The sequence below is a fragment of the Hemicordylus capensis genome, chromosome 2 (genome assembly GCF_027244095.1).
Source record: "Hemicordylus capensis ecotype Gifberg chromosome 2, rHemCap1.1.pri, whole genome shotgun sequence".
NCBI classification, from domain to species: Eukaryota; Metazoa; Chordata; class Lepidosauria; order Squamata; family Cordylidae; genus Hemicordylus; species Hemicordylus capensis.
The window spans coordinates 45,387,791-45,631,583 of NC_069658.1; the positions used below are offsets into that span (position 1 = coordinate 45,387,791).

The 243,793-nt window shown below is 43.6% G+C and overlaps 3 protein-coding genes across 7 annotated transcripts; 1 reads left to right on the top strand and 2 right to left on the bottom strand.

Moving 5' to 3' along the window:
* Positions 1-11,675: 11,675 nt before the first annotated feature.
* Positions 11,676-35,985, top strand: MTX3 (metaxin 3). The gene is made up of 9 exons (XM_053299868.1): positions 11,676-11,812; positions 13,726-13,795; positions 15,960-16,036; positions 20,135-20,227; positions 21,679-21,861; positions 22,779-22,855; positions 26,013-26,170; positions 26,460-26,548; positions 31,875-35,985. The coding sequence occupies exons 1-9, from the start codon at positions 11,732-11,734 to the stop codon at positions 31,983-31,985; spliced, it is 939 nt and encodes a 312-aa protein (XP_053155843.1). The 5' UTR covers positions 11,676-11,731; the 3' UTR covers positions 31,986-35,985.
* Positions 35,986-79,816: 43,831 nt separating this feature from the next.
* On the bottom strand, positions 79,817-189,066 carry CMYA5 (cardiomyopathy associated 5). Its single transcript, XM_053299617.1, has 13 exons — positions 188,885-189,066; positions 164,900-172,451; positions 151,198-151,293; positions 148,590-148,823; positions 147,758-147,780; positions 141,978-142,096; positions 124,542-124,691; positions 120,559-120,705; positions 114,600-114,747; positions 97,202-97,335; positions 94,918-95,017; positions 93,851-94,024; positions 79,817-83,543 (listed from the first exon to the last, which is right to left on the bottom strand). Exons 1-13 carry the CDS (start codon positions 188,974-188,976, stop codon positions 83,291-83,293), a joined length of 9,222 nt encoding a protein of 3,073 aa, XP_053155592.1. The 5' UTR covers positions 188,977-189,066; the 3' UTR covers positions 79,817-83,290.
* A 4,561-nt stretch (positions 189,067-193,627) lies between these two features.
* TENT2 (terminal nucleotidyltransferase 2) lies at positions 193,628-236,432 on the bottom strand. 5 transcript variants are annotated; one of them, XM_053300667.1, is made up of 16 exons: positions 236,271-236,432; positions 229,872-230,061; positions 228,319-228,504; positions 227,805-227,921; positions 224,829-225,078; positions 223,227-223,341; positions 223,031-223,122; positions 220,967-221,033; positions 219,725-219,794; positions 216,638-216,714; positions 214,817-214,945; positions 212,295-212,338; positions 204,605-204,741; positions 198,919-199,010; positions 196,725-196,804; positions 193,628-195,446 (listed from the first exon to the last, which is right to left on the bottom strand). In XM_053300667.1, exons 3-16 carry the CDS (start codon positions 228,465-228,467, stop codon positions 195,372-195,374), a joined length of 1,494 nt encoding a protein of 497 aa, XP_053156642.1. In that variant the 5' UTR covers positions 228,468-228,504; positions 229,872-230,061; positions 236,271-236,432; the 3' UTR covers positions 193,628-195,371. The 5 variants fall into 5 exon arrangements, with proteins under 5 accessions (XP_053156642.1, XP_053156643.1, XP_053156641.1 ...); XM_053300668.1 differs by lacking the exon at positions 229,872-230,061 and adding an exon at positions 230,119-230,225; XM_053300666.1 differs by having other exon boundaries at positions 229,892-230,061; positions 236,271-236,431.
* Between the last annotated feature and the right edge of the window lie 7,361 nt (positions 236,433-243,793).

The window sequence follows — 243,793 nt, forward strand, 5'->3', positions numbered from 1 at the left end:
AATGTTTGAAGCACGTGGGCTAACCTGTGAACTGTCTAACGAAATTTAGTCCAGTTGTAGGGATAGTGAAAGGAAAGTAGGCAGATTAAGCCAGAGGCGTATCTAGGGAAAATAGCGCCTAGGGCAAGCACTGAAATTGCACCCCCCTGTCCAAGCATCTGACACCCATCTTTCAGATAACTTTACCATAATATCAGCTGAAAAATACAAGTCACGCTCCTTAATCTTTTAATATTTCAAAAAATATTTAGCAGTGGACTTAGCCAGACCAAAAAATGCTGGAAAACTACAAATTTCAGTATGCTGGGGCTCATGAAATACCCAAATACTATGTGGAGGTGTACTTGGAAAACTAAACAGAAGTGCCTGTCTAATTCTCTGCTATGCATTGTAGCATCACTATTACATAAGTTTTAAAAATCAATGGAGAATTTGACTTTTCCCAGATACTCTGAAAATAATTAAAGGATATGCAGAGTAAACTGTGTCACTGCTTGGAATATATTATAGTATTTCAAAAAGACAGTTAAAATGAGAGAAAGAGAGCAAGAAACTCCCAGTGGGCCTTAATATTAAGGATTTCACACTGATTCAAAGACAAACTCACTATTAATAGCCATATTAGCAAGACATCACATTTAACTCACTTATCACAAGAAGCAAAATAAGAGCAAATGAATACAATCCTAGGTCATAAGCGTCAGCTCAGTATTCACAAGCCCTGATTCTCTGTACATAGTGCCAATCTGAATATGTGTACAGTGTCTTGTCTTAATTTTTTTTACCTGTAGCCCCTTTGGGGGGCTTCCTAAAGGCTGTGGGGGCAGTTGCAAAGGTTCCCCCTCCCCTCGCTGGCCTCTAGGGCTTTGCAGGTACCATTTGAGCATGTGCGGTGGCCATTTTTTAAAATAATCTTTTTTTAAAAAAAAATGACCACTGAAAACAAAATGGCCACCGTGCATGCTCAAATGGCCTCTGCAATGCCTGGCATGACCTAGGTCCTCACAGAGGCCATTTGAGCATGCACGGTGGCCATTTTGTTTTTGGCAGCCATTTTTTAATTTTTTTTAAATTTTACAAAATGTCTCCCCCTTCATGTGGCGCCCGGGGCACATGCCCTGCCTGCCCTACCCTAGATACGCCCATGGATTAAGCTTTTAACAGAATTTTCTGTTTTACAATGTTTCCCCCCCACTTTTTGCACCAAAGTGCAAGTGCACTAATTGAAAAGGAAGTAGAAAATGACAAGCAAATGACCACTTGGGCAGGACTTCAGATTGATTTGGGTGGTGCAGTAATGTACCATCCACTTTTGCCTTTGAGATGAGCTTCGTAAGATGGTGGTGATGTAACACTATAAGAGCCACGTGGAACCATAGTGATAGCTCCCCTTCTAGCTAATTTTGGAAGAGCAATTTCTCAGCAGCACTTAAGGGGCTGGATAATTTTTAAAACTTTAGTAATTCACTTATGTAAAGATATTTTCAGCCACTTTTGACCTTAATACAGTGCCTGTATGAGTTTCAACTCAACTGTTAAAATATTTGCCTTTCCTCATTTTTATGTAATCAAGAGAATACGGCATGTATGGCATATAAAAGTTGTCAAATACTGTTGGTTTTACTTAAGAAAATGTCAGTATCTTGTTCACATTCCAAGCCATGCAAAATGACTCATTGATTAAGACAGGTTTTGCAGTTTCTTCATAATGTAGCACAAAAGACCTACAGTCTTTCAAAAAAGGTCCTGAGTCAGTGTTTTTAGGGAGGGAAATAAAGCTTCAGTTGTCAACGATGATAATGTGGATTATATCCAGGAGTTCAGTATGACCTCCAGGAATTATGGGAGTTGAAGATCACAGCCCTGCAGGAGCCTGTAGGAACTATCACTAAACATTTACACTAATGTAGTCCTATTAAGACACATAAAGCTGACTTCTACTTTCCAGACCATTCATTCATCTAGCTCACTACTGTCTACTCTGACTAGTTTTTGCCCGCCATGCTACCTGAGATCCTTTCAGTTCGAAATGCTTTGCCAGGAACCAACTCTGGGACCTTCTGCACCCCTTAAAATGTTCAGTAGTAACTCATAAAGTGTGCCATCAAGTAGATTTTGACTCCTGGTGCCTACAGAGCCCTGTGATTTTCTTTTAGTAGAATACAGGAGGGGTTTACCATTGCCTCTTCCCACGTAGTATGAGAAGATGCCTTTCAGCATCTTCCTATATCACTGTTGCCCGATATAGTACCATACGATATAGTATAGTAGGGGATTTGAGCCAGCAACCTTCTGCTTGTTAGTCAAGCATTTCCCCGCTGTGCCACTTAAGGTGGTAGTAACTCATAGTCAAGTCATTTTACTCTCTAGGCATGTGGTAACTATATCAGAAAGCCTGCAAATGTCTTCCAGCCTTAGGTGAGCTAGTTCTGTGACTCCACCATGCAGAGGATTCAGTTTTTAGCACAACATAATAAATATTGCCATTTCGAGGTATTTGCAGTAGTGCGCCAAAAGCCATAGCTCACTTGAGCCATCATGCACAACCTTCACCAGTGCTTCAGTGGCAGAGGCGTATCTAGGGAAAATAGCGCCTAGGGCAAACACTGAAATTGTGCCCCCTGTCCAAGCATCTGACACCCATCTTTCAGATAACTTTACCATAATATCAGCTGAAAAATACAAGTCAGGCTCCTTAATCTTTTAATATTTCAAAAACTATTTTAGCAGTGGACTTAGCCAGATCAAAAAATGCTGGAAAACTACAAATTTCAGTATGCTGGGGCTCATGAAATACCCAAATACTATGTGGAGGTGTACTTGGAAAACTAAATAGAAGTGCCTGTCTAATTCTCTACTATGTATTGTAGCATCACCATTACATAAGTTTTAAAAATAAATGGAGAATTTGACTTTTCCCAGATACTCTGAAAATAATTAAAGGATATGCAGAGTAAACTGTGTCACTGCTTCGAATATATTCTAGTATTTCAGAAAGACAGTTAAAATGAGAGAAAGAGAGCAAGAAACTCCCAATGGGCCTTAATATTAAGGATTTCACACTGATTCAAAGACAAATTCACCATTAATAGCCATATTAGCAAGACATCACATTTAACTCACTTATCACAAGAAGCAAAGTAAGAGCAAATGAATACAATCCTAGCTCATAAGCATCAGCTCAGTATTCACAAGCCCTGATTCTCTGTACATAGTGCCAATCTGAATATGTGTACAGTGACTTATATTATATATTATTATTTTTTTACCTGTAGCCCCTTTGGGGGGCTTCCTAAAGGCTGGGGGGGTTGCAAAGGTTCCTCCTCCCCCCACTGGCCTCTAGGGCCTCGCAGGGACCATTTGAGCATGTGCAGTGGCCATTTTAAAAAATATTTTTAAAAATGGTCACTGAAAACAAAATGGCCACCGCGCATGCTCAAATGGCCTCTGCAAGGCCTGGCATGACCTAGGGCCTCACAGAGGCCATTTGAGCATGCACGATGGCCATTTTGTTTTGGGCAGCCATTTTTTTTTAAAAAAATTAATTTTACAAAATGGCGCCTCCTTCAAGTGGCACCCAGGGCACGTGCCCTGCCTGCCCTACCCCTAGATATGCCCCTGTTCAGTGGTGAATATATTCTGAATGGCCATATGAAGAGGTCCCCACATCTTGGTTCTGTAAGGGTAGTATTGTTGCTACTACTGCTATCCTGCTCTTCCTGTCACATAATGCTTATTTCAGGCCAATAAGGTGTTGTACTGGATCCAGAAGTAACACAATTCCACCCCAGATGGGCTCACCATCTATAGGCCTGCCTCACACACTCTAATATTTCTGATGCAAGAATTTATACTGCCAGAATAAGCTTGCTCGTATGTTTCACTCACAGACTGGGAAAACACCAATACTTGTGTTTTTTAAAAAAGCATAGAGTGAAGCAGCCATTTAAAAAGTCAAACAGAGGCTTTCTGGAAAATAGATATTTGCGGGAGAGGACAGGGGTTTGATGGCTACCAAAGGGTGGCAATTATGCCAGGCAATTATTTTTGCATATAAATGGGTACAGGCAGGATTGAGAGAAGGGCAGAAGATGAGGCTTAAAGGAGGGGTGGCATGTGAAGGACAAGGGGGTGGAAGGGGTGTAGATAGATGTGAAGATGGGAAGTCCTTAGATGTACAGATCAGGAGCTTAATTATGAAGTACCAAGAAGCCAGTACAGAGAGGAGTGACACAGAAGAGGAAGATGATTATAGCAGAAGCATTCTTCTGCTTGGCTAAGGTTGCAACTCCCAAATCACTGATTGGGGACCTTCTACATCACTTTTTCCAATACTGCAAAGACATATTTGAGAAGAAAACCTCCTTGAATTAGTAATATTTTATTTTCAAAAGATATACTGAAAGAGCATGTACTTTTGTCACTGGTAAGGAAGTATTTATGCTTGCATGCATTTATATTCCACTCTTCCTCCAAGGAGACCAGAGAAGTGTACATAGTTATGTTTGTCCTCACAACAACCCTGTGAGGGAGGTTAGGCTGAAAGAGAAGTAACAGGCCCAGAGTCATGCAGCAAGTATCACAGCAGAATGGGGATTTGAACTTGGGTCTCCTCGGAAGTCCAGCACTCTAATCACTACACCATGCTGGCTCTGTGTGTGTATATGTGTTTTTATTAGTAAAGGATACATCTTTCTTCTAGAAACTCCACGAAGTTCCCTGACACATTGTTCTTCTCAGATATGTATGTATGGAGGATTACAAATACATTAAGGTTTGTTTGTTTGTTTTTATCATACTGCATGATCAGAAAACCAGGTTTGTAAACTTTAGGGCTGTGAAGCTAGAATTAATAGTATTTGGTCAATGTCTGGAAAAATCTCAGAAGCCAGGGGAAGTAGGGTTTCAATGCCGCTCTTTCTCCCAGTTCTCAGCAAAACCTGAATAAATAATACAAATAATCAAAACTATGCAAATTAGTGAAATGTTTTGGTTTTTTAAAATGATATTTACAGCCATCTTTTGTGTCATCTCATTGCTGGTCTACGACCGAAATAAAGTTTTACTTACTTATGTCATCTTTAAACACAGGGGGAAGCCTCTATCTCTACAATCTTCCCTTTCTGTTGTGGTACCCTTCAAGGACAAAATAGAACATTTGCCAGAAGGATGTCTTCTCCCTTATGAGAAGACCCTGCTCTGGTACTCCAGCTTTGAATGGTCAGGCAGGAAGTTACCAGGAAAATGGCCTTCCCAGTGGTGACATCCAGGCCAGCTTTCTCCGGAGACATTTGCTTAGCTCCTACTATTATTTATTTATTTATTTATTAAAATTTTATACTGCCCCATCCAAAAGCTCTGGGCAGTGCACAACAAAACAATCATTAAAACAATCCGCTTAAAACATTAAAAACAATTTTTAAAACAGTTTAATACCGTTAATAACAGAAACATTTAAAAGCAATTTAAAGATCCTGGAAGGCCAGACCAAACAAATCAATTTTAAGGGCTCTCTTGAAGGGCAACAATGACCCCAAACTCTGAATTTCTGCCGGGAGTGCATTACACAGCCCAGGAGCACAGGGGCGTAACGAGGCTGGAGTGGGCCCAGAGACAAAATTTTAAAATGGGCCCCTCGCTGATACACACACACTCACTTCACATTTGACTTGCCTTTGGGGGCCCCCTCGAGGTGTGGGGGCCCCCAGGCAGCCGCCTCCCCTTGCCTAATGGTAGTTACGCCCCTGCAGGAGCAGCTACAGAGAAGGCCCAATTCTGAGTTGCCACCAGACGTACCGGTGGCAGCTGGAGATGGAGCTTTCCAAATGACCTTAACATGTGATGGGGATCATGCAGAAGAAGTCGCTCTCTAAAATAACCTAAAGCTGTTCAGGGTTTTAAGCTGTTCTGCTGACTTAAGCTGTTCAGGGCTTTAAAGGTAATAACCAACAATGTATTTTGCCCAGAAATATATGAGCAGCCAGTGCAACTGTTTCAGTACAGGCATAATATGGTCTCTCCAGGTTACCCCAGAGATCAATCTGGCTACTGCATTTTGGACTAACTGAAGTTTCCGAATGACGTACAAAGGCAGCCCCATGTAGAGCACATTGCAATAGTCAAACCTGGAAGTTACCAGCTGATGCACCACTGTTTTGAGATCGTTGTCTTCAAGCCAGCGTGGTGGTGTGGTTAGAGTGCAGGACTAGGACCGGGGAGACCCAAGTTCAAATCCCCATTCAGCCATGATACTTGCTGGGTGACTCTGGGCCAGTCACTTCCCTCTCAGCCTAACCTACTTCACAGGGTTGTTGTGACGAGAAACTTAAGTATGTAGTACACCGCTCTGGGCTCTTTGGAGGAAGAGCGGGATATAAAATGTAAAAAAAAAAAGGAAGGAAGGAAGGGACACAGCTGTCAAATCAGCTGAAGCTGATGGAAGGCGCTCCTAGTCATAGCCTGTACCTGAGATATCAGGGTGAGGCCTGGATCCAAGAGCATTCCCAACCTGTGTACCTGTTCCTTCTGGGGAGAATAACCCTTTCCAGCGCAGGAAGATCTAACTCATCCCTCAAATTCCGATCTCCTACAATGAGCACCTCCGTCTTGCTTGGATTCAGCTTCAATTTGTTATCGCTTATCCAGCCCATTACTGCCTGTAGGCAGGCATTTAGGGAATGAATGCCATTTCCCTGATGATGTTGATGATAATGACAATAACAACGATGTTGATAAGGAGACATAGATTTGGGTGTCAGCATACTGATAACACCCTGCACCAAATCCCTTGATGACCTCACCCAGCAATTTCATGTAGATACTGTATTAAAAAGCATTGGTGACAGAATGGAGCCCTGAGCGACTCTATATAATAGCTCCTGTTTTGAAGAGCAACCATCACTAAGCTCCACCATCTGGAATCTACCCAAGAGATAGGAGTGGAAACACCTCATTGCAGTGCCTCCTATCGCCAACTCCCCCAAGCAATCCAGAAGGATACCATGGTCGATGGTATCTAACACTGCCAGGAGATCCAAAAGAACCAACAGAACCACACTCCCTCTGTCAATTCCCTGGTAAAGGTCATCCATCAGGCCGACCCTGGCTGTCTCCACCTCATAGCCTGCTCTAAAACCAGTTTGAAATGGCTCTAGATAACCAGTTTCCCCCCAAACCGCCTGGAGCTGGTTAGCCACCATTCTCTCAATCACTTTGTCCAACTGTGGGAGATTGGAGACTGGCCTATAACTATCTGTCGCTGAGGGATCTAGGGAAGGCTTCTTAAGAAGTGGTCTAACCATTGCCGCCTCCAAACAAGGAAGCATCCTACCCTCCCCCAGAGATGTGTTAATGATATTTAGATAGTACACCAACAGATGGCGGGTTAGATGGTACACCAACAGAATCCCTAATCTATCCCTAGTTTCCAGCCTCAGAAATACACACTCAATATAAGTCAACTGTCTCACAGGGGCCCTGGTTAGGGAGATGGTATTCTTATGGACCACAGCCACTCCACCCCACCACTTCCCCTAACCTGCTCTACAACAGATTAACCTGGGAGTTCTCCACACAGCCGGCTTTACTATGGGCTTTCTGGGAGGCTTTACTGCAAACTCAAAGTTATCCCAAAAACTTGATGCAAAAGGTGGATTTTTTTACCCCAGATATAAATTGGGCTGCACTCTAAAGCGTAGTGAAAAACCTGAATTATGTGTGAAGTGCTCCTCAATAGCTTGCAGGAACTTCAGCAGAAATCTGCTCGATATGTGAATGCACATCCTCCATTCCAGAAGAGATGCGAGCAAAAGGGCTTTAAAAGCCCCGTGTGAAAAACTTCCTGGTGGGAGAAGCTGGGCCCAGACTGAGTCACTTGCCTCCCCCATCCAGGTCTCAGTTAGATATGCAAGGTTAGCTCCCTCATCCATGATCAAGTCATGGCTGATTTGGGTCTTATTCTGAACTGACCTGGCATTACTGAGAGCATGCCTAGGCTCTGTGGGTAGTTGGAACTGCTTTCCGAGGCCCAAGAGCTGACAGGGCAGCCAGAAGTGGAAATCGTTACTAAATTACTAGTTTTCTTTCCTATGTGTTGATTCTGGTGCCATGTTTTATTTATAAAGATTGTTTTATTTGAACAAGCTTTGAACTTCTGGTAGTGTTAGGGTTTGTACTCTGTGGAAGATGAGTTATGATTATTGTAAATAAATAAGTAAACTGCTCTTGTCAATATTGTTTTCACTCAACTATCTTCTGACCTTTTCCTTGCACCCTTTCTTCATGTATGTCTTCATCTGCCCCTTGTCTGATCCTCTTTTACCCCTATGCCACTTACTGAGGTTGATAGCATCTAACCATTCTATTATATCTCATTATCAATAAAATAGTGTATCAAACATAGGTTAGTGCACTACCCTGTTGCTTTAAAACATGCCAGCCCAGCAAAACTTCCATTTTTAACCCCGTTGCTTGTCAAGTTACTCTTAAGATGTGTGCATGAAAATGATCCACAAAGGTACACACAAAGGTTAATGTGTATCGGATCAGACATATGTTTATTTAGTTCATCATAAATGTGAAAAACAGCTGGATATTTTTGGGTGTTCTGTAGTTGCCTCACTTCTGAAGCTGTAAAATTTCTATATCCATGGTGGGCAGAACTTAGGTGAAAAATAAATCTTACTAAATCTCTGACTCCAGGAAAATAGGTTTTACTGAAACCACAAAATATTTCAAGTCCCGCTATAAAGTCTATAAACTCTCCATAAAATCCTTACTGTTGGTAACACTGACTCAGTACAACAGGGTACAAGGAATATTGCCTCTGAAATATTTTTCCTTCTGCTGCCATATGCAGTAAAACATTAATTTGTCAAAATGCTCTTTCTTAAAACTGCAGATTGCATAGTTTTACTTCTGAGTGTACTACTATTGTTAAAACAAAGGCAACCTGAAAATCAATACAATAGCAATAAACTTTGCATCTGCTTATAACACATGCCTCATCAGAGGTACTCAACTCTGACATCTTTGAATTAGATAAAGGTAAAATGTGCTGTTGGTTTGGTGTCAACTCCTGGTGTCCCCAGAGCCCTGTGGTTTTCTTTTGGTAGAATACAGGAGGGGTTTACCATTGCCTCCTCCCGTGCAGTATGAGATGATGCCTTTCAGCATCTTCCTATATAGCTGCTGCCCGATATAGTTACCCATAGTCTGGGAAACAAACCAGTGTGGATTCAAACCAGCAACCTCATGCTTGCTAGGCAAGTCATTTCCCCATTGCGCCATTAGGTGGCTTTTGAATTAGATATCTAAGTCCAAATCAATGAGACTTGCAACAAAACCACAAGTCTTGGCTTTAACAAAATGTAAATAAAGTCATAATAGGATTTGTTTACAGTGCACCTATCAGGGATAGATTTTCTTGCTGTCATTGTAACTGCTGTGTTATTTCTTTTGAGGGAGACTATGGTATTCCCATATTCCCAGACTATGGGAAACCCCAATATCAGGCAGTAGTGATATAGGAAGATGCTGAAAGGCATCATTTCATACTGCGTGGGAGGAGGCAATGGTAAACCCCTTCTGTATTCTATGAAAGAAAACCACAGGGCTCTGTGGTCGCCAGGAGTCGACACTGACTTGATGGCACAACTTTACTTTACTATGGTAGCCCCTAAGCTAACTCTGTGATGTGTGAAAGTATCTCCAGTTAAGGCCACTTTTCAGCTGCAGGTATAAATATCAGCATGCAAAATACACACACCTTACTGCAGTTGTGGATGGTGCATGCACTTTTAAATGCTACTTTTCTTAAACATAAAATGAAAACATCAATTGGGAAAAAGAAGCCTGCTGGATGTATTTTACCATCAAGAGCAGTAATTTATATTCACATGACTTACATAGACTCTTTTCTTGCTTCAGCATATATCACAAAAATACAGTTACACCCTAGCCTGAACCTAAACATATAGCTTAATACATGATTATTCAGAGTATCCACTGATTCTAGTGGTCCTACTTGCTTGTAAATGTACATAGAGGAATATAAAGTGTATATTGCAGTTTATATACATAGTGGGTAAGTGCACAACATGGTATTTAATATAGTGGTATATAAATATTCACAACTATGATGATAATAGGGCTGCAGCCTTAGTTGTAGTTGGGGTGACCATCCTCTGCAAGTTACTTTGGGAGCATGCCTCATTGAACTTAGAGGGGCTTATTAAGTAAACTTGCATAGCATCAGGTGGACTGCAATCCTGATACTTAATGAGCATAAGTCCAATTAACTAACATAAGAAAAGCCCTGCTGGATCAGGCCCAAGGCCCATCTAGTTTAGCATCCTGTTTCACACAGTGGCCCATCAGTTGCCGCTGGAAGCCTACAGGCAGGAGTTGAGGGCATGCCCTCTCTCCTGCTATGACTCCCCTACAACTGGTACTCAGAGGCTTTTGCCTCTGAGGCTGGAAGTGGCCTATAGCCCTTAGACTAGTAGCCGTTGATAGACCTCTCCTCCATGAAATTATCCAAACCCTTCTTAAAGTCATCCAGGTTGTTGGCTGTCACCACATCTTGTGGCAGAGAATTCCACAAGTTGATTATGCATTGTGTGAAAAAGTACTTCCATTTGTTGGTCCTAGGCTTCCTGAAAAGCTTCACAGGATGACCCCTGGTTCTAGTGTTATGTGAGAGGGAGAGAAATTTCTTTCTATCCACTTTCCCCACTCATAGTTGGAACTTATTTCGGAGCGTACATGCTTAGGATTGTGCTTTATATTTGTTGCACCTGTGCCTAACAAATAAGGCAAATGAATATGTTTCATTAAGAGCTCATAGGAACATAGGAAGCTGCCATATGGAGTCAGACCATAGGTCCATTTAGCTCAGTATTGTCTACACCAGGGATTCTCAAACTTGGGGCCTCAGGTATTATTGGACTTCAACTCCCATAATCCCCAGCCTCAGTGGCCTTTGGTTGGGGATTATGGAAGTTGAAGTCCAATAACACCTGAGGACCCAAGTTTGAGAATCACTGGTCTACACAGACTGGCAGTGGCTTCTCCAAGGTAGCAGGCAGGAATCTCTCTCGGCTGTATCTTGGAGATGCCAGGGAGGGAACTTGGAACCTTCTACTCTTCCCAGAGTGGCTCCATCCCCTAAGGGGAATATCTTACAGCGCTCCTACTTCTAGTCTCTCATTCATATGCAACCAGGGCAGATCCTGCTTAGCTAAGGGGACAAGTCATGCTTGCTACCACAAGACCAGCTCTCCTCTCCAAAGGCTCTTCTTGCCTATTTTTATCTGCACTATTAGTTTGTCAAACAAAAGCTTGACAGCGCAAGGAATTAAATGGGAGCGTTTGCACAGTGTAGCTCTGTGGTTAGTAGACTTTTATCTTCAGAGCTTGGTCTTGAGAGGTCGTAATAAAAATCAATAGGTCTGGTCTGAGCAACTACAGAGTGTCTTTTCCCTATAACCACCCCAAGGCACGGGAGGGAGGAGGGGACACAGAGGACACAGTCCCATTCTCCCCGCCCGCTTGTCAGCAACATGAAATCAAGCGAGCCCGCGCCTTGCTACTAGCTCCTAGACCGCGCCGGGAGCAACGTCCCTCTCGGTCTTCTTTGCCCAGCCTACGGGGAGGCGAGGGCAACCTGCGAGGAGAGGAAAGGCGGGGCCAAGGGCGTGGCTTCTCGAGGGCAAAGGTTTGAAGCATCAACATGGCGGCTCCCATGCAGCTGAGCTGCTGGGGTGCCGATTGGGGGTTGCCGTCCGTGCACGCGGAGTGCCTCGTTGTCATGGTAACGGCCTGGGCGGCTTGAGCGGGCGAGAGGCTCGGAGGCGGAGGAGTCCGCGGGCTGGGAAGAGCGACGCTGAGGGCCAGCGCTCCCTCTCGGGATGGAGATGGGGCTAAAGAGCCGGTGGGGTGGGAAGGGAGAGTCCTAGTAGCCCCCACCCTCCTTTAAAATAGAAAGCGTTGTTTTGAAATGTTTTGAGTCTTTCGCAGCGTCTCCGCTCCGCTGTTTTCTCGACCTCCCGGGAAAGCTTCAGCATATGGAGCGGCATCCTCCTTGCACCCCCTTGGGCATCCCCAGTTCACAAGCGGTGTATAAATTCTGTACTTGCGTTTCATGAAGTTCGTGGCCTAGAGCCCCTCTTCATCAGATGCATCTTTTGAAGTGAGCTCTAATCCAGGAGCATTTATATTAGTTTATATTATATTAGAATCTATTAGTCATTAAGGTGCTACAAGAATGATTTGTGTGTGTCGGCTGTTAAAGATTGTGGCTACAATGAATGTGCACATTTACCTAGGAGTGAGCCTCAGGGAAATTGAACTTTTGTACACAGGGGGGGTGCCTACTTTTGTATAAGTATGTGTATGGTTGTGCTATAAGACTCGTATGGCACTCCACCACAGCTTCTCTGTGCCAGGTTCAGCTAGTTATTGACTAAAAAGCTAGTTGTAATTGGATGCATTCAGCTAATTCTATCATAGTGTTTAGCACATGGGTTTCGAGCATCCTGCAGGGAAAGCCTATATGTGTTTTATATGTAGATTGTCTCCTTTCGATGTGGATTCTCACGTTGAGGATTCAAGACATTGAAATGATTACATATTTAAAAACAAATGAACATTTATTTAACTTTTGTCACTGTTGCATGTTGTCATGGATGTGTGACTGTTTTAAGGAACAAGCATGCTAACACACATTTATTGATTTAATAAATTTGTATACCACCCACTACTGTCTCTAGGCAGTTTACATTGCAATGGTAATGTGAGAAATGGCCCTTGGGTAATGCCCATTGCTTTCAGGTTGTGTGTATGTATTTTTAAAAGTCTCGTGCAGTATGTTGCTTGAATGGAGGAAACTCCTAAGAGCAAGCTTAATGAGTATGTATTCAAGCTGCAGTCAAATGAAGTAAAACCTCTTATAGCATTTCAGAGTCACACAGGTTACATAAATACAAGAGAGCCAGAACAGTGTAGGGATTAAAATGTGGGACTTGGGTCAGAGAGAGACCCAGATTCAAGGCCCCACTCAGCCAAGAAGCTCGCTGGGTGATTCTGATCTAACTGCTGTTTATCAGCCTGAACTACTTCGCATGGTGGTTGTGAGGGTAAAATGGTGGTGGAAATAACCATGAATTTCTTGGAGAATAGTGGAATATAACTGCAATAAGTAATGAAATATGAATATGGATGGTGGTGATAAGATGGATGCTAGGAAAATAGTCTCTTTCCTAGACAGTACTGTCTGAGGTTACTCATGGGCCCTCTGTGCACAATGATGAACAGTTCCAGATGAAGGTGTCTATTCCCCTTTACATAAAAAGTTGTATCCAGCTGGTTCAAAGAGACTGTTGCAGATACACAGTTGCATTCACTGTTCAAATCACCAGCTACATACACAGCTGGATCTTCCATAATGGATCAGGGTAAATGAGGGATCAGGTCTTACTCCTAGTTCCTTTTGGTTATTTGCTCAGCTGAAATCCCACTGAAATCCATTAATTTTAATAGTTGAGTATTGCACCCATGGCCATGATGCTTATTGTGGAAGCAGCTTACTGTGATTATGCAACCCAAGCCTTTGGGAAGCAGCAAGTTATAAATCAGTAAGCCTTGTTACCCAAGGTTATTAATTTTCACATATGTCTCGATTCTGAAGTGTAAATGATTGAGTTTATTTTGTAACCTTTTTTGCAGGCTTATGCCAGGTTTTCCAGTGCACCACTGAAAGTGAATGTTATTGATAATTTATGGGGAGCTCCGAGAGGTATTTCTTTACCATTTTATATTTTTACGTTAGCATTTTAGGCTACATTTTAAGAAACAGTTTAAAGTCTGCATACATAAGTAGACTATGTTAGACTTAATTTATGGCCCAGTCTTATAATCTGTGAACAGCAAAATGTGGGCAGGATGAGACAGAAGTCAATTTGTAGATATAGCAGGTCCCTACATTAGCAGTTTTTAAATTACCTAAAAACTGTTTATTTTGCTTAACTTTTAACTGACTGATAGGCAATGCATGGCTCTCCAGATGTTGTTGAACTACAACCCCCATCATCTCCAGCTGTAATAAATTGTGGCAAGAGGTGATGGAAGCTGCAGTTCAGCAACATTGGAGAACCACATGTTGCCTACCCCACTGAGCAACTCTGGCTGTCCTGCAGATTTTGGACTACAACTCCTATAGTCCTTGACTATAGCTGGGGGTGGTGGGAGTTTACATAAGAACAGCCCTGCTGGATCAGGCCCAAGGCCTATCTAGTCCAGCCTCCGGTCTCACACAGTGACCCACCAGATGCTGCTGGAAGCCTACAGGCAGGAGTTGAGGGCATGCCCTCTCTCCTGCTGTTACTACCCTGCAACTGGTATTCAGAGGCATCCTGCCCTTGAGGGTGTAGGTGGCCCACAGCCCTCTGACTAGTAGCTGTTGATAGACCTCTCCTCCATGAAGTTATCCAAATCCCCTCTTAAAGCCATCCAGGTTGTTGGCTGTCACCACATCACGTGGCAGAGAATTCCACAAGTTGATTATGCGTTGTGTGAAAAAGTACCTCCGTTTGTTGGTCCTAAATTTCCTGGCAATCAATTTCATGGGATGACCCCTGGTTCTAGTGTTATGTGAGAGGGAGAAGAATTTCTCTCTATCCACTTTCTCCACACCATGCATGATTTTATAGACCTCTATCATGTTTCCCCACAGTCATCTTTTTTCTAAACTAAAAATTTAGCCCCAATTGTTGTAGCCTTGCCTTATAAGAAAGGTGCTCTAGGCCCCTGATCATCTTGGTTGCCCCCTTCTGCACCTTTTCCAGTTCTACAATGTCCTTTTTTAGATGTGGTGACCAGAATTGTATGCAGTACTCCAGGTGTGGCCGCACCATAGTTTTGTATAAGGGCATTATAATATTAGCCATTTTATTTTCAATCCCCTTCCTAATGATCCCTAGCATGGAATTCGCCTTTTTCGCAGCTGCCACACATTGAGTCGACACTTTCAACAAACTCCACCACAACCCCAAGATCCCTTTCCTGGTCAGTCACTGACAGCTCAGATCCCATCAACATATACTTGAAGTTGGGTTTTTTTGTCTCAATGTGCATCATTTTACACCTGCCAACTTTGAACTGAATTTGCCATTTTGTTGGCCGCTCACCCAGTTTGGAGAGATCCTTTTGGAGCTCTCCAAACTATCAGTTTTAGATTTCACTACCCAAAAGAGTTTGGTATCATCTGCAAATTTGGCCACCTCTCTGCTTACCCCTAGAGTTGTAGTCCAGCATCAGCTGGAGGGCTGAGTTATGCAGCCTTGGTGTAATGGTTTTAGTGTTTTTTTGTTTCCTCCTTTTATATTTTGTAATTCTTGTTTTTATTTTCATTTTTTTATTTTGTGTACACTGAAAATGGGTAAAGATTTAATCTTGAAAGGCAGTATATAAATATTTTGACTAAGATACATTTTTATGTCAATCCCGTACTGGAAGCCACTAGTTGCACTGGTGCAGCAGCAGCAGCATCTAGAGTGCAGCTGGACCAGTGCAATTGCAATATGCAAGCTGCTGTAAAGATCACATATGGATGCATTTGTACGAATCACATGTGAGATACTGATCATGGCAGGATGGTGGAGTGGCAACATTTAGTACAATCTTTCCATGTCAATAGAACCCACAATACCCACCCCCCTTCCGTTGCATGGTTGCAACTACAAAATAAGAGTATCAATTTTAAAAAAAAGACAAATGTAAAAGATTTAAAAGCCAGATATCATGATACTGAATTGTACAGGCAAAAGTCAGGCGAAGAATCAACCTGTGGTAGTGAGCTGAGCAAGTTTCTCAAATATGCAAATTTAAGCATTGGTTAATAGCATTATTAGGATTTTTGTGATTGGATTTTCTTAACTGAGGGATTTTTATTTTATTTTTAGGGAATGTACCAGTATTGATATCAGGTGACAGTGTTATTTCTCAACCAGCAAATATACTAAACTTCTTAAGAAAACAGGTGGGTTTCCATATTTTGTATGTCATGTTTTGATCAATTTCCGTTCCCTTGTTTGTTTTTATTTGTGCCTTGGTGTTGCCACAAGTTACTGGATGTGCCAGTATCAACTCATCTGGGTCTCGAGAAGAGGTGGATGGTAGCAGCTTCATTTTTGGTATCTCTGATACAGAATTTTAGAATTATAAGTTCTAAAGGGGACCTTCTAGGCCATTTTCCAATCTATCAAGCTCGCTTTTGATTTTATTACTGTCTTATGAGGTATTATATACCTTCCAGTTTTGTGTTGTTTAACACATTTGATGAAGATTCCCTTCATCTGTCATTGACAAAAATGTGGAAGAGTAGCATGCCCATGACAGAGCTCTGCGGCACTCCACTCCAAACTTCCCTCCAGCTTGATTAAGAGCCATTGATGAACATTTCCTGAATACAACTACTTGTCTGTATTTGTCCTTGCTGATCGCTTCTTCCTTCAGTTTCTTATAGGTGTTCTTTTTCAGATGTCTCCCATTTTTCTTTCTCATTGGAATTGTTTGTGACTGCATCTTTACTAACTACTTCTTCAAGAAACTCTCCCCCATCTTGGGTTCCTTCCCCTATTAGTTTATCTACCCATGGAATCCTACCTCATATTTCTCTGAGCATATTAAAATCCACTTTCTTTCAAATCCAAAGTACATGTTTTCACTATGCTCACTGTTAGCTTTCCATAAGATTAAGAACTTCAGCATTCTCTGGTCACTTTCCCTCAAAGTTCCCGCTACTTCAGCTAGATCTTCCTATTGGTTAGGACCAAGTCAAGGATAGCCAATACCCTTGTTCCTACTTCCATGTTCTGCAAGAGGAAGTTGTCAGCAAGACATATCAGGAATTCATTGGATATTTGATGCTTAGAAGAACTTATTTCCAAACTGATATCAAGATACTTTAAGTTCCCAATTACTACTCATTCTTGTTTGCTTGAAACCTTTGTAATTTGCCTGAGGAAGCATCATTCACATCCTCTTCTTTAACTGCAGCTCCCCATGCCATGTGACAGACTACTTTTAAAACTGAGAGGTTTCACTAAAGCGGTTTGTGATATTACATAGTGGTTTACTGTTCAAAGGGGAAAAATAAAAAACATCCCACTGGCTATGTCCAGGCTGCTTAGGTATGTCTTTGGATCCTAGCCCATGGATGTTTTCTTCAGATGCAGAATTCAGAATTTTTCATTATAATTTATTTGAGATTTTCTAGACAATCAAAGAGGCTTTCAGTAAGGATTCAGAGAATTTTAGTAAACTGACTATAAAATATGGACTATGCTGTAAATACTATCGTATTTACCGTATCATAGCCAATTATTTAACTAAGATGAATATTTGGGTGATATGTTTGACTTTACTTTTAGAAAGCTTCCAGCCTTAACTTCAAAAGTAATTTTACCATGTTAAGGGTAAATGTACTTGTGCTATTGATTTGCTTCTTTGTGTATAGAGAGGGACTGAAAGATGTCTTTTGCCTTATTTTATTTTTAAAGGATTTCCCCCCTACTTGGTTTTAATATTAGAAATTCAGTTGCTGGATAGTCTGGATGTTTCACTGAAGACTGGAAAATAACTAAATGTATTAACACCAGAAGAATCAAGGAAGTGAAAGTTGAAAAATCAGAATATGGAAGGATATTGAGGGAGACCACTTTAAAACTGTTTTCAATGACTAAGGAACGTGCTGGAGAAAGGACGTCTTTACTAGGGTTTGACTGTCACCTCTCCCTCTTCTATTAAGGTATGAGAGCAAACAAAGCCTGTCCCCTGAGAAATCAGACATTACCACCAAAATAATTTTTAAAACCCTAGACTGAGTACTACTTACTCTAAGGGTGGCTTCATGAAATGATGGCAAGTAAGTAGGAGAAAACCACCTGTTCTTGATGAACATGTGCTCCTGGTACTATTGCCTCTTCCATGTCATTCAAACTCATCAATGTCTGGTGGAGAAGGTCAGATCCCCTCCTCTGCTCAACATTTGTAATTTATATTTGATGTGGGGTGGAGAATGTGAAGTGGCAGAGGGGATCCAACATTGTCCACCAGACATTGATGAGTTCAAATGACATGGAAGGGGCAGCAGAACCAAGAGAGCATGCTTGCTGGGAACTGGTGATTTTCTCTTACTTGCTTGCCATAATTATGTGTAAAGCCACTCTTGGAATGTAGTCCTTCTCTCCTAGCATATGTGAATGTCCAGAGATCAAGTTGCAGATCAGTGTTCCCTCTAACAGGGATTCCCAGATGTTATTGACTACAACTCCTAGAATCCCCAGCTAAAGGCTGCTGCAGCTGGGAATGCTGGGAGTTGTAGTCAACATCATCTGGGAATCCCTGCTAGAGCAGGGATTCTCAGCGTTGGGTCCCCAGATGTTATTGGACTTCAACTCCCATAATCCCCAACCAAAGGCCACTGGAGCTGGGGATTATGGGAGTTGAAGTCCAGAAACATCTGGGGACCCAATGTTGAGAATCCCTGTGTTAGAGGGAACAGTGTTGCAGAGTGGCTTCCTTCAGCCAATAAGAGGTTCCAACCCGTCCCCTTGACATCACTGTTCTGGGTGATCACAGTCTGCTTGTGTATTCTGCCACAGCCTGGCACTTTGCCTGAAACAGGAGCCAACTCCTTTGTACTGTATAGAACAGTCTAGTACAGGAGAACCTCATTACTCACGGAGGTTCTACCTCTTGCCTACTACTGTGAGTAATGGAACCATGAGTAACAAGATATTAGGGCTATGGGGAAAGGGGATTAGGTTTCAGGGTAAAGGAAAAAATAAGAAAAAGCCCCCAAATGGCCCAGAATTTACTGTGGTGTGCTCCATGGGTCCCCCATGTTCCAAGGAATGCCCCACAAAGGACAAAATGGCCCCCCAAACAATGAAAAAAATGCTGGGGAAAGTCCATTTTCTCAAGCAATGAGCCACAAAATGGCTCCTCCTGGCCTCCTTGAGACAAAATGGTGGCCTGAAGTGACCTCCACAGTCACTTCCTGCCCTCTAGCAACCACTGATGTTTTAACCCATTAGTATCTGTGGGTACTGGAAACGGGTGTCTTATTAGACACCTGCGGGTACATGGAACTGCGAATGGTGTTTCCACAAATAACAAGGTTTTCCTGTAGTTTGCTTGTCCTCTGCCCTCACTAAAATGCAGTTTCTGCTGACAACAGTCTGCAGAAAATGGACTGATAAGACTGTCCTACGCACAACACAGACTCCTGCTAGAGATAAAGTGCCTGGCTGATATAGCATGCAGGCATGGCTGTGGTTTGATTGGCACAGCAACAGGGGCGTAGCTATAATTGAGCAAAAGGGTTCAAAGAACACGGGTCTCCAGCTCCATCCCTTCTTGTTTTCTTCATTATCTCCCTCCCTCTCTCTGGGGGGCAGCCAGAGAGAGGGATGAACACGGGCGCCCTCTCCCCTACCTACGCCCCTGCACAGCATCATGAGGAAAAGAAGGGAGGATTCTGCTTGGCTACTATGAGAAACCACTCCACAACCTGGTCTCCCTGCACCATAGATGCTAAGAGAGCAGTATTTCATCCCATACACCTCAAACTCTTTCAGATTATCTATACAGTAAGCAAGCCAAACAGGAGCACAAGTATATTTCGAATGAATCTTTTGCTGGTTACCTTTTAGAGGAATGAAGGTAGCTTTTTATAAAGCTGTCCATCTTTCTCAGACTTTGCCATCATTAAAGCTTTTCGTATTTCTGAATACCAGGGACAGGTACACCTTACACAAATATGAATACTTTATTTTGGTGGGTTTTCCCCCAGTTAATGTGAATTTTATGAAGATATGATTGAGCTTAGATATCTATATGATTTCAACAGCCATGCTACCATTCTATTTTGATATAATTAACATGGGAGAAAAAGTTATTTTGATTTCTTATCTGCTGTCGTATGCATGTTTGGAACAGGAAATGTATACCTGTTGAACTTCACAGGAATCTTCCATCATCATCATCATCATCATCATCATTATTATTATTATTATTTTGTTTGAAGTTTCATATCAATGTGCTGCATATTTGTGCTGCTTTTTCCTATCAGGAATATAACGCTGATTATGAACTGTCAGCAAAAGAAGGAGCTGACACACTGGCATACATTGCACTACTTGAAGAAAAACTACATCCTGCTCTGGTAAGATACATAGATATTGCTTGTGAGCAAGGTTAATATTTTGGTGTGACAATTTTCCAGAGTCCGCTCACGATGATCTTTCTCACAGAAATTAATAGGACTTAAATTTGGATTCTATTTTTTGTGTGTTCACTAAGAGGTGTGTTGAGAACTGACTAGCTTTGGCAATTGGAATGAGGTGCCAGTGTTTACCATTAAAATCAGATATCTTTAAAATTGGCATTCAGATTGAAGACATTTGAATAGAATGTCATATGAGCCCCTGGTGGCGCAGTGGTAAAGCTGCCACCCTGTAACCAGAAGGTTACAAGTTCAATCCTGACCAGGGGCTCAAGGTTGACTCAGCCTTCCATCCTTCCGAGGTTGGTAAAATGAGTACCCAGAATGTTGGGGGCAATATGCTAAAAAAATCATTGTAAACAGCTTAGAGAGCTCCAGCTATAGAGCGGTATATAAATGTAAGTGCTATTGCTATATCATTCTTAATGAATGTCATATCATTTTTAATTGTAAACCGCCCTGAGCCATTTTGGAAGGGCAGTATACAAATCAAATCAAATCAAATCAAATCAAATAAATAAATAAATAAATAAATAAATAAAATATCAATAAACTGAAGGCAAAACTCTGGCTGTCCCATGTCACTATGGTCTGTTGTTCTTACAGATGAAACAGTAAATCTTTGGGCTATATTACTTCAGACTGCGACTGGTTCACATGACTGAATGTTCTTCAATACAAAAAATTAGGGAGTCTCTACTAAGCTAGGCACTGGAGAGAAGAGCTCTGGCCATATTTCTTTTATTTTAACATATTTACAGTAGAACCTTTATTTCATGGAACCTCTGTTGATACCCATTTTCATTATCCAGGGATACTCAAGGGTTAAAGGGTCACACCTACTAAAGCGTGTGTGAAATTTCATCATGTGACTCTCCATGTGAGTATAAAGTGATACAGCCCCAAAGCAGGTTTACTGAATCAGTGTGAAAACTTGGCCTGTGACACCACACAAGCTGAACCACTGGATAGAGAGGACTTACAACTCTGTGGTGTGTTTCAGGTTTCTGCTGCTTTTACTGTCATAAGATAGTGCTGACATGGCAGGAAGACTGTTTGTGGGAGGAATCAAAATTGGATCTTAATTGCTTCTTTAAGTATAATGAACTGAATGAAAAACTTGATTACCTTTTCTAATTATCTTTGGTCAACCAATTATCTTTGGTCAACCTATTAATCCTAAATCTGCCTATCTAGGTGTGTGTATTTATAATAATCAAATGTATTAATTAGAATTTGTGTCTGGGGATAAGAGCATGGCTTTTCAATACCGGAGCTGCCACCTCAGATTATTAAAAATCCACTATTTTTTTAAATAGTGTGGTGGGGGAGTTTGATATCCATTACTGAATTGCTGTTAACTTGTTCTGTTCTGTATCATCATTATATAGCTGCACACTTTCTGGGTTGAAGCTGATAATTACTACAATGTGACAAAACCATGGTTTGCTTCAAGGATTCCATTTCCACTGAGTTGGTACCTACCTGGAAAGATGTCCAGGGAAGCACGTAATAGGATCTTGCTGACAAAGGGGGGCCCTCCGCTCTACAGTCTCACGGAAGTTGAATCGCAGGTATATTTTGCTCCATGAGTCATTTAGAGCTAAAGTTTGCAAAAACATGTTAAAATTAAATACAAAATGTAAACATGTATAGTTTCTTACTTTGGATGGGGAGAGGAGAATGCTGAGTATGCTAAAGGCCCCACATTCAATTCTTGTCTAACTGAGTTGTGAAGGACTTCTGCCTGAACCTTTAGAGAACTGTCACCAGGCAGAGCAGGCAGTATTGGGATAGGTGGACTAATGTCACTCTGTAAAAGGCAGCTCCATATATTCACAAGAGGAACACTATGTCTGTGGCACAGAATGGGATGTTGTTTGGTATGATTTTAATTTGCATCATTTACAGTCATTTCCCCCTTACTCCTGGATCTAATGTCTACTTTTTCCTGTATCCACATCTATTGGTCTATGGCAAGCCTGCTCAATTTAGGGGCCCCAGCTGTTTTTTTGACTACAACTCCCATAATCCCCAGGCACAGTGGTAAATAGCTAAGGATTATGGGAGTTATAGGCCAACATCTGCAGGAGGGACAACGTTGAGCATCCCTGGTCTATGGGGAGGGGACATAGTTCAGTAGTTTATGGCAGGTTTGTCAAATAAAATTTAGTGTATTATTGAGCAAAATAATTTGACTCAATAACTAAAAAAATCACAATACAATATAAGACTGCCTTTATCGTGCCATGAAACAAATTTGCCAGTCCATGTACATAGCTTTAGCACTACATGTTGAAGTAGTATACTTTGGGTTGTCTTTAATCTGGGATGGATCTAAGCAGTACATCCATGTTTTGCTACATGGATTCTTGGTTGTCTGTCATGCAGCTAGTGTCAGGCCCATGCAAATTAAATTAACACTAGATTGAAATAAATACCTTGAAAAGACACCATGTGGATAAGCATAGACTTTTAAAACTATGTTTAGATCTATAGAGATGCCAAGGAGTGCCTGAATCTTCTATCAAGCAGATTGGGGACTTCTCCATTTTTCTTTGGGAATATGTGAGTACAGAATGTTCACCGTGTTATACTAGTTTGTTTATCTTATTATATTTGTACACTGCCGCAAACTCTCTGAGTGGTTTACAGAAAAATAATTAAAACAAATTAAAACATTAAAACAATGTAAAACCACAAGTCTAGTTAAAAAGTTTGGGTGAATAAATGTGTCTTTAAACATGTTTTAAAAGCTGACAGAGAGGCTCTTATTTCAACAGGGAGCGCATTCCAAAGCCTTGGGGCAGCAACAGAGAAGGCCTGTCCCTGTGTAGCCACCAGATAAGTGGTGGCAACTGCAGACAAACCTCTCTGGATGATCTCAGTGGGCGATGGGGCTCATAGTGAAGAAGACATTCTCTTAAATACGCTGGGCCTAAGCTGTTTAGGGCTTTATAGGTAACCAGAACCTTGTATTTTGCCTGGGAACTTATTGGTAGCCAGTGTAATTCTTTTAATATAGGAGTAATGTGTGCCAAATTCGGATGTACATGGAAACCAAAGGTTCCTTGGGAACCTCCTGATGTACAAATTGATGGAACTGGAGTTAAGGGTGAGAAGGGACCTGCAGTTTCCCTTCCCAAACTCCCCTCTGAACCTTCTGTCAGAGTGGAGTTTCACTTCCCTTACCTCCCAGTTCTGCAGCACCAGTGTTACATCCAAATGCTGGCACCGCAGTTTCGGCTCCAGGAAACCAGAGTTGAGGGAGGAAGCTTCTCCCTCACTCCGGTCAGACTGGCTGTGCAGACTCTCCTCCTGTCAAGAAGGAAGTCTGCACAGCCAGCTCCCCCGCCTCTCAACAGTCTCACTGACTGCAAAGAGGCAGCTCTCCCAAACATCCAAAAGTGGGTGGGAGAGCGGGGGGAGGGGCGGGCATGGAACTGCGTGTTACATCCAAAGGCAGCTGTGATCTCTTCCAGATGACCTGGAGACCAACCTGGCTGCTGCATACCAACTGCAGTTTATGGACTATGTACAAAGGCAAAGGTCTCAAAGTTAACATTGAAGTTCCCCACCACCATAAGCCTGGGAGACTCCAATGCCAAGCCTGAGTCTAAGTCAATCAGCTCAGTTAGGGGGACTGTTGGGCAGCAGGCACACCAACAAAAGTCCCAAACGTAGGTACGTACGCTCAATTTGGTCAGACATTTTGACAGATCCTGGTGAGGGAAACATTATTCAAATGGGCCACAGCCATTCTACCTCCCTGCCCTCGTCCTCTCACCTGATCCTCAACAGGTGAACCCTGGAGGGAGAAGCTGGAATGCAATGCAAACTGACCTACCAGCCTCCCTCAACCAAGTCTCTGTGATACATACCAGTTCGGCCCCTCATCCATAATCAGATCATGGATGATTTCTGATTTGTTCTGGACTGACCTGGCATTACACAGGAGCGAGGTGAAGCTCTGTGAGTGGCACTTCTCCTTGAGGTCAAAGAGCTGGTAGGACAGCTGGGAGGGGAAACAGCTATTAGATTTCTGATTTCCCTTCCCCTGTAATGGCCTGCTGACCCGCCAAAGTTACTTCTTCCATTCCCCACCAACGCCAGAATAGCTGATGTACAGTCAGTGGTCACCTCTCCTCCACCCAGTTTCCCCATCTCCAGACAAGCCTAGACACATGGTAGACTAACTTCACCCAAGATTCAACAATAGAAGTTTTCTCAACCACAGCTTCAGCTTCTTATACAACCATGAGATAATGTACTCAGTTGGTTGAATAAGAACACACACCCATATAGTATGATATGTTTAATGTCAAAATATATATTCTGTTTAACAGCATGTTTTTGTTTATCCTTGTGGATTAGCTTTACTTTTTTTAGTATGCAAACTTTGACATTGGCCACTGTTCACATTAAAGTAATCAATACAGTATTCCAGGGGTCAAGACAGGATCCTCATTTGATATCTTGGTCAGAATAAGTACAGGAGAACCTCAATATCCATGGATTTGTTATCCACGGATTCACATATCCACAGTCGGGTAAAAGATACCCGACCTCAGCATATGCAGAAAAGGGGAGGGGGAAAACATCAACCTCACATATCCGTGGGTCGGGGGTGGCCAGAAATGACCACGGAGGTAATTTCCAGCTGCCATTTTGTGTTTCAGAGCCTCAAAATATTAGTTTTTTTTAAAAAAAATAATAATAATGAAAAAGCCCAGTGGTTTTCTGCCGATTTCCGGCCAATTTGGAGGCATTCGGGGGCACAGAGGGAGAAGAAGCTATGATGGTAGGCAGATTCCCCCTGCATCCTGCCTCTGAAATACAATGTTGTTTAGACGTTTCCCCCCAACTGGCAACCTACCCCCCCCAATTCCCCATTGCCCTAATGCCTCAATATTCACGGTTTCTGTATCCGTGGTTGTACTGTGGAACAGAACCCTCGTGAATATCAAGGTCCTCTTGTACTCATTTATGACATGAATGGTGACCACTTAACTGTATCTGAATTGGTGATAGTGGCATTGGAAGAAATATGTAATTGTGTTCTGCCCATGCGTTCCTGTCTCTATGTGCTACTGGAGCATCATGTTCCAGGAGCATCATGTTCCAGTAGCATCTACAGCTATACTTGAAGCAGTTCCCATGCCACTGCAGCAACTTGTGAGCTAGATCAGAGTTTGAAGACTGAAGTGTTCGATGGCATGTGATTAAAATCTATGTTCCTGTGTCTCTTTTAGATCTATTTATTTATCAAGTCTGGATTTACTTGTGCCAACTGAGCAGCTAAAACTATGCCAGTGTTTGTTATTAATGTTCCTAAAGCAGAACACAACTGTAGCAGCTGCTTTTTAAAACCTCTGTGTGCAGCTTGCAGGCATTTGCAATTGCATCCCACTTCATGTCTCTAGAAAAAAAGGCATGCAGTTGAATAGCATAAACAACTGGATCCTTTAGCCTGTTGGTGAAGATATTTTACAATCATGATGATAACTTGCCGAACTCTCATGAAAATCGTGAACTTTGCCATCTGTTGTGGCAACCCCATGTTAGTTCTCTCAGGAGCTTTTCTATCAATGCTAGATTAGCATGGATGCTAACTTACAGCATGTGAAAATCCTTAAACATATCTACATTTTATTTTACATTTTTCTTTGTTTAGAAACTTTTTTTATGGCTTGAGGTAGTGGTATCCTGTGTTTGTTATCTCTAGGCCTACAACTCTGGATGCCTTTGTATTTGGTTTTCTTGCTCCTCTTTATAAAGTACCATTCCCCAAAGTCCAGTTACAAGATCATTTGAAGCAGCTTCCCAATTTATGTCGCTTCTGTGATGACATTCTGAGTTGTTACTTTAGACCAAACACTTCGGGTAAGTCCTATGTATTTCTTTCACTATGCGTTTTATTTTTAAAAGGATGCTGCCTGTGTTTTTACTAAATTTATTCCAGTATTAAATTTTAGGGGGCAAAAAAATTTTGGAGATTGATCATGTTTAGGATTTGGGGTTTCTTAAATGGAAATGGTAGGGGGCTTTGTATTGTGCGTGTTGGAGACAGGTATGTGAATGCATACAATTAGTTGCTCCTTTTTTCTGTAAAAACTTGAAAAGTGTTCAGGAGGATTTTCAGTTCTCTTCTTGTTATGCTTTGCCTGTTTAGGATCCACGTCAGCGCTTCAAGAGACAGTTGATGCAAATCTGCAGAAACTCACACAGCTTGTAAACAAGGAATCTAACTTAATTGAAAAGGTTTGGTGGTGTTTTTTAAAATTTCAGTCTTTCTGCATGTTTGTGATCTTTTTGTAAGTAACTAAGGGCCAAACTAGTCATAATGACAGCAGTTCTGTTTGTCTGGGGCACACCTTAATCTACTTTAATGTACTTTTTCTACTTTAATCAGATAGAAAGAGGGGCTGGGAGATTAGAAAGCCAAAGGGGCACATGAGTGAAGAGTACAGAAACGGCCCCCTGCTGTCACTGGGTTACCTCCAGGCAGCTCCTCTCTGAGTATTTTTCTCTTCAGCTGAGCATGGAGCCTCTGAACCCGAAGTGACTTGGCTGGAAAAAGACTGGCAAGATGAGGGCTGTAGACAGAGGAGTTTTGGTAAACTGCAGACAGAGGAGTTCTGCCCTCCTCACCCTTATCTCTCTCGCTCAAAAAAAATAGAACCCCATTTTCTTTCTTTCTGCATCATCAGGACAGTTCTCTGTCTGAAAATATGATATTGCCACTCTCAGTTGTTGTTCGGCCTAAAGTTAGTGGCTCACACACTATGCAATGCAATGCAATGTACACTTTGCGATGCTACATGCATGCAATTGCACAAGTACACTCCTGCACAACTGCAAAAATCTTGGCATGCTCATTTACAGAAGGATATGCACTCTGCCCAATTTTTGTGGTTGTGCAAGAGTGCAGTTTCATGCGTGCCACGTGCACATTGCATAGTCTGAGAGTCGGTGTCCTAACAACATCTTGCTAAAGTTAGTTTGATTATGCATTATGAAGTGTCAAACAGTTTTATGTTATTCAAGGTAATATTGCTTAGCTTAACTTCAACATATTCAAGGATAAAATAAACTTTCGTGCTTGAGTCACAGTGGGTCAGCCCGCCTGCAAGCATCTAATGCACTACCCACGTTATTGAGAACAGCCGTGTTCCACTACTACATAAAATTGCATTTGTGTGATACTATATCCATTGTGGCTCCTACACAGTTGGGGTACCATTTACATTATGCAGTCATGTAGGTGGAGGCTAGGTGTCTGGGTCTCTCCCATGGAATCAGAATTGTACCGGGAGGGAAGGGTTCAGTTCCATGGGAGAGACCTGCCTAATTTAAACATTACTTCAGCTGTGCAAGTACCATTCAGAAAAGCATCTTCCATGTGACTAGGCTAATGTATATGGGACCTCTGACTCTGTTCTCTGACCTATGAATGTGTATCTGATAGCTCAAATAACATCCCTATCCACCCCCAGCACAGTACTTCCAGTGACTGTTGCTGGTGTGTCTTATGTTTCTTTTTAGAATGTGAGCCCTTTGGGGACAGGGAGCCATCATATTTGTTTGTTATTTCTCTTTGTAAACCGCCCTGAGCCATTTTTGGAAGGGCGGTATAGAAATAGAATTATTATTATTTCTTGTTTACACAGTCAGACAGGTGTTATTGACTGGTTTGTTTTATCCAGACATCGAGTCCTTCCCAAGGACCTGGGATGCCAGAATTTTATTGTCAGTTGTTATAGATATCGTCGCAGAATATAGGCTGTTCCCAGTAAAGCTGCTTTTTTTAATTGGCTGATGGTGATTTCTGTGGCCCCTATGGTGTTGAGGTGCTCTTCAAGGTCTTTTGGGACTGCACCCAGGGTGCCAATTACCACTGGGAATATTTGTGTCTTTTTCTGCCACAGCCTTTCAATCTCAATTTGTAGATCTTTGTATTTGGTGATTTTTTCTGTTTCTTTTTCTTCAATTCTGCTATCCCCTGGTATTGCTATGTCGATTATTTTGACTTGTTTTTCTTTCTTCTCGACTACAGTTATATCTGGTGTATTGTGTGGCAGATGTTTGTCTGTCTGTAGTCGGAAGTCCCATAATATTTTTACATCTTCATTTTCTTCCACTTTTTCAATTTTATGGTCCCACCAATTCTTGGCTACAGGTAGCTTGTATTTTTTGCAGATGTTCCAGTGTATCATCCCTGTTACCTTGTCATGCCTTTGTTTGTAGTCAGTCTGTGCGATCTTCTTACAACAGCTGATTAGGTGGTCCACGGTTTCATTTGCTTCTTTACAAAGGCGGCACTTGCTGTTTGTGGTGGATTTTTCTACTTTGGCTCTTATTGCATTTGTTCTTAGTGCCTGTTCTTGTGCAGCCAGTATTAAACCCTTTGTTTCTTTCTTCAAGTTGCCATTCTTAAGCCATTGCCAGGTCTTGGTGATGTCTGATTTTCCACTTATATTATGCAAATATTGACCATGCAGGGGCTTATTTCTCCATTTTTCTGCTCGGTTCGTGACTTGTTCTTTCTTATAGGACTGCTTTGTTTCATTGGTGTTGAATAGTTTCTCGTTCTTGACCATTTTAAGTGCATCTTCTTCACTGTCCTTGATATATTCTTCAAGGCCTCTTTTCTCCTCCTCTACTGTTTGATGGACTAGCAGCATTCCTCTTCCTCCTGAGCTGCGAGGGAGGTATAGCCTATCAACATCACTGCGGGGGTGCAGAGCATGATTGATGGTCATGATTTTCCTGGTCTTACGATCTAGCGTCTCTAGCTCTGCCTGGGTCCAGTCTATTATTCCTGCAGTGTATCTGATAACAGGTATAGCCCAGGTGTTTATGGCTTGTATGGTGTTCCCGCCATTGAGTTTGGACTTGAGGATTTTTCTAACTCTCCTGATGTATTCACTTCCAATTTTTCTTTTAACTTCAGTGTGTGCGATGTTATCAGCCTGGAGAATGCCCAAGTATTTGTAACGTTCTTTCTCTTCCAGGTTCTTGATCTTGCTTCCATTGGGCAGTTCTATTCCTTCTGTTCTTGTTATTTTTCCTCTTTTCATTATTAATGCAGCACACTTGTCTAGTCCAAACTCCATTGCTATATCGCTACTGAATATACGGACAGTGTTTAGCAGTGATTCAATTTCTGACTGGGACTTTCCATACAACTTCAGATCGTCCATGTACAGCAGATGGTTGATTTTACTTGATGTTTTAGATGTTTGGTATCCGAGGCCTGTTTTGTTTAGAATTTGTGAAAGTGGGGTCATGGCGATTACAAACAATAGAGGGGATAGTGAGTCCCCTTGGAAAATGCCTCTTCTAATGCTAACCTGTCCAAGTGCCTCGCCATTGATTGTTAACTGTGTACTCCACATGCTCATTGCTTTTTAAAATAAATATCTGAATGTTTTTGCTGACACCAGTTGTTTCTAAACATTTTAGTATCCATGTGTGAGGCAATGAATCGAAGGCTTTCTTGTAGTCAATCCATGCAACACTTAGATTTGTTTTTCTTCTCTTGCACTTTTCTAAAATCATTTTGTCAATCAGCAGCTGGTCTTTTGTGCCTCTGGTGTTCGGGCAATTTCCTTTCTGTTCAGCTGGAAGCTGTTTGTTAGTTAATAAGTGTTGCATCACTTCATCTGCTATTATTCCAGTTAATAATTTGAACATGGTTGGCAGGCAGGTTATTGGTCTATAATTACTTGGAACTGCACCTTTTGCTGGGTCTTTCATGATGAGATGAGTTTTCCCAGTTGTTAGCCATTGTTCAATATCACCGCCTTTCATAATGTGATTGAACTGTTTTGATAGTTGTTTATGAAGGCTTGTTAGGTGTTTAAGCCAAAAGCCATGCAGTTCATTGTCGCCTGGCGCAGTCCAATTTTTAATTTTCTTTGCTCTTTCACTTATTAATTCTGGTGTTATTATTAGATCTTGCATTTGTTGGTTACATTTTTTGACCTCTTTCATCCAGCCTGCTTTTTTATTATAATCTATTGGATTGTCCCATAATTTCCGCCAGAATTCCACTGTTTCTTCTTTATTTGGTATTTCTAGGTTTCTTGCAGTTTCTCCTTCTATGCTTTGGTAGAAACGTCTCTGATTCGACTGGAATTGGAGATTCTGCCTGTGTTGTGTAATTCTGGCTTCATATCTGCTAATCTTCTTTGACACTGCTGTTATTTGCTGCTTTATTATTTCCAGGACTTCTCTAATTTTCCTTGAATCGAGGTGGTATTTTTGGATCAGATACTGTTTGGTGTTTTCATTCTTCAGCTTCTTGTCTTTCATATCTTTCAATTTACTAGCATCTGATCTAAGCCTGGAGATTTTATTTTCTAATCTAATCTTCCATTTAGGTGATGTACTGCTTTCTTTTTTGACAGGTCCACTGATCTTATATCCGAGCTCTTGTGTTGTTGTTGTTGCTGCACTGTACATTAGTTGGTTTGTTTCTTGCAAATTCTTGGTTGTTTTTTCTGCAAGTGCAGCATTGACATCTTTTAATGCCTGAGCAAGTTGTTTTTTGGCAACTGTCTTTAGAGCTGGAAGTTGAACCCTGGTGGTTGTTTGGTTCATGTGCTCAGGTATTTTTTGCTTTAGTTCTTGTTGCTTTTCTGTTAAACGGCATTTGGGTTTTTGAGGTGAAGGCAAAGGGGAGGTTGCCTGGTTTTGATTTTGAAACAGTTCAGCAACAGTGGCATCCTCTATTTCCAACACCTCCTCCACCTGCGCCTGAGCAACTTCTTCAGTTGGTGATAATTCTTCTTCCATATGTTGAGCCTGTGTTGCTCTTTGCAGGTCTTCCAGCTCAACTCCTGTGAGTACTTGATTTCTTATTATGAATCTTCTCTGGTCTGCTAGCCTTTGTTCTGTTATTTCTGTGTCTGGATGCTTCTCTTTCCAAATTTGGTACATTCTTTTTAAATAACCTCTTCTAGTTGGACTAGACTTGTAATAGCAGATCATTATTTCCTTGTTGGCATTTTTCGTATATTTTTTTTTCGGTTAAGCGACGTTTCTTCCAGTAACTTTGCTGTCTCCAGCCCTGGTTGCTCAACTGAAGGTCCTGAGTCCTGTTGCCCACTTGTCACCAGATGTCCAGGGACTATAGCATCTGGCGCGGTCCTTGTTGACCCGGGCGACGACCGATCCGGTATAGATTTATTAAAGTTACGTCTCACCATATTGTTGATGGGAGAGGCACTCTTTGTCTGGCTCCTCTGGTGAGACCTGTCCAGTATGGTTGGACCTCTGGCATAGCTCTCACCATCATCAGAGCACACAAGCCCCATCATGATTATGATTATGATTATGATTATCTACCATAAGCATAGGTTTAGGGATAAGCAAAAATTGTCTAGGGTAGTTTGATAACTGAAATATCAAGGGGCATAAAGATAAGGTGATTTGCCAAACACTCACTCTTGATTTCTGGTATGGTCTGCTTAATTGCAGTGGGATGTTTCATAAAACATGTCACTGAATACCACATTGTGGAGGTTCTCGTTTATAGATACCTTCTTCTACTATCTGAATTGGCATGTCTTCTTTCTTGTAGATGGATGATAATCTTCGTAAAAGCCCTCAGCACCCTCCACGGAAATTGACAACTCTCAAACTTTCTACAGCTGGGGAAGGAAATAGTCCACTGAATCGCTTATCGCCTTGAGAGTTTTAGTTTTTCATATTTGTGTGCTTTGATTTGATGGCAGTCTCTCATTGATCTTTACACAGATTCTGTGAACATGAAGTTAGGGAGAACGGTTAATTGACTTATAGGTGCAAGCACATTCATTTAAATAATGCACTCTGTAGTCATATAGGAAACAATGTCCAAGTTGACCACTGGCAGAATCGTTAAGCAATGTATAGTACTGTATGAAGTTGCCTTAAGTGCTGCATAATGCTTGCCCTTTAGGGTTTGTGCATTTCTTGACCAAAAGCTAAGATTCTACTTTATGTAATATGCAAATACATCACCCTCTTCTGCTGATTAAGCTTTCTATTTTGACTACAAACATGTTACAGCTCAGCTAGGTTGTTCTTATGTTGGGATAGCACTTGATCATCACTTCTAGCATTTTTATAGATTTAGCATTTTATAGTTCAGCACACTATCAACCTCCGCATGCCTGTTCTCCCCCCACCCTAAATAGAAGCCTCAAGGAAGTGAGTGATTCAGATTGGGACCACTGTTTGGGGGGAGGGAGTTTAACCCTGTACCCTTCCATGGCCCCAATTCAGATTGGGTCCCTTTACAGCAGCAATTTGCCCTGGATAACGTTGACATCAATGGCATTTTTCTCCAGGGCAAACACTAGCTGGGATGTGGTGGAACTGATTGGGATCTTGGCAGAAGCAAAGCTCAGTCAGCAAAGCTTAAATCCCACATCTTAGTCCCACTGTGTGTATCCCTCCCACATTGCAGCTGCTGTGGTGGGGGGAACAGGCATGCAAGGGCCAACAATGTGCTTAACGTAATGTGTAGTTTGGTCCTTCAATGGCACAAATACTAAGAGAAAACTAAAATGTTACTCTTGGTAGCAAGTGAGCTGAGAAGCTATGAGGTATTTGCTATTTTGTATATGTTTTTGCAAGCGATGATCATTGTAGATAGGCTATTTTTAAAATGAATTTAGATTTTAAAGTTAATTAAAAATTAATTTTATTGGCACTTCTAATATGAACCTTTATTCCGATCTAGTCACATTTAGTAATAGTACAACCTTGATTAGCCTCCTTCACAATGTACTCACCTTTAAAACTCAATGCAAAGGTTGATGGTATCAGTTAAGAGGTCAAACTAGAAAACCTGTTGCAGGCCACGATAGAATATGTATCTAATACTGGCAGCATTTTATCTGACTGTAAGGATTCATTAGTTTTTTCCTCTCATGTTTATCCAGTAACAAGATTCCAATACACACACACACACACACACACACACACACACACACACACACACCTGCCACTGGATCAGTAGTTTCTAAAATTGATCCAAGATGGGGGTGGATCGGGACCTGTCTAGCTAAAAGGCCACAGACTCTTTTTCCACCTGAATCTCCCTGGTCTGAGCTGGGAGATTTGCCAAGCCAGTGCTACCTCCTCTCTTTGGCATATAGGCTAGCAGAGAAGATTGGCTGCCAGCTGAGACACTGTCTGGTTGCCGTGATAAGCTGCAGCTCTGAGGGCCAGTTCCATCAGCCAGGCTCCAGAGTCCACATGAGAGGTGGAGTCTGGGGAGTTCGGCTTAAAAGGACTGGGGCAAGCCAGCGGTGCAGCCACCAGTAGGCGTGCTGCCTGAAGGCAGCTGCCAAAGCTGGCGGCCAAAGGTGGCCAGTTTTTGGTGCCGGGGCTTCACTGTGGGACTGAGGTCTGAGGGGAAATTATACTCAAGGTCCTCCCATTTTAGATTGACTTGTTTGTTCTTGTTCTTTATTTTAGTGGTTTGTGCCAGGCTGCTTACAGGGATGTTTCTGGGCTCTCTAGTTAAGGATGGAGCAGGGGTGGTGTTCAGTGAGATGAGGGCAGTTAGTTCAGTAGTGGTGGGGAATAGAGGATTGAGTGTTGGCAGGCCAGCATGCTGTTACAGGGGAAGGGAGTCCAGTAACTTAATGTATTCCCTTCCAGCTGCCCTCTTAGCTCTTGGGCCTTGGGGAGTAGTTCTAACTCCCCACTGAACCTAACCATGCTCCTCTGTAATGTCAGGTTGATTCAAAATAAGATCAAAATCTTCCATTTGATTGTGGATGAAGGAGCCAACCTGGCTTGGATAACTGAGACCTGGTTGGCGGATGTTAGTGGTCCTGTGTCGGCCCAAAATCTTCCCCCAGGGTACTCTGTTGCTGAGCAGGTTTGGGGAAGTGAGCAAGGGATTGGAGTGGCTGTGGTCCATAAGAATAACATCTCCCTTACCAGGATCACAGTGAGATAATTGACCTATATTGAGAGTGCGTACCTTAGGTTGTGGACTTGGGATTCTGTTGGCGTATCATACATACCACTGCCTAACAGACTCCCTGACGGAGCTAGTTGCTGAGTTGGTGTTGGAGTCGCCCAGGCTTTTGGTCCTGGGTGACTTCAATATTCACTTTGGGACTGGCGCTGCTCAGGAGTTCATAATGGCCATGACAACTATGAGCCTATCCCCATTAGTCCTTGAACCTACACATGTTGCTGGTCACATGCTGGATTTGGTCTTTTGCTCAGATCAGGGGGGTGTTCCTTGGGTGGGGTCTCCTGTAGTTTGCCTATTGTCATGTATGGACCACTTCCTGGTTTTTGTCTCACAGATACATCTAATTCCTGCAGGGGTGGCAGATCTATTAGAATGCTCTGCTCGAGAAGGCTGTTGGATCCAGTAAGATTTCAAAGGGCCTTGAAGGGTTTTGGCATTGGCTCTGCTGGTGATTCTGTCAATGCCCTGGTGGATACCTGTAATAGGGAACTTACCTGGGCAGTAGACACAATAGCTCCGAAGCGTCCTCTCTGACTTGCTTCAAAATCAGTTCCATGGTGTATGGAAGAGCTAAGGTAGCTGAATTTGATAAGACTCAGCATAGAGCCCATTAGAAGGCCTGTGCTGTGGCAATACATGTAGCAAAGAAGCAATTTTATTCTGTGTGTATTGCCTCTGCAAGTTCTCATCTGGCAGAGCTGTTCTGGATTGTTAGAGGTTTAACTCAAGCCCCTTCTGTTTCAAATCTGTTTCCGGCAATCCCAACTTCTGGTGTTGGGACAGCTATGCTAACATTGGGCATGCCATCCATGTCCAACTCACCAATATCAGCATATTCTGCCCTACTTGTGGTTCCCAGCCTAAAACCAACTTCAAATCTTGATCATGGCTCGGTTTGGAACTGCAAGTAGGCCAGAAAATGCCAATGTTGGCAGATTTGGATGACATGCCCAATGTCAGCATAACCATCCCAACACAGATGTTGGGCTCATGGCACACTCTGAACCGGTGGTTTAGCATTTTTCATGTCATGCGAACTTGCCCTAATTGAAGGATGGCCAAGTAATTGGGGTCTGGATCAGATGCTTGGGGGCTGGCCACAGGAATATGCCCACAAAGTAGGATGGCAAACAAGAACACCCATCGCTGAATCTGTGTTATCACTTCCCAGAGGTGTCTGCCACTTTGTGTGGAGGACTTTTCCAATTTCGAAAGAGTTTTGTCCACAGTTTCCAACCGGGCATGACGGAGAGGCCTCTGAGCTGTCATTCCACACAGGTGGAGTAGGTCCAGTACAAAGCTGAGAAGGGGTTCCTAGACCATCCTTGGCCCTCACTGTTTCAAAACAAGCTTTTGAATTTTCTGTATATCAGCAAATATTATTGAAAAAGCATTCGGCCAAAATGGCAGCTACTCTTAACCAAAATGATCACCTAGAGTTTGATTATAAAGAAACAGTTTTCATGGGATATAAAATGCAGCTCTTGTCTCTGCTTTTATTTTGTCAAGTCAATAAACCTGGCATTTTCCTCTAAATTATTTGCAGTGTTCTGTATATGTAGTGAAATAGTATACAAACAAACCTGTACATTGTGTATATAAGTGTACTTACAGAATATTATGTTCTAAAAAGGGAATGTAAAAACCTTTCATGTATCTTGTTATTTATAACAATTTTGGATGTCTAAAAATAAATTGCTTCTAGAATGTTTGCTTTGGTTATTTTGAAGTGTGTAGATACCACATACATAAAAGCATCCTAGGGGTATATATTAAAACAAGAACTCTTAGTGTCTAATCTTGACAAGGGACATCAAATGAGGTCATGTTACTTGGCTTCTTCAAATTTCCATAACAAACAATTCATTATGAAGAATGTTGTAATTGTTCTCATCTGTTTTGTTAGAATATGTGACTTGCTACAGAAATGTGAGTGTTCGTAAGGCTGTCATCCTGTGCACACTTGAGAGTAAGTCCTATTGAACTCAGTGATATTTACTTCCAAGTAAACATGCATGTACTACTTACCCTTTACTTTTTACTTTTAAATAGGAAAGTATATTTTACACCACCTTCTATACATAAATGAAAATGTTCTATTTCAAGCAGTACTATAGAAGCTATAGCAATACCAGCTGTATTATTGCTGGTACTGGACTGTCTTCCCAGACTATTACAATAAAATTAGAAAAACTGATTACTCCATTTTCCAAATAAGATGAACATTAGTTAATTTTAACCTTAATATGTTAATGTCACTATAGTGGTTGTGCAATCCTTAGGAGCCACAGGGACGATCTGAGCTCAGTAGAAGCAAGGACACGGTTTAAACTTGCATGGAGCCAGCACACATGCCCTGCTCTTCCATGGGTAGTGTGCCGAACTGTATGTGAGAAGGTAATAGCATTTTAATAGGTAGACAGGAAGTTCAACTACAGGAAAAGAGGCATTATAGAATACCCCATTTCTACATGTAATGGTTGGATGACAAAATCTGTGGATGACCTTGAAGAAAGAGAAGTGTAAATTTTAGCAGTTAAGTCTGATATTGCTTGGAAATTGCAAAGGACCAGTTCAGATATAGGAAACATTTAAAGCCACAGATTAGTAAAAGGAATTTCTTTATAGAGAAATTTTGTTATTTTAGAAATATAGTAAGTTGTACAATATTTTAAAAAGCCACCTAATGGTGCAGCAGGGAAATGATTTGACTAGCAAGCCAGAGGTTGCCGGTTCAAATCCCCGCTGGTATGTTCCCCAGACTATGGGAAACACCTATATTGGGCAGCAGCGATATGGGAAGATGCTGAAAGGCATCATACTGCGCGGGAGGCGGCAATGGAGGAGCCCCTGGTGGCACAGTGGTAAAACTGCCGCCCTGTAACCAGAAGGTTACAAGTTCGATCCTGACCAGGGGCTCAAGGTTGACTTAGCCTTCCATCCTTGCGAGGTCGGTAAAATGAGTACCCAGAATGTTGGGGGCAATATGCTAAAATCATTGTAAACCGCTTAGAGAGCTTCGGCTATAGAGCGGTATATAAATGTTAAGTGCTATTGCTATTGCTAATGGTAAACCCCTCCTTTATTCTACCAAAGACAACCACAGGGCTCTGTGGTCGCCAAGAGCCGACACCGACTTGATGGCACACTTTACCTTTACAATATCAAAAGAAAACTCTCACACTTTTGCATGCACAGCTTGAAATGTTCCTGCATACTTGCCTGCTTAGCAATAGCAATAGCACTTACATTTATATACCGCTTTATAGCCGGAGCTCTCTAAGCGGTTTACAATGATTTAGCATATTGCCCCCAACATTCTGGGTACTCATTTTACCGACCTCGGAAGGATGGAAGGCTGAGTCAACCTTGAGCCCCTGGTCAGGATCAAGCTTGTAACCTTCTGGTTAAAGGGCGGCAGTTTTACCACTGCACCACCAGGGGCTCTTATCCCACCAGGGGCTCTTATCTTAGACCATGATGCTCCCCTGCATGTAGCTCCAACACTGCTCTCAACAGTAAGGGCATGAAGGCTGCAATCCTATGCTTGCTTGCTTTATTCAGTGAGACTTCCAAGTAAATATGCATAGGATTGGTCTGCATGCCACCATTCCAATTTGCGCCCACCACTATTTACAACCTGCAGGCCTTCATGTGCGCAATGTAATGGAACCACCTCTTGTGTGAATTGCAACACTTTCCCCTTCACAAACTCCTGTGCACAACCAAGAATAGTTGAAGCTTCAAGGGTGATTTTAAACCATCTTCAGTCAGCTGCTCTGTTGCTACAGTTTTGTACCAAGGGGGATGGCTATAATGTAGTACAGTACAGTTCTCTATACTAAGGGGCAGAAAGTCACAATAAATGACACTGGGCAGCTTCTTGTAACTACCAGCAAATACCGAAGCCAGGGAAATGTTGATAGAAGGCTGGAAACCATGAGCATGCACTCCCAGCGGCTGTGTTGTGTGAACCCACCCAAATCCAGTTCCTGCACCATCTGCCCAATATTCCATCGACTTCTTCCATCCACTTGGAATGAAAATATGAAGTTGGTCAGAGGAAGTTGGTAGAGTCTGGTGCAGGAACCAGATTTGGGTGGATTGGCACAACATACCTGTTGGGAGCACGTGCTCATGGTTCCCAATATTTGTTTACTGACAGTTTCCTGGCTGTGGGTCTTGTCAGCGGTCATGTGAAGCTGCCCGCTGTTACTCTGACACATCTTTTGGAACTTTTATTAATTACCTCATGCATTAAGTAATATCTTTACAATGGAAGAGATCAGAAGATTGTCTCGTCCTGTATAATGTGTGCTCTTTGAGGAAAATGTGGCTTGACTGATGCATCTTGGCAATTCTGTATGTTTCTTAACTGATGCAGGATCTGGGCATGCACTTAACAAAGGCATATGAGCAAAATGCTTATCTAGAATTGGGCTGCCTGCCATCATCCCATGGGTCTTTTAAATTCAGTTTATGATAACCCATGTGACTGTGAAGCCATCATACGTTCCTATTATAGTTCATTAATATTTTGCTGTCTTGGATAGTAAAATAGCATAACTATTGAGTGATGGTTTTGAACTTATGGTGCTGTGAATGTGGCTTAGACATAGAAGAGGAAAGTACTTTTTGCTGCTGGTATATGGAAAGTGAATTCCTGAGAATCTTTCAATTTCAGACCTCCAAGGCAAACCTTAATTCTGCTTTTTTTCAAGAGAAAACGGGGGAAGTAAATGTACATTCTTATAAAGTTACAGCATACTCACTAAAATATAATTGCTTCAAAATATTATTAGAATTGCTTATGGTTAAAGTGGTTTCCCAGATATATGTATGTGCCATTAGTTACTTGACTCTTATTGCTTTGGGCACTACTACAAGAACTACTTACATGCTATTTCTCTAACCTTTTCCTGACAGCAATGGGCGTTCACAGTTATTACTTAAAACCTTTGTGTGGGGGGCGGGTCTAAAATATATGCAACATGTGGCTTTACAGGTGGCTTAGGTTAACATGCAGATTCTTGCTATCCCAGGTGTAGTCACTGTATTGTGTGATATTCAGAGAGTTACTACTATCGGTCCCAATTCAGCTGAGTAGTCCCAATGTAAGTGTGGAGCTCTGTGAATGGAACTCCCAATATCGTTTCCTTTTTCAAAAGGCAGCCATGGGGAAGGGGCTGATTTGGACTGGGGTTGCAACAGAAGGTTACCCTTTAGCCCCCAACCTCCTGAATACCAGAACACCTCTCATAAACCAGCCTTATTTCATATGATCCAAAACTTTTTTCCTTCACTTGCTGTATTGCAGTGCTTAAAGTTATTTTAATATTTCATCTACAATTACTAGATTGGAGAATTTTGGAACTGAAAAGAACCAAAGAAAAACTGAGCTCTAAAAATATCCTCTTGGGTCAGGGTGCACATTTCACAAAGTTTTGTTATGTCACTGAGATAATTTCCATACACTTCTGAACTGTAGCTGGGCTTTTGACTCTTGAGTGCTGAACACTTCTGGGGGCAAAGTGTTACTTTATGACTCCATTGCTACCAGAGTTGAGAAAAACCAGATGTGGCATCTGAAAAGGGTTTATTTTTGTAGAATGCTCAGCATTTTCTGACAAATTCACACACAAAAAGAAGTGCTCTGTTAGTATGCCCTCGGGTATCCATTTTAAAACTCGGGGCTTTTGCCAGTTTTCTAAATGACATGCTATAAGATGCCACCACCCCCCAAATATCCCCATCTACCTTTATTTTCCCCCCATACTTCCTATATGTGCATATTATTTATTTACTTACTTAAAATATTTCTATATGGCCCAAAACTTGTGGTTTACAATTAAAATAATTTAAAACCCAGTATTAAAATTATTTAAAACTATAAATCTAATTAAAGGCCTGGGTGAATAAATATGACTTCAGTGCCTTTTTGAAAGGTGCCAGAGATGGGGAGGCTCTTATTTCAACAGGGAACGCATTCCAAAGTCCAGGGGCTGCAACGGAGAAAGCCCGTTCCTGAGTAGCCGCCAGAGGTGTTGGCAGCTGCAACAACAAATATTTATATAACGCTTTTCAACAAAAGTTTCCAAAGTGGTTTACATAGAGAAATAACAAACAAACAAACAAGATGGCTCCCTGTCCCCAAAGGGCTCACAATCTAAAAAGAAACATAAGATATACACCAGCAACAGTCACTAGAAGTACTGTGCTGGAGTGGATAGGGCCAGTTATTCTCCCCCTGCTAAATAAAGAGAATCACCACTTTAAAAAAGTGCCTCTTTGCCCAGTTAGCAGGGGTAACCTCTCTAGGGATAACCTCTCTTCGCAGGCAAACCTCTCCAAATGATCTTAGCAGGCCGTGGGGCTCATGGCGAAGAAGATGTTCTCTTAAATACCCAGGGCCTAAGCTGTTTAGGGCTTTATAGGTAATGACCAGCACCTTGTATTTTGCCCCAAAACCTATCAGCAGCCAATGCAGTTTCTTCAACACAGGAGTAATATGGTCTCTCCTAGATGACCCAGAGACCAACCTGGCTGCAGCGTTCTGCGCCAACTGCAGTTTCCAGACTACGTACAAAGGCAGCCCCACATAGAGTGCATTGCAGTAATCCAGCATAGAGGTTACCTGCAGATGTACCACTGTTTTGGGGTCGTTTATCTCAAGAAACGGACGCAGCTGGCATATCAGCCGAACCTGATAAAAAGCACCTCTGGCCACCTCATCAACCTGGGACACCAGGGAGAGGTTCAGATCCAGAAGCACCCCCAGACTGCGTACCAGTTCCTTCTGGGGGAGCATGACCCCATCCAGAACCTATCAGATGGTGACTTTCATCCATCCTACTGTACCAGTGACCTATTAAGTTTATGTTCCCCTTCTTCTGCTGTTCTTTGGACTATATTTGCTATTGAGGCAAAATGTATAGTACAGTATTGTTGTTTTTATTGAAACTGGAAGTGAATTGGCAAGTTAGTCAATGAGCCCTTTCTTGTGATCAGGAGAAAAGGCTCAAAGGGATGAGGGGAGGAAGACTTGAAATGCTTACCTCCCCTGCAGACGATCTCCTTTCTCATTGCTAGGCAGCAGATTGCACACCCAGACTGCTGGCCACATTGAGGGTGGCTCATCCATCACCCTCCATGCGTGTGGAGGGTGATGCATCCTAGGCCTCAGAAGGGACACAGGGCAGGAGGCTACTTGTGTGTAGGTGCCAGCAAAGCCACACAGCATCAAAACATGATCATCTAGCCCAGGGGCTCTCAATGTTGGGTCCCCAGATGTTTTTGGACTTCAGCTCCCATAATCCCCAGCTCCAGTGGTCTTTGGTTGGGGATTATGGGAGTTGAAGTCCAATACCATCTGGGGACCCAACGTTGAGAATCCCTGATCTAGCCCAATTTCTGGCCACCCTCGCATCCAAAACCCGGGCTAAGCAGTGGGCTCCCCAATCTGGTTTGCTGCCACTGGGAGCTGCACAGGTTCCGGCGGCACACACATGCAACCAAAACCGGGCTGGGCTTCCTTAGCCTGGTTTTGGTTGTGTGTGTGAATAGCTTCAATATATGCTGAAAGGGGGATTTGTGACATGTGTACATGGCCAATTTGTCACAGGTTAAGAAGAACCCTGTTGGTTTGAACTTGGCTCACTCAAACTAGACCAGCATCCTGCTTCGCACAGTGGCTGACCATCTGTTTCCAGGAAGCCCACAATAGACATTTCCTGCTGCTGTTCATAAGCAACTGGAGGTAGAATCATTTTTGTTTTTGTGTAGAAGACTGGTGTTTTCCAGAATTGTGGATCAAATTTGTGTATTCACGTTTTTAAAGTGAGTATTTGGTTTCCAGCAACACTAGGCATATACCTGACATTCAAAGTTAATGTTTATTTCAGCTGTACAACCATATTACAAAATAACAGGGTTTATGATAGCTATGCTTCACAATAATGAAGAAAACGCATTTTCATCATGTGTGTTCTTCTGACCACTACCACAACCCACCCACTTCAATGTACTTTTTAATGGCTTGGATTCAATCCCTTTCATTGGGAAAAGGATGTTTATAAAATAATTGGGGCAGGGGGAGATCAGCAACTTCACAAGGATTGTCACTAGTACAGTTTAACTGAGGGATAAGTGAGGGCCATAAATAAACTGAGGTGGAGATCTATATATTAGACTGGAGTTAAGCCACTGAGGCCACAGCTTGAAGAAAAAAGGATGGGCCCTTCCCTACCAATGTCCCATTCCTAGCTAGTTTGATTCTATACTTATTCTTTACTATAGTATTATCTATTATATAATAAATTATTGGATGACCTCTGTAGGCCACTTTGATCAGCATTTTGGCAAAGCAGCATAATCTGCTTTCAATAATACATCTGAGGGCCAAACTGCACTTTGTATATAACATACACTTTGGCCCTGTGTCTGTATTTTCCACATTTAAAATAACAGCTGGAGGTTATGATCAAAATTAGTGCTATGGCAGGGAAGTTTTATCCCCTGCCACAATCCCAATAAGCCCACCTAGAAGAGGAGAGCTGGTCTTGTGGTAGCAAGCATGACTTGTCTCCTTAGCTAAGCAGGGTCTGCCCTGGTTGCATTAAGAATGAGAGACTACATGTGTGAGCACTGTAAGATATTGCCCTCAGGGAATGGAGCCGCTCTGGGAAGAGCAGAAGGTTCCAGGTTCCCTCCCTGGCAGCATCTCCAAGATAGGGCTGAGAGAGACTCCTGCCTGCAACCTTGGAGAAGCCGCTGCCAGTCTGGGTAGACAATACTGAGCTAGATAGACCAATAATTTGTCTCAATATATGGCAGCTTCCTATGTTCCACCTGCTGTTTGCCTCAGAAGGGGACTGCCATTAGCACCAATGGCAGATTCCTTCCTGAGGTAAATAGCAGTTGCAAGGAGTGGGGAGGGAAGATACATGAATTATGTTGTTTTGTTTTGATTAGTGCTTTCCCAGATACTTGTTTCCCCAGTTTCAGACTGGATGTCTATTATTTGATTCACTTAACAGGGAGGACACAATTGTTAGCTTTGAGCCTGTCAGATCAAACACATTGATCAAACACAGTGAAACAAGAGAGCCAGTGTGGGGTAGTGGTTAGAGTGCCGGACTAGGACCGGGGAGACCCGAGTTCAAATCCCCATTCAGCCATGAAACTAGCTGGGTGACTCTGGGCCAGTCACTTCTCTCTCAGCCTAACCTACTTCACAGGGTTGTTGTGAAAGAGAAACTCAAGTATGTAGTACACTGCTCTGGGCTCCTTAGAGGAAGAGCAGGATATAAATGTAAATAAATTAATAATAATAATAATAATAATAATAATAATAAATGAGAGCCTACCTCACCATGCTAGGAAACCTTACACAACAGACCAGTAGTGACTGTGGCGGAGCGGGGGTGAGATGTGTGTTTTCCTTAGAATTAGTACAGCTGTGAGCTAGCTTAACTGATGTGGAGGCTTCTGATCACCACCAGATGTCTGTAAAGTACCCAAATAGCAAATTCTTGCTTGTATTTCAATCTGGTTTGCATTTCTGAAAAGTAGTAACAAGAAAGAAGAAGGGGAAGGTGGGAAAATGTATGCTGCAAAAGAGATGGGTATACCCAATGTAGTGATGTGTATATGTGTTTGGGAATTTCTTGACCTTATGGACTCCATCTCTCATATCTGTAACTTTTAGAAAAAAATACAACTTAAGAAGATACACTCATTTAAACCATTATTTCTTCCTGTAAACTTGGTACAATGCAGAAAACCCATTGACACTACCTATAGCAAAACCCTAAATGACTTGGGACGCGTCTGCTTGGAGAACGACCTTCTTTCATGTGAACCTGCCCAAACTCAGTTTTCATCTGATGCTCTCTTCCAGGTCTCCCTTCCACCTGTGGTTAGGTGGGTACTAACCAAAGGGAGGGCTTTTTAGGTTATGGTGACCTATATATGGAATGCCCTCCCCAGGGAAGCTCACCCTAATACCAATTTTGTTGTCCTTTTGGTGTCAAATACCTTATTATCTGTGCAGGCATTTCAGCATATTTTGCAAATGGTTTGAGCTATATGCTGTAAATGTGCTATTTTTTATTGGTTTTATGACTGCTCTTTCCGTGCTTTTATCCTTGCTTTTATGCTATTGCCATTTTATTATTGATTGTATGCTACACTGAGAGTTTTATACTGAAGGGGGAACCAGACATTAACTCTGCATTTATTTACTTAGATAATGAATCAAGGCGTTACCATCTTTAGGGCCAGTCTACACATTACACTGCAGCAATCTGTAACAGTGGAGCAGTCTCTGTAACACAAACGGGGACTATGTTGTATTTTTAAATTTAAAAAAAACACATATATTTGTTTTAGTTGTCTTGGATGCAAAATAGTAAACAAACCAAGTAACCAAAAAACAAAAACAAAACCCACATATAGAGGCTGTTCACATGAGCATGCAAAACCAGGCTAAGGGAGCCAAGCCCTGTTTTGCATGCTAGTGTGAACCACCAGGATCTCACCTGATCCCGATGGCTACACAACGGCAAACCTGCCAAAGTAGCTACCTAGTTAAATGAGCTTAAGGGATCGAGTGCTCCCTTAACCTCATTTAATTGATCGTGTGTCAGCGGCCATGGCGGACACACTTGGGGGGGGGTGTTTCCCAATAATGCAACATGCACTTGCACAGTGCATTATTGGGGCTCTGGGGTCGGGGCACTGCATGATGGCACTTTCCTGCACCCAACCTCCAGAGCTTCCGGGTAAGCTGCAGGCGGACGGCAGGAGAACTGCCGCTTGTCTGGGCAGGTGAGCCATCATCTGCAGGGAGGGTTGGGCAAACCCGCTCTCCCCGCAGACCTCAGAGGAGCTCTTCTCACTAATCGTGAGAAGGGCTCCATATAGAATAATCTCTAGGAAAACACCTTGGTAATGAGTCAAAATTGTGTGTAACAGAATTAAATAGTAAATGAAAGGCAGATTTTTTTTCACTCCCATCTGCTATAGTTCAATCATACGTAAGAAGAACCTTGAATATGGTAGTTGACATATGGAAAGAACATAACTGCATTTCTTTAAACACACGCATGCACAGAAAACAGCCAGATGCAGGCTGCTTGTCTCTGTTGAAAACTAGTTCACTACTTGGAATCGACAGAGACTTTGTAAAAATATAGTCATCCTATAAACTTGCAATATTTTTTTTTGGAAATCTAAGTTTCCTGAGTGTTCTGTACCATCTTCAAAGCAAAACAGTAAATGCTTTCTTTTCCTCTTAAAAATCATGCTAACACAGTCAAATAACACAGAAAACAGGAAATTAAATGAATTACCCCTTGAAGCCTACAGATGATTCTCATTTTATTTTCTTACAGTTAATAAAGATAATTGCTTCATTTTCCTTAAAAAAATTAAATAATCTCATTACGGTGCCATTAAAGTGTTTTTATCTATTATTGTTTCATTTATATTTGCTGCCTTGTAAGTCTTTCCCACAAACATTACCCGAGATAAAGCAAAACAGATGCTTGCTATACCTACAACTATTAGGGATGTACAGAGCTGGTCAAGGGGGGTGTACCAGAAGAGTTCAGGCTCCTTTACAATGTTATTAAAAAATGCCAGCGTGCAACTTGAAGATCAGTAGCTATAGTTGATCCAAGACTTGTTTCCCAGCATCTCTGAACATTTTATGGAATCTTGGGATATATATTTCAGGTTGCACCCCACTACATTGGCTCCCCTAAAGAGATTGCTGGCCCCAAGTGACTTGGAAGACCTCAAAGGAGCACACTGGACAATTTAGTGGCCCAACACATTCCAAATCTGCCTACTCTTTCTCAGGGAAAACTGTAAAGGCAAGATGTGTAATCCATTAATGATTCAAATGGTGAAATGAAAGGATCATAAACATTAAATATAAAACATATTTTATAATAGGACAGGTAAAACTTAAATTTTGCAAACAACAAAGCACATTTATTTTTCTTAAAGGGCACTACATCTATAATAAAATAAAACCTATTTCAAACAACCAGCATTTGACATTCATAAAGCACACACAATATACTCACTCGCACTAAATAAAATAACTCTTATACTTATCAAATGTTACATGCAAATGACATTTGTAGAAGCTTACCCTTCCTATATGTGTTACCTTATTATTATTTTATTCATTAAGCGTTCTCTTACTCTCCTATTCTTTGCAAGGCAAAATGGTGTGTCTTTCTAATTTTCTCCTCCCTCCTTCCCTTCCCTTGTTGTCTGTTTCTTCTTTTTCTGTTCATTCTCATGTTCCCTTTCATCTTCCTTCTTTCATTTCTGTTAGAAAATTCAGGAGCAGGGGCTTCTAATGGATGAGGAATGGGCTGCACCTGCCACATGCACAGTTTCTTACCATTCAGGGGAGTAGGGAAGCTGTAACAATATCATTTCTTGCAAGAGGCATTCCAGATAGATACTGCTGCAGATGGTGAATTGTGTCAACTTATAGTCCCTCTGGTCCATACAGGACCAGCACAACATACACAATAACCACAAGGATATCTAATCCCTGTGGAACAGAAGAGCTCTCCAAAGAAAGTTGTTAAGAATGGCAGTAGACACTGATGCTACTATGGTCTTACTAGTCTTGACGCTTTCTAGTGTGCATAAAAGCAATCATCTCTTTTTCTGGGCTTTTTAGTGCCAATAATGTATATTGAGGCACTATATAAAACAACAGCAGCACTACCACACCACCACCCCTGAAATTTACTGCATAATAGCAGCTTTAGAACACATGTACTGAAGGAGTTCACTGCAATGTGGCTAAAATAACATAGATCTACAGAATGGCAGGATTTCAAAGTCATCATTTTTTAGTACATACCAAGAAAAGCAACCACAGTACCATCTTGGCTAAAACTGCAGCCTGCAACAATCCCAGAAACGGTGGCCACTCAAGCAATTTTATCTATGGTATAAAAATAGGAGCAGGTGCTTCTGGAACTGAAGCCACATTCTTCACTTGGCACCAGCAGCACTGTCCACCAAGAGAGCAAGCAAACACAAAAGTGGCAGCATCAAACAGGGGGCCCCACAGAGGACTTTGCCAAAGGTCCCCTAAAACCTGAAGCCAGCCCTATTGCTGTCGCCCCCTTGCATATACTCTTATGAGAGCCAAGTGCAGATTTGTACTGCCTTAGATCGCCCCCCCCCCCAAAGTCAGAGGTACATCTAGTGTGTGATTCTTTCGGAAACTTCGGGTTTCCGAAGAAAACAAGTGGCCCAGGTATTTTGATCCATCGGGGGGGTCATGATGCCAGATAGGGGTGTGCACAAATTGGTTCAGAGGTCCTTTTCCGGACCTCCTAACTGGTCTGGCGGTTCCAGGTTTGAGCCGGTTTGGCGGTGGGGGGGGTTACCTTTAAGGAGCAGGGGTGCTCTTACCCCCTCCCCCGCTGTGTTTCCCCCACTGGCACTGTGTCCAAAATTGCTGTGTGGGGTGGCAGCATACCCTCTTGCCGCCCCAGTCAGCGCCAGACCAGAAGTGGCTGGTGCGTATGCGCACATCACACACACATATCAGCCACATCTGGTCTGATGCTGACTGGGGTGGCAAGAGGGTACACTGCCGCTCCACACAGCAATTCTGGAAACTTCACCAGTAGGGGAAACACAGTGGGGGAGGGTGGGTTTAAGAGCCCCCTGCTCCTTAAAGGTAACCCTCCTGCTGCCGCTGAACCAGCCCTGCGCTGGTTCGTGTACATCCCTAGTGCCAGATTTAGAGCAGACACTTGGGAGAAGACAGGTGTACATTCTAAGATGTGGTAGGGAAGGTTTCAATGTGCATTTGCTGCATCCCAAGATATTCGTTTTCAAGATAGAGGATGTGTTGCAAAATCCCATTTCAAATGTCTTCCACTTTAGAAGTGGTAAGTGGGGAGGAACTGATTCCCTGAGGCCCCTGCACTGCAACCCAGATCTGATGTCAGGGCTCAGCCTCTTTGGGCAGCTGTCACTGCCCCTGCACCCACATCTTCTGCCACTGCTGCACATTATGTTTCCATGTCCATCTTCCTGACTGAACAAAATTTTCAGGTGGCTATAATAATAGTGGGATCCAAATGGCTTGTGTGTGGTTTTTGCTGACTAAGGGCTAGTTTTCACAAAATATGGGTACTGTTAGGGAAGAGGCAGGTGCCTTTAAGGAAGGTAGAAAGCAAGTTAAGGGTTGGGGGCACAAACACATGCGCACACTAGGACTCCCACCTTGTTCTCCAGCTTGTTTTTCTAGCTCTCATCTTTGAGGAACTCAGAGGCTCCAGCTGCTCAGAGGTGGCGAGTGGGGCTGGCTCCATCCAAAAGAGGGTGTGGAGCTGCGTAGAGGCACGGGAAGCCATCTCTGCACTCATGAATGCTCCCCAGAGCTGTGACTCCAGCAGCGGTGGCAGACACTCCACCACCCAGCCGGACTCAGCAGCAAGAATAGCAGGACATGCCCAGAAGAAGAGGAGCCTCTGCTGCTGTTGTTGTAACTCCTGAGTTCTGCTGCTGCCACCCGCCAGGGGTTGCACTGCTGCCACTGCAGCCACCAGGGTCTTCTTCCGCGCCACCAACCGCATGGATGGGAGTGAGCGTGTGAAGGAGAAAAGAGCAACCAGCCTGACTGGTGGAAAGAGCCTGATGAAACTGGGCGCTGTCACGTAACTTGCCTTTTGGAGTGGTGGGCCAGGAGACAACTGTCTCTTCTTGCCTAATAGTACTTACGCCCCTGAACTGGCCCTATTCAACCTCAGCATAGCATCGTTCCAGCGGCTGTTGCTGGTGTCTACCTTGTGTTTGTTTTTAGACTGTGAGCCCTTGGGGGATGGGAGAAACCATTATTTCCTATTATTCATTTCTATTGTAGAACTGCTTTGGGAACTTTTCTGTTGAAAAGTGGTATATAAATAATAGTATTAGCAATAGCAATAGTAATAGACCAAGGTTAAATAATTCATTTTAGTTTATTCACATATCAAAAATGTTGTTTTAACAGGACCTTTGTTTAATTTCAGTGTCTGAAATCCTAGGCATCCTTACTTTGACATTAATAATAATAATAATAATAATAATAATAATAATAATAATAATAATAATTCAATTTCTATACCACCCTTCCAAAAATGGCTCAGGGTGGTTTACAAAGAGTAATAACAAATAAGATGGCTCCCTGTCCCCAAAGGGCTCACATTCTAAAAAGAAACATAAGACACACACCAGCAACAGTCACTGGAAGTACTGTGCTGGGGGTGGGTAGGGCCAGTTACTCTCCCCCTGCTAAATAAAGAGATTCACCATGGTAAAAGGTGCCTCCTTGCCCAGTTAGCAAGGGCAATAAATAAATACTATTGAAATCAATGGGACTTCTGAATAAACCTGCTGTGTCCATGGTGAATTGGGTTGTGTTTGTTGATGGTGACTTTTACAGCTTCTGATATGATTATTTCCATGCCCTTCCAAGGCCAAGGGACTGTTTAATGTTGTTTGCCTGCACATTTCTCCAGGCTACTGCTCCTAATGGACCAATTCCAAGGCCCAGCTGCAGTGCTTCACTCCTCTTCCAGCTATGAACAGATTTGTTTGCCTCAGTCCCAGTCAAAGCCCTAACTGATAGTGGCACAGGTCTGCTTACCTTAAAGCTCTTAATATGTTCACATTAAACGTACTACAGTGACTTTACACTGATGTAACTTAGTGCCTAATGCATTCAGTATTGTGGGTGGCATCCCTTCTTCTTTTCTGGAGAAATTGAAACTGTGAAGGCTGCCCTATGTGTGTATACAAATAATATTTACATTGTTTATATCCTGCCCTCACTCCAAGATCTAAGGTCAGCATATGTGGTGCCATCTTCCTCCCTCAATATTAGCCTCACAACACAACCTTTTGAGATAAATTGCCCAAGATTATCCAGTAAGCATCATGGTTGAGTCTGGATCTGAACCCAGTGACACTGGTTTAAGGTTACTGTGCATACTTATCTTGGAGTAAGCCCTCCTCCAATTGCAGTTAGACATTCTTCTGAATTCACTTCTGAGAAGATCTTGTTCACTGGCTGAGCAGGAGGTTAGTTAGAGTGCTGGATGAGGACTGTGGAGACCAGAGTTAAAATCCCCATTCAGCTAAGAAACTCACTGGGTAATTCTGGGCCAATCATGTATCTCTTAGCCTAACCTACCTCACAGGGTTGTTGTGGGGATAAATGTAATCATGCACTATACCGCTTTAGGCTCCTTGGAGGAAGAGTGGAAAATAAAATAAAATAAAATAAATAAAAACAAAAACTTCTAAAACATTATGGTTCTATAAAACATGCATACGATTTGGTTGCAAGACTAAAACTTTAATCATTACATCACACTAGCTCTATATATACTAAAATGTGACAATAATGAGAAATAATGTAATATAATGGAAGTTCTGACAAGGGAACATTTTACATTTAGAGTCCTTTCTCATGACCAGTGAGAAAGGACAATAGGGTTAGCAGGGAGGAAGCCCTAAAGAGCTTGCCTCCCTGCACACGAGCAGCTTCCATTCCTTGGCAGGCGGATCACCCGCCCAGATGAGCACCGGTTGCTCCCAGCAGCTCTGAGGTTTGGGGTGCCAGGATGTGTCTCTCCACATCTCCCCAACCCCCAGAGCTCCAGTAATGCACCACAAGAGTGCGCGGAGCATTATGGGGATCCCCTCCCATCCCTGAGAGTGCTGCAGTCTGCTAGCTGTGGCTGCTTGCAAAATAATGAGGTTTGTTTGTCACTTGCAAAAAAATGAGGTTAAGGGAGCTCCCTTAACTTCATTTTAGAGGGAGGCTTCTTAAGCAGGTTTGCTGCCGTGGGGCCATCAGGGTTGGGCCCAATCCCAGTGGTACACACACACGTGCAAAACAGGGCAGGGCTTCCTTAGACCGGTTTTGCACACGTGTGTGAACAGCCATAGGAACATAGGAAACTGCCATATACTGAGTCAGACCACTGGTCTATCTAGCTCAGTATTGTCTTCACAGACTGGCAGTGGCTTCTCCAAGGTTGCAGGCAGGAATCTCTCTCAGCCCTATCTTGGAGAAGCTAGGGAGGGAACTTGAAACCTTCTGCTCTTCCCAGAGCGGCTTCATCCCCTGAGGGGAATATCTTGCAGTGCTCACACATCAAGTCTCCCATTCATATGCAACCAGGGCGGACCCTGCTTAGCTATGGGGACAAGTCATGCTTGCTACCACAAGACCAGCTCTCCTCTCCTAAACCACTTAGGATGCTCTGATTTCTATGTGATAAAATAAGAGAGACCTAGAACAATATAATGTAAACATTTCTCTCTTTTTCTGTTTGTAAATTGTTCTAGCCAGCTTGGAATATGGCACTATTCTGGTTATTATGATTTTTAAAAAGGTTTTGTAAAAAGGCTTAATTCACATCAGCAAACATTTCTTTATTTCTATATTTATAATTTAAAATAATAATAATAATAATAATAATTATTATTATTATTATTATTAATGGAACAACATTGAGGTATATTTCATTTTGGGGGAAAGGGACTAAATAGTTTCAGTGATTATTTAGAAAAGTGATTCAAATCAGGGATCACTTTGCTAAATGACCATGAAGAAAGATAATAATTTGTAAAACTCTGAACATATTCTGTGGGTTGACCAGGGCAGAATCCTTTTACAGTTGTTCTAAACTGAGCCCACAAAAAACGTGATTTATTATTAAAACAGTAGCTACTCTTGCCTTGAGGCGAGCTGTTCTAAATAACAAGCCACTATGCTTCGTAACCCAATATGTTTTTTAAAAGACGTTGGATTGGAGTCTGGGATTGGGTGGTCAATGCCATCTTTTCTGGCAGCTTTAAAAATAGCAAGTACTCTGTCATCTATATTGCAATGTTTTGTGGAGACTAGAACAAACACCACAGAGTTAACTGCAGACCTGGTTTACAATCAAAGCACATTTCAGAAATCAGACATCTGCTCTTGTTACCAAGGAATGGGATAAATTGAGGCTGAAACTCCTCATGGCACCAGACTCCGGTCTTGGTCACTTTCGAATTTTTTCCATTGAACGTTATGTCGATAAAACCAAAGGACCTGAAAGGAAATCCAGACAAAAATGCTGCTCAGAGCCTTTAAACCTGAACACACACACACACACACACACACACACACTCTCTCTCTCTTCAGAGAATCTGGAATTCTCATTGGCATGGCTTGGCCCTCTGCTTTCCTCAGGACATGCTTTATTTTCTGTCATCATGCCACTATGGAATTGGAATGAGGCAAACAATAAAATCTCACCTTTTTTCCATATATATCCATTACCAATAGGAAAGGCAGAAAAACATCAGGGAATTACAACATACTCTATACAAATTCTCCGAACCACACTGGCTCTTATTTCAATGCCTAGTAGATTATTTAAGCTGCGCTTCCTAGAACATATGAAATGCAGAAACAATTCCTCCGTGTTGGCTTTCTGCAACACCCCACATACAACAGATCTTATTAAATTCAGTTTCTTAGAATACACTTCTGTCTTCCACAGATTGTTTATCCTCTCTCTGAAAATGACAGCTGGCTCTCATCTCTTCAGTTCATGCTGCGTAGGGAAGCTGCCCTGGATATGAGGTTCAGACTTTAGGTCAATCGTTGACATGTAGCACAGTTTTACATGCCCATAATGCTGTGCTGCGGGGCTGCTGAGCCCTTTAAAGGCAGCACTGGGACTGCACTAAACAAGCAGTTGTTCCCATTGTTCCAAATGGAGAATTCGGCAGAAGTGCTGCTTGTGCATCTGCCCATTTTGTATCGGAGGCGGTGTTCCAGGGCATCGACCTTTTGCACCAATTATCCTAATGACCACTAGGGGCACTGGGAGCAGAGGTGTAGCTAGTGAGGGAGGCTCTTCTCACAATTAGTGAGAAGAGCCTAGATGGGGTTTGCGTGGAGAGCGGACTAAGCCCGCTTTCCCTGCAGATGAGCAGTCAGTCTGCTCCGGGAGGCCGAACCAGCCGCCCACACAACTGTCAGCTCCATTATGGAGCCGGCGGGGGCTGGGGGGATCGGGGGCCGTGCGCCACCCGGAAGCTCCAGCATGCCCTGCGCGAGCGCATAGGGCATGCTGGAGAGACCCCCCAAGCCGGGAGGCTGCTTTTCAGACTACTGGTTGGGGGTCTACTTGTGAGTTGCCACGGCGCAGAGCTGCGCCACGGCAACTCACGATAGGAAAGCCTGGGTTAGCGGAGCGCTCGCTCCACTAACACGGGCTTAGGGGAGGGTTGTTTACGCGGGTGACTCGCTTTCATGAGACCGGGCTCCGCTGCGAGCCTGGTGGTTTTCACGTGAATGCAAAATTGGGCTAGGCTCCCTTAGCCCGATTTTGCATGACCATGAGAATAGCCTCAGGGTCTCCTTACCTATCCATGCTTTCCTCTGCTCTATGACCCCTGCTCAGTCCTCTTCCTTTCCTCCTAGAGAGAAGATGGAAACATCTCTCTCTCTCCCTCCCTCCCTATTCATTATGTAGCTGATAGATAGGATAGGTCTTTCCTATCCCAGATGTATTTCTCTAATAAACCTATTTAATTTAGACTCTACAGTGTGTTACTTAAATAGCTGCAACAACTAAACTCTGCAGTCTGGAACTTGAGTGGTAGCTTCCTTGGTGCTTTGCTAAATAATCACTGTTTTCCTGCTCTTAATGCACATTTCCTTCCGTAATTTCACATTTCTATTTTTATAGCTTTTCTGCTTTGATATTTCCTGTGTTTGTATCTTTTCTTCCACCCCCGCTTTTCTGAATAATTCTGCTATTATTGCCTTTGCAAGATCATTATCTTCTTTGAATCCTCTCCTCTCTTGACTATGAGGCTTTCTCCTGGCCCTTGGCAGTTGACTCAGCTAGGAGGAGATGTGTAGGAGGAGATTATGAATGAATCAGCGTCACAGTGCTCATGAGAATATAATATTTCATTTTTCCCCCCTCAGGCAATGCCTAACCTACATGTTTGTCTTGCTTTCCAGAGATGGCCATGCGTCAGATGCTTCTGTGGAACCTTCTCCACAGATACACTTACTTTTTGTAAGGAAAGATGACTAAAACCACTTTGGGTCATATCCACACTACATACTTCAACCAATTTAAACCATTTGTCATCATCATTATAATCATCATCAAAAATATTTATACCCTGCCCCTCCAGAACACTACTGCTCAGGGCGGCTCACAACAATAAAATAGATACACTATACAATAAAAGCAATAAAATTTATTGCTGGCCATTGGCCACTGTGACTGGGGATTATGGGAGTTGTAGTCCAAAAATAGCTGGGTGGTCTAAGTTGAGCAGGCCTGACATAGGGCCTTAAGAGTTATTACACATAATAAACACAGTTAAAAGTCATTCTAAGTATGGAATATTGTGAGGAATATGAACTCCTAAATAGCATGAGGCAGTGTTTCTTAACACTTTCTATAAGCATATTATATAATTCAAGTTTAAAAAAAATATTTTTGTGAACCAAAATAGACAATAATCTTTCAATAGAGAGTGATGGTACATAGATATTATAGGACAAGACTCAATTTGCATATTTCATGGAACATACTGTAATACATTAGCTTCCAGGCACGTTTGCTTCCTAAAATTAGCATTAGTTAAATGTGCAGAATGTGGCCCAAACAGAAAGGGAGTTAAAAGAGAAACAGACTTTAAAAGAAAAAAGAAAAAAGAAAATACAGCTTTGATACTCTAACCTCCCCACAACCTCACAATGAAAAATACTTGTGCAATCCCTCCAAAAAAATCTTGAACTTGTTTCTGAAATAAAAATTTTGACTTCAGTGCTTTTTTTGTCTTCTTGAAAGATCTTTAAAAGAGGAACTATCATTTTCACCACAATATGGCCCAGAAACTTACATTGCATTTAAATGTAGCGTGGTTCTTAAGATTCTAAGCCCCACTGCACCGAAAGGAAAGGATATTGGAGCCACACTTGCTAACTGTACCAGTGCAGCAGGGAAGCAGCAATTTTTGACAAACTCCCCTTCCCTGGGAAGTCCTCTGCGCTACCCAAAAATATGTCCAAGTGTTGTGCATCCTCAGGGACATATCTTCAGTGGAATAGAGGGTTTCCTGGGGAAGGGTAGGGTGTCAAAAATTGCCACCTCACTGCTACACTGGTCACTAGTGGAACCAGACCATGGGCGGCCCGTGTCCTGCCATGACAGTGGCCCTGCTCACCCCGCCCCCTATGTCTGACATCAGACGTGGTGGGCGTGGTCTGGCTCCCAAACGGGGCCATGCAGCCCGACTTGGGAGTTAGATCCAGGCTAACTTGGGAGTTAGCTCCAGATTGCAGCGTGGCCTTAAAGGCAGGGAAGAGCCGCTTCTGGCTGTGCTGAGAACGCAGCTCTAGCCATCCAACTCCTGAATGGGGCTGTGCGGCCCCATTAGGGAGCTAGATTGGGGCCAGCGCTGCGTTCACAGAGTGGCCAGAAGCACGCGCTATGAATGCAGCGCCGGCCACTTAACACCCGAAGGGGGGCACTGGTGGGGGGTGCATGTGGGGGGTGTCGGGTCCATGAGGTGCAGCCCCTGAGGGGTGGCGGCCCGGGTTCTTTGAACCCAGTCCCCAATGGTGGCTACACTCCTGACACTGGTGCAGTTAGTTAGGAAGTTCTGATAGGCTTTTCTTTCACTGCTACACTATATGTCAGCCAAGGATTTGGTTAAAACATCACACTTCTGACAACAAAAGTATATGCAAATACACTCTCATGTGTTAAAAACTGGTTGCTAGCTAGATGGCTTTAACTAGTTTGACTGCCTGAGGGAGGTTTCTGGTAACATATTGGGATGATGGGATTTTAGCTCATCCTCCATTCCAGACAATTTGCAGGTATTGCTCACATATCGTGCAACAGTATGTGAACCCGGCATCATTGTGGTCATGCCACTGGTTAACTGAGCAAGTTGTGCAAACACAAAAGTCATGAAAATGCTATTACACAGGAATAAGCTCAATTGGCTTACTCTTGAGTAACAGGATTTTCGCATTTGCGCAACTTCCACAGTTGTACAACTAGCATGCCTGCAATGGCACTAGACTCACATACTGTTACTGTTACACTGTATGTGAGCCTGTATGTGCAATGGATAATTCTTCCTTGGTTTCTGTGTTGGCTGAAATCCTGACATTCTGTGTTCTGCTGGCTGACATCCAAAGTAGGACTGTGCAGATACAGCATGCTGGGTTCCAGACGACTGCTGGTTATATCGCGAGCAAAGGCAGAGGGGGCAATTTCCTTGAAGCCCATTGTATATCACAAAAACATGTCCCTGAGAGTCATGCAACAGTACAGCAGTAGTTTGGAGCTCAGCACGCGAGGGATGTGCACAAAACTGGTTTTGCTGGTTTGGTTTTGATTCCGGGACCACTGGACCAGTTCAAGCTGATTCGGAGCTTTACTGGTAAAGGGGAATCTGATGAGAATCCCCCTTTATCAGTAAAGGGGCAGGGTGGCTTCTAGTATTCTCTCTAATTTCCCCCCTCTCTGAGCGGAATAAGTTTTGTTCTGGGTGGCAGTATCAAGGCAGTGTGTGCACACATACATTCAGAATGGGGTCTTCCTGATTCAACCTGAGCAGGACCAAAAAGGAAGTGAGCGGACATCCAAAACCTTCTGAGCGTGCGCACATGTGCATGCCTTAAAGGGAACAGTGGTGGCTTCCCTAAGCCTAGAGGGTGGAGGTTTGAACTTGGACCTGCTAGGGTCGGTTTGGTTTGACCCCGAACCTCTCGAGCTGAGCCGCTTCGATGTCGATCCTGGCTCAGACTGCTGGCTCGTACACCCCTACAGCATTATGCACTGTGCAGTGCTAGTCTGGATGTCAGCTGGTATTTTCAGATATTTGATCTGATTCAGAGATGCAAGGTCATCAGGATGTGTGACCTGTCCTTGTCCCTGGTAATGCATTCAGGTAGAAAACATAATCTGTGTTCTGACCATCCACCACTACAGCCATATGGGGCAACTTTAGAACAACTAGTTTGGAGGGGTAAAGGGGTGGCAAAGAATGTTATTATGGGAGTGAGGATTTTGCTATACATTAAATACTTCTAGAGGTAAGATAATTAATGTTAGTTTATTTACCTTATTAAAATAGGTAACTTGCTTGAAATTTTCAAACACATTCAGAAAATGGGCCAGATTCCTCTTAGAAAATCCTGTCTTATTGGATTATGTCAAACTGCTTTCCAGCTGGTTTCTTCTTCCTGTCCAAGACCAAGTGGCAGGAAAATCTGGGGTAGGGAGAGTTGCAGGGTCATCTCCTGAAGCTGAAAACTGCAGGAGATGACCCTGCACCCCTCCTTCACACATGGTCTCACCCAACCAAATCCACACATGGTCTCAGCCAGGAGGGAAGCTAAGGGGTTGGCCTGGCTCCTGGGAGGCTAGAGGTGTCTCCTTCCTATCGGGCAGCACTGGCTTCTGCTGCTTGCTCTGGAGTAGAGGAATGAGCAAAGGATGCTTCTTTTAAAAAGAGAAGCCTTTAAAAATAATTAATTCAAGCTATTAGGCCATAATATACTGTGGCATTATTATCTGACACTTTGCTATAAAGTGCCAGTCTGGTGGATGGGGGAATGAAACGGGGTGTCACGCCCTCGATCTCGGACCGCGAGGAGGAAGGGGAAGCTGTCAACTTTCCAGGCGATGCAGGAGTGTCTGAGGGGCAGAGCCCGGCTGTCAGTGTTCAAGAAACAGCTGTGGTTAATGATTCAGAACAGGCACAACAACCGGAGGCAGCAGAAATTGTGAAAGACCAATCTGAAGAAGAGCTATACAACCAGCCCCCGCTGACTCCGCAACAGCAGCGTGTCACGAGACGCCGGGATCAATTGGAGACTATTAGGAGAAGCAAACGCCTCTTGCAGAGGGCTGATAAGCCTGGAATGCCTGCCAGCTGGGAGCTCTCGGCTTGCACTATAAATCACGTCACCAGTCTTCTACTCACTGCTGAAAAACAACATTCGTCAACCCTTGTGCCGACAGCGTGCAGCCAAGCCCGGTCAAGACGACCTTCCCGAGCTGCATCCAGTTTCAGCAGCTTCGCTTTGTCTCGTGATCTTCCCAGGCAGTCAGCCAGACCTTGACACGGGGAAAGGGACATATTTTGCGGGGAGTGCCTGCAGCCCCTTGGCATAACCCCTGTAGCGGCAGCTTCCTGGCAACACATTGTTCAGCATCACGTTTTGCAGCTGTCCTGTTTATAGGAATTGCTTCAGGTATTGTCCATGGGCACTTTTTATTAGGAGTATGCACGAATCATTTTTTTGCAATTTGATTCGAGAACAGCCAGCTGGATTTGTCGAGAGCAGCCAACGAATCAACTTCGAATCACCTCAAATCGATTTGAGTGATTCAACTGCCATTTCCCCAGGGAGAGCTGGTCTACCCAATTGGATCGGCAGGTAGACCAGTGCTCCGCTCCGTACTGGAGCAGAGGGCTCCCAGAGAAAACATCACATTCTCCCATCTAAAAAGTTAGAGGGCTTGGAGGGGAGATTTCTTTACCTACCCAGTTGCAGCGGAAGTACACAGATAAGAAGAGCACTGCTAATTAAGATTGTCTGGAGACATAGAGCAAAGGTTCTAAATAAAGTAGTTTATGTGTAGGAAATCCATCAGGGAGATTAGACAGATAGATAAACTTTATTACAGTCTTTGACTAGTACAGAAGCAAGAAGGCAATGGGGGCGGGGCAGCACAAAATCAGGTTCATACAATAATATAGCAAGCATAACTTTTTTAATATATAGTAGTATAGTTGATTACTCCAGTAGATTACTCATTAGAGGCAATCGTATGTTCATTGCTATTACACAAAACCTAGCCACGTTATGCAGGGAGATAGACAAAGTCTACATGTCTGGCTGCTAGCTACATACAGGAAAAGGGGAAGGGAGAAGATGGAAGTCTTTCTCTTCAGGTGAGAGAATGAAACCTGAGACTATCAGTCTAACAAAGGAGAAGTAGAGTAGAGAAAGCGTAGTCAGAGAGGGAATGTCCTTACAGGCTGCCTCTAGCCCTAGTGTCCCTAGTGGCCAATAGGGTTGTGGGTGCTAAGAGTCGATAACATCAGGAGCTGCATCTCCAACAAATAAGTGCTCTCATATGCATACTTATTGGGTGATGGTACGCTTCAGAGAAGTGACTTATTTTATGTTTCCGGAAGTAGCTCTTGGTTGCTAAGCAGGCTGCTTGGGTAACCATGTGGGCATCAGACCTGCAAAATTCCTGAGTTGGGTTTCACCTAAACATTGCAATAGGTTTATTAATATTCAGCAGCATGTTTTGTTTTTGCAGCCGTTTGCAAAAACAGATTTATAAGATTTATCTTCCTTTAGATCCTTGGAGCTGAGTGTCTGCGGACTGGACACTGTGTTTCTTATCTTGTGCTACAGCCAGAGAAAGAAGGCAATCAGTGCTGTTCTCCAAAAGCTGAGAGCTTGGGGGAACATTAGAGGCCTTCATCATCCCACTACCTTGGAGTACCTGCGACTAGATGGAGATGAGTGGGATTTTCTGTGTGACTCATAATGCGTTGTATCATTTTCTTTGACGTCCCAACCTGGAAATACCATACAGTAAGTGCTTTGTGGGTGGAAATTACCACAGCAGCCATCCTGCTTGACTGACTATGAAGCCGATGCCAAAAACAAACTGAGATATGTCAGATTAAGGCTTGAAATGGTGTTTCATACAATAAACCAAAAGAAAATGGTACCGTATTGAAACGTTCAGTCTTCTCCTCCTAAAGGCAGTAGCCCTACACTTCATTATTACATTGTATTCCACCCTTTCTCCAAGAAGCTCTGGACAGTGTCTTGCAGAAGTGAGCATGAATTGTCCCTTTTGCTAAGCAGGGTCTGCCCTGGTTTGCATTTCGATGGGTGACAACATGTGAGCACTGCCTGCTGTAAGATATGGGGCCGTGGCTCAGTGGTAGAGCATCTGCTTGCATGCAGAAAGTCCCAGGTTCCAGTCCTTGGCATCTCCAGGTAGGGCTGGGAGATACTCCTGCCTGAAACCTTCTAGAGCCACTGCCAGTCAGTGTTAAACATGCTGAGCTCAATATAACAATCTGACTTGGTATAAGGCAGCTTCCTATGCTCCTAAGGTTCTTTCCTCCCCATGTTATCCTTACAACTGTCGATTTGATTTGATTTGATTTGATTTGATTTGATTTGATTTGATTTCTATACTGCCCAAAACTTGCACCTCTGGGCAGTTTACAATTAAAGTCATTTAAAACATAAACTCAATTAACAATTAAAATCATTTAAAACATTAAAAAACATTTAAAACCCAGTATTAAAAATGTTGAAAACATAAATCTAATTAAAAGCCAGGGTGAATAAATATGTCTTCAGTGCCTTTTAAAAGTTGCCAGAGATGGGGAGGCTCTTATTTCAACAGGGAGCACACTCCAAAGTCCAGGGGCAGCAACAGAGAAGGCCCGTTCCCGACTAGCCACCAGCTGAGTAGGCGGCAACCACAGACGAATCTCTCTAGGTTCATGATTAGGCTGAGGCTGATGAGGCTGAGACAATAGTTTACATGATGAGCAGCACCTATAATGCGCTGATCCAAGAGCAGGGCACACGCTCTGGTTCCGTCCAACTCCAGACCCATCCACACTGCTAGCGGAGCCAGAGAGGCTCAGTCGCTACTAAGGATTGTGTCATTGCTGTAGTGATGATTATCTCGTTACTCCCAATGCAAGAATCGTTGCTACAGCAAGGCCCAATCCTTTGTAGTTACAGTGCCTCTCTGCCCTCACTAGCAGGATGGACAGGATTTGGATTTTCACCATGAGCACACACTGCTCTTGGATCGGCAGGGTGCTGTGCAGAATGCAAGGTCACTCAGTAGGTCTCCTGAGTGGACATCTGAATATGAGTCTCCCTGGTCCTAGGCCAGCTCTCTAACAATGACACCATAGTGGACCATGCATGCCTTCCAGGGCTGTCCTTAGGGCATAGCAAGCAGGGTGACCACCCTGGGCCCTGCTCTTTTAATCCCCATGAGAATTAACTGGGAGGGGCCCCCCACACTGGCTGATTTGCCCCAGGCCCTGCACCCCATCAGGGCTCTCTAAGGACAGCCCTGATGCCTTTATGGTACAACATGTCATGTCACAAGCTGGTGGGTCTAGTGCTTGTTCTGCTCTTGTGACCCGTTTGCCCCTCCATTGGTTCTTATTTGTTTATTTTATTGTTAAATTTTTATACTGCTTTTCATTAAAATAATCTCAAGGCAGTTCACAAAACATTTAAAACAAAATAGAAAATCATAAAAACGGCACAAAATAAGAATTAAAATCGAATATAAAAAGACAAATGTAATTAAAAGTTTTAAAAACCATGTGCAATGTAACCATAAGATACAAAGCAGCAGCAAAGAAAACACTGATTTAAAAGTCTGGGTAAAAAGCCAAGATTTTACTTGCTTTCTAAAAACTCTGATGGAGACTGGGGAGCGGAGGCCCACCAGGATAGCATCCCAAAGTCTGGGGGCAATGACCCCAAAGGCCCTGTCCCGCGAGACCTGCCTCATTGTCGGCACATGGAGCCGGGGCCCCACCTCCAATGACCTCGTCGAGCAGGAATGATCACATCCTTATACCAATGTGATCATTCCCTTGCCCACTCCCAACCAGGTGGGAGAATGGCAAAGTCCACACTGTCAGGAGCGCGAGCCCATTGTAGATCCTGAACTGAACTGATGACCTGAGGGATGTTTCAGAGGGTGGTCAGCCTGTGTGGCACTTCCAACTCTGCTCAAAGGAAGGGATTGCATGGAGACCAGTCACTCAAGGACTTGCAAACAGGAACCTTTTACTTAACCTTGGAAGGGGCCTTTGCTCAATGGGACTTACTTGTGAGTAACCACTGCAGAAAGATCTTGGCCATAGGGAAAGGCACCGATGGATAATATGGTGCCATATTAAGTGTAGTGAGGAGTCTTCCTTTTAATCAACTTCCATGTAATCGTGGAAGAGCAATACCTCAAAAGCACAAATGGGCATTCATATGGAAGCAACATCTACCTGGATATAGAGAATAAACCTATGCAAGGTTAACAATCAGGAACGAGCGGAAATAAAAAAAGTCCCCATGTATCCAGAAATATACTGCATTTTCCAAAGACCATAGGCTCTTATAAGACCTTATAGTTGCTTGGCCCCAGAGCCAGTGACTAACACAATGTGCAGCATGACTGCTCTGTAATGACGAATGGAGATGCCTACAGAAACACTGTTTCTGCAGCTGCTGAACAGCATTGCCTTAGAAACAACATTGCCTTAGAAATCTGCATCTGTCCCGGGATGCATTCTTACGGATCCGTGACACTGACATCATGTTAACTACTGTGTATGCAATTACTTGGATTTTTTCTTAGTCTGTTAATTCAAAATAAACATATCATGCGCTTAACAAATTGGATGCCTAATCCATGTGCATTCAATACTTCTACCCTCGATATATACAACAGTCCATTCCTCTGTTAGCAAGAGAAGACAAAATGGCCCTCTTTTGTTTGCTAAACCAGTAGAAGAAGGTGGCCGATATCCAGACTAGCATTGCACTTGTATAATGCTCTTGCACTAGCACAAGGATGTTGAACAATAATATGCCACAAAGCAGGGAACATTCTGGTCCATACTAGTTCTTGTGTTAATGGAAGATGTTGAGACATTGCACAAGGTATTGTGCAGTGCATTTTGTTGTGAAGTCTGTTGCACAACACATCAGAAAAACATGGTGCACAATACCTTGTGCAATGTGTTGTGCAATGCACTCTGCAATCCTGCATGTGTTTTGGAGAAGGTATACCATTAGTTCTTGTTTACACAGTCAGACAGGTGTTATTGACTGGTATGTTTTATCCAGACATTGAGTCCTTCCCAAGGACCTGGGATGGCTGAATTTTATTGTCAATGTTGTTGCTGTTGTTATAGATATCGTCGCAGAATATAGGCTGTTCCCAGTAAAGCTGCTTTTTTTAATTGGCTGATGGTGATTTCTGTGGCCCCTGTGGTGTTGAGGTGCTCTTCAAGGTCTTTTGGAACTGCACCCAGGGCGCCAATTACCACTGGGATTATTTTAGTCTTTTTCTGCCACAGCCTTTCAATTTCAATTTGTAGATCTTTGTATTTTGTGATTTTTTTCTATTTCTTTTTCTTCTATTCTGCTATCCCCTGGTATTGCTATGTCGATTATTTTGACTTGTTTTTCTTTCTTCTCGACTACAGTTTTATCTGGTGTATTGTGTGGCAGATGTTTGTCTGTTTGTAGTCGGAAGTCCCATAATATTTTTACATCTTCATTTTCTACCACTTTTTCAATTTTATGGTCCCACCAATCTTTGGCTACAGGTAGCTTGTATTTTTTGCAGATGTTCCAGTGTATCATCCCTGCTACCTTGTCATGCCTTTGTTTATAGTCAGTCTGTGCAATCTTTTTACAACAGCTGATTAGGTGGTCCACGGTTTCATCTGCTTCTTTACAAAGGCAGCACTTGCTGTTTGTGGTGTATTTTTCTACTTTGGCTCTTATTGCATTTGTTCTTAGTGCCTGTTCTTGTGCAGCCAGTATTAAACCCTTTGTTTCTTTCTTCAAGTTGCCATTCTTAAACCATTGCCAGGTCTTGGTGATGTCTGATTTTCCACTTATATTGTGCAAATATTGACCATGCAGGGGCTTATTTCTCCATTTTTCTGCTCGGTTCTTGACTTGTTCTTTCTTGTAGGCCTGCTTTGTTTCATTGGTGTTGAATAGTTTCTCGTTCTTGACCATTTGAAGTGCATCTTCTTCACTGCCCATTATATATTCTTCAAGGCCTCTTTTCTCCTCCTCTACTGTTTGATGGACTTGCAGCATTCCTCTTCCACCTGAGCTGCGAGGGAGGTATAGCCTATCTACATCACTGTGGGGGTGCAGAGCATGACTGATGGTCATGATTTTCCTGGTCTTACGATCTAGCGTCTCTAGCTCTGCCTGGGTCCAGTCTATTATTCCTGCAGTGTATCTGATAACAGGTATAGCCCAGGTGTTTATGGCTTGTATGGTGTTCCTGCCATTGAGTTTGGACTTGAGGATTTTTCTAACTCTCCTGATGTATTCACTTCCAATTTTCCTTTTAACTTCAGTGTGTGCAATGTTATCAGCCTGGAGAATGCCCAAGTATTTGTAATGTTCTTTCTCTTCCAGGTTCTTGATGTTGCTTCCATTGGGCAGTTCTATTCCTTCTGTTTTTGTTATTTTGATGATGATGATGATGATGATGATGATGATGATGATGATGATGATGATGATGTTATTTAACATATTTCGATACTGCCACAAACTTGCGTCTCTGGGCAGTTTACAATTAAAATCATTTAAACATTCCTTTAGCAGTTGCACAACAGCATGGAGCACCACTACTTTATGCAGCTCTACAAATTTCTTAAGTGCGCACGGGTTCTCTTGTTGCATTAGTACAACACTAGTCTGTATGTTAGCCAGTAATTGGAGATCTAGTGCTCAGGACTATTATCACAGATCAAAAGCTTTGCATGGCTTGCTCACTTTTAAAAATTACATTGTTGTTTCATTCTACACTCACAGTTGTGTGGAAATCAAATCAGCACTGTTCACATGCCTGGTTGTAGCCTTGGTTCCAGCTTTGCATTGATAGAATGTATGGTTATTCCAGTAATTGCCAGCAGGTGGGGCAAGTACTTTATATAGGGCTCCGTTAAGGCAGTGGGGTGTCCTAACTTCAGTTTTGCATGGTGTGTGTGTGTGTGTGTACAAGAATCCATTCTCTATCAGCATGTTTGCAATGTATAAAGCAAGAACACATAGTCAGGCTCTCTGAATAGTTAAGGCATCTGTAGTGATCCTATCCTAGGTAAGCACTCTTGCTTAAAGGCATATAGAGTGCCTTAAAGGCATATTGCTTAAAGGCATATAGAGTGCCTTGCTGGGTCAGATCAGATCCAGGGACAGAAATCCAGACTAACGCTGCCCTAGTGCAATGAACAAAGATACAAAGAACATCTGCATGGATGCAAAGATGCAAAGAACACAAACATGCAAGCAGGTCCCATTAGCTGAGCAGATGCTCGAAGTTTCATAATCTCGTTGTGGTCCGGATCCGCTTATACCGCAAGGATAGTGGACAGCTTTGCGTGATTCCCTACAACACAGATGGATTGAGGGTGAGATTTCACAGCATGGTGCTTTCCAGATTACAGGCTGTTTAGCAGTAAAATGCTGGATCATTTTGAAAACACAAATAGTTTGCACAACCCTCTTGCTGTGGGAAAATACAGCTCCACCCCCACCCCCCGCTTTTTCTTTTTTGTGATGCACATGCAACGTTGTAGGACTAAAACTGAAGGATAAAATCCAAAAGAAGGCATCAGAAGTATGGAAGCATACTCAACGGACAGTGGTGACATTGTTGTAGCATGTGATCTGGAAAGCACCCAGGAGGTGCTCACCACAGGTTGCACAAAAGCACCATTGCACCAGTGCAACACTAGCCTGGGGCACAAGTTCCCACCTTAGTGGGATCAGCTAGTGCAGGGTTCGTCTGGATGCCAGCAATGCTCTGTAAGAATCCCAGCAAGCAGTGTTCCCTCTCAGAGGGATTCCCAGATGTTGTTGACTACAACTCCCACAGTCCCCAAGTAAAAGCCATTGCAGCTGGGGATTCTGGGAGTTGTAGTCAACAACATCTGGGAATCCCTCTGAGAGGGAACACTGCCAGCAAGCCACAGATGATGCATTGTCTATTGACAAACTCCAGTCCAAGGGCAGCTGCTGTACAGTTGGGGGCAGCGGAGGACAAGCCCCCCTCCCACGTCAAGCAGTTTGCGCTCCCCACCTGCCCTCCATATTTGTTTCAGAAATCTAATATATGGGACACAGCTTGCCTCTTCATAAACGCATTTTGCACCATCTGTGCCCCCACCATTTTTTTCCGGGTGACTCCACTGCTCTGGTCTACCTTCTGTCGACTTCTGCTTTTAGGAATGTATTACATGCATATTCCACCTTGCATCCATGTCAGAACCCAAGGCAGTCACCCACCCAGGCACTGACCAGGCCTAAACCTGCTTAGCTTTAGCAAGGTACAAACCACGTACATGCCTTCAGCTCATGGCATAAAGCTGAAATGCTGGGGTTAATGAAACGCCAGTCCAAATTCTGGAGAAATTTTGGTGGATTCTCACATCTGCTTGTAGATATGTTCAACAGACCTCCTCATATCTATAAGGGTGCATTAGCACCCATTCAGATGTTCAAGACTTTATTAAGGGGTCCCCACGTGTATTTGCTTCCATTAGTCCAAGGTACATGTTCTACAATAATACGTGGAATTTGTGTAATTCTCTGCCACAGGATGTGGCAATTCCCACAACTTGTGGAATTCTCTGCCATAAGATGTGTGACAGCCAACAACCTGGATGGCTTTAAGAGCGGTTTGGATAAATTCATCGAGGAAAGGTCTATCAACGGCTTCTAGTCTGGTGGCTATAGGCCACCAGCCTCAGAGGCATGATGCTTCTCAATACCAGTTGCAGGGAAGTAACAGCAGGAGAGAGGGCATGCCCTCAGCTCTTGCCTAGAGGCTTCCCAGTGGCACCTGGTGGGCTACTGTGTGAAACAGGACACTGGACTACATGGGTCTTGGGCCTGATCCAGCAGGGCTGTTTTTATGTTCTTGTGTGTTGCCACATCCCTTCTCTGTCGGCCAGATGGGAACAATGGCTCACATGCTGCACAAAGTTCTGTGCATGTCGTAATGGAACGTGTGAGTTGCGCAACTCCATTTGTGCAATTTTTGTGTTTGTGCAAAGAGCACTCTTGTAGGCTTGTGCCCGAAACGTTTCGGGTGTAGGGGCTGTTTCGGCGTTTTGGCGCCCCTTGGGCGGCAGTGTTCCCCCCTGCCGCCCCGTTCCCCCCGTCGGCCGGAAGTGGCCGGAAGTTGCGAGTGCGCGCGCCCGTCCGCCCACTGTGCGCGTGCGTGCGCGCCACTTCCGGCCACTTCCGGCCGACGGGGGGAATGGGCCGGCAGGGAGGAACACTGCCACCCCGAGGGGCTTTAAATTTGGAGAGCGCCGGCGAGGGAAACGCGGCAGGGGGGGTGAGTACATTCTCCCCCGCCCTTAAAGCTCTACCCCCGCCGTGCTGAAGATTTTCTGTGCACATCCCAACACTCTTGTGCTTGTTGGAAGTGAAGGACTTTGAAATGCTTGCAGATCTACTCACTAGGCCACTACCAAGACCCTGCTTTGAAAAGCTGAGAGAGAAAATGAATCTTGTGAACTGAGTCACAAGACACTGAGAGGGGGTGTTGGAAGTGAAGGACTTTGCGCTGTCTCTTGTCTCAGTGACATAGGAGGTCAGACTAGTGAGTCAGAGGGCTAGAGGGTCAAGACATTGGTCATCCCTTCTCTACTGCTCTGACACTATCCCTTTGGAATGTAGATTGCTACTCTTAGGGACTAACTAACTTCCTTCCTGCTTTGCACTGCCTCTTCCCCTTCCTTCCTGCTTTGCGCTTCCTCTTCTCCTTCTCTTCCTGTTCCTTCTACCTTGCAACATGCAAGCTCTTCTCCCTGCACCATGTGTGCAGAGATGCAGAATCCATCTGCATCCAGCCAGCTAGCTAGATTAGAGATCCTAACTCCTCACTTTCCTTTCTAGAATGGAGTTCTCTAATAAATATCATTTATATTGATTTAAAACTATGAACTGGCTCCAAGTTACTTTACTCTCAGCATACATGCATGCCTAACTAAATTCCACTGTGTTGTGCCTCTGTGCACTCTGCTATAATGAAAAAGGGTGTCTCCTACCAGAGAGATTTCCCAACAAGAATACCCTTTCCAGGGTGCTCCCATGTCATTTCTGATCGCTGTTTCCTGTGTGCTCACATTCTAGGGGAGGGATTCTCAAAATGTTGAACTACAGTTCCTTTAATCTGACACCAGATACATACTGATGCAGGGGGCATGGCCAGCACCAGATGGTGGTAGGGACAGGATGCACAGACCTTCTATCGAGGATTACCTTCTAGCAAAGAGAGCTGATCTTGTGGTAGCAAGCATGGCTTGTCCCCTTAGCTAAGCAGGGTCTGCCCTGGTTGCATAAAGGTAGATTAAAAGTGTGAGCACTGTAAGATATTCCCCTCAGGGGATGGAGCCGCTCTAGGAAGAGCAGAAGGTTTCAAGTTCCCTCCCTGGTTTCTCCAAGATAGGGCTGAGAGAGATTCCTGCCTGCAACCTTGGAGCAGCCGCTGCCAGTCTGTGAAGACAATACTGAGCTAGATGGACCAATGGTCTGACTCAGTGTATGGCCGCTTCCTATATTCCCAGTTGACTGGTGTTTATTTGCTGGCTGGGTGTTCCTTCTCTACCTCTCTCCAAGCAAGGTAGAGAAAGAAAGCACCCCAGCTGGCGAACAAAGTGCTCATTGGCTGGGACTGGTGGGCCACATCCATCTCCCCCAGCTGTGAGCATTTTGCCTACTGGGTGCTTGCTTGCTTTCCCTTGAACAAAGTTCTTGCCAGCTGGAGGGTGGGTGGGCAAAGGGCAGGGGTGTAGCTATAACTGAGCAGATGGATTCAAAGAACCCGGGTCACCCAGCTCCTGAGGGCCCCCCCCCGGCTTCACCCCTCCCTATTTTCTTCATTATTTCCCTCACTTCAAGGGGCCACCAGGGAGAGAAGCGAACATGGGCCCCCCTCTCCCTTAGCTAAGCCCCTGGCAAGAGGCAAGCCGGTGAGCGCTTTGTTCATCAGCTTGGTGTGAGAAGCGGCAAGGGAGGGGCAAGGGAGAGGGGAGCTGGTCTCGTGGTAGCAAGCATGACTTGTCCCCTTAACTAAGCAGGGTCTGCCCTGGTTGCATCTGAAAAGGAGACTAGAAGTGTGAGCACTGTAAGATATTCCCCTCAGGGATGGAGCCACTCAGGGAAGAGCATCAGAAGGTTCCAAGTTCCCTCCCTGGCTTCTCCAAGGTAGGGCTCAGAGAGATTCCTGTCCGCAGCCTTGGAGAAGCCGCTGCCAGTCTGTGAAGACAATACTGAGCTAGATAGACCAATGGTCTGACTCAGTATATGGGTGGGCAAAGCTTCCTATGGCAGCTTCCTATGTTCCTATGTAAGGGAGTGCTGTGGCAGCCCCCAGGATCTTTGTCTCCCCCTTGACCAGTGGTGACTATGCCCCTGCATTACTCCTTCTTAACAGAAAAGGAAAGAAGGGGATGAGGAAAAGCAGTGCAGGGCCATTTTGCCTCCTTTCCTCACAGGCCACCCCTGAGGGATATGGCAAAGCTGTTATGCTATCCCTGTGAACTGCCCACAGTCTGCCATTGGAAAGAGTCCACTTCACTCTGCTTCATGGTAGGGCTGGCCTTGCAACCCAGTGTTAGAAGTGAGCTCACAGTCCTTGCACACCCAAAATCCACTCCTGGTTTCCCCTCCAACTTCCTTTGTTTCAGCAGCCAAATGGAAGAGGCCTTTTTGTTACTACTACTGTTAAACAACTGGGCATCAGGCACCCCTGCATCAGGCAAATCACCTAGAGATGTACCAGAAGAGATCTGCCCACCCCGATGCTGTCTAGAAAGATTTCCCAAGAGCAAGACTACATACAACCTATGGCACATTAACGTAGTAGCAAATGTAGCATTTGCTATGGGCCCTGCGTTTTCGAGGGCCCCGCAAGCCTGGTTTCCAACTGGGAATTAAAGTTAAAACTTTACCTGTTTTATCTGGTCCATGTTAGATCAAATATCCCTTTTCTGCTTAATGTGCCTTTTAAGAGAAGGCCCAGCACAGCATTTGTCCAGTTGCTGTTGCTGGTGCCTACCACATTTTTCTTTTTAGAGTGTGAGCCCTTTGGAGACAGAGAATCATCTACTCTTTATTTTTCTACGTACACCACTTTGAGAATTTTGATTGAAAAACGGTATATAAATGTTCATTGTTGTTGTAGTAAGTGTGTGTTTGTGGCTTGGTCAACCATACTCCAAAATATAGCAAATGAAAAAATGGAATTACTTTACTATGCAAGTAAATAATTCATGTTTTAATATTCATATACATTTTTGTCAATTTAGGGCCCCTTTATAACATATGCTACAGGCCCCCCACACTAGCTTAATCTGGCCCTGCATACAACTATTACCATACTCATCACATCTCAAACACATTTGTTTGTGTCTGTATTCAATGAGTCTTCATCAGTTAAGACTCATTTTAGAGGTCCTGTCTAGCTTTAATATGTAGCCATCTCCATCCTGATTAAAATTGCTTCTTGCAGGGGGTCCACTGGAGTGCACTGTGAGTTAAGTTTACCATTTTAGACCTCGGAGTGCAAATATTTCTTTTTGGTTGTTTCTTTCTTTCAACATCTTTTGGTTTGTTATATTTGTCCATTTCACTTATTGGTTAATTGGTGTTGGTATTATGTTAAGTTTTGCCTATTAATAATTATTTACTGGTGTATTAGCCCTCTATTAAACTTTATTCCTTTAACTTTATATTCTTGCATATATTTATCATTTTCTTTGAGCAATTTGTTCAGGCTATTTGTTCATGCTGTTTTTGACTTTTTGTTGTGATGTTTTTATTAATTGAGTATGATGATTCCCATGGTCAGGGGTTAGTTCAGCCTTCAAAGCTCCACCAAGTGTTGGTCAAGTTGGGGGAAATGATTATTGAGGTTGCTTTTTTACAAGAAACCTGTATTTGCCAGTTGATAAATTGCTCTTGCAAAGGGCATGGGTGGGGAATGCCTATGTTAGCAGCAATTCTAAAAAGGTGAGGGATGTGGCTATTTTAATTCACAAATCTTCTAAATTAATTGTTGAACAGGTGATAACAGATGGTGAGGGTCACTTTCTTATACTTATTGTTAGTATAGGTGGTCAATGTTTGGCATTAATGAATTTATGTGGTCCAGTCACAGATTCCCCAGAGCTAATACACAGCTGTTTTGAACATTTACACACTTTGACATTTGATCACTTGATTGTTGGAGATGATTTGAATCACACTTCTAGGTCAGCAATCTCATTTTTCATTTGAACAAAAAAATTGGAAAATTGTAAATTAACTAATTCAAAAAGCTTCCTAGAAATTACATAGGAAGCTGCCTTATACTGAGTCAGACTATTGGTCCATCTAGCTCAGTATTGTCTACACAGACTGGCAGGAGTGTTCCCTCTAACAGGGATTCCCAGGTGTTGTTAACTACAACTCCCAGAATCCCCAAGAAAAAGCCATTGCAGCTGGGGATTCTGGGAGTTGTGGTCAACAACATCTGGGAATCCCTGTTGGAGGGAACTCTGACCGGCAGTGGCTTCTCCAAGGATGCAGGCAGGAATCTCTCTCAACCCTATCTTGGAGATCTTAATTTAGTAGATATTTGGCATCTTCTTAATCCCTCCCAACAAGAATATGCTTCCCCCCACTCCTGTCTATAAAAATGTTTTAGGTTGGACTATTTTTTAATGTCTCGTTCTTTAGTATCTCAAGTTCAGGCATGCAACATTGCCACTAAAGCAATTTCAGATCACATCCCCTGTTAAGTTGGTTGTTGGTTTGGAAGTAGTTTTAGAACTTCACTTAGGTGGTATATAAATACATCCTTGCTGAATGATCTGCAGTTTACTAGACAAATGCACTTAAGGCTGTAACCTTGCTCTATCAGAAACTTAAAGAGATTGATAAGATGATTATATGAGCCCCTGGTGGTGCAGTGGTAAAACTGCCACCCTGTAACCAGAAGGTTACAAGTTCAATCCTGACCAGGGGCTCAAGGTTGACTCAGCCTTCCATCCTTCTGAGGTCGGTAAAATGAGTACCCAGAATGTTGGGGGCAATATGCTAAATCATTGTAAACTGCTTAGAGAGCTTCGGCTATAAAGCGGTATATAAATGTAAGTGCTATTGCTATTGCTATTGCTGCTATATCCAAGATTTTTGGAATAATGATCTTGAGTACCCTATTTTATTAAACCAATGGCAGGTAGTTTTGACAGCAGTGAAACATACCTCTTTCAATCTTCAAATGAGACTAATACAGCAGAAACCTTTATTCCATGTTTATTGGACATCTCAGAAAATCTTTAATAAGAGCTGGCTGGAGACTTCTCGATATTGGAGGTGTAATTTGTGTGAGAGTACACTTATGCATGTGGTCTAGTCCTGTCCGGTTATTGTGCCATTTTGGCTTGAAATCTATAAAATTGTTAACATGATTCTGCAGCAATCGTTGCCTCTCAAGGATGTTCATGTTTTGTTGGGGTACATCCCCAGCAAATGGAATCTAGCATTACCTCAAGAACTGTGGATACTTTGTGCTTGGGGGGTGGGAGTGTAGCCAAAAAGATTATAATCCAGCACTGGAAGGACAAATTCACTCCTGCATTGCAGCTCTGGATAACTGAAATGTGCTCCATGTCAGCATTTGAACTGGTCTTTTTCCAACGGAAAGGTAAAGAAGATGAATTTTCAGCAATTTGGTCAAATTTTAATGAATTGTTTCTATTTTGAGAAAAAGCAACAGAGAGAGAGAGAGAGAGATCCTAAGAAGGGTTTATCCCCCCCACCTTTTTTTTGATAGGTTGTATTTTATGTTAAGGTTATGCTTAAGGAATCCTCCCCCCACCTTTTCAGTTATACACATATATAATTGCTATCCTTGATTATGTTATATGTACTGCTGTAATCTTGTTGAAAGAAAAGGGGAAAAAGACTTCCTTAGAGCAAGGAAGGTTTTAAATATATATATTTAAATGAAATAGGAACAGTTTCATCAACTTGGGTAGAAATATATGGCATATTCAAGTATGTTGTAATTGGGAATGTGATATGTGGCCCCAACAATTGTTTTAGAAAACTAAATGTGTTTACAACAAATAGTTTTATTTCTAGAAAGACAACTTTAAATATAACATGATAAACTAAAATGTGTATTCCTTCCTTCTTAAACTAGCCCCCGCATATGATATAAAGATCGAGAGCAAAGGGCCCCTTCTGCAATTGCCCAACGCAATAACTGCCCAAAACAATTGCTTAAGGCCATATTTTCTTAGTTACAATGTTGGAGGGAAATACTGTATGGATGCAGAAATGAATTTACAATTTTACACTACATGTGTGCTGTTGTTTATTGGCACTCCCCCATTACACGCTTTCATTACAGTGATAAAGACTGCAGTAAATGTAACTGAACGCTAACGTCTCTATTTACTTTCCATGCGCATTGTAATCTGTGTTCCTTCTAAACCTCCCATTCCATAACTTCCTTGCCTGCCTCCTTATTAGCATCTCATTAAAGTGCCTCTCTGCAGTGGCTTTCCGTTAGCCTATTACACTGCAGCCATTAATCCTTTCCATTACCCCTGCACTGCAGATGAGAGACCTTTCATGAAGATTACAAAAGGCAATTTTGGCGACATACAACAGGCACCATTTTTTTTAAAAAATGTAGAGAGCCCTTTTATTTCTGCTTCACAACTACCATGGGAAATTGCTCTTCTGATGCCAGTTACCAAGCGCATAATTTTGTGTGGTATGCCACTGTCTACACCAAAGGACTATCCAGAGATATTGAGCTTTATTGTATTCTGTAGTGCAGCTAATTGAGTCACACATCACCCTGCCTTTTCTTTTTTTAGCCATCAGTTCAGTTGCTAAGAGATGGGTTTACTTCTATTTTAAACTGCAGAAGCTCATATCAACCTGCTTAACACAAAATCAATACAGTATTCATTAAAGGAGAGGTGTTTCTAATGTGGAGGACTTCCCCAATTAATTGCAGACCAACAGCTTGTTTAAAGCAACAACTGTCTGTCTGTGTGTGTTTTTTTAATTTGGTTGCTGATGATATATATAAATGCACTGCCAAGGATATTGAAGAGTAGAGTTGCTACGTTTTCTTCCCCTGACACAGAGAACAGCCTTCTGAAGGCAGATATTCAGTAGGTGCTGTTACTACTGAAAGAGAGTTGCAGTGATGGGAAAGCTGCACTGTTAAATGAGGGTAACTTAAGGAAGGTGAATGATGTAGCCAAAAGCCCAGTGCAGCTAAAGTTAGTCATTGGAACCTAGGAAGCAGCAGCCTTCAGTCAGACTATTGGGCCATCTAGATGAGTATCGTCTAGACCAGGGCTACACAACTTCAGCCCACCAGCTGTTTTGGGGCTGCAACTCCCATTATCCCCAGTTACAGTGGCTAATAGTCAGGAATTATGGGAGCTGTAGTCCAACATCTGCCAGAGGGCCAAAGCTGTGCAGTCCTGGCCTATACTGACTGGAAGCAGCTCTCCAAAATTTCATGCAGAGGTCTGTCTCAAGCCAGGGATTGAGCCTTGGACCTTTTGCAGGCAAAGCAGATGCTCTACCATTGAGCTATAGCTCCATGACCAAGTCCTCCGAAAAACAATGAAATTAAATTGGTCCACTGATTTCAAGAGGATTTATGTTCACTCCGTTTTTTCATGGAATCCACATGAAATCATGGCTAAATGACTGCATCCCAGTGCTTTCCTCCCATTTCTTTTTCAAACCTAATTTGTGCCCCCCCCCCCCCCGCTTTCTTTTGGCTATAAAATACAATTGCAGAACCAACCTGTCAAATGTGGACACACACACACAAATGTTGAGGCTTTTAAGGGCTACTGTATCTTTCTGTTTCCAGGTTCAACCCATTCTTTCTGTTTCCAGGTTCAACCCATTTTATTGCTTCCTGTTGAGCGGAGGTTGAGTATTAAGGATTGAATGCCACTTTATTGGGCAGCTTCTGTTCCCCAAGTATGCATATTTAAATTACAGGTTTCCTTTCATTATTTTTCCCTATTCTTTTATAATGAAATGGTGCTATACTGATATAAAAAAAGAGAGCGATAAATATATGGTGCAAACCCAGTAACTTAAACATAAATGTACCTCCCATGGAGAACAGAAGCTGGCTAATTAAGAAGTGACAGAACAGGATGAACATACTTTTCATTAACACTTCAGACGAACAATGGCACTTAAAATCAATCACGTCAGGGCTGTGGCTAGAATGTGCTTATCCCAATGTCACTAAAGGATATGCTAACACAATCTCAGCATGTCTTTTAATTGTATATAAGGGGTGTTCACTGGAATCATTCCTTTACACACATGAAAACCCCGTTTAAACAGGGTTTTGTAGTGCATGTAAAGGGGTGATTTGGAAAAACACCTCTCAGACACAAAGGATGTGTGAGATCGCATTGACATGTCCTTGAGTGGCATCAGGGTGGGTGAATTCTTGCTGCAGCCCCGACGTGATCACATGTAGGCACCATTGTTCATCTGAAGCTGCCCACTATTGGGGACCCTTGTGGAATGGGCCTTTCTTGTGAAGTATCTTGGCCATGGGAAAACACACTGCTGGTTAATATAGAGCTATATTTGGGACTGACTCAGCGTGAAGCAGATGACTTCAGGCAGCAGTCTGTGGGCTAGTTTTCATGGGTAGCACTGCAGTACCCACTGCCTCACCGGATGGCTCACAGAGAAAGGAAGTGAAATGGTACCAATAGAAAAGGAAGGAACAGGGAGACGTTTTAATAGAAATGTTAATAGAAAACAAGAGAAAGGGGAGGGAAAGGAGAGAGTGCCAGGAGGGAAAGGAGTGCCAGGAGGGAAAGGAGAGAGGGCCCAGAGACAAGATTTTAAAATGCCCCCCCTCACTGAAGCTCAGCTCATGAAGATATCTAATCTAATCTAATCTAATCTAATCTAATCTAATCTAATCTAATCTAATCTAATCTATCTATCTATCTATCTATCTATCTATCTATCTATCTCCCGTGTGCCACATCATCCTAAATTATTTTTTTAAAGGTTTTGTAAATTGTGTACAATGCAAGTCATTTAATGGTACTAGAGAAAGACATGCTGTTCTGGTAGCTCCAAGTCTTAACACTCACATCAATTTCGGAGGATGAATACAACTGAAGGAAGCCTGGGCGTGTGCATGGCTGAGGGAGTCAATCATGTGACTTGCCTCTGGGGGCCCCCCAAGGCAGTGGGCCCCCAGACAACTGTCTCCCCTTGCCCTATTATAGTTACGCCCCTGCCTCAGGCAGCAGAATGTCATGGTCTAGCACTGGCTATATTAAGCACTGTGAAGAATCTTTGTTTTAATTCCACTTTCAGCTAATTGTGGAATAACAATGCCTCAGCAACACTAAAGGGGCTCTACAACAAAGCATTTTAGCTGCACTGGAGCTTTTAAGGACTTTCGCTGTTAAAGAAGCTTAAGAGTCATTTGTCAATGAGAAACAAAGGTTTGTATCAAATATATAACCCAATGTAACAACAGTGGTTGAGAAGATCCATACCAGCACAAAATACTGTTTTGCTTGCCCAAACTTTTAAGCTCCCCACTTCAAGTGGCAGCCTGCCATGACCCCTGAACAGTCCCTTTCTAACGAGTGAGGTATATGAAGAGGCTTCCCATAAGATGCACAATGAGCACCGGGAGGGGAATGTTTTACATGAGCAACAGGGAAGTGAAATTTTTGCCAATCTCTCCTTTCATTCACAGCCCACTAGGCCTCCCGAAATATGTCCCTAAGGGTGGTGATACCCTCAGGGACATATTTTTGGGATGCACAGTGGGCTCTTGAGGGAAGGGGAAATTGGTGAAAATTGCCCATCCGCTGCTGTGTGCATGAAACATTTTTTGACATGCACAGCAGTCTGGATATCTGCAAATGTTGTAATTAAGGGTGGAAACCAAATGTGATGAACATGACCATAAGAAAAGCAATTCCTCACCTGGGGACAGTATGTTATACAAATAGAAAACGTTTGCTTTCTACAAGAACTGTATTACAGAAACACCCTTGTCCTGTACTCTCAACATTAAGTCATTTAAATATATGTGAATGGGTTATACTTTTGTTCGAAATGCACCATCTGACTGTCTGTAAGAGAAAATGAAAACCTTCTTGTTTATACATTTGCATATCCCATTCAGCACACCCCATACTTCACTTGAATACAGTGTGCGAAGCTGACATTGAACTAAAACATTAGGCTCTCTGCCCCCCCCACCCGCCCACCACTAGAACAGAAAGGACAAGTGTGATTTGTGGATCGATAGCATCTGTACTACTAAGATTCTGTTTCAGCACTCCCTTGACAGTGGAAACAAATACTGCTCTCTTATAGTTAGCCATATATTTTCATCTCAGGACCTAAGGATTACTGAGGCCAATCCACACCTATTGAAGTTCTGCTTTTCCACTGACTTCAATAGGCTTTCAGTCAGACCATACCAGCCTGTTCCTGCAACTAAAAGCAATTACGTATGCTAAAAAAACCTAGCACAGCACTAAAGGAAAAGTGAGCCGAGAGCTACATCCTTAAAGGGGCATTCTAGGAATCCAGACTGGCTGGAATAAGATGTTTTTGTTTTCAGGGTTAGACATTGGTTGATGGCATCTCACTGCCTGTAGTTTAAACATACATTTCTTCTGTCTTCAAGCAGGTTCTGGTTGCACTGATTCTGCAGGTTTTCATGAAATTCTTGCTGAAGTAGAGAAAATCTAGTTCATCCTTTTAAAAGGGAGATAAGATCTGATGAAAAAGACGTGTGCATCGCTGTTCTGGGTACCTATTGGTGAATGTTCATGTCATAACTGGAGTTAAATAAGACAGAGCCAAACAATTATTATGTAATTGTTATGGTTTTCTGCAGCCTTTTTCAAGTGCATCTAATCTTCAAATCAGTTACAGAACTGGAAGTGGAAGGCTTAGGTTTATCCCTTCCCATGGCTTTGGATGACCTTGTGCGTCACTATTTCATGCAACTAATATAACAAACAAATAATTGCAACTATAATATGATACTATGAGATAAAAGACTAACACATGATTTGGCCAATGGCTTATGACCCACCCACCCCTTATGTGCAGCTAAGTGGAATAAGGTGGAATATCTATACATGTGTAGATGTGTAGATATTCCACCCCCTAGGAATAAGTATCAACAAACTATAAAACCTGATCACTCCCTGTATTTGTAAAATGGAATTGCTCCCATGTCCACATCCTTTGTACCACTCCCTAGGGTTTAGGGATGTGCATGGAACCAGTTTGGCTGGTTCAGTTCTGGGTTCAGTCAAACCAGGTCCGGCTCGGTTCAACCCTCGAGCCGGGCTGAACCAGCTTGTGGACTGGCTCGGGTGTACTTGTAAAGGGGAGTCCTTGAGGATTCCCCTTTACATGTAAAGGGGGCATCCATAAACGTCCCTAAAGGCGCCCGATGTGGGGGGTAGTGAGAGAAAGTGGCCTCCATACCTTTAGTGGAGATTGCAAGATAGGTGGCAAGGGAGCGGCGGAGAAGCATCAGAAGGGAGGATGGAGGCAGCGGCTCCTCCAAGCCTCCTGCCAGCCTCCCAAATGACAGCCTGGGCTGGGATGCCCATGACTTCCACACATTTGTGACAGCCAGCCCGGGCTGTCATTTGGGAGGCTGGTGGGGGGCTTGGAGGAGCCCCTACCACTGACCCGCTCCACCTCTGAAGCTTCTCTGCCACCTCCTCGCCAATTGTGCTGCCTATCCCGTGACCTCTGCTAAAGGTACATGGATTGCTTTCTCTCACTACCAGAGCCTTTAGGGAACTTTAAGGAGGCCCCCTTTATTTGTAAAGAGGAATCATCAAGGATTCCTCTTTACAAGTATATCTGAGCCAGTCCGCGAGCCGGTTCTTTGTACCAGGGGCCAGTCTGGTTCAAACTCAGACCCGCCAAACCGGCTCGAAGTGAGCCATCTTGCACATCCCTACTGGCGATTGGGTTCCATTTTGCATCAGTGAAACTGATTGGCAGGATAATTCAGATTATATAAAGAAGTACTTCTTCCCATAGCACAAAATTAAACTCCACTGCGAGAAAATATGGTGATAATTACTAGATTACCTGGTTTGAAAAGGGGATTTTCACACACACACACACACACACACACACGAAAGGAGGATAGGATAGTGGTTGGGAACAGCAGATAGTTGTAGGCAATCACAGGATGTTGCCAGCTCTTTCATGATATACAAAGCTTTTCAGTGAGAAAATTCCAAAAAGAGGTGCTGAACAGAAATGATGGGTGACTGATCACAACAAGATCTTGTGTAGAGTACACCTTCTTCTTCTATTATTCTGGAGTAGCAGATCATGTGATACATCCCTGAGCATGAAAAGCTTCCTGAAACCCAACACATTCTCCTCCCTTTTTAGACATTAACAAAAGCACTTTTACCAAATTGTAGCACTATTAAATTACACAGTAATTGTTTGAAAAATAATTTAATTTGATTGTTGATTTAGTATGACACTGAAAAAGTAGATATGAGTAGGTTCCCCCCCCCCATCCCATGAAACACCATTAAAATAGTACTTGAAATCATGTTCATGTTCTAGGACCAGGGATACCCGAGTTCAAATCCCCATTCAGCCATGATACTTGCTGGGTGACTCTGGGCCAGTCACTTCTCTCTCAGCCTAACCTACTTCACAGGGTTGTTGTGAGGAGAAACTTAAGTATGTAGTACACCGTGCTGGGCTCCTTGGAGGAAAAGCGGGATATAAAATGAAATAATGATGATAATGTTGTTGTTGATGATGATGATGTGCATGTTGTTAACTGCCTGGAGCCATAAGGAAACAGTCTTTTGTGCACGTATCTGGGGCATTGACAGAACTGGGACTTGGGACATGTGTCCTGGATAAATTATTTAGTGCTCTGGTCCTCTACACCAGGGATCCTCAACGTTGGGCCCCCAGATGTTCGTGGACCAACTCCCATAATCCCAAGCCCCAGTGGCCCAGTGGTTGGGGATTATGGGAGTTGAAGTCCAATAACATCTGGGGGCCCAACGTTGAGGATCCCTGCTCTACACCAAGGATTCTCAACATTGGGTTCCCAGATGTTATTGGACTTTAACTCCCATAAGCCCCAACCAAAGGCAACTGGCGCTGGGGATTATGGGAGTTGAAGTCCAAGCACATCTGGGGACCCAGCGTTGAGAATCCTTGCTCTACACTGCCTAAGAAGCTGAGCATACTTTCCCTTCAAAAGCCTCAGTGCCATACAGTTACTCTTAACAGCCTCTAGCACGCACACGGCATGGCAGTTCTGCAGGCCCCTCCCACCCTGTACTGTAATGGCTGCAGGCAGCTGTCTCCTTACTGTGCAATAAATGTGCTTCTGGCTCAAATTCCTGCAGCAGCTGCATATGATGTTAAATGCAGGCAGTGTTCCCTTCTTCTTCCATCCCTTCCCACTACCACGAGGCATGTGCGATAGCTTGGAGAAAGCACGTTGAGCTTGTTGCTGCCACCACCTACAGGCGGACGGACAAGGATGAAGGAGAGCCAAGGTGACCATTTGTGGGGCTTAGATACAGTGAGGGCCTTACAAGACACTGGCTCACATACTGGGCGGCATTGCACATGTAATCTTTGTGCAGTTGTGCAAGAGCATTATTGCACAGGTGCAAAAATTGCACAGAAGTGTGCGGCCATGAAGACATTATATGAAATGACCTGACGGTTGCACAACTCAGTTTGTGCCATTTTTGTGCTTGTGCAAGAGTGCTCTTGTGTACAATTGCACAAACATTAGATTCCATCATGCGCACAATGTTGCACAGTATGTCAGCCAGTGTAAGCCTCTTCAACTTGCTCTCCCTAGAAATATTTCCTTTAGTGGTTGATTTCTTTAGCGCGCGGTGGTGTTAGCTTTCCTTTATATACCAATTAATATACATTTTAAAATACAATATCAGTGCAAGCCTAAACATGTCTTTTTTTTTCCATTCTAAATTTTTATTGATTTTTACAATAGCTTTTACATGAGCTTAAACATGTCTACTCAGAAGCAAGTGCCATTTAATTCAATGAGACTTACTTCCAGGTACGTGTATATAGGATTGTAGCCGGTAAGTATCTTCTTCTTGCTCTCCTTGGAAATATTTCCTTTAGTCAGGCGCATGACTACAATGGAGCATGGGGAGATGAGTGTCCTCAGGCCACCACCCCAAGCACTTCTGGGGGATGCCAGAGACTTGCCCCCTGGTTCCCCCACACCTCTAGGGGCCACCAGACCAGGGACATAGCAAGGTTGGAGTGGGCCCAAAGACAAGATTTTAAAATGCCCCCCATTCACTGAAGCACTCACATCAATTTTGGAGAATGAATACAACTGAAGGAAGCCCGGGCGGGTGTGCAGCTGGGGGAGTCAGTCATGTGACTTGCCTCTGGGGGCCCCCCAAGGCAGTGGGCCCCCAGACAACTGTCTCCCCTTGCCCTATTATAGTTATGCCCCTGCACCAGACCAATGCTTGCCCTCTGCTCTGACCCCCTGCTCATAGCCACTATTGGCAAGAGAGGGCATGCGTTCCCTCTGCTGCTCCCAGCTGACGCTCTGTTCAAGCTTCGGCTGGGTGCTTATTTCTCTTCCTCGCTCGAAGCAGAGAAAGAACTCACCTAAAGAAGCACTTGAGCCAAGTGCCAACTGGAAGTAGCAGAACTGAAGTATGGCCTGTCTTGCTGATAATGACACAAAAGAATACTGGCAAGCCACCGGCAAGAGTGTGTCCCAAAGACACCAGTGAGCCATTGTCTTTGGTGGCTGACCTCTTTTTTGGGGGTGTATGTGTGTTATCTTTTCTTTATATATGAATTTCCCACGTGGCCTGTATCAGGCCCTGTGGGCCCAGGCTTTGTATCTGTTGCCTAGGGCACCAGTTCTTGGGGTGCACCACTGCCGGAAGTAAGTGGTGTGTGCGACAGTTGGCTTGACGGCCATCGTCAGGCCTGGCTGGTCACAGAGGGCCGCTCCTCATAGCTGCCTCTTAGAGAGACAGAGAATTTGGTTGGCTCTGAGGTTCACAAAGGGCGTGCACTACTGAGGGGAGGGAGGCGGCCGCAATAGAGGAAGGATGAGCATTGGCCAAGCTCCAAGCTTCTCAGCTGTCCCCCCCTCCCACTGTATCCCCAAACAAGCACAGGCTAGTCATTTGCTGGTCATCCATGCTGGCTAGTCATTTGACCGGGCAAATGAACAGCCTGCATGGCTAAAGTTAAAGCTGGGACTCTGCACCTCAGCTGGGGTGGGGCGGCCAAAGTCCAACTTTGCCTAGGGTGCCGAAAACCCGAGGGCTGGCTATGAATCCTCCCATCCTTGCAAGCACCCTTAAGATGCATAGGAATTATGCAAGAATGCTCTTTTGGAAACTCCATTTGTTTTAACCTTTTGCAGGAGAAGGTCCTGATGTGTTTAATCGAGTGAAGAAAGCATGAATGTGTTATTGCTCCTTCTCATCCATAATTTTTGTTGTTGCAGAAAAATAATATATATTATATTTTATTGTATATTCACAATATAGTGTATATATACACTATGTTGTATATTCACCATACACTGCAGAGGACTAAGTGCAGAGGACTTATTTAGTACTGGTGTGTGAGCCTTATGCACATGACTCCAGTGAGCAGAAATAGCTCAGAAAAACCTTTGGCCACCCTCCAGTGAGTTCCTGGAAGCCCGTGGATGGGTGACATCTGCCCACAAGCCTTTTTTCTGTTGCTGTTCCTAAGATGAGCTTCCTTGATTTGCACTGCAAAACTGCTTCTGGAACATTCCCAAAGTATAAATAGCGCTTCATGATATTGTGCAGAGAACTTGCTGTTAAGGGGAGAAAAGGACAGCAAATGCCCTATTGGGGCCAATGAGCTTACCATGTATTACTTAGGATCATGGCCTTTATATGTATAACATACATTAAGAGGCCAAAAGAAATCACCCCAAGCCATTTTTCAAATTCGGATTATTTGTCTTGCAGGCACACTTTTAGCTATACTTCACAAACTCTGGTAATTCCATGCCTGTATGCAGGTTAAGTACTCCGGGTTGTTCCAGCACAAAGGCTGGGTGAACAGCACTGGTGAATTTCTGCCTAATGGAAAATAGCACCTGTCCTCTTTCTGCATTGAAAAACAAGAGTCTTCCAGCATCAAAGTCCAGCAGGATTCCGATCCGGACCAGCTGCTCCGTCACATTAACTTCACTCATCTCCCCATTATGGAGGGCTTTATAAACAAAGCTGCAGAGAGGGGGAAATGCAAAGTAAGCAGAAATCATTGGATTTTCTACTCTATCTTATTTGCCACTTACAAGCAGACATCTCTTATTGTTCATACACTTAAACATAGGAACATAGGAAGGAACATAGGAAGCTGTCATATACTGAGTCAGACCATAGGTCCATTCTGCTTAGTATTGTCTACACAGACTGGCAGTGGCTTCTCCAAGGTTGCAGGAAGGAATCTCTCTCAGCCCTGTCTTGGAGATGATGCCAGCAAGGGAACTTGGAATATAGACGCTCTTCCCAGAGTGGCTCCATCCCCTAAGGGGAATATCTTACAGTGCAAACACTTACAGTGCAAACACATGTATGTACCACCTGTCCTTTTCAAATTGAAACACTCGGTTTCAAACTAAAGGCAGCACTTCTATAAACTATAGAAGTTTATAAACTAAACTAAAACTATAAGCACAGTAATATTTTAAAAAGAGGGGGGAAAGTCCAGGAGCAGCAAATAAAAAAGAACAATAGCATACACAGGGAGAGAAATTCAGACACTGGTCAGGCCAAAGGCCGGCTGGCACAGAAAAATTTTCAGCTGGTGAAGAAATCTCTGAGGCACCAAATTCCATTATCTAGGCACAGCAACAAGCCCTATTCAGACTGTTGTACATGTGTTTGTGGGAATGTCTGTACCTGTGTCCTTTTAAAAATTGAACCCAAGTACTGATCCCTCAAACGCAAGGCACAGATCGGAAGGGTACTGCTGTACCTAAGTTCAACGTAACATGTGGATAACTATACCTGTCTACAGATCTGTACCTCTGTACACTGTATGCTCATTAAACAAGTGCTAAGCGTAATGTGTGAATAGGGCTATAGAGAAAGCCCTTGCATGCATTCCCAACAAGCTCACTTCAGTTTATAGTGGAACGTCCTAATGTGCCTTCCCCTCTGATCTAAGTGGACAAGGAAGCTTGTATGAGAGAAGAGTCCTTTTAAGTCAGGGGTCCAAGTTCAGAGGCATTTTTCTTCAGATAATCCGGGACTCAATTTTAATACTGAAAATTGTATCTAAACTAGAATTTAGATTCCTGAGATGGCACAAATAAGGCCCTTGGAAGGATGCCATGTTCACTTAGTCTAAGCTAAGTTTCTGTTTGTGGACTTAAATAGGCAAAGTTTAAGAAGGATGAGACGACAAGACCCCATTCACAGGACCTGCAACCAATTTCTTTTCCTACTTGTTCCACTAGATTAATAATTTTTAAACTGTGGTCCAGGGACCACCAGAGATCTGTGGTGCACTGCAGTTGGTCCATGAAACCACAAAGAAAATAATAACAGAAAATGCTGAGCAAGCAGAGGCTTCTTAACCCACTTTTCAGTTTGGACTATAAATTCTAAACTGAAAAGCAACTTGCCTCTTTATGCAAGTGGCTAGAGTGGAAACTTCAAAGAAACCTCCTGCTGTGCAGTTCACCTCTATGCAGGCATACAGCTTTAGTGGATTAGGCCACACACACTCAAATGCAGCATTTGCTTTTTAATTTGGAAGCTTTTCAGCTACCTCCCACATGGGAGTTGTAAGCTCAGAAAATGTGGTGGACTGCCAAAAAAAAAAAAAAAAAGCAAAGCAAACCAGAATAGTGATTCGCACAGAGTTTAAGAGTCACAGGTAGAGATCTTCACAACACAGGATCCCATGTACAGGTCGAGACATTGATTTTAGAGTCTTCATTTTAAAATAAAATATTGACCTAAAAGCAAACAATTAGCTTTCAAAGTAGCCCAAATGAACACTGAGCAAGCTCTATCCTTACTTCTCTCTGTCCATATGCGTACTATAGGAAATCAAAGTCAGACCATTGGTCCATCTAGCTTGGGGGTATCAAACTGCGACCTTCCAGCTGTTGTTGGCCTACATCACTCCCAGTCACAGTGGTCAGTAGCCAGAAGCCAGGGATGATGGGAGTAGGCCAATATCTGCAGGACGGCCACAGTTTGACACCTCTGAGCTAGCTTAATATTGTCTACACTGACTGGCACTGGCTCTCTACGGTTTCAGGCAGGAGTTTTTCCCAGCTCTGCCTGTTGATGCCAGGGTTTGAACCTTCTGCATGCCCTGAGCCATTCTGGAAGGGCGGTATAGAAATCAAATGAATGAATGAATGAATAAGACATTTCAGTTGACTTTATGACTCTATGCAAACATTTTTCCTATCTTACAGCCTCAGAAGCATATTCAGACACAATAATGCATTGGCATAGGTTGGATCCTGTGAATTACAGGTATTTTCATGTTAATTAACTGAGTTTGAGAATGACCAAATGAATATTTTAATATCATTTGCAGAAAACGGCAATTCTCTTTAGGAGGAGCTTGTAGCAAGTGATGATTCTGTAGAGCAGCAGTTCCCAACCCGTGGTACTCCAGATGTTGCTGAACTACAACTCCTATCATCCCCAGCTACAATTTATTATGGCCGGGGATGATGGGAGTTGTAGTTCAGCAACATCTGGAGTACCATAGGTTGGGAACTGCTGCTGTAGAGGAGTATGTAGCAATTGGTGCCAATTCTAGGATCGACACTTCAGATGAGGAGGAGTCTGGAGCCACCAGGAGCAGTTCTAGGATCAGCAACTTGGTAAGCAGCACATTGTAGCAAGTGGCAGGAGTTCTAGCATCAGCAATTTTGATGAGGAAGAACTAGTATCAAGCAGCAATTCTAGGATCACCAACTTGATTAGCTGCAGATTGTAGCAGGCAAGTGCTAGGATCAGCTTGATAAACAGTAGATCTTAGTTTGTGGCTGCAGTCCTAGGATTAGCAATTTTTATTAGGACAGAGGAATGTATAACAAGCAGCAGCAGTTTAATAATCAGCAAAGACCATACTGTTATAAAATTTGAAAGTATGGAAGACAGAAGCCCTGTTCCCATGTTATGTTCAACACATGTACAAATCTGTGTACAGCGTACATATGTACGGTTCTGCAATCATGTACAGTTATTCACACAGTATTTTCAATATAGTATACTTCCTATCTGCACTTGCATTTGAAGGACTTGTACCAGATTCACTTTTAAAATGAACACATGTACAGTCATTCACATGAACACAAGTGCATATGTATAGTACAACTGCTACGAGGTCTGTGTCAGCTACCAGCCTCCATGACTATGTTTTGGCTCAAGTGGGGGGAATTAGCATCAAATCGGTGCAGACCTATGAACAGCAATAAAAATACTTTAAGAGCTGTTTGGGAGGTGGCCATGATGTGGTCGCACTGGAAAGGGAAAGAAAGAGGATGGAAATGTAACTTGGAAACAAAGAGTTGCTTTATTGAGAGGGGTTCAGGAAATGAAAATGAGGTTGGTTAGGCATATTACCAAGTTGCTATACAAAGAAAGGGGATAGAGGTTTGGGGGTGAAAGAAGGAGAGAAAGAGGAAAGCCATTTGTCATATCTACTTAGATCTCGCTGTGCGGATTCTTCTCTCCAAGGAGCTCAAGCACAGAGTGAGCTCATTGGCACACCTGGGCAGCATGAGGGTACAGGGTCCAATGGCAAGATGTACACAGGTGCATGGACAGCAAGTGTGGCAGATGCAATGGCAACAGCAAGGTGTGATTCCAAAAACAAAATCACAATTCCATGTCTCAAGGGGGTTCCTATAGGCAAAAATGTCTCCTAAGGCTAGGGGGAGTCCAGCAGATGGTCCCTCCCAGATTTTCCTGATGACTTCAGGAGTTACTGCTCCTGATAAGGTGAGAAAACAGGCGGACGTCCCTATCCGCGGATCCAGCATCTGCGGTTTTGTGTAATTGACACCCAACCTCGGTATACACAGGGTAGGGGGACAGCCGGAAAGGGGTAAATTCCATGTATCTGCAGGTCGGGGGTGGCCGGAAATTACCTTGGAGGTCATTTCCAGTCACCATTTTGTGAAGAAGAGCCGTTTTGTGGCTCTTTTGTTAATTTTCTTTTACCCGCCATAATTTTTTGTGGAATTTCAGGGACTTTGGGACCGGGGGCAGGGGTATCCTTGGAGTCCTGAAGGCCCACATAGCATGGCAGGGCACTTTATTTGGCCCATTTTTGCTTTGGGGGGGGCATTTTGGGATGCTTTTTTAAAAGTCTAGGAACCTAACCCCCACGATCGCATAGACTCAATGACACATTATACCCCTGCTGATAATGAGGTCCACCTGTATTAGTTATGATTAGGTTATGTCTGGGTGGCATTTTCCTGCATGATCCATGACAAAGGATATTCAAAGAGGGAGATCTCTAGAACAATTATCTGGACAAAGGGGAGAGAGGAGGGAACACCACACCCTCTGGCACAGACTTGCTCTATTCTGATAATGATAGGGAGGAAAAGTTAGATAAAGCTTGATTCAACCTTGGGAGTTTCTTATCAAACTAGGAGGGAAGACAGCTCACATTCCTTTCTCTTTTGTTCCTTTTTGCAGCATTCAGGTGGGTCTGTTCTGTATTTCACCTGTTTATGTCATAATGCAATCAGTGAGTGTATTTCGTTGGGTCTGTGGCAGGTCTTTTGCAAATGGACCTGAGTATTGCCTTTTTAGGAAAACCCCTTTTCAGAATGACTGTTTACCTGGAAGGCATTCAGCATTTCTCTTCCAAGTAATCATAGAAAATGTCTGAGGCTTGAGTTTAGGAGATACACTGAAGTGCCCCAAAATGGCAAAGTGAGCAGGTGTGGTAACACAACATCATGTCTGAATAGGGCTAGAGTCTGGAGCTGAGTTAATGGTGCTGTCAGATCCCCAAGCCCCAGTTTCTTCCTTCTGTATTTCTGTGATCTTCGGTGTTTTCTTTTGAGTAGTACAGATAATGAGTAAGATTGTATATTAACAACCGCTGGGTATCTAACCGCCATTTAAAGGTAAAGTTGTGCTATCAAGTTGGTGTCGACTCCCGGTGCCCACAGAGCCCTGTGGTTGTCTTTGATAAAATACAGGAGGGGTTTACCATTGCCGTCTCCCGCACAGTATGGGATTATGCCTTTCAGCATCTTCCTATATCATGGCTGCCCAATATAGGTGTTTCCCATAGTCATACCAGTGGGGATTCAAAACAGCAACCTTTTGCTCCCTAGGCAAGTTACTTCCCCGCTGCGCCATTAGGTGGGTAACTGCCATTTAGGCAACTATAATATCACAGCAAAATCATTCACTTAGCAGTAGCAGACAAGCTTAGGAACAGGTTTGACTGCATGCACAGTGGGACCATGAGAATCTCACAACATGGAAGCTGAAGACTGGGTACTTCAAAGAGCAGCCAGCACCAGAATCCACAACAAATATTGCTAGAGCCTTCTCTTTCAGTCAACATGTGTTGGTGCTTCTGCATACATTTTACTGCAGCTAGAACACCATGGCCCACTTTCTCTGCAGTATTATAAGCACTTGCTTCACCCTTTCAAGAAGAACATAGGAACATAAGAACAGTCCTGTTGTATCAGGCCCAAGACCCATCTAGTCCAGCATCCTGTTACACACAATGGCCCACCAGATGCCTCTGGGGAGCTCACAGGCAAGAGGTATGTGCCTGCCCTCTCTCCTGCTGTTGCTCCCCTGCAACTGGTATTGAGAGGCATTGTGCCTCTGAGGCTGGAGATGGCCCACAGCCATCAGACTATTAGCCATTGATAGGCCTGTCCTCCATGAATCTGTCTAAACCCCTTTTAAAGCCATCCAAGCTGGTGGCCAAAACCACATCCCATGGCAAGGATTTCCATAGATTAATTATGCACGGTGTGAAAAAGTACTTCCTCTTGCCGGTCCTAAATTCCCCACCCTTCAGTTTCATGGGGTGACCCCTGCTTCTAGTGTTGTGAAAGAGGGAAAGCAGGATGCTAGCTGCACTGAAGGCTTGTTCTGAAGCCCAGAGGGCAAGGAGGCGGATCAGGAAATTTTGTTTGTGCCTTCTCTGAGAGAGCCCTGTTTGCTGCCAGAAATATATCCTTGAAGGTCACACTCAGGGATGCGTGGCTTTTGGAGGGAGGGGAGAGAAGCAAAAATTGCTCCCAGACCCCACTCCCTGCACACTGGGCTGCACCACACGCTTTCAGTGCAGCTAGTGTCCTGGTTCCATGTGAAGAGAATGTGTAATTTTATGTGTTCACTTATTTTAGCTGAGGAAACTTTGGGAGTTGTGCTTCTGATGTACACATTTTAAGTGATGAAAATTCCACTTCCAACTTCTATTTTCCCAAGCCACAATATGCTCACTCAGATTATAGATTTCACATGGTCCATTGCAAGCATCATGGCATCTACTGAAAGACCCTTCTAGCATAGTAGACAATAACTTCTTGTGGTCTTTCATGAACTTTCTAGACTGCAGCAGAAAACTTGCAGGGAATGGGTTATCCTTCAGAGTAACATTCCTAGTCACTGCAAGTGACAAATAGAAGCCACCAAGGCTAAATGCAGTATCATATGAAACCAACTGCGGTAATGAATTATCTTGATTTGACAAACAGATGAGCTTTTGGCCTTCTTCTATCATACCTGGATGTCCAAAGGAAACTGTAATGTCTGGAAGAATTTGTAGTCTTGCTATATATGGGTGAAGCTTGGTGGGCAGTTCAACAAGGGCAAAAAATTTATCATTGTAGATTTGTTTCTTCTTGTGCACTTTTGGACTATTCTGAACCTGCTCCAAATGCCTCAGATAATCTGCAGCAATATGTTAACCAGAACCAGGCACACTCTCTGCAACCAGTAGACAATTCTAGCTTATCAGTATTTTCAGAGACCATACAGCAACTTTAGATCTTTCAGAGACAGTACAGCATCTTCGGTTTTTGTCACTGGGTCAGTTGGGACAATACTGTCCTTGCCTAGGTGATTAGGATACACTGGGAGCATGGACATCCCAACTTCACCCTCCCAGCACATCCCATTGCCTCATGGGGGGCAGTGTATGCTCAATTTTTTTTTACATCTGTGTGCGGAATGAATTTTGTTCTGGAAGGCAATATCAAGGCAGTGTGTGCACACATGCATTCAGAGTGGGGGCTTACTGATTCAACCTGAACGGGATCTAAAATTAACTGAGTGGACATAAAAAAAATGTGTGAGCATGTGCACATGTTGAGATGTCCACAGAGGATGTCACGATGGGCATGCGCTCAGCACATTCCCTTCTCTACTTTGAGAACTTCTGCTGAAAGCAGTATATAAATGTTTGTAATAGTAGTAGCAGCAGTAGCAGCATCAGCAGAAAGCAATATGCATTTACCTGAATGCATGTGGCCTTCCTACACATGATCTGTAGCCTTTGTATTTCAGCATTTGGAATGTGCAGAGAGCCCATTTTCATTCAAGTCTATGAATTCCTGTGCAGTGGGACTCTGAACATATAAAGGCTGTGGTGAGTTTATAGGGCAGCCCTCTCCTGGTCTCTCAGAGGGGCCCATGATGTAAAGCAAAGCAAGGCATGGCTTATTTGTAGGAGCTCTCTGAGGTCTGTGGCAGAATGTGGACCCTCTGACTCCCACCCCCATCTCTAATCCTGGTTTGTTCCCTCATTCCTTGGGTTTTTGCCTGGCTCCTCCCAGTCTCAACTTCAGACTCTAAACTATCCTGCAATAAGGTGTCTCACTGTGGCCCAGCTCTGACAAAGAGGCAGCGAGGAAGTGGGTGTGGCGGTGCCTGGCGTGTGCATCACCACCAGATATGGTCAGTGGGAGCCCATGGGCCAGTGGAGAATCTGTTGCCTCCACCAATCCACTGCAACCAAGATGATCAGGGGCCTGGAGCACCTATCTTATGAGGCAAGGCTACAACACCTGGGGCTATTTAGTTTAGAGAAAAGACGACTGCAGGGAGACATGATAGAGGTCTATAAAACCATGCATGGTGTGAAGAAAGTGGATAGAGAGAAATCCTTCTCCCTCTCTCATAACACTAGAACCAGGGATCATCCCATGAAATTGATTGCCAGGAAATCTAGGACCAGCCAATGGAGGTACTTTTTCACACAACGCATAATCAGCTTGTGGAATTCGTTGCCACAAGATGTGGTGGCAGCCAACAACCTGGATGGCTTTAAGAGGGGGAGAGATCTATCAATGGCTACTAGTCGGAGGGCTGTGGGCCACCTCCAGCCTCAAGGGCAGGATGCCTCTGAATACCAGTTACAGCGGAGTAACAGCAGGTGAGAGGGCATGTTCTCAACTCCTGCTGTAGGCTTCCAGTGGCATCTGGTGGGCCAGTGTGTGAAACAGGATGCTGGACTAGATGGGCCTTGGGCCTGATCCAGCAGGGCTGTTCTTTTGTTCTTATGTTCATGTGCCTTATCCAACCTCATTGGTGGGCCAGCCCTGTGGGCACAGGACTACTCAAGGTGGCCTGTCTTAAGAGCTGCTCTAAGGATTACTGAGCTCATGTACAGTATGTGGTGCACTTTGAAATATGCTCCGTAAAGATTACTGTATTTCTTGAAGCAGGCCCTTTGAAGTGCCACGTTACAAGCATTCACCAATCCTTGCCACTGATGATTATTACTGTTCTGCTAAAACTCCTGATCAGATTATGGAAAGTGGAAAGCCTAGAAGCAGTGTAACCTTATCTGCCAGCATAAAGGACAGAGAGTATATCATCAGAGCACTATTCCCAGCCACCAATCACCCAGAGTTGCAGCGTTCTGGGTGCACTTCAAAACGACATGCCTCTCCTTCGCCTTGTCACCAGCTAAATCATCAGGATGACCTCGGATGAAGCAGCTATGGTAGAAATGTATCATATATACACTAAACGCAGCCCAAGGAAAGGACAGGTGGGTCTTGTATTAATTACTGCAACAACATCCAGAGACACAAATGGCTGCCCCTTTTTCAGATAATGGAAGAAAAGCAGAAACAGAGCCCTGATTCAGGGTCTCTTTTGAGCCACAGTGGTCCATGGCGGGACCCATGGCTTGTGTTCACATCCCACCTTTATCATTGTGGACCCTCAAGCAAGCCTCTGGCTCTTAGCCTCCGTACTCTAACTATTAATAGTCTACCTCACAGGGATGCTGCAGAGGCAGCCTCATTAAATACAGTAAACCACGCTGCATATCAGAACAAATAGGTCGATAAATAGATAACATACAGTGAAACTTTTCGCATGCACACTGAAAACCAGGCTAAGGGAGCTCAGCCTGGTTTTCAGTGTGCGTGTGTGCTGCCAGGAGCCAGGAGGTTCCCAGCAGCAGCACGGCTGTAAGCCCTCTTAGGGAGCCCACCACTTAGCCTGGGTTTGGGGCGCGAGAGTGCTCCAAAAGCGGGCTAAACGCTCGTGTGTCAGTGCTGCATGGTGCCATGTGGCATAGACACAAAAGCATCAGGAGGCTCCCCAAGTGGCATCGGGAGACTTCCCATAATGCACCAGGCACTCACGTGTTGCATTAAGGAAGCTCCCGTGGCCTCCCAGCCCCGAAATCTCTCTGCTCCCTCTCTGCTACTAGCAAAAGCCGGCAATTGTCTGGGCAGCCGATCTGGCCGTCCAGCAACATGGATGGGCTAGTCTGTGGGGGAGGTAATCTTTCCGTTGCTGCCTTCCCTCGCCCCCGTCCGAGTTCATTCTCCAATCATGAGAATGAGTTCAATAAGTAGTAATAGTAAGAGGGCAATAACAAAATCCACTGTCCATAACATGCAACTGACCAGTGGCATAGCAAGGCTGGAGTGGGCCTAGGGACAAAAAAGGAAGATGGGCCCCCTTGCTCCCCATCTTCTTTGTTTCCCCCCGCCTCCATATTTTTTTTTGGCAGAAAAACTGTAAGGATATGATGAAAACAAGATTCTTAGTGGGCCCTTTCTTTCCCTTCCCTTCTGTGCATATATTACAGCCTCTTCATATATGCAGACACTTTCACACATATACTTGTGCACGCATATTCCCTTAGCTCAGAAACATTTTTAACAAATATGCCTACTACTGTGACCTGATATATGCATAAATACAACCCTAGCAATGTTCCTATCCCTATTTGCCCATTTGTGCTCTCTCTCTCTCTCTCTCTCATATCAAAGCTGCTCCAAGGACTCTGGATACAACATGAGGTGAAGTAAGAAAGGACTTGACTTTTGAGGGCTGAATGCAGAAGGCCCCAGGTTCATTCCCCCGCATCTCCTTGCAGGGTGGGGAGAAACCCCTGTCTGAAACCTTGGAGAGCTGCTGCCAGTCAGTGCAGACAATCCTGAGCTAGATGGACCAATGGTCTGACTCAGTACGTGGCAGCTTCCTATGTTCCTCAGTCATTTCACATTCATCTTTCTAGAATGAATTGTGTTTATTACCTTGCTGTACTGCAACAGTGCAAGCACCAGGAAGTCTTGTTCTGCCCAAGGGCGCTGTCTTGTGGCTGAGCGGGGTAGCAGATCCCAACCCTGTAAGCCTTGCAGCCAGTCACAGTGGTTTCCCAGTAGTGCCATCCTCGAGCAGCCAAGAGCTCTCCCAGGACTGGTGAGATTCTGTGCACAAGAGATGACAGAAGCAAAATGTAGCACTTTGGTCTATTGGCTAAAGTTCAAAGATCAGTACTCACCTGCATATTTGGGTGCATTTAAATACCTGCAAATTAAAGTCCCGTCATTCCCAGTATTCAGAAAGGTGGTTCCCACGAGCAGTCTAACCCAGGCTAAGGCTATCCAGCCTGGGGCACCAGGAACTGAACAAATCCCAACACTGCCCACCTGCATAACCTCACTTTTAAGCCTGGTCTTTAGCCAAAATCAAGGGCACAAGCATGCCCTTAAACCCAGTGCCGGGATCCTTTCATGGCACGTGGAACAGGGGTATCCCCGAATGTACTATGCTCATTATGTGGTGCATTGTGGGATATGTGGAGGCCAGGACACATCGTCCTGGCCTCCAGAGATCTGCGCTGCATTTAGCAGCGTGGATCGTGTGGGAGTGTGGTTTGTGATTCCCACCAATGTTGGGGACTCATCTGGGGGGAAGGCAAGTTTAGTGCAGCCTTCCCCCCACCCACCCACCCTCCCCACCTTCCAGTCATGTGAATACCCTTAAAGTGAAGTATTTTTAACCTAGCCAGTTTAACAACAAAAGAGATACCCCCCTCGCCCCATCCCACTCTGTTGTAAATAAGTAAGCTTTTTTGAAACTGGCAATCTATTGACCTCATTTTGATAATCTTACAGTAAGAACAGAAGACGAAAAATCTCAGAAAGGAACAGGAGGAATAAACCCAGTGAATTCAAACTGCAAAGGAATCTACAACACAACACATTCCCCCCATCTCTGCTTTTTCTGTTTCAGATCCCTTTTATGTCTAATCTGTATGGCTCCTCACATCCTGTGTACAATAATGCTAAATAGCAAGGAGTAAATACAAGCTACTTACCCAGTGACTTTGGTTTCCTCAGGAAGGCATATCATGGTTCCATTTGGAGACACTTGCAATGCAAGGTGAGCTGTTTCCTTCATTATGTGAAATCGAGTTCCTGTTGTGATTCACAGAGGAGAAACAAACACCACCTCAGGGATGACAGTAATGTTCGTAGTGAATCATAACCTTATGAAAACTACAGCAATCACTGTCATTGTGGCACAAGGCATGACAGACTGTACTAGAAGGCATTCATAGTTCTTGCTGAGCTGAGGCCAGACATTTATGTTTACGTTTGGTGGTATGGCACGGAAGGCTATTCGCCTCTAATCTGCATGCAGGGCTTGCTCCTGTCTTCCTAAATAGCAAGGGAGGAGTTAGGATTGGGGCTTAAGCTACTATAGCCCTAATGAAACTCCATCAGTGATGTCATATATTAAATTTTAACTTTCCCTAGAGTGAGGTCCAATTTGAACTTGGGTCTATTCTATTTTCCATACCAGGGGAGGAGCCTGGGGCAGATGGGTTCAAAGAACCTGTCATGTGCTACATCCGGGAGCCACCAAGTGTCCAGGAGGAGCCGCCGAGCTCCACCCTCCCCCTGGCTGCGGCTCCTGCCATTGCCACCACCGGCCGCCTGCTGCCACTGCCGCCTGCCACCTTCTTCGGCTGCTCATCCAGCTCCCAGGCACATCCACCTTCCATCAGTTGGCTTCTTCCATCCTGACTGATGGAAGGAAGGTGTGCATGCATTCCTGGTGGGCTGATGGAAAGAGAACGGGCCTGGAGCTAGGCAGCAGGAGGTGGAGGCAGTGGTGGGCAGTGGTGGGGTGGCAGTGGCAGTGGCAGTGGCAGGAGTGCCAGCTAGGCAGCCAACCAGCCAGCTGGATGAGGGAGGTGGAGTGAGGGAGTGAGTGAGTGAGGGGTGCATGTGAGCTTGTGCACTACCATGGGGGGCACTGCTTTGAGTGGGGAGGCCTCCCGTGTTCACTATGCGAATACCGGCCCACCACTCTCCCCTCGCTACACCCTTTTCATATGGCCGAGTTTCCCAACCCTGGGTTCCCAGAGGTTGCTTGACTACAACTCCCATATTCCCCAGCCACAATGGCTGAAGACTGGAGAAGATGGGAATTGCAGTCCAACAACATCTGAGAACCCAAGGCTGGGAAACCCTTCCATAACGAAGTCACTTACACCTAGGGCTAAATCTCGCACTTGCACTTAGAAATACTGGCTGACACCCAGACTAGGGCTGCAGCAGTGCAACAAACAATGATGCACCCATGCAAGAAGGCCCCGTAGCTGAGTGGATGCTCAAAGCTGCTCAGTCTCTTGCACTCTCGGCACACTTGTGTAACTACTGCACATGCGCCACAAGGATAGCAGATACCTTTGCATCATTCCTGGCTGTATTTATGGACTGAAGAAGGCATTTCACAGCAAGATGTGTGCCCCAGGTTGCACCAGAACACCCTGCTGCACCAGCACAACACTGCTCTGGAATGCAAGGTCTCAACTTCGTAAAAGTAGCTAGCACAACATCCTTGCACTAGCGTGACATTTTTGCAGCAGTACTCTGGATGTTAGCAACTGAGCCAATAGTATTTTGCCTATTTCTCCCTATGCCATATCAGCTGCTCCTGCATCTCTAGACCCACAAAGAACTGCCTGCTAACATCTGTCCCATTTTCAACTTCCACTGACAAACATTGCTTGCATTTCAACAGTAGATATGAAACCCACTCAAAATAGTCAACCACACTTTACAAACAACATTAAATACAGGATAGACCAGCTCCAAACCTTTAGATTTACACATATCTCATGAAGAGATAAACAAACTGAAGGCCTCATTAGCAATAGCAATAGCACTTACATTTATATACCGCTCTATAGCTGGAAGCTCTCTAAGCGGTTTACAATGATTTAGCATATTGCCCCCCAACATTCTGGGTACTCATTTTACCGACCTCGGAAGGATGGAAGGCTGAGTCAACCTTGAGCCCCTGGTCAGGATCGAACTTGCAACCTTCTGGTTACAGGGCGGCAGTTTTACCACTGCGCCACCACTCATTGAGCCTGATCCTCTAATATCAGTTTCCAACTGGTAGCTTTGCAGCTTATAATTGGTGAACTACATCTGACTTTGGCCAATGTCAATCACACCATGATTGGGCCAATATACTGACCATTACAAAATAAAGGATCAGATAATATATCATGTGGAAGTCCGACAATATTTGTGTGCATTATCTTCCATCCCCAACTTCCCCACTGTTCAGAAAAATGTATCTACCTTTGGTTGAGATGAGAGCAGCTTCACTCTGTTCGCTGGTTCCAAAGAGGTTAACAGCTCTCACATAGAAGAAATAATTTATGTTTGGTGCAAGGTTAACTTTCAGTTCAGGCCTTTTAATTCCAGCTAGAGATCTGAAAAAGCAATAATGGAAAATGTATGCTGAAATTTGCATAGGGCTATCTTCATTTGTTCACAGGGTGTCTCCGGGGCAGCAACAATGAAATACAGAAGATAACAGAAAAAGTCTTGTGCACACAGGTACCCAGGATCCAAAGTTCTATGGACAAGTTCCAATGAGGAACTTAACTGAGGGCTAAACTACACACTACATACAGACAAGAGACTAGCCCTTATGTGCTTGCTTTCCCCCTCTGAATAGGGAGAAAATCCAGACTGAGACTGTGGCGGTGGTGGCAGTGAGGTAACCCTTTGCTCCCACCATGGTCCTGATCTAGATCTGCCTCCCTACTACGATTTGCTCAGGATAGATACTCCCATTGGTACCAATGTGAATTTTCTTCCCAGAGCAAATAGCAGCTGCATCCTCCCAGTCTGGATTAGGAGCATGGTAGGGCAAATGGCAAAAGCCCCTTCTCCTTTGCCATGGTCTTGATTGTAGATCAGCCCTTCCTGATGCTGCCATTTTTTTGAGGGGGTGGGGAACAAATATACAAGGGCCTTACTCAAGATCTTGAGTGTACCTGAAGCAGTTCTCCGAACTGCAGTGTTCACAATTTTTCTCTTCAGCCTTTATGGCTGCACAGTGTGTAAGAAAGGTTTCCACCATTTTCATGAAAGAAATTTGTGTGTACACGAATGGATAGCAGTGCCTTGATACAGCAAGCCGCTTTCGGTGCTCTTATCCAATACCAGCCTCAGAAGCTGTTTTTTCATCAGTGTTCCACCAGAGAGCACTAGAAACTGAACAATGAGGAGCACTTATCTGCTAGTTGCTGGTTTCCTTCTTTAAGCATATGCCTTATTCTTAAGTATGGTAAATTCCTCTTATTTCTTATATAGTCTTTATGCTGAACAAACACCAGTTAATGTCAACACAGTTCTGCATTAGAGAGCTTTGAAGGATTGGTCCCTACATGAATAGATACCTCATTTACTCATAATATTTCTTCTATGATGTCCTCTCACCATTAAAAAAAGAAGCTAAAATATATTCTAACTTCAGAGTGAACTGTTTTTAGCCAAAATGGGTTTCAAAGGCTTTCAGATGCTTTTAAAATCCAAATTGAGCCAAAACTCTTTTTAGATTTGATCACGTGTACTTTAGAATCAATACAATAAATACATAATCAGATATAACTCAGTGTAATGAAGGCTACACTTGCATGTTAACCCCTGCTAACTTGGCAAAGAGGCACCTTTTAACGTGGTGATTCTCTTTATTTAGCAGGGGGAGAGTAACTGGCCCTGTCCACCCCCAGCACAGGACCTCCAATGACTGTTGCTGGTATTTATCTTATGTCTCTTTTTAGATTGTGAGCCCTTGGGGGACAGGGATCCATCTTATTTATATATTTATTTCTCTGTGTAAACCTCCCTGAGTCATTTTTGGAAGGGTGGTATAGATTTTTAAATATATATATATAATAATTGTTTAAAAAAATGTCAGTATGAAATGTGACTAGGGTTTCCACATTAGTCTGAGAGTATCCCTGTACACAAGCATCAAGTGGGTGTGATGCAAATGTTAAAACTCTACTTTTTTGATGGGGATTGGAAAGTACAGTGGTCCCTCGACTTACGTAAATAATCCATTCCGAACGCACGTTCGGAGGTCGAAATTTTCGTAAGTCGAGGAGCACACCACGGAAGTCTGAAAACATTCGTAATTCGAGGAAGCCGCATCTAAAAATTCGTAGGTCGAGTAAGCTGAATCTAAACCGGCAACTACTTCCGGTCTTTTTTGTCGCTCGTAACTCGAAAACAACGTAAGTCGAGTAGTTCGTAGGTCGAGGGATTACTGTATGCTTGACAGCAGAGCTTGGCAGCTGTTTTGTACAGTTCCCCTTATAGAGTTCTTTGCACAGAAGAGGGTTAGGAACGTTTCATGTCAATAAACAATCAAATATGTGAAATATAATGACAGTAACATAATGCAGGCGAGAACAAAACCTGTATTAGGTTTTTACTTTGTATAATAGCAGTTTATAAATGGTTATAAAGCAACGAGTGTTCTAGAGAGGACCTCTGACAATGCTAACTAGAGAAAGGAGGGCTCTGTCTGTCTATATACTTCACAGCTCAACCCAGAGGTTTACTACCACCCTCGCGAACTAGAGATGATCCAAAAAGGTGGGGAGAGCGTTTACTGAGACATATAGAGAAAGCTGGCCTATCAAGGCAGTAGCACTGCTGTGGGAGAAAGGGTAAGAATATGGGGCTTTTAAACAATGATACCATGTAGCTACAATGCCTGGAGAGAAGCACCAGAAAATTTGTTAATGGGCAAAATTTGTTAATGGAGTTTTCCTGCTCAAATTCCTGGACATTCCATATCCAGGGTGACGCTTTTCCTACTTCCTGGTAGGGATGTGCATAAAACCGGTTCTCCCGGTTCGGTTCGGATCCGAACCGGGTCCGAACCGGACCAGGGTGGTTCGGTTTTGGTTTTGCCGAACCACCCCCCCGGTTCGGTTCGGATCCGAACCGGTTCGGATCCGAACCGAACCGGTTCGGATCTCAAAAAATAGCTGGTTTGAAAGGGGACCTTGTGTTCTACCTGCCACCCAAATTTCAAGTCGATTGGACCTTCCTCTGATTTTTGGCGATTTTTTAAAGTTTTAGTGACTTTGGGGCAGTTCGGGGGCATAGCATGGGATCTGGGCAAAAGGAGTGGGGTGGGGTGGTAGTGCCTAATGGGTGCAGGCTACCACCCCAATTTCAGGGGGATTGGGCAAAGGGCTGATTTTTGGTAAATTTCTGAAAATTTCATGTCTTTGGGGCAGATTGGGGCATATTGGGGCAGAAAGTGGGGGCTGGGGCAGAATAGTGGGGTGTGGTGGTAGTGCCTAATGGGTGGAGGCTACCACCCCAATTTCAGGGGGTTTGGACAAAGGGGTGATTTTTTGAGAATTTTTGAAGTTTTAGTGACTTTGGGGCAGTTTGGGGGCAGAAAGTGGATCTGCCCCAAAATAGTGGGGTGGGGTGGTAGTGCCTAATGGGTGGAGGCTACCACCCCAATTTCAGGGGGATTGGGCAGAGGGCTGATTTTTTGAGAATTTTTGAAGTTTGGGTGTCTTTGGGACAGATTGGGGGCAGAAAGTGGATCTGCCCCAAAGGAGTGGGGTGGGCTGGTAGATAGTGCCTAATGGGTGGAGGCTACCACCCATCCCCAATTTAAGAGTGATTGGGCAGAGGGGTGAATTATGGTGAATAGAAAAGGTGTGAATTCTCATTCTATCATAGCAAATGAGATATTTTTCAATTAAACAACTCTCATGACCCCACTTTCACTTTTTCACACTTTCCTTTACTATGAATAATATGAGGAAGTAATCAATTTAGCACACTTCACCTTATGAAGACAAACCTCATACAAATAAATTCACCATAATTCACCCCTCTGCCCAATCACTCTTAAATTGGGGATGGGTGGTAGCCTCCACCCATTAGGCGCTATCTACCAGCCCACCCCACTCCTTTGGGGCAGATCCACTTTCTGCCCCCAATCTGCCCCAAAGACACCCAAACTTCAAAAATTCTCAAAAAATCAGCCCTCTGCCCAATCCCCCTGAAATTGGGGTGGTAGCCTCCACCCATTAGGCACTACCACCCCACCCCACTATTTTGGGGCAGATCCACTTTCTGCCCCCAAACTGCCCCAAAGTCACTAAAACTTCAAAAATTCTCAAAAAATCACCCCTTTTTCCAAACCCCCTGAAATTGGGGTGGTAGCCTCCACCCATTAGGCACTACCATCACACCCCACTATTCTGCCCCAGGCCCCACTTTCTGCCCCAATATGCCCCAATATGCCCCAAAGATATGAAATTTTCAGAAATTTACCAAAAATCAGCCCTTTGCCCAATCCCCCTGAAATTGGGGTGGTAGCCTGCACCCATTAGGCACTACCACCCCACCCCACTCCTTTTGCCCAGATCCCATGCTATGCCCCCGAACTGCCCCAAAGTCACTAAAACTTTAAAAATTCACCAAAAATCAGCCCTTTGCCCAATCCCCCTGAAATTGGGGTGGTAGACTCTACCCATTGGACACTACCACCCCACCCCAAAATTTTGCCCCTGGGCCCCTTTTTACCCCCCGAATCGATTCGGATTCGGATTCGGATTAAATCCAAATCCGAACCAAATCAAGGGTGATTCGGGTGACCCAGATTCGGGCACAAAACAGAACAGGGGTGATTCGGTTCGGGTCCGAGCCAAATCACCCGAAATCCCAAATTGCACACCCCTACTAAGCACACACACAGAGAAGAAGCAGGAGGCGGAGTGTGGATTCTATGATAGCATATTAGAGTGGATTGATGGTGTCTCATTGAAAATCTCATTTGCTATCATAGAATCCACACTCAATACCTCAGAAACAAGAGAACCCTGTACCCATGGGGGTGCCCCTACCAGAGATCCCTGTACCCCATGGGTTAGAAACCCATGGGGGTGGTTGGCACCCTATGTGCACTACACCACCACTTGCTCTGGGCCACCCCAGCACCCCCATGTGCACTTATAGGGCTGCTGAAAGCTCCATTATAACTTATTATGAGGAAAAACCTTAAAGACGCGTAAACTTCAAAAATCACTTAAAAATCACCTCTTTGCCCAATTCCTTTCAAATAATTCTGATAGCTTCCTTGCCCACCCTAGAAACTACCACCCACCACACTGCACTCTACGACACCCCTTTCCCCCCGACATGAAGCTATACATTTGCTGCAATCCTAATTATTCTCTATGAGGAATTCAAAAACACTTAACAATTCACCAATAATCAGAGGAGTGTCCAATTGCCTTGAGATTTTTTGGGTGGTAGGCACCCATGCCTGTCTACCACCCACCCTGCTTTTGTGCTCCTAGGTCCTCCACAACAGGGGATATGGACTGGTTCGGGTCCCATTATACACAATGAGAAAAATAATTAAAAATATTTCAAATATTCATAAAAAATCATAGGGGTGTCTGATTGCTTCAGGGTTTGCATGGTTGTTGGCACCCATGAGTGCTCCACAATAAGAAATAATGGCCTGGTTCGGGTCCCATTATATCCTATGAGAGAAAAATAAAAATATTTTTCAAAAATTCATAAAAAATCGTACGAGTGTCCGATTGCTTTGGGGTTTGGGTGACAGGTACCCCTGGGTGCCAGCTACCATCTGACCAATTTTCAGCTTTCCAAACCGATCCGAACCGGTCCGAACCGGTTCGAAACGAACCACCCCCAGTTCGGTTCGGATTCGAACCGAACCAGGGGTGGTTCGGTTCGATCCGAACCTCCGAACCGGTTCGGATCTGAACCGGTTCGCACATCCCTACTTCCTGGACAGGATGCTCGATTCCTGCATGGTGTAGGCCAATCCTGGACCTGTGGCAACTCTAAATGTGACTCCAGCCCCAAGTCAACAAGGCACATCTCTAAGAAGTGAACATTTCCACTCCTGCTTGGAATCTGATGGGAGATCACCTGGCGTTGGCAGGTCTGCTCTGCTCCTGACCTCCATGTGTTCAGCAGAAGGTCTGAAGATGGTCTGCACACGTGCCTTCTACTACTGCTTTTGGGGAGGGCAGGAGCAGGGGCCTGCAGCCACATTGATCCCCCGCTCCACATGTTCAGCATGTGCTGTCTGCTATCTGAACAGGGTTCAAGAGCTTCATGGAAGAAAGGGTGGAATACAAATTTTGCACGTGTGCTAAATACAAGAAAATCTGTGTTAAACCTGCCCCAAAAATAAGCTAATTACAGTTTAGGAAATAAGATTTTTGAAATCCAGGATTCTCAAATTTGGGTCCCCATATGTTGTTGGGCTAATAATTCCCTTCATCCTCAGTCACAATAGCCTCTAGGCCAGTTCAGATGAACACTTACCCTATTCATGGTAAAGTTTGGGCTGTGCTGAGAACACTTCCGGCCTGACATCAATGGGTGACATGCTGACACATTATCCGCATGTCCTTTAATTGTGAGGAGTGTTCATCAGAATCACCCCTACACATGCTACAAAACCTTGTTGAAAGTGTTCATTTGAACCAGCCCTCTGTGATAAGATATTAGAGATATGATCCAGTACTAGTAAAAGCAGGGGTTCTCAAATGGGTCCCCATATGTTGTTTAACTGCAACTCCCTTCATCTCATATGATGGGCATTGCAGTCCAACAAGGCATAGAGACCCAAGTCTGAGAACCTCCACGTTAAATAGTATTTACAAGATGCTCTGTGAAGATAAAAGTATTAAGTGATCTTTGGAGACCAAACATCTGAGATGTAATGCTAGAATACCAAATTGATGACCAATTCCTTCAGTGGATACTGAATTTTTCTACATTTTATTGGCGTGTTTATTTTGTTGGTGTGTTTAATTAATTAAGTATTGTTTGCTGCTGTTGTCTTTGTTTCTGTTATGTATATTTGCACTTTAATGAAAATATGAGTACAGAAATTGCCTCTGTCAGCCATCCATCCAGACACCCACACAGTACTGTCACAGGAAGCAAAACTTGAATTCACAACTTCATGTTCCAGCCTTCTATGAAACTAGGGAAACATTAATTAAGGCTAGGACTGAACCAAAACTATTTACTAGTTTCACATTCATTTTTCTGTGTTGAAAGGCACCTCCTAGTTTGGGCCATTTTTGACACAAAATGTTTGCTTTGTTTCAGTACTGTTCTTTGCACCTTATTTTACTTGGATAATTCATTCCCCACCCCTCAGCCAAAAAGGCATTCTGAGTGGCTTACATAAGATTATAATACAGTAGTACACCATATACACATAATTTAATATGACTGGCTGTGATAAACCATGCAAATTTGTTGATGATGTCTTCACACTCTGAGGTGATGACATTATAAAAGCCCATAAACAAAAGAGCCACAATCAATGAGAGTAAACAGTGCAAGCTGAGGCCAGTGAGGGCGAGGCCAGTGAGGGCACAGTGAGGGCAGCACCCAACGGAATAAAGGAGTAACAATGAAACAACACAAGTATTTGGTGAGGGGTTTCCCCTCCTCTGGGTTTGGCTGTGTCAAATAATTTTGAGCAAATATCAGAACTAGAGAATGTTCAATGCAAACCAAATTAAGACTAGAACAGTATTCGCGTAGGACCTGGCACTGTGACATCAGTGGCCTCCTACACACCTTCCACACATCCACAATGTTTTCACATAACAAATGCTGGCAATTGCTGGCTGCTCCATATCTTCAAGGAAGTGCTAGCATATGCAGTGTGCACAGGAAAACATTCTCTGTGAACAGAGACAAGCAGATTTATGCAGCCTGCCCTCCTACGGGGGTGTCACTTGTGATGTATGCGCCCGGTGCTACATGGCAAACCATTTTTATGGAGTATTAGCCATCTCGGATGCCTTAAAAAAAAAAAAAACAGATGGAAGGGTGAAATATAAATGTTTAAAATAAATAACTGAAAAATAAATAATGTAAATATATCACTGAAAAATAAAGAGTGGAGTGGTTCCCACACAATAGTGGCAATTCATTCAGTGTCATTGCAAGCTGTCTTTTTCAGAATGCAACTGTTGTCTTTTTCAGAATACCTCTGAATATGGAGGTCTAGCCTATAGTCATTAGGATTAGTAATCATGGAGGATGTCTAACAGTGACTACTAATCCCAATGGCTAGAGGCTACCTCCATGTTCAGAGGCAAGATGCCTCTGAATACTTGCAGAGGAGCAGTGGCATGAGAGGGGACATGCCTTCATTTCCTGGTTGTGTGCTTTCCTAAAGCATCTGGTTGGCTCCTGTGAAACAGGTTGTAGGACTAGATAAGCCTTGGGCCTGATCCAGCAGGACTGTACTTATGAATATAAAAATCTAGACTCGTCATTTGACACTTGATGTCAGAAACGAGAGCTGCCAGAACAGATGTGCCTGGAATTCTCACACTTTTGGGAAGCTCATCTCCTTAATTCCAGTTGTGTGCTGGCTGGTAGTTATTTCTCAATGGTGAGGGAAAGGAACTGTCCCTGCGTTCCAGTGGGGAGTTCTAGCACTGAAGACACATTCCAGAGTTGAGGTCTGCAAGCTCCAACACTATCTGGTATATATGACATCTAACATATCTATAATACGTAGATGATATAGGTAATATAGATCTCTATATGCTCAGATCAAAAGCCCTCCTGTTTAAGGCAAGAATTAAGATGTTTTAAAATTCATTTATGCACCAAAAAGACATGGAAATTAATTAAGGCGTACACCTTAACTTCCATGTCGCCTAAGCAGTAAACATTGTTCTACAGTCATATGTTCTGCTCGCCGCTTAGCCTCCAGGCACCCATACTTTCCCCTTCATCTTTCAGCCCCACTGCTCTTTCTCTGCAGGTTGGGGGAAGCTATGGTGACTGTTATTCCAAATATATAAGATATGTTTGTCTTATATGATATATAGGAATAAGATATTCTTTTAAACATGTTAGATTCTGTGCCAAATTTCCTACAACCAGGACAAATTGTCTTGATTTTATTATCAATGGGTAGCATCCAGATGAAGAGTTCTACCAGCAGAACTCCTGCTCAAATAAGGGAGGAGGGGCAATATTAATTAATCCAACCTTCTCTTTGTTGCCCCTTATGCCCCTACACCTGTACTACCGAGGATTCCCCAATCCTCGGGGACATATTTTCAGGGGGCACAGGGGCTATATAGGGAAGGAAGATTAGCTAAAATCACTCCTCCCCCACTTGCTCAAGTGGGAGAGTTCCATTGGCAAAACTCTCCCTCTACCAAATAAAATCTTCAGGCTTTATAATGATAGAATGCTGAAAGAGCAGCATTCCGCTTAAGTATAAAGCCACTCCCACTCTTGACTTTAATACCCCAAAGCCAAGTTCCTATCATTCCATCCAGTTCTCCCAACATTCCATTTCACTCTCTAGCATTCCATCCTGCATGGCTGCGACCAAGAATTAGAACCCAGCAGACTTGATTTGTTAAGACTGGACTAACCAGGAACAGGGAGCAGGTTTAGGCCCCAACCTTAGTAAAGCCTTTTATTTTCTCCCATAATAAGGAAATGACTGCCATTTATTCCCAAGGGGGAAAGTCATATGCTGTACTTTGGGACAACACTGAGGTGGTGGCAAAAGATGCTCATCGTCCTTGTTAGGAAGTGGCCCAGCTACCACTGATAGTGGTACCCTGAGAAGTGCAGAGGATGCTGTCCCTCCTTTCTGTTTGGAAGGCATTAGTGGGAAAGGGGCAATACGCTGCTGATGCCAACTTCCTTCCAAGAAAAAATAGGAGCTGGAACTAAAAGGGCCGGGGGGAGGCATCTTTTCTACTCTTCCCATTGTAAGCACAGCTTCTGACTTGGGAGGAGGAACAAATATTTCTTGTCTTATTCTTGGGCCATAATTGATTTGGGGAAACAGGGTTGAGCAGGGTATTACTGCACCTAAGGTGAGGTACAAAACACTGCTTTGCCCCTGGTGGAGGGCCAAGCCCTTTTCAAAATCAACTCTTGCAAGCTTTGAAAATGCATGGGGAGTGGGGAGCAGGGTGGAGGGAAGGTTGCTAGCAGCCTCCTTTTCTGCAAGGAAAGATGCTCCTTGCAAAGTTTGCAAGGGTCAGATCAATCTCAAACAGCTGCTCCAAGGACAACAGCCAGAATCATCTTGCTGCCCTGTTGGCACCCCAAGAATCTGCCACCTGAGGCAACTGCCTCCTGAAACGGCCATCCCGTGGGGCAGAGTCTGGTCTGGAAAAGCAAGCCTGGTTCATCCCCCACTCCACCCAAAGATATACTTCAGTACAGGAGTGGGCAATGGGGTTCAGGGTAGTAAATGCAGGTGTGAGTAGCAAATGGGATGGAGGAACAACTAGAACTCTCCATTCCTACCCATTCTCCTTCTCATAAGGCTAGTCAGGCCTTTAAGTTAGTGCAGCTGTAATGACAATATGGGAAGTGATAGAGTAACGGTAAGATATTGATCAGGACAAAGAGAAAGAGGTTGAGGCATTCTTCAGTTCCCATGATCAACATGGGTGTTCCATAGATCTTTAAATGATCATGAACTGTTGAACCATATAATTCCTATAATGGAAGAAAGGGAGAAAATAAATCTTTAAAAATATGCTGAGTGTTATGGATTCTATAAAATACAGCTACAACCTTTGCAAAGTGCTAGAAATACAATAGCTCTATTGTACTAGCAACGCATGACAGATTCTGGCAATTTTTAAAGCTGTTTCCTTTAGGCTTCATGCTGTTGCTACAAGATATTTGACACAAGATATTTGACAGAGAGTGTAAGAATGAAAGGGGCAAAAGACATTTTATTCCCCCCCCACAATTTCCTCCCATTCTTCCTGCCTCTCCTCCTCCTCCACCTCCAAAACAAGAATCTCCCAAGAACATTCTACCAACGCATGGCTTTAAAAAAAATCTATGGGATTTAATTGAATGTCTTTTGGCCCTGACCTACCAATAACAGGGTTAACTCACCTCCTCCTCTCCAGCCTATAATTTTATCCTTTAGTACATCATAAGCAACCATGAACTGGTAAGCACTTTCCCGAAGGATGGTTTTTACGATTTGCAATGTGACTACCTGAATTATCTAAGAATAGATGGGAAGGGGAATCAGTTACAGCTTCTTCTATGAGTAGGGAGGATGAAAATGGATTCCACATTTAAGAATGACTGTTTTCTCATCAGGGGCATAGCTAGGGGAGGGGGGGCCGTGTTCATCCCTTTCTCTGGCGGCCCCCCAGAGAGAGGGAGATAATGAAGAAAATAGGGAGGGAGGGAGCTGGAGGGCCCTCAGGAGCTGGGGGCCCGTGTTCTTTGAACCCTTTCGCTCAATTATAGCCACGCCCCTGTTTCTCATGCTAGGGGAAAATGACTAGTCAACACTGGCTTCCCTGCCTGAGTCTGACTCGGCTCAGACTGACTTAGTTCAACGGTTCCAAATTGTTGCTAAGATGTGGATGGAGAAAAATATGGCATGTTTACTTTGAAGTTAAGTTCCATTGAACTCAATGGGACTTACTCTCAGCTAAGTCTGAATAGGACTGCAGCCTTGGTTAATAGAACCTGTAGTTTTCTTGTTTTGGTAAAATGTCCAGTCATATCTCTGTTGCTTTTTGGCTGCATGTCTACATTATTCTTCGTCTTACAGCTAACAGGTAAACCACTCCTATTTACTTAACAAACAAACAAACAGACTGTTTCAGATAAGGCAAGGCAAACATACATACATACGCATATCTCAACATTTCAGAACACCCTACCTCTGTAGAGATAGCCATTTCCCTTCTAGTGCACCGACTAAGAACAATCTAAAGAAACTGATGAAAGGGCTAATCTTTGTTTTTGAAAGCTAAAAGCACCTGCTATTTCTCAAAACTGTCTATCATCCCAATAAATCTAGGCTACTGAAAGAGTTCAGCGCCACCTAATGGCACAGCGGGGAAATGACTTGACTAGCAAGCCAGAGGTTGCCAGTAAAAATCCCTGCTGGTATGTTTCCCAGACTATGGGAAATACCTATATTTCGCAGCCACGATATAGGGAGATGCTGAAAAGCACCATCTCATACTGCATGGGAGATGGCAATGGTAAACCCCTTCTGTATTCTACCAAAAACAACCACAGGGCTCTGTGGTTGCCAGGAGTCGTCACCGACTTGACGGCACACTTCACTTTACTGTATTGAAAGAGTTCACATTAATAGGAATGCTTACCATACAGAGCCATCAGCCAAAATGATCAGGGCCATCCGTTTCCGATTCTTAATCTGGTAGGCATGTTATGGAATACTCTGCACGGTCCCCCTGGCACGGTACAAAGGTGACTCTTCCCACCACAGTTTGCACTTTGCCAAGTGCTGGTGGGGCTCCTTTAAGTGAAACAGCCTTCCTGAGCCTTATTACCATCTTGGAAGGCATGCTGGAAAGTGTTGTCCTTCCCAGTGCTTTCCCTAGAGAGCTCTGCGAGAAAAGCACTTCCAGTGCTTTCAAGTTAAACAAAGGATGGCATTCTGTGCAGCCTCCTGCAGGCATTATTAGCACCATGGGAGAGCTGCTGTGCCCTCATTTTTTAAAAAAAGCATGCACACAGTTGTGCATGAGCTTTCTTGTGCAAGCTCTAGAATGGCACAGACACAGTTGCACAATGTGGGCCATTATTTCCAGTGGCCATTATTTGAAAACCACTGCACTGGACACCATGCAACTGGGTTTGCATAATTTCAACATTTTTTGTGAATGGCAGCTTCTGCAATGTTAACCATGTCGTGGGATGCTATGCAAAATGTCAGTCAGAGTCCTTGATCCAGATAATAGATTTTTTTTCAAACATATACAGTGCAAGACTGACTGGCAATAATATGCCATTAATGAAAAGCAACATTGCACTAATATATCCACTTAAGTGCTATAATCTTCATTTTATAGAGACATTTGTACTTCTATTTCCCCCTCTTCCTAAACATGCCTTATAGAACGGATGATGAATACACCTCTTTTCTTTTAGCTGATTGCTGTGTACTCATAACACTGTGTTTGGCCAAATTCTGTGCAGCTGCATGTAAGGTTAGGTCTGAGCTGGTTTGAGTTATACTTAGTAGTAGTAATATGGAGTCTCCGGTTTTATGCATTTGTACTGTCTGTACAAACACATAATATATTATATTCTGCACTGTTTTTGTGTTTTGGGGTCAAAAGACCATAATAAAGTATTCATCCATTCATTCAATCATTCATTCAATTAAGTGCAAGTTCCATTTTATATTTGATCACAGACCAAAGTGAATCTTTGGCAACCATTTTCCATTTTAAGTTTTTGTTGTAAGCAGTTTTGAGCAGGCAGATCTTAGTTGTTACTCAAAGCCATGATAAAAATAAACCCAGCAGATGTGGCAAGGGCCAAGAAGAGTGAGCTGATCTTGAATATCAAGTGAAAAACTTCACTAACCCTTTCATTCAATCAATCAATATCGCTGGAGGAATACTAAGAAAGTCAACCGAGCACGTTTGCTTGCCATGTTCGGGAATTTAGAGGGGTGATAAGGGCGGCAAAATCTTCTCATTTCTCTGCACTTTTTGCATCTGCTGCTAACTTGGCAAAGAGGCACCTTTTAACATGATAATTCTCTTTATTGAGCAGGGGGAGAGTAACTGGCCCTCTCCACCCCCAGCACAGTACCTCCAGGGACTGTTGCTGGGGTCTAATCTTATATTTCTTTTTAGATTGTGAGCCCTTTGGGGACAGGGATCCATTTTATTTATTTATTTATTTATTTATTTGATTTATATACCGCCCTTCCAAAATGGCTCAGGGCAGTTCAGAGCATGATAAAAACAATTTAAACAAATTAACAATTAAAATAAAACTATCAAAACACAATAAAACCAATAAAACATCTAAAAGCCCTGAAAATCAGGGCAACAATTTAAAACAGTTAATCATTTAAAACCCTGGAAGGCCAGGCCAAATAGGTAGGTTTTAAGGGCTCTCCTGAAGGACAGCAATGATCTCAAATCACGAATTTTGGGAGTGCATTCCACAGTCCAGGAGCAGCTACAGAGAAGACCTGCCTCTGTGTCACCAGCGGACGAACCGGTGGCAACTGGAGACGGACCTCCTCAGATGATCTTAACGTGCGGTGGGGATCATGTAAAAGAAGGCGCTCTCTTAGATAACTTGGACCTAAGCCGTGCAGGGCTTTAAAGGTAATAACCAGCACCTTGTATTTTGCCCGGAAACATATCGGCAGCCCATGTATCTGTTTCAAAACAGGCATAATATGGTCTCTCCGGGTTGCCCCAGAGACCAACCAAGTTTCTGGACTACATACAAAGGCAGCTCCACGTAGAGTCCATTGCAGTAGTCAAGCCGGGAGGTTACCAGCTGATGCACCACTGTTTTGAGGTCATCCTCTCAGAGGAATGGACGCAGCTGTCGAATCAGCCAAAGCTGATAGAAAGCACTCCTGGCCATGGCCTCCACCTGAGATACCAGGGTGAGGCCTGGGTCCAGGAATACTCCCAAGCTGCGCACCTGCTCCTTTTGGGAGTGTAACCCCATCCAGCACAGGGAGATCTAACTCATCCCTCAGATTCTGAGCCCCCACAATGAGTACCTCCATCTTGCTTGGATTCAGCTTCAATTTGTTCTCCCTCATCCAGCCCATTACTGCCTGTATTTATCTTATTTATTTGTTGTTTTTCTGTGTAAACCGCCCTGAGCCATTTTTGGAAGGGCGGTATAGAAATTGAATACATAAATAAAATAAATAAATCATCCATTCTTTGCTGGGAAGGGCTGATTCAGGTTACCTTCCATCTGGCCGCTGTGACATGTTCGCTAGGTTTTTCACTGATAAAGTTGCTCGCCTTCAGTCTGAGTTGGATTCCAATTGCTCAGTATCCGTTGAAGTAATAGATGCTGGGTTTTGTGTTACTATTTGGGATACCTTTGAGCTTGTTGAGGCTAATGATGTGGACAGGATTTTCACCAACGTGGGCACAGCGACCTCTAGCCTAGACCCTTGTCCCTCCTGGCTTTTTAGGGCTGTAAGGGGGAATGTTCTCTCCTGGCTTTGAGAGACAGTTAATTCTGCTCTTCGGAGGGGGTTGCTCCCTTAAAGTTTTGTTTGTTTCCCTTAAAGGGTTTGTTCCATCAGCCCTTAAAGAGATGGTGGTCTATCCACTTCTGAAGAAGCCTTCTCTCTACTCTGATAATCTAGATATTTATCATCCAGTCTCCAATCTTCCTTTTCTTGGTAAGATTTTGGAGAAGGTGTTGTGTGGTCAGTTGATAAGAGTCCTGGAAAAAACTGATTTCCTGGATCCTTGCCAGTCAGATTTTAGGCCACAGCACAGCACTGAAATGGCATTGATTGTCCAGTTGAATGACCTGTATCGTAACCTTGATGTGGGAAGTGCACCTCTCTTGGTTCTCCTTGATCTCTCAGTGGCCTTTGATACCATCGACCATGCTATCCTTCTGGAGTGCTTAAGTGGGATGGGCCTTGAGGGCACTGTTCTTCAGTGGTTCCAGTCCTCTCTCACTGGGTAATTCCAGTTAGTGTTGATTGGGGGTGAGTGTTCTGTGCCTTGGACCCTTTCTTGTGGGGTTTCACAGGGCTCGGCCCTTGCTCCTATTCTTTTTAATATCTACATGAAGCCGCTGGGCCTGGTCATCCGTTGGTCATAAATATGCTGATTATACTCAGCTTTATATCTCTACCCCTGGCCAAACAGGTGATGCTATCCATGTACTGGCTCAGTGCCTAGAAGCTGTCAGGACCTGGATGGGCCAAAACAAGCTCAGGCTCAATCCCTCCAAGACCAAGTTGCTCTTGTCCAGTTGGTGATCTGGCCAATTGCTGTGTGTGAGTTTATCTCTTGACGGGGTTGCACGTCCCTTGACAGAGACAGTTCATGATCTGGGGGTCCTTCTGGGCTCATGGCTCCTGTTTGAACAGCAGGTGGAGGCCATGGCTAAGGGTGCCTTTGCCCAGCTTTGGCTGGTTCGCCTGTTACGGCCTTTCCTCAACCGACAGGCCCTGGCAACAGTAACTCATGCCTTTGTTACCTCTCATTTTGATTACTGTAATGCGCTCTACCTAGGGTTGCCTTTAAAAATTATTTGGAAGCCTCAACTAGTCCAGAATGCAGCGGCCCGCCTCCTCATGGGTGGCTGTAGATTTGATAGTGTCACACCTCTTTTATGGTTGCTGCACTGGTTGCCTGTTCACTTCTGGGTCCAATTCAAAGTGCTAGTTCTCACCTACACAAAACCCTTATGGGCTCAGCACCTGTATATCTCCAGGATCACCTCTCTCGGCCGGTTGTATCCTGTCCTGTGAAGCCTTCTCAGCTGGCCCTCCTTACAATCCTAGGCCCTGGTATAGTGCGTGGTGCCTGGGCCCAAAGGAGGGCCTTCTCTGTGGCTGCCCCTCTTCTTTGGAACACTCTTCCACCCCATATTTGTTCAGCCCCCTCCCTAGCTGCTTTTAAGGCTTTTCTTAAGACCTAACTGTTTCTCCAGGCGTTTGCCCTTGAATTTATTTCATTTCATTTATTTTATTTTTTTAATTGTTATTGGTATTGTTGTCCACCACCTAGAGTCTTTGGAGGAGGTGGTATATAAGAAAATTTTAATTAATAAATAATCTTTATTACAATCACTGACCAGTACACCCCTTCTTCATAAATTAAAGGTACAAGCCCAGTCTTTCATCATTTTCCTCTCTAATATGCCAAAGATTATTTGAATAAAATAGATGGTGATAAAACAAGAACAATATAGTTGACAAAGTATTTGGTCAGATATACCTGACAAAAGCTAATATTTTGTTCTTTTTTGCTATGGCGTCATCATAATCAGAGAGCTGCTGACTACTAGGAAGAGCACTGTTTGATCCTCAACACAATTCTATGAGGTCCATCAAACCAACGTTTTTCACTTCTTTTCTTCCAACCCAGCTGAAAGCAAACATTTATTCCCACCACCCCAAAGGATAATTTATTTTCATGAGAGTGTTCGTAGGGCAATGCAGGCCATATAAATGACTTAAATTTAGCAGTTTTACCAGAAACAAACCATACATCCTTTATCTGAATGACCATAATCCAAAATGTTGTGAATGATAGTTTAGGAGACCCAGTGCCTAATATCTCATATCCCAGTACTGATTCGTGATTAATTGAAAAGCACTGCATTGAACTGAAAATTAATGACTCCTGTGAGCTTCATGACTGAGTTGGGAGCTGAACCTACAGGTGTTTCTAATCCAGGTTGATCCACTTCCGCTAAATCTGAGAGTGAATAAGAATGAGACGACTCTGTTTATGCTTACATTGTACTCGTCTCTGTGTATGAATGCAGGTTGGAAAGAAAGCACAGTTAGAGGATGCTGATGTGATGGATCAGGCGTTGTCTTTAATCTAGCTCCGGATGGATTGGACAGGACCCAAGTAAAGCTTGGGGATTTAGTCTAAACAAGTTTTGTCCTTACGAGAACAAGTTAAAGGTATTTTTGATTTTCTGAGTATAATCTCTGAGATTAGCATCTGGCACAAATGTTAATCACTATGCCAAAAGCTGATTTCATCCTTAGGAAGATCAAGGCAAACAGAATAATCTTTCCTCTACACAATCCCAATGCAGGAAAACTCCCTTTAGCTTCATTTCCAGCTTATTTTGCATTTCAAACCACAGGGGGACTGACCTGAGGCCTTCTCCTTCAGGAGAATATTGTCTGCAGTACTCAAGTGTGAATGAGTCTGTCGCTTCTGGGTTGCCAGTGCTCCATCGAATGGTGGCAGTATTCCAACACACAGAGCAATCTGCTGCCTGTATTACAGGGGTTGGGGGAGCTGTGGAATACAGCATCAGGTTAGCTGTGCTACAAAGAATGCTATAAGGGTGACAGTGGGCACCCGCTAGAATGTTTTAAAACATCCTTGCTGCTAATATCACAACAACTAAGAAATAGCTAGGCTATTCATATTTATTATTTATAATAAAACCTTAAATACATATTTAATTCATTTGTTTTCCTTTCTCAAGGGGTAACAATGCAAACAACTATATTTTCTCCCTTTTTAAACCTTACTTTATTTCTCTTTACCTTATTTTCCTGAGCAGGGGTGTGTGTGTGTGTGTGTGTGTGTGTGTGTGTGTGTGTGTGTGATGGGGATTGCTAGCCATTAAAACAAATGAAAACCACAATAGCACCAGTAGTGGTCCAAGAGTGCCTGAGATAAAGCTTCAAAAACCACCTCTCCCCCCACCCATCATGTGCCTCTTTTTTTCATTTGTGGAGGTGGCAATAGCTGCCACTGCTTCACTGAGCACATGCATAACCACCCTCCTGCCTCCCTAGAGTGCCCCAACTGGGCCAGAAATGAAAAGGGGGAGGAAGCAGAAGAGAAAATGATGAAAGGGCATTAGCGTACAGGACCGTACACTACTGCCCTTTCTATAGATGACTGCAGATGCTCTATAGAGCATTTCCTGTACTCCTCTGCCCTGTCATCACCTCCTCTTCCACTTCCTTCCCTTTTTCATGAATAGTCCAGTAGTGGCGTGTAAGGAAAGTAAGAAAGTGAGTGCCGGGCCAGAAGGAAGACGCAGTGGTAGCTAAGGGGGATGATTTTGGCAGAGGGGTCTCTTTGGCTGGTGCCCCCAAAATCTGCCACTGGAGGTGACTGCCTTACCTTGTCCCATGAAAAGATCACCCTGAATATCATTTATTTAATCCAGAGCCCCAAGCAGGGGTGGGGGGGGGGGAGGCAGTGAGATGGTTTTATATCAAATTAGGCCAGACTTAATTATGTCCATTGAAATGGAATGGGGAGGTTTTAGTTCCACTTGAAAACTAGTGGGGTGGCATTTCATCCCACTCTAAGCAATGAATTAGCCTAAATTCATTATTTCTTGGAGGTAGCACTTGCATATGCTACCTGTGTTCAGAGTGTTCAAAGTGCTTCATATATATCATCTTATTGCAATCTTTACAACTACCCTGTAGGCTGGGTAAGTAATTATCATTCCCATATTGCAGGCCAGGAAGCTGAGGCTGAGAGGGAGTGACTTGCCCAAAGCCATCTAGTGAGTTCATGGCAAAGGCAATATCCCAACCAAGGACTGCTTCCTTCATAGCTCAGCCCCTTAGCTGCTATGCTGAACCAGCTCTCAAAATCCTTCACCAGTTACAGTAAACCGCCAACCTTCCAACAAGTGGAAGATAAAAGAAGTCGGTCTTATCTACTTTTCTGAACAAATATGATATAGTGGGGCTTGTTCTCTTTTTGGCAGGATTGGAAATTCCATTAAAAGAACACACCCCAACTTCTTACTGAAAAGGGGGACACTGGGAAGGGAGGGTCACATTAGCCAATATCAATGGGTAGGTGGAGATCACGAGGAAGAAGGCATTCTTTTAAGTCAGGGCTGCACAACTTTGACCATCCTGCTGATATTGGACTATAACTCCCATCATACCTGTATTGGCCACTGTGGCTGGGGATGATGGGAACTGTAGTCCAAAAACAGCTGGAGCGTCAAAGTTGTTCAGCCCTGTTTGAAGTTGATGAATTTAAGAATGCATATCTGCTCTTCACATTTTGTGTGCTCACTACAGGAACCCATGTAACCCAAGTATTGCCACAGCAAACATGTTTGCAGTATATAAAGTATATAAAGTATAATGCTTGCAGCAGAGGTTTTGCCTCTTCACATCTTCTCTGATACTCCTTTAGAGTTCTTCAGTTTAGCATTCTTTGGCAGAAGTAAAAGACAACTGCTCTTTGATCCAGCAGTTCAAATGAGAAGTGCTTTTGTTTCATAATAGATGGTGGCACCAAAGCCTCACTTCGACAAGAGAACAATATAATATAAATCTATTTTATTACATCTAGAATTACTTAGCAATCTAAATTTGATTATTTGTTTTATCTTCTTTCCATGCCTTACTCTTCTCCTCACCAAGGTTGTGTTAATTTCTGTTCTGCTTTGAGGAACAGAGTGATGGAATGGCACTGGGATATATTATGCCAAATATATCTGATTTCTATCCTCTGCAGCCTGAGCCTCTGAATGAACAGAAAAAAGCACATCTCAAACACTAGGTAAGGCTTTCTCCTTAACTGTTCTCACCATAGCCTTGCAATAGTGCCTGCTTAAAATTGGATTCTGAATATTTTTTGCTTATGACATTTTCTGAATAGCCCATTTCCTAGGCTGAAGGTAATTTTATTTTCTTACTCTGCTTCTTTCTATGACCTTTTCCATCCCATGATAAAATAATGGCAACCTGAGCTAAAATCTATTTGCCATTTCCAAGATGGCTGCAATATCAGCCCATAATATCAGTATCAGTGTAGTAACGTATAGTGGCGGACATCCTAACGAAGCACTGGTGCAATGGGAGAAGCACCAGTGCTTCTGAAAAGTTCAACTAACTCAGCTCCATTGCTGGCTCAGCAGTGAGCAGGGCCATCCTTAGGATGGGGCGACTGGGGCAATTGCCCCGAGCCCCGTGCTGGCACAGGCCCCGCTCTTGGCACACTGCAGTGCAGCCTGCCCTCCTCTCTCCCCCAGTCTTAGCCACTTATCTTTCCCTGCAGCCCATCTTTTGTGTTCGTGTGCAGCTTGACAGCCTCCCAAGAAATCTGCTAGAATTCCCACTCTCCCCACCTCTCGGCTGTTTGGCTTCCAGAGGAAGCCTCCATGCAGGCCTCCTTGAAGCCTGAAGCTCGAAAGAAGTAAGCAAGGGCAGGGTGAGAGGAATATGTATCCTTAAATTGAAGTGGATTTGACAAATTGTTGTTTTTTAAAAAAAATTAATTTAAAAAATCCCATCCAAAAATTCCTATGTGGCTTGTTTCATGGCAGGAAGAGAAAAATACAAAAATGTCTGGAACTGGAGCACCCCCCCCCCCGAAGGCCATCATTCCACCCCCATATGGAAAAATCTGCCCTTTGCCTTCATAAAAAAAGGGTAAAACACCCCCCTTTCTGCCCCAGCCTTTAGATCACCTCTCCTGGAATGACTTGGCATAGGGCTTTGGTACTGAGTAGAGATGCAGGGCAGGGTGGGAGGAATGTGTATCTTTAAATTGAAGTGGATTGGACAAATTGTTGGGTTTTTGGTTTGGTTTGGTTTGGTTTGGTTTGGTTTGGTTTGGTTTGAAAAACCCATCCAAATAGTCCTATAAGTGGTTTGTTTCATGGCAGAAAATTACAGGAACTTCTGGAACAAACAATATATAATATTTATTTATTTATGAATGCACTATGCTCAAGTTGATTTGCAGCCCAGAAGGTCTGAGAACTGTGAAGCATGTGTTGTGTTTTTTATTTTTATTTCTTTAGAAATGCATTATATGTCCAAGCTGGTTGGACATGTCCAAAAACCTCACTCACACTATTTACACTGTATGTCATCAATCAGTATGATTCTGTAATGATATTAAATGTTAAGGAGGCCCCACACATGCTGATTTGCCCACAGCCCCGCACTCCACTAGGGAAGGTGGTGCCCTGGCGGTGGGGACAAATTTCAGTGACTTCCCCTTCCCTAGGAAGTGCTCTATGCTGCCTGAAAATATGTCCCTGAGGGTCATGCAGGCCTCAGGGGCATATATTCAGGTATGGCATAGAGTGCTTCTGAGGGAAGGAGAGGTTGCCTACACACACACAAGCACACACCATCACCGGTACAGCATTAATCTGGAACTTTTTAGAAGCACTGGTGCTATATTAGTCAGGATGTCAGCCACGGTTAAAATAATAAAGTAATATAAAAGTATTTAGCCATGATTCAACCAAAATTAAGTCTCTGGGCTGGTTTGCACAAGTGATCTCATGTTAGTTTGATGAGAATCTGAGATTCTCGAGAAGTGTGTTGTATGAACTATGAATCTCAGACTGGCACTGCACCAAACCACCATAAACGTGAGATTTTCAAGCTAACTTCAGATCTAAGATTACCAGTCTCAGCTTCATGGTGCCAATCTGAGTGTTATGGTAATGGCTGTGTTCATAGAACACACTCCAGTCCACAGGAGTACATGCGTCTCTGGAATTCCCATCAAACTAACATGAGATTGATTATATGAACCTGCCCATAGATTTCAATGAAAGCACATGGAACTTAAAAGTACATAGCGTTGACTGGATTGCAGCTACCACAACCACAAGCTTTAGGAGCAGGTTCTGGTGAGGAGCAACCCCAGAGTTTCTGTTTCTTCTTCATTTTGTCACCTGCACAGCTTTATTTAATCCTATCCCATAACGAGAGCACCCGTCCATGTTATCTTTTCTTTGATCCCCTCTGACAGCCAATTTATACAGCTGAAATTTGACCATGACTGAAAGTGAGTTCAATGTACATTACAGCTGGCTAGTGACTGAAGCAGTCATTGGTTTCTGCCACTGAAAAGCCAGATAGATTTCAGCGTACAATGGAACTGGGCAAGTTTCCCCCTCATGCCTAACATGGTTGGCATAGGAAAGTGAAACCCAGTCCAACTGTGCTATGAACCAACCTACTGACAGCTTCACCATGTGGGCAGTTGCAATGTGCATTGCAAAGAAGTCACAAAGAAGTCACTGGTTCATACATGCATGTTCATCACTTGGAGCTTCTCCAGACAATGACTTTACTTTGGGAGGGTGGGTGCACGTTCACATATTGGCCACATTTACCCTGAAGTCCATATGATATATCAGAGAGCACTCTATACATGATTCAGGGTTTTCCCTGCACATTGGAGCTTAGCTTGGGGTTAAAAAAAATCCACTTTTTGTGTCATGTTTTTTGTGCAAATTCAAACTCACAGTAAAGCCTCACAGTGAATCCATGGTGAATCCTGCTGTCTGGGAAAGCTCCTAGTTACTGAAAATGATGAGTTGCATGTGTGACTGCATCATCACAAATCTGATACCACTGACAGAACTTTCAAAGCAGCTAATGGGGCAGTGGGGAAGCAACCTTCCTAGAGAGCAGGAGGCTGGTGGTTCGAATCGCCGCTGGTGTGTTTCCCAGAAAATGGGAAACTCCTATAGCAGGCAGCAATGATATAGGAAGGTGCTGAAAGGCATCATCCCATACTGAATGTGAGTAAGGGTAAACCCCTCCTGTATTCTACCAAGAAAACCACATGGCTCTGTGGTCACTAGGAGTCGACACCGACTCATGGCACAACCATTCCTTTCCTAAAAGCAAAACCAGTCAATGGAGTCAGTTCACAGATTTTGTTGCCAGTTGTCAAGTGACAAGAAATTAAGCAATGCCTATGCGTGTGTGAACCATCCCACTGTGTGTCCCACACACATTTTAATCCCTAAGTACATATGCATATCAGGGAGAGCTTGAGGAGGAACTCCTCACTTAACAGGGAGGGTGAGGAGGAGAGACACTTTTCAGACGAAGAAAAATGGAAGATTTGAGTTATTAGATTTGGAAAGGGGAATTCAGTAAAATGCGGGGAGGACTCTTCAACTGCTTGGTGGCGGTGTGAGCGGGTGGGGGGGGGAGATCTGCACTTCTGTGTATCTGCACATTGTATGCAAATGCAAAGCAATTCCCAGCTGCCCCTTCCATTATATCTCCTCTGTACTACACACAGGAAAATTGCCAAGACTGAGAAAAAATGGTTTTCTAAGTCCCTGCCACTTACCAGTTCTAAATGTAGATTTGTTACTAGGAAAGCTACATCCTGTGTAGTTCACAGCCATAACCCACACACTGTAACAGTGCCCAGGTTCCAAGTCTTCTAAAACGCAGTTGCTCTCCTTCACAGTAACACGATATTCTTCCACCAAGCCTGAAACCAGGGAAGAAAGACACACACATGTGCAGAAATTAAGGATGAGAAATGTGCTTCTCAAAAGGAAACCATAGATTTCATGGCTTGCATATGAGCGATGTATACCAATACGTGACTAGCAGTTACCCATAAAGCATTAGAGACATAACAATAATTGTTTTCCAAAAGTCATAAATCATGGCTGTGAATATCTAGCTGAAATAGTACAGTATTCATTTAAAAAACAAGGAATTATTTGGGGGTTCAGTGAATGGGAGAACATTTTATTGTCAATATTCTTTGTGTTATACGGGTAATTTTTCTTCTAATATATTACTCCAGATTCCAGTATACAAAAGGAAGCTGGCACCTTGAGAATAGAAATGTGACATCAACAATGTGACTAAACTATGCAACTAGCTGCCACCGGATATGGTGATGGCCAGCAATCTAGCTGGTTTTAAAAGGGGATTTGACAAATTCATGGAGGATAGGGCTGTCAGCAGCTACTAGCCTTGGTAGCTGTATATTTCCATCAGGATCAAAGGTGGCATGCCCCTGAACAGCAGGTCCTAGGGGACACCAAGAGGAGGCGGCAATTTTCCTCTTTAACCCACTTGTGGGCTTCCCTGATACAACTGGTTGGATACTTCATGAGGCAGGATGTTGGACTGGATGGGCCTTGGCCTGATCCAGCAGGGCTTTTCTTATGTGTTTATGATTATCCCGAACAGCCAAATAAATGCTTGATTACTTCCATATTTGGCTAGTGGCTCTTCTTTCTCATGTCTGAAACGATTCTTAGTTAAGCACACCTGCACAGGATTCAAAACAAAACAAAGAAGTCATGTGGTTGCTTTGCAATGTGCCCAAATCACAACGCAACCCACATTTCCTCATCCTACACTAATGCCAATTTGCCTGAAGTAAGCTGAGTGATGGCACGATTAAAAAACAACAACAACACTCAGTTGAGTTAAAGCACATAGTGTGCATAGTGGTACATCTGGCACAAAGTAAAGCTATGAGGAGAACTTTCCAACATGCTAAACTGCATGGATTTTGGCTAAGTCTATATTTGCAACAGAATGAGGTGTAGTAATAATCAGGCTTGAGGGAGGACACAGACTCAATTAAAGTAACTTCTTGGAGGGTGGGCTTCTCCAAATAAGGAATAAAGCCCAAGAGAATCAAATCTCTGTGACCCAATCCAGAGTGAAGGCCAAGGCTTATTGGGAAACAGCCTATAGCGAAGTAGGGGAGGGGTGTGTTAGAGTTCAGTTCTCCTCTAGAGGCCTTGGAGTGAGGTCTGATCAGTGAGGTCTGATCAGTACTGTAGGGAAAAGGGAGACTAACAGCCTTGGGCTGGGAATCAACTAGAAAATCTTTACCTGAAGTAAGAAGGATAGGGACCAGTTTAGCTAGACACATCAGGAAATTTATCTTTGTTTAAGTGCTTGGATCTGACTGCATTGTTTTGTAGTTCCTGGGGAAGGGCTTACTTGAATGGAAGCAGTGATTGTTGATGCCTCAACTATAGTTTAATTTATCATCAAATGATTAATACATCCTTGTTATAGAGTGACACTCCTTATTGGGTCCTGCCCTAGTTACAGCTCTTAAAGACCTAAGACTGCTCAAGCCTTAATGTAGGAGGGGTTTTCCACTTTACTCTCCCAGAATATTCCCTTGGAAGGGTGAATCTGCTCATATAAAAAGTGAATGGTGGCATCCTACCCAGGACTCCTCACAGCTAGAGAAGGGATTTTGTATTCTGCTACCCCTTTTGAATATTACATGCAACATGAGGTGTTAGAAGAATCTGTACCATTCCATACCACAGATGGGAGATACTATTTCTAAATACTTCCCTTATGATTAAATAAAAAACAAAAAAACCTCCTTGCAACAGAAAACTAGCATATCAGGGTGACAGTGACCTGGTTTACACAATTGTTTGAATCTAGGTTTAATGTAAATTAATGGCATTAGCGTGATTGTGTGAAGGCAGGGGTTTGTGTGAGCCAAGACAGGAATCTCAGATTAATCTCAGGTCATAAATAACGGTGTGGGTTCACACAATCATGGCAATGTCGGTAACCCACACCAAACCTACATTTGAATGATTGTGCAAACAGGCCTAGTATCTAGCCCAGTCCTTGTGTGTTATTTATTTGTTTATTACATTTTTATACCGCCCCATCCAAAGGCTGTTTTTCTATTTGCAGGGAGTTTTTAATGTTCAGGAATATCCAAAAATGTAAGCCCCCACCTGCAGTCTGAAGTGGTTCTTCCTCCTCAGCACTTTACCATCTAGTTTTGTTGCATATTTAGACTGAGCCTCTGACAAACCCACATTCTCTGTCCACAAATTAGACAGGATGAATTGGGTCTAAAATTGTCAGGAAGCTGGAAGAAAATCTTAAATATGCCTCTGGATCTATTTTTATGGGCACATACAATAGCTACAAATTTCAAATGATGTACTGAGATTTCACAGATACGCATCTGTTGGGACTGTCAAAGCATATCCATTCTGGAAGCAATGCCAATGTGTTGGGTTTTTTTTTACAGATATAGCATGTTTAGGAAGCCAACTCTGTAATTTATATTGAAATGCTTAGCTGCTATTATATCATTATTATATTTCTCTACGAATGCATCCAGACCAGCACTTTTGTCACATTTCATTAACTTCATTTTTGTCACTCATTATCCTAGTAATAATATTGGACCATTTCCTGTAAATATGTTCTCCCTCCTCCTTGAAACTTCATGCTTGGTCCCCTCTGCTCCCTCCTGCATCTTCACAAATACTGAAATCTCTACAACTGCACCCTTCTCATACCCATTCATCCTAATAAATTGATGCTGGTTGCCAAAATGATATGGTGGGGGAAAGGATGCCTTGAAAATGGACTGTCAGATCTCATTCACTCATATGAACCTGCTAGGGCCCTCCATTCTACAACTTGGGCCCTGTTTGCAGCTCCTGAGATCCAGTTGGTGGAGACCAAGGACAGGGCCATTTTGGTTGTGGTCCCTCAGCTTTGGAATGCCCTCCCAGCAGAGCTTCACTATTCTCCCTCCCTTAGGGTGTTTAAGAAACAATGACCCATCATTTCAGAGAGGCTTTTTAGTTTTTATTCTCTGTCCCCAGTGGATATTTATGTCATGTTTTCATGTCAGTCATATTCATGACTAAGTCTAGTTTTAAACTGAATTGTATTAATTAATTTTATTATATTGCTTTATCTGTATTGCTTTTGCAAGCTGCCCCAAGCAGTATTTATCCCACTAGATGGGTGGGATGAAAATATTTTAAATAAATAAGTCGTGAAGGAGGTAGGTTTAGCTTCTAAAAGAAAAGAAAGATCTCCTGAAACTAAAAGGCTGTCTGTGGTGAATGTGTGCATGGACAGATGGCACCAATGTACCATTTTAAAATAGAAAGCGGGGCTCCAATCATGGAGGAGAAATGGGACAATGGGCAGGAACTGCTGGTGTGAGAATTCTGTCCAAAACACCTGCAGGTTCAATATACTCTACAATTTGTGCAAAACATTCCAGAGAGCAAAGTGCAAACATTGATAGATTACGGTACAGATTTTCTATCACAGATTACATGAAAAACTGCTAGTCCTAACCATCCTTAGATATGATCATGTTTATCATATTCACACTTCCTAATCATAAAGCAGTTATCTCTTATTTCATACATTTCTGACTTTATTATTAGAACCCTTCACTCTTCATCTGTGTTTGTGTGTGTGTGTGTGTGTACGCACACACATACACAGATCCGCCACCACCACCATCACCCCACCGCCTGAGAGTCTGAATCACTCACACACCACTTTGTTCTTTGCTTTCTGGGTGTTCCTCCACACAATAGACCTGGAAGAAATCAATGACATCATCTTCATTCACAGTCCAGTACACTGCAATCGATGTGCCTGTTGCTGAGTTTGGATCCTGAGGCTGTAATTTTGGAGTGTTTGGAACTGGAAGGAAAGACACCATTAGTTACTCACACGCCTCACTGTTGGGCATAGCATGCAGCAGCAGCAGCTTTCCTGAACAAAAGTGGAAGTGGGTTAGCCTGTAGGGAGAAGTGCCATCTATCATGACAGCTCAGTATTAAAGTAACTAATTGGGACTGTGTTGATCCTGCTAAACCTCTTTGGACTGGCACTGACAAGCACACTGACAGCTATACTCCTTATGGGCTTACAAAACCCTTCCTCTGAACTGCTTTAGGAGTCAAACAGCCTATCCTAAACATGCTTATTCAAAGCATACTTTATAGTGCTCCAGTTACAGGGGGAGCAGAGAAAAGTTGGCCTTTTCCCACTTTTTGAGGTGGCCAGCACCATTGTTCCTCCTTTTAGAGGACATGATTTGCCTAAATTTGGGGGGAATCATGGTGGGGCCTGAGGATTTCATTAAAAGCCCTGTTATCTTCCCACCCCTCAAAATCCAAGCACTGTATACTGTACCATGCCAAGTTGGGGTGTCCACCAAGACAGGGAGGGACACAGAACTTGGCAGTGGTGGATTAACAGAGAGGCAGAGTAGGCATTCGCCTGTGGTGGCAAAATTTGAGAAGCAGCAAATTTTGCTACCCCTCTCTGTGGGCAGTGGCTGCTGCAGCAATGGTGGAGTGGGCGAGGAGAAAGTTCCCCCTTTTAACTTAAAAAAAGGTAAACCTTTTTTGTTTAAGGTAAAAGGGCAGCAAAAGCCTTTTTGCCTATGGGCAGCAAAAAGCTTAATCTGCTCCTGGACCTTGGACAGTTCCAGGGGGAAAGAGTTCAGGACCTCTGATAGCTCCAAGCAAAACTATGAGGGAGTGGTGTATAGCAGTGTAAGAAGGATGTTGCTCCAGCAGCTGTTTGGAGCAAGCTGCTGGTTTTTGTGGCTGCTGTCCTGGTAGGGTGGATTGGCTGTGCCCCTTCCCTGGTGAAACCTCTGTTGTTTAAAGGGGCCTTGCCTGACTTTTTAAAGCACTAGCTCCAGCTAGGGGTTCTCTAATTGGGCTGGCAGTTCCTTGAGGGACTCCTCCACATTAGATGACCATACCATGTATTTTGGTTGTGGTGGAGATATTGCCTCTGGTGCTTCTGCTTCTCCTGATGTTTGGAAGTGGGGGGAGGGGGGTGTTCCAGTGACATGGGGTCACCTCAGGATCTCAATCATAGGTTCTTCTCACCCTGTCTCATGGCCTGAACTATCTACGTTATCCCCCAGTTGAGGGGGGGCAGATCCAGGAACATGACACACGGAGGTCATTGGGCTTTTCTCATGACCCTAAACGGGCTTGGAGGAGCACCCCACCAAGATAGGAGAGCCATGCACACTCTCAATCAGTGGTTATATGTTTCCAAAGATCAAGGCAAGGGGAGAAGTAAGTGATCGTGTGAGAACTGGGAGCTGGGAAGGACAGCTTTTTGTCCACCCTTGATAAAATGCTGGGGACAGAATGTGAGCTGGCCACGCCCATCCTATCCAGCTCCCAGCTACTACACAATCACTCTCCCCTCCTTCTGCCTTGATTTTTGCAAACACACAACCATTGACCAAGGGCACAAATGGCTCTCCTCCCCTGAATGGGCACTCTTTTGAGCCTGTTTAGGGTTGTGAGAACAGCCCTCTTATCTACACTAGAAATGGTTGGTAATCAGCTTAACTGTCATTGCTTTCCCACATAGAATTCTGTGAATTGTTGTTTGATGAGAGTATTGAGAATTGTCTTGTAGAGAGATGGTATAAAATCAAAATCGTCTGGTGGCTCCTCCGGAATGGGCCTTCTCCATTGCTGCCCCCGGATTTTGGAATGCATTCCCTGTTGAAATCAGAGCCTCCCCATCTCTGGAAACTTTTAAAAAGGCACTGAAGACACATTTATTCACCCAGGCTTTTGATTAGATTTATAGTTTTAATATTTTTAATGTTAGGTTTTAAATGATTTTAGATATTTTAATGTTTAAATGATTTTGTTTAATTGATTTAATATTTAAATGATTTTAATTGTAAACCGCCCAGAGACACAGGTTTGGGGTGGTATAGAAATGTGTTTAATCAATCAATCAATCAATCGCAGCGTCCATGCAGTGTATCTCTCCAAAGCTAGAAGGAAAGAGTCACCTCCTCTTTCGTCCTACAGATGACCATATTATCCCTAAAGCCCCCTTCTTCTCCACTGCTGCTTAGTCCTTGAGAGACCCAACCCTCACTCACATAGCTGACCCTTGTGACAGCTGTGACAGAGTTATTAAGATGTGTATATGTTCCAACTGAGTAATGCACACACTGGGGCTATTGATCCAAACTAAACTAACCAAAAGCAGGATATCTTCAAAGGACAGATTAAACTCCAAATATCTCCAAGTTAAATCATTTGGTGGAACAACAGGAAAAAAAAATAATCCTCCTTCCTTTCCCCTGGGCTTTTCCTGGCAGATTTCCACATTATGTATGAAGATCCACACAGAAAGATGTTTTGCTGCTTTCCAGTTATTTTCAGATGCTATCACAAAATCCTGTGGCTCAAACAAAGCAAATGCTGAAGCTAGCAGATTTTCATGTGATTAAGAAAAAAGAGCTGGCTGCCATTCAAAACATCCATCCTTCCCATCACTGAATAGGAACAGAAACTAAATTATTTCTATAGTTACTGGCTGGAAGCAGACCATAATTATTTCAGAAAGGTGAAGGGAATGGGGAAATGGCACAGGGGAAAGGATTAGCCTCCTCTTCCCACAGCACTGCAATCCCAGTCAGATTTGGGCGGGGAAAGGACGGGGGATAAGGGGCACAGCAGCAATTAAAGTTTTTAAGAAGTGGCATATCTCATCACAGATCTTCCAATATCATGTTTAATGGTGTTCTCCTTTCACTCTTATTTCAAAACCCAGTGTGTTGCAATGGTTAGAGCGTTAGACTAAGACCGGGGGAAACCTGAGTTCAAATCCCATTCAGCCATGGAATTCACTGGGCGACTCTGGGACAGTCACTTATCTCTCAGCCTAACCCACCTTACAGGGTTATTGTGAGGATAAACATAATCATGTATTCTACTCTGGGAGCCTTGGAAAAAGAGCAGGACATAAATGTAACATATAAAATAAACAGTAAATAAAATCCTGCGACATGTGGAATGATCAGAGACGAGTAAGGAGCAAAAGAAATGAATGCATATATCATGGTTAACAGGGCTGGCATTAGCAGAAAACACCATTGGGCAGCTGCTAATAGCCCAGCACCTCAGGGATTTCCAGTTATTTTCAGATCCTGTTGCCCACCATGTTTTCCCCCCACAGTGCCTGTGATACAGGGAAACATGGGGCATTGTGGAGGGGAGGGGAAAATATGGTAGGCAGCTGCTACTCCTACAATGCAGCCACAACTACAATGCAGTTGTGGCTGCTGTCAGCTCATTGAGGATGATAGGAGGAGCTCATATCTGCTGCCACAATAAGGGAAGGAGGGCCCATCCACCCAGTGAGGAGGGAACCCACCAGAGGTCACCTTCTGGGAGGGCCTCAAACCTTGCCAGGGTCACCTTTCCAATGGTCCCCTCAAACCCTGATGGACAATTGTGCCACTGTCACATCAGTGTCACCTTGCTTAAGAACTATCATCTGCCTCCAGCCCCATTTTTTATTTATTTAGACAATTGTATCTAATACCTGATAAATGAGATAAGTACAGGCTTTTAAAAACAATCTTCACAAGGAGTGAACTCTTGGTTTCTCACTGGCCAAATCTGAACGTAACATGAAACCGGAATTAAATGGGGCAGAGGTTGGAACTCCATTATGTCCGAATTTGTGCAACTGCAGTTTTGAGCCAAAAGTGACCCGTAGTTTGCCTCACCAAGCTCCAATCTGAACCTTTGGCTTGCAATAAGGTTCACTGCCGAGACCTGAGATTTGGCCGCCGAAGCATTATGTAAGAATGTGGACAGTGCCATAATTGCAGTTCCATGAGGTTTTTGAAACCACAATCATAAAGGTGGCACTGAAGACCTGCCTGGGATCATGGCCACTCCATGCCTGTGGTGGAACTTACTGGTCACCTCTCCAAGCACCAGCCCCACCCCTCCTGTTTCTGATGCAGCAGTGCAGTTGCCTGGCAGCAATGCACTATGCTGGCCCAAACCCATGAATTTTGAATGGGAATAAAGATCTGTCCACACACCCAATGTTCCCCCTGTCTACACATGTAGCTAAGCTCTGACGCTTGTGGAGTGTCAGAGTCTCCTTTGGGTCCATGCAAGGCTTCTCAGAGCCTGCGGGAGAGAGGAAGAAGAGGATACCATCTCCCCCAGGGTGTGAGACTGGAGTGCCTGCCTGGCTACCTCTTCTCTTCTGCCCTCCCTGGTTGCCACCTCCCTCCCCCCAGGACTGCTTGCAGAGAGGCTTTGCAGGACTGGGGCTGTAAGGGTGACTGGGCAGTTTTTCCTGGTTCCACCTACTGAGCTTGCTGCTCAGCCTATATAGGAAGACTGCCAGTGGCCACAGCACTCAGAAGCCTGCTGGAGAGAGGAAGAAGAGGATACCATCTCCCCCAGGGTGTGAGACTGGAGTGCCTGTCTGGCTACCTCTTCTCTTCTGCCCTCCCTGGTTGCCATCTGCCTCCCCCCAGGACTGCTTGCAGAGAGGCTTTGCAGGACTGGGGCTGTAAGGGTGACTGGGCAGTTTTTCCTGGTTCCACCTGCTGGGCTTGCTGCTCAGCCTATATAGGAAGACTGCTGGTGGCGGAGGGCCCGCCACTGAAGGGGTGACACCAAAGGGGGTTGCCCTTTGGGGGAGAAATGAGGGCAAGGGCTGAACACTTTGTCCAACCATTTGTATAGAGGGAGGCATTCAATAGTGGGGCTTCTATTTAATCAATTTTAAGTTGTGCTGAGGTTGGGTTGAAGTTGCAATGTGTGTGGGTTTGTCTGGAGATGGGGAGGCAGGGAGTGCCTTCGTTGAATGTGGGCAGCTATTCCGGTGGTGGTGGGGAATAGAAGAAGAAACGTTAGCAGGTCAGCAGGCTGTTCTAGAGGAAGGGTGGTCAGAAATCTAATAGCTGTCCCCCTTTCTGGCTGTCCTGCCAGCTCTTTGACCTCGGGGAGCACTGCCAACATCCCACATAACCTTACCTTGCTCCTCTGCAATGCCAGGTCGGTCCAAAATAAATCAGAACTCATCCATGATTTGATCATGGATGAAGGGGCCAACCTGATGTGTATTACTGAGACTTGATTGTGGGAGGCTAGTGGCCCAGTTTGGTCCCAGCTTCTCCCTCCAGGATTTTCTGTAGAGGAGCAGGTGAGGGGACGTGGGCGGGGAGGTGGGGTGGCCGTGGTCTATAAGGATAACATCTCCCTTACTAGGGTCCCTGTCAGGTTATCGGACCATATTGAATGTGTGTACTTGAGTTTGGGGACCAGGGATAGATTGGGACTTCTGTTGGTGTACCGATCGCCCCGCTGAATCCCTTACTGAGCTCACGGACTTGGTCGCGAAACTTGCATTGGAGTCTCCCAGACTTTTGGTGCTGGGGGACTTCAATGTTCATTTTGGGACCAATTTGTCCGGGGCAGCTCAGGAGTTCATAGCTTGACACCGCCCCTTAAGGATTGTGGCCAATTGCAGCTGTTCTAGTGATGTGCTGACCCTTTGCCCACAGTCCGGTGACACAAGTGCTACGGAGGCTACTGGGATGGGCCTTGGAGGACCAGGAAGAGGGAGGGGCTCCCCTCTCCTGAAACGAGAGACTGCAAGACCGCAGTTGGATAAACGTCCGCGATGCAATTTACAGTTTGAAACTGAAACTGGGTTCGTCAACCTCCAGTTTCACGTTATGTGAAAATTCAGCCTCTGGGGTAGAGACAAAGAAGACAGAACTGGTTTGCAATATTCATCTAAGGCTGATAGAGCCAAAACTATGATTTTTAATATGCAAAACATGATTCCATTGAAACGTTTATTTTACTGTAGTAACTGGGCATCAGTTCAGCTGAACTGGTATTTTTCACTTAGCTATGCAAGACCATTACAATCAGTGGGGAAATATTAATTAAAAATGGAGAGATTTTCCAATACTTTATGTGCCTAGCCAATGAAACACCTGTCAAATGACAGCTTTCCACATTGCCGGTTGTTCCAGTCAATGGCCAGTCTGGTAGTACAAACGTACCACTGCCACAAAGAGAGATGTGCAGTTGTGTAGGGCTTTGTGCACGAATCCCTCATTTGGACTGAGTCACCAGTGCTGATCCCGCTAAATTCCCCAGTCTACCATTTGTGTTAGTAAGGATCAGCTCAATCCCCATGTTGCTTGCTGCTCTCATACGTACTCAGCCTGCACACTTGACACGCTCTCCAGAAAAATCCTCTATGTGCACTGCCTAAGGAAGCAACATTTGAAAACAAAAACAGAAAGCACTTGACTGTTCTGAAGGAAGGTACGGACTGAATGTAACAGTTGGCTCCAGATACCGTGGCATATTATAAGTTATATACCATCTGCTAGACCTGACTGAATCACAGATGACCAGTTTTTAAAACGGTCATTTGGAACACAGATCTTGTTGCCATCACAAATACAATTTGAATGGCAACACTGCAAAAGGCTACTCAGACAATTTTTAAAAACCAACTAGCACAGAGCATTTGTGCACTAGTACTTGATTGCTTCCCTCACCCCCTATCACAGCCCCCCTCATCACAGAGATCTCTCCATCCTCCCCTGAGCCACGCTCCTCCTCCTCTTCCATCCCATTGCTTCCACCCCCCTCACCTCTCTTGGTCACTCCTCCATCCCTTTACTCCATCTCCCTCACCCCCTCAGTCGCGGCTGCAGCGTTGCTGGTGCCTATTGGCGAAGCTACAGCCCCCTATCCCCAGAGACCTCCCCACCCTCACACGAGCCCCACTCCTGCTCCTCCCTACAGGAGCAGCGGCGGCTGACCGGGCCTTTCATTGCTGCCGCCACCAACATGGTCGCTCATTCCCCTCAGGTTGCTGACAGGCTCAGGCCTGTTCCTCAGAGAGGCATTGATGTAAAATCATTAGCATGATAATAGGGATACTCTCTTTACAAATGCAGATAGATGTAGCTCTTTAGTAATCTCTCCCCACCCCACCCCCTGCATTGGCTAGAAGGAAAACACTATGTGAACTTGCATCAAAACAAAACCCGAGAGCAGAGGGGAGGGGCTGCTTCTATCAATGCCGCGGGTGTGATTCGAAGTGGCTCCACTCAACATTTACCCTGCAGCCTGAAGCCATGTGCAAATAACTCCCAGGTAGAACTGGGAAAGACTCTTGCCTGACACCCTAGAGAGCCACTGCATTCAGCGTAAACAATACTGTGCTAGATGGGCCAATGATCTGGCAGCTTCCTATGCGCCCATGTTCCTAACTGTTGAGACAAGGACCACCTTTAGCTCTTTAGATTTATTGTGAATGTTCTGTCTTTCCCCCAGTGAAGAGAGTTAGCTCAAAACGCATTGGGATGCTTGCATAAATATTTTTCTGCCATAGTAAGTTTTTCATTTTCATACATTCTTTGCACCAATTGATTTTCTTGCTCTCTCTTTTTTGTTTTTACCGTTGGTGCTGCCCTCTGTTTTTCTTGTGCTGGTTCTGCAACAGCATCAGCAGGGTTTACATACATGCAGCAGCTTGGGGTGAATGTGCTCAACTACCCATGTTTTGCTGCACAGCATGTGGGCCAGTGGCTGCAAATAAGCAGCTAGTTCTCAGGACCGATCTTTCTTCTTAAAATGCTTTAAATAAAACAAATGATTTGATGCAAATCAATGGGGGGGGGGTTTCAGCTGCATTGCATTGTCACCAAAGGGGACCAAAGAGGTATATGATGCAAAATAGCAGCCTTGAAAAGGAACACATTACCAGGGGGCTTTACAGACAGGGTTGTTACCCTGAATCTCCTTCGGGAGAGAGAGTGTGTACGTTCACACACCAGCCAAACTTACCCCCAAGTCCCTTCAAGATCCTTGGACCCAGTCCACACACAAATCAGGGTTTGTCTTGCGAATTCTAGCTTATCTCGGTGTATTTCCGGGTTTTTAAAATGCTGGTTTTAAGCTACTTTTTCTGAAAACGGCAGAACAACTAAGGAGAGGCACTGACATAGAATCATTAGCATGATAAGAGGGATACTCTCTTAAGAAATGCAGATGCAGCTCTTTAGAAAGCTCTTTCTCCCCCACCCTCAGTTGGCTAGAAGGAAAACACAGAGGCATGCCATGTGAACTTGCCTCAAAACAAAACCCGAGAGCAGAAGGGAGGAGCTGCTTCCCTCAATGCCTCGAGTATGATTCGAAGTGGCTTTGCTCAACATTTACCCTGCAGCATGAAGCCATGCACAAATAACCCAGGGGGGTTAGAGATGCTTCATAAACACACAGCTTGAAACTCACACCCCTGAATTGAATACTGCATATTTTTCCAGACTTGTTTCTGTACACAGGTCACTGTTAGGGGTGGGTGAAACAGGGGTAGCCCAGGGCACCTTCCTGAAAGGGGGACTAAGCTGAGTTTGATGGTAGTGGTGTGCACGGAACCACAGAGCTGTGGTTTGACATTGGGTGTGTGTGTGTGTGACTCTTTAAGAGCGGGGGAGGGTGCACTTACCTCCCCACCACCACTCTTCCTCCACTGGCACTCCGTTTTTTGGAAGGTATATCGGGCAGCAGCGTACCTCCCTGCCACCCCTTCTCCCGTTCTCGGCTGGAAGTAAGGTCTGCATGTGTGCCTGGCCTGCACGTGCATGTGCACATCGCACCCAACGCATGCACGTCATGCATGTTGCATGTGCACTGTGCGCATACCGGGCGTGACATGCACATGCACACACAGGCTGGGCACATGCGCAGACATTACTTCCGGCCAAGAACGGGAAAGGGAGCAGCAGGGAGATATGCTGCCGCCCCATATACTTTCCAAAAAACAGAGCACCGGTGGGGGGAAAGTGGTGGTGGTGGGTGTAAGTGCACAACCCCCCGGCATCAAACCTTTGAACAGTGCCACATTCAAACCAGTTCGGAGGCCTCTACAATGGCCTCCGGACGAGTTCGTGCAAATCCCTATTTGATGGTTGTTTGTCAAGAGTACTGTTTGCACTGAGCTAGGTAGAAAAGAAGTGGCAACACTGATTAACTAATGGAGGTGGGGAAGGTGGGACCTGTTGGAAGTGAAGGACTTTGGGCTGTCTCTTGTCTCAAAGACAGTGGAGGACAGACTAGTGAGTCAGAGGGCTAGAGGGTCAAGACATTGGTCATCCCTTCTCTACTGCTCTGACACTATCCCTTTGGAATGTAGATTGCTACTCTTAGGGACTAACTTCCTTCCTTCCTGCTTTGCACTTCCTCTTCCCCCTTCTCTTCCTGTTCCTTCTAGCTTGCAACATACAAGCTCCTCTCCCCTGCACCATGTGTGCAGAGATGCAGAATCTATCTGCATCCAGCTAGCTAAATAGATTAGAGATCCTATCTCCTCACTTTCCTATCTAGAATGGAGTTATCTAATAAATGCCATATATATTGATTTGAAACTAGGAACTGGCTCCAAGTTACTTTACTCTCAGCATACACGCATGCCTAACCAAATTCCGCTGTGTTGTGCCTCTGTGCACTCTGCTATAATGAAAAAAGGGATTCTGTTACCAGAGAGAATTCCTAACAGGTTATGGGAGCCCAGTATTTAGAGCCCAGTATTTAGAACTGCAACTAAAGAGTTAGGTTTGTTCCAGGAGATCCAGTGAGATCTAGCCATGGATACTTTGAATTGTTAATCTACAGCAGCTGCCCTTTCTTGGAGCTCAGTGAGGATGGCTACTTATCTAGAGGGAAAGCTCAGGCTGACTATCCTGAACCCAGACAATTACTTGGAATGGAAAACCCGACTGAGGCTTGCATTGCGTGCCGAAGGACTACAGAAAGTCACTGAAGAGGAACCCTCCCGCAGATGGAACTACAGCTGCTGAGAAAACTGCTAAAGAGATGTGGCTACGCAAAGATGCAAAAACTCAAGCTTTAATAGCTGCTTCTGTGAGTAAAAATTATCTTTCTACTATATGTGATCTTGAGACCTCAAAGGAAATGCTAAGCAAACTAGATTCCTTGCATATGAAAAAGGGGTGGGCATACACCTTTAACTTGAGAAAGAAAATGCAGAATCTCCAGTATAAAGACAGGGATTGTTTTGCCATGCATGTAGCATTGCTGAAAGATTTTTTCTTTGAATTTAAAGCTGCAAGGGAGGAATTTACAGAGAATCAGAAGCTGGAAGCTCTGTTCCTAAGCATGCCGCCTAGCTATAGCAATATAATTGGCCAATTGGAAGTACACACCACTCTAACATTTGAGAGAGCTGTGGAAACTATCTCTTCTGAGGCAAGCAGAAGAAAAGTTTTGAATTCTCGATATGAAGGTGAATTGGCAAATAATGTTGCTCTTAAGGCAACAATTGGGCATTCCAGAGGAAACCCAAGGTGGGGAGGGAATGCTGCAAGAGGAAACTGCATGGGCCCCTCACATTTGCATACAAAGAGGTCTGGCTCCATTGCCAAGGGGACTCAATACAGAGAGAGAGGTCACATGACCGCCAGCAGGTAGGGGTGTGCACGGAACCGCGGAGCTGCGGTCTGGCACTGGGGTGGGGGCTTCCAAAAGAATACGTGGGGGGGGGGCTTTACTTACCCCCTCAAGAATTTTTTCGTATTTATTTGAGTAAGCGGGCGGCATACCTCCCTGCCGCCCGCTTCATTCCCCCTCCTTTTGGCGGCGCGCGGCTTGGCTTAAACTTCCTCCTCCTTTGATGTGGAATCAATGAATGCTCAATCGGGTGGCAGGGTAGCTCCCAGTCCCTGCTGCCCGGCTCTTCAATCCCCCCGTCTCGGCTGGCGGCCGCCCCCTGAGCAGCCCCAAGACCCCTGCCGCCCCTTCCCTTCCATACTATAATGTTAATAAAGTTAACTTCAGAGAGCGGGCGGCGGGAGAACTCCCTGCCATCCGCTCGCTTCCCCAGCTCAGCTGCAAATGGCTTCTAGGAAGCCTTTTGCACAGGCGCGCAAAAGGCTTCCTAGAAGCCATTTGCAGCCAAGCCGGGGAAGGGGACGGGGTCGGCAGGGGAGCTCTCCTGCCGACCCCTTGAGTATGGAAGGGAAGGGGCGGCAGGGGTCTTGGGGCTGCTCAGGGGGCGGCTGCCAGCCGAGACGGGGGGATTGAAGAGCCGGGCGGCAGGGACTGGGAGCTACCCTGCCACCCGATTGAGCATTCATTGATTCCACATCAAAGGAGGAGGAAGTTTAAGCCAAGCCGCACGCCACTGAAAGGAGAGGGAATGAAGTGGGCGGCAGGGAGGTATGCCGCCCGCTTACTCAAATAAATACGACAAAATTCTTAAGGGGGTAAGTAAAGCCCCCCCCCCGTACTCTTTTAGAACCCCCCACCCGAACCAAAACCACCCCGTGTCCGGACCAGTCTGGAGGCCTTTTGAATGGCCTCTGAACTGATCCATGCACATGACTACCAGCAGGGAGACTGCTCCTGGAATGAGGCCAACTGGGACTAATGCCTTTAGATGTTTTCTGTGTAACCAATTTGGCCACAAGGTGGCGAACTGTCCCAAGAATCAGACAAAGAAAGCTGACTTTACAGAAAGAGATTTAAAGGACTTTAAGATTGCTGATTCAAATAAGAATTTCAGTGTTTCCCTGTTTCAAGGAGATGGAAAATTCATATTAGACAGTGGTTCCACAATTCATATCTCAAATTGTTTGGATTTCTATACTGAACTGTTTGATATTCCTGAAGAGATTGTTCATTTGGGAAATAATACTACAATTAAAGCAAAGAAGAAAGGTGAAGGAATTTTGTATTGCAAGTTATTGGATGGGTCAATTAATGATTTTTTGTGTGAGAGATGTTTTATATATCCCTGACTTCTCAAGCTCCTTGATTTCAATATCCAAGCTAGAGAAACAAGGCTGTGAACTGTATATTAGAAATGGACAATGTGTTGTTACCCAGAATGGAGAAGTTGCCTTGTAGGCTCTGAATACAAAGGCCTGTACAGCGTGCAGGAGCAACCTGTATCAAAGACAGACAGAGAAAGACCAGCTTGGTCCAAACCTGAAGCATACCAGTCCAATGAAGTGAACCTTGCTCAGTCATGCCTGCATGAAAACTGCTTGCAACTGTGGCATAGACACCTGGTACACAGGAACTATGAGTCAATCCAGAACATGAAGGAAATGCCAAAGCTAATGGCATTGATTTTTTATCATGTGACATTGTGACTAACTGTGTTTGTTGTCTTGAGTCCAAAGCAGTTAACAAGCCATTTCCTAAGCAGAGTGAAAGGAAGACCAGAACACCCCTGGAGCTGATCCACAGCGATATATCTGGACCACTACCAGCAACCATAGGTAATTTCAAATATTTTCTCACATACATCAATGATTTATCATGATACACACTTGTATTTCTACTAAAGGAGAAATCACAGATGCTCGAGAAACTCCAGGACTATGTGGCCATGGCAAGCAACAAATTTGAGTGGAAGCCAAAGATCCTGTGTACAGACAATGGAGGAGAGTATATGTCCAGCGCCACACAGCAGTTCCTGAGAGAACATGGAATCATGCATCAAACCATGGTAACTTACAAAAGGAATCTCAGAAAGAAAAAATAGAAGTCTCCTGGATATGTAAGATGCATGCTTGCTGACACATACCTCCCACAGAAACTCTGGGGAGAAGGCATAATGACTGCTACATACATACAAAACAGAATGCACACAAAGCCTGTATGAACAACACCATATGAACTTTGGCATGGTCACAAGCTGTCCATGACACATTTGCATGTCTTTGGAAGCATGGCTTACTCATACATCCCAAAGGAAAAAAGGACTAAGTTAGGGGCTAGGGCCACAAAAGGGATTTTTGTAGGCTACTCAGCACAATCCAAAGGCTACAGAATTCTGGATCCTGACACCAACAAGATAACCATAAGCAGAGCAGTGTATTTTGATGAGAATGAAAGAGCTACATCTTCAGAGGGGGCCTACACCGAAGCAAGCAACCAGACTAAACACCCTGACGACTGGATTATGCTTCCTGATCTCAGAGGAATTGAGGAGGAGGAGACAGCTGATCCAAATCCAACCATGCTCGACACAGAGACCCCCAGCGATCCACCAGATACACCTGAGATAACGGGAGAGACCTCAGAGGGTGAGGTGAGGCTATCAACACACTCAAACAGAGGTGTTCCAGCTCCGAGACTGTCCTACCTCACAAGAACGGCAGAACAATCAGAACCTTCATCATGGGAGGAAATATCCCAGCTACCACAACCAGAAGCCCAGAAGTGGAAACAAGCTGCAATTGAAGAGCTTAAGGCTCTACAGAAAAACAAAACCTCGACTCTTACTAAGTTACCTCAAGGAAGGAAAGTTATAGGCTGCAAATGGGTTTTCAAATTCAAAAATGATGCTGAAGATGCGATTCAGCGCTACAAAGCCAGATTAGTAGCGAAAGGATATTCACAGAAATATGGAGAAGACTTTGATGAAACTTTTGCACCAGTGGTTAAACATATCACAGTAAGGACTCTGTTAAGTATTGCTGCTAGCAAAGGAATGCATGTTGAACACCTAGACGTGAAAACTGCATTCTTGCATGGCAAACTAGAAGAGAACACTTACATGCAACAACCACCAGGTTTCTTAGAGAAAGGCAAAGAGGACTATGTATGCAAACTGCAAAAGAGCATTTATGGTTTAAAACAGGCTGCCAGAGCATGGAACACAAAACTGAATGGTATGCTGCTTCAAGCAAACTTCAAAAGAAGTGAAGCTGATTCCTGCCTGTACACGAAATTCAGAGATGGCAAATGGACTTACATTTTGGCGTATGTTGATGATTTGATTCTTGCCTATAAGAATCCAGTTGTCAGCAAGGAAATAATGCATCATATGAACAGAGATGTGGAAGTCAAGCAACTTGGCAACATTGCACACTACTTGGGCATTCAAGTACAAAGAGAGAAAGATGGAAGTTTCCTCATCAACCAAGACCAGAAAATTAAAGACCTGATAAACCTGCTCAGACTGGAAGATGCAAATCCTACACCAACTCCAATGGAAGTGAACTACATAAAGCAAGAAGATCATACTGAGCCACTATCTGACAACCATAGATATCGTGAAGCATTGGGTAAGCTTCTATACATTAGTACTAGGCCAGATATTAGTACAGCAGTTGGCTTACTTTGCAGAAAGACTGCATCACCAACAGTCAAGGACTGGAATGCAATTAACAGACTTGTTAAGTATCTAAAGGGTATAGCACACTTTAAGCTCAAGCTGCCAGCTAACAGTGAACCAAAACTAGAAGCATACGTAGATGCAGACTGGGGTGGAGACCTAACAGAAAGGAAATCCACCAGCAGTCCCATAATTTTCTATGGAGATGGAGCCATAAGCTGGTCAAGCACCAAGCAAGACATGACAGCATCATCAACCACTGAAGCAGAATATGTATCAGCTGCACAGGGCTGTCACAAGATACAATGGCTGTGTCATCTACTGAAAGATCTAGGTACAGATGTACCACAGCTTGTACCAGTGTATTAAGATAACCAAAGCTGCATTCAACTCTCCAAACAAGAAGATGTAAAGAGGCATACGAAACATATTGATGTGAAGTATCATGTAGTGAGAAATCTGCAAAAGGATGGACTAATCAAGCTGATCTACTGCCCAACAAATGAAATGCTTGCAGATCTACTCACTAAGCCACTACCAAGACCCTGCTTTGAAAAGCTGAGAGAGAAAATGAATCTTGTGAACTGAGTCACGAGACATCGAGAGGGGGTATTGGAAGTGAAGGACTTTGCACTGTCTCTTGTCTCAAAGACAGTGGAGGACAGACTAGTGAGTCAGAGGGCTAGAGGGTCAAGACATTGGTCATCCCTTCTCTACTGCTCTGACATTATCCCTTTGGAATGTAGATTGCTACTCTTAGGGACTAACTTCCTTCCTTCCTGCTTTGCACTTCCTCTTCCCCCTTCTCTTCCTGTTCCTTCTAGCTTGCAACATGCAAGCTCCTCTCCCCTGCACCATGTGTGCAGAGATGCAGAATCCATCTGCAACCAGCTAGCTAGCTAGATTAGAGATCCTAACTCCTCACTTTCCTATCTAGAATGGAGTTATCTAATAAATGCCATATATATTGATTTAAAACTAGGAACTGGCTCCAAGTTACTTTACTCTCAGCATACACGCATGCCTAACCAAATTCCGCTGTGTTGTGCCTCTGTGCACTCTGCTATAATGAAAAAGGGATTCTCTTACCAGAGAGAATTCCCAACAGGACCAAAGGCTGTCCTCACTTAGGGTACAATTTGTCTCAGGGCCCTGTCTATCTACTGTGTTCCCACTCTTGGCAGGGTGGGGGGGGTTGCTCCAAAGTGAAAATAGCACTATGCCCTCCTGCACTCTCCACCATGAACCTCCCCATTCTCACATGATATTAATTAATTAATTGATTTGATTTCTATACTATGGCTCAGGGCAGTTTATTAGGATATACTAGGGTTTCATATGCAAGAATGTTTCTTTAAATACAGCATGGGTTTATAAGGTTTTACAGGCCACCTAATGGTGCAGCGGGGAAGTAACTGGCCTAGGGAGCAAGAGGTTGCTGGTTCAAATCCCCGCTGGTATGTTTCCCACACTATGGGAAACACCTATATCAGGCAACAGCAATATAGGAAGATGCTGAAAGGCATCATCTTATTCTGTGAGGGAAATGGCAATGGTAAACCCCTCCTGTATTTTACCAAAGACAACCACAGGGCTCTGTGGTTGCCAGGAGTCGACAACGACTCGACGGCACAACTTTGTAAGGTTTTAGGAGGAGGGGAGGTAGAAGAAGACATGGTCCATCTTCTCATTGCATCTCTTCTTCTTGGAGTCACACTCAAGACAAGTATGCTTGTAACTTCTGAAGAGGCCCTTAGATATGGCACTCTTCCTGTTGAAAAGAATAGAGATTGTTCACAATGATCCCAAATGGATGAAGAGACCATGTGTTCAAACAGTTTGAGTAGTCATTATATCAGCCAATAGTATTGCCTTTGCTAGCACTATACAGAAAGACAGAAGTGTAAAGGGACACTCTATATTTGTAACTTCATTGCTACCTGTTCAAAGCCTGTGGGATGAGGCAGGCTCCAAGTTCAAGCAGATAAATATAATACCCCAGGCTATATCTACACAGAAGTGTGAGCACTGCGAGATATTCCCCTCAGGGCATGGAGCTGCTCTGGGAAGAGCAGAAGGTTCCAAGTTTCCTCCCTGGCTTCTCCAAGATAGGGCTGAGAGAGATCCCTGCCTGCAACCTTGGAGAAGCCGCTGCCAGTCTGTGAAGACAATACTGAGCTAGATAGACCAATGGTCTGACTCAGTATATGGCAGCTTCCTATGTTCTTATGTTCCTAATAGCTATAGCCATTGACCTCTGTCCCATTGGACAATGTTCGGTTTTCTTCAGACTTACAGTATTTTATTTTTCCCTACAACTAGGAACTGCCTGCCGCTCTCTTCTTGTCAAAGGGGAACAGTCACCATATGCTAGACTACAGAGAATCTTTCAAGAGCTCAGTGCAAAAAGCAAGACTAGTGACGCTGTCTATACCAGGGGGAAACCCAGATAATTAGGCCATGATATGGACCCCCACAGAAATGTTCCCTTTTGCTACACAGCTGAGCTTGGAAGTAGAAAGTGGAGATGGAGAGGGGGAGAGAGAAAATGTGAGTCATGCTTCTTTTTTGTGTTTCCAGGGCAATGTTCAAAGGAGGGAACTCTCAATGCAGGGATAGTTCAGAGAAGAGAAGCAGAAGTTTCCCCTTGGCACAGTATCCTGGAACTGCAACTCATTAATGCTTCCTCTTTTGACACTTCTCCATAATATGTTAAGACACTCTCTGTAGTTTACACTTGACATAATGACAGCTCCAGAACTTCAGGTGACTTGCCTTTTTAATATGAACACGATGTGTTAGCTGCGACTTCTCCAGTTCCCCCCACCACAATCCAAACACTGAGGCACAATCAGGCTTCACTTCAAATCCAGCTGATATCTACATATAATTAGCAGGCTGCAGCCTCACATTTCCATTCCCAAAGACATTCCTTTTTTGTTTTAGTTTTGGATACATTTTTCAAGCCTTGCACCAAATGTCTGTGCAGATTCTTACCCGGCATATGTTTTAAGGTCTGGTCGCCGTTTGCTGAACTGCTTGCATAATGTTCAAACAGTGAGAATGCAGCTGGCATCTTTTCTAAAATCAGAATATTCTCCACAGCAGAAAGTATCCTAAGGGACAGAAGATTTATGATATACCCACATAAAGGCATTCTAGCAATAAGCAGTTGTCAAGGTCAATGCTGAGAAATAACCTTTATAACCTACAGCTCTCTAAACAGTCCTGTACATTTTGTGAGTCACCAATTCAAAGTCTGCCCGTATGGCAGCCCACCATTGGCTCAATAAAACTCCTGCAGTGCTGCCTACCTGGAAGGACAAACACAAGGAGGCTTTATTATTATTTTACTTTATTTATTCGATTTCTATACCGCCCTTCCGAAAATGGGTCAGGGCGGTTTACACAGAGAAAAAATACATAAATAAGATGGCTCCCTGTCCCCAAAGGGCTCACAATCTAAAAGAAACATCAGATAGACACCAGCAACAGTCACTGGAGGTGCTGTGCCGGGGGTGGATAGGGCCAGTTACTCTCCCCCTGCTCAGTAAAGAGAATCACCACGTTAAAAGGTGGTGCCTCTTTGCCAAGTTTGCAAGGGTTGTCAAGGATTTGGAAGGAAAGACATGAGAACAGGAAGGGAGGGACAAAGGAGACCTCAAAAGTGCCCGGAGCACAATATATTACGGCCCAACAGATTTCAAGTCATAAGATACTACGTTGGGAACAACCAGGGGCACCTGAAGTGTGGCACCAAATGCCAGCCCACACCCCCTTACCCAGCACTGTGCGTAGCAATTTGATGCACCCAGTCAGTGGGTGCAAAGAACTGTTCTTTTTTCTCCTGACCGTCCCTTCTGCACTAGATTTGAAAAAGAGGAGGAGGGTGGAGTCAAAGTGGAAGTGGAGGAGCAACTCTGCACCACTCTCCTCCACTTCCTCTTCTGCATTTTTTCAAATCCAGCACGGAAAGAGGAGCAGCAGGAGCAGAAGCGACTTTCATGACAACTGGCTGGCCGTATCAGATTGCAGTTGCACAGTACTGGGTCAGAGAGCAGGGCGCGATGCTTTAGCCCACCAGTTTTCTTTCCTCTTATAGAGGCAGAAGCACGAGCAGAGGCTTTCAGACCATGTTGCTAAGCAAGGCAGCATCAGCAGGATGATGGGGACAGCCGCACCATTCTGTGCAATATCCCATCATGTGAGGGGCTTAGGGATGTGCACGGAACCAGTTTAAATGCCAACTTTCATCAAGCTGGTTCAGAGGCGGGGGAGTTGCTTTAAAGCATAGGGAGGGTGCCCTTACTTTGCACCTGCCACTTCTGGTATTATGCTGACCGGGGTGGCAAGAAGGTACTCAGCCACCCCGCGTCAGTGGTTTTGGCAGCAGCACCAGCGGGGGAGGTAAGGGCACCCTCCCTGCCCCTTAAAGCAACCACCCCTACCACCCGGAAGTCTGCAGAATCGGTTCTATGCACATCCCTAGAGGGGACTGCTTCAAGTCATCTCCTGGTGAGGCTGCCTCTGAGGAACAATTGACTGGATTGGTTCAGATGTAAGGCCAAGCCACAGTTTGCATAGATCATAGTTTAGATGCCAAACTGATTTGTGCCCCAAATGTGCAGTTTCACTCTTCCTCCACCTTCGCTGAAAAACTCAGGATGGGATCCCAAATAGTAGCCTTCTGAGAATCAAGGAAGGAACATCCCAAATCATGATTTGTTGGATTTGATATAACACCGCCAGTTTGCCCAACCTGCCATTTACAAGCCAGCTTTGAACTGCGATTTCAGATATTGGTTTTAGTGGCCACTCACAAGCTATGGTTTGCTAGATAGCATTGGCTCAGACACCACAACAAACCATGGTGTGCCATGACATCTGAATCCTCTTAAATAACAGCTAAAACTATTTTGTATACTAGTTTTAACTATCTCTTGAAGAGACTGGGGCCATTCACACAATCTGTTGGGTGGCCAGGTGGGTTGGGGAAAGGCTTTTCAAACCTTGCCTTCTCCCCCAGATGATCATCCTATGCTTGGTGGGAGCATGGAGTGTGCCACACATGATCTGCTCTGCTCCATGCATCATGGAGCAGGGCAGATCGCTCTGAGGCCAGGACTAATTATTCTGGCCTCTAGGTATCCCACAATGCATTGTGTGCTGATCACGGTGCACTGGGAGATTCCCCCAGGGGACAGGTGCTCTAGGCCCACATCTCTGTGTCAGTATGAGCTGCAAGTAGCCCATGCTGGCAAACAATCCCAGCAGCCCGGTTATAGGTGCATCTGCGCCCTTAAACTTGACTAAGAGCTGGGCTTCGGTGCTGGGTTTGGTGCTGAGGCACTGCCAGGATCCATGTGAGAACAGCTCCACTCAGTTAGTTGACTCAAAGAAGAGACTTACGACTCCAAATGTGTTGGGTCTCAACACACCATTCTCACTGCACATTTCAGGACTTCTCTCTCCTTTGTTCCTAAGCATATGGCAGGCCACAATACCTGGCACATTTTCCCATATCTGGTTGTGTTTTATGTATGTATAGATTTCTCAGTGCTAAATTATTCTTCATGCAGATCCCTAACTATGAATATTTGGAGAATGCTATGAAAAATGAGCAGCTGTAGAAATAAAGGAGTGCACTGAAGACAAGTTTACTTGCTAGATTTCATGCTGGCATTCCCACTCATTCCCTTGAAAGGCCTGAGGCTACCAAAGAGAATGCAGGTATTGCACTTCCTTCACTGTTACAACTTTTACCTATCCTGTTTCAGGTTCAGCCAGAGTTTCTGCTGAGGCAGGGATTCTGGAGGTACATGGACTTCAGACTGTTCCAAGGGGAAAGGGGTCAGGACCTTCAATAGCTCTGAGCAGGGCCACAAGATAGTTGCGTATAGCAACATAAGAGGGCTGTTGCTCCAGAGGTTGTTTGGAGCTGACTGCTGGTTTTTATTACTGCTGCCCCAGTAGAGTGAATTTACTCTGCCCCTTCCTTGGGAAAGCCTCCATTGCTTAAAGAAATACTGGTTCTGGTGGATCTCTGCTTGGCCTGGTAGGTCCTTGAGGACTCCTCCAAGTTAGAGGATGAAGGCAGGGATATGTCCTTGTGTTGTGGTGGGCATGCTGGCTTTGGTACTCCCAGTGAGGGGTCATTTGGCATCTGGGTCATAGGGTCTTCCCATACTGTCTCATTCCCTGAATGGTCTACTTCATACCTCAATGGTGTGAGTGGTGATGGGGGCCCTCGATCTGGAGTCATAATATTACCTGCTCTCCTCCCACTATTGCTGCAACTATCTGGATCCTAGATTTTTTTTTTTTGGTGTTTTTTTTTTTGTGCTCCCCACACCCAAGGGTGGGGGGGCGGAAGAATGGGCAAAGCCACATCCTCTCCCACTGCCTCAGAACTTTTAAGGGGGATGGCAGGATTTCTGGCTCATCTCTTCGAGACCCTATTTGTAAATGAAGGTACATCAGGAATAACTGTCCATTTCTGGACCACAGGGATGTTTGAGACTTCAGTTCGGAAGAAACTATTTAAGAAAACAGAAATTCAAATATGTTGACAATAGCTTTTGAAGTATTTTTAAATGCAATAGAAACATTAACTGTAGCACACAGGAAGCTGACTGATTCCAAAGATATAATGCAAAACAGCTGGTGGCGAGGAGCTAACACAACCCCCCAAAAGAAGAAGAAAAATGAAAGCAAAATGGATTAGAAGTAATTAGCTCTTATTTGCTGAGCTTGTTACAGAGGGAGAAAAGAAAATATTTTTAACCCCGAGACAGAACAAATATCAAAGAATGTGAAAAGATTTTTATGCAAAGAATGGTGCATCATTTTTTAGACTTTACATCTTAAGAAAAGTGATTATTTTTGAAATAGGACATAGACAATGAGTTTGCATTTTTAAACAATGCATGGTTTTAAAGCTGTTTCTACAGCCAATCTTTTGACTTTGGGATCTTGAATGTGAAGGAGAAAGTTGTGTCCTAAAATATTTCACATTCCATGCACCCTATTTTTGAGGGTGAAGGACCCTCCAGGTCTAATATTCATACATATAACCCACTTTGTATATTGTCTCAGGGCTGTCCCTAGGAGGTTATGCAGGAGCCAGGGCAAAATGGTTTGTGCCCCACAGCACCACTTAATGAATCAATGTTGTTCCAGCCCTGCTGGAACTAGAAGAGTACATATTGCTGTGCTGCAATGTGGGGTCCCTGTAAGCATAGGATCCTGGGTGACCACTCCCTTAACCCCGTCTTTAGACAGCCCTGCAAGGCATCATATGTGCAATGCATGCTACTTCACACTCTTTAGAGGACTGCTGCTTTGGGGCAGAGGGTGGGTCTATCACTGGGAAGTCAGTCAGCCAGGAATGCCGGTCCTGGCTGCCTCCATTTTGTTCAGTTGCTCCACAGCTTGCCACCCACCCAACCACGCTGCACTCAGTGAGGGATAGCCGGTCGCCTGCGGGGGCTGAGTAGGAATTTTTTTGGGTCGCACCAGATTGGCTCTAGGTGTGGACTCTTTTCACCTAATTCTCACCGAGTCCTTTGGGTTTGAGGTCATAGGTAGGCACTGAAGGTAACTGGTCACTTGGCAGGAGAGTGCGGGGATTGGGTAGGTAGATTGATTAATGGTGTTGGGCTGGAGGGGCATTTGGGGTTTTGGGGGACAAGGACCAGCCCTTCAGGGTTTTTGCAGCCTGGAGGATTGGGAAGGGCCCCCACTCGGTGGTGTGTGTGGCTCAACTCACCAGCTCAGAGCTTGGTGGCTTGAGTTGGGAGTGGGTCGGCCCCCCCCCCCCAGCGGGGTAAAGCCTTGCGGTGAAAGGAATTCAGGACCTGACACCTGACCGAATCAGTACCCGGCCCTTTGCCCTGGTGTGGGACGGACCTCCCTAGGAGGCGGTCCCACACGGGAGTACCCACACTCTGGTTAGTTAGGTACCTCGTTGCAAGTCTTATTTCGCTATACATTAATAAAGTGGCCCTATTTTACTCCAACTAAGCATGTCCTGTCTTCATTGGGGCTGGGGGCGCAATTAGAGGCTCCTGGCAAGTGCATGCTCCTGATAGGCATGCTGTCTGAACTCTCAACTGCAACCCATTTTAATCCAGGCCTGAAGTTAGGCAGAGGAATGCAAAAAGACCCTCTCCAAAATCAGTACAGTAGTCCCTGGATGGATAGTCATTGTATCACTGGGAGGAGCTCTTCAAGAAACAATCCCAAACTACCTATAGGCTGTATGTAAACCTTCAGGCAGAGGAAGCAGAAACAACAAAACAAATTCAAACCATACTAAGGTGCAGCCTTTACTTATGATCTAAATTTAGCCCAACCTACCAAACTGACACCCAGGTTCATTTACATTAACATTTCATCAAATATGGGGATTAAATCAGCAAACACGAACACTCATAAATATTGCCATTTAACAGAATGCAATTGGAATTTTAAAATGCTCTTATACAACCATTATAAACACCTGCTTAGAAACAGCTACACAGATGCAAGAGAGCCTGAATTTAATAAAGCAATCTGTATTAGTATTTAAATTATGAATGATAAAATGCATGCAAAGTATTTCAAAACACTTGCAGCTGCATTAACAAGCACACAACCTCCTCCTGAAGATGTAAGCATTTCTAAAATGAGGTATTTATCCTGGCACCATGCTCTCAACACAGCTTGAAAATATTAAAGCATTTAAACATGCCAATCCTAATACTCACTACAATGCACCAAAACTACATTCCATATACCTTTTATTTATCTCTTCCGCTGACTAAGGGAGGGAAAGAATTGATTAATGCATGTTACAAAATATACCTGACATCAAATATACAAGATTCCATTCACTCTTTGGGCCAAATATTATACTACTAAAAACAGGTACAACTTTCCTAGCTTCATAGCTATTTTGTGCACTTACACCAACAGACACTTGTCAGACATTTCAGCGTACCAAACTGTAAGTTATTTCATATTTTCTTAAGTTATTTCAGTCTCGCCAGAAGGCACCTCTCCATATATGTATATTTCATAATAAGTTATTTGTCTCATATTAGACACCTGTATTTAATAATCTGCACAATTATTTAAATATAATTGGTTCATTCATTCATTCATTCATTCATTGATCCATTAGAAGGCAGAGATCAATCCACCATAATCAGTCAACAGTCCTAATTTGCATTCACTCAGATCATATTTTTAAATGTGTGGAAAAATTGAACGCATTTAAGAAGCCATTCCACTGTATGAATCTAATTTGGACATTTTCTGCTGAGCTTTGGGACATAGGAATTAATTAAGAGACTTTGCTAAATCTGAGCAGCTAAATAGTTTAACTCTGAAGTTTTGCAGGGTCTGCTTACTAGGTTTTTAACATGAACTATCAGCTCAGATGTACTAAAGTCTCCCAACCCTCAGAGACATACTTTCAAGAAAGACAAGCAGCTGAATAAAAAAGAGGGGATAGCTCTCTTCTTAGTCTGGCTATTAGCCTCTGTTTTTCAAACATCCAAATTAAAAAATCCAAATTATTTTCAAATTATGAATCATTTTATTAGCATTAATGTTGTAAGTACTTACCCTTAAGAAAACAAAATCATCCATTTCTTCAGTTTCCTTTATGATTGCCTCCAAGGAGTCTTTTGCTGTGTCAATATATTCTTGAAAAGTCACCATCTGTTCATAAAGATATTCCATTTTTGTATTCTTTATTTCCTCAAAGCTCTGTGCCTTTTTGTCATGGTGTTCTATCACAGTCTTGATTATGCTTTCATTTTGTTCTTCCAAAAGTTGTTCCTTTTCCTTACAGTTTTCCTTTAAAAATATATATTATTATTATTTTCATAAGAACCTGCCATATATTGAGTCAGACCCTTGGCCTATCTTGCTTAGTATTGTCTGCATTGACTGGCAGAGACTCTGCAGGGTTTCAGATGGTCGTTCGTGGTCCTATCTGAGGATGCCAGTGATTGAACCTGGGACCTTCTGCAAGCATGCCAAACTGATGCTCTACCACTAAGCTACAGCCCTTTTGGAAAAATAAAATCAATTGTTGAAACCTTTCTCCTAACCTCCTAGAAATGTCATGGCCACCCTTCCCCAGTTCTATATAAAAATCCATGTATTTAAAGCACGGTTTGTTTAAACTGTGTGCCAATATAGACACTATTCATTCAAACTATGTGCCAAGCAAGAAGGACTGAAGTGTGCTTTGATAAATTAAGACACTCTGTTGAATGGGAATGGGCCAACTCACAGTGGCCAACTCACTGCGGCCAACTCACCGTGGCCAGGTTTGCTGGGAGGCTTCCTCTTCTATTTTGATGTTGCAAAGGAAACTTCACTATCGGGAGAATGACGACAACTGCTCAGCGCGTTGAGTTGCCCTGCGGTGAGTTGGCCGCAGTGAGTTGTCCTAGACCCCTGTTGGATGCCTCTACCACTCTACAGCCTGTGGAGCAGGGAGAACCCATTCAGCATTGATTCCTCCCACTCTCTGCTATCATATAGGCAGTGGCCTCATCCTGAGCTAGGGGATAAAAACACACTGGAATCAGAGATGCCCTTACCCCTGGACTTCCAAGCCAAAGTCCAGGGCCTCCACACCACAGCCCCTGGGGGCCCCCAAATCCTCTTTAGTCTGTCCCAAGTGGTGTGGTCGCCTGGCCGAGCATGATGATGCTTAATTTGTGTGTGTGTGGGGGGGGGGGGTGCTCCAAAGGCCTTTAGGCCCAGACTCCAAAATTACCTAGGTGCACCTCTGACTGGAATGCCCAGATCCCCCACACTACAGGTGACAAGTGTGGGGGAATCCCAAAATCATCATAGTTGCCCAGATAATACAGTCCCTCTTAGGGCTGATAAAGTCAAATCAGGGTGTGCAGTTAAAACATAATAGAGTTTTGAGATCATGCCTTTGGTGGCATAATTACTCTGCCAAACTAGTCACTCAAATTCTGTTAGGGGTTAAAGGTGTAGTGGAAGAATGGCAATTGAGTCCCCAAGTAGAAAAGCAAAACCAGTTTGGTGAGAAAACAGCAAAGCAAGAGGTCTTGAGATAGTTCTTTAGTATTGAGAACTGTAAGGATTTATTTAAAGAAAAGTTTACAAACAAATGTGAAAAAGCCTACAGCTTAATTTCAGCTGTAGCTCATGGTTGAAGAGAGAAACCAAAATGAACAGCCATCTCTGGAAAGACAAAATGGAGACTAACACTGGAAGAACAAAGAGGGGAGAAGTCCAGCACTTTTATCCATGACCCTAACCACCGCCCCCTGCACTCACTATGAGACATTGCAGCTGAGAGCTGATGCTGCCAGGGTCATAGCTCCAACAGAAGGGCCTGTGCTTTTACAATTGGAACAGAAGTTAATCTTCATACTTGAAGAAATTGAAACCAATTTAGTTTAACTATTCCCAATTCTCCGTCCATCTGATTATAGGTTAGATCTTGACTCCTGTACAGATTTTTTTGACCACAAAGTCCTTGATCTTTCTAGCCTTTGAATTGGAAATATTTCTAAGGGTTACAAAACAGGGGGTGGTCAAGAAATGGGGTCAAGGAAGAAACAGGTGAGGCCATTTCACACACACACACACACACACACACACACACACACACACACACACACACCACTCAGCACTTTCAGAGAATTGTGTTGAGAGCTGTAGCCAAAGCATGGCTTAACTTCACCAGTTGAATATTTGACCCTTGATCACATTTAAGATAAACAGAACATGTTTTTAATCACATTGTATTACCCAGACTGGTCGGTGGGTGAGTAGGAAGCTAGAGTAGAGATTTTCTAGTGCTCCAGCACCTTGCCATACTAGGTTCTCCAGCAGATTATAGCTCAAGTAGCTGCCTCTGAGTTTCCATTCAAGGCAAGCATAAAAGAGGGCCCATAGCTTTGCATACACAAGGTTCCAGCAGGGACACTGACAGCCTTGAGCCACCCAAACAAGTGCCCCAGATGAATTCCGTGGTGCCTGGCCCTCCGTCGTGCCTGACATTGGTGAATGCATTGGTGATTAACAGCTTCAAAAACTGGAGTAGAGCACTGGATTCCTTGAGAGAGCACGAAAAGATGCAATTATCAAAATGCCCCCATGCTAAAGAGGACACGAATCTTTATTCTGGAAAGAATGGAAGGTATTGCATAAGAAGGGATGCTGATGGCACACTTACCTCAAGAGAATTGAAAAGGGCCTCTATCTCACCAACAAACCCTTCAATCTTCAAAGATCTTTCTTGTAAAACATCTAGGAATCCATCCAATTGACCCTAAAATATAAATTTTTACATAGCCATCTAAGTGAAATGGTCAGAAAGAGAAGAGAGTTTATACATTTTGTATACACAGAACTAGACACAAATAAAATGTATAACCACAGTACAACTTAGCATTCTCTCCTCTCCCGCTACTAGATATTTTTGAAATCCCCACATTTACCTCTTCATGATCTGCAGATGAGGAAGCTGTAGTAGAAAATAAATCACATTGCAGAACAGGAAAGTAATACACATAATTGCTAAAAACCTAAAACAAGCAATCAGCTCCATAAAAAACAAAATCAAATGGGAGGCACTGTAGAATTTTTCTAATTCGCCTTTCGAATTAAATTTTGTTTAGCAATGAAAACGTGTATTGATTTTTTCAGTAGATTAACCCCCTAAAGCAGGGGTTCTCAAATTTTGGTTTCCCCCAATGTTGGACTACAACTCTCATGATCCCCAGTCACAATGATCAAAGGCTGGGGTGGTGGGGGTGATAGGAGTTGTAGTCCAACAACGAGGGACCCACATTTTAAGAACCCCTGAACTAAAATCACATTTTGGCTCTGACAAGTTACTTTAGTAAGGAACAGGGCAGAAAAACTGTTAAAGTTGGCCTTTTCTTCTAACAATGAATGGCTGCTTTGGTTTATTAAATTAAAAAGTAATATCCTCCAAAAGGCACTTAGACTGAGGTTCTGGTAATGTGCACATTTAATTAAATGGAATAAATTAATTAAGCAATCAGTTCATTTGTTAAAAGCAAAGGCAAGGATCCAAAAAGCTCCATGCGTGTCTTCAAAGCACTGCTACACATGCATGGAGGTAGCAGAGTGGCTAGTTTTCCATTCCAGCTGCATATTGCACTACAACAAATACAGTTCTGGATAATTCCTTCGAGAACCATAACTCGGTGGAAGAGCATCTGCTTTTCATTCAGAAGGTCCCAGATTCAATTGCTGGCATGTGCAGGAGCATTTAGTAGCCACTTTAGGAATCCAAGGGGGCTCCCTCTCCCCGAATCCCTCTGAAGCCTTGCACATGCATGTGCCCCGGAGGAGATCCTGACACCCCATGTGCCATAGCCTGGCCACATGAACGGCTGTGGAATGTGTCAACAGGACAGTGCCAGCAAATTTTAAAACCCCTGGTCCACTTCATCTGTGCATCATGTGCAAAAAGGTATCTTGCCTGTGATTGGCTGGAGAAAAAAACCCTGAAGCCAGCTGTAGGAACTCACATAGGGAAAAGATCGCAGCAATTGTGGAGAGGAGTCCACCCCAAGAGGGCTGTCCCATTTAATCCCAGAAGTAAATATCTTGCAAACCTGCTGCGAAGTAGATTCGCTCTTCAGATACCCCTAGGCATAAAGGCATGTGTGAAAAACCTCTAGGGGAAGTGGCTGGGACCCACTTCCTCACCCTTTCTTTGTAGAAAAGGGAAGGAAGGAAGGAAGGAAGGAACAGAACCCCCTTAAACCTTCCCACCCTCCTCCCCTGTGCAGATTTTCATACACCCAAAGGCTATCTAGACTGTCCTTGCTCAGGTGTGTGTGTGTGTATGTAGGGCAGGGAGGAGTTGACACATTCAACATTCCCAGGTCCTGGTCCATTGTTGTACCATAAGCAGATATCCCACTGCGAGGATTCTTGGGAGAGGAGAGCCCCCATTCCCCGGCCACCACAGGACACCAGGGTAAACACTCCAGGGTGCTGGCAGGGGTGCACATGTACACATGGGCTGGCGGGCTGGCAGGGGGCACAGCTTTGCAGCAGCTTGTCCACAGTCCCCAAGACAAGGAAATCTGGGTTAGCCCTCCCCGTGGGTCTCCTGCACACAGCAACCTGGCTCTCTTTTGAGTCCCCATGGCCTGACACTCTTGTGAGGGAGGTGTTAGTGGGGAAAGGGGATGTTTTGCTGTCTGTATTCATATCAGATTTGTCCAGGCAATTCTCCCCTCTCCCCTCTGATGGTCCTTCTCATGAGTTGCCTGGGTGTGTGTCTCCGTGGAGTTCCCCTCTCATGCCTCGCCAGTGAGCCCCAGGCTGGGTGGCTTAGAAAAGGATCTCAGTTTACCCAAGACTGACCCTGGTGACCAGCTTGATCATGAGTAAGCCATGAACCCCCCCCCCCCAAAAGGGGAAGTTGCTGGCTGCCCCTTCCCCAACTTGAAAAAGATAGAACTTGGCTGCTAGGGCATCCCTGCTGTGGGTGCTATCTTTCAAAGCCTGCCAATTGCACCTCCACCCAAAGCATTTGCATGGATGGTGGGGACAAGGAGCTGAAGCACAGATCCTTAAACCCATTCTAAATTCCTGGGTCTGGCCTGACATGGTACTGGATGTAGATCTCCATGCATGGGGATTCCCAGAAGTAGAAAGTGCCTGTTTCCAGCTTCCCGGGGATGGCGGCATCGCCCATAGGGGTAATGGGCAGGAGTATACATTTCCACATGGGCAGGTGGGTGGACTGGCAAGGGGCACATTTTTGCAGCAGCTTAGCCATGGTACCCAAGATGTAGAAAGATGACTCCAGGGTACCACTCCTGAAAGCCACCATCCAAAAAGCAAACTTGCTCTATTTAGAGCCCCAATGGCCTGATGCTCTCATGAGAGGGCTGTCCCTGGGAGGAGGGGATATTTTGTCATCAAGCATCGATAGAGTTTTCACTCGGCAATTCTCTCCTGTCCCCTCTAAAAGCCTTCTCATGAGTTGTCTGGGGCTGTCCCCATGGCCTGGCACTCTCTTGAGCTGCGGTTTTTGGCACACTTTCCGATGGTGGAGCACTGCAAATCCAGCTGCCTGGCCCTGCTCAGGAGTGAGCTTGGGGGGCACAAACCCACAAAAGGGGAAGGGGCTGGCCTCCCCTTGCCCAACCTATATGTGAAAAAAGTAGAACTTTGCCGCTTTGGAATCCCTGTTTGTGGCAGCCTCTCAAAGGGGGATGGGGTGCCCCCAAGAAATATTTGCTCCCTGGCCAGAGAGGGGATGCCCTGAGCATACTGGATATTCCTGCCATGAGGGGGCCATTTGCCAGGGCATACCTGCTTGCATGGACAGTGTAGGCACAGGAGTTGGGCACGGACCTTTAAACCTGTTCAAAGCTGGGCTGGGTCTGATGTGGCATGATATGTTAGGGATGTGCCTAGAACCGTTCCGGGGGCAGCGGGGGTGTTCCCTTAAGGGCAGGGGAAGGTGCACTTACCCCTCCTGCCGCATTTTCCCTGCCGGTACTCCGTTGTATCAAAGCACCTTGGGGCAGCAGCATACCTCCCTGCCTCCCCTTTGCTATCCTCAGCCTGAAGTGGCCGGAAGTACCAGGCGCCCATGCGCTCTGTACCTCTGGCCACTTCTAGCTGAGGACAGCAACAGGGCGGCAGGGAGGTATGCTGCTGCCCGAGGTGCTTTGATAGAACAGAGCACCAGCAGGGGAAATGCGGCAGGAGGGATAAGTGTACCCTCCCCCACACTTAAAGGAACACCCCTGCCGCCTCTGATAGCCGAAACAGCCCCGGTGGCCGAAACACTTCGGAGGCCTCTATAATGGCCTCTGAAATGTTCCGGGCACATCCTTACTATATTTAGATCTACCGGTGTGTGGATTCCTGGGAATGGAGAGCCCCGGTTTCCAGCTGGTCTAGGACAATGGGATGGCCCTTCCGGGCTTCAGGCAGTGGCACACATCCCCACATGGACGTGTGGGCTGTCGGGGTGCAGGGTTTGACAGTGGCTTGGCAGCAGTCACTGGGATTGGGACAGCACCCACGCAAGTGCATATCCCCACAGCTTTCCTGCCAAGAGCATCCAGGGAGCAAATATCCTCACCTGGGGAAGGAGCTATTCCCATACTATTTAATATGTACGCAGAAATGTTTATGAGAAATGCACATTTTGAAGAATCTGGTATTGGAGGGAAAATTGGTGGAAGGAATATTAACAACTTTCATTACGCAGATGATACAACATTGCTCGCGGAAAGCAAGAAAGATCTAGAATGGTTAATTTTAAAAATTAAAGAAGAAAGTGAAAAATTTGGATTGCACCTTAATATCAAGATATTGACGACTGCAGAGAATATACAAGTCAGAATGAAGATCAATAATGAGATAATTGAGGTAGTAAAGGAATTTATTTTTCTTAGCTCTAAAATCGATCAATGTGGTGACTGTAGCCCTGAGATCAGGAGGCATATAGCATTTGGAAGAACCGCAATGTTCAGCATGAGTAAAATTTGGAAGAGCAAAGATATTAGTTTCCTAACCAAATGCAGATTGGTTAATGCAATAATATTTCCAATAGGCACATATGGCTGTGAAACTTGGACTTTGAAGAAGGCAGATAGGAGAAGGATGGAGGCTTTTGAGATGTGGTGTTGGAGGCGATTGTTGCGTATCCCATGGACAGCGAGAATTACAAATAAGGAAGTTTTAGATCGAGTTAAACCAATAATATCGCTAGAAGCTAAGATTACCAAACATAGACTGACATATTTTGGTCATGTCATGTGAGCGGACTCACTCAAAAAGACAATTATGCTGGGAATGATCAGCGGGAGAAGGAGACGGGGACAGCCTTGTACTCGGTGGCTGGATATTATAAAAAATGACACTGGAATGACCATGGCGGACTTAAAGGAAGCTGTCCGAGATAGGATGGCATGGAGTGCAGTGATCCATAGAGTGACCAAGAATCAGACACGACTGAACAGATAGAGAGAGAGGGGAAGGAGCTGACTTCCCCTTCCCCAACCTCAAAAGTAGAACTTTGCTGCTCTGCCTTTTATACCCAACCCTGGGGATTCCTCTCTGCCCTCCACCAAGCATTTGCTTTCCTCCCGGGACTGTGATGGGATGCCCTGTTCATGTTGCCACTTGGAGTGTTTGTGCTTGTGAGCATATGTAACTGTTGCTCCCTTTTTGGAGAGCAAATCACTTAGTGCCTGTCCTGTCATCCTGGGCCTTTGCCCTACTACTTTCCAGGTGGGGGGAGCAAGAGTGGGAATTGGGGCTGCCCCTGAGCAACTGTGCGGCTTGGCAAGCTGGCCAGTCTGGGATGGGGCAGGGTGGTATCCCTGTAGGCTGGCAACAACATAGTCGCATAGCTGACAGGAGGGGACGTGGCTGATTTTCCAAGAGGTTTCCAATGAAAAGCAGCGAAATCATGAAGCAGCCATGTCCTCAGGTGGTCTGTGTTGCCGCCTCTATGATTGCAGTTTGAAAACCAGCATAAAACCACAGTTACAGCTGTGTCAGCAGTTGGATGTAAAGCCTCGACGGCAAAACTCAGGGGTGGGCCTTTTCCGTTGCTGCCCTGAGGCTTTGGAACACACTTCCTGCTGAAATAAGAGCCTCCCCATCTCTTGCAACTTTAAAAAAGGCAGCCAAAATGCATGTGTTCACCCAGGCTTTTAATTAATTATTTTATTTATTTATTACATTTTCTATCCCGCTCTTCCTCCAAGGAGCCCAGAGCGGTGTATTACATACTGAAGTTTGTCCTCACAACAACCCTGTGAAGTAGGTTAGACTGAGAGAGAAATGACTGGCCCACAGTCACCCAGCAAGTAGCATGGCTGAATGGGGAGTTGAACTCGGGTCTCCCCGGTCCTAGTCCAGCACTCTAGCCACTATACCACACTGGCTAGATATTGTTTTAATCATGTTTTTAATAGTTTTAATGTTTTAAATATTAATTGTTGTAATGTTTTAATCTTTTTATCCATTGTTTTTATTCTTTTGTTGTAATCCACCCAGAGACTTGCATTTTGAGCAGTATACAAATGTGTTACATACTGACAGACATACATACATACAACCTCAATTGGTGGTGAACCTTAGAGATAACCAAAGGTTCCAACTGGAGTTTGGCGAGGCAAACCGGAGATAGCTTTCAGCCCACAATCACAGTTTCGCGTGTTCAGGTGTAATGGAGTTACAACCTCAGCCATGATTAACTGCAGTTAGCTGTTATGTCTGAATGCAGCCTTTATAACTATCTACAACTTGCAGGAGTGGCTTGTGAAGAGGGGCCTGAAAACCCATTGTATATGTAGCTCTTTGGGTTGTCTGGTTAGTGTTTTTGATCAATGACAACACAAAATCTTTTTTCAGTGACTTGGTCCAATCTTATTTGACCTGCTTTTCCTGAACTGCTGCTCAGAAGTTATGCAGTTTGGGGTTCTTCAAATAAGAGAGACAACTGTCATAACTATCACAAAAAGCAGAAGCCCTCCTTGACCCGCCTTTGATGCACTTTACAGAATACAAACTGCCTTTGAACAGATTGCAAACACCCTTGGCATTAATCAGATTTCTATATACCTAAAAGGAAGGTTAAAATCAGGTTGGAAATTAGAATATCTGAATATCTTTCTATATCAGTTAGAAAATGAATACTAAACTGAAACATTAAATTGAGTGTGCACATAAATACACAGAGAAAATTCATTCTGTGCTTCCAAGGTGAACTTTTGTTTTACATGGTGCGTGTCTGTCTGTCTTTTAAAAAGTCAGCCACACTACTAACAGCTTATTGCACAGAGTGTATTACACAGCTGGTAAATGCTGCAGTGGTGATCTGTACACCTTCTAAGAGAACACAACATGTGAATAAGAGAAAACACAAAGATACTGTGTAAGAATGAGGAAGATCTTTGCCTGGCGAAAGTCACATGATGTTGGGTCTGCTTCATAGCTAGATTTCATTTCTGGCTCTCACTCCAAGTAGCAGAGCCAGGAGATGATGTAATGGGACGTGCTCATCCTCAGAGCAAGCCCTTTGACTTTGAAGAAACTACTCTAGGGATGAGACTGAGGCATATGACTTTCTGATATTCTTAGTAACTGTTTATCATTCACAGTTGTGCCTTGGATTCCACGTACCTTGGATTCTGGTTTTCCTTGGAGGACATATGACTGCAGGCTTGGTAATATTTGGTTTGTTTACACAAGTATACCGTTTGAGCACTGAAGAAGTTGGACAGCAAAAACACTCCCATAGGTCATCAACAGATAAGTTCCTAAAGAGTAACACTGCCTGGCCTATGCATGCTCTTTTCATGTTGATTTAATACAGACCCCCCTCACAAGGGTGGAGGACAAGGTGATGTCACTTTCCTCCCCTCTCTTTTAGGCTTGGGTGAAAAAGAATGCATGCCATGAAAGCTTAGGACTATAATAAATGTGTTCATCTAAGGTACTACAAGACTCCTTTTTTATAAATGCAGAGAAAGCTGCAAATTCCATTGAAAATAAATGGGAATTTTGTAACGAACACCAGTGCATTCCACCCTTATTAAAATGTTGTTCATGGGAGCAACTGGGCATGGTTGCAAGCAGCTTATTTATGTGAGCTTTGTGGGTGACTCTAAAACAGGGGTGCTCAACTTCTTAGGCCCTCCTGCGGATGTTGGCTTACAATTATGCCAGATAACTCCATTTCTGGAAACAAATGACCTTAAAATGGTGGAACATATGCTGGCAACCTCTAGGCTTGACTACTGTCATGCACTCTATGTGGGGCTGCCTTTGTACGTAGTTCAGAAACTACAATTGGTTCAGAATGCGGCAACCAAATTGGTCTCTGGTACAACATAAAGGGACCACATAACACTGATTCTAAAAGAACTTCACTGGCTGTTGCTATGTTTCCTAACAAAATACAAAGTACTGGTTATTACCTATAAAGTCCTTAATGGCTTAGGTCCAGGCTACTTAAGAGAGTGCCTTCTCTGTTGTGAACCCTGCCACCTATTAAGATCTTCTGGAGAGGTCCGGTTATGGTTGCCGCCAACTGGTTTGGTGGCAACTAGGGGGCGGGCCTTCTCTACGGCTGCCCCAGGGCTTTGGAACTCGTTCCCTGCTGAACTAAGAGCATCCCCTTCTCTGTTTGTTTTTAGGAGGAACCTGAAGACATACCTGTTTTCCCAGGCCTTCAACTCATAACTAATTTTAACATTTTAATTTGTTTATCTATTTTATCTTTTTATGTATTTTAAATGTTTTATATTTTATATTATGTTTTAATTCTGTAAACTGCCTAGGGATTTCGATATTAGGCAGTATATAAATTCAATAAATAAATAATAATAAATAAATAATTCCTATAATAGGGACATAGGAAGCCGCCATATACTGAGTCAGACCATTGGTCCATCCGGCTCAGTATTGTCTTCACAGACTGGCAGCAGTTTCTCCAAGGTTGCAGGCAGGAATCCCTCTCAGCCCTATCTTGGAGAAGCCAGGGAGGATCTTGAAACCTTCTGCTCTTTCCAGAGTGGGTCCATCCCGAGGGGAATCTCTTACAGTGTTCAGACTTCTAGTCTCCCATTCATATGCAACCAGAGTGGACCCTGCTTAGCTAAGGGGACAAGTCATGCTTGCTACCACAAGACCAGCTCTCCTCTCCTGACCTTTGGCCACTGTGGTTGGGGATTATGGGAGTTGTAGTCCCAAAACAGCTGGAGGGCTGAAGTTGAACAGCCCTGCTCCAGAACTACTACTTTGGGGGAGCAAAGTGGTGGCAAAGAACATGATTAGGGATGCTAATAGAGGTAAGGTCGTTTACCCTAATATACTGTGACTGCATTGTATGACACTTTGCTGTAATGTTCCAGTCCAGTGGATGGGGGAGTGAAAGGGGCAGAGGGAAATATATTTGAGAGAGCACCTCTACCCCTTGGAGTCGTTCTTGGCGACAGAGTCTCATTCCTGCTCAGTAAATAGCATTCGGCGAACCAGTACTCACTTGGCCTTCAGCAACCATCTGTAAGGTGAAGCTAATCACACTGGTCTATGTTATATAACTGTTGCAAGGATTGCTAAGGTATGCAAAGTGAGCACCTAAATTGCTCTGTAATATCAATAAGTTGTTTCTTTTCGTACAGCCGACTTACGGCTTATATTTTCAAGGTCACTGTGAGTTTTCTTTCAGTTAGAAAAACTGTTGAAATGGTATGCGAAGAGGCACATCCAGGGGTTCAGGCATGCCTCATGAGGTTTTCCTTTTCTTTTCAGCAGATTCCCAAGATACATTGCAGTCTGTTTTTTCAAAGTGCTCTCAGTTCCAAAGGGCCTGTGTGAGGAGAGGCCCCACCCCTGAGTGACAGTGACATCTGGTGCTGCTGGGTAACACACTTTCTGGAGTGCGGGCCATTTCCCCTGGGCTCATCACAAGCTCCTAAGAACAGCCAAAGGAACACCAGAGACGTGGGGAAAGCTCTAACGTCATGTCCCCGCAGAATCTCTTTCCTGGCCCATCTCTCCAGCTCTGAATTGCAGTGTGCAGTCTATTGTAAACCACTCTGGGGGTCTTTTAAATTGAGATGTCTACATCTTTAAAATAAATACATGCATAAAGCTAGTTTGCTGTGTGGGAAAAGGAGACCTATTGTCTGAGAAACTCAAACAGAAAGTTTCCTTGGATGTATGGAAGTCCTGGTGTGATATTTTATTAAAGGTAAAGTTGTGCCATCGAGTCGATGTGGACTCTTGGCACCCACAGAGCCCTGTGGTTTTCTTTGCTAGAATACAGGAGGGGTTTACCATTGCCATCTCCCACACAGTATGAGATGATACCTTTCAGCATCTTCCTATATGGCTGTTGCCCGATATAGGTGTTTCGCATAGTCTGGGGAACATACCAGCAGGGATTCGAACCAGCAACCTCTTGCTCGCTAGGCAAGATACTTTTCTGTTGGAGTCTATATACTTGGTATTGGCAGACCAACTAAAATTGCTTATATCCAAGGAGGAGAAGTTTCAGCAAAGAATCAAAGTTCTGCTTTAAAGTTAGGACTTCAAAATACCAAACGAAGGGCCAAGACTGTTGCAATGTGAGAGAACCTGTGACTGGATTTTCCAACTTTTATCCTTTTCTTTAAAGCAGCTGCAAGCCTTGGCTTTGACTGGAACGGAAGTGTTCTGGCAAGGAGTATTGAACCATTTCCCATGCACTATTTTCCTCAGTTGAAGTTGCCCTCCACCACTGATATTAACTTTGCTAGGGAAAAATAACAGGTAGCTATGTTGTGCTTTTATTTCTTCCCCACTGTGGCTAAGCACAGCTTCTGAACAGGGGTGATTTAGAGATGGAAAACAGCATGGGGAAAAGGGTTAACTATCTTTACATTTGATGATGAATTTCTCACAGGGGCCTAGCTAGGGGAAAGGGGGCCTGTGTTCATCCCTCTTCCCAGCAGCCTCTCAGAGTGAGGAAGATAACAAAGGAAGAAGAGAGAGGTGGAGCTGGGCAGGGGGAGCAGGTTCTTTCAACCCATTCACTCAATTATAGCTACACCCGATTTTCTCATAACTGTTGAACTCTTTAAAAAACCAGTGGCTATCAGGGAGAAACAGGTAACAGGTACAATTCAAGGCAAATCCTCACTCTGTAAGCAATGAAAGGGAAACCTGCAATGTTCATTAATGATCTAAATGTGGGACTTCCCTCCCCAACTTATTATTTATTTATTGTATTGATGAGTTGCCTCTCCAATAAAGAATTTGCCCAGGGCAAGATACAATAAAAATACAAAGAACACATATATTTTGAACTGGCTTCCAAAGTATTGTTTACAACAGTTGGCTTCTGAGTTTGTCACTAGCTAATCAATGGCTTAAATTTACACTCTTAATTGCTCTTTTCCTATTGTACTTTACAACCATAACACACATCTTCTCCTTTTTTACGGACAAATAAAGAGTGGCCCGAGACATGGCGGTGCCTGAGGTAAGGCTGAAATGCTGCCTTGCCCCATGACCCTGATGTGGGGCAACTCCCTTTCAAAGCTGGCCTCTGCAAGCTTTGCAAGGGGTAGGGAAGAGGGCAGTTGCCAGCAGCCCCCTCTTCTCTCCTCATGCTTCTTGCAAGCTTTGTAAGGCGTTTGAGGAGAGGCTCTCCTTACAAAGCTTGCAAGGGTCAGTTTTGTCCTGAAGAGCTACTCCAATGGCAGCAGCAAGGGGCATCTTCCTGCCCAGCAGGCACCCCAACAAGATGCTGCTTGAGATGGCCGCCTCACCTTGCCTCATGAAAGAACTGCCCCTGAATGTATATACCACAACTCTTAACAGTTTTGGCCTACAGATACATTCTGCAAGGCCAATGGGATATTGCATACAAGGTAGGTGAAGTTTCAAAAGTTCACCCACTTGTTAATTGGCTGGCAATTAGGTAAGTACATTAATATCTTTGCTTGGGGAAGTATGATTAAAACGTTCCTTTCATTTTAGAAAGCCTACTGCCTTTTAAGGTTTCATCAGGGTTGTAGTGACTATTGAGCAAGGGGGGACAATTGTCCTTGGGTCCCAAGGGGACCCCAAGGCTCTCCCTAACCCTCGGCCAGGGCGCCTCCTTACCCCCTTCCACACCCAGCTGGCAAGCAAAGCACTCACCAGCTGGGAGCGCAAGGCATGCCCCTCTTCTCTCCTCTCAAGTTGGACACTCCTCTCCCCCCAGACATTGGCCCCTGCCCTGCATCTGAGGTCACATCATTTTCATTTCATCATTTTCAGTGAAAGGAGCTCCCTTTCAGCAATTCCACCAACCATTGACAGGGGAAATGAAACTATGTTGGTGCTGTGACAGCCCCATTCTCTGCACTGGCCCTGCCCCCTCGCATCTGACATCACATGCAGGGGGTGTGGCTTGGGGTAAATGTGAAAGAACACTCAGGGAGCAGGAGAGCAGCCAGTCATACTTGGTTCCCCAGCCGCTGGAAATCTCCCTATGCCCCTGGGTTCATCCTCTCCCTCTCCCTCTCTCACATATACACGTTTTCACTAATATTTTAATAGAAGGAGGATTCCGTTGAAATACAAGCACAACATAGTTAAATGAATGTTCACCAAACAGCAACACAAGAAGAAATAGACTGTCTCAAACTATAGCAGACATGTTTGTGTTCCTGTTTCTGAAGTAAAGGTCCATGTTGAAGCCTGGCTGCAAAGTCTAAATGTTTCAAGACTGATATTTATTTATTTTTAATTAATTTAATTTTTTGACACATTTTTATACTGCCCAAAACTTACCCCGTGTTGCTGGGATGATCCCAGACCAGTACAAAATGATTACAGACACACCCCTCCTTGGGCAACTTCTGTTGGTGAAAATGTATGCAAACTTTGAAGTTGCACAGAGCTAAAAGGGCACTTTTCAGAACAAATTTTAAACTGTCCTAGGAAAGGAAATGGGACTCACAGCCCAAATCTATTTGTCTGGAAGCCCCAGTGATTTCAAAAGAAGTTGCTTCCTAGTAAATATACTTAGAACAGTAGCCTCAAAACATGCTGAGAAGTGCTCCAGTCCTACTGGTGATGACTATCAATATGTTATGACTACACTTCTGCCTGCTTAGGTCTACTGAAGACATTGTGGCATATCCAAGAGCCAGTGTGGCATAGAGAGATTAGATATGCAGGGCTCTCCATTTCTTGTAAGACTGCAATTCCCACCATCCCCAGCCTTGAGCCATTATGGCTGGTGATTATGAGAGCTGTAGTCAAACAACATCTGGGGACCCAGGTTTGAGAGCTCTTGGTTTAGATTGTTGGACTCAGACTAGGGAAATCCAGGTTCAAATCCCATCTCAGGTAGAAATGGTCACTGGATCAGTTACACCCTCTCAACCTAAACTACCTCACAGGGTTGTAGTAAGGACAAAATAGGGTAGGGTAGCAATTTATCTGAGAAGGAGAAGGACAGCATGTGCGTGTGCATGCGCACATATATTCAACAAGTAAGGAAGTATTTTTAAAAGCAGCTTCCAAGAACTATTAACAGTCTTCTGCAGTAACTATACAATAGAAGTGTGCACAAGACACGTTCCTTTTCAAAGCAAGTTGGATCCACCAACCACCACCACCACCCCTCCCTCCCTCCCTCCCTCATGGTTAGACTTGGGCGGCTTTGGCTGACTGCCCCTTTTCAGGGAACCATGAGGAAATCCCACCCCCCTTCTCTCCGATTGGCCATGAGCAGGGGGGATTTTCCTCATCAGGCCTATCCTGCCCAAGATGGGCTAGTCAACCTTACCAATTGTAAGGGGCATGTGGAGCTGAAAGCAGGGTCATATGAACAGCATGGGCTGACTACATTTTTCAGGTTACAGAGGTCTGGGTGAAAGAATCCTGGTTTAATATTTAGCTTTAGTTAAGCTTTGGAAATTTTGTTACCATACAGTTGATAATTTCAAACCTGCCTTCAAGCCTAAGAGGCTGGGGAGGTCACATCATGTGCTTTAGATTATTGTAAGCTGGGGTGGGCTCATCCCCACTTGGGAGTAGATGGGCTACCACAGATCAGGTTAGTTAGACAGAACCTCCAGCCCTGCCTTCCAGCTATCTTGACCCCACGTCTGTTAACAGTTTGGTTAATAAAACTGGGGCCAGACATTTGTCTGTGCTCCCCTCATCCCAATGTTTGTGATTTGTCTCTTCATTGATCTCAATACAATTGGAATATTTCTAGCAAACAAAGCCTATATTAAGCCCCTAACAATTATAGGCTCTTCTCCAGAGGCTGCAGTATATACTATATATATCCCAGTGAAGCATCCTCCACTAAACATCAGCATCAATGAGAATTAAAAGGAACTAATTCCAAAATGTTAGTTGCTTACCTTTAATTCAGTTGCAGCTGTCTCCAAGTTTGTCACATTGTGTTCTTTGTGGTCCCCAAAAAGCTTGTTGTCAGCAGAGATGAGACATTTGCACTGGTAGCAGTAGGTATCCAGTTGGGCCTCTTCTGTTTCTTTCTGCCAGATCTCGCTTTCTGGAAGATTTTTTGGTAACTTTTCAGGACCCATCAACTCAAACCCCTCTTCTTCCGCATACGTATTTGCCTCTCTTTCACTCACAAATTCATAAGTATCACTAATGCGGTCTAAGGATTTTCTCTCATTAAACAGCAGCTCTTCACGAGCAACTTCTGAGGACGTCTCTTCCTGAAAAACATCATCTTGGGTAACCATCTCATACCCCATGAGCTCTGCTAGATCTTCATCAACATCACTGTACTCTTCCTCTTTTATTGAATATAATGGATATGTATCAAAATCATGTGACAAAAGAGAATAGTCCAGTTCCCCGAAAGTTTTATCAGATATTGCTTCAAGCCCTGCAAGTTGTTGGCTTGCTAAGCTGTTGGTCTGTGTTGCAAAATCATCAGGAATATGTTCTCCCAGCCTTTCTTCCAAAGCTTGCCCCTCAGTGTCCCAACATGGAAAATGTTCATGGTTTAAGTCATGTGTATCTTGTGCTTCAGGTTCAAGAGCTGAAATGAACTGGCTTTCTGGATGCCCCTCACTTTGCAAGTGAGTGTCAATATGCTGGAATGTTTCATGAAACTGTGTGCTCTCTTTGACAGGTTTTGCGACAGCATATTTATCGGCTTCATGAATCTCTGTTTCTTCAGATTGTTGGTTTTGATCAACTGCAAGGAAAGCAGTGTCTTTTGATCCATCTTGTGTGAATGCTTCCTCTGGTGTAAATGCTTCCTCTTGTATGGATGCTTCCTCTTGATAGACAGTTGCTGCATAATCAAGTATTGGACTCGACTCTTCATCACTGGTTTCCTCTGGTAACATTTGGTTTGTTTCTGGAGACAAGGATCCTTCTTCTCTACTTTGACTGCGTTCATCATTACTTGCACCTGAGGTGAAGAACCTGCTTCTGAATGGAAGTGCATGCGTTGGTTGACATGTCACAACTTTTATGTCACTCATAATCTCAGCTGGCCCTTCTATTAATGCATCATTTATCCCTGTGACAATTCCTCTTGGAGACAAGAGCTCCGTTTCATCAAATGCTTTAGCTAGAATATGAACAACCTCATGTTCCTTTTCATTTGGTTCATATATATCTTGTGAGAACCCTGATTGGTGTAAAACTTGTTCATGAATAGGCTGATCTTTTATAACTTGTTCCTTCTGAGGTTCTTCCAAGTTATTTGAAATGTCATCTTTATGAATGTCCTTTTCAAAGTATATTCCAGTCCCATCATCTCGGATTTGATGTCTACCATCAAAAGGCACATTGGTATTCTCCATTTCATCAACAAATGGAGGCTTGCAGCTATCTTTTTTAAGTTCTCCCATTGCTTCTTCATAGAGATCTTCATATAAAAATGCCAGAGCAGATGGCCCCTTCAAAAGCTCAGGATTAACAGTTGTGACTGGCAAGGGAACTTGTGATGATTGGAATGATGTGTCTTTTTCTGTATTAAATTCTTCCTCTGTATCTTTGTTATTTTTCCTAAGAGAATCAGTTAATTCATCTTTATTTGAGATCTTTGAAGTATCTTCCTCAGTTGTTTTCGTGTTTTCTTTTTTTGCTGTTCCTTGAAAGGTTTCATCCAAGTCTCTTCCTAATAAGGAAAATTCCAAAATGTCTTTTGAGCTTGCAGGCAGAGAGGTGGCTTCCTCAAATTTTTCTTCTGTAACATCAAATAGCCTCTGTGTTCTTTCAGTAGACTGTTTTTTTCCTGTTTCGGTGAAGGATCTGTCCTCAATCAAGGCTCGCATTCCAAAATTATCTGTACCAACTTCTTTTAAAATACCATCATCATCATTTTCTAGACAAACAAAAGTTTCCTTTTCAGCTTCTATATTTCCCTGATCATTTATTCCTTCAACAAATCCCTTTGATTCATTGCCTTTATCCTTATGGTTGCCTTCTTTTAAGATTTCTGGAATTGCTGTATTTAATTTACACACTGAAGGTTCATGGCTAACCATATCTTCAGCTTCATGAAATGTTTTTATTTTTAGAGATTTTACTGTAAAATCTGATCTCTCTGGCATATGCTTGTTTTCTTCTTTATCAACTGAAGAAGTCAGTGGAGCAGCATAAGTACGCACTGCCTGAAAACTTTTAGAAATACCAGAAGTGTCTTTCCCGTGAACAAGTTCAGCAGCAGATACAGCTTCCTCCCTCTGTTGTTCATGCTTTATTTCCCTTTCTTTTTGTAAATAGTGTTCAGGTTCTTTCATGGTTTGATCTCCACTAGACAAACATGTTATTTCTTCTGTTTTGGGAAGGTCTTCCATACAAATTGTTATAGCCTTGTTTGCAGATGTATCTGAGTCTGCTGATGAATGTAAGTTGCGTGTGCAAATATCATTCACAGGTTCTGACAGTACAGCATTATAAGGCTCATTTCGAATTAAATTTGGTGTTGCCGGGCTATCAGGGATGTGTTCCCTTTTATCTTGATCAGTAACCTCTGTTTGAGGTTTACTAGAAAATGGTTCCAATGCAAAATGTGCTAGAGGGCTTTCTTTCTCAATAGATACATCAGTCGCAGGAGGGCCAGCTGAATCATTTATTTCTGCCAACAATTTAGCTTCTTCAAAAGGTGGTTGAGCCTCTACGTTCTCTTTTGCTTTGGTCAAATAGAAAGAAGTTTGAATTTCTTTTGCCTCAGAAAGGAGGAATGCAGCTATGGACAAGGGCTCTTCTGGCATCACGTTTTCTATTTCAGGAGTGGAAGGCTGGGTTTCCTGCTTCTCAGCAAGATCCAGCAGAATAGAGTTGGACTGGCCCAGTTGTGAAGACATTGAGACAACTGGTGAATGTGAATTAACTTCCTGCTTCTCAATTTTCTCAGGGTGAAGAGGTGAAACTGATGGTGGCAGTTCCAAGGTCTGATTTGGGGCCTCAGATGAATACAGCTGTGCTTCTGTGGAAGAAGATAAATCTAAATGTCCCAGATCCAATGGTGCAGTTACTAATGGATAATGCTGTTTCCTCCCCCTTTCTTCTGTGAGTGAAACAGACTGTCTGCATTCTAACTGCATAGCTTCCAGCTGGATTTCTGGTTTCTTTGCTTTATCCATGAACTCTGATAACACAGACACTCCAGAATCAACTTCAACAGTTGTAGGCAAGTAGCCCTGACATTCCTGTATTCCTGACTCACCAGCCAGCTGAGATGAATCTTGAGCAGTTACAGATGAGAACAGTGGTGTTCCTTCCACCTCCAATTCTTTTACTGATGGCAGTGAATTTAGATGTTCTGATGTCTGTTGCAGGATGGGTGACTTTAAAGAAGAGTTTTGCACCTTTGAAAGTTCCGTCTCCAAAAGTATTCGCTCTTGGTTATCTCTTTCCTCCCCATGATACAATAATTCTTGATGTATGTGTGCTGACTGTAGAGTCGTCTCTTGTTTCATGATCTCTTCAGTGGAATTAAACAAACTCAAATCTTCTTGTTCTGATTGTGATGTCACAGGGCAATATGGCTCAATATCTTGATTCCTTGTTTCAGACTGTGCAGTAGCAAGAAAATGGTCTTTTTGCATGCCTACTTTTTCAGCAGCCAGATGCACTGACTCTTCAATTGAAAGTGAATGGGAGTCATCATGTTTATCTCCATCAACAGCATATAATGCAACGGTTTGTCTGAAAAGGTGTTCTGCAGATACAGGCAAGGAAGGAAGAGCCATTTCCTTTACTGCTTCAGAAGCGACGTCTTCTAGAATGGCCTTTGATTCCTCTGGCACAATCTGTGTGTCCATGGGTGGATAAGGTGGTCCCTTCCTGGCTTCACCAGTGAGGAAGGGGGCAATGGGCAGTGACTCCTCTGGCACCATTTTTGGCACCTCAGGAATGAGGAATTGACTTTCTTCTATCTCAGCTTTTTCCTTAAGGGCTGGTGAAAGTAAGTTTGATTGCTCTGAAGGTGGCATTGAATTTGGCATGGATGCTGCAGAAACTGCCTGATCATTTATTTGAAGAGATAATGAAATTTCTGGAGATGGTTTGGCTGTCTCATTTAGTGTACCAGGTAAATAACTTTGACTTTCCTGTGTCTCTGGACCAGCAGTAGGGCTTCGCAGCCCCAATACTGGAATTATGGACAAATACTGTTCAGCTTCTTCTCTCTCTTTCTCAGGTGATATTGCATGTTCAGCTTCTGATTGGGGAGCCACAGAACTCTCTGAATGAAGGTTTCCTTTCTCTGTGCTTTGAATATTTATGTGTTTTCCTGATTCACATACTGAGGGCAACACCTGTGGATAGTCTGGCTCCAACTCTGTACCAACGGCCTGAATACCTTGCTTTGTCATATGTTCTGAGTCCAGTTCTGGAGTGTCTTGTTTAAATATACCATTTGCTATGGGTAAAGTGGAGAACGACCCAGTGTCTAGGTCTGCTGCTCTTGTTGAAATACTGTGATCTCCCTGTGTTTCCATTACACATACTGACTGGGGTAAACCTAGTCCAGTTGCAGGCAAGAGAGCCTGGCTTCCATCTATCTCCATTTCTTCCACCCAATTCAATATATCTGACTCCACTTGTAGAACTGTAGTTGGTAATTGCTGAGCGGTTTGCTCTGTCTCTGACTGCACTCTCTCTTGCTCTTCGGGTACACAGATAGGATACGACGAATCTGGAGATGAAGGCTCAGTGAAGGATGTGTCAGGATGCATATCTTTCTCATCTCTTTCATGGATAGAATGTGATGCAATGGTTTCTTCCAAATGGGATGATATGGAGGAATTATGCCCAATATTCTGTTCCCTTGCTTCCTTGCACTCAGATTCAACTGAGTGCTCCAGTTCAAGTGGTGAGGTAGCAAGTAAATGAAACTGATCTTCTCGCTGGTTTTCATCTCCACAGAGACATGTTACGTCCTGATCTTTGGGATACAGCTTTGCATTAATAAGTGAAGAGACCTGGTTTTCTAACTTTGCCACTTCTTGGGATGGAACAGATGCTTCAGGAAGAGACTCTGCAGGTAAAGGTGAATCAGATGGAGTTGTTTTCCTCTCCTCCACAGCACCATCAGACTCTCTTGAAACAGACACTAATTCTTCTGATGGAACTTTTGTGTGTGAGTAGGGCTGGATTTCTACTTCTCTTACATCAGTGGTTTGAAAGGCAGCAGAACGTGATGCTTCCTCTGATACTACTGTCTCAGAAAAATAGGGCAGATTTTCTTGTTTCTCCATTTGTTCATTTTGGTATGGTAAAATAGAAGTTGGCTGTTCTGACAGTGGCATTGCACTTACTGGCAAATACAGCTGACTTTCCTGCTTTTCAACATTTTCAATGTGGAGAGATGAAATAGCCAGGAGCTGTTCTGAGGAGTCAAGTGCTGCAGCAGGAGCGTCTAGACTGGCTTCCTTACCTGTGGGATGTGACAGCTTTGAGTGTTTTGATCTCAGTGGTGCCTTTATGAGTTCAGAGATAACTGGATGTTCACTTTCTGGCTCTGCTACTGCTGAGGAGTGCTGGTGAATTTCCTCTCTCTCTGCATCCAGAATGGGGAGTGATGAATCTGGGCACTGAAATTCAATCTCTGCAGTCTGATTTTCTATTTCGTCTCTTAAATGTGATTCTTCAGTATGTTCTGGCTCTAATGGTGAGGTCACAGGTAACTGTGCCTGAACAGCTTCCTCTACCAAACTTGATTGCAATTGCTCTTCTTTTTTCTCTGCTTCATTCATAAAATAGGAGGACTGTAATAATGCAGAAGCCTCTTTGTAGGGATAGTACTGGGACTCCTGTGCTTCTGTCCTGCTAGCTGTAGAAGGAAATTCAGGTACAGTCTCCATTTCTCTTGCCTCTGATTCTTTCACTGCATGGACCAACTGCTGGTGTTCTGACTCTGTTTGTAAAACTGTGGTTAATTGCTCCTGTATCTCTTCTTTCTTTGAATATCCCATCTCCATCTGCCTTATTTCTTGCTGTTCAGTGTCAGGCACAGAATGTGGTGATTCTGCATGTTCAGGCATAAACTCTGTTGCTGCCAGTGAAAAAGGAGGCTTGTCTTGCTTCCCTGTTTCTTCAACAGAATGCAACAAGGTTGCATCTTTGATCTCTAATTGCGAAAGGTGTGGTTGAATGTCTTGGTCTGGGGTTTTGGCTAAATCAGACTGTGGAGGTTCATGCTGCTTTGCTGCAAGATTATTTGGGTACTGCACATCCTGAGTGGCAGGTTCTGATAGCGCCGTTATTGTTGATTCAGACTGACTCTCTGTTTGCTTAGAGTAAAAAAGGGGTTCAGGAGAGACCAATGCACAAGGCTGAGTTGTTTCCATCTCTGACATAGACCCCGATTCTACTGATATACCATCGACTCCTGTGGTCATTGGTAAATGATGCTGCAGTTTCTCCTTCTCAGTTTCAGCAAGGAAGTTGGACAATTTTTCCGACATGATATTTGCTGTATTCCAAAGAAGAGAATGGTCTTCCTTTTTCTCCATGGCCCAATGATCTGATGGAGCAAAGCTTGCCTCTTCTGACACTGATGGTTGACTTGTGGGTGGATTTGGCTCGGTATCCACCTTATTTGCTTTGTCAGCAATGGAAGATGAATTGAACGGTAGTTTTTCTGACCTCTTATTTTGAGTTTCAGACAAAAAAGATCGTCTTGGTTTCTTCTCATCCTTGTCATATGGAACAGACACACCAGACTTTGGAATATTTGTCTGCACATGCTTGAGATTATAACGGAGAATTTCTTTCTTATTTTTATCTTTGGCTTCTCTTTCAACATGCCTTAGAGATACAGAAATGCCTTGCCGGGAGAATATTTTGGGTTGTTCTCTTGGCTTCTTGATTACAGGTGGAGGTGGAGGTGGAGGCACATCTTTTCTGTCCACCCTCCGGAAAATCTTTTTATGTCTTTCTTCCAGCACTGCAGTGATCTGGAGAATCCTTGCTCTTACTGTTCCTTCGAGGGGGAGCTCTCCCTTTTTCTTCAAAGAATTTTCTTTCTCTTCTGGCAATGAAGGCACCACTTCTTGTGTGATTTGTACCAAATAGTCTTTGATCTTTGAAGGTTGTACTTGATAGGGCCATGACTGTGGATTTGCAGGGTCTAATTCTCTTTCTTCAGCTTTGTCTTGCATCTGCCTTCCAGAATAGTCAAATTTCTTACATTTTTGGTTTGGAGACAATGGTGTTTGATCTGGAGAGTTGCTTCCAGTTCCCTGGGCAATTTTTCCTTCATCCATGAGAGGCATAATTTTCCCAGCTGGGGAATCTATGTATGAGTTTTCCATACTATAGACACCAGATGTAGCACTAGTTTCTGAGGCTTGAGACATTGAACATCTACTGGAACTGGTCTCCCACATCAGTCCATTATCTTCACTTTGAACAGCATCCATAGCATCAGAAAACTTGGATCTCACCTCTTCATTGTGGTTAAAGTTTTTTAAACTGATAAAGAAACAAATATTAAGAATGTATAACCGTTTTCTTAAGTAACAAACATATATTCAAATAATTACTAAACATTTTAAATGTGTTTTTATTTTTAAAAAAGAATATGGGGCAAGTTTTACTTTATTTATATTTTACTTTACTTTTATTCACTTTTTTATAGTGAGCCACAAAGCAAATGAGTTACCCCTTTTTATTGTGAGTACCAGGACATGCAGATGAATTTTATGTCTCATTTCTTCTCTCAGACAATCATGTATCTATGATTCATAGTGTAGCTAAGTTTTGTGCCATCGTATGTAGAATTCCCCATGATTTAACTAAGGCTCTAAACTTTGTGGCTGGCTGAGAATACTATATATTGTTTTATTTTATTGTATGCTGGTCATAGGCCAATAACAAAGAATCTGATTTTTTAAAAAAAGAATGGGAAGTAATATTTAGGTTGAAAAACTGCTGTATGGTTGTTCTTGTTCTTCTCAGTTCATGAGTATCTGAATCTAGAAAAAAGTTTCATTCCTACCTCCTGCTCAAACTGTGTATAGGAATGGGAGGGAGGGAGGGAGGGAGGGAAGAAAGAGCGACTGCTGGGGAGTCCAAGATGACAAAGGGGCAAAGAATATGACACACACTCCTCGTCAGTGGGTGGGTCCTCAGCATTCTTAGGCTATGCTTTTGAGACAGCAGCAGTTACACACAAACACTCTCAGACTATACCACCAAGCCAGGTAGTGGCAGCAGGAAGGTTCCTAGATCAAGTTGCAAAGGGTGGGGAGAGGGGAAAGAGGAAGCATATGCACTCCAGCAGGGCAAGGAAAGGAAAATAAACAGCATGTTCAAGTGGGATGAGGAAGGGCTGTGGCAGGATGGCTGTGAGGTACTGTCATGGTGGTGGTGGGTAGGAATGTGCACGGAACTGGCTGGCCCAGTTCGGTTTGAGGCCAAACCGGCCTCATACCCAACCGGGCCAGTTATAAAAGGATAGTGGGCAGGGCAGGTCTGTGAAGAGAGGGGTCATAAGGGAGGAAAGCACCCCTTCAGGAGAAGGAGGCTGCTGCTGTGTGAATTAGATGAGGAAACAAGATGAACAAGATCTGTTAACTCAGGAAGGGGGAAAGAAAGACAGAGGGCAAGAGCAAGTGGAAGAGAGAGAAAGAGAAAATGAAGTGGGGGAGAAAGAAAGAAGAAAGGGTGAGGGACGGGCCTGAGGCTGTCAGTGGCCTGAGGGGAACGAGCAGCCATGGCAGTGGTGGCAGTGAGGAAGGGCCAGGTCAATCATTGCTGCTGCTCCTGTGGGGTAAGGGTGGGGAGGTCTCTGGGGATAGGGGGCAGTGCCAATAGGCACCAGTAATGCTGCAGCCATGACCAAGAGGGGCGAGGGGGATGGAGGAGTGACCAAGAGGGGTGAGGGGTGGTGGAAGCAACTGGATGGAGGAGGAGCAGGAGTGTGGCTCCAGTGAGGGTGGAGAGATCTCTGAAGTGAGGGGAGCAATCAAGTACTAGCGCGCAGATGCTCTGCATGGATTAAGCCAGTAGCCTGTAATAAATCGACTACTGTTTAGTGCTGCACTTTCTGATATTTTGCTTCAGAGCTTGTATTTCATTTCAAAGGCATAAACTTTCTTTTAATTGGTCTGGACAAAAATTTGACTATTTGATTATCTTTCTGACTATGGTCCCACCTATCTAGACCTGCTTCATTATCCTTTTCTCTTATTTCACTCCTAAATGTACATCACCCATGTGCCTATTAACCATTTTCACCAATGTGCTCATTCCTTACATTAGTTCTAGCAGAAGCTGAATTTAGCTTCTTCACAATCCCAGAACCTGGTTGCATCATTATACTAACTAAAATTCTCCCATTGTTGCCAGCTTTTGACCATCCTGTATCAAATTCATTGGGGACTGTATATATGGCATGTGTGGGGTGGGGTGCTTGCACAAAAACCAGTGCTGTTTACAAAGGGAAAAAAGCCAAGGCCCACAGTTTTGGTTAGGGGAAGTATACATCTACAGGAACTATGTAATAATGAGCCCCTGGTGGCGCAGTGGTAAAACTGCTGCCCTGTAACCAGAAGGTTACAAGTTCGATCCTGACCAGGGGCTCAAGGTTGACTCTGCCTTCCATCCTTCCAAGGTCGGTAAAATGAGTACCCAGAATGTTGGGGGCAATATGCTAAAAATCATTGTAAACCGCTTAGAGAGCTCCGGCTATAGAGCGGTATATAAATGTAAGTGCTATTGCTAAGTGCTATTGCTATAACTAGCGGACGCGCACAGAGCATCTTTGTGCTTTTGGTCCGGCTGTTTCCCCCTCCTGCCCAGGTCTCTCTTCTCTCCCCCTCCCTCCAGCCCCGCGCTCTCTTGTGCTCCCCACTTCCGTTCCCCCCACCCCCCGGAGCCACACCAGGCAACGGGCAGCCAAAAAGAGCCCCACCGCTGCCGTTACCACATGTTGCCCACTCAACCCTGCCAGCAGCGCTTCCTGCCTCCTGCCAGCCTGGGCTGCGGTGGTCGCAACCAAAGCCGGCTGCCTCCGCCTCCTCACAGCGGCTGGGCTGCCCCGGCCACTCCAAGCGGCGGGCGGCCAAAAAAGGCCCCGCCACCACCGTTACTGTCCGTTCCCTTCACTCCTGGCAGCCCGCCAGGGCCAGTCTGTTCTACTGCCTCCCGCCTACTCCTAGCCCAGGCCGCGGACGCGACGGTTGCAACCGCGGCTGGGCTAGGCTGGCCGAGCGCGGCGGGAGCTAATGTGCAACTGGAGGCGCCGGCGCCGCCATTTCCCCCCGTGGCTGCATCTCAGCTCGCGTTGCGAGCCGCCTCCGCCCAGCCAATCCGGCACTTCATCTGGGTTGCTGCCGGGACGCATCCCCACAGGCACATCTACGAGAATTAAATATATGGATTAGTATCAGGAAAATGAAGAAAACTACAATGAAATACAGGTGGCCCTCATCACCTGCGATTCCAGCAACCACAGTTCCTTGTATCTATGTATTTATTTAACACATTTGTATACCACTCAAAATGCAAGTATCCATGGACAGGTCCTAGAGACCTGATTTCTTTATCCGCAGTGCGATAAATGCACCTATACGTGGTTGCAGAGAGGCTGGAAATGACTTCCAGTGTAACTTATGGCTGCCATTTTGAGGCTCTCTCTTTAAAAACAATTTTTGTCAAAAATCCAGATGATTCGGAGGGGCTTGGGGGTGTTATTTCTGGAGCCCTGCAGAGCAAGCTACTGTGTAGTTCTACTCTTATTTCTCCCCATTCCCACTTTTTAGGCATCTTTAGGCTTTTTCTCAGAACAATCTCCCAGTCCCCATAGAGTTAAGATTTCGTTGTCTGAGGTTTCCATATTCACAGGAACGTAACCTCCACGAATAAAAAGGGCCACCTATCTGACAAGAAATGCAGTGTTATATCAGTTGCATCACTGCCTTGGGACACTTTTTCATTCCTGCTTTCTGGTTATGGTTAGTAATCCCAAAAGCAGGGTATCACTACACTCTGAGTTTGCCTACATCTGTATGCAGCAGGAGCAGGGGTGGAGCCACCACTGGGCAAATGGGTTCAAAGAACCCGGGCCACCACCAACCAGGGGCTGCGAGCACGGCCACAGACACTCTCCCCACATCTGACGACAGATGTGAGGGGCATTATTTTGGCCCCAAATGAGGCCACGCAGCCCCATTTGGAGCCAAAATCGGCCCGTGCTGCATTGGCAGCACAGCTGGAGTGACTTTCCCTGCCTTAAAGGCAGGGAGAGCCGCTCGCTGCCAATGCAGCAGGGCCGGTCGATCTTCCTCCCAAACAAGGCCACATAGCCCTGTTTAAGAGAGAGATCGGCCCACACTGCATTGGCAGCACGGTCGGAATTGCTCTCCCTGCCTTTAAGGCAGAGAGAGTCACTCCGGCCCACTCTGCCCAATGAAGTGCAGGCTGATTTCCCTTCCAAACGGGGCTGTGTGGCTCTGTTTGGGAGGGAGACCACATCTCCCGCATCAGACATCAGATGTGGGGGCATGGCTAGCCGGGCCTGACATCAGACATGAGGGAGGGGGCCAGGGGGCTGTGGCGGCCACCACACACAGGCCACAGCCAGCCTCCCTATGCTGCTAAGCAGAAGTCAATGTCTAGAGAGATGAGGAGGAAGCCGAGGGCCCTTACTACTGTGGGCCCTGGATGTCCCTCAGTTGCTCTTCAGTTTTGTCTGTATTAACTGCAGTTAGAAAAGTAGTGCCATGTTGTCTAAAGGCTGCTCCTGCTTGGAATGGAGTTGAGGGAAGGAAGCTCCTCCCTCTCCATCACCGATTGGCTGCTATGGCTGTCCTTCAGGAGGAGGAAGCCTGCACAACCTGTCTACCCCGCCCAGTCTCCAGATCAGATTGTCTGGGAGCGCAGCAGGGTGGGGATGGGGGGAAACAACGGGGAAAATGGGCCAAACCCATGATTTCCTGTTGTGTGTGAAGGTGGCCAGAATGTCTGCTCTGACCCCAAGTTTTATCCCTGGCATCTCCAGGTCAGGCTGGGAAAGACACTTGCCTGAAACCTTGGAGAGCTGCTGCCAGTCAGTGTACAATATCGACGGACCAATGGTCTGATATGGTATAAGGCTGCTCCCTATGTATTAGAAATAAGTTCAGCAGCTGCCTCTTTGAAGCCACTGCAGTACTCTGGTGGCAGCAGAATTCACAGCAACTAGAGATTTCCTTGCTACTAAGCTGAAAGAACATGAGCAGCCAGGAAAGCACTGGCAATCCAGAATCTGCAAATACAAAAAACTGACATAAACTTATAAGTTCATAAATTTATGCCCAGTAGATTTATGAGGCTCCTTGAAGGGAGCAAGGTTCTTCAGGTCTGTGGTGTTTGCTGAAAATCTTAAGGTACAAAATTGTCTGCCTTGCAGAGTTGGAGATCCATCTACACTAATCTGAGGATGTGCTTCAATTACATTGGACAGCTGAAGATTGCAGTGAGACACTGACCCAACTATATAGCCGTCTGTTGTTGCTTTAATAGCACCCCCCCCCAAAAAAAAATAATTGTGGGGTGGTCTGCTTTCAATTCCCCTGTCCTCCCATCCCCCCCAACAATTCAGTGTTTAGAAAGAAACATCTCGGCATGAATGGTATTTATGCTGCATTATAAACTGAAATATTCTGCTCCCACACTGCCTCCCCTTCTGCCCTTAGCAATACACCAGCATAAAGCTCTGACTTAACTGGAAGAAATATTGACCATGTACAGTAACAGCAACAAATCTTCACTCTTTTTAATGCAGTGCTCGCTATCAAACAGATTGCCCAGCCCTGCTGCAATCCATCAGTGTCTCACGGCTCGCTGGCATCTCTTCGGCACTTTTATTTTGAATGAACCGAACCTCCCAGTGTAGGATGACATGAAGCCAGCCTTGGCTCTGGCAGGCAGCCAAGAGGGAGGCAAGTGCCAGCGACACACTAGAGCAGCTCCCTTCAAAGATGAGGACTGCATCCAGGTCTGTGGCTGAGCTTACGGAATCCACAGAAAGAGAGAGCTGGAAAAGACCAAGAGGCCATCTTGTCAAATGTCCTGCTAAAAGGCAGGAACAGATACAGACCTGTCTGGCATCTTCTGGGTGGAACTATGTGCTATGGGGGATAGGAGAGGCATGCCAACAATAGTGGCATCTCTGGGCTTTCTTCCTCCCTTCTCCTACCCCATAATCTGTAGCAGTGCTTATTTGTTTTATATCATCACACTTCCCCATCCCACCTGAAAGTAAAGGTAAGGTCGTGCTGTCTAGTCGGTGTCGACTCCTGGCACCCACAGGGCCCTGTGGTTGTCTTTTGGTAGAATACAGGAGGGGTTTACCATTGCCATCTCCCATGCAGTATGAGATGATGCCTTTCAGCATCATGCCTATATATAGATGCCTACATCACTGCTGCCCGATGTAGGTGTTTCCCATAGTCTGGGAAACATACCAGCAGGGATTTGAACCAGCAACCTCTTGCTCCCTAGGCCGGTTACTTCCCCGCTGCGCCATTAGGTGGCCTTCTACCCCACACTAGTAGCTGCTAATAGGGTGAGGTAGGAACATAGGAAGCTGCCATATACTGAGTCAGGCCACTGATCCATCTAGCAGCACTGGCTGGCAGTGGCTTTCCAGGGTTCAAGGCAGGGATATTTCTCATCCCTACGTGAGGATGACCCAAGTTGAACCCGGGACCTTCTGCTTGCAAAGCATGTGCTCTACCACTGAGCTCTGTCCCCATCCCTAGAAAAACCACAGCCCAATTCCTTCACAACATATTCATTATTCTTTATTATTTTTATTTATTCGATTTATATAATCTCACAGGGTTGTTGTGAGGAGACACTTAAGTATGCCCTCTTTATGACACTTTATGTAGTACACCGCTCTGGGCTCCTTGGAGCATCAGGATATAAAATGTAAAATAAATAAATATACCGCCCTTCCAAAATGGCTCAAGGCGGTTTAAAACAGAATAAAAACAATTCAAACCAGTTAACAATTAAAATCAAAACTATAAAAACAGAATAAAAACTAATTAAGCATTCAAACCACTAGGGAACATAGGGAAGTGTTGCCACATTTTATGGGATAAACGTATGGGGTAAACTTGTAGCACTGCCCTTGACAGTGTTTGCACAACTGGATCATAATCACAGTTTGACTATTTTGGAGTGAACAGCAAGAAACCCTGACTCTCCTGCTCTCAGCATCCCTAATCCAACCTTGATCTCATCATGAAGATGAATTTCCAGCTAGATTTCAAAGCTATTGCCACAAGGAAGAAGCATGGGGATAACTTGGACGAGGTCCCAGAGAGGTCCGACACATTTATCAAGTTGCACTAGTCATTTCCATTAATCACATTCCCATTGGTTTGCATTAGCTCTACACACACACAGAATATGAATGAATCTATTTTGCTAATTGAACTATGTAGAAGCAATGCAAACCCACATACATACCATACTCATGCAAATATGATTTTCTGAGCAAGGGCAAAAAGTTTTGAACAAATCTCCCACGAGAGGCCCTCTCTACTGCAAAGTTGTCAAATTCAAAACAGTCTGGAGTGCTGCATTCCCCACACAGTGCTTGCAAAGGAAGATACTCATAATTTCCCACCAAAACATGCCCATTTAACATGAAAATGAGCCCACCAATCCTAAAAAGAGACAATATCCTGGGGAAGGTGTTGGGAATTCTCTCTGGTAAGAGATACCCTTCTATTACAGCAGATTGCACAGAGGCATAACACAGCAGAGTCTGCCTAGGCATGCGTGTATGCTGAGAGTAAAAGAAACTTGGAGCCAGTTCATAGTTTCAAAGCAATATAAGGAGTTTTTATTGGTGAACTCCATTCTAGATAGTAAAGTGGAGAGATAGGATCTCTAATCTAGCTAGCGAGCTGGATGCAGAGGGGTGGTTTCTGCATCTTTGCACACATGGTGCAGGGAGAGAGGAGCGTGGGTGTTGCAAGGGAGAAGAAAGGGAAGGGGAAGCGGCAGGAAGGAAGGACCTGAGAGTAGCAATCTACACACCAAAGGGATAGTGTCAGAGCAGTAGAGAAGGGATGACCAACGTCTTGACCCCTCTAGCCCTCTGACTCACTAATCTGCCCCCCTCTGTTATTGAGACATGAGATAGCACAGAGCCCTTCACTTCCAACAAAAAAGAAGAGCTGCCTTTGCCAACAGCAGAGAGGAGAAAAGACTCCTAAGCTGCTGTAAGTGGAGAGGGCTTCCAAACACCAAGGTATTATACACTATAATTGGGAAGGATTGTTTCCCCAATCCTCCACAGGGAACTGGGCATCTTGGACACTGAAAAGCATCCCCTTGGTTGCACAGTGGAGAAGATACCCTCCCAGACTTGAAAAAGGAAGCTCTGGACAAGGAAGGTCAAATATAAGTCGAGGCTCCTTAGTCCTTGTCCTTGACATTTGAATTTCCTTGACATTCAAATTTTTAAAACTCATGAAGGAAGCACTGGGAAGCCTTTGGCAAATCACTCATTCTCAGCTCTCCATCAAACAAATAAAAAAGGAGGAAGGATTAAAATAATCTGCTGAGAGGATTAAGGAAATAAGGGACTGTAAAGTGCTTGGCACACAAGTAAAGTTAAAGTTGTGCCCTTGAATCGGTGTCAACTCCTGGCACCCACAGAGCCCTGTGGTTGTCTTTGGTAGAATACAGGAGGGGTTTACCATTGCCATCTCCCATGTAGTGTGAGATGATGCCTTTCAGCACCTTCCTGTATTGCTGCTGCCCAATATAGGCGTTCCCCATATTCTGAGAAACCTACCAGTGGGGATTCGAACCAGCAACCTCTTGCTCACTAGGCAAGTCATTTCCGTACCTCCATGGAAAAACTAGCTGCAAGCTGACATCAGGTGGATCTTTGCTTTGCTCCCTTGCACCCATATTTAATGTGAACCTTTGATAAAAGAGAGGGTTTAATAAAACTGCTTAACAGCTGTGTTAATGGAACTGACCCAGGGGTGATTGGTTGGCACCCCCAATGTCCGGGCTTGTGTGTGGAATTAGCTATTAAAGGGGTCCAGCAGTTTTAATTTGTGCAGATTTTGGACTCAAGAAATGACTGGATATGAGACAAGGATATCATTTCAAAATTAAAAGGAAAAATTCATTTAGAATAAGGGGGACATAGGAAGAAAATGATGTGATTAAGGCAATAAAGATATGTTACTAAGCAATTTAACTATAGCAAGGTGTTTCTAACTTTAAAGAGCAATACGGTATGTTTCTAAATAAACCAACTACAATGAGGCGTTTTTAGCTTAAGGTCTAATTGCATAAGTTTCCCAGGCAGGCAAGAGAAAGATGCTAAGAGGAAGGGGGAAGTTTGAAAATAAGTTATAGATTGGGGTCCTGAAAGCCAGACAACCCCTGTATTGCACCTGTCTCTAAGCAGCAGAGCTTCAAAAAGCTGGAGACTCACTTCCTTCATGGACAGTATGGTGGAGAGCCGGAGGATTAGTATAAGGAGGGATGCCCACGAGAATGGTTTCTCCATGGGTGCAGCTTCTATAGGTGCGAGGCAAGCTGGGTGGATTGGCACAAAGACTGATCCAAATAGTGATTTCAAGCTCTTCGTAGGGAGAGGAGACCTGGTCTCATGGTAGTAAGCATGACTTGTCCCCTTAGCTAAGCAGGGTCCACCCTGGTTGCAAATGAATGGGAGACTTGATGTGTGAGCAATATAAGATATTCCCCCTAGGGGGTGGAGCTGCTCTGGGAAGAGCAGAAGGTTCCAAGTTCCCTCCCTGGCATCTCCAAGATAGAGCTGAAAGAGATTCCTCCTTTCAACCTTGGAGAAGCCACTGCCAGTCTGTGTAGACTATGCTGAGCTAGATGGACCAATGGTCTGACTCAGTATATGGCAGATTCCTATGTTCCTAGTTGCAAGAGAGTGAATGGAATGCTCAGTGGGGTCCCAAGTATACCAATCAAGGGAAAGTGAAGGTTACTGGTTGGAGTGCCAAGTATAGCACATGGTGGAGTATACAAGGAAGCCCACTATGTCATGGAAAAAGGGATACTTATATCCCAAAATGTGCCTTGGGGGCATATTCCTATTGTCATGCTTTGCTGTCTAGAATTGTCTGGGTGGACCTGCGTGGAATGCATTGTTACTGATGCTTCTTCCTGGGTGTGACAATGTGGGGATCACCTTTTGTGTGTAAGGCTGTTTGTGATGAAAATCAGAGTATGCAGATGTGTGAAAGAGTATCTGTGCTGGGAGGGACTCTCCAATAATCCTGTCAATAGTTTCAATGGGTACACCTCTGAGCCTACGTCACTGACTCATTTCTGTAATGGGGAGATCATTATTTTGCTACCTTATTTGCCTTTCTTCCTGCTGCAACAATCGGTTTCTTAATAGGTGTTATCTCCTGTGAAAGGAGGGAAGTGAGCTGGTTCACTCTAAGTACAGGGTGTCCTTGAAAGTTAACAATGTCCTTGAAAGATGCAAGCCAACAGGGAGGCTCCTGGGAGCTGGGTAGAATAAGTGTAGCTGGTAACAATTGTGACATCGGGTTTAATTGCCATTGCACCCTGATCCAATTGTCATTGCACCCTGTATAGCCACAGCTATACTGTGGTCATTTTTGCCTATGGTAAACCCAGAACCACTAGTCCAGGGGTTCTCAGTCTTGGATCCCAGATATTGTTGCACTACAACCCCCAACATCCCTAGCCACCATGGCCAAAGGCTCCAGTGGTGGAGATTGTGGCAGTTGTAACCAAAATGTTGGGGACTGTGATTATTTAGCAAAGCACCAAGGAAGCTACCACTCCAGTTACAGAGTGCAGAGTTTAGTTGTTGCAACTATTTAAGTAACACACATGGAGATCACTGTAGATTCTAAGTTACTTAATTAGTGTATTGGTGAAATACATTTGAGATAGGAAAGACCTATCCTATCAACTACATAATGAAGAGGTAGGGAGAGAGGGCGGGAGAGAGAGAGAGAGAGAGAGCGATGTTTCCATCTTCTCTCTAGGAGGAAAGGAAGAGGACTGACTCACTACAAGAAGTACCGGAGGAGTCAAAGAAGGGGTCATAGAGTAGAGGCAAGCAGTGACAGGTAAGGAGACCCTCACTAGCTGCCTCTGCTCCCAATGCCCCTAGTGGTCATTAGCATAGTTGGTGCAAAAGGTCGCTGCACTGGAACACTCTCTCCAACACCAACAACATCTGGTGACCGAAGTATGAGAACCCTTGCACTAGCATCCAAAATCGGGCTAGGGCGAATAAGCTGGGGCTTGGCTGCCCATGAGAACTGCCAGGAGCTGTGTGGTTACCAGCTGCACCTTAGCGGCCAAGCCACCTAGGATGAAGCCCGCCAGTTAGCTGAGGTTAAGGGCACACAAGTGCACCCTTAAAGTGGGCTAACTGCCCATGTGTCAGCGCTGGCTGCTCCCAGCCTGTGCTGACACAGGAGTGGGCTCCCAGCCATCGCCTGGGCGCTTTCCAGATTATCCGCTACAACTATGGTAAAATGCTTCAGCATGGCAGGATTGAATTGAAAATGATCCCCAGAATCTACAATGGGAAAATTTCCCTTCAACAGGAAAATGTGCTACTTTTTCTTTTTTTGCAATGGACGCACAATGTTAGAGCACTAAATCGCAGTGATAAAATCTGAAACAAGGCACTTGAAATGTGGATGGCACCCTGCTGTCAGCATAGGGCCTGCAATGTCACAAGACAGGAAGTGTGGAAGCACACTTTTAATTGATTGATTGATTGATTGATTGATTGATCGATCGATCAAATTTGTACACTGTCCCAAACTTTCATCTCTGGGTGGTTAACAATAGCATAAAACAAGTTAAAAACATATACAAAAAAACTTAAAACAATTTAACAATTTAAAAATAAACCAGAAATTAAAACCTAAGAAAAAATTAGGAAGCTGAGAAAGCTTGGGTGAAAAGATGGGTTTTCAGGTGTCTTTGGAAAATTGCCAGAGATGGGGAGGATCGTATCTCAGCAGGGAACGCATTCCACAATCTCGGGGCAGTGACTGAGAAGGCCCGTCTCTGTGTAGCCACCAAATGAGTTGGTGGCAACTGGAGACGGACCTCCTCGGATGACCTCAATGAGCGGTGGGGTTCGTACTGAAGAAGACACTTAGCAGATACATTATGAGACTGTTGTAGCGGTTAAGTAGGAAAGCTCCTGGGGGGATCCCAACAATGCACTGCACACTTGTGCAGTGCATTGTGGGATTTCCAGAGGCCAGGACAATGCATTGTCCCGCCGGCCCCCCAAACCTCCGTGCTACCTCGGTCAGCAACAGCTCATATAGGCATGCGATCTACATGCCCAGCAACGCTTCTAGATCATCTGCAGGGAAGGTAAGCTGCTACAGCCTTCCCCGCCACCTGCCTTCAAGCCCACTCTTGGGACCTGGAGAAAGGACTCCATCTGTACAAAGAACCCTGTTGCACCTTAATGCATAACTAATCCCTTTAGTATTTTGGTAGCTAACCAAGACCTCCCTTTCCTGACGGGCATTTCCTCAATTTGTATGCAACAACTTGTAATTTGGTTCTCCAGCATATTTCTTGCTTTATGTTGCATTTTATTGTTTTTAAATTTTGTTTGTAAGCAGCCTTGGATTTATTTAAAACTAAGGCAGGATATAAAAGTTTTAAAGCAAGAAAGAAACATGAGCTTTCATAGGTAAAACCCTACTTTGTTAGAAGAATTAAGCAAAGAACATGAGGGAGATGATTCACTACAGGATAAATACAGACTGCAGTGTAATTCTGCAGTCCTGTGCACACTTGAGAGTTTGGTCCCACTGTGAGCAATGGAGCTTATTTCTGAGTAAGTATGCTTAGGATCAGACTGCTATTCTGAAACTGGACAAATATGTCAAGTATATAGCAAAGGCTACCGTTCTAAGCACACTTACTTGGAAGTGAGCCCACTGAACCAAGCAGGACCAAAGTCCAAGTAAACAGGCATCGGATCAGGTGCAAAGATAATCAAGACTGACATCCCAGCAAAAAGGATACATTTCAAGCCACATAATTTCCGATATGAGCAAGGAAGACTTTGGAATGTAACCGCTGCCTACGACTGATTTAATTACAGGGAGCTCCAATGTCTCCTCTCTGAGAGGGTGTCCATATTAACCACATTTTAAGCTTTTTGCCTGGATGGATTATTCCGATTCTTATTGGACCAGCCATGGGAATTGGACCACAAGTCCACACATTTGAGAATAAAAACAGAATAGAATAAAAACAGAATAGTGGCAGTTAGTAATAGAAAAGGTTGAATAGAATAGGTGTCTGCCTCCTAGCTTCCTCCTGCTTTTTGTATGAATGCACACAGCATTTCCTATTTATTTTTGATGTGGAATCTTCCTACACATTAGTTGGCTCCAGGTTACATAGGTAGCTGTCTTATACGGAGTCGGACCATCTAGCTCAATGGGCTACACTGACGGGCAGCAGATGTCCAAGGTTTTAGATGGGTTGTACCAAGCCTTACTTGGAGATTCCAGGGACTGAACCTGGGACCTTCTGCACGCAAAGCAGATGCTCACCTTGTGGTAGCAAGCATGACTTAGGAACATAGGAAACTGCCATAACCTGAGTCAGACCATTGGTCTATCTAGCTCAGTATTGTTTTCACAGACTGGCAGCGGCTTCTCCAAGGTTGCAGGCAGGGATCTTTCTCAGCCCTATCTTGGAGAAGCCAGAGGGGGAACTTGGAACCTTCTGCTCTTCTCCGATCAGCTTCATCCCCTGAGGGGAATATCTTGCAGTGCTCACACATCAAGTCTCCCATTCATATGCAACCAGGGCAGATCCTGCTAAGCTATGGGGACAGGTCATGGTTGCTCCCACAAGACCAGCTCTCCTCTCCACAGACTTGTCCCCTTAGCTAAGCAAGGTTCACCCTGGTTGCACATGAATGAGAGACTAGAAGTGTGAGCACTGTCAGATATTCCCTTCAGGGGATGGAGCTGCTCTGGGAAGAGCAGAAGGTTTCAAGTTCCCTTCCTGGCTTCTCCAAGATAGGGCTGAGAGCTGCCTGCAACCTCAGAGAAGCCACTGCCAGTCTGTGAAGACAATATTGAGCTAGATGGACCTATGGTCTGACTCAGTATATGGCAGCTTCCTATGTTCCATGAGCTACAGCCTTTCTTCAGTTTGAGGGGGGCCCTTGGTAAAGTGACCTCCTTCTTGAGTGCCCCCCCCATTTTGGGTGGGTTGCATTATTATTGGGGCAACAGTAGTAACGGAGTAGTAACATTCCACAACTGCCCCCCCCCCCCAGAATGCTACTGCTTGTGTATGACTGGAATACTGCATCAGCACTGTGGGTAAAACACCAAATTGCTGTCGCCAAAAAGATGCTGGACTAGATGGGACTTGGGCCTGATCCAGCAGGGCTGTTCATCCATCCTGTTTTGCCTAAAATGTCCCTATCCCAAAGCAATATCCAAAGACACTATCCACGATTAGTTTTCTTTTGGCCCAGTTTTCCTGTTCTAAAAATAAGCAACTGTTCTTCAGGTGGAAGCAGCTACACTGTAAATTTAAATGGATTAGAAAAACGCACACACAAAACCCTAATGGGGTGAACTGGTTCTCCAGGGTGTTTTCCAGACTATGAGATTTGCAATGGTTAATGCATTGCCAACTGTGAGGGAATAGTGTAACGCTTAGAGTAAAGGGTTGTTTGATGCTTCATTGTAAGCTTGTGGCCGTTCATATTTTCCAGACCCTGAAATGTATTTTCCAGGCAAGAGTGTCCATATTCTCCTTGAAACACATTTATTGGCCCCTCCTCCTGCTCCATTGGGGCCAATGGAGTCTTGGAGTGTGTGTGATGTCATTTTAAATACATACATATATATTTTTAAATGGGAGAACAAAAGGATATCCTGTGGGGTGCCTGGAAGGGGGAAGAGAGGAACTGGCGCACCTGAGTGGGCATTCTCTTCCATGGCGGTGGCGGCCAGCAGTCCCTCAGCTCCCGGGCAGCCTCGCCAAGCAGAGCAAGCCACTCGCCACTCGCTGGCCACCACCGCTGCTCTCCCCCTGCCTCAAGCCGAGGCAGGTGCACGGGCAGCCTCGCTGAGTGGAGCAGGCTGCTCACCACTCGCTGCTCACTCGCTCACCACTTGCTGCTCACCACTCGCTGGCTGCCGCCGCTCCCCCCGGTCCCCCCCCCGGTCCCCCCGCCGGTCCCCCCGCCGCTCCCGCCGCTCCCCCCGGGCAGCCTCGACAAGCAGAGTAGGCAGCTCACCGCTTGCTGGCTGCTGTCGGTCCCCCCCCCCCCCGCCGAGCCAAGGCAGGCATGTGGGCAGCCTCACTGCATGGAATAGGCCCTTCACCTCTCACTGGCCGCCACTGCTCCCCCTTGTAGACAAGGCGGTGGCCATGCCAGCTCTGGGAGCCAAGGCGGGCTAGCGGAGCAGGCTGCTTACCGCCCACTGCCTTGGCCGCCGCTTGCTGTCCTCCCTTGGATGGCACGGCCAGCGAGAGACTGGAGCCAAGCAATCAGTGAGGCAGGCTGCTCACACTGCCACCACAGCAATGCCACTGTGGGGCAGCACTACCACCATGGGGCCCCTCATCTGGGGGGACACCAGACAACTGTCTCCCCTTGCCCTATTATAGTTATGCCCCTGTATCCAAACCCCTCTTAAAGCCATCCCGATTGTTGGCTGTCACCACATCTTGTGGCAGAGAATTCCACAAGCTGATTATGCATTGTGTGAGAAAGTACTTTAGTTTGTTGGTCCTAGATTTCCTGGCAATCAGTTTCATGGGATGACCCCTGGTTCTAGTGTTATGTGAGGAAGAAGAATTTATCTCTATCCACTTTCTCCACACCATGCATGATTTTATAGACCTCTATCATGTCTCCCTGCAGTCATCTTTTTTCTAAACTAAAAAGCCCCAGATGTTGTAGCCTTGCCTCGTAAGAAAGGTGTTCTAGGCTCCTGATCATCTTGGTTGCCCTCTTCTGCACCGTTTCCAGTTCTACAATGTCCTTTTTTTTAGATATGGTGACCAGAATTGGATGCAGTACTCCAGGTGCGGCCACAACATCATTTCGTATAAGGGCATTATAATATTAGCAGTTATATTTTCAGTCCCCTTCCCTAGCATGGAATTGGAATTGCATAGATTGAAGCCCAGATGTGGACTAGTTCCTTCTAGCCAAGATTCCTCTTTGTATACTACTGCCATCTTTTCCTTTCCAAAGTTTATGCTCCCCTAGATGCAGAGGTTTTATTATATTTAGACCTATTCCATTCACCCAGCAGGTATGGAACCAAAATAGGTAATTGCCCCATTTTTAGAGAAATGTGCTGTTGGACCAAAGCAATCATGCATCGAATCCAAGAAACCAAATGACTCCCAGCCTCTACACCTAACACTGAGTCACAAAACCACTCCATTTCCTTTACTAAAGGCAATGGATCCCTAGAGTTTCAAGTTCTCTCCCGCCTTCCATCACGGCACAAAGAATGATGGTATATTCGACGGGACAAATTAAAGGCCTGCTTTTCAGACTCTGCCATTTCACAAATGCACAAGTCCCCCAAGAGTAATTGAGACTGATATGCAATGAGTAGCCAGCTAGGGAGGAAGGGGAGATGCCAATCCAACTGGCACAACACAGGATCTTTAAATAGAAAATGCCTTTGGTGCACAGACCAGGGACTTTCAGAATTACAACCAGCTGTATTCAGATTTGTCAGAAAACTCTCCCTCCTTAAAAACCCAATTTCCTCCGAAGCTACACTGCATTTGTGCAGAGCTACTTCCCTTGGTCTCAGTTTTCCAGGACTTCTTGACAACCAAGAAGATGTACTTGCTCATTTTTGAAGATGCAATACCTGTTAGAAAGCTGTTCTTCTTGGGATTCCTCTTCATCTTCCACTGAGACATCAGTTGATCTATCATATGCTGAGTTGCAGTCGGGCTCCATTTTGTCTTCAGGTTGGTTCCACTTAGTGTCTTCTCCCCTAACTCAGCCCTCTCTAGGGTTGCCCGACGCAAACTGTCATCCACAGCAGCCCAGCTCTCCTAACTCAGGAAGGTCTTTAAATAGAACTACGGAAAGTTGAAACATCAAACTGCTGCTGCCACCTTAGACTTTATGCTGGGTCCTAGCACCACCTGATTCTAGGGCCAATGCAGTAAACATCAAGTCTTTGACAAACATGTGTTAGATCTGCAGTTCAACTGGATTTTTTCCCCCCTTTTAAAATTTTTATTGGTTTTTACAGTATCTTAACAATCCCATTACATCTAATTAAGTAAATATTGACCTCCCGCTCACCAATCAGCACGATTCATTAACTATACAAGTCAACCATTGCTATAGTAATTCAAAACATATATCCTACACATTGCAAACTCAATTTTACTCTACCCAACCTGCTATTATTACTAAATTTCAAACCCTGCTGAAAAGTCGATATTAGAAAAATAGTTCTTTAAGTATAGTAAGAATAGTTTCCAATCTTCTTTAAAACATTCCAAGTTTTCATCCCTTATCAATACTGTAAGTTTTGCCATCTCAGCATATTCCAAATTTTTTATCAACCAATCTTCTTTTGAGGGCATTTCATTGTCCTTCCATTTCTGCGCATATACTATTCTGGCCGCCATGGTTGCATACGTAAAAAATGTTAAGTTTCTTCTGGAAAACTCTCCTTGCGTTACTCCCAGCAGGAAGGATTCTGGCCTCTTAGGAAATGTCATTTAAAAATTTTTCTTCAACTCATTATATATCATATCCCAAAAGGCCTTTGCCTTCCCACAAGACCACCACATATGAAAAAAAAAGTTCCTTCACAATGTCCACATTTCCAACATTTGTTTGGAACATTTTTATCAGTTCAACTGGATTCTCAGGCAACTAACTACATGTTAAACACGCCGACAGGCTTCTTCATTTGCATTGAAAGAAGCATGCATGTAATCTTAATTCTTACTATCTGGTTTTGGATAGATGTGGCAAGAAGCCAAATGAAGCTGGAAATAGCCAATGATTATCATCAGCCCGTCCAGGAGGAAACAGAGACATCAGCATCCGCAATTCCTTCACCACCAAGGTCAAATTACTTCAGGTCATTTGCATTTGGGCACACATTGTATTTAGCCCAGGGGTTCTCAGACTCAGGCTCCCAGATTTTTGGCTACAACTCCCATAATCCCCACTGCAATGGCCACTGTTTCTAAGGATGATGGGAGCAGGATTCCTAGGAGCCGCCCTGAATTAGAACTGCAGACTATTTTTAGGAGCATATCTGCTTAGCATGGAGAAGGTCCCCTGCATCTGCAGGTGGGACTGGGAAAGATTCCCATCTGAAACCTTGCAGGGGCAAAATGGAGCTGCAACAAAGCACCCAAGCCTCATTCTTGGTCAGGTAGCCAGCCAGGTTGAACTACACAGCAGAACCAGCGGAAGTACTTTTTCACACAACACATAATCCACTTGTGGAATTCTCTGCCACAAGATGTGGTGACAGCCAACAACCTTGATGAAACCCTTTAAGAAGGGTTTGGATAACTTCATGGAGGAGAGGTCTATTCTTTGGCCTCGATCCTTGGTTTCCTCTGTGGATGGAGGTGTGGAAAGCTAGAGACGAACTGCTGATAAAGGAAAGCCATGTTTTTCTCCAGTGAAAGGAGTGGCTATAAGCAGCAGGAAAAACAAAGGTTAACAACACAAGAACAGCCCTGCTGGATCAGGCCCAAGGCCCATCTAGTCCAGCATCCTGTTTCACACAGTGGCCCACCAGATGCCACTGGAAGCCACAGGCAGGAGTTGAGGGCATGCCCTCTCTCCTGCTGTTACTCCCCTGCAACTGGTACTCAGAGGCATCCTGCCTTTGAGGCTGGAGGTGGCCCACAGCCCTCTGACTAGTAGCCGTTGATAGCCAAGGATCGAGGCCAAAGAATACAGGACACAAAGTAGCTAGCATTTTGGAATCTCTGCCCAGATTCTATGCTGTCCATGCAAAACTGTTCCCCTGCAGAGCCAGGAGGCAGACCGTCATTCCCCCCCTGAAATGCTGTGACCTTGCTCCCAGAGGTACCGCATTCCAAAGCTGTGCAAATAATTAACACACATGGAGCTTTACCTTGCCTTTTCATAAATGTACGCTTTGCACACTGTTTTGGATACCTTATAAAAGAAGCATTGCTGTCTATATTGTGCATAAGGGAAACAATCCAAAATCTTAAAGGTGCGTTTGTAAAGAAAAACAATTGCGCTCCATGTGTGGGGCCCCTTAAAATAAACTGCAAGATGTAATTCAATCAGCTAGCCCTTCTTGAAATCACAAGACTAGGACAAGTCCAGTTTTCTGGATGGAGCCCAAGCTGAGAACAAGCCAACAACTATATTATGACCAGAGCAGTCATTGCCACTTATTCCTAGACACCAGAAGGTATCCATTCTGACTGACTTGTGGCTGCAGGCACTTGAGAGAGCAACCTTCTGTGAAGTCAGCAGCACTTCCAATGGATCTGTAACTAAAACTCATGAATGCTAAACCACCATACTGGCACAATTTCTCTTTGGAGCACTTCAAAAGGTACCAGACTGCACAATCAAACAGATCTTAGGGACCATCCGGTTGCAGATGGCTGTTTTCCAAAAGCATTCAGTATTTGACAATTCTGCTTCCATACAGTTGACTATTACAGGTGAAACTCGGAAAATTAGAATATCGTGCAAAAGTCCATTAATTTCAGTAATGCAAATTAAAAGGTGAAACTGATATATGAGACAGAAGCATTACATGCAAAGCGAGATAAGTCAAGCCTTAATTTGTTATAATTGTGATGATCATGGCGTACAGCTCATGAAAACCCCAAATCCACAATCTCAGAAAATTAGAATATTACATGGAACCAAGAAGACAAGGATTGAAGAATAGAACAATATCAGACCTCTGAAAAGTATAAGCATGCATATGTATTCAGTACTTGGTTTGGGCCCCTTTTGCAGCAATTACTGCCTCAATGCAGCGTGGCATGGATGCTATCAGCCTGTGGCACTGATGAGGTATTATGGAAGACCAGGATGCTTCATTAGCGGCCTTCAGCAATTCTGCATTGTTTGGTCTCATGTCTCTCATCCTTCTCTTGGCAATGCCTCATAGATTCTCTATGGGGTCAGGTCAGGCGAGTTTGCTGGCCAATCAAGCACAGTACACTGTATACTTTTCAGAGGTCCAATATTGTTCTATTATTCAATCCTTGTCTTCTTGGTTCCATGTAATATTCTAATTTTCTGAGATTGTGGATTTGGGGTTTTCATGAGCTGTACGCCATGATCATCACAGTTATAACAAATTAAGGCTTGACTTATCTTGCTTTGCATGTAATGCGTCTGTCTCATATATCAGTTTCACCTTTTAATTTGCATTACTGAAATTAATGGACTTTTGCACGGTATTCTAATTTTCCGAGTTTCACCTGTATTACATTGTGTACATAATCTAGGAAACTTACAACCAAACACTCATACCTAAATTCACATTAATGATATGGCAGGACTGTTGCTAAAATACACACTTCCCTGTGGTCACACCATGTCATGGTAATAGTGTCAAGGTGAAGTGTACCGTCGTGTCGATTTCGACTCCTGGCGCCCACAGAGCCCTGTGGGGTTTTTTTTGTAGAATACAGGAGGAGTTTACCATTGCCTCCTCCCGCACAGTTTGAGATGATGCCTTTCAGCATCTTCCTATATCGCTGCTGCCCAATATAGTACCAGCAGGGATTCGAATCGAAATGCCTATTATATGGACCACAAGGGCCAAGTCATATCATTCTTAGAGCCAGAATGGTGTGGTGATTAGTGTTAGATGAAGAAAGGGGAGACCTGGTCCAAAGCCCTGCTCAGCAATGCAGTCCACCTTGGACCTGTCCCTACCTCCACATAACCTACCCCAAAGGGTTGTTGAAATATGATGGCAGATGGGAAGAGAAGAAACATACTGCACCTTGAGCTCCATGAAAGAAATTTAAATGGCCAACATGATGCACACTCCGACATTAGCGTTTCTGGCCCACAAGGGCTGCTGTACACCTGAAAGTCAGTCCTGAGCGTATTGTGGAAGCAGGCAGTTGCACAACTAATTAAAACAGCACACAGGCACTTCTGCAGTATACTTTCAAGGGAAACAATGGAAGTAACACAACACAGGAGCCCACACATTTTTTAAAGTTGCGCAGCTGCCTGCCTCCACATGCATACAGAAGTCCGAGCAGGTTGGAAACGCAGACACTGGAGTGCATGTCATGTCAGCCAATAAAAATAACCAATAGCAGCACAGCAGCTCTGTTGGGAACAATAAAAAACTAGCGTGGAAAGTATATGATCCAAGTAGCCCAAATAATTGACCCATGAAACCAATTACTGATGCAATATGGCACCCATACACGATGGTGGTATATTTTCGTCACAAACACAGCACACGAGTGATATGTAAAGTGGATCTTAGCATCCAATTATAGCCTGTCATGGTTGAGCTCAAAACATAATTTCCATTCTTCATAACACCACTACTACTACTTGACAAAGTACCAACAGGGGGTTGAAAGAAAGAGATGATATATACAAAATGGTAACTTTATTTTTTTTATACAGAAACTTTATTCAACTTGACACAATAAAAATATTAAACTTAAAGAGGAAAAAACCAAAGTTGACATCAGTGAAAAGTAATGCTTAACATATGAATTGGTCTGCAATAAATATGAGAGGCACAAATTGTGCTACAGCAGATCTAAAAGAAGTCCCATACTTCTTGAAAAAGGTTAAAATTTTCAAGATTTTTTAAATCTCAATTAATATAGCAGCTGACCAATTTACAAATATATACACAAAAACAGAAACAAAAATAAAATAAAAACTGGGCTTATCGTAGCAGCTATTTTTAAGCAGTCATCATTACTACTTTATATCGAAAGGAACTTGTACAAAGAGGGTCCTGACCTAGGGTGGTTTCACACCTTACAAAGCACAAGCGTTGGAGAGAAAATACAAGGAGGCTGCACTTCCTGACACTGCTATCCTGGTGCAGGGACCTGGGGGGACAGGGGCAAAGTCTAAAAGCAGAAATACTGCCATTGCAAGTTTATTTTACGGAGTATACAGGAAGTGCTGCAAGGGGAAGCACAAAGTGTCACTTGCACTTCCTCTCCCCCTACCTCATTGTAACGTGTGAAGCTGTCCCTGGGCTGAAGTGAAGCCTATTAAGCCTTTGCTACGTTTGCCATGGATCGGGGCTTGCCATGGATCGGGGCTGCACAGCCTGTACCTCAAGCTGAAAACAGCCCAAAAGCGACACATTACGGCATGGAAAATGCCCAACTATCTCCTGTTTTTGCAACCCTAAGTAGGCAGAACACACACAAGGCTTATCAAGCTCTTGGTGAACTGCTTAATGCGGCTGGCAGGCTGTGCTTGGTTTGGTATGTCAAAAGTTGGGGAGACCTACTGCCTTGAAGCAGCTCTGCTGCCTTAGATTTCCAGTTGAGATTATAATTCCCAGTAGTCAGAAGTTCTTATCATGGTACTGATCCTTTGGGCTGTGCCATTTCAGACTACTGGTGGGGGCTCACATGACTGACTGCTCCTCTATACAAAGAAAGATCCCTATACAAGGAAAATGAAGGGTCAAGAAGAAAGGTTCTAGCCTAGGCTTTCTCCAACATCCAATGTTGTAAGTGCATGGAATTCCTTATATGGAATTCATGCAAACCTCCACCTGCTCTCTGAAGTAGTACAGCCCAGACTTGGGTGTACCATCTCAGTGAGAACTAGGCCAGATCAACAGCATGACTAAGGACCTAGTTATTTTGCAAAGAAGTAGTTGTTTGTTACAAACACATTAGAAACGAAGGGGCCAAATTGAACCAAAGTGCATTTTGTATTTAGCAATTGTAAAGCAGGAGCTACTTACTCTTAAGGAAATGTGCACTCTGTGCTATTCTCTCTCACAGCCAGGCTGCTGAACATTACATAACTCTTCATCTTTGTATTTCAGTGTGGTTGGGTCAACCACTACAATTTATGTTAACAACAAATCAATAAACTCCTGACAGATTTGCAAATGTGTATTATAGCAGTCTCTTTATTGGTCACTGATTCAAGCTGTTTTAGAGAACGGTCTTCACAAGATTATTGAATGTCATAAAGGTTGCTTGTTTAAATTATTACAAAAGTTTCTTTAACAAAAGCTTGAAAGAAAAATCTCTCTTTAAAAAAGTGCAGGGCAGGGCGAAAAACTGCATCTTGGGGTTTTGATGTCCTTTGTATCGCATAATTCTGAAGGGTCCATTTAAGAAGGAAGCCAGTTATCTTTTCTGTATAGTTGCTCTTAAAGGTAGTATACAGTTCAAGTCCCTCCTGTCTCTCAGTCTCTGCCATGACTATGGGATACAACAAAACACATAAATGATTACATTGCAGTCACTATACAGTTGAAGAAAACCATTAAGTATGCTAAACAGCATTACTACATAATTAATAGCAATTCTTGATATCAAAACATCTCAGAAGCACAAAAGATGATATCCAAGTGCTTGAGCGTGCCCATTTTTGACATTTTCCTCTTCTGAAGGCAAATACTCATGCTATATAGAAATTCTCTTCCAACTTATCCAACTTTTATGACTCTACATAGCATGATAGGAAGCAGATAAATGAGCTTTTCTACATTAAAATTAAAGCCAATACAATTCCTCCTTGGTCCTTTCTGCATAGCCCAGAGCAAGACCACCAGAGGCTCCAAATTGCACTTAGTTTGTGGTTGCCTTTCAGTATTGCATGCTAGCTGCCATAGGAAGACACCAAATTAATGCTGCTTATATTTCAGTACTTTCAAATCATTAAGGAAAAATGGTATAGCTTCTGTAATATAAGTTAACTTGTAGCAGTTATTTTAGTGGCAATCCCTGTTCCTTCTAGTGGATTTCCAAACGTTTACTACAACTCCCAGCATCCCCAGCTGCAATGGCCTTTGACTGGGATTATGCGAGTTGTAGTCAACAACATCTGGGAACCCGTTAGAGGGAACACTGATGGCAATAGCACAGTAGCTGCTACACAGAATGTAGAAGTTAGATGATCCCTACTCACCAATTTCAATTCAAACATTTTAGAAAAAAATCTCAAAACTAAAAAAAAAAATGCCCACATGAACCTTAGCACCTTTGCTTTCTGCTGCTCATGGGTGACAAATGGGCAGCTGCTTACAAGAGTTAGGAAATTAAATGTTTAGCTTTAAATAATGCAGAAATACCTACAGACAACTCAAATATGTTAACATCATATACTCCACAGACTGGATCTGCTCCATCACTACCTTTCCATACATTTCAGCTTATTAGGCTATAATCTGGGAAATCTGCACAAGTTTCGAACCCAAATGATCAAAACAAAGTGCCAAATAATTGTTTGTAACTGGGGGGGGGGGAGTACCTAGGGAGAAGCACAAGTCTTTCCATCTTGGCCACGGAAAGAAGTCAAGAGTACCACTTAGATTCTGAGTCTTAGCACATCAATGAAGCACAAATACATATTAGATCTTAAGTTTCAGGGGGTGGGTGGGTGGGATCACCTAGTAATTAGAAGGCAACGAACAACAGGTAGTAGTTAAAGGACAACAAGTTTGTGTAAAGCTTTATTAGGACTGCTGCATATTTTACCTTGCAAAACTCATCTATGATTATGTCAAACTTCTGTTTTTCATGTACTGCTCTAGCAGTATTTGTTCGGTCAAAGGGTTCTGAAAAGTTAAAAGAACATTATAAATAATGTAGCTTTTATTAGCTTTTGTAATGTACCTAAATGCAGTCCTATAAATATTCATACATGGTTCATTCTACTGGAATCAATGAGGCTACTTACAGATGGACATCTTCAGGATGACTGTTATCTATCTATCTATCTATCTATCTATCTATGGCATACCCGTGGATAATCCCATGTGTGGCAGCTCTCGCGAGAGTTTGGAGAGCTGCTGGACAGGCTAGCCACGGGATGGGTGAGAGAGAGAGAAATGGCAGTGGCCGAAAAAAACTGCAGTGGGCAGCACTGTTCCCTCTAAGGCATGTGCACATGCATGCACTCACAAATTTTTGGATGTTTACTCAGTTCACTTTCAAACCCACTCAGATTGAATCAGGAAGGGCCCATTCTGAATGCATGTGCGCACACACTGCCCTGATACAGCCGCCCAGAACAAAACTCATTCCACACAGAGATGAAAAAAAATAAGAGGGACCACTGGTGGGTGGGTGGCATGACCAAAGAGCAGCAGGCCGCGCACTGTGTGGGCAAGACGGCGGGGGACGGCAGCTGAAGAAGAAGGTGGTGATGGTGGCCGGGTGGGCCAGCGGGCAAGGGAAGGAAGAAGCTGGGTGGGCAGGGGGGGTGGGAGAGAAAACAACGGTGACGGGGAAACGGTGGTGGCGGGGCAAGCGGCTAGAGGTGCAGATGTTCTGTGCCTGGCCCAGCTAGTTTACTATATTTTCTTATCGTAGTTTAACAATGGTTGCATCTTCCTCCTTTGGCATGTGTACATAGAACGTACAGTGGGACAAAACATGAGCAACAATATCCAGGAAATCACAACCCCAAGCTAAGTCACCTGAATTCACTCTGTAGCCTTCCACAAACATGCATGCTTATCTTACGCAGCACATACAGAGGGCTGTGATTCCAGACAATGTAGTGTTTTCCAATGTCAGCAGAAATTAAGTACTATCTGAATACATAATAAATGGAAACAAATTGCTACAATGTTAGATTCTGTGAATTTTGAACAATTCTTTGGGAGACTTAAACCCACATGTTTAGAAGTACAGTAATGACCTATGGGCGGCAAACAAGCAAAAACCATACTAAAGAAGAAGGCACTACAAAACTTGGGGGCAGCCTTGCATGGGTTAGCTCACTGTTGAGGAAGCATTCTAGTTCCTAAAAACAATTTAAACGTGCATTTGTGTGTGTTGTGTGGCTATTTAATCGCTGGCAGGTGGCACTATCATTTTATTTTGCCTTAAAGAAACCTCCAGTTAAAGGGACAGCAGCTCTTTTTCCCAATACACTTTTCTTTACTGTGTCATGCCAGATAAAACTATTCCAGGGCTATTTCTCTTGGAGGGAGGTTTGAACATAGACAACCTTGAACAAGTCAGTCTTCCTGTATTTTTGTTCCCTCACTGTAAAAATTGTAACAACAGTGACTGGCTTTACAAGAACGGTGCAGGGATGAATGGGATAATGACAGAGAAATATTGTGCACACAGTAGAACCTCGCTATTTGTACTTGTATACTTGTACAAGACATGTACTTGCATGTGTCTAACTGACACTCATTTTCAGTTACAAAACCCATGTATCTGCAGTTCCCAGGGGGTCGGAAGTGACCACAGAGTCACTTCCAGCCACAATTTTGTCTACAGGAGCAGTCAGGAGACAACATTTTGTGGCTCATTTCTTTAAAAAAACAAAACACCCAAGACATTTTTTCCCACAGAAGGGGGGGGCATGGTACAGTAAACAGTTTACATTATCTTTATGTTCTTTTGTGCTTTTTTCACTGTTTGGGGTGGTTTTAAAAACTTTTTTAATTTATTCCATTCTGGAACCTAACCTCCCTTTCCTCATAGGCATAATGCCCTGTTACTCGCAGTGTGGGCAAGGAATGGAACCCCCGCAAGTAACGAGGTTTCCTTGTACTAAAAACCTCTCAGCACAGTGCAATGTACTGCTCTAGATTCCTCAACTGACAAGACAGGGCAAGCATTTCACTCAGATTTGCACATATTCACCTGATACCAAATTACTTGAGTTACCCACTCCACTCCACTCCCAAACAAACCCCTGAGAATGTACCTTCTACGCAAATGAACTTGTTTCTCCATTCAACACCATCAGGTCTTGGAATGGCTTTGGCTTCACGAACTGAGATCATCTGACCCCTCCAGCTAGCAAAGAGAAAAAAATTCAATTTAAAATAAATTTAAACAGTGGTGCTATTTAGTAAATTTACACATAGCAGTAGTTGAAGACTATCCTTATCTAAAATTAAACAAAGTACTTTGGTGCAGCTGTTAAGAAATTTAGCAGCTGAGAAAGCGTAAACTCAGTTCATGGCTGCGTCCCTTAGAAATACCATTTTGGTTAGCCTGGCCCACTTGGTGAAAGATATTAGGAAAAACGTAGTGCTGTGCCAAAGTTACTGAAGTCACAGGGGGCATGGGACTAGTCAGAAATTCAGAGGGATCTAGAAATTGGCCCCCAGACCACCAATTATGGCTGGCTCGCACTAGCAAAATTCCAGTTCAAAATATAGGTCAGAGGAAAGAGAAATGTTATGGCATCATTTGGCTTGCATCCCAACTTGTCAATAAATTTAAGAAAAATAAGCTAAAGGGAAGAGTTATATAACAGAATTAAGCAGATCACAGCAGGCAGTAATGCCGTTCTGCTGCACACTGAACAAAACTATTTTTCGCAGAATCCATCTGGTTTCTAAGATCACTCAAGAGCAGCAGTTGCATCTTCAGCACAACAAAAGTACACATTTTAACTTCAGAAAACCAAAATATTAATAAGCGACTTTCAAACTGAAATATTTGAGGCCACACTGCACATCTGCTAAAGTGAATCTGAGGAGGAACTTGGAACTTTAAGGGCAAATGTAATTACTAAGTATTCACAGGGGTTCTGTTCTCCACAATTACTGCAGATAAGGAAATCGCGAATACTGAGTAATTGTGTCCATGGGCTCAGAGGGGTTAGGTTCCCAGGTGTCAAAAAAGGTTCCAAAAATGGGTAAAATTGCCTCAAAATCATGGGGGAAAGTGCTGTCCAGCAATGCCCCCCAAACACAGCAATTTGCTGGGGGGGGGGGTTTGCTGAAAAAAAAATCATAGTTTTTTATTTAAACAAAAACGAGCCAGAAACTGATAAAATTGCCTAAATATGTTGGGGTATGTGCTCAGTATGTCCCCAGCTGTCCAACAACGCTCTCAAAATACTGCCATTTGCTGGATTTTGGCCAACAAATAGTTTTTCCCCGTTCTTTAAAAAAAACAAAAAATGAGTCAGAATATGGCTCCCTTACACAAAATGGCAGGTGGAATTGCCCTCAGGGGTCATTTCTGTTGGAAGACTTTGCGCTGTCTCTTTGTCTCAGACAGTGGAGGACAGACTAGTAAGTCAGAGGGCTAGAGGGTCAAGACATTGCTCATCCCTTCTCCACTGCTCTGATGCTATCCCTTTGATATGTAGATTGCTAATCTCAGGGACTAACTTCCTTTTCTCTCTCTCTTTCCCTACCTGCCCTTCTACCTTGCAACATGACAAGCCTCTCTCCCTGCACCATGTGTGCAGAGAAGATGCAGAATCCATCTGCAACCAGCTAGATAGATAGATTAGAGATCCTAACTCCTCACTTTCCTATCTAGAATGGAGTTCCTTAATAAATGCCTTATATATTGATTTGAAACTATGAATTGGCTCCAAGTTACTTTACTCTCAGCATACACGCATGCCTAACTAAACTACCGCTGTGTTGTGCCTCTGTGCACTCTGCTATAATGAGAAAGGGATTCTCTCACCACAGAGAATTTCCAACAATTTCCACCCACCACGGCCCATGGATATGTGAAAATTAACCCTTTGGGGCTGCTTTTTGGGCTGGCATATCCTCTTTTTGGGATATGCAAAAACGCAGATGATGAGCTTGCGATTAACAAGGTTTTCCTATACTTCAGAAAGGGATAAAGGGAGCCAATAATGGGTACCCACACAGTACCCTGAAAGGCAGGGAAACCATAAGCTTTGGACAAAAGCCGAGGTCTCCCAAACATAGTGCCTATGAGCGAAACAATGTAAAATTACAAGGCTAAACAGGCCTCACGAAACCCACTGTCCCGAGTCCTAAAGCAGGGCTGCACAATCTTAGCCCTCCAGCTGTTTTCAACTAGCTCCCATTACAGTAAGTCACAATGGTCAATAGTCAGGTGTGATGGGAGCTGTATGTAGTCTAACTTCTAAAGAAGGGCTGAAGTTGTGCAGCCCCGCTCTAAAATGTTCTTGTTAGATGGGTGTCCAACCATGTCTTGAAAGCTCATAAGAGGGGATTCCAGAACTTCCCATGACAGATAACTTAATGGGCAAACTGCTCTTATAGCCAGGAATTTCTCCTAATGCTTAACCTAAAGTCAAACACCATTTATCTTGATAGGCCAGGGCGAAGTATAAGGCTCAAACAGTATACTGCAGGGAATACCACAACACATTTGAGCAAGAGTCTCAGCCCAATGCTGGCCCTGAGCACAGGACAGAAGTGCATGAGTTAAACTAATCCAAGTATCAGCTTGAGCTTTTGAAAATTTGGTGTGTGGGGGGGTAGGCAGGGGGTGGGGAGAGTATTCTAGTATGGTTCATTTTAAGTTATAGGTCAATCTGGCCTTTGCCACAACCCTCAAAGATCACATGGCAAATCCATACTTATTTTTGTTGTATCTATCAAAATACAGATTAACCATAAGATGACCTTAAATCTGAACCTAATAGTATCTGTTATGTAACTTTAAATACAACGCTAAAAAGTAGGATTTTACAAGTGCCCCAAAGGGACATTTTATATCTTGCACAAATTATAGTTAACACTGTGCAGATTTATAAAACATTGTTTCTAACATACTCCCAAACATCCAAAGCCCCGAAGCTTTGGTATTTAAAGGGACCCAAAGACTTAATACAGGAGAAATCATTTTAAAGATAAAGTCTTCTTTTAATCTTAAATTCCCTAGTAAACCTCACTGGACATAAATCTAATCAACACTTGCTCTGCTACTGATTGCCAGATGAAAGCCTGCTGCCCTCACTCAGAAGTGCAGACGAAATAGGAGACACCACTTTCAAAGAAGTTTGTAAACTTGGAAGAGGGTTTCAGGAGGCATTCTTTTCCCCACCCCTCTTCAAAAAAATATTTTGAGGTTAAACTAGAAGCAGCTAGCATTTTTAGTACAACAGTGGCTGACATGATGAAGAAAATTAGTCAAAGGAGTCCCATTGAAATGAAAAAGAAGAGTCAGGCAATGCCTTAATGTAACCATGCCTAACTTGTCCGTTTAATTTCACTGGGATTACTTTGAATCATTTCCTCATATGTCAGTCAGTAGTAAAATCCCCACCCCCACAATATCCACAATTACAAGCCAATACAGACATTCAAGCAAATTTATTTTGGAGGGCAACCAAAGAGAGGCATAATTAATCTCGAATTCACAGTTGCTGATGCTGCTGTACAACTAATTTTAAGTTCTCTTATTCTCATCAACATTAGTTTAAAAACTTTTATCCTCTCAAATCAATAAGTTCAGGTTCCAATAGGGCCCAGGTATATGTTGCAGGGTCTTCTTTGCTGCTGCCATCAGATTACGGAACACCTTCCCTGACATATGCATTGTGTCCTTGCTCCTGGTATTCTGCACCCTTTTAAAAACTCTTTCTTTTCATCAGAGCCTTCAGGTACTGGGGCCAGAGATCTGGTGCTGTTTCACATTTCAGAGTTTTTATCTCCAACATTTTATGGCTATTTTGTTTAAATCATTTTTATTGTATCTTTTAAACATGCTTTGATATTTGGATGTTTTACACAGTCTTGCGTTTTTAACACCATTCTGGGGTTATAACAAAAGACACTATAAAAATGTAAAATAGATTGCCTCTACATGTTGATATACAGCCTTCTTTCTCCTTATGGCTGATTCAGATTAATACTCAGATGGTTTGATATTTTAGTTAAACTCAGATGGTTTGCAAGCCTAGTGTCTTAACTGACAATGGTTTGCACAAACCAATGTTTCCCAAGTTCAGATAAAATGGGAAACTACAGTTAGTTACAAACTGCAAGCAGGTGCTTTTTAATTTATTCATAAATGATCTAGAATTTGTGGTAAGCAGCAAGGTGGCCAAATTTGCAGATGACACCAAACTCTTTCAGGGAGTGAAATCCAAAACAGATTGTGAGGAGCACCAAAAGGATCTCTCTGAACTAGGCGAGTGGGCAACAAAATGACAAATGCGGTTCAGTGTTGGCAAGTGTAAAGTGATGCACATTGGGATGAAAAAAACCCAACCAAGTATACATTGATCAGATCTGAGCTACCAGTGACTGACCAGGAGAGGGATCTTGGGGTAGTGGTGGACAGCTCATTGAAAGTATCAACTCGATGTGCGGCAGCTGCGAAAAAGGCGAATTCCATGCTAGGGATCATTAGGAAGGGGACTGAAAATAAAACTAATAATATAATGCCCTTATACAAAACTATGGTGCAGCCACACTTGGGAGTACTGCGTACAATTCTGGTCATCACATCTAAAGAAAGACATTGTAGAACTAGAAAAGGTGCAGAAGAGGGCAACCAAGATGATCAGGGCCTAGAGCACCTTCCTTATGAGGCAAGGCTACAACACCTGGGCTTTTTAGTTTAGAAAAAAAGATGACTGTGGGGAGACATAACAGAGGTCTATAAAATCATGCACGGTGTGGAGAAAGTGGATAGAGAAATTTGTCTCCCTCACATACAAAACCAGAACCAGGGGTTATCCCATAACACTGATTGCCAAGAAATTTAGGACCAACAAACGGAAGTACTTTTTCACACAACTCATAATCATCTTGTGGAATTCTCTACCACAAAATGTGGTGACAGCTAACAACCTGGATGGCTTTAAGAGGGATCTGGCTAACTTCATGGAGGAGCGGTCTAATCAATGGCTACTAGTCGGAGGGCTATAAGCCATCTCCAGCCTCAGAGGTAGGATGCCTCTGAATACCAGTTGCAGGGCAGAGGGCATGCCCTCAACTCCTGCCTGTAAGTTTCCAGCAGCATCTGATGGGCCACTGTGTGAAACAGGATGCTGGACTAGATGAGACTTGGGTCTGCTCCAGCAGAGATGTTCTTATATAAGCTTTAAATGTCCTCCCTTTGTGTGCAAGGGAGGGGAAAACACACACCCAATGTGGTGTGTTCTCATAACAAGTCATGATTTGTCATTTTGTCTTAGTACTATGAGTTGGATCTTAATTTTCCTGCCATTTCCTCATCTCCACCACCTCCCTACTCCCCCTTCCCAAATCTGCTCCTCAGGGTTTGGGGACCCTCAGGAGACCCACAGAAGGAAGGACATGCTGGCAAAAATTGGGGGATCCTCTTGCATGTGTGGAAATGCCTTCTACTCGGCCCAAGAGCATTTTAAGAGCCAAGCCTATATAAATATTGATGAACCACTTTTCAACAAGTTCACAAAGCAGTTTACATAGGAATGGAATGGAGAAAATGGCACCTTGTACCAAAGGGACTCATAATCATATCTTTAACATCATAAGCATTTCCACCACAATTAAAGAGGAAAGAATTCACCCTTAAATGGAAATACATGACCTTGATTTCATCTGGAAACAGCAGTTACAGAAGAACCAATCTAAACTGCAAGTGCAAAAAAAAGGGGGGGGGAGAGAAAAAAAGGACTTCATTAAATGAAAAACTGCAACACTCACTCAAATTCTGTAGCATAATATTTCAGGAAGCCCAGCAACAGGTCTCCAAGAGTTGATTCATTTTTTGATAGGTAAGGAGGAATGGTGCATGGGGCTTGGTGCACAAGGTGCAGCTGCATAGAAGGATCAAAGGATTCCTGCCAAAACAATTAGACACAAAGACAGAGAGAGATACTATAGTTTTGTTCAACGCCTATATTATGATATCATATTCATTTGTCAAGATGCTGTCTATAGTAAGCATGCATACTCCAGGCCAAGTATTTAGAAAGTACCAAATTTACACAGCACTGTTTCTAATGAACTGAATCCAAAGAGATGAATAAGAGCAGAAAGGTAGCAGTGTGTCTGTGTGTGTAGAGGTAGGGGTGTGTGTGTGTGTGTGTGTGTGTGTGTGTGTGTGTGTGTGTGTGTGTGTGTGGAAGGTCCCCACATCAGGATTGGCTGGGTGCAGGGCACGACAACTGGGGTGAAAGGAATGGGAAAGCCTTATTCTACACTGTTGTGTGTGTGGCTGGATCAAAGCCAAGTATAGTCAGCCTATGGAATTCTCTGCCACAAGATGTGGTGACAGCCAACAGACTGGATGGCTTTAAGAGGGGTTTAGATAAATTCTTGGAGGACAGGTCTATCAATAGCTACTAGCCTGGCGGCTCTAGGCCACCGCAAGCCTCAGACACATGATGCCTCTTAATACCAGTTGCAGGGGAACAACAGCAGGAGAGAGGGGGCATGGCCTCAGCTCTTGCTTGTGGGCTTCCCAGATGCAGCTGATGGGCCACTGTGTGAAACAGGATGCCGGACTAGATGGCCCTTGGGCCTGGTCCAGGAGGGCTTTTCTTATGTTCTTAATCAAAGCTGCAAGACAAGGAAAGCAGAGTGACTGGACTCTGCCTAAGAAGAGAGCCTAATCTCCAAGGCAAGCGCCTCCGAACTGCTTTTTTCTGTCGCATACATCTGTCGTGGAGGCAAGCAGGTGAGAGGTGCTTGCCTCCATGACTGGGCTCTCCCTGTGGGCAGAGCTCAGTGGCAGCAGAGGCAGCCCCCTCTTCTCTTCTCCACTGAGGCTTGGGGACCCAGGTGCGGAAGGAAACAGAGGCGGGGAGAGAGGCTGCCTCTATGACTGGGCTCTGCCTATGGAGAGAGCCCAATACCCAAGGCAATGGCCTCTGACTGCTTTTCCTCCACGGTGGCTAGATGCTGTGGAGAAAGCAGTTTGAGGGGTTGGCAGCTGCCTTGGCAACTGGGCTCTCCCTGTAGGCAGAGACCTGTCACAGAGACAGAGCCCTGTCTCCCTCTGCTTCCCTCCACGGCTGTATGGATCCCCACTAAAACAATAAAAGCTGCCCCCATCAACCAACATCACCACTGATTGGAGGATTGTAACATGATTGCTTCAAAGTGGGGCATATGTTTGTGTGTCTTGTTTACAGCACACTCACTGAAAGAATAGTACTTCAGTTACAGTGCAATCTTATGCATGCCTACTCAGAAGTCCCATTGAATTAAATGGGACTTACTCCCAGATAAACATATATGATTGTGCTTATACAACGTGGCAGCCTAGTGTAGATGTCTTCCCAACAGCACACATGTATAGCTTGAAGAACATCTGACCAGTAAGATTTTTGTCTGGCTGGTGAACTGAGCCAGCATTTATTGACCTGTTTACAACACTTGTACAACTGATCACCTATAATAGTTTTATGGTGCAGCCATATCTGGAATATACAGTCGTGATCACCCCATCCCTATAATTTCCCTTTGGAGACTAAAAAGATGCAAAAAAAGGCAATCAAAATGTTCCAGCTAGAGCAACTTCCCCACAAGGAAAGGCTAAAGTGAGATATTTAAAGTTTTTTTGAAATGACAACATGATCCAGTTCTTGCCTTCATGCCCTGGTTATAGGCTTCCCAGAAGTATCTGACTGGGCTTTTCTTACATTCTTATCTCTCAGGAACCTCGAATTTATCTTACCACTTGATAGAATCATGCCAAGCTTGCTGGCATCACTAGTACCAAGTAAAAATTTACTGCAGTGCACACACACTATGATAAGCTATCACTTAGTAAATGGTTGCTTGTATTAGACAGACAGGACTAGTTCTTATACCTGTTAATATGGGCTACAGGTTAGTTGAATTAGATAGCTACAATATCTTTTTAACATAGAGAGAAGTGGCAAGGTAGCTACATTAGTTATTCCTGTAACTACCCAAATCCAAGAAGAGGTTCCCCCCAGTTCTTTCCTGTTAAATATAAGGGGGCCATTTTGAATTCAGAGTCCTCTTTTCCTTTAGGTAAATACAGTTATAACCTGTATTTAACCACTATCTTTAAGGCATCATATTACATTCAGAGTCACCTTCTATTTGGGTAAGTACAGTATTGAAATATTTATATACTGCTTTTCAACAGAAATGTTCTGAGAGTGGTTTACACAATGTATATGCCACTTTATCCGAATCCATTTTGAACTTCACAGTATTTTGCAGTATAGTGTATTACTGCAATACATTAAGTGCAAATGTGAGCCATTTAAAATGGGGAAGAAGGCAGGCAGACAAAATGTTAGAAAAAGTGTTTGTCGAGGAAAGTTGCAATAATTTTGTATATTAATCCTTACTAGTAAAACTGCTAATACGAACAATCACAACTGCATAATCCAACAGCATTCTGCACAAATATGGTTTTATATCCAACACGGTGGCCTGGTTCACCACACTACTAAACCAGAGTTTAGTACTAAAAGACCAAGTTGTGTCAAACCTTGAGTTCCTTGGTGTGTGAGGAAGAGAGTGAAAGTTTCCACTTTCATTTATGAATAGGCCAACTGCCTGTTGCATACAGACTCGGGGAATTGCAGTTACTAGCTGTATGTTTCTATACGGATCAAAGGTAGCATGCCCTTGAACACTAGGTGCTCGGGAATACTACTAAAAGGGAAAAGCTGCCCCCTTTTCCTTGCTTGTGGTACATCCCAGATGTACCTGGCTGGCCACTGTGAGAGGCAGGATGCTGGACTAGATGGGCCTTGGTCTGATCCAGCAGGGGCTTTTTTGTGTTCTTAAATCAGATCACAACTTGATGCTGTTGTGTTTGTGTTTTAAAACTAAGCTGATAAACCACACTTCCTCAAATGCATACATAATGGGAAACTGGTTTACATAATAAGGAGGGAACGTACACAAGCCTGAGACTCAACATGGTTTGTTTATTATCTTAGTTCACATGATCACTTGAATGGGGCATACGGGTTTTAAGCATCCCAAGTAAAGCATATCATTCACTGAAGTTTTTTTTAAACACCCTGTGATGATAATATATGGGTGTTAAATGGGTTAAGATTAGCAATTACTTTAAAGATGAAGCAATACCAAGTTTAGGTATGTCTCCCTCCCCCTCCCCCGTTCTAAGGTTATTACACTTCTAAGGGGCAATCACTAGGGATGTGCATGGAACCACGGAAGAGTGGTCCGGCACTGGGGGGGAGTGTGGCTTTAAGGGTGTGGGGGGGTAGTACTTACCCCTCCCGCCGCTCTTCCCCTTCTGGCGCTCTACTCTGCTGCAAAGTGTGTGATGTATGCAGCACGTGCACCAGCGGGGGCAGGTGCATGCCCACCGGGCGCATGCGTAGTGCCAACTTCTACTTGTTACAGAGGATGCAGACAACGATGGGGGCGGGGGCAGGGGCAGCAGGGAGGAACTCTGCCGCCCCAAAAGCCTTGCAGCAAAGTCGACTGCCAGGGGGGAAGAGCGGTGGGAGGGGGTAAGTACTACCCCCCCCCCTTAAAGCCACACTTCCCCCACCCCCCACCAGACCGGCCGAAGTCCAAACCGTTCCGGAGGCCTCTTGCATGGCCTCGGACCGATTCGGGCACACTCTTAGCAATCACATACTCTGTCAAAGCTAGAAAGCCCCTGGGATTTCAATTAGATATGTGAATGTAACCCAGTATAAGTTTGTAGTCCTGGAATAAGAATTTACAATCCCAACATTCTGTACATGAATTTCACTCTTCCTATTTTCTATAAAGCTAACAAATAATTAAGTTACAGCAGATCAATACAAACCCCTAGAAGTAACAAATGGATGTCCTAATGCAACCAGACCCTGAAAAGTTCTAGGACTGTGTGTTAAAATAAGGTGGACTATTGTCTGACAGAAGTAGAGATATTTCAGGGCCGGTGTATTTTCCAAAGCAGATCAATGGAAACCATATGGTCTGGTCAGATCTTCATTTTTGTATCCCAAATGAGAAGCAAGAGGCTCAGATCTGCCCTTACTCAGATCTGCCCTCTGTTCTCCAGGCAGAGTATTTTGTAATCTGGCACAAATACGGCTCACCTGTGCTCAAGGTCTCTCTGAATTTGCTAGCAATGTGTAGCTAACACTCACTCCCCTTTCACAGTTGGTATAGAAAATTAATGTCTGATCAAGTTAAGCCACAGTGTTAAAGTTAACTTAGCGGGGAATTTCCCCCACTAAAACGCTATTCTTCACTCCCAGTAATAAAAGTATCGTATTAAGTCAAAGTAATGACAGAGCAGATATTAGAACCAAACCTTCTGGCTACCAGATGTCAGCTAATTAGGTGCATATCTTCTTATGGAATGTGCTCAACTGGTATTTGTGTTCTACAAGCTCATCCCCTCATTGTCCTCAAACATACTTGTATGTCCTTGACTGACTATGCAAGATGAACTACTACTACAAAAGGTGTTGCACAGATGATCACAGCCACACCAATGATCTTGCCAGAATATATATTCTTAAAGCAGGATGAAACACTGCAAAGTTCATGTGACTGAACACAATAGAAAGTTACCATTCACATGAGCTGTTCTAGTGGCTCATTACCAAGTATATGAAATTCAGTTAATCAAAAATTGAAGTGAACACAGTTTGGTTCTAATAATGGGCAATACTATGTTAATAATATTATGGTCAAATAAAAAATGAAAAAATGAAAAAAATTTAAAATGTTTCAGACATACTGCAACAGTAGTATGTAAGATAAGAAATGAAACTACAGAGTACAGTAGCTAGCAGTTACTAAGAAAAGTGTGCTGTCAAGTCGATTTCGACTCCTGGCAACAACAGAGCCCTGTGGTTTTCTTTGGTAGAATACAGGAGGAGTTTACCATTGCATCCTACCGCGCAGTATGAGATGATGCCTTTCAGCATCTTCCTCTATCGTTGCAGCCCGATATAGTACCAGTGGGGATTCGAACCTTTAACCTTCTGCTTGTTAGCCAAGCATTTCGCTGCTGCGCCACTAAAGGTGGCAGCAGTTACTAAAGCATACCCTTTTTTTTTTTTTTAACAAAGTGCTGTGTTAACACTAACCTAAGACATGAAGCCTCTGAAATATAGATAAATCTGCTTATTCTAAGATGTTACCATATGTCAGAAATTTTCTATTGTTCTTTGCTAGCCTTTTAAAAAACAGAAGAATGTGCAACTGCTGATGTTCGATGTCTTTTAACTGTGCATGTTCAGCATTTTAAAAAACAGTTTTCCAATGTGAAGTGATAAACATATGCAAAGAGCGTGAGCACTTTTATGAAGAGTTGATTCAGCAGAACTGGAACAGCTTAACTAGGAGAACACAAATATGGTGAACCATAATATCTTATTCTACACATATACTAACAGGGAAGCTGTGAAGGGCATGAAGAGACAGAATTATTAGAGAGAGCTGGAACACTGAAAGAATTGTTTAAAATGAATTTCATGTATGCATTTCATTTAAATAATAATAATTTCGTTTTCTGCAAGATGAACTTATTGTGCTTGCTGCTGACACAGAGCTTCAGCCCCATTTTTATTCCAACTTTAACCCTTTCTGTTCAATACAACTTCAACATATTTTTAAAGAAATGAACCCAATTAAGACACAAGTGGCCTCCAAACAGACTATACCAACTTTTTCATGCTCTCACTCTTGCCAAGTGACCCCTTAAAATCAATAGTGAGCTGCTTATACCAGGAAGTCATATTCATTTCATTGGAGTTTGAATATATTTGTGTGCTCTGCACATTACTGACAACACACCTAAAGCTCTCTCTTGTCTTGCTTGACCTTTTGGCCAAACTGTATGGAAAAAATACTGTATTTACCTGAATTCAAGACTAGATATCCTTCAAGTTTTTTTGATATTAGGAATCAGGAGAATGTCCTCAATTCAGAGCCCTGTTCATTTCAAGCAAATGCAGGTACAACCTGTATTTCACCTCTACTTTTTAAGGGGGTCATGTTAAATTCGGAGTCACCTTCGATTCAGGTAAATACAGTAAAGAGAACCATGTTTGTTCCTTTGCTCTGTATTTAGGGTATCCAGACACCTAATCACTTAGGTGACGACTTCGTGCATCTGACTAAGTGGTCTAAACTTAGCCTACAATAAATGTGTTACTCCAGGGCTGCAAACTTTGGCCCTGTTGAACTTCAACTCCCATCAAGCCAAGCCACCGTGGCCAATAGTCAGGGATGATGGGCACTGTGATCCAATATGTGCAGGAGGGTTATTGTGCATCCTTCCTGCACATATTGTGCAGCCTTGTGTTACTCTAAGGCACCCCAAGCTTCTTTGCTGCAAAACACCAACATGACTACCCCTCCTGAACACAGCCTGGTGATTATACTTCCCAAGTTTCATTCATTGCGACTGCTACTTATTCAAATATTCCACTGTCACAGGCAGCCATACACCTGTGACATAGGAACTGGTTTCTTTGGGAGGAGGGGGGATAAGAAAAACCTCTGAATCTGTATTCAAGGCACCCCTTCCTAACTAAGCAGTAAAAGTTACTTATCTATGACAAGGATTTGTGAACACATTGCCTGTGGAGAACAAGTGACCAGTCTCTCATTTGGAGACTTTCAAAATGGGCAGGACTTCCTTCACAGCTTCTAATACGATGCTGTGTTTGAATTTAAATTCAAACAGCATCGTATTGGGAGAAGGGTAACCTCACTGAGACCTAAGCCAATGCATCAGCAAGCTTCCCACCAGGCTCACAACACTTTTGTTGCCTCCTGCACATGCTTGCAGCAACGCTGTTATTCCAATACTATAAGAACTCAACTGCCCACTTGCCACAAAAGTGCACACATATTTAGGAGGAAGGCAAGACAAGCAATTCTTAGCCATACATCCAAACTAAGCCTAGTTAACACAACATAATCCGGGGGATACCCTGGAAATAAGAAAATCGGATTTGCTTCAGAAGTATGTGAACTACAAGATCATCCCGAGGCAAATGAGCTACAAGCATTAAAATCTAAAACAGCACCAGAAAGAGGGGAGGCAGTTTATAGCACTAACACATCCTAAATATAGAAGAGACCATAAGTAAACTAGTGCATTTGAAAATAATGCACTGCCAGCCTAAGCACACTCAGCTGGAAGTCCCATGGAAATAAATGGGTTTTGCTTCCTAGAAAACATGGTGAGAAGAAGTAGTCTTTAAATTTAGCTCAGATGAAAGAAAGGGAAATCAGTCCATAGGGGAATTTTCTATACACATGCACACACAATGGTGGCTCACTGCAGAGTTCTCACAAACAAGGTCATAGGCATGTTCTGCCATCACCCATATTTAATAGTTAAATAGCAACAGTCACAATGTAGGTAATCAATGTTTATAAACAAATTATGTAGTAATTTATAAGAAGCACTTACTGGGTAATTTTTTTGGAGGGATGGAAGGATAGGTTCAGGTAGGGCTATAAAAAAAAAATTTAAAGTCGCTGTGATTCATGTACTTCACAGAAAACAACATACCAGCTACACCAGTGGTGTGAACTGAAGATCTAGGGTTAAATGCTTACTCCTAGGCCTTTTAAGCTAAACAAAATAACCTGCATAAATTTGTGTGAAACTTGGCTAAACATTCTAGAATATGAAAGCTGCTCATGTAAATTGAAGTTAGTAATTTCTTGCTATTTGATATAGGTATATATAGGGTTCAGCTAGGGCCATGTGGACATTTTCCAGTATGAAGACAAGTTAATTCAATATAGAACACAAATACCATTTAGCCTATTGCAAAAGAAACACTGCTCATCTCAAGCAATACTGAACTGTGAAAATAAGAACAAACTGTGAATGCCTTTTGCCACACTCTGTACTACTTTGGATACAAAAAACACAATTTGCCTCACACAACAGTCACAAGTACTAAATAAATAGTTGTCTTCCTAATTATTTACATATATTTTAAAATACCTACCAGATACTCAAAGCCAATAAAACAATGAAGATAATGCCTCACAAACATTAAATGCTGCAGCTATATATATCCATAGCAAAAGGTGGAGGACAGATCTTCTTCCAGTTGAGTTGCTTTATGCACAATGCAGTTTTAAAGCATTTGGCTGAATGTCCATTCTGTCCTAATTGCTCCTCTTTAGTAACTGACAATCTGGTGAACAGCTATGAAAATGTCCACCCATAAAGAGCTGATCTATACAATTGTGTTAGGGAATGATCTTGCAAATGGGAGCATCAAAATGGAGGACATGTTTTTTAAAAAGAAAAAGACGACTGCTAAAGAAGTCTCAAAAGCATGACATTCAGCTATTAACAAATGGCTAACAATATTCAATCTTGCTCTAGTGCTCAGATTTTCTTTTGGAAGAAGGCATGAGTGAATTTGAAATTCATTTTTTCCTGTGCATTTAAGTTTTCCTCTGTAATTTTTACACTATGTTTCAGCAATTCTAGATTGTAATACACCTTCATCCAAGTCCATGTTCAACCTCAAACAGCATTGAGGAGACTACTGTAAATCAGAAAGGTGGATAGTTACCAGTTACATTTGTTAACAGAGCTCTGTTTTACGATTACTGTAGAGCGACTGTAGACTGTACGCTGCAAGAAGTCTAATGCTCATATAAACTCTGCTATAAAACTAAATTCATCTCATGTCCAAAGATAGCTTCCACAGTAACTGTGAATAAGGGGCAGAATGAAAAACAAAGCAATTCCCACTTCAGAAAATATTACATCTATAGAAGGTTTTCTATTGTTTGTTCTCCACTTCCCCCAATTTAATTAAAATTTCTCGGCATGCAAGCCTCCTACCAAAAGCAAGATCCAAAAATGTTAATATTTATCCCAATTTTATCTTGCCCTTCTTTCAGCAATCTCAGACTGTGTGTGTACACACAGGGTCCTCTCACTTTAACAATGAAAGGAATCAAGCTATAAGTCAATCAAAGGAGAGGAATGGCACAGCAGAGGAAATTATGTACTTGCATCTGGAATCTGATCTTTGCTTTGCCAAGGACTAAATAGATAATCACTATCTCAGCTCACCATCTATTAAATGGGTACAACAGTGGCCAGATATATAGGATTATTGAGAGAATGAATAAAGCTTGAAAAATAATCTGAAGAGTAAGTGCTGTATGTATAACAGCAACACTAGGGGCATCTTTATACACACACACACACACACACACCCCTTTTTAAATCTAGAATCAGAGTCAAACCACATGTTAAGGAGGTGTTTCATCCAACCAGTTGTACCTCTTGCTCAAAACACAGCTGCAGAGCAGGGATCAACAGCAGCTAGGACTGTGGATTTGGAGGGTGGGGTTAACTCTTTCCACACATGCTGCTTTCCTGCTGAAAGTCACACTCAAAATCTTAGCAGTTATTGCCTCAGATGCTTCTTTGGGGGCAGATCACCGCTGTAGGGGAGCAACTTTTGAAGGGAAAACTAGTGCAAGGGAAATCATCAACTTTGAGAAAGAAGCTTTCAATTGGAGGTGTACCTCTTTAGCATGCGTTCCCATGAGCACGTGGCTAGACACGTAAGTCACATGATAGATAGCAGAGATGCTTATAGATGCAGATTTTCCAGTTTGTTTCCTGCTGCTAAAGTTGTATTTAAGAAACAGCAGAAAATCCAATCATCATGCTCCTCCTAATGCTGTTTTTTCCTAACAGAATGGAAAATGTTAGTCTCCACTGTGATGGGGATAGATTAAGTTCAGCCAAAGAACCTTTCATAGCAAACATCACATCTCTGGACAAGCATCAAGTATGTGAAATAAGTGAGAGCAAGGAAACATTAAAGCCCTTTAATTAAAGAATGACTAGAATCATTACAAGGAGAAACAGAGAGAAAACCAGAGAAGTATGATTAGGGGGGTGGGGGGTGGCGGAACCATTTCAAAAGCAAAATATATACTTACTTTGTAAATAGTGCAAAACCATCAACACAAGACTATAGCTGCTTAAAGTGCCTCGACTGGCATCATTTATGCCACGAAAGCTCGCCCACTTCTTTACAACCAGCACTAGTGGACGAACGCGACTCTCAACTGGAAAGAAGACAAAGGTGTATCAGGCAGAGCATTTGGTGCACTGCTAATTATTAAGGTCTCTTTAAAAATCCCTTCAGGCTATCATGGCAATGCCTCCCCAACCAAACACATTTTTACTAGAGATATCCTTGCCCACAACCTTTTATCCTTCAACTCTGCCTACCATGTGGCTGTGCAAAGGTCTCTTGCTTTATAGTTCTCTGTTGCTACCCCTTGTGCATTGTTCTACGCATTTCTCTTCCTTAAAATCCTCCTACAAAACTCACATTTTCCATCAACTCTTTGACCTTAATTCCAAAGTATTGCAATCTGGCTAATAGTTACACATTACTGCCAGGTTCAGCACGATTTATCTACTATTCTTGAAAGTGCTTAAATTTGGGGTCCTTATGGTCGGATAACTGTAGAGCCTGAAGGCAAGAGGGCGGCATCAACAGACTTGGGGTGATCTGCAGATATGTCAGTGTTCAAAAAAACTGATGAAATAAACCTGGGGGGGGGCACCCAGAACTACTCAATTAGTCAGTAAGATGGAATGTTCATGAGCTCGTACAATTGACAAGCAAGAGAGTGGAGGTAATGGAACTTGGTGGTGGTGGGGGAGCAGGGCTTGAAAAATAAAGGGGGTGGGAAATTCATCAGCTTGAAGAACAATAGACAATCACAAGTCCTTCTGCTTCTGAACAGGAAAGGTGTGTAAAACATCTCACCAGCCATTTCACAGCTTTGTATTTCTGAGGGAGAAAGGCTTCAAAGAGGAGCTAGGACTAAGCACCAGTCCTGTTTTCTTCCCCCACAAAAAAAACCCCACATCCACACAGAAAACAGGAAAAACAGAAGTTGCATACGAAACAAGACCCAGCTTAGAGCAGCCACTCCTGTCTCTGTTGCTAACTTTTGTTTTTTCACCATGTGCAGCCACAGGCTCACGGAATACTTGTACACCGGGGATACACTGCAATTGTTTGTTGCAGATCCATTCTTGTTCCTTTGAATACCAGTTTCTGGGAAACAACAGCAGGAGAGGACTATTTGCCTACATGCCCTGCTTCTGGGCTTCCCAGTGTCATCTGATAGATGGCGCCTTGCTCCACTTCAGCAGGGTCCTTCTTATGCTATGTTCTGAAACTGCCTATGCTTAGATTCATCCCGGGGACCTTTGCCTCTCCAGCCCCCTCTTTGCTCCACTTATTATCCTGGACTCTGCCTTTCCTCACTTCTCTCCATTCCCCAGGACCGGGAAATTTATGTTGTAAGCTCCTTTCAGTAGAAACCTGCCTTTTTAGCATATGTTGTTCTATAAAATGCCATGTATGTTAATGGTACTATCTAAATAAACCAATAATGAATCTATCTGGCTAATTTATGTTGGAACTATATTCAAAAGAAAGCATTATAAGTTGAACAGGCAACCCTGTAGCTGTCTTTCATTATTACTAAATTCTGTACTAAATGCTGGTACATTTGGTACCAAAAAACCCTTCCAAAAAGGTTTACACTCTGATCCTATGCAAGTTCCTCAGAAGCCAGTCCTCTTGAGAACTGATTTCAGTCCGAAGCCAGTCCTTTTGAGGTTTACTCCCAATTCAGAGATTAGGACCAAAGTCTTAGATGCCTAGCAGTTCTCAAGTCTAAAAACAAAATAAGAGTCTCCAATTGTAACTGTCTGGAAGAATCTAGATTACTTACTGTATGCATAGGTTCTGAGAAGGAATGTATTTCTTATTCCTACAACATTGTTTACATTCAAGTCAAACTCCACACAGCTAGAGATAAAGAAGAAGAAACAAATTTGCACAATTGTTTTGAAAACAAACCCATGTTTCACTAGCTTATAACCAAACACACTGATGAAACTTTGATTTTCAAAGATAAATCTCTTTTGCCTCTTAACTTGAGGCCTGATAAAAATATGTAGAATGTAATCTGTTTCCTTTATGTGCAACCACCCTGAGCCCCTTTAGGAAGAGTGTAATATATAAATTGAATAAATAAATAAATGTATGCATTAGGTGTGAATTATGCTGCAGTACTTCTTGCCTCTTTACAGCATGTAGTATCACAAATTTCAAAGAGATAGCTTATAACTTCTTGGTATGGCATGCTGTCATCTGCATCTTGAAATAATCTAGCTAGGCAGTAAGTGTAACATTTCTTGCCATCACAGATTATTTGTCCCCAGCTAACTGAGCAAAGAGGCAGTTTTTTAAAGTGGTGATTATCTTCATTTATCAGAGGGAGAGCAACTGGCCCTATCCATCCCCAGCACAGCATCCCTCCAGTGGCTGTTGCCGATATCTATCTTATGTTTCTTTTTTAGATTGTGAGCCCTTTGAGGACAGGGAGCCATTTTAGTTATTTGTTTGTTTATATCTATGTAAACCACTATGGGAACTTCAGTTGAAAAGCTGTATATAAATATTCGTTGTATTTCCTACATGGCTGGCACTGCATAGCTGCTCCACAGGGGCGGAGCTATAATTGGGTGGACAGGTTCAAAGAAACGGGCTGCCCAGCTCCTGGGAGCCACCTGGCTCACACTGACTTCCGGCCAGCCTCATTTTCCAGCCGGCTTGGTATTTTCTTTGTTCTTGGATGAACTTGGCTCACAACCAAGTTGGCTGGGAAATGAGCTCCAGAGGGCCGCACGTGAGCCCTTCCGGGTGCTGACCACAGCCCTTGCATGTGACGGCACCCACAGGGGGTGTGGCTGGCATGCTTGAGGGGCCGCCAGGGAGAGGGACAAACACAAAGCCCATTCTCCTCTAGCTATGCACCTGCTGCTCCGCATTTCCCACAAATGCATATGCCCACAATGGGGGTGGGGCAGCTAACATTGAAAAGACTTGTGCCCGTGTCTAACTTCAACATTCTTAATCATAGGAATATGGCGAAGACTCCAGAAGTCTTTCTGTGTTGCATAGCCAAACATATAAAGTTCTCCAAATATTACAGTTTCCACCATACAGTAACTTATGGGTACCCTCCCAGAGAAGAAACATGTTAACAGGAGTAGCATCCCTCAGTGCAGACAAGAAAAATACAAGTATATCTGAGCTAGCGATTAATTCATTTTTAAAAAAGATTAAAATGAGCAAGTCCTCATGCCAGGCTGGACATTGCACTCTCCAGCCTGGCAGCATTACCTCTGAATTCTAGATATGTGGAACTGGGCGGTTGATTCGATGGTGAAAAAAACACACTCGGCTTTTGCTCAGAGGCACTCACTATTTTATATGTTTCAGTGCTGAGCACAGGCAACAATTAAATACGGCACAAAACCTGACTCTCAATCCATGTATCGAAGTAGACACATCATTTATCAAAATCCTGGGGAAATGGATTCTAATGAATTCTAAAGCAGGACTGAACAACGTAATATAATTAAAGTAAGTGTAATGGATTGGTCTTCGCTGGAAACCAAGGCTCTTAAGAAACTGCAAGTTATAAAAAGGGTACAAAATCCACTTCCACTTTACTGTATCAGGAAAGCCCAACAAATAACGGATACAGAAATGATGAAAAGAATCAGATAAACTCACTATCGCTGAAATACTTGAGCAATAATAGGAAAAGGCACTTCATCACAGAGATTAAATCAAATGTGGATGTTGGAGAAGAGGTGAGATAAAAGGGCTCTAACCTCTCCCTCTACTCTAGCCAGAGAACAACAGAAAACAAAAAAAAGTTTTTTCTTGCAAGTTAGGCTAGAGAAAGAATTTTGCAAATTTTTAATTAATGCAACTTCTAACAACCACAGATGTTACAAAAATGAACTGGTTTTGATAGAAGTTGTATTGTGGCAAGAATGTTATCATCTACCCCTCACTTAAGACCTATTACTACAAAAATCAACATGCTGTCTCTTTGTTTTCAACTAAAAGTGTGAATTGTCTTTAATAGTCACTGCCCCACTGAAATCTACGGAACATTTCTCTTTTTACTGATTTCCCATTAATATTCCAGTAGTGCCAGAAACAAACAACACAACCCAGACTAAATTACTCATGAGTACACCACTGAAATTAATGAGATCTATTATTCATTACTAAATTGTCCCATTTGTCCCATTTCAATAGGACTACTCCAAAGTAATTTAGTCTGGATGTTAGCAAGAGTTTTAAAAATTTCATATGAATGAGTGGGAAGACATGGAAGTGAAAATTTGGACAAAGTTTTATAAAGGAAAATCCTAAACTAGAAGAATCTACAGAAATGTGCACTGCCTTTTCTGCCCCTTCTATACAGAGTCCAAAACAGACACATTTTCAGTAACATGTCTCTTAACCAGCTGGATTTCTCTCAAGCATTTTGCAAAGCGGAAAAAGGGGAGCCCTTCACAGCCACCCTTGACTCAACAGGGGTCAGGTTGTGCCCTCAAACAGTATAATGAACTGGAGCTTCTTTATGTTATCTAGTAAAAGCCGATGGAAGCCATACAGATCTACTGAACAAAATAAATCCAGCCTATGACACTGACAGGTGCTTCTATAATAGGAAGAGATAGATAAAGGCACAAAGGGAGAGTACAAAGACACACAACAAAAGACCACAAAAAAGATGGCACATTTTAAGCCCACTGAATTCCATCTAACACTAAACCTTTTAGTGATTTCCCATTAATATTACACAAGTGCCAGAAACAGACTAGGAAATAGTAACAATTACCTCATTCAGGAACATGCCACACAGTAAGGAAAAAACGAAGCACATTTTCATAGTGCATATTATACCACCTTCCAGAATGAAGACCTAAAAAAAACTACAGGTACTTGCCTGACTTTGTCCCTGAACTTCACTATTGGCACTTTTGCTCGAATCAGTTGAGGTCTCTCAATGTAGCTTGCTGAAGTGGGGGTGGAAAGAAAAGTCTAGTGAGGTTCAGAACAGATAAGTCTGCAACATACAATTTATATTGTATATGAAAAGATATACAATTATAAAAGCATCAATAACAACTAGATACAAGCAAGTGTGCAGATTAAAGGTGTTATTTTTGTATGTATGTTATGGCAAAAGAACACTTAAGCCACATTACAGTAAGTTCTGATCAGCTGTTTCTATTCAGTTCATGGATAAAAACATTCTTCTATCAGAAACCAGGCTGATACATCACAACAGTCAATTGTTTTTAAAAACACCCTCTGTCTTTACCATGACCAATACTTTCAATTATTATAGCAACACAATAGCTGTGCATGTGATTTAGGAACAACTTATTTTATCCCAGCACTTCTATGGTAACTATACAAAAGAAAACCATGTGCATGATAATGATAATGTTTATAATGTGTGTAAGCCATATGCATAATTGTTTCCCCCTCCCAATATGCATAATCATGTTTACTTCTTTAGAGGATTTATATTTGCTTCCTAGTAAAGTGCTCTCAAAATGGCTTACAAACAAATCTTAGGTCCTTTTGTCAGGATGTCTGGTGCCAACAGTTGTGTAGGAGCCCCCTAGCGCTGTACGGAGGTGAGAACTACCCACTCCACACTGTACCTGTTGTTTCCAGTGCTGGCAGTGGGAAAGCTTTCCTAGGGAACCAGAGGCTACAGAGACAACAGGAAAGCACAAAGAGGATGCCAGGAAAGCATGTAGGGGCAGCTAGGTACTCAAGTTCCAAGCTCCCCATGGCCCCCTCTAGCATTGGAAATGGCAGATACTGTGTGGAATTGACTGTGCCAGGAACACCTATTTTTATGCAGTGCCAGGAGAAATGCTACACATGTGTTAGAACCAGACATTCTGTCACATGGACCTAAAAAGTATGAAGCTTTCCAAACATTCTAGCGTCAAAACGCTTACAATCACCAGACAGTAAAGTAGTAGTATTAGAATTACTTAAGATTTCAAATCTAGACCACCTACGCAGACAGGCACCAATTCCTTAAGAGAACAGTCTTAATTATTCCAGTTACATTTAAATATTTTCATGCAAGTATTCCAGCAAGTATTACTATATCTCATAAAAGATTGCCAACAATCTCTCCACCATAAAGTAGTCTAGAACTTACAAAGCTTCCTACAGAAGTGTTTTTGGAGTAAGCTGAGTATGTGTCTTGCTTCAGTCTTTTGATTTATCTGAAAAATAAAGCAACAGACATGACAACTTGGACATGAATGGAAAATGTGCATGTTTTATTATACTGAAAACATCTACTAAAATGTATGGATATATATATATATAAAAAACACAGAACAAATGTAAAACATTCTAGTCGTCTTTAGATCTGCTTTTGCAGCAACTTAGGCATTTCATACCAACTCCATATACCCATTATGGAACAAGATTGCAAGGACTACAGAATCATTTAATGGTGTTGCTCTTTCCCCATCATTTGCTGCAAAATACTCAAACTCACAGGCTAACTTTCACTTAAATTCAGAGAACAGAACAGTCAAAGTGAACACAGACCCCCAGCAGTCAGGCTGTACTTCACAGAATACAAACTGAAGCCCTGACATATACGCTGTATTTGCATAATTAGCATTGTTACTTTAGGACTGCAATCATTAACAGCTTTCACACCAGATGCGAATAATGCAGGTTTTTAAAAACATGATTAAAGCTAATGTAGCATGAAGGACTTTTCATTACCACAACTTTTAATTTAAGTGATAGTACCCAGAAAAGTGATTATTTCATTCAAATTATCTGGTGGAGCTGTATGGTTTTAAAAGCTGCACATTATCAGTCAATAATTGCCCATTTTTTCTAAAGAGGAATACAGCACACAGGTTATGTGCCTGGGAGGCATGCCTCATCTGATCTAGAAGATGGCAGGCAATGTCAACTGTCTATTTTCTTCACACAGAGCAGGGATTCCTAACAAGGGGTACTAGTACTCCTGAGAGTACTTGAAGGGCACCCAAGTGGTACTCAGAGCTCTCCTGACTCCCCACACTGCAGCTGTGCCATTTGTCTCCCATCTGAGGACCACCAGATTCAAGCCGACACGGCCTCAGAGATATGTCCACTGATTGGCTGGCTATGTCCTGAAGCTCAGCATACCCTTCTCCTTAGCCTGACTGACAAGACTTCAGAAAACCAACACTGAGTATTCCCACTGAAATTAATAGGACTCCCACTGAAATTAATAGAACAAGTAAACTTGTCCCATTAATTTCAGTGGGGGGACTCATGAGTGGCTTCATCTGGAGGTAAGCCAGTGACTACAGTAGCCTATCTCATAACCGCAACGTGAAGGTGAAGGTGAGAGATACACAAAATCTCCATTGAGTACCTGAGCTGAAAAATTGTGACAGAAGGGGTTAAACAAGGATGGGAACCCCTGACAGAGTAATGGCTGTACAAACCCACCCATTTCCACAATACATATGACTTAACATACAATGTGAATTGTGCAATGGGAATCTTGAGTGCCTGATTACCCATCTTGTGACCAAATGATTTATGAGGTGGCCTTATGAGCACAAAACCAGTAACAGCTTCCAAAGTATAGTAGGACTGTACATATCTGGGGTGGTGGTGGGTCCTTTAAAAGCACTGGCATGGGGAAAGCTGGGTGGCTGCAATGAATCTCAGGAGCATCAGGGTGGGTGGGCAGGGAGAGATGCAGGGGAGGATGGCCATGCACGCAGGGCAGATGGGAAGCGCTGGGATGTCTGATGGTTATAGTTCCCAGACCTTCTCCCATAGGAAGAAGTTTCAAAATGGAAATAAGATTTATCTGCCGTGCACAGCCCTAATGATAACTATAGGGCTGTTTGATACAATCATCAATTGATACAATTATCAAGCAGTTTGAAAATTGTATCAGTTTGATACAATTCGATTCAGTTGCAGAACATACAAACACAAAATAAATTCAATCATGTGTGTCTTGTGAGAACAGCTTTAGAATTTTATTAGTTTCCTATAAAAGGAATATCTATTCTTTCTACTGTAATAAAGCACATTCACACAAGACTAGATTTTATTCTGTTTCACCAGCATTGCCTCCTATTGTTACATTGTGATCCTCCTTTGACCCGTTCTCAAAATGAACACCACAGAAGTGGAGAATCGATATTTTGGTTAACCATACTCATTCTTTGAGCAAATATTTCATACTTACTGGCTCCTCTTTAACCACCAGGCACAAGTCACCATCACTGCTACGGGTACCAAATCCATTCAGTGAAGATCCAACCAAAAACAATCTACTATCTGCAAGATAAGAATCGTGAAAGAAGATTAAACCCATGGCTTCAGAACAAGTCACTTATTTGAGTATTCAAGTATGTAAACAATAATATAGAGGAACAACATACTTGGAAAGATCTGCTGAATTTCCCTTTGGAGTTGTGTTCGGCAAAGCTCTTTTTTGTTCAAGTCAAAAGACTGCTGTTGACACGCTTGAAATAACTCCAGTACTTGCTGACTTAGCTTTACATATACAAAACAACACCATAAAGTTAGATTTACTATAAGATTTACTATATGATCTTCTAAATATACACTGTGTGGGTGTACACACATTTTTTAACAAGGTTTTCTCCCTCAAATCATTTTGTGTGTGTATGTGTGTATACGTATACAGAGACACACAAATATTTGCTTTTGCAATTTTAATTATAAATACACACATAAACACAACCAAAGAGTGCTGCAGTTAGATACATAGGCTCTGGATCCTAAGGATATTGTAAGACAAGAAACCATAATATAAATAAGTAAATGATGCAACACATATAACTTTTTAAAAGTTCATTCAAATGTTTCATCTCCTGCTTCTCTCAGTAACACACAGTTGTGATTTAAATTACAACTTTTCTCTGGTGAAAGCCAAAACTGTTTTGTCATTCATTTTATTTTCTTACACCCACCCACCCATTCATAGGCTAGTTTTGCAATTCTACAGGTCATTCCCTCAGCCAAAGAACTTCTATTTTTGGAAACCACAATACTAAAAGCCATCGAAAGTGAAAGATGTTTCCAACTGAAGAGTTATTTTGGTGACAGAGAAGCTAGTTTTGCTCCAAAGGTAGGTGGGTACAGTGTGTTACTATTGTTTCATAACCTAAGCCACACTGGGAACTTTGCTACAAAACCTGAGACTTTAGTAGCTAGCTTGGAAGGAAAGGCTTCAGCTTGGGAATGCCAATTCAACTAATGGGTTTATTTTAACTCCCCCCTACACACACTTTTGAAACCAGTGTTTCACAAACATTTGGTACATGGGGCCCAGGGCTTCACCCTTCCCCACTCACCCAGATTATGTGTACTTCATCTACAGCCAGACAATATAAAATGAGTTTCTTTGATCCACTCCCAGAGCACTGGGAAGGCATACTCCTTGCAAATTCAAGTATGCTCGGTTCCTGTTGCCTCTACCGCATTCTATTATTCCTATCTCAGGGCCAGTCAAGGATCAAGGATGGACTGTGCTTATTAGCAAAGATGCTATGTCTCAGATTCTCCCACACCTTCCAGATGCAGCACTGGCTGCATCAAGGAATCCCTATGCATTCTTACTCTACCCCTCAGGATGATGTCACTGCCTTTATACTGGCATATGAGCAGAAGGGAACATCCAACACAACAAAAGGTGAATGCATTCAACACACCATATTTACCCAAATACAGGACGGCCGTGAATGTAAGATGAGCTCCGTAAAAAAACAGAGGTTAAATACAGGTTATACCTATATTTTCCCAAAAGAAGAATACTCTGAATTCAACATCAAAATGATTTGCTAACATCAAACAACTTGGGGAAAACCTAATCTTGGATGCAGGTAAATACAGTATTGGCTTAATTTTTCAAGCCCCTCTTGCAGCACACTAGTGAGCTCCAAGAGGGTGTTTAGGAGTCACTGTCTTGTATAGAAAAAAACTACCTAAAACAGAACGTGACCCTTTATCCATCTTACCTTATCTTTGGCCACAGGGAGCGCAATTTCTATGGGGTCAGGAAATGAAGCTTCTTGTAAGGGTGGCACACATCCAGTCAAATCTGAGCTGTAATGTGCTTGATATAATGGCGAAGAAATTGACCCAGGGAATGAACGCCTGTGATCTTCTGGTAAAGGCACTGCATGGTTAGCTGAAGTTGACTCCCGATGAGGTGAATGAAATCGCTGGCGCTTCACTTCATAATGAACATCCTGCTCTTTCAGCCTCCTAAAAATTTAAAAAAACAATTGGCTATTCCAGTGTTGCTACTTAAACAAAACATGTTTATTGTAGAAACTGAACTGTGAATACTACCACGTGATCACTGTGAGTTTTCCAGCAAGACCATGTTTGTTTGTTTTTGTTTTAAGAAGGATGACCAACTTTGATGCTGAGCAAATAAATACTTTAAACAAGGAACCCAAAAAGAATGCAAGACTGCTCAAGCAGAATGCAGCAACTGCTCAGTTTGTGTCCCGTGGAACAATGATGCTAGATCAAATTGAAAAAACAATTTTAACTACTCAAAGCTAAAACCTGATTAAGCCAGTCCTGTGTAGAGTAAATACCATTTTCTCTCTGAAATACTCACTATGCAAGAGAGTAATTCTGAATCTTAAGGGGGAGGGGGAGAAGAGTGTTGCAGTGAGAAGCTGTGTGCAGTGTGGACCCAGTGATAAAGGCAAGAAGAAAGAAGAGAAGAGGGGAGAAAGAGGGAAGAGAAGAGGGGAGAAAGAGGAGAAAACTTACCACAATAGCCATTCAAAATGTAGAATGTGTCTGTGCAGGTTTAGATTGTACAGACAGTAAAGTGTTTGATCTGGGCAAAAAAGAACCTCTGTTTCATTTGGCAAATATTTTATAGATAATAATGCAGTTACAGTCAACTTGTATTACAAAATGTCTTGCTTTCAAATACCCTCATAAGTTTGGCATGATGTTATTACTTTCAGAACTATAGCACATATACCAAATAATCTAACTATACATCCAGCATTAAAGCTGGTTCATAAATTCTGAGACTCTAGGAGTACTGGCAAAGGTTCCTGTCCCACTTGCATGCATAGCTGCAGCCAACTACTTGTAAGGTAAGGGCTCTCTGGATGACAATCCAGAGTTAATTCCTAATGGCTATCATGCCTCATACCGGCATTAGAAGGACTACAGAGCTATCAGAAGAAGGTGAAAAGATACCAGACACTGGATGAAAGGAAGATCCCCAGAGAAACAGACAATCAGCAATATAAAACTGATCTTTAGTGCAATTTCAGAGGGAAAAAACATTCATGGGGGCAAAATCTATTCAGCAGCAGTTAAAACATCAATGCCCAAATAGATCTGTAAATATGTTTACATGCCTCTTTTTCACGAACCTGAAAAGTGTGTGCACTCAATGTATTTTTATAAATAAAAGTCACTGTTGCTGGCATTTATGTTTATGTAAGTTATGAGACTATTCAAATTCAAGCAAATGTAATAGAGAAAAGCACTCAGGAATTCTTCTGACACACAACTATTGCTTTGCAAAGAAGGCATATTCAGAGATTTTTCAAATGTATGTGTACTGGGGTCAAAATTTTCATCTCTGTCTCAACAGTGAAGGTGGGGACTCTTGCTATTACATAGTTGCATTGCATCAGCTGGCCCGTTTACTACAGTCAACAAAAAGCATCCTAATACTTATAAGTACTTGAACACTCTCTCTCTCTTTCTCTCTCTCTCTCTCTCTCTCTATATATATACACACACACACGCATGAGCCTACTTATGGCTAATTATGGGGTTCATGGTATACAAACATTTTCAATCAGGAAGTATGGGGGTGGGGAGACTCTTTAGAAAGAATGGCCAACATGATGCACAGTCTAGCACTCCTGTTTCCTTTCCACCAGGGCTGCTTAACATATAAAACTCTAGCCTGGTCAGGGCTGTTAAAGAGCTCAGTTGCACGACACAGAAATACATGCCTGTGCTACAGAGCTTCCATTAAAAACAACGGAAGCTTTGTAGCATGTGTGGATGTGCATTTCCAAGTCACAGCACAACTGAACTCTTGTGCAACACCATCAGGGCTAGCTTTTACATGGGCATCAGCCCCAGTGAAAGGCAAATGTTGGTGTTAAGCTACACATCATGGCAGCCACTATTACATTCTATAAACGCAAACATGATTGGAAATATTCAAGTACTCAATACACTCATCATAAAAAATAACTTGGAATCCAAGTCAAAAGTATTCTTTGTCTACTTTCTCAATAAACTTAAGTAAACTTTTATTAGAAAGCAATTCTATTTTAACTTGAACATTCCTACAGATTTTTTATACACACACACACACACACACACACATATATATATATATATATATATATATATATATATATTTGAAAACGTTGATAAACTTTTAATATTTTAAAGTAGCATATAAGGATAGGATTGCTCAACAAGTGCTTAATTTGAAAGTCACAAATCACTACAATATAAAAAAGCCAAACAAGGCTTTTGTATCAATATATATTTCACAAATTACATTTCCTGCAATTTCATAGCAGCTAGGGACCAGGACACAAAAAATTCCAGGGTCTCCTTTGTTTACCTGCATATTGTATGGCTCCATTATTTCCAGTAAAATATCTTATTGTCTGCACTGACTGGGTGCAGCTCTCTAGGTCTAAGCCAGGGCTGCTCAACTTGGCCCTCCTGCAGATGTTGGCCTACAATTCCCATAATCCCTGGCTACCGGCCACTGTGACTGGGAATTATGTGAGTTGTAGTTCAAAAACAGATTGGGGGGGGGGGGCGCCTAGGTTGAACAGGCCTTGTCTAAGCCCTGCCCTAGAAATGACAGGGATTAAAGCAGGGTCCTTCGGCACGCAAAGCATGTACTCTGCCAATGAGATACATCCCTTCTCAAATAATCCAATTCAACAATTTTACACAAATCCAGTACTTACTTTCTGCCTCGGAATGATGCAGGTGCAGATGATGAATGCACTGGGCTGCCATTTCTATAGGCAAAAGGTGGTGGTGAAACAGCTGGGATGGTCGAAAGACTACCACCCAACAGAGCTCTAGGAAGATTAAAATGTGGTATCCCATGCATTACTATCAAACATTAAATGTTTTTTGAAGTATAAATATTAAATAAATAAATAAATATTTGTGTTATTTGTTTATTTACTTACTTATACATGCACATACACACAAACACACCCCTGTGTTCAACTGCAATAATTTTCTGACACTGTACAACTACAATTTGCAACAGAACACAAGCTACTCAACTAGATTGCACGCATTTGATTTCCTATGGAAGACAACCTCAAAGCCCAATTGGACAAGTGGAAATTAATCAATTTTCTGTGACTTTACAATATCATTTCAACATATGCTGGTAAACCTAAGATTTGTTTTGAAAGCACAGGTTTTTCATCCATCGGTTTCAGATTACGGTTCTACTTTACTTACGTTGTGCTTGGGAACTGGGGATGATCAATAATTTGCTGGTGAAAAAGAAGAACAGGAGGTATGTTCACTGGAAGATTACTGAAGAAGTTGTATTGTTGGCGTTCTAGAGGGAAGGGTGGACGACCCAAGTTGGAAGAATTTGGGAACATGCTCTTCTATGCTGAACGTGAACATGTATCCGTTGACCTATATGAAATAGTTGGGGTGGGGGGGAAATCTGAGATCAGGTAATTAAAAGGCACAATGATTACATGAATGTGGGGGGCCCTGGCTTCCAATGTCACCCCTCCACCAGGTAAGAGCTGTGCTGACTCACCCAACCATCTGCAGGAAGAGGTGCAAGAAGACACCTCCACTGATACCCTAGTCCAACCTACTGTGTTAGGTTCAGTCAAGTGCACCCGACAACATTGGCCAGACTGATGAGTCACTATCAAAGCAGCCACCAGAGTAGCTTTCAGACATGGTCCCGCAAGAACCAGAACTTATCTCATCAGAGCTGAGTGAGCCCTCACAATTCTCAAGAGAATGTGGGTGGGTGTTTTATATGGCAATGCGGGGAACAGATTGTTGAGGTCAGAATGGTCATAACTGAGGACAAGGTCCTCAGAGTCAGGTCTAGCCCAAACAAGCAAGTCAGCTATGGGTAATTAAACTGCCCTTCCTCCCATTGGCACACCAACCACCAAAGATTGGAAGCTCCCACAGAAAGCCATGCCCAAACATAAGCCTGACTTTTGGCACCCCAAAGTTTCACACACGTTCAGAATATCACGTGAAGTTATATTCTGAAAGTAAACGCAAAGAAATACATTTTAACATTTTAGGAAATCCAAGCAGCACTGTACATAATATTCCAAATGCAGCTGCATCTTTGATATAAAGGCATTACGTACAACACTGGATACCCTGCTTATAACTGGCATTACCTACCACCTTTCTAGTGGTGGTGGGCATTTTAGAGACAAGTTGCATATTTTGTTAGAAGTTCATCGGTTTCACATTCGAGTTAAGAATGTCCACTGGCCTCAAATACTTGTTAATGTTTAATCTGTCAGCTTCACCCTTGACTTAGTTCTTGACTTAGTTCTTTAGGTGCCCTCCCAAAAATGGAGGGTTCAGGTGTTATCTGACCAATATCTTCCACAGAGAAGACTGTATTCTTCTTCACTATAATCTCTATCCTGTCCCATTAGTCTCTCCCCTCCTTTGTCATCTAACAGGCCAACCACCCCCAGTGTTCTAATTTTTTCATCTGTGTGCGGAGTGAGTTTTGTTCTAGGCGGCAGTATCAAGGCAGTGTGCGTGCACATGCATTTAGAGTGGGAACTTCCTGATTCAACCTGAGTGGGACCTAAAATTAACTGAGCGGACATCAAAAAACTTGTAAGCATGCGCACATGCGAATGCCTTAGAGGTGCATACTGACCACCTCTCTGGTTACTTTCTGATGTATTTAAAACAATCTGATGTATTTAAAAAACAATTTCTGATGTATTTAAAACAAATGTTACTGTTAGTTATGTTATTCAAGTACTGTTAGTACTATGTACCTCAAGTTTTCTTCACTTGCCTTATTAATATACATGTCTTTTGCTAGAGTTTGTGCTCTTTTTTGTTTTCGTCTGGGCAAGACTTCTGTCTTTTAAAAGGAAACTTTCTTGCCTTTCATAGTTTCCTTGATCCTCTCATTTTGAGAAGTTCCTTCTTTCGAAATGTTGTATTTTAAGTTGTGTACACCGCCTAGAGATACACATGAGGCAGTATATAAATATTATAATTAAATTAATTAATACATACATGCAGAAACCACAGTTGCTCCCACAGGTGTGGCACAAAAAGGTAAAGAATGAAGAAAACCCTGCCGCCACCACTTGCCTTTACGTAATTCCTGGTTGTCTTTTGACCTTAAAAAACCAAGGAAGAATCACAATTCTTTAACTTCCATTCTCTTCCTCAGAACAATTACCACAGTACACTGCTGTAGTGTACATAAGGAAAGGGGGCATAAAAAGCAACGAGCAGCATGCAAATTAAGTGGGTCGTGATCAAGTGCCATAACTTAGTCATGACTAACTTGTCTCACTGATGTCAGGAGTGTTGCATGCCACTCAACAACATTATTAATTTCTGTTATTTTCTTACAAAACGAAAATGATGGATTCTATATTATTGTGCATGAATGGATCTAAAACAGTACAAAGTGCCCGAACTGTGCCTCTGTCGGCAGCAGCAATTTCAGAAGCATTTGAAGTGCTGAAGCTGCCACTGTTTGTAGAAGCAATGTGCAAATTAAACAAAAAACAGTCCTGCCACCAAAGGCAACTCCTTACTTCTGAAACTCTTTGGAATTTAAAAGCAAGTTAATGGGGGGGGACACATGACAGACTATTAACTTTTGAGGGTTTAGTTAGGCTGCAATATTCCTTCTGACTTAACCCCACCCCCGCCCCCAATAATATAGCAGCAGCAGGTTCCCCAATCAGCATCAAGACCACAGCATTCAGGGAGGGAATACTGACCACAGTACAAAAAATACTCCCCATCAAAGCCGCTGTTAGTCCTGGAAGCTCTTGTAGGTGCCGCAGTGGAGCTTCACTTATGGGACTAACAGCAACTTCAGAGAAAGGGGTCAATTTTCATCAGGAATGTGGTGCCAAGGGAAGAAAGGAAGTACCCTCTCCTCATATACTGCAGTCCTAATGCAGATTAGAACCACTGTGGCTGCTATTTTACAGCCATGGGGGGAAAGAAGGACTATTAACACTTTTAGTATATGTATTTTGATTCTTGACCACCTAATGGCGAAGTGGGGAAGCAACCTGCCTAGAGAGCAAGAGGTTGCTGGTTCAAATCCCGCTAGTATGTTTCCCAGACTATGGGAAACACCTATATTGGACAGCAGCGATATAGGAAGGTGCTGAAAGGCATCATCTCATACTGTGAAGGAAATGGCAATGGTAACCCCATCCTGTATTCTACCAAAGAAAACCACATGGCTCTGCGATTGCCAGGAGTCAACACCGACTTGACGGCAAAACTTAACTTTTATTTTGATTCTTACCTATACTGCTTTGACTATAGTGTATTCACTTATATAAACAGCTTCTACACCATGAAACTAAGTCTAAAAATATAATCAACCAAACCATATGAAGTGGTTTTATTCTGGGTAGAGTGTCTTACCTAGGCCACCAGAAGGAAAAAACTTTAAGCCTAGCCAGTCAGGGAAAACAACAAAATGATTAAAATAATCAGGTTAGAACTGCTAAACAGCACCCCTTCCCCATGCCCCATACACAGACTTTTAAACTGAGCTCCCTTTCCACTGCTTTACTCAATCTCATCGCCTTCTCCCGCCAAACATGATCTGCCCTACCCAAAGCAAGGTCTAAGGTAGGATTTAAATCATAATTTTAAATTGCTTCAAAAAAGGACTCAATTTTAATTATTTAAATCAAAATTTAAATCACTAGTCAGGAATATTCTATTTAATCATCATTTTCTATCAAAGTGCATTCTTGTTGTCTCATATGACCTTAATATTAGGGTTTGCACAATTTGAAGTCGAATCGAATCACAGAACCATCCAATTGATTTGTCAAGAACTGCCAGCTTAGCCAGGGAGAGGTGCTCTATCAATTGGGGTCAGCAGGTAGACCAGTCCTCTGAAGCATGCTGACACCTGAAGTACAAAGCAGAGGGCTGGTCTACCTACTGATCCCAATCAGTAGACCAGCTCTTCTGTTTTTCCAGGGAGAGCTGGTCTACCGATTGGGGTTGGTGGGTAGTCCAGCCCTCCACTCTGGACTTAGCGCATTTGCCTGCCTCAGGGGGACTGGTTTACCCTCCTACCCCAATTGGTAGAGCAGCTCTCCCAGGGGGAAAGCACCATTTTTGCACACTCCTACTTCATACATATTCAGAGATAGATGTAGGTTCCATATTTAGAAGGTAGGTACACACTTCTCATAATGTAGGCAATCATGCCTGCAATCATTCAGGCAATCATGCCTTGAATTTTGTTGTTGAACTGTTTGCATTTTGCACACCTGCCTGTCCTACCCACAGGTAGTGAGTGTGCCATCGAGTCAGTTTCGACTCCTGGCAACCACAGAGCCCTGTGGTTTTCTTTGGTAGAATACTGGAGGATAGAATACAGGAATACCATTGCCTCCTCCTGCACAGTGTGTAATGATGCCTTTCAGGATCATCCTATATCGCTGCTGCCCAATATAGGTGTTTCCCATAGTCTGGGAAATATACCAGTGGGGATTGAAACCAGCAACCTCTGGCTTTATAAGTCATTTCCCCACTGTGTGGTGGGTGCAGGAACTTTATTAAAGTATTCCCAAATGGTCTCTCTCTTATGCCCTGCTTCCATGACAGGCATTTCCCAATGCAGAATACACTCGGAAAACATTTCCTCATGACTAAGACATGAATATGTTCTGTTCACTTTTGGTTTCACTTTCTATTCCCCTGCCTCCCGCGCATTTATCTCCAGACTCTTCCTCCTTGCTCAGATCTACTTCATTCCCTCCAAATCCTCTATTCATTCATTGACCACCTTTGCATCTACACTTTTTGAGGGCAGGGCACACAAGGGCTTGAGAATGAGAGTGTGATAGAGAATGATGTACACCACCTGCAAAATAGGATTGATCAGGTCTGTTATCTCTCTTCCTCATATACTGCTGTTAACATATTCACATAATATAATTAGAGGTTATGATTAATATTCATTATGATATCCTTGGCCTAGGTTCTTTATGAATTATTTTTTAATAATCAATTTAAATTAAAAAAATATTTTTTAAATCATCAATTTGTATCAACCCTGGTCCAAGGGCACATGCTACAGCCACCTTCCTGAAGCTGGGAAACCCATGTATACCACTTTTGGGTACAGGGCCTTAGCTCAGTGAACATCTAAAACATCTGCCCCAGGTTCAACATTTGGCATCTCCAGGTAGGGCTGGGCAAGGCTGCTGCCTAAAACCTTGGAAAAGCCACTGTCAGTCACAGAACAACATTAAGCTAGATGGACAATAGCATAAGGCAGCTTCCTGTGTTCCTACCCCCAGCTCCTTAGAGTTCAATCTCTTCTTTCAATAAGACCGACTAACTAGCAAAAATGAAAAAACCAACCCCGTTTAGGCGGCATGGTAGAACAGCAAGGAGAAACTGCCAAGGAAATAGAAGTTTCCAGCCTTAGTTCAAGAATCTTCCACACTGAGGCCTTGCTGATAGACAAGCCTCTACCTGAACTCTACCAATGCTAGACTTTGTCTGCTAATCCTCTCTTGTTCCTCTTCCCCTTTTCAGATGACTAACTGGGAAGTATAGTTCTTCCAAATACTGTTACAGCAGACAGGAGCCTTGACCAGCCCCTTAAATAATCTTCTGAATGTCTTCTTATTGAATCGGTTGCCGCTTTTTAGTTTAGAGGGTTGGCTCCAGTTCAGGTTCAAGTTTTTTGCTGGGGGGAAAGTGTGAGCCTCTAAGGCAGGGATTCTCAACGTGTCGGTCCCCAGATGTAATTGGACTTCAACTCCCATAATTCCCAACCAAAGGCCACTGGGGCTGGGGATTATGGGAGTTGAAGTCCAATAACATCTGGGGACCCACACGTTGAGAAACCCTGCTCTAAGGCGTGCTCACGTGCATGCGCTCACACGTTTTTTGATGTCCACTCAGTTCATTTTAGATACCGCTCAGGTTGAATCAGGAAGGCCCCACTCTGAATGCAGGTGTGCACCCACTGCCTTGGTACTGCCACCCAGATAAACACTCACTCTGCACACAAATGAAAACAGTTAGAGGGACCACTGGTTTGAGCTTCAAGTTCTGTTCAACTACTTGGTCATAGCTATGCTTCCCCCCCACTTTTTATTGCAATTTGAATACACATATATCCAGTTAATGTTAATGGTAGGGATGTGCACAGAGCCATTTTGGAGGCCCTTTATGAGCACACACACTAGGTACTTCCGCTTACTTCCAGTCTGATGAGGAGACAGGGCAGAAGGGAGGTACGCTTCCGCCCCGCTGGACCAGTTTACAATGGAGCACCAGTGGGGGGAAAGCAGCGGGAGTGCACCCTCTCCCACCCTAAAGGTCATCCCCCCCCCGCCTTCAAACTCTCCCATGCTGGTTTGGGGCAGATTCCTAGTTAATGGTAGTTGAAGTCAAATGTTATTATGGTATTTTCTTCTTTGATTGCCTCCCTAGCAGATAAAAACACATCAAATTACCCTCAGAGATTTGGTGAGGTAGCAACATCATGTTCCACAACTTAACTGTCTTTCAGGGCAGGTATTTATACTCAGAGATTTTGTGAAAGAATTTATTTCTCTTGAATATACTAATGTATTTACTTTTGTAAGCAACCCCACATCAAGCACATATTTCACTGGCCTTTCCATACATTTTATATCTTGGAAAAACCATAAGCCACTGATTTCACCAAATTTCTGATATGCCCACTATATATAGGTTCTCTTTTAGCACAAAGCATGCTAGTTCCCTCATCCTGATTTGGAGGTTTCTGGCATTATCACCTATACATTGTGTCTGCCTTCAGGTGCTCAACATTTCCCTATAACATCATCATCTTTTTAAATATTATTATTTATATCCCACTCTTCCTCCAAGGAGCCCAAAGCAGTGTACTACATACTTATGCTTCTCCTCACAACAACCCTGTGAAGTAGGTTAGTCTGAGAGAGAAGTGACTGGCCCAGAGTCACCCAGCAAGTATTATGGCTGAATGGGGATTTGAACTCTGGTCTCCCCGGTCCTAGTCCAGCACTCTAACCACTACACCACGCTGGCTCACCACGCTTTAGACTCATTAAGCAGCTGTCATTTCTTTCTGTGTGCTCATTGCCAATTTCTACCCCATACCCTTTGATGGCCTGAGACATTCACACCATAAAGGATGTGACTTTCTGAACTAGATGTCCCTAGCAATAAAAGCAAAATAAAGTGAAAGCTAATGGATTAGACTAGAGGCTTTCAGAGTATCTTAAGAAAGCCCTTTCCATGTTGGAAACGAATCCCTGCATCTTTATACGGGATTGCCGAACAACGCAGAGGATTCTTGAGTGCATACTCAGTTAATATGAGACACTAGAGTCTGTTGCCCAAAAGGAATAGAAAGTGAAACCTAAACGACACCCGTGTTCCTAGCGAACTCGGAAGCGGCTGGCAAACTTCCACAGAAACTTGACTGTCAATGCCGATTTTGTCAAGAGTTTTCCCAAACACAGTTTGAAATGCGCACATTAGGAGCCTGAATAAACATCGACGTCTAGAAAGCGCATTTTCTATGGACCAAAATCTCTCAACAAAATATCCCTGTTTCGCTTGAAATCGTCTGGGGACATTTGCAAGACTGGGAGATACCAAAGCAACGCAAGCCCCACCGAGCCAACTTAGCACGCCTCTGAGAGGGAGGAGGAGGAAGCCACAGGGGAAAGCAAACCTTTAGCCCTCCACGGTTTCGCTCAGGATCCGCTGCCGACTGGCACATAAACAACCTGGATCCCCAGCGCCGGCCACGTGCACTCCTCTCGGCTGCTGTGAGAATATCACAACTCGCCCGCACCAATTAACAGCCCCGATTCCCTTCAGGACTCTACACCTCCCTTCGCGCATCCTCTGCACCTTTTTGCAGCAGTATCAGACCGAATACCTGCGCACCCCAGACCTCAGCGGGAACCACTCACTTGCTCGCCCCCGAGCCTTCTAACCAGACCTCAGCGAGAACAACCCCTCCAGGACAGCCCGAACTCCCCACCCCACCCACACCGGCTGGGCCTAGCCCCTCACTCGCTCGCTCCCAAGGGAGGACCCAGCACGGTCTACGCCTGCCCGAGTGAAAGCCGGGCACAGACCCTCTCCGCCTCCGCTCCAGCAGCCGTCCCCCACGGAGGCTCCTGACTTACTCCGGCGCGTGGGGGTTGGAGACAGCAGGAGAGCCAGCAGCCTGGGCCAGGCCCAGCGTGCTCCCAACCCAGCGGCCTCCTCTGTTTTTCTTCCCCTCCTCTCTGGAGAGAAAGGGGGGAGGAAAGGGAGGTGGAACCCTCCGGAAGTAAAACGAAAATGCTCGGCAGCAGAGACCATCTAGGCAGAGACCTCGCTGGCTTCCGGATCCAGCGGCAGACGGCAGGAAGTGATGGCGTCGGCGCTGTCTCTCGCTAGGTCCACCACGGTGGTGCTCTGCGCATGTGCCAAAGCTGGCGGCTCTGAGATTCCACCGCGTGGGGTGCAGCCACTAAGACCACGTTAAGCATGACTGAGGAATCGGATGGGGCTGTTTGGCCATGTGGTTGTTCTCAGGACTGGGGCGAGCTCCCAGGCAGGCAGGCAGGAGTATGGATGGATGTGATGGGGATCCCAGTTCCAGAAGGATGAAGGTTAGCTTCAAGTTTAGGTTTCAAGGCACGCCGCTGAAAAGGAAAACGCATTTAATTTCTTATCTCTGACCCGCTTTTCAATAACGTTGTAACAAAGAGGCTAAAAGAAAAGAATAAGGGGAAAGCGTCAAAGTATAAGTAATTAAAATACGTATTTTAAAAGCATCAGGGTAAAGTTTAGGCGTAGCAGCAGAACAATACAGGACAAAGACCAGTCAAGATTAAAACTAGAGTGCAAGTTAAAAGGCAGCTGCAACAAAAAGCGTCTTGGTTGAGTGTCAAACACAGATAGCAATAGCAATAGCACTTACATTTATATACCGCTTTATAGCCGGAGCTCTCTAAGCGGTTTACAATGATTTAGCATATTGCCCCCAACATTCTGGGTACTCATTTTACCGACCTCGGAAGGATGGAAGGCTGAGTCAACCTTGAGCCCCTGGTCAGGATCAAACTTGTAACCTTCTGGTTACAGGGCGGCAGTTTTACCACTGCGCCACCAGGGGCTCTTATGGGGGCTCTTCAGATGAAGAAGGTGCACAGAAAGTGTGTGAAAAATATGGGTAAAGTGCATTCCCCATGAAAGCCACATCCATATGATTATTGATTTCACACTGGGGGTGAAGTTTTCCCTTTAGCTTGTCTAAGTGTCACTGAGTTTGATGAGATTTCGTCCCCAGGCAGAAAGGCCATAGTGGTAGTGTAATGCACACAGTCTTAAATTACAGATGAGAACAGGACAAGCAAAGTGAGGCACTCATCTCAGGTGATGGGTGCAGTAGGCACCAATGCACCGTCTCCTGCTGCAGGTATCATCCGAGCAGCCTACCCACGGCCACCACAGACTCCCCACCCAGCCATGGAGTGCTTTGTCCAGCACCACCCACAAAGTGCCTCCACACACCACTCTCATCCATTTCCTCTGGAAGATGACAGTATCTTTAACTCCTCAATTTTTCCTCATATCCAGTTTGGTGCCAAATCATGTCACTTTTCTGCTACACTGCAAAAATACCTTCCTCACTGTCCCCTCAGGGGAACCTCAGTTTCATTCTCTGATCATCTCTCACCTTGACTGCTGCAACCTTCTCTCTGATCTTCCGTTGTCTCATAGCGTTTTGCTGCCAAAATCATTCAATCTCTTGTCACTCAGGTCACATATTTCTCCCCATTAAATCTGTTCACTGGCTTCCTGTCCTCTCCTGGATCCAAGTCAAGATCTTTGTTCTTATCTTCAAAGCCCATCCCTGCCTCTTAGCTCTCATATCCCATTACACTCCTGCATATGACCCCACCCTGCTACACTACCCTCAACTGTCCAAGCTCTCCTGGCTGCCCACCCACCTCCCAAATTATTCTACCTTTTCACTTTTGCTTCCCCTTGTGATGAACTCCCTCCCAGATCACTGTTATGAACGGTCTATAACATATCAGAACCAGAGGTACCAACTCAGAAGCATGTGAAATATAGGCCTGTGTCTGATTTATTTTATATTAAGAGTTCAATTCAATGTCTGAACTGGAGGTGAATCTCATGACTGCCTGGTCAATGATTTGTAGAGGCAGGGGAATCTAGCATTGGTTATCTGTGGAAACTCACTGAAACAATGGGTCAGGCTTAATTACCAGTCTCACACTGCTGAAATTAACCTGCTGTCCAGTAACAGGATGCTTCTGCTTTAAGTCAAATGTGTTAATTAACTTGCCGCACTCATGCTTACCCTTTTGATGTTACTTTGAATATTTTTCTGTTGCAAATACACACTAGATAGAGGTTTACAAGAAATAATGTCTAACACAAATAGAACTAACCCCCTCTCACTAATTGCTGACTTTTAACACCTTCTGGGACCAGGTTAGCACATCTGGGATGCAGATTTGCTTTTGGACTTTGTCCCCTCCTCAAGATAACAGTTTACAGAAGATAAGATTGAGATCTCTCTGAACTGACCAAATATCCTGAGCTAATTTTGGTAATTAAAAAGGCAATATTCAGAGGATAGCAGAAAAACGCCTTTTGTGATCCAGAAGACATCAAAGGATGGAACCACTATAACAAGGAGTCTCTGGACATGGCAGTTTGGCAGTTCTGTGCCTACGGGCATTCTGCTCACACGCTAGCTATCTTGTGCCTACAGCAAGATTTGCTCAGGAACTCTGCCCATGTACAGGAACTGTCTGTGACTTCTACTGCGCAGTGAGAAGCCAAGACTTTTCCCCCAGCCATGGCACCTTCACTCTCTGCCTCACTCTGAGCAAACTGTCTGCTTAACCACGAGAAGCCAGACCATCGCTCTGTTGCTGTTCCCAGCTACAGTCTCTCCTCTTCAGCTGAAAGATCCACCATTCTCAAGCCTGGTAAATATGCTGCTCCTTGAGTCCCTCCATCCTTTCCCCTCCTTCTCCTTCTCCCCTTCCTTTCCTCTACTAACTCCAAACCATGCCTGCCCTCAGCCTCTCTCAAACCCACCCCCACCTCTTTTCTGCCTATATCTGAAATGTATTAGAATCTAGGAAGATTTAAGTACACACACATAAGTTAGTTAGGCACACGGTGAATATTGGTACTGGTTAGGATGTTCTGTTTAATTACTGTTACTAATATTGATAGAGGGTTCTGCTTTTTGCCTTGCTAGATTAAGTCTTTTATACTCAATAAAGCCCATTGAATCTTTGAGTGGTTTGATCTCCTTTCTTGCTTGCATCCAGATCATACGTGGTCACTAATACAAAAGAACTTGGTCCAGACCTATTTTATATACTAGCAAATGAGCATATTTAGTATATAGATCAGGCCTGGTCTGTAACATCACCTGCTTGATTGATTGATTAAGTGCTGTCAAGTCAGTGTCGATGCTTAGCGACCACATAGATAAATTCTCTCCAGGATGATCTGTCTTCAACTTGACCTTTAAGGTCTCTCAGTAGTGCATTCATTGCTGATGTAATCAAGTCCATCCACCTTGCTGCTGGTCGTCCTCTTCTCTTTCCTTCAACTTTTCCCAGCATTATGGACTTCTCAAGGGAGCTGAGTTTTCGCATAATGTGCCTAAAGTATGATAGTTTGAGCCTAGTCATTTGTGCCTCAGGTGAAAATTCTGGATTGATTTGTTCTATGATCCATTTGTTTGTTTTCCTGGCTGTCCATGGTATCCTCAAAAGTCTTCTCTAGCACCATAGTTCAAAAGCGTCAATACTTTTTCTATCTTGCTTCTTCAAAGTCCAGATTTCGCATCCATAGAGTGTCATGGGGGAAACCATCGTCTGAACGATTCTAATCTTTGTAGGTATAGAAACGTCACGGTATCTAAATATCCCTTCCAAGGCCTTCATTGCAACCCTACCAAGTGCTAGTCTGAGGCGTTTTTCTTGACTGCTGGATCCTTTACTGTTGATGGTCGACCCTAAAAGGTGGGAGCTATTCACCGCTTCAGTGTCTTCATTATTCAATTCTGAGGCTGATTGGTGTACCTGTTGTCATTAGTTTAGTCTTCATTACATTTGTCATAGTCCCATTTTTTTCATTGTGCTCCTTTCATTATTTAATTTATGGAATTTGCTGCCATAAAATGCTCACAGTTCAGTCTCAAAGCAGGTTTTCTTCTACTGTGCAGCAGTTTGTGCCCAAAGCCAAACAGAGCCCTCAAATATGAAGCTCCCTTGCGAGGTATGCAAAGTTATCTAGTCAGTATTTTCAGCTCTATTAATGGCTGCCCAAGCCAGGAGTCATTTCCTGCCCGGCTGTCCTTTTAAGAGGAGATGCCAGGAATGGAACCTGGGATCTTGTACAGGAAAAGCATGTGTTCTATTGGCCCCTCCATTGGCCCCTTAACTGAAAATGAAAAAAAAAAAGTCAGTATGCAGTGTTAACAATTAAGAAAATAATTGAACATAAAATGCCATTTTATTAATCTGCCATTTTGATCATAATGCTCTTTTATACATCTAATATGAACCCTATTCAGACATTATGTGGTCCATGCATTTAGGTATCTCCACACCTAAGAAATAATGTTGTGAATGTTGTGTGAATGACTGTACCTGAGTTCATTTAAAAAGTGAACCTGGCTACTGGCCCCTTGATATGCAGGACAGAGTTAGGAAGTGTACTGCTGCACCTGCATTCAACATAACTACATGCATACAGATCTGTATGTGTGTACACTATACACACATATATGCGTTGAACATAATATGTGAATAGGGCTATGGTGTGGCTACATTTGGAATTTAATGTATAGTTATGATCTCCACAAGGATATGGTAGAACTGGAAAGATGCAAAATACATTAACCATAATGGTAAAGGAGATTAGATCACCTTCCCTATGGGGAAGACTAAAGTGTTTGGGGCTTTTTAGTTTATAAGAAAACCTGAAGATGAGACATGACAGAGGTGCATAAAATTATTCACGGTAGATGGAAAGCAGATGTCACTTTCAGCTTGTCAGCCTCTGGGAAGGATCTGACTGATTAGATCAGAAATCTAATCCAACAGGAAGATGGATTAGATGAATCCTTGCTCTGCTCCAGCAGATTCTTACGTTCAAAGTTGCATTCACCGTACTGGAGGGATAACACTGTTATATACTTAGTTTTTGTGGGATATATCTGTTTCATTATTATTATTATTATTATTTATTCAATTTCTATACCGCCCTTCCAAAAATGGCTCAGGGCGGTTTACAAAGAGAAATAATAAATAAATAAGATGGATCCCTGTCCCCCAAGGGCTCACAATCTAAAAAAATTTGGTACATATATATCAGCCATACAGTCAGGGGCATAGCTAGGGGAGAGGGGACCCATGTTTGCCCTTCTCCAGGGCAGCTCTTCAGAGGGTGATAATGAAGAAAATAGGAACGGGTGGAACTGGGGCCTCCAGAGTCTTTCAGTTCATCTACTCATTTATAGCTATACCCCTGCATACAGTATTCCAGCACAGCTCTAAGTATCTTTACTCAGTAAGTCCCATTGACATGTCAGATGGACTTGATCTCTAGTAGGTTAGGACTGCAGCTGTACAGCCTAGTCCTGTACTTATTTACTTGGAAGTTAAGACTCAATGTGTTCCGCAAGGCTTACTTTTAAGTAAATGTGCATAGCGTTAATAAAAGTAAAGTGTGCCGTCGAGTTGGTGTCGACTCCTGGAAACCACAGAGCCCTGTGGTTGTCTTTGGTAGAATACAGGAGGGATTTACCATTGCCATCTCTTGCACAGTATGAGATGATGCCTTTCCGCATCTTTCTATATTGCTACTGCCGGATATAGGTGTTTCCCATAGTCTGGGGAACATACCAGCAGGGATTCAAACCGGCAACCTCTGGCTTGCTGGTCAAGTCATTTCCTTGCTGTGCTATTAGGTGGCTTGATAGCGATTACAACATGCTGCCTAATTTGCAACAAGAAATTATTGTTGTTATTTTTACATATAATTAAATTTTATACTAAATGTCAGGATCAACGTGACCTAGTAAACCTAAAAGAACTGAACAATGTATTTCAACAGCACAGAAATAAATGAACGTTAATTGGGTTTAATTTTATTCCATACCCACAGAGAAACTGTAGCTCTTTAAATATAATACCCATATGAAATACTTTGAAGTTCATTCTGGGATAGAAGCCAAAAGATAGACTTAGCAATAAAAGACATTTTCTTTACCAATAAAAAAGCATCTTTCTCTGAAAAGGCAATATAGACCTTTAATAGTACAGGAATGCATTTCTAAAATGTACATTAAGAAACAGTGAAATAACATAGTAATACATGAAAACATGTTACTGCTGCTAAATGACAACCTAACTTTATTTTCTAACTTCCCAAAAGTTAATAGGTGGGGATCAGACAGATGCTCAAGAGTATGATCTTATATTTTGTACATGTGCAGAATATTATTATTTATTGAATTTATATACCTCCTAGTATAAAAAATCTCTAGGCTGTGTACAGAATTAAAACATAAAATATAACACACTTAAAATTCATAAAAAGATAAAAATCATAGATAAAAACATGTTAAAAACACATTAAAATTGAAAAATTGAATCTCAGTTGAAGGCCTGGGAGAACAGGTACGTCTTAAGGGACCTCCTAAAAGCAAACAGAGAAGAAGGTGCTCTTATTTCAGCAGAGAACACATTCCAAAGCCCTGGGGCAGCCACAGAAAAGGCCTGGTCCCAAGTGGCCACCAAACAAGTTTGTGGCACCCGTAGTCGAACCTCTCCAGATGATCTTAATCAGGGTAGATTTGATTTAAATCAAATCAATTTAAATCATGATTTAAATCACTAGTCAGTAAGTCTAGATTTAAATCATGGTTTTTTACATAAAGACTCATTCTTGCTGGTACAATCTTAATATTTACAACCAGATGAAGGTTTCATTTTTGGTCCTCTTCTAGATAGAAAAATTGCCCAAAATAATCTTACAGAAACCTATGAAGGAGCATGACATTGTGAATAGATTAATGGAATTCATTTACCAAAAAAATTTAAACATTGCATACATACAGCCTTATGCTACATAATTAAAAAACAATCCTTATTTCATGATGAATAACCTTTGGACTATAATGTATCTTAAATAGAAAACTATCTTTAGATAATTTTTTTCTTCAAAAAGCATTTTATGTTTTAAAAAACTTGATTTAAATAAAAGATTCAATTTAAATTTGATTTAAATTAAATTAATCTGATTTTATTTATTTAAAAAAATATTGATTTTTATCCCCCCTGATCTTAATAAGCGACAGGGTTCAGAACAGAGAAAGTGCTCTCTTAAATACCCTGGACCTAAGCCGTTAAGGGCCTTATAGGTAATAAGTAGAACTTTTTATTTTGTTTGGAAACCTGTCGGCAGAATAGACAAAAGTTTCCCCACCTCAATGCAGCACAGGCAAGGAGCTCTTCAATTTCCCTTTGCTAAAGGCATATGTGAAGCTGCTGTCCAGTTCCAACCCATTTGCTTCACTTGGGATGCTGTGGCAATAGAAGCTTTGATGTCTCTGCACCTACCACAGTATCCTGTAGGGATGTGCACGAAGATCTTC

What these genes read in the sequence shown, in the direction of transcription:
- MTX3 (XM_053299868.1), top strand. Translation starts at nt 11,732, where the DNA reads ATGGCGGCTCCCATGCAGCTGAGCTGCTGGGGTGCCGATTGGGGGTTG. An exon ending in CGGAGTGCCTCGTTGTCATG is followed by an intron (nt 11,813 to 13,725) that starts GTAACGGCCTGG and finishes CCTTTTTTGCAG; the next exon opens with GCTTATGCCAGGTTTTCCAG. An exon ending in CCATTTTTCTTTGGGAATAT is followed by an intron (nt 22,856 to 26,012) that starts GTGAGTACAGAA and finishes TGTTATCTCTAG; the next exon opens with GCCTACAACTCTGGATGCCT.
- CMYA5 (XM_053299617.1), bottom strand. Translation starts at nt 188,976, where the DNA reads ATGGAGCCCGACTGCAACTCAGCATATGATAGATCAACTGATGTCTCA. An exon ending in GAAGAACAGCTTTCTAACAG is followed by an intron (nt 172,452 to 188,884) that starts GTATTGCATCTT and finishes TTTCTTTATCAG; the next exon opens with TTTAAAAAACTTTAACCACA. An exon ending in ATGATTTTGTTTTCTTAAGG is followed by an intron (nt 147,781 to 148,589) that starts GTAAGTACTTAC and finishes TCCCTCCCTTAG; the next exon opens with TCAGCGGAAGAGATAAATAA.
- TENT2 (XM_053300667.1), bottom strand. Translation starts at nt 228,467, where the DNA reads ATGTTCCCAAATTCTTCCAACTTGGGTCGTCCACCCTTCCCTCTAGAA. An exon ending in CCCCAGTTCCCAAGCACAAC is followed by an intron (nt 227,922 to 228,318) that starts GTAAGTAAAGTA and finishes TAATCTTCCTAG; the next exon opens with AGCTCTGTTGGGTGGTAGTC. An exon ending in TATTATGCTACAGAATTTGA is followed by an intron (nt 199,011 to 204,604) that starts GTGAGTGTTGCA and finishes TCTCTTTGCTAG; the next exon opens with CTGGAGGGGTCAGATGATCT.